General features: G+C 35.8%; 21 protein-coding genes and 4 long non-coding RNA genes across 42 annotated transcripts in view; 15 read left to right on the plus strand and 10 right to left on the minus strand.

Annotated features, from left to right (window-relative positions):
- LOC129787001 (GTP-binding nuclear protein Ran) overlaps nt 1-3570 on the minus strand; it is a 4167-nt gene extending 597 nt beyond the window's left edge. Inside the window, exons 1-3 of the mRNA XM_055822276.1 lie at nt 3443-3570; nt 2555-3053; nt 1-174 (exon numbers count right to left, since the gene is read on the minus strand). The exon at nt 1-174 is cut by the window's left edge and continues 597 nt beyond it. Coding sequence (XP_055678251.1) covers nt 1-174; nt 2555-2986 — 606 coding nt within the window. The 5' untranslated portion in view covers nt 2987-3053; nt 3443-3570. The remainder of the gene's footprint in view (nt 175-2554; nt 3054-3442) is intronic.
- Nucleotides 3571-3876: 306 nt separating this feature from the next.
- Nucleotides 3877-34932, plus strand: LOC129787003 (syntaxin-1A). 5 transcript variants are annotated; one of them, XR_008750179.1, is made up of 9 exons: nt 3877-4314; nt 13822-14011; nt 15351-15424; nt 15511-15694; nt 15830-15903; nt 16075-16212; nt 17974-18084; nt 19787-21751; nt 27319-34932. XR_008750179.1 is itself a non-coding variant. In XM_055822279.1 (8 exons), the coding sequence occupies exons 1-8, from the start codon at nt 4282-4284 to the stop codon at nt 27945-27947; spliced, it is 882 nt and encodes a 293-aa protein (XP_055678254.1). In that variant the 5' UTR covers nt 3892-4281; the 3' UTR covers nt 27948-34932. The 5 variants fall into 5 exon arrangements, 3 of the variants coding, with proteins under 3 accessions (XP_055678254.1, XP_055678255.1, XP_055678253.1); XR_008750178.1 differs by lacking the exon at nt 17974-18084 and adding an exon at nt 17167-17277 and having other exon boundaries at nt 3892-4314; XM_055822279.1 differs by lacking the exons at nt 17974-18084; nt 19787-21751 and adding an exon at nt 17167-17277 and having other exon boundaries at nt 3892-4314; nt 27870-34932.
- Nucleotides 34933-35401: 469 nt separating this feature from the next.
- On the plus strand, nt 35402-44779 carry LOC129787002 (PDZ domain-containing protein GIPC3). The gene is made up of 4 exons (XM_055822277.1): nt 35402-37402; nt 42786-43268; nt 44262-44351; nt 44429-44779. The coding sequence occupies exons 1-4, from the start codon at nt 37115-37117 to the stop codon at nt 44582-44584; spliced, it is 1017 nt and encodes a 338-aa protein (XP_055678252.1). The 5' UTR covers nt 35402-37114; the 3' UTR covers nt 44585-44779.
- A 3108-nt stretch (nt 44780-47887) lies between these two features.
- On the plus strand, nt 47888-59591 carry LOC129787005 (pancreatic triacylglycerol lipase-like). Of its 2 annotated transcripts, none has more exons than XM_055822283.1 (9): nt 47888-48563; nt 52571-52719; nt 54814-55082; nt 57165-57257; nt 57339-57419; nt 57525-57612; nt 58090-58856; nt 59090-59217; nt 59292-59591. In XM_055822283.1, the coding sequence occupies exons 2-9, from the start codon at nt 52587-52589 to the stop codon at nt 59395-59397; spliced, it is 1665 nt and encodes a 554-aa protein (XP_055678258.1). In that variant the 5' UTR covers nt 47888-48563; nt 52571-52586; the 3' UTR covers nt 59398-59591. The 2 variants fall into 2 exon arrangements, with proteins under 2 accessions (XP_055678258.1, XP_055678256.1); XM_055822281.1 differs by having other exon boundaries at nt 52574-52719.
- Nucleotides 59592-59690: 99 nt separating this feature from the next.
- On the plus strand, nt 59691-60860 carry LOC129787009 (probable U2 small nuclear ribonucleoprotein A'). The gene is made up of 5 exons (XM_055822288.1): nt 59691-59858; nt 59913-60060; nt 60135-60481; nt 60540-60680; nt 60749-60860. The coding sequence occupies exons 1-5, from the start codon at nt 59777-59779 to the stop codon at nt 60799-60801; spliced, it is 771 nt and encodes a 256-aa protein (XP_055678263.1). The 5' UTR covers nt 59691-59776; the 3' UTR covers nt 60802-60860.
- A 32-nt stretch (nt 60861-60892) lies between these two features.
- LOC129787008 (serine/threonine-protein kinase Nek5-like) lies at nt 60893-61919 on the minus strand. Its single transcript, XM_055822287.1, has 2 exons — nt 61759-61919; nt 60893-61673 (listed from the first exon to the last, which is right to left on the minus strand). The coding sequence occupies exons 1-2, from the start codon at nt 61818-61820 to the stop codon at nt 60893-60895; spliced, it is 843 nt and encodes a 280-aa protein (XP_055678262.1). The 5' UTR covers nt 61821-61919.
- A 62-nt stretch (nt 61920-61981) lies between these two features.
- On the plus strand, nt 61982-62790 carry LOC129787010 (NADH dehydrogenase [ubiquinone] 1 beta subcomplex subunit 7). The gene is made up of 3 exons (XM_055822289.1): nt 61982-62243; nt 62369-62537; nt 62603-62790. Exons 1-3 carry the CDS (start codon nt 62132-62134, stop codon nt 62694-62696), a joined length of 375 nt encoding a protein of 124 aa, XP_055678264.1. The 5' UTR covers nt 61982-62131; the 3' UTR covers nt 62697-62790.
- A 99-nt stretch (nt 62791-62889) lies between these two features.
- On the plus strand, nt 62890-76868 carry LOC129787006 (helicase ARIP4). 3 transcript variants are annotated; one of them, XR_008750180.1, is made up of 6 exons: nt 62890-63139; nt 63424-64178; nt 64393-65174; nt 65630-70262; nt 73192-74219; nt 74288-76868. XR_008750180.1 is itself a non-coding variant. In XM_055822284.1 (5 exons), exons 2-5 carry the CDS (start codon nt 63464-63466, stop codon nt 73743-73745), a joined length of 6684 nt encoding a protein of 2227 aa, XP_055678259.1. In that variant the 5' UTR covers nt 62890-63139; nt 63424-63463; the 3' UTR covers nt 73746-76868. The 3 variants fall into 3 exon arrangements, 2 of the variants coding, with proteins under 2 accessions (XP_055678259.1, XP_055678260.1); XM_055822284.1 differs by having other exon boundaries at nt 73192-76868; XM_055822285.1 differs by lacking the exons at nt 73192-74219; nt 74288-76868 and adding an exon at nt 71766-71861.
- Nucleotides 74668-83283, minus strand: LOC129787007 (scavenger receptor class B member 1-like). The gene is made up of 6 exons (XM_055822286.1): nt 82878-83283; nt 79379-79782; nt 79118-79318; nt 78397-79050; nt 76936-77120; nt 74668-76714 (listed from the first exon to the last, which is right to left on the minus strand). The coding sequence occupies exons 1-6, from the start codon at nt 82984-82986 to the stop codon at nt 76711-76713; spliced, it is 1557 nt and encodes a 518-aa protein (XP_055678261.1). The 5' UTR covers nt 82987-83283; the 3' UTR covers nt 74668-76710.
- Nucleotides 83284-84163: 880 nt separating this feature from the next.
- LOC129787013 (sensory neuron membrane protein 1-like) lies at nt 84164-86978 on the minus strand. The gene is made up of 4 exons (XM_055822293.1): nt 86607-86978; nt 86346-86546; nt 85625-86278; nt 84164-84457 (listed from the first exon to the last, which is right to left on the minus strand). The coding sequence occupies exons 1-4, from the start codon at nt 86904-86906 to the stop codon at nt 84278-84280; spliced, it is 1335 nt and encodes a 444-aa protein (XP_055678268.1). The 5' UTR covers nt 86907-86978; the 3' UTR covers nt 84164-84277.
- Nucleotides 86979-88449: 1471 nt separating this feature from the next.
- LOC129787012 (acetylcholinesterase) lies at nt 88450-97683 on the plus strand. 3 transcript variants are annotated; one of them, XM_055822290.1, is made up of 9 exons: nt 88450-88515; nt 90442-91004; nt 94722-95391; nt 95498-95705; nt 95843-95985; nt 96650-96799; nt 96889-97052; nt 97118-97290; nt 97501-97683. In XM_055822290.1, the coding sequence occupies exons 2-9, from the start codon at nt 90724-90726 to the stop codon at nt 97629-97631; spliced, it is 1920 nt and encodes a 639-aa protein (XP_055678265.1). In that variant the 5' UTR covers nt 88450-88515; nt 90442-90723; the 3' UTR covers nt 97632-97683. The 3 variants fall into 3 exon arrangements, with proteins under 3 accessions (XP_055678265.1, XP_055678267.1, XP_055678266.1); XM_055822292.1 differs by having other exon boundaries at nt 88472-88649; nt 90531-91004; XM_055822291.1 differs by having other exon boundaries at nt 88494-88515; nt 90531-91004.
- LOC129787014 (uncharacterized) lies at nt 91266-92335 on the minus strand. The gene is made up of 3 exons (XR_008750181.1): nt 92237-92335; nt 91978-92125; nt 91266-91898 (listed from the first exon to the last, which is right to left on the minus strand). It is a non-coding gene; the product is annotated as an uncharacterized LOC129787014 (long non-coding RNA).
- Nucleotides 97684-103600: 5917 nt separating the features above from the next.
- Nucleotides 103601-106270, plus strand: LOC129787015 (uncharacterized). The gene is made up of 2 exons (XR_008750182.1): nt 103601-103751; nt 106014-106270. It is a non-coding gene; the product is annotated as an uncharacterized LOC129787015 (long non-coding RNA).
- Nucleotides 106271-108574: 2304 nt separating this feature from the next.
- Nucleotides 108575-111680, minus strand: LOC129787016 (uncharacterized). The gene is made up of 5 exons (XR_008750183.1): nt 111391-111680; nt 111183-111309; nt 110605-110805; nt 110186-110374; nt 108575-108758 (listed from the first exon to the last, which is right to left on the minus strand). It is a non-coding gene; the product is annotated as an uncharacterized LOC129787016 (long non-coding RNA).
- Nucleotides 111681-112196: 516 nt separating this feature from the next.
- On the plus strand, nt 112197-129984 carry LOC129787017 (constitutive coactivator of PPAR-gamma-like protein 1 homolog). 7 transcript variants are annotated; one of them, XM_055822299.1, is made up of 9 exons: nt 112197-112245; nt 113116-113346; nt 119087-119983; nt 120053-120246; nt 122328-122846; nt 122914-123541; nt 125275-125719; nt 125786-125939; nt 126006-129984. In XM_055822299.1, exons 2-9 carry the CDS (start codon nt 113163-113165, stop codon nt 126135-126137), a joined length of 3153 nt encoding a protein of 1050 aa, XP_055678274.1. In that variant the 5' UTR covers nt 112197-112245; nt 113116-113162; the 3' UTR covers nt 126138-129984. The 7 variants fall into 7 exon arrangements, with proteins under 7 accessions (XP_055678274.1, XP_055678275.1, XP_055678270.1 ...); XM_055822300.1 differs by having other exon boundaries at nt 125296-125719; XM_055822298.1 differs by lacking the exon at nt 112197-112245 and adding an exon at nt 112425-112815.
- Nucleotides 114982-119027, plus strand: LOC129787018 (uncharacterized). Its single transcript, XR_008750185.1, has 6 exons — nt 114982-115482; nt 115578-115672; nt 115767-115817; nt 115875-116074; nt 117331-117468; nt 118598-119027. It is a non-coding gene; the product is annotated as an uncharacterized LOC129787018 (long non-coding RNA).
- A 1844-nt stretch (nt 129985-131828) lies between the features above and the next one.
- LOC129787020 (beta-1,4-galactosyltransferase 7) lies at nt 131829-134660 on the plus strand. Its single transcript, XM_055822304.1, has 2 exons — nt 131829-132023; nt 132121-134660. Exons 1-2 carry the CDS (start codon nt 131927-131929, stop codon nt 132969-132971), a joined length of 948 nt encoding a protein of 315 aa, XP_055678279.1. The 5' UTR covers nt 131829-131926; the 3' UTR covers nt 132972-134660.
- Nucleotides 133632-140259, minus strand: LOC129787019 (nicotinamide/nicotinic acid mononucleotide adenylyltransferase 3). 2 transcript variants are annotated; one of them, XM_055822303.1, is made up of 5 exons: nt 140072-140259; nt 139563-139951; nt 137421-137677; nt 136944-137268; nt 133632-134783 (listed from the first exon to the last, which is right to left on the minus strand). In XM_055822303.1, the coding sequence occupies exons 1-5, from the start codon at nt 140142-140144 to the stop codon at nt 134742-134744; spliced, it is 1086 nt and encodes a 361-aa protein (XP_055678278.1). In that variant the 5' UTR covers nt 140145-140259; the 3' UTR covers nt 133632-134741. The 2 variants fall into 2 exon arrangements, with proteins under 2 accessions (XP_055678278.1, XP_055678277.1); XM_055822302.1 differs by lacking the exon at nt 133632-134783 and having other exon boundaries at nt 136498-137268; nt 140072-140251.
- Nucleotides 140260-140545: 286 nt separating this feature from the next.
- Nucleotides 140546-143667, plus strand: LOC129787022 (probable E3 ubiquitin-protein ligase MGRN1). 2 transcript variants are annotated; one of them, XM_055822306.1, is made up of 5 exons: nt 140546-140954; nt 141086-141204; nt 141271-142323; nt 142508-142849; nt 142940-143667. In XM_055822306.1, the coding sequence occupies exons 1-5, from the start codon at nt 140870-140872 to the stop codon at nt 143291-143293; spliced, it is 1953 nt and encodes a 650-aa protein (XP_055678281.1). In that variant the 5' UTR covers nt 140546-140869; the 3' UTR covers nt 143294-143667. The 2 variants fall into 2 exon arrangements, with proteins under 2 accessions (XP_055678281.1, XP_055678280.1); XM_055822305.1 differs by having other exon boundaries at nt 140741-140954; nt 141253-142323.
- A 1555-nt stretch (nt 143668-145222) lies between these two features.
- Nucleotides 145223-159240, minus strand: LOC129787023 (sushi, von Willebrand factor type A, EGF and pentraxin domain-containing protein 1-like). The gene is made up of 7 exons (XM_055822307.1): nt 158799-159240; nt 158221-158608; nt 157643-158161; nt 155869-157527; nt 153902-155797; nt 153655-153831; nt 145223-147072 (listed from the first exon to the last, which is right to left on the minus strand). The coding sequence occupies exons 1-7, from the start codon at nt 159183-159185 to the stop codon at nt 145934-145936; spliced, it is 6165 nt and encodes a 2054-aa protein (XP_055678282.1). The 5' UTR covers nt 159186-159240; the 3' UTR covers nt 145223-145933.
- Nucleotides 159241-162580: 3340 nt separating this feature from the next.
- Nucleotides 162581-164343, minus strand: LOC129787024 (farnesyl pyrophosphate synthase-like). The gene is made up of 5 exons (XM_055822309.1): nt 164073-164343; nt 163908-163993; nt 163764-163834; nt 163558-163698; nt 162581-163490 (listed from the first exon to the last, which is right to left on the minus strand). Exons 1-5 carry the CDS (start codon nt 164279-164281, stop codon nt 162705-162707), a joined length of 1293 nt encoding a protein of 430 aa, XP_055678284.1. The 5' UTR covers nt 164282-164343; the 3' UTR covers nt 162581-162704.
- A 3058-nt stretch (nt 164344-167401) lies between these two features.
- Nucleotides 167402-169476, plus strand: LOC129787025 (tubulin--tyrosine ligase-like protein 12). Its single transcript, XM_055822310.1, has one exon. It carries the CDS (start codon nt 167537-167539, stop codon nt 169406-169408), a length of 1872 nt encoding a protein of 623 aa, XP_055678285.1. The 5' UTR covers nt 167402-167536; the 3' UTR covers nt 169409-169476.
- Nucleotides 169477-169838: 362 nt separating this feature from the next.
- LOC129787026 (uncharacterized) lies at nt 169839-229222 on the minus strand. Its single transcript, XM_055822311.1, has 12 exons — nt 228663-229222; nt 216373-216647; nt 214314-214473; nt 211888-212615; nt 180929-181054; nt 179992-180186; nt 177355-179203; nt 176667-177277; nt 176427-176594; nt 176153-176343; nt 174834-175133; nt 169839-171515 (listed from the first exon to the last, which is right to left on the minus strand). The coding sequence occupies exons 2-12, from the start codon at nt 216580-216582 to the stop codon at nt 171353-171355; spliced, it is 4701 nt and encodes a 1566-aa protein (XP_055678286.1). The 5' UTR covers nt 216583-216647; nt 228663-229222; the 3' UTR covers nt 169839-171352.
- On the plus strand, nt 172003-174530 carry LOC129787028 (farnesyl pyrophosphate synthase-like). The gene is made up of 5 exons (XM_055822313.1): nt 172003-172713; nt 172832-172914; nt 172974-173044; nt 173198-173338; nt 173444-174530. Exons 1-5 carry the CDS (start codon nt 172508-172510, stop codon nt 174227-174229), a joined length of 1287 nt encoding a protein of 428 aa, XP_055678288.1. The 5' UTR covers nt 172003-172507; the 3' UTR covers nt 174230-174530.
- On the plus strand, nt 193958-196479 carry LOC129787027 (5-hydroxytryptamine receptor 1D). Its single transcript, XM_055822312.1, has 2 exons — nt 193958-194754; nt 195635-196479. Exons 1-2 carry the CDS (start codon nt 194307-194309, stop codon nt 196420-196422), a joined length of 1236 nt encoding a protein of 411 aa, XP_055678287.1. The 5' UTR covers nt 193958-194306; the 3' UTR covers nt 196423-196479.
- Nucleotides 229223-261160: the final 31938 nt, after the last annotated feature.

Genomic DNA, 261160 nt, shown 5'->3' on the forward strand with positions numbered 1-261160 from the left:
CTCCTGCAGATCCTTCTCAATCTGAATCTGCCACGCCTTATCCATCTTCACCTCAGGCGGCAGAAGGGCTGGCATCGCCACAAACTCCAAATTCGGATCACCAACAAGTTTCCGGGCGAGCCAAAGGAAGGGCTTCTCGAAGTTGTAGTTCGACTTGGCTGAGATGTCGTAGTACTACACGGAGGAAGAAAAGAAAATTTCAGAGAAAGTTCTTTAAATAAAAATGCATTTTTTGCATTATTCTTTCAATAGAAAATCGATTTGGTTGCTTTGCAAAAAAAAAAATCTTCTCGCCCACACATGAATTGATTAGCCCCCCTCTTCTCTCACCCAATGCGCAGTTTTGATTTTTTTCCTTGCTTGTGGAACCACAATTTGCAATCAACTCTCTTGGGGATTTGGAACACACAAGGAAGGCATATCAATTGCAGAAAAATATTGGAAAATTCTTAATTATTTGAATGAGATAAAAAGAATTTTTGAAGGACGAAAATTTTATATTTTTTAAAAAAGTTATTGTAATAAGATATTTTTGAAAAAGAAAAATCCCTTTAAATGTCCTTAATTTTGTATAAAGATCAGAAAAGGCGGAAAAAATCATAAAATATAAAGAAGAATTTAATTAAAAAGAAATTATTAAAGAACTTAATCAAAACAAATATAAAAATCTGCCTTCTTTTAACACATAAAAGATCATTATTTGACACCTCATGAGATTAAATGACAGCTATTATTTTACGTGTTACCCGGCTGGCCAACATTGTATAATTTTACAAAGGAATTTTTTCAAGAAAACTTACCAAATAACTTCAAAAAATCGTTTTAAAAAAGAATCATGAAGAAAATTTAGCAAAATAATTTAGCTTCGAGGAATTAAAAAATTAAAAAAAAAAAGATCAACAGAAAGGAAATATAATCTAAAACTTAAGTTTAGAAGAACTAAAATCCGGACTTAATTTTAGTTCCGGAATTATTAAGCTTTTCTGGACTTTTATTCATTAATACTTTCATCATTTAACCTCAAAACTTTAATCTTGATTTTCTCTCAACAGAAAATGTTTTTCCAAGTTTTTTTTTCGGCGAACTTGAAGTAATTGATCTTTCTTATATAAAGATGTCGAATTTATCACGAAATATTAAGTAGATTTTAATTCTGTGGCGTTTGAAAAAAGTCGTATTGGCCACTTTGTCCAGCAAAATCCTCCAGGGTTAAGAGATTTTGTGATTTTGGCTTCTGCAGTTTATTTACTTTTAGCTTGATATTAATCACATTTTTCGAAATTTTCCGTAAAACGATCTTTGACCAGCCGGGTAAAAATCTCCTACATACCGTATTTATTACACGTTGTGTAATAAAATAGAGTATTTTACTGGTTCTTTACAAATTTATTTATTCACGTAAAGAATTTAACTAAAGTATCCAAAAGAATCTTCTAGAAATTTCTTGTTTTTCAATCAAACAAATTATTTATCTGTTTCTGATGGGATATCGATTTCAACTCAAAAGACATTGTTTATAGCAGAATTATAAAAGCATTTAGAATTTTGCTTAGCCAATCAATACTATCTTCTTTCTAAAATATCGTTCCATCTTCTTATTAATTCAAATCTTCAAGAATTTTCCATTTTGTTACGAATTGAAGCCTTTCATGGCGTTAGGAAAGGAAAAACAAATGAAAGCGAAAAGGCAAAAGTTCAAATATTTCCCTTTGATAATGCACACACAATAATGCTTATCTATATAATAAAGAAAGGTCTCTCTAAAATTTCGTTCCTGTTCATCTATGCATTTCCACACCGTTGGTCCGATCGTGATGAAATTTGGTACAGAGACTACTGATACCAGGCGGTTTTTACCAACGGCATTCATTTTCCCCCCAGAGCCCCCCTTCACATAGCCCCCATATAAAATTCATGCTTTTTTGACTACTTTTTGAAATTGGCGCGGTAAAAATTTAGTTCCAAAAGCCACCACTACTATTTTTTGGTACATTTTGTATAAGAGGAAAAGAGACAGTGCACGTCACTGATACTGTCTCCCTCCCACATTCAGTTTTTCGCAGTTTTCTCGCGTTTTCCGCCGAATTTCCCAGCGGAAGTGCGTTTTTTGTGACCAGGAAGCGACGCCGCGTCGTTTGGTACCCCTGGTTCAAAACTCTCAAAATCCGCGCCAGAAAAAGTCGTGCAAATTCCCCAAAAAAATCCGGCGAGTTGCGCCACCAAATTTTTACTGAACGTACTTTGGCCCCTTCTGAGCCACCCGCCAACTTTTGGAGGCCCAAAAATGAGTTTTTCCATGGAAATTTAATTTTTTAAAATTTTTCCGCACAACTACAAACAAACGTCACGCACACTATCACACCTACACAAAATGCCAGAGTGAGAGGAAAGTATTTTTCTCATGCCATCTCGTCAAAATAAAATTTCCCACAGAAGCACTGAAAAAGTGTACTTGAGAGCCCTTTTTGAATGACGAACGTACGAAGACGAAGGAGGCATGCAAAATTTGGATGTACTACAAAATGAAATCTGGGGGCGTCGCTGTGTGACTCACCTGGAGGTTCTTCTTCCTGTGGAAAACAATGCTCTTGGCTTTGACTTTGCGATCCTTGATGTCGACTTTGTTGCCACAGAGCACGATGGGGATGTTCTCGCAGACGCGCACCAAGTCTCGGTGCCAGTTTGGAACGTTCTTGTAGGTGACGCGGGATGTCACATCGAACATGATGATAGCGCACTGACCTTGGATGTAGTAGCCATCACGTAGCCCGCCGAATTTCTCCTGACCAGCCGTATCCCACACATTGAAGCGGATAGCGCCGCGGTTTGTGTGAAAGACGAGGGGGTGCACCTCCACGCCGAGGGTGGCCACGTACCGCTTCTCGAACTCACCCGTCATGTGCCGCTTCACGAAGGTGGTCTTTCCGGTACCGCCATCGCCAACCAGGACGCATTTGAAAGTCGGTATATCCGCATCAGTTGACATCCTCGCGCTTTCTTCTCTTTTTATTCTTTTACCTCAGGTGATCTCTTAGTTTCTTTTCTCAAGAAATCTGCACAAAACACAAAAAAATGGGGGAGATGCTTTGTTTTAGTCACTAAATTCTTACACAAGCGCCTCCTTGGCACCCCACCAGACACACTGGGCACTTCCGAAGGATACTGAGGATGGGTTTTATGATGAAAAATGCAGGACTGCGGGTGGAAATGCAGAGAAATTCGCAGAAATGCGCGGTGATGGTGCTTGCAAATGAAATTCTAGCGCCAACTGCAGGCTGTCAACGGGCGTCCATGACTCAAACATTTCGCCATGCACCCACAAAACACCTCACCAATGCCTTTTCCACGCACATCCACTGCATTTTCACACACTCCCCATCTAGCTGGATACCCCCAGTAGGTCCCCACAGTATCCACGGAAGGTGATTTAGGGGAAAATTACCTGAATTTGCGGGGCAAAGTTGAATTGTAAAACACGAGGACCGGGCACGTCAAATAACACTGGGGTGTCACAGCGTGCAAATTAGTGTTGCCAACATGAGAATGTCGTTTATTTCAAAATGAACATGAAACATGTCGACAAATTCGGCAGATAAATCGGCAGATTGTCTCTTATTCCCCTATTTTTTGCTTATAATTGCCCTCGATTTACACTTTAATCGCAATTTATTTGTAAATAATTGCAAAATCTCATAGAATTAAGGGAAAAAAGTCAATTTTAGCTAAAAATTAGTTTAAAAATTAAAAGTACAAAAATATTGTTTCATTCTCTCAACGATTAATGAAATATAATTCGATGAAGCAACATTGAAACATTTTTCGATGTTTTCCTATTCATACGGAGAACTCTTCATGCGTGTGGGTGTGTTTCAGTGTGTGAATGAGCATGTTTCATGTGTTTCACAGTGGCAAAAGGATTGTGTTTTTGTACGCAGGCGCTGTGCTTGTTGCAGAAGAAAATAAAATATCGATTTTCATGGAGTAGTTTTGGTGTGTGGTATCTGAAATTTTCTCACTTGTGGAAAATAGAGCTGGGTGCTGTGAGAAAAGTGTTGAGTTTGTGCGAAAGGTCGGCACCATCCGCAGAGGCCATCAGAGTCAAATGGATATCTAGTAACAGATCGCCCTGCCCCAAAACACACTTCCACACGAAAATCTTCTCCGTTCTTAACTAACCAAGAGAACCTCCACGAGCTGAGAGTGTGCCGTTTGAGCTTCTTGTTCCGTGTTCCGAGGATACCGTAGTGAAATCACGACAGAAGGCAGCTTGAGCAGTGAATCATGACGAAGGATAGATTAGCAGCACTTGTCGCGGTATGTAATTTCTCTCTCTTTTTGTGTGACTTCCCATCGTCACCCACAAACGACAACCTTCCTTTTTTCTGCCCCTACGCGAGTGCCACAGCCGGAAATGGGAGCGAAACTTCACCTCCAGCTCTTCTCCACAGTGTTGTCCACTCCCTGACCTCAAAAACATTTTCCCGGAGTGATTTTGTGTACCTTCCGGGCATCTGCCGCTACCGCTGTGTGAGTCATTCGGGAGCGCTGTGGATTTTCTCCACTAACTTGCCCCACCCGTTCGTGTACTTTCCAGCCATCCACCCACACGCAAATCACACACACCGCGCGCGATTCACGTCTTAATTGTCCCGCTCGTCTAGACTCTGCGTCTCTCCTTCGATCGTGGCACCCCCCCCCCCCCCTTCGCATGCCACCTTCGTGAGCCCACTCCTCCACCCACTTCTCTTTGGGGGTGGGTAGGCGCCCACACCACCCCCACGCAAAACCCAAAGGAAATTCACGGATGGGCATTTCAATGGGCCATTTTCGGAGATGACCATCAATCAAAGTTCTGGACCATTTCCCAAACCTTTCTGACCTCACAAACCATCCACTTCCCACCCCTCCCGCCCACCAACCAATTTGTCCCTTCTCCACCTTTATATTTCACCCCGTGCTGCCTTTTTATCACTTCCGGCATTAAAAATTGTCCGTTTGAATGAATTTTTAAAAAGAAATCTACGGATTTGGGATTTTCTTTTAATCCTCCATGCGTGGGGTAAATTGTACGCGTACCTACTCAGTGAATGTGACTTTTCCTTGTTTTTATTTGAATGTTTTTATAATTGGGTAGAAAAGTAGAAGGGGTCTCTCGGGATGCACAAGGGGAGGGGTCGTTTTTGCAAATAATGGGTCTTATTCAGCGACCAAGAAACCCTTGAAATCTTTAAATTTTGTACTGAAATTTCAAGATTTCAAGCGAATTTCAAGGGTTTCTTGGTCGCTGAATAAGGCCCAATACTCGATAAATTATGAGGTGATCTTTATCTTTTCAACAAATCCTTAAATTTTCATTAAAATAAATTTACCTTTGAATTAGAGTAAAATAAGATTAAAATTTTTGTAAAGTGTACATGATAGGGGTGTGTCAAAGGGTTAATTTGCCCTCATGAGGTGAAAACAATGGGATAAGAATTTTCTTTAAAATATTTCCTGCCAAAAGATTCATGCGAAAAGCAAGGATTTAGTTGCCTGTTGCCTGTTTGTAAAAGTTTTATTGAAGTTGGCCCCAATTCATCAAGTATCATACCTACATAATAAAGTAAATGTTATGCAAACTATTTTGAATCTCAATGTGGACAGTGAGAGAGAGAGAGAAAGATTAAATATTTAATTACCGCTCTATTGATAATATTTTGCTGTGGGAGTATTGTTTACTGAGGAAACGAAAAAGGGATTGGAAAGCTTGAGAACAGTTCAAAATTTTTGATTGAGCTGCTATTGACTCAAACCTACGACTTTTTGATTAGAGTGGGAGAGTGCTAACCAATTGCAACACGAAAAGGAATAGGAGGGAAATAAAAAGGATTTAATTAATGTATTAATATTGTTTTCTTTTAATATATTAAAAAAAAATCTAAAATCTATAAAAATCTTTTTATTCCTCACATTATATTTTTCTCGATATTTCTGACCTGAAGAAGGAGGTGTTATATACCTCCAAAACGTCAAATAAAAGAGAGATAATAACATTTCATTTTTTTAACTCCGCCCACTATCCAATTCCATATTATTCATTTTTGACAGTTTTGATATTATCTAAGAAATTTTCTTCTAACTTTTCTATTCCTAATCAGTTTTTAATGCCAAAAAGACTAAATTTTAGACGTTGGGATCGATTTTATTAAAATATTTTCTTTTGTCTTACAATTCATTAGTTGTAAGATTTTTGGTACCTATTCTATGAAAAATCTTATAAGATCTGACAGTTTGGTTTTTTTTTCTTCAATCTAATTAAAAAAAACTTTCAAGGTTCTTTAAAGATTTTTCCGACCTTTCCAACTGTTTTCTAGACAAGAAGTTCTTTGTTTTTCTTCTATAGAATAACAAGAAAATGAGTTAAAAGTATCAACTGTCAAAACCTTAACAAAACTTTAAAATTGTAAGAAAAGGAAAGGAAATATTTTCGACAGAATCGACCCCATTATCCTTCTGTTTTAACGTTAACCCTTAATAATAAACTTTAATGTAAAAATACGAAAAGAACACATGAAATTCTCTCAACGTTCACAAACATAAATCAATCACAATAAAACTTTATTCTGAATAAATTTTTAAAGCCGATTTCTAGAAATCGTCCCATTGGCAATTTTATTTAAAAACTACCACAAAAAACTTTTTTTTTTCAATTCATCAATCAATTAAAATTCGTATTCCAATGCAATGAAAAAAAGAAAGATATATACCTAGCAATTTATTTGTAGGTACGCAAATGCTTCACCAAATTTTGGAAATGACGAATTTAATAAAATTGTCTTATTGTCTCATGTTCCAATTATTAATGCAATTTTATCCATGTTGTTTTTAATAATTTTCATATCTTGTCTACACTTCAGCATAAATTGCTGTTGCTTCCCCCTAAAAAAAGAACCGTAATTGGAGCTTTACTTCTGGGTGCTGACTGAGTGGGTGGGTACACCGAAAAAAAAAGTGAAGAAAAAATGAAAACACAAATTAAATATTTTTCTCATTTCACTCGAGGGAAAATATTGCAGTTTTTCTTTTCAATTAGGATACTTCTTTTTTTAGTCCTTGCAACTAGTTGGTATCTATCTCACATAAATTGCAATCTCATTAGAACCATTAGAACCGTATTTATAAAAGTAATTAGTGGTCTTTTTTGATCCTTAATAACTTTCTATAACATCCGTTTGTTCTCTATTTTTCCCCTCGACTGTTAATGGAATACGAATTTTCATAATGATTGCTATTACAAACTTTTTTCAACTCTGTTGCTTTTTATGCTGAAGTTGTATAATTTAATATTCAATATTTCCTCATCTACCGCATAAAGTTCTAGATTTAGTTTCGAGATAGCTGCAGCTGCAGCAGCATGGGAAACCTCCTATGTCTTTTTTTTACCATACAAACAATATATAGTTTCCCGTGAATTGGCAGGGTCGCTATTTAAACTCGTGCGAATTACATTTGATGTGTGTGGGCGGGTTTTTCCTGCTGCTTCTTTTCATTCAAAACTATTTAAAATGCAGTAAATCGCCCATCTGTTATGTACACACATACACACCCTATAAATGGAAGGGTGTTAAACTACAAAACATATATAGCATATTGAAAAATCTGTTGCGCTTCTTTTTACCGTGAGCCGTGTGTGGGTCACGCGCACAAAAGTTAATATACTAAAATGTGCAACTTGCACCGAGAACATTCAACAAATATCCTTCCTGAATCTTATTTTATAACCATCTATCTTCGTCTTGTGTCATTTCCCCGGCTCGTGCCCTCATGCCATCGACTATATGTGCTTTTTGTATAATAGTGGTGGAATGCACAGTGAAAAGGTGGAAATGGAGCGAAAGAGAGAAATTTTCTCAATTGAATTAGTTTCGGAAGGTTTTTCTTGTGCCAAAAAAGATTGAAAGTCATTTAAGGTGGCTAAAATGTAGCAACACTTTGTCATTTAGCACGTGTTGAATGTAGCACTAGATGTCGCCATTGGGTTGGCCCTCTAGTGTGGTAATTTGTATTTGATATTGCGCCATCTTGTGGCTGTTTGTTTCGCAAATTAAAACATCAAACAAACTTTTTTTTACATAAAGAAACAATTTTGAGGACAAGTCTTTTGCACTCAAACAATATTCTCCAGTTCAGGTGGAATGAGTCAATGTTTTGATGATGAATTTTTGAGTGAAAAGTTCATTTGTGAGATTCCACAATAAATCCCCTGCGAGGCATTCATTTCAATTCACCTGTGATAATTGCTTTTTGTTGGGTGTAAGAGGCACAAGAACTGAAAAAAAATAAAAAGAATAATACTACCAAATAACCCCGTGACTCACATTTGGTGATAAATTATATCGCAAACCTCATACTCTTCACACTTCAAGGCCGATATGAGCGACGCAAACTCGAGAGCGCGCATCATTCAGGGCATAGTCATGACACATTTGGAGGGCATACCTCTCTTCGTCTCACTTGGACGTGCTAACCCCCGAATTTGGTGATCCCTGTTCCGGTTCTTTCTGACTGAGAGATGGGGGTGGGTGGCAAACACATATACATACACATGGTGAAGATGGTGGATTAGCTCTCTCTGGATGGTGCGAGGGATGAAAAGAAAAAGAATAAATAAAATCTTTTTCGGTATAATGTGAGGGAGGAAATTCGTGGAAATTTTCAATGTGTACTGCCACAACACGAATTTCAATGAATGAACGATAAAAGTGCACTGACCCTTGGGGGTATAAAGAGCCATGGAAACTGCCTGTATTCCCACAACTGAAATATTTCTCCTACCACATATAGTAGTGACATAAAAGACAAATAAAAGTAGTAGAGAAAATGATGTTGTAAATGAGAAGGAATGGAGAGGCGGAAAAAATTTTTCATTGAGAATCTCTCATAGAATACGCTTGGATGGATGACTCACAGTGTGTGTGTGTTGATTTTCCCTCAATTGTCCGAATGAAAGACATTTTGAAATGCAATGCAGATTATTGCTAAAGGAGTCACACATAGTTGTGGCTTTCTGTACAACATTGTGAGGCATTGAAATTGATTGAAAATGCTCGAATGCGCTTGGAAGTTAAACTTTGAAATATCATTTAGATTTAGCAATAGAAAAGTTTTTTATTTATGTGCTTGAGGTTTTTTCTACACAGATATTTTGGATTTTCTTGTTGTGAAACAAATATTATGTAATTTATTAGAACATTATTAGGAAAAGACAATTAGTGGGATGAGTAAGATAAGATGAGTAAGGCTAGGCGAGAATCTAATCTTCTAGAAATGAAGTCTATTCACTTTAATTGGAGTTATGACATCATTCAAAGAGATAATAAATCTTCTCATTTTCCACTGGAAAAATTAGAGGAAAAATTGGTAAAAAAAAAACGGAAGCCACGCCTCAATTGTATTCTTCTTGGACTTCTAAATGCGTAATCGATTACAGACAGACGTAGCCAGAAATCTATTGAAAGAGGCTGTTTTTTTTTGAATAACAATTCAAATGTAGAGATTTATTAAGTTGAGAGATTACTTAATTATTTTAGCGTATCTTGTATTCGTATTAACTGTTTTAACAATTTGTTTAGATTATTCTAACGTCTAACGTTTCATTTCATCCATTTCGATGTTTCTTTTAAAAGTTTTTTCTAACATTTGACATTATTTTTCAAACATATTATATTTTTTCCTAACGTTTGACGTTTTTCTTTTTAATACCTGAAGTTCTTTTTTAAACATAAAATATCTTTTCTTAACGTTTGATAACGTTTCTGACGTTATTTCCTTCTTGATAATTTTTCTAAAGTTTTATGTTTTTTATAACGTTTAAAAATAGACAGATTAGAACTTACTTTTTATAATTTTTTGTCAGGGAATAATTTTTTAACCCTCTGAATTATGTTCTGATAATAAAAAGGAATGAATATAAACTCCTTTTTTGTTTCACATCACTTTATCAGACTACTTTGTCTAATAAATCTTGCTAGAAATTAAATGCTTAGATTTTTTTATCCAAAAATAAAAACACCTCAAATCTCTTTTTTCAGAGCCTCAAAGTCAGGAACATGGTTGATTTTTCAAACTTTGAACAATTTAAATTGAACAAAACCACAAATGTTCGTTTTACTTTGTATACTAAACTTCTAAAATTTAGCGCCTGTTGATTTATTAAATGAATTTGCATTATATATATACATACATTTTATATACAAAGCTCATCTCATGGAGAATCAAATCAAAAAGTTTTCCGTAAAATATGTTTTGTGGAATTGTTTGAAATTGTAATTTATTTTATTATGCATGTTTCAACACTTGATAGAGCATAAATTTGTCGTTTTCGGGATTTAACGACTGTTGGGACGTTGAAGGATTTTTGAAGGATAATAATCGGTGGCTAATGAATTGGGAAGTGCAATGAAAAAAAATATTTTAAATATTTTAAAGGAAGGAATTTAGAAATAATAATTAGTTGAGAGATTTTAGTCACATTCCAAAATGCAATGAAAGTGAATTCAATTCACTCTTGTGACCTATTTTTTGAAATATTCTGAAAAAAAAATTTACATCTCGGTTTTCTTGTTTAACAAAAAAAACCTTAACAATCAATAAAAGAACATTCTTATCTCACCAGTTTTCAACCAAAATTTCCAACCATTATGAAACTATTATTTGGGTATTTTCCCCCTCAAAAAAAAAAAAAAAACCTATCTCACGGGCATTTCCCCAAAGGCGCCACATTGTTTTATAATTCCACATTTTGTGTATATGGCGGTGTGTCAATAATGCTATGAATTTTAAATGAGCTTCCTGAATTTTTCATAAATAAAACAAAAACTTTCCAAAAGAATTGAAAAAAAAAGCTGCCCCACATCCCGAAAATAGCATACAACCACTATTTTTCGATTAAAATGCGTATCGTATCCTTGTCAGGTGTTAAATAATAGTGGTGGATATGGAAATTGCGTTTGTAAATAGGCTAATACATATATGTATGTACATAAATTGAAAACCACATTAAATCGTCACATTTCGTGTTGTCAAATAGCTTGTGATGTATATTTACATAACGAGCTTTTGAATAGCGAAGCGATTAAAATTAGAAACATATGCATAAATCTGTAAGAGAAGCTGTTGGCTCATGTTCTTTAAATGTATGTATCCTCGTCTAATGCTCGCTGTATCCTTTAACTAAAAGATACAAATTCATGTATTTTCTATCTGCGAGAGCGAATATTTTCACTTAAATTACGGCTTTAAGTGTCTCCACACATAGCAGCACAGTAATTACTGGTAAAGCTAAATTGAAAGTTTAGTTTTGTATCCAATTATGTTGGAGGGTGGTTCAACACCCTTGCATACTAAACGGCTGAAAATATATACAAATCGATTTTTCAAAACAAGCCCTACAATATACCACGTAATTTGGTGAATTTTGCTGAAAGGTCTTAGGAGAAAACATGACAAATGTGTAATTTGGATTAACAAAGTTCCAATGAACGTCCTGCTTTTGTTTATCAACCAAAGGCTTGCAGGATATGAAAAAAATCAAAAAGAGATTTTCAAACGTTAGAAAACATTTTGAACTTTAGAATAAACGTCAAGTGTCCAAGAAAAAAAAAGACAAACGTCATGAAAGGAATGTCAAATGTCAGAATAAATGTCAAACATAAGATAAGAAATGTCAAAAGCCAAAAAGAACATCAAATACAGGTGAACGCCTAAAATACATTTCAAACGTTAGAATTAAACAAATAAATTTTCTAATATTGTCTCTTCGAATAAAACGGTCTTTAATATGGTTTAAAAAATTGAATTTTCATTTAAATTCCAATCCTTAAACATTGTTTAAAAAATACCCTATTTGACAAAATTCTGTCAACGTCCTTGTACTCCATACATTTTCTATGATGTTTCGAATGTTTTATTCCCTCTTCATCAGGTCTATACATAGTGTGTAATTCTGTCTTGATTATATGTTTTTTTTACGTTTAGAAATTTTGTTTTTCACTCGATTTAGCTTTTTTTTATAAATCAAACGCTGTACCTATTTGAAGTGATTTTCTGTGGTTTTGAAAACTTCCATCGATTCGTATGGGGCATATAGTGTTTGTTTAATTAACTAATTATCCTCATTGTTTTGCTGAAACAATTTAATTTACATCTCCTGTTTTGAAAAAAAAAATGTTAATTGATGCCAATTTTTTAATTATTTAAGAGCGAAAATATTGTCACGTTTAATTACAAAATCACTTAATTGTATTAATATGATGGGAATTTATGGAGTGGTTCATAAATATGGTACCAAAAACCAATAAATATCTCTCACCATTATTTTGTAGTTCTATATTGTGTGCAAACTTTTATATATACATAATTGGATGTCGATACTTGACGTAAAATTGATTTTATTGCCCCTCATAACAAGATCCTTAATAATTATTTTTACTGGAGGAATGATTAACTTTTTATTCGTATAAAATTGGTTATTAATAGTTTGTTAAATTACTAAGAATATTTTGCTGATTAATATGCTTTTCTAATATTAGAAGTATTGTCGTTGAGAGAGAAGAGTGGTGAAGGAAAAAGTCATGAATGAAATTAATGAGCATCAATATTAAGCTGTTGACTTAAAGTCAAAGGTCAATAGAATTCTCTACTCTTGTAGACAATAAGACCTCTATTTTGTAAAACAAGAATTAAATTTTGTACACAATTTTGCGGGAAAAGGACTAAAATAAAATAAAATATCTTTAATTAAAATCTTCTACTTTGAAAAAGAAAAAAAGCTGACATTTGATTAATGTTCATAATAAATTTTAATAGACGACGAGAGAATGATAAATCCATTTTACTAAATCCTTTTTAAATGATGAAAATGCTATAAAGGAAAGAATCATACAGCTAAAAGCTTTATGCTTCCTGTGAAATGACATTCTCTCTTTTGCCACAGCAATGACTTTTAAAGTTTTCATGAAATGTATTTTTTTATGATTTAAATACTCAATGGAGGATAGAAATAATAAACAGAAATGGAAGTTTCCTTTTTTGCTAATGGTTTAATTTTGATTTCGTCATCTGCACTCCAGCAGCTTTTCTTGCAGATTAATTCTAAAATTGCTTTATTTAATTTTCCCCAACTGCAAATGGGGTAATTTTATTGCAGTGTGTTTCAAGGTATATATGTTGCGGGGGGTGGGAGAAAGAAACTCTTTTGCTTTTCCTTGAAGGAATAGCGAAGAAACTTCCTCCACGATGATGTCCCACAAGTTGGTTTTGAAAATGGGCAAAGATGGAAATGTAAATTTCCCACTGAAAGTCGATAAAATGCAAATTAGGGCCATTTTTACGGTGTATGTATATTTTAATGCAATAGAGAATTATTTAATTATCGAGTGTGGCTGGAGGTTAAATTTAGACAGAAAATAATTTATTTTTCTGGGCGCCTCCCGCACTATTGAGTTTTATAATGGTTGGCATGCCGTGAAAAATCGACCGAGTCACATAGGAGAGATTACAATGTGATAATTTCTCGTGTGATGCCTCATGGTTATTCACAGTTTTGTTCTGACAGTGTCTACGATGAGCTAAAGTGTTGTTTAGTTACTGGTAAATTGGTGAATGACACAAATTTGAATCACAGCCATATGAATTAGTTATTGGAGCAGGGGGACCCCTTTTGTATATGGGGGTAGGGGTCTAATTCAATTGTGGGGAGGGCAAAATTTGACAGGCTATATAACTAATCAATATTATATTGATAAAGTGAATGCAACATATTCCAATCTCTTCCATTTACAGGCCCAGAGCGACGACGATGACGTGGGGCCGGACGAAGTTGCTGTTAATGTGGAGGGACGGGATGGGTTTATGGATGACTTCTTCAATGAAGTCGAAGAGATACGGGAGATGATAGATAAAATCCAGACAAATGTGGAGGAAGTCAAGAAGAGACACAGTGCAATTCTATCAGCGCCTCAATCTGATGAGAGTAAGTTATTAACTATAGATTCACTCAATATAGTTCTATTACTTTGTAGTTTTTTGTTGTTGTACCAAACTCTTTGATTATATCTCGGGAGAAAGAGAAACCATGGAAATCTGTACCAAATGATTCGAAGCTTTTCCCTGAAATTAAATTTAGAAGCTCATTTTCGAGCACGTAGAAAACATTTAACAAATTAGCGGATGTTCTTATCTATTGTGTTACATATACTTTCTCTGACAGGAAAACTTTATACCTACACTACTGTGTACACAAAAAAATCACTGAGAAAATAGAATTAAAAATCATTTAATTTTAAATTAAATTTTCAATACAATTTATCTTGCTAAATCTGTTTAAACAAAGTAAATAATATTTTTCAATTATTTTTTGCATATGAAAGTCATATGACTAAATTAATCATAAGTGAGGTTAAATAAATCAATTCAATTTTCATCCAAAACTTCCCATTATATGTGCAAATAATTCAAAATTTGCTCATCCAATAAACATTGATTTATGCATTGACATTTAATACAGAATTGTCCATTGCATAAATTGCATAAATAATGTAGGTACGGAGAGGGGAATTGTGTTTTAGGAAGGACATTAACTAAAGATATTTTGGTAATTTTTTGTGCAATAATTTTTTATTAAGAAACATTCTGCATTGTCAAAAAAAAATCAATTTGTCACAAAAAACTCACAAAAAAATTAATATTTGTCTTAAAAAAGTACAGAACGCTTCCTATTCCTATTGGATCTTATACATATTATTTTTAAACGCACGGACCATATGCATCTGTGATTCATTAAACGATATTTTATTTTTTCTATTCTAAATTTCGATTAGACAACAGATACAAATTAATGTTTTATTTTTATTGAGAAAATGAACAAATTAGATACAATAAGAGCTTGTAAAAAAACTAAGAAATACTTGCCCAAAAATATAGAAGCCACACCCCCTATTGTACCTACTTCATTTATATTTTAAATGCATGAATCATATGCTTCTTCAGTTAGTGCTTCTATCGATGATACTTTTTACTGTTTTTTTTTTTAAACTAAATCACTGACTTAATTTTTTTTATGCATTTAGTGGTTAAATAAAGATACAATAAGGGGCGTGGCTTGTACATCATTTGGCTAATATTTTTAAATATTCCCGATGTTTTTCGTTGATATGCTGATAGATTTTTCTTAGACTCTCTACAAGATTTCAATTGATTGGTTTGAATTGTTGAATTATATTATGAAAGTCCTATTAGCGCCTAAAATTGCATAAACTCCTTAAAATATCATTCAAAAAAAATTTTAATTGTTTCTTTTATTGCCTTTGCAGAGACAAAGCAAGAGTTGGAGGATCTTATGGCCGACATAAAGAAAACTGCCAATAGAGTCCGTACTAAGCTAAAGGTAAATTTCAAATGAAAATTTATTTAAAAAAAAAGTAGAATATTTGCATATTGATGATTGGAAAATCTTTTTTTGGGTGTTTTTAGGGCATTGAACAGAACATCGAACAAGAGGAACAGGCAAACAAGTCCAGTGCTGACCTACGAATACGCAAAACACAGCATTCAACTCTCTCGAGGAAATTCGTTGAGGTGATGACGGAATACAATCGGACTCAGACAGACTACAGAGAACGATGCAAAGGGAGGATACAGAGACAGTTAGAAATTAGTAAGTATTCTATTGTAATTATATTATTGCATTTGACTTTTGTCACCATTGTTTGGTGCTATATCCGTTTTCCATGAAATTATGCGAAGAGAAAATATTCTTAATGTACAATAAATTCAATTTTCTCCTCTGCAGCGGGTAGAACTACAACCAATGAGGAGCTGGAGGAGATGTTGGAGCAAGGGAATCCAGCGGTATTCACTCAAGGAGTAAGTGGATTCTAATTGAATTTACGTCAAGTTTTTTTTTGAAAATTATTTTCATTTCATTTAAAATGCGAAATGCATTGAACATTTATTAAAAAAAAAAGGAAAAATGTAATGGAAGTGTGGAGAAAAGGGAAAATTTTTTCTCATCTCTGGCATTTTTCCACATTACAGATTATTATGGAAACGCAACAAGCCAAACAGACTCTGGCAGATATTGAAGCTCGACATGCAGATATTATTAAATTAGAGAATTCAATCAGAGAACTTCACGATATGTTTATGGATATGGCTATGCTAGTCGAGAGTCAGGTGCGTATGTTTTCTCAAATTTTTCATCAAAAGCTCGACTTTTTCTCCATCATTCATCACAATAGAATTTAGCTGAAGCTCCATGTGTGCAAAAAAATAGAACAGGAGAAACCCAGTGTGGGCTATTTAACTTTTCACCATGAGAGATAGATAAAGTTTCAGCAATTTGATAATGACTGATAAAATTGGTGGAACACACTCAATTGAACCCCCTATCGTGGAATTCAATATAAAGTTTGTAAAACACGGGAATTTGGACGCTATATGAAAATGATTTTGTGGGTGTTCATAATTATTTATGGAAATTTTATTTCAAAGTTTTTTTTTTAATTCTAATTTAAACTCCATAAATTGCAGTGGAAAGAAAAAAATAGCAAAAGAATTTGCATAAATTGATTTTTTTTGATAATTAAAAATTTAGTCATAACTTAAATTAAAAAAAAAAAAAAAAAACTTGCATAATGTTTGATCAGTGATGCATGAATGGGGGTTTTCATAATGTATCGGAAAATTTAAAACTCTCTGGAATTTGAAGAGAAAAAATATCAAAGAGATTGAATATTCAATTATTAAATTTTTTGATAAGTTTTTTAGACTTATTTGAAGTGGAAAAATGATAAAAAATATTGAATTTCTTATTCTTGTCACACGTGAATTGTTTCACATATCTAATTCTATGTGCAATTACGGTATGATTTGTAGACTTTAAAGAAAGAGAATAAGGGAAAAAAACCTCTGTGTTTCAGTTTTATTTTTATTGAGAACTTTTTTTATGCTACGTGGTCCAGATTTGAAAAAAAAATGGTTGAGCTGGAGGATTTACATTGATGAGATTTTTTTTGCACAAATGGAGCCAACTCAGCGAATTTATTTATTGAATTTTTATATGTAACTAACCAATTCAAAATATTCAATTTGCAATTCATTTGCAACAAAAAAATCATTGCAATACAGGGTGAGATGATTGATCGTATAGAATATCACGTGGAACATGCCATGGACTATGTCCAGACGGCAACACAAGATACGAAAAAAGCACTGAAATATCAAAGCAAAGCTCGTCGGGTGAGTTTTATAAAAATTGATTATACTAATGTGTTGTTTTTTTTCTTTTTTTTTGTCCTTTCCCCGTCCAACCAACCTCATTTGTACAAAAAAACTATCCTTTTTCCCTCCACGAAAATTTTTATGTTTCTCCTAACACCTTTATGTTTTTTTTCTTAATTAATGTATAATTTCTTTCTAACTTCCTTCAATCATTAACTATCATAAAATATTTTTAAATGAATGTCCTACATTTCGTCTGCATGATTAACAAATTTCTTACAAAAAAATCTTAACGTGTTATGCGCTTCTCTTTTTTAACAAAAAAAATTATAATCTTCTGGGCTTGGTGGCTTGTTATTGCGCTTCAATATGGGTTTAAAAAAAATCTAAAAATAATAAAATAAAAACAACAACTTAAACAATTTTCTTCTCACACTTTTCCGCGGGAAAATGCTCTCTCACAAATTGTCGATAACTTTCACTTTTTCTTGTGACATGAATTTTATTTTATTCTTCTTTTCACAAAAAAAAAAAAACAAATACACTCACAACTAAATAAAATCTATGCGGTGCAAAAATTATAATAAATTCTCTGCTAAAACAAATCCCACACACACATAACTTTCGTATAAACGAAAATCCCCCATCCAAGGTATATTACCGGCGCGTTCATATCTTGCGGCATGTGGATTGTGAATTATAAATGAAAACCAGGGTGATCTTGTGGATAATATTGAGCATCATGTTTCACAAAGTGGAGCGCACGTGGAGGAAGCTCGAGGGGAGCTTACAAAAGCCAGGGAATATCAGTCAAAAGCCAGAAAGGTATATTACATTCACTCAATTATTTATCATCTAAATAACAATCTCTGGTAATAACATGCATTTTTTCTGTATACTTCGGGAAGGTCCTCTTTAAAGCTAATTTTTTTTATCACAATAACTGTCTGCAAATTCCTTCGTTATTATTAAATTTAAAACTTTTATATCGATTATACATGAGAAAGGTAAAAAAAAACTTTGCAAGTTCATGTTGAATTTCCACGAAAACTTTGGCATTTTTGTACACAAACTTAGCCTAAAATCTATGGCGAAAAAGGTAAATCAGAATTTTTGATAAGGCTATGCATTTTTAAGCAAAGCTATTGTTAATTTCAATTGAAGTTCAATTCACAGATAAAAGAAAAAGTTGACAAAATTATTACAATAGTTTTAATAAAAATTTTAAAATGTTTAGCGTTGGTTGGATATTGGCCAATATTCTGGAATAAAGACTTTAAGATCTAGTAAAATAGATTGTTTTCAGATTCATCAAGACCCTAAATAATGATTACGGAATAATTAAGAAGGTATAAAAGAAAATTAATTTTTAAAAAGACTTATAAGATATTTAACGACTTATTATAAGAATATATTCTTTTATGATTTATTAAATAATTAATAATTTTTCTTAAATTTATATTCTTGAAAGTACCTAGTTAAAAGATTAATGATTTTTTTAAATCACCTGTCTTAAAGTTTTATTGGATAGCTTGTCTTAAAATTTTCAATATGTTCTAAATGCAGTTTAAGCATCTGAAATAAGAATCAATAATTTTGTATTAGATAAAATGTCATCTTAATTGTTAGAACATTCCTATTTCTAATTAATTCGAAAGCTAACTTTATCGTAAATCTTTTTATTAACAGGAAGCTAAAATATTTATTAAAAACTTTTTAATTCTGAAGTCTATCAGTTAGAAAATTGCCAAATTCTTCTCGTTCTTATATAGGGAATTAAAAAAAAAACGAAACAATTTATTCGAGGAACTAAGCTTTACAAAATTTATCTAATTTAATAGAAATGTAAATTTCATTTTAATTTTGTTTATTGGATATTAAAGTCAATTTAGTGGAACTTTATAGACAGTTATTGTGAGCATAGAAGAAACTATGTATTGTAAAACTGGCACTATCTACGCAAATAAATGAATATACTACACACTTAAAACTAAAAAAATGACACACTCAACATAAATTTATGTTTCACTCGTGAAACAGGGAGCACTTTTAACTAAATTGTTGGTATAGTTGTTGTTTTTATAACTCAAAAGAGCCTCTGTTAATATCTCTCTCTCTTTTATAGAGTTTGAAATTAAAAAAAAAAATAGAGCAATTTGGGAGAAAATTTTATAGCTTCTGTGGAGTGCATGGGAATGGCAAAATACTTTTTTTTTACAATTTATTTAATTAACACTTACTACTATTTTCGTTTTTTTTATTACAGAAAAAAATTTTGATAATAATTTGCATTGCAGTAACACTAGTGGTTCTTGCTATTGTCTTAGCTGTTTATTTCTCAACAGTTTTTCCTTCCTAACATGGATTTTGTCTGTTAACTTTGGAATGCACAGTAATTTTTAATTTTTAAGTTTAAAAAATAATAATTTACTAAAAAATATTTTATTATTGTTACTTGGCTGTTGACACCTTATGCAGATTATATGATTTTTATATATTTTATTTTATTTTTTTCTCTTTATTTCAGAAAAAAATTTACATAATGATTTGCCTGCTAATTACGTTAGTGATTATAGCAATTATTTTAGCAATACAGCTATCCTAAAAGAAAAATCTTCACACGCGGTATTAATTTATAAAATAATTACAAAAAAAAAACATATAAGTTTGTATGACTTATTGGATAATAGATGAAAAAAATACAAAAAAATATTCGAAAAAATATAAATGGATTAAATGTGACAAAAAAAAACTTTGAAATTTCTTGGAGGATTGACATGAAAATTTGTTTATTTCCCTTTTTGATGCATTCACTGCCATTTGCCCGTTTATTTTTTGAATAAATATTATTTTTTGAAAATTAAAACAAAATGAATTTCTTTTGAAGTTTTAGCATTAGTTAATTAGTGCTACCATTTTTATTATTAAATTGATTCTCAGCTCTTATGCAGAAATAACTTTTACACGTGCATGGAATGTTCTTCAAAATGCGAAAAGAATTTTACAGGTGAAAACTTCTAACGACAGTTGGGTTTTGAATTAACCTGAAACGTGTTTATTTGAGTTATTTTGCTTCCTTTTTACTTTTTTTTTATTCTGCAAAAAATGAATTCTAAAGGTTCCATAACTCTCACTGGATTTTTGTTGTTGAAATTTTCAATTTAGGGAAATCTCTGAAGAATCTTTTCAGTTATCGATTTTAGAATACGTATTTATAGCCACTTCTTTTTCCGGTCTATTATTAGAACATTATGCATCTTATTGTAAAGAAAGCTCGAAAGCTCTAAAGGGGAATTTATCTTGTTAAACATTTCATAAAGTGTCTACAAATCCCAAATGAGACGTTTGTAGATCTCAGATAAATGAAATTTTGCAAGTGATTAAGAGATATTTCAATAGATATATGTTTCACTGCACTGTTGTACTCAATTCAGTGCAATTTTGATGCAGTTCTAAAGCTGAATTAATTTCTATAGCTCTGTGCAAAATCTAATCGCAATAAATCTTTAATTGATTAATTTTCGACAAATGAGGTTCTATTTCTCTAAAAATTAAATAGCAAATTAACTACGATTTTATTTTCTCTGACTTGATTCGTGATTTTTGATACTTTCTAACCCGTTAGGGGATGACCTAATTTTGAGCTTTTGCACGCGACTTTAATTTGTTTTTTGATGAATTAAGTTCTGCAGGAACATTTCTGCTTGATAGGAAGAAAATTTTCTTTGAAATCAAATATCTTTTCATGGAAAATCTTGAGGCAAATCAATGTCGTAAAAATTCATTTCTTTCAAAATAAAATATTTGTAGGTCTCTCAGAATACCTTTATAACAATCAAAGGGTTCTACCAATCTCTCTAAATCTTCAGTTCAAATTTAATCTACTATGATACAATGTTTAGTACGTAGTTTAAAATTTAGTATGTACCTACTAAATTGCTAACCGAGCATATTCCATAATGTTCACAGTCCATAAGCTTCCCACGAAATGTAGCTTTAAAAATTAATCAGATTTTCAACGCAGAACTATCTCAAATTTCTATATTGACCAAGAACAACCAACATTTATGAGCAAAATGTGTTTCAGCAATAATTGTTAGTTAGTCAATAAAATGCCACGTTTACCATAATTTTATCCCCAAACAACAACAAATAAGCGCACAATCTGAAAACTATGTGTGCGAGGAAAAATAAAATGATAGTGGAACTTCAAAGTATAATCCTTCATTATTTCACACATTTATTTAATTTTGCGGTTATGATTTAATTATGTAATGCTCAAAAGTATGCAAATTAAAACACTAGTGGGGCAAAAAGGTTTTTTTTTTATTTTAATTATAAATGCTACAAAAGTTTTTTTGTGTGCTCATGTTTCAGGTTAATATTATATTAAGGGAATTTTTTTTCATGACGTCAAAGGGGGTGAAAATAATATAAAAGGGTGAATGGAATTGGTTTAAAGTGCATCAGAATAATTTCAAATTCAATTTGTGTTTTTTCTGAGCTTCAGATTCAGATTCAGATTTTTTGAGGCGACAACGTATATCGTCATCTGACCACTGCGACCAAAAGAGGCCTATTGTGGTACCCTCGTTATCATCACTATCCGAAAGACGGGGCAACCGAAGCATAACCCTCAGCCGCACCCGTCCGTTAACTAACCATTGAGAACCCGATAGCATTACCCTTCGAGGTTTTCAACGGTCATCTAAAGGCCGAAAATCTTCAAACCTTTGATAAATTTAAAGATGTTTTCCGGCTTTAAGGTCCAGGCGTCATATGGATTTAACACATATGCTCCTAGATAATTACGACGCCTATTTGCTAAGGCTTCGCAGTAGCAGATGATGTGAGCGGAGGTTTCGTCATCCATCTCGCAGAACCTGCAAAGAGAATCCCCATATACATTAATATTGTGTAGGTGATATCTTAATTGACAGTGTCCCGTCATTAATTCAGCATAGATCTTCAGTTTCCTTCTACTTAATCGTAAAAGTTCTAAAGATCTGGCCTCGGAAGCACTGACCATGAATTCTTTGGCTTGTCTCAATCCAGGACTTTGCGTCCAGAGAGTTATTGCCTTTTTCACGATACATGAATGAAGCTCTCTCTTAAGGGTAGCTTCTGCAATGCCACAGAAAGGTTCGGGCCCCACAAATGGGGTATTTGAGCCCTCTCTGGCAAGTTCATCGGCCGCCTCGTTGCCCGGTATGCCTCTGTGTCCCGGAACCCACACAAGTGTGACCCTGTTATGAGAGCCAAGACATTCGAGGGCCTCCAGACATCCAAGTACTAGCCTAGACGTAATCTTATCAGAGTTCAAAGCTTGTATTGCAGCCTGACTGTCTGAAAGAATGTATATACGCTGGTTTTTATATTCCCTGCGTAAATTTTCGGATAAACATGCCCAGATAGCAGTGATTTCTGCTTGGAACACTGTAGCATATTTTCCCATAGGTATGGATAGCTTGTACTCAGGCTTTATGCCAAATACCCCAGCACCAGATGAATCACCAATTTTGGATCCATCTGTATACCATACCAAAGCCTGCTTCTCTAGTGATCTCCATTCAGTCCCATCAGAGATTTGAATAGAGAAATGTTTATCAAGATGATAAACTGGTGTCGTTTTATCCGTCACCATAGAGAAGATTTGATTCCCAGATTCAGCGACCAGAGAATCTATGACAGTTCTATCGAATTCTTTGTTATTCGATGTAATTCTTAATACAGAGGCTTTTGCAAGCTCTTCTATATGTAAATGCAATGGCATAAGATTTAAGAGTCTCTCCATTGCCAATGTTGGGACAGTTCCCATGGCACCGGTGATCAATAGACAGGCAAGTCGTTGCAGCTTATTAAGGCTGCTTTTCGCCCAGTCATATTTGGCCACGGGCCACCAAACACAAGCAGCGTATGATATAATGGGTCTTACAATCGCCCCGTATATCCAACGCATCATACTTGGATTAAGGCCCCAAGTTTGTCCAATGTATCTTTTACAAGTCCATAGGGCATTTCGGGCCTTTGCTATAACATTTTCTAAGTGAGATCTCCATTTAAGTTTCCTATCCAGGGTGACCCCCAGATATTTACACTCATCCGAGACCTTAACAGTTTCACCATCCAATGTAGGAGTGCATTCAAATTGCAATTTCCTTTTGTTGGTGAATGGGACTATAATTGTTTTCTTGGGGTTTATCCTTAGTCCTTTGTCCCTGCACCAAACCCGAGCCGAGTTCAGTGACCTGCAGACTAGTTCCATGAGGGTGTTTTCAAACTTACCCCTCACCAGGATAACCACATCATCAGCGTAGCCTTGCGCAAAGGCACCTTGATTATTCAGCATCTCTAGCAGGTCATCCACTACCAGCGTCCAGAGTAGGGGTGATAACACTCCACCCTGTGGGCAACCCCTACTGGTAATGTTTACTACTGCGTTTGAGGCTGATGAGGTTACGATTCTTCTACTTTTCAACATGTTCGATATCCATCGACATGTAATAAAGTTAACGCCCCTGTTATACAGACTGCGTCTAATTGAGTCGTATGATATGTTATCAAACGCCCCTTCAATGTCAATGAATGCGGCGATCGACACATCACCCTGATTCAATCCCCTATTTATTCGGCTGACTAGTTCCGAAAGGGCTGATTCAGTTGATTTACCGGATTGATAGGCATGTTGATTGGGATGCACTGGTTTTAAGGCCAGTACGTGATCCCTAATGTGCCTATCAATGATTTTCTCCATCATTTTAAGAATAAAAGACGTGAGACTAATAGGCCGATACGACTTTGGATTACTCCTTGGTCTTTTACCTGCCTTTGGAATAAAGGTAACTTTAACCATTCTCCATGGCTTGGGAATATACCCCCATGCAAGGCTGGTCCGTATTACCCTCAGAAGAAATGGGGCTAGAATATCTGCCCCATACTTGAGCAAAGCTGGGAAAATTCCATCAATCCCAGGGGCTTTAAAGGGTTTAAAAGAACCCAAGGCCCATTTTACAGTGCTAAATTTTACCATAGCTCTAGAGGTTTTAAAATCTTCCCTCCGCGGCCTAGTATAAGTTTCAGAATTTTCATCTGATTCTGGCGCCACCGAGGAGCCCGGGAAGTGTGTTCTGAGCATTAGCTCAACACTTTCCTCAAGACTCTCAGTATAGCTACCGTCCGGTCTTTCAAGAAGACCGAATTTGGCGGAATTCCCTTTCGCCAAACATTTATGCAATCTGGCACAGGTGGTCGTGTTCTCTATATCGCTACAGAAAGCACGCCATGAATTCCTCTTAGCCTTTCTCAGGGCTTTGTTGTACGCAGTCAGGGCGTTTCTATAAACCTCCCATTCATTGTTACATTTGGCCCGGTTGAAAAGCCTTCGAGCAGCCTTACGTAGTTTAGTAAGTTTATTGTTCCACCAGGGAACCGTGTTACCAGTCCGGGATGGAAGTAAAACATTACTATTAGTGTATGCTTCAGTGATGACCCTATTCAGATCCATTACTGCGCATTCAATATCATCAGGGTTTCGGAAATAATCCCTGATGTTCTGGATTCCAGTAGAGAGGCGCTCTCTATAGGCTATCCAGTCTGTTCTGCGCGGATTTCTCCGCTCTTCATAAATGTGACTAACAGACAGATTGATATCAAATCGAATGTGTCTGTGATCAGACATTGATGGCTCATTAGAGACATGCCAGTCTGTGATTCTACCAAACAAGCGGTTTGAGGTCAAGGTAATGTCCAAGACCTCACAACGCACTCTAGTAATAAACGTCGGTTTGTCACCAACATTGGCTATTTCAAGCCCATACTGTGTAATAAATTCTAAAAGAGACTCACCTCTGCTATTGACATCGGTGCTCCCCCAGATGGTGTGATGGGCATTAGCATCGCATCCAACCACTAATTCGTGTCCTCTTCGCCTACAGTAGTCAATCAATCCCACTAGTTGCGTCGATGGACAGTCTTCATCCCCAGGTAGGTAGGCAGAACACAGAACTACCTGTTTCCTCCCATCTGATTCCTCCTGGCTGATCAACGCCGCCACCAAATCCCGAGAACAATGTTCTGGGATTGGACAAATGTCGGTGTGTCTTCTATATACAATACAAGCTCTGGGAATCTCACAGCTCGTATCGTAAAGTATATCCGCAGCCTTGCTCTTAAGTCCTCGAATGCCACCTAGAGCAACCCAAGGCTCTTGAACAAGGGCGTAATCCAACTGATTTCTTGCAAAACAGTTAACTAGCACAGCAGATGCTGCTTTGGCGTGCTGCAAGTTGATTTGCAGCACCTTCCTTTTTATTGAGATTTCCTTTGGCGGTGTTTGTTGTGAGTCCTTGCGGACTTCCTCCGCCCCCCTTCAGTGCCCCCTCCACGGGAGTGTTCCGGCCCTGAGTTGCGATGTGCTCTTTCTTGCACCGCTTTCCTCGACCTGACAACCGAAGAGGAGTCCACATTGCGCTTCTCCGACCCTCCTCGCTTCGGTGTTTCCGAATGAGTGGCCTTCGTCGCAGGTGTCTCGGGGACTTTGGAGTTGCCTCCGGTTGGGACGACCTCCTTACTAGTGCCTGCGGTGTTCGTCTTCGAGGCACCCTGTACAGTGGTCGTATTTTCTTCGGCCGCGGATTTGGGTTTGGAGTTTTTCTTTCCTCTTCCTTTCCTAGCCTCAATCCTGAATTTGCTCAAGGCATGATGGACGGTCATGCCCATTCCCTTCAGCCTTGAGAAAGATTCCTCGTCAACAGTAAAGATCATTAGGCGTCCTTTGGCCTCGGATTTTACTGTGATGACACGCCATCTGTCAGTCCGCAATTCATTTTGATGACCAACCCGGGATAGTATGGATGTCGGCTCCGCTTTTTCCATCGCCGGGATCCACATAGTGCAGGTCATAGATTTTGGAAGTTTATCTCCCTCAGTCACGACCAAATCGACACCCTCAAGCAGGCGACCGCTGGAGACCACATCGGTAAGCCACAACTTAGTTGGCTCATCAGTACAGTCCACCGCAAGCCACCCCACTCGAGGGTAAGCGCCCTGGAACTTGACTCTAACTCCACCCTGAGAGATCGTGTCATCAATCTCCTTTACCAAGGCAAGCTTGAGCCCCTCCACTTGCTCATCAGTCAGCATACATGTTGGATGGTTCCTATGAATCACAGCCATCCTAGTGCCTCCCTGAAGAATGTCTCTGAAGGACAATGAGCCTTTAGCTTTCTTTGACCTTCCAGAGGTAGGGGGTGTGGTGTTGTCACTCCGCTTCCTCTTTTGCTCAGCTGGATTGGGTGGATTATTACGGGCCTTGGCCCTCTCCGTCCATTCCGCCTCAATTCGGACAAGAGCATCTTCGTAAGAAATTCCTTCGGCAAGTAGCCGGTTCAGGTATCTCTTTTTTGAGTTGCTCAATCTTACCCGACTTTTCTGAATATTTAGACCCGTCAGCTTAGATGCGAGTCCATCTTCTGCTGCAGTGTTAGCGTCCGGCCCGATAGCATGACCCGTCGAGACCATAGCTTCCACCGCAGCTGTTGGTTCATTGCCGCCTGGAGAGGTATGTTCCACCTCCATGGCTGCATCAATCGGCGAAGAAAAATCTTCACGTTCAAGCTCGGACATGTTGACGGAGAGGTTGTCATCATCCGCCGTGTCCAAGAGGGTAGAGTCAGATTCCTCCGACTCTGGGTTATTTCTCAATGGATCCAGTTTTGTTCCCACGAGTATCCTAGAGGGTTGAAGGGTCGATCCCGCCAGAGCTAGGGTAGCAGGACAAGGCTATTATCACCGGAGGGCGCCTGGTATCCGGGCAGGCAGTGCTTAGAACTAAATATCCCTTTAGCCATTCAGCTCTCGGCGCACGCGGACCTTAGCTTGGGTTTTTGGGCTGGTTCGCGGCATAGGTTTGACCATAGATTTATCGTGGACGTGAAGAACACTTCACCAACACGTACTAATAGCTATACCTAACGCTGACTGCGGACGGAATTGACCCAACGCAGCCGTTCCCCTATCCACCACCCGGGGACGCGCTTGGTAGGTGGCCCAACCCCCAAGCATTTTTCTGAGCTTTAAATCTACTTTGCATCGAAGCTCCAGTAATGATTTTAATTTGAGGAATGTTAAACCAATGAACACTCTGTTTGAGTTTTTGAACCAATCAGGGAGAAGTTCGTATTCTTCTTCTTATTTATTGATATTTCAAAAGGAGATTACAGCTGCGATTTGATTGGGTAGTAAAGTGAACTCCACCCATATCCTATCATACTGATAGATTACTGTTTACGAGTTTCTTTGAATCCTTTTACATGATTAGAACCTACCCTATTTGTATTTTTCACCCGATTATAAAAAAAAAACAAATAAAAAAGTTTTGAGTGCTTGTTAAAAAATTCTTTAGCATTTTGATGGATATTTCATTGTGTGAAAGATAACCACGCTTGCGAGTTTTTTTATAGTTCTTTTCTTATATCTCACGTAGTGATGTTGATGAAAGAATTTTGTAGCGTTAGAGGTTATTAAAATAGTAACATTACATTATAAAAATAAATCTAGGATAAATATAATACTAATACCATGCACTTTATATGCACACCCCGCCCATGCAGAAGAAGATCATGATTCTGCTATGTCTCACTGTCCTGGGTATTATTGTGGCCGCCTACGTCAGTAGCTACTTTATGTAAAAGAACATATATAAAGTAAATAGGCATAAAATGAGAATGAAAAAAAGTTGTGAAGTCAGCAAAAATGCTACCACCATTCACCATCGAATGAAAATCATCACCATTATCACCAAAAAAAAATAACAGCAAAACAGAAGCAAAACCCAGCATTTTAAATGAAAAATTCAAAATAATAATAAATAGAAGTGTCCAAAAAATATAAAGCTATCAATAACTGTTGTGTGGATATTATGATTTAAAAGTTTTGTTCTATGTTTTTCTCGTAAAACTCAAACCACTCACCGACACCACCAAATAATTAATCACACACTTCTTATTCGTTTTTTTTTATTTTTAAAAAGAAAAGAAGAGAAGTTTGTAATGTAAACCAATTTATTTGTGTTCCTTTCGACGTTATATTGTGGTTTATATATACCTATACGTTATGTATATTTTGAGTCATTATTCTTTTGAGACGTTTTGCCACCCTATATTTTCTCTCAATGTTTAATGAAGAAAAATAAGAGCAATGAAATAATTGAGCACCAAGACATAAAGTTGAATTCACATTGAAACCCAGAAGTGGCATCAATAATGTTGTTGAAATAGAAAATAATATAAATGAAGGAAATGAGTAAGAAAAGTAAATATACAACAGAAGAAAAAATGTAGGAAATTTCATAGAAAATCACACCAATAATCATCAATCTTTCCTCTCAGGTACATAATATTTCATTAAATAAAATTTCTCTTGTGTTTATTTACCGTACAAACATTTATTTACAACAAAAATATTCCTTTTATCACTCACACATTTTATTATTTTATCAAATTTAGCAACAAAAAAACAAAGTATTGGTAAAAAATTTTTTGAGTAGAAATTGTTAAATTTTTGTGTTTATCAATTCGACAGAAGAAGATCATTATTTTGGTGTGTTTGGGCATCCTTTTGATTATCATTGCCGCAACGATAGCCGGATATTTTGGCTTTTGAATTCATCATCACGCATTGAGATCACAAATTGGATATCTGCATGTTGAACAGAATAAAATATTTTTGAGACAAAAAAGAAAATTCGACATAAAGGAAAATTTTACAAAATTAAGTTTTTTCATTTCTGAGTCCATCCCTCAGTATTTTTTTATGTTTTCATATTAATTTCTATAGAGAAAAGTGATGTTGAGTTTTGAGTTTTAGAAAGGAAGTTTTCTAAAATAATGTTAAAACATGTTAAAATGAATTTTATGTATAAATTCATAATGCGAAGTGCTTTTGATTCTTTTTTTCTCATTTATTCATTATAATTCATATACTATTGTAGCTGATTTTACACATCAAGAAAATTAAAAAAAAAAATGTGTCTGATGTGAGGAAAAAAGGGGAAAAAAGATAAAGGAGGGAAATTGCAGTGGTGGACAAGAAAATAGAGCCCAGTCGTAAAAATCGAGGAGATATGTTTTAATTTCATTTCAGCATTGCAACTAACTAGAATTTGTTTAACAATTTTTTTTGTTAACTTGTTTCAGGTTTTATTAAAATTAATTTTGTAAATTTTCTGATACGATTTCTTTTTAGTTTGATGAATGTTAACCTGCTCAAACGTTAAATTCAATATAATTTTGAATAAATGAAGAATCTCGTAAGTAATAGATTTCTTTTATTAGAGAAATGTACGTAAATATCGGGTGCTAGGGGTGCTAGTAATGCTGAATTGATAAAAGAGAACAAAAAGTTGTTAAAAGGCACAAGATGATAGTTGTGTGCTATGATAGTCGTGAAACGCCTTACGTTTGAAAATTGAGTTTGGCAGATTAAATGGGGTTTGTCAAATATGTTAGAGGAGATATCGTTCGATTTGCTGTGTCTTAACTGCATTTTGAAGGCTTTTTGTGAAAGCATCAAGCCTTTAAATATTCTACAAAAGATTCTCTCACGATCTTTATGGAAAATCATTCAAGCGAATGCATTTGGAAATACTCTTATTTATCAATTTTATTGATTTCTTTAATGACTAAAATTACTTCTCAAAATCTTTTTACAAAGTGGCTCTATTTTCTTGTCCACCACTATGTTCTATGCGTATAAAATTGTTAAAATTCCAGGAAAGAATGGAAAGAGTTGTATGGATTTTTAAGTTACTTTAAAGCTGATATAAGAAAAAAAGAAGAATGAAAAAGCAAGAAAAGTGTTGTGGGCTTGTAGTGATTTTTGATTGAGTAGATGAACCAACAAAATGAAAGAAAAGGAGGAAGAAATTGGAAACAAAACAAAGCAGATGCGTTTTAGCAATAATATTATATATATTTAAATGAAGGAAAGTAATATACATAAAAAAATTGATTAAAAAATATATATAAACGACGTTACACTATTTGTAATTTCGGAAAATTGAGCGCGAAAATGTAAAAAATTTGGTTCTTCTGGAAGCAAAAACAAAAAAAAAAGAATGAAATTATAAAAAGTGTAATTCCTTTTTCTGCCATTGAATGAATTTTGCAATTAAAACATGAATGTCTTTTGCTCTCAAAAAGAATGGTTAAAAAAAATGTGAAAAAATTGAGATAAAAAAAACAATCTTGCAATAGCGCATCAAAGTGAATTAATTATAGGATTCAATTTTCTGGAACTATAAGATAGGGAAGCAGTTCAAGAAGATGTGTGATAACATTTATCTTCAATTTATATTTAAAAAAAGAAAAAAATATATATAGAAGACGGTGGGAGGAGTATAAAAAAATTAGATGATAGAACATTATTTATTATAATATTTAATAAATTTTACATTTTGGGAATATAAATATTGATGAACAGTTCATGTTGGCGATTGAACCAGTGAAAAAAGATGTATATTTCATGGAATGATAAGCAAATGGAAGAAGAAAAAAAAACTCAGAATTTTAGTAAAAACATAAAAAAAGAAACTTTGTTAATATTTTGCAATCATGTAAAAAAGATAATTTTTAGAAATGAACTTCCTTTAGTTGCTGAGAGACACACTATAACATACACGGAAAAAAAGAACTAATAATAAAAAACTAACATGTGAGAAGAAATGAAGAGGAGCAGTAAAAGTGCAGAAAATCAATACATTTTAGGAATACGATAAGGAGTTTCGTATATAATAATATTTTTTCTACATACAATCTCCCATATCTGTGTACATTCTTCGCTATACGGCATTAATCAATGGTGAATTATTGAAAAAAAAAAATAAAAGGAAGAACAGAAAATAGGACTACGGTATTTCATCACGTGATGGAGAAAATGATATATAATATTCTAGTCACACCAAAAGGAAAGCTTAAATAATGTATTGGACAAAAATTTAATTTCACCAAATAACAGAAAAATATCAAATCACAGATGCTAGAAATTACTTATACGATTACATTTCTTGTCTCTCTCTCCCCTTAATGCAATTTTAAATGAAATTGTATATTGCAAAATCCATTTCTTCGAACTTATTGTAGAAAATAAACACCACAACAGAAGATATAAACCATACTAAAACCGAGACTAAAGTGGCAGGAAATACTACAAAAAATAACGAAGAGTTTCCAAAAATGAAGCTGTATTTATTTCTTTTTTTTCCTTACTTAAAAGTCGATATGTTGAAGCGGATGTCACATTTTATTCCCATGAGGAAGTTCTCTAGTTTGTTAACTTTCTGTTTAGATTAAATAAAAAAGACCAGACGAGTATGATTCTTCAGTGTAAATCAGGTCAGATTTTCACAAGCATCGTGATTTTGTGAATTTCTGTCCCTAATTTTTCAATCCATATAAATCAAAAGAGCTTTTCCAAAGCTTTCAAATAATTTCTGTATAAGTTTGATAAACAAATAGAGCTCTCTATCTATTAAGTTGTGACATCTGCTTAACGTTTCTTGAATATTTTTAGTGTATAATGTTAATTATTTCTTTTACTATTTAGCTCTCATAGAGGGTATTAGTTGATGCAGTATATTGCATTGAAATATTAATGAAATACAATCTTTGATTTAAGTAAAATTTAAGGGATGGTTTGATTCTATGAATTTCGTGTTTTAAATGGTTTATTTGATTTTAACAATTTTTAGAAGAATGTTAACATGCTCAAAGGTGAGATTTTTATAAGCTGAATGAAATGAATGAAAATCAGCAAAGAATACCTACATTTCTTTTATTTATTTCAAGTAAATTAAGTAAAGGTTAGGATTTACAAATCGCGTAATTAAAGTCTCAGCAGAATCTCAAAAAAATTCAATACCTGATGAAGTGGAGAAACAAACTCAAAACAACAAATAAACGAATAATAGTCAATGTCAACACAATCATAATAAAATCATCTAAAAAGCGACTTTCAGGAATTAAACCTTCCCTTGAATGTATCGTTATATTAAACTAATTTGTACATACTTAAACAGAACTTCTTATATACATATAGCAAAAGAATTTGCCTAATTTGTTATATATAGAGCAAGAACAAAACTTACATTTTGTAATAAAGGACATTTTCCGCGAGGTATTGTGTAGGAAGAGAAATAAAAGAACCATATCATATATTAATGAAAAGAAAAACTTTAAAAGAAAAATACTTAAAATACAACAACGGACAGCAATATGTATAAAATACATAGAGGACCCTTTTTTTCGGTTATCGAAGATCAATAGCAACAAAAATTTGAGAGAGAACCAAAAACTTCTCGATAAATAACTTCGTCCTAGAATGTGTGTCATGTTACTTCTTCATTTGTGACGTTTATGCTTTTCTTTTTGCCGCTATATAATTCTCTATTTATTCTTTTCTTTCCCTTTTCCTCTTGAAAAAAAAAAGGAAATTTTTATTGCAGACTATTGCGCAGAAATAGAAAAAAAAGAGAAAATAAATTTTTCATATTATATAGAAATTTATACAGAACATAGAAAAAATTGAAAGTTAAACATTTAGAAAATGAATTAAAGAAAAGCGAGAATCTCTTGATGACTTTCTTACCAAAAAAAAAGACACCAATCTTATTGTAAAGATATAAAATGTAAAAAGGAAAATTTAGTTCTAAGTTGAATGTTCTTTTTGTTTTCATTGTGTTTTCATTTTTGCAATTTTTGTCTTCCCTTTTATCGCTAAATTGTGTATAAATTTTGTGAATTATTAATAATCCAAAAAAAAAGTAAAATGCGTTCTTCTGTAGATTTAAAAAAAGAGAGAAAATTTGAAAGATTTTCGTGAGGAGTACCCATAAATTTATGTGTTCAGGTGGGGATAAAGTCCAATAAAAAAAGAACAAAGTTAAGGAACAATTTCCATGAGACATTTTAAAAGGAAAAAATAAATTTTTAATTTTGCATTAAAGTGGCATTTTTCACTGAATACGCAACTTTGCAAAATGAATTTGCTATTGAGCCAATATTGTGATTAAAAAGGCGTATTCAGACTTATTTTTGTGTGGGGAAATTTAGGGCCAATGATAGAATGTTTATCTTTAGGACATTTTAAAACTCAAAAAACATTTTCGAACAAGAATTCTTGTCTCTGCTTTTAAATAAATCGGATAATATAGCTGCGTGTCCAAATAAAATTTGATAAATTTCAATTTTCTTTACGTAATTCCATGAAAAATTTAATCCAAATAGCGATTAATTCACTTTTAAACAAACCATAAAATATTAAATTTGTTAATTCCAAAGAAGACCTTCTCTCTGAGTTAATCGCATTAATTTCACATTTATCTACTTTCAAACAACATTCAACCACATTTTTTAATTTTTTTTCGTTGCAATAATTTAATATGTACAATTTGAAGAAAAAACAATATTAATATTTAGAAAAAAAATGTAGTGTAATATAAACAACTAGTGAAAAAATTTTTAAGCTTTCAAGATGATAAAAAAAAATCTAAGAAAAATATTATATTGAAGACAAAAAAATTAAAAGAAAATTAATAGGATATTAAAATAATTCTAATAAAATAAAAAAAAGTGAGATAGAATCACATGAAGCCCATCGTTAAATAATGTAATTTGAAGCTATATTGTGAGATATATTTAAATAAAATCAGAAATATACTGAAAAAAAAGCATTTAATCTTCAAGTATATAAAAAAGCTTCATATTAAGATAAAAATGAGAAAAAAATACAAAAAACAAAATGATTTATTATTGTCGGTTCTTATCGTTCAAATACTTGCACATGTTTATTAAAAAAAAATGAAAAAATATAAATATATACATAAAACCTATATATAATCTGATGAAATCGTAGGATTTTTATGTTCTCGCAGTGAAATAAAAAAAAATGAAGAAAAAAAATCAAGTGAGACAAACCACGAAAGATCTTGAGGAAAAAAAATTATTAATTAAAAAAATACAAAGTGAAACTTTTGAAAACTTGCAAAACTTACAAAAAAAATTTCTATAATACTTCTACTAAATAAATAAAAAATATGCAGCAAAGTAATTATATATTCATGTCAATTCTTAATTAAAAAATTCTTTACAAAAAAAAAATGTGAGAAAAAAAATTGAAAAAAGAATAATCGTATTGAATTTTCAATACGATATAACGCGCGGGAAGAAATCTTTTACAAGATGAGGTAAGAAGGTGCGCGGCAAAACAATTAAAAGATTAATAAAATAACAGCTAAAAGGAACAAAATAAGATCAACAGAGAATGAGAGAATTAATTTGTTCCAAAGTGGGGAAAGAACAGCCCAAGAAAAAATCTTAAGATCAAGACAAAATGTTAAAAAAAATATACACATTGTAAAAAAAACTCAAAACTAAAAAAAAACTAAACCACTGAACATCATCGATCATGTGAATATTTAAAAGAAAAAAATAAACAAGTAGATGAAGAAAAGGATGAAAAAAAAACATTTAAAGGACACGATCATAGAGGAAAGAAATCTAAATATATATTACTATATATATTTATGAGTATATAAAGCAAGCAAAAAAAAACATTTAACTGCATCTCGTATGCATTAAAGTGAGAATAATAAATCGTATGTGTACTTATTGTGTTTAACATGCCTCTTTCACTTCTCTGTGCTGAAAATCTTCACATAATTGTAACGCTCTGTCCATTTTTGATCTTCTCGATCACCATCATTCTGTGCTCAAAAAAAAAAAATCGCTGACCTTCTGTACTATTTTCTGTGTGTGCTTGCAAGTGCTTGTAATTTGGCGTTCCGTTTGTGTGGAGAATTGGCATTAGTGTCTCTCAGATTTTTGCGGCAAGATCCCCCCGGCATCCAGTCAATGATCACGAACGCAATGTAGCAGCAAGAACGGTCTTTTTCTCGATTTTACCTCGTTGGGCGAACAAATTGCACGGTAATGGATCTAATGAAGTGAAATATATGGGGACCCTCTCTCGCTGGAAGCATTCACAGCATTGTTCTCTTTGCAAATTCATCGCAACATTGTTGCGTAAGGGGTGATCATTGCTCAAAGTCATGAACAATTTGCAAAGAAAGAGCAAAATTGAAAGGTTTTCTACGCTATTTATTTGTACTCAAGATCACAGGTTGGAGTTTGATATTTGAAGTTATTTTGAGAGTTTTTTAGAGTTTAATTTTGATTTTTGATTAACTCTAGAAGTCAATTCTTTCAAAATTCTTTTATTTTTTTTTTAAAGTTGTCGTGTTATAAAAGGGAAAAATATTTTTCCTGAATTACTTTAAGAAGTTTTTATAGAATTGATCGTTTTCAAAAAGATCTGAAAAAGTTTTTTTTTGAAAAACTGACAAGTGTGCTAAATACGGAAAAATTTTAGATTGAGCCTTTTCTCAGTAAGTGATATTCAGGACATAGGTAAGTATTAAAATATTGATATTTTTATAAGAATTTGTGATCAATTCAGTGCACAGAGGAGACTCAAATAGAGCTTAAAGCTCTGGAAGAAAAATGAGGTTTTCCTCTTTGACTTCAAAGATGTTTACTGACGAAACCCGGAAGATCTAAAACTGATATGTATTTCAAATTCATCAAATCTATTTCCTAAAGGATAAATCTCAATAAATCTTTTTTTTTTTACATTTTGTTTAAAACTAATGTTCTCATAATAAATTTTTATTTTGAATTTCCATGAAATGGAGACGCCTGGTCAACTACCAGGCGCCTCCTCTTGAATCTAATTATTTTCTTTTAGCACTAAACTATTTTCAGTGATTGTGGCTTCTACTGGATTTTATTTTGGTGAGTATTTTATTTGTTTCACGTTTTTTTTATCCTGAATTAACCTTCCTCATTCTCTTTTTTATGAGCAAAAGTTTCATAGCTATGTAGTAAATTTGATTTATTTAAAGAACATTACTGAAAAGAGAAAGAAAGAATTAACATGTAAACCTCAAATGCAAGCATATTGTACATTTTTATTGCTGCATGACTGTCCCCTCTTGGGAGTCGCGAGAGAGAAAAGCCAAGAGACCGCGACTGGAAACTTCCAGGCAGCCGCTGCTGATGGTCTCCGCGCGCAGACACCTCTCAGTCAACGAACGACGATCAACGGGCACGCCATGTGCGCGTAAAGAACATTATTCTCCCGTGCACTCTGTCCACACAACTCTGCGCCACAGAGAGCCATCTTGAGCTGCGACAGGTGGAACGCGCCCGCGGAACTGTAAATGTTCTTTTTTTTGCATAACTGTTTGCTATATAGTTTTTCCGATTTGAGAGAAAATAGAATTTTTCGTAGTGCAGCGATCGTTGAAATGCGCGAATGATATCGTCGTATCTTTTGCTGATAAAGTGGAAGGAAAAAAAAACTTTTCACAGAACTCTTGTGAGCGCACTTGTGTGTATACGTTGTCTTATCAGCTGGCTACCACTAATTCATGCTCAAATTGATGATGTGAATATATTGAGTAAAACTTGTGCGAAAAAAAATGAACAGTGTGTGATCGCGAGGTTCCACCGAGTGAAAATACGTGAAGTACGAGCAGTCGCGGCTCACCTATTCGCAAATTAATGTGTATCGTCGATCGGGCTGTGCTGTGGAGATTTAAGAGAAAAAATCAACAAAACTCGGAGGAAGAAATCCCAAAATCAGGTGTACATCACAGGGATACGCGGTGATCGCCTTGTGCCTGTGAAAGGAGAAGAAAATAAGAAAAGAAAATTGTGTGTGGCGGTGCGATCGTGAATATCGGGTGAGAGCTGACGAGGAAAAAGTGTCATATATCGAAAATAGTACCTTGATCGCGAACATGCCGTTATTCCACAAGAAGGCCGTGAAACCGGTCCAGTACCACGAGAATAACAATTCAGTGCATCCATCGCAGCCGCCTAATCACCATCCTCCGTCGGCCAATGGGTCGTCCAACAAGAGTGAGCTGGTGAAGCCACAAGTTCCACCGACCCCGAACAGCCCAGTGCAGCTCATGTTCCACTGCCAGCTGGCCCATGGGAGCCCCACGGGTTTCATAACGGGCTTCTCCAGTGTCAAGGAGCTCTACCAGAAGATTGCAGAGTACTACGACTTCCCAACTGATGAGGTACAAATTTCTTTTCATCTCCTTTTCAAAAAAAAATTTCTCCTTCTCTCCGAAAACATAACGCAACATTGGAAAAAATAAAAATTTATTTGTGCTTCGGTTGTGTGTTAGTGGAAGAACTCCGCATCCACCAAATAGTTCCACTTTTGTGAACTTGAGTTTCGAACTAGTTCAACTGGATTAGTTGCGGATATTGTGTTCAGTTTGATAGGTGAGGACGATTCATTGCGATTTGTGCGAATAGTTTCTTTTTTTCATGTTTCTCTTTGCCATTTTCAATGCAAATTTGCAGAAAAGTTTAGCAAAGATGTCTCTTAAATGTGTGGTGGAGGATCTACAAGTAATGGCGTTTGTAACTGTTTAAATTTAAATATTGATAGGAGTGCAAAAAGTTGATCTTCAAACATTTGTCTTGATTGTGTGTAAATATTCTTTTACGTTTCACAAGGCATCTTGAAAAAGTTGAAAGATTTTTCAATCGATTTAATTTAATTTTATTAAAATTCCATAAATATTTAAAATGTAAAATTAACAGATTCTTCTTTAATAGTATTTTATAGTTATTAATTGAGTTATATGAAAGGCGAAACATCCATCAATACTGATTACGTTAAAACTTTCAAACGATCTTCTGTTCCATGGCATGATTAACAAAATTATGTACACCCAAACCGTGTGAAATTACAAATTAAATTAGAATTTCATGAACGATTTATGAGAAACTTATATGGAGGTCGATTTGTGCTCTCACAGAACAAAATAATCTCTCTCCCACTAAATTGCAATCAATGCTCATATTTCATTGCAGTACAACTAAATTGTTCATGAGCAGTTTAAATTAACTACCGCAAGATTTAATTTACAAGAAAACATCTCTCAAATGAGCTACAAATATCTGTATTTTTTAAATTTATATTCTTTTTTTAACACCTCCTGACTTTCGCTCGCAAAATTCCTCGCTCTTTTAAAACAAATGTGTGGTGGCATGTTGTATGAGTGGAATCTCGCGACGTTGTGCTCTGTGAATTCACGCTTGCAATATTCATAAGAAATGTGCGGGTGGCGATGGGGATGAGTAAGACACAAAAAACAATACTATATAATATTTTTCTGATGCTAATTCAATGGAGATCACGTGTCTCCACGCACGTGAATTTCTCTCTCGATGAAAAGTGTTAAGCAGGTGTTGTGGCAGGCCAAGAACTGATGCGTTATGCTCACAGAGAATTGTCGGAAGATCACCCTGTTTCCACCTACACTGTGTTGTGAGAGGGTAAAGTTGTAAGGTTTTATCTGTGGAACCTGACATTGATAGAGACACCGCACTTTACTATTACCTGGGTGTTCTTAATAGTTCTCTCAGCTGTAGAGCTTCAATGACACCGCGATAAGAAGTAAAACCTTGAGAAAAACTTTCCGTTTAACTCAGAGACATTTTTAAAAGACTAAAAGCATTTTAATAATACAGCGAGGACTCGCAGAATTACTCTAAGACACACATCCTTAAAAAGTCTTAATGCGAAGCAGATTTATTTTATTTTAGGAATTTTTACCTAAGAAAGTAACATTTTAGATTTATTTTTCAAACTAATTTCATATTAAATAATTTCTTTAAAATCTTAATAAAAAAAATTAATAAAGTCTGAAAATAGACAAGATTTTCACATAAAATGATAATGTAAGAATTTTTTAAAAGAAGTTAAGTTTTTATTGTAAAATATTTCTTCAGCAACAGATATTGATAAAATATAAAATCAATTTTGTTTAGTATTTAACGGTGAACGCTATGATAATAAATGTCTATGAACGTCCTCAGCTTAAATTGGTTAATTAAATTAATTCTTGCATTTTGTATTAAAATTAATTTTCCCTTGCTCCTGTAAAAGTCATAAATTGATGAAAAATTAAAGATGAATTCAATAAACACACAAAAGCTCAAAGAAAAGCTATAAGACCACCTTGTGCAGGTATTCCAATAACAAGCAAAATACATTCTTCTCATGCTTCTAAATTGGAACAAATTAATTCGATTCATATTGACGTAATTGAATTTGAAATGTTCAAATTCATGCAATTTCTCGTAGTCTTCTTCACATTTTGTGGCTTTTGTGGAAGGAGTCTCTGTATGAATAGAAAATAGAGAGAAGGCAATTTAATTGTTCACACTCCCTTCGCTCTGTGGCCTTGCTAAAAAATTCTATGCATGCGAAACTGATGATGTTGTAACACTTTGTAGTGGGAGACGCGAAACCAAATATACGGGAGGTTTTTACTTCTAACAAACAACCTAGAAGAGTTAAGCTTTTACGATCTTTAATGGTGTACTGCAAGAGCAATATTCACCTGAAAGAGAAAAGAAGTTAAATGCTCTTGTCTCTGCCGCATCGTAATTCACTTAAATGGTCCATTTTATTAGTGAATTTCCGTGTTCTTCTGCCATTTTTTTTCGGTGACTACGGAAAGATGTTCCAGTTTGTTGGGACGCGAAAACTTTCTCAGCATGAAAAAAATACATACATCGAGTTATGGCATACAAGCTGCTGACGCGATGAGAAAATTTTTGAAACAGTTAGAGTATTTTTGTTAAAACGTATATTTAACAATCACAGAGAGAAAGAAGAAAAAAAAAGAGTTTCACCCATCAACGAACACTTGAGCACTTTTCCGCCTCTGATCCATTTTGTTTGAAATTTGCATCCGAGGAGAGTGAATGAACTGCGAGCTCTACCCGCTCTGCCCCCTTTTGTTTCCATCCACACATTGCGAGAGAAGTGCGAGCTTAAGCATTGAATGTAGGTTGATTCCCGTAAAGCCAATTTGAGGGATTCAATTTAATCTTTATGCGGTTTGGAATTTGTGAGTTGGAGAAATGTTGTGAAATACGTATATGCGTTTCTGTGGGCTTTTTAGCAATTCCATTGAGTCATTATTGATCGTGCTAACGGAGAAAAAATCCCGTGCTCTTATTCATTGAATGCAAATTAATACTAGATGTCGCTAGTTGTTAGTTTAGCGCCATCTGTTTGGGGTATTTTTGCATACTCATTAATTCATCCTGGAATTTAATGTTCCAGAGTAGTCAGAGAACGAGAGCAGCAATGTTCTCTCGTAAAAAAATACGCTGAAGGTCTCATAGAGCTATAAACATATAATAAAGCTTGTAAAAAAAATATAGGTACACCTACGCAAAAATGTAACGAAGAGTACCCACTTGAAAATATTTATTTTCACCCGAAAAAGAAAATCGCGTAATTACCAGAACAATACTCTTCGCAGGAGAATTGAACGAAAGGTGAAGAATTGACTGTGTGAGGTGTATCATTTTGTGGTTAACAAAATCAATTTTCAACAATAAGACACTCATTCGAGCGATAAAATAACTCCCCGCATTGCCAATAGACGGTGTTATCGCATATCTTCTCCTGGAGATAACACACCACACTGATTAAATTGTTAATGTTCCACTTATATTTCCCTTTGCGCGCCCAATGTACAATTTCCTTCTCGAAAATTGCCGTGTTGTGGAGTGAAATTCCTCAAAAAACTCCCAAATGCGTCATTCTTCGTTCCACATAGTGCGCACTATATATAGTTTTAAGCAAAATGCAGCAGAACTTTTTTTTTGTCGTGTTGTAGGTAACTAACGCGGTCGGTGGGTTTTACTCTCGCGCACATGATATTCTAATGTTCTCTCCCTCACTATGTGTTCTTTCTGCAGCAATGTCGTGGTATAATACATAAAATATTCAAAATTACAATTGTTTTTCCTCAGCAACACATGGTTCGCACCGTTGACTAAATACAATAAACACCACCATGTGCTCTTCTAGCACATAGCGCATTAATATGTTCAACATGATTTTTTTCCGCTGAATATTTACATTTCATACACAGGGGCGAAAGTTGGGAGACAATGCGATAAGCATGTTCGCATGTTCTAACAATGAGTCTATAAATTGCTCTAAAATTTTGTATTTTTGAAAACATTTTGGGGATTTTGAGGAAATTTTTCCTGACTGTGTATTTTTTGTGTTGGTGTAATTTTAGCAGGAAACAAGGCGTTTATTTGTTAAATTGCGACATTTCGGTAGTTATTCTGATACATATAAAGGCCCAATCAAGAAAAAAATCAAGAAAAGCTTTCAGTTTAGTCACAGTTCTGATTTTTAATTTTTTTAAGCGTTTGTTAAACATCTAGAATGTTCTTTTAGGAAATGATTCATTGGCGCTATCGCAGAGGAAATGAACCAATTAAAATAATATTAAGCTACTTGGAAGGAAAGTTTTAATTTATTGTTTTATTGTTTTCATTCATTTAAAAAATTAGAAAATTACCTGTTTCTAGGAATTTCCATTTGAACATTCTAGACTTTATTCGAATAAATTCTTTGTAAAGAAAATTTATTATTCTTCCTTCCGTGAAAAGTTGTCTTCCTTATAGAGAAGAATGTTCTAACATTTCTCTGAGATTCTCAAACATTCATCATTTTGATAACAATGACGGTTAGTGGAGGCGCCTGGTCATTGAATCTTTACTTCGTCTACTAAACTTTCTGCAAGTTTCTTTTCAACTTAATGCCTTAGAGACTGCAATAAGTTTCCCAGTTTCCTACATGAAAATTTATTGTTATTCTAACTTTATTTAATACGTAAAATAGGGTGAACAGAATCTTAATTTTAGTATTTAATTTTCCTCCTTCACGACGTTTTAGAAGGAAAATTTTCCATTCATTTTAGATGTAAAAAATTTAATTAATTCATTAAAGCTCTCAACTCATTTAAACTTTAGCTCTGAACTAAATTCTCTACTAAAATAAATCTGTCGCAAAAAGAAACATTTAATGTCTTAAAAAAGAAATCTATCGAGGAAGTTGAGTTTAGATTGTTGGTGATTATCTCTCGGGCCCAATGTGCGTGTTTGAGGAGATTCAAACCATATAAATGTGACTTGAAGAGGCGGGCATTGATAGCAGAGCAGAAAACATGTGCGATGTGACGACAGGTGATTGTGGATTGTTCTCTTGAGAGCTCTGCTTGCTATATAGCTGGAAAAAAGGGAGATCCCGCAAATGCCAATGCGTTAAGTTATTTAGAAAGAAACTTAGAAAGAATAAAAAAAACCACATCCGCGCGGGGAATTTAGAGAGAAAGAAGAGATTTATATTTGTTGTACACACAGCACATGGAAGGCAATTTTATTACCAATTTATTTGTGTGGTTTTTTCATTGAGAATAGAACGGAGAATGGCGGGAGGAGGACAATGGAGGTATATTGTACATAGTATAGGGAAAGAATTCCATCTATTGTTGACGCCGTGTGGAGCATAATGTTGGAGTAAAATGCGATGATTCTTTTGTTAATTCCCTTGTGTGGAACTTTCAGATTCTCTTCTGCACACTGAATTCCCACAAAATCGACATGTCGAAGCTACTGGGTGGACAGATTGGGCTGGATGACTTCATATTTGCACACCGGAAGGGGCGCCCGAAGGAGATTGAAATTGAAAAATCCGAAGATGCCCTGGGGCTAACGATAACGGACAATGGGGCTGGGTATGCTTTTATAAAGAGGATAAAGGAGGGTAGTGTCATCGATCGTATTCCCCACATAAAGATTGGGGATCACATTGAGCGACTCGATGGGGTTAATGTGGTGGGGAAGAGGCATTACGAAGTGGCCAGGATGCTGAAGGATATTACTACAGGGACGACATTTACGTTGCGACTCGTTGAGCCCATGACGAGTGGCTTTCAGGGTATTGGACCACGAGGGGGTGCGGGTAAGACAGGAAAGTCCAAGGGCTATGGAACTGGGAAGGAAACCCTGAGGTTCAAGTCCAACGGAAGTGCTGCCATCGAAGATGAGGTGAGTAAAACATTTTATGGTTCATTCTAAAACTTTTCGTGCTCTCTTTGTTCCCACTGTTGATGTTTTATTTTTTTTTTGTTTCGCCATGAAAATCATTGCCTTTTTTTTGCTTATGAGAACTACAAACTTTTAAATTACCCTGTAGCACAGTGATGGGCATAAAAAGCGCTATATAGCTTTTAGGACGTGTTTGTTTTAATTTATATTTATTTCCTTTACTTTTAAATTAATTTAATTGCTCTATATCGCTGGAAATTATACTGTTTTACGCTTATCTTAAAGCCTTTATAACTTTTGTTGCCCCACTCTTCCCTACTGATATTTATTTCACAGTAAAAATAAATTATCTTCTGTTAGTTAAAGTATAAAAATTTTGATGCAATTTTTATGACCACAATTGTGTATAAAAGCAAATAAATTTGCATTTTCTCAGATAAGAAATTTTCTTATAGAGACCTTCAAGTCTGGTGAACACTGTTTACTTAATTTATTCATTTTTTGCAATATAGAGAGATAAAAGAAGGTAGACCAAATAAATAAAACTGATAAAATTAAATTAATTCAGAGTGAACATCCATCGTTGAACCAAAAAGCTTTTCTTTTCCCCACGTAAATATTCAAATTCATCAATTTTAATTTACATAAAATTATTTTAATCCGTTTGAAAATTGCGTGTGTTTTATTAAAATTTTAATTTGTAAATTAGTAAAATATTAAATGCGTTAATTGTCCATTTTTCATTGTCATAAACCGAGCAAGAGTGAAAAAAAAATGTAAATGAATTGCGGGATAATGGGGTAAAATTACCACAAATGGAGCGATTTTAATGCAATTATGCTACGATAGCACATTGTTGCGAAATATTTTTCTTTAATAATTCATCCAAAATTTTGTATTAAAGCACAACCGCACTCAGCACTTTATCGCTGAGAGAGTGTATTTAAAAAAATTCTCACGAAATTCTTTTACTTCTCTCCTTTGGCAATGAAGCGCGATGAAGCAGCTCAAGCGGGAATTGATGCCATCAACGCACTTCTAGACTCTTTCATGGGGATTAATGATGCAGAACTTGCCTCTCAGGTGAGCTTACATCGTGACATTTTGCGCCTATCCAATTTGTTAATAAATGTTTATTTTTCCCATCACGTTCGTGGTAGATCTGGGACTTGGGGTGCAACAAGACGAACTCAATGGATTTTGCTGAAGCCATCGATGCATCGGATTTGGAGGCATTTGGATTTACGGATGATTTTATAATTGAACTCTGGGGTGCTGTGACAGATGCCAGGCAAGGACGAATGAAAAAGCTATGAGAAACTACGATATATAAGCGTCCCTGTGTACTCCTGCAATGCAAAAAAAATATGAAAATCTTTTTGATAAAAATTTTTACTTTTTGCTCCTTGTATGTATAAAAAAAAGCCTTTCTTGCGTGCGCGATACGGGGGAGAGAAAACCGTTGTAGAGAAAGTACTTTTTTGAATGAATAAAACGCCAAATGTATGCAATATGTGTTTGTTTGAATGCGATCGACGATCGTAACCGTTGGGCGGATATGGAAGATCATATCATAGTGGGATTGGCTGTAAGATTGCTCTTTTGATGCAATTTTTACAACAGACCAAAAGAAGAAGGTATTTATGCAAAAAAAGTCACGATCCATTGAACGATGGATGGTTCATTGTGGTCGTGAATAGCGATAAATATTTCTGTGACAAGGAGGCGGTTTTTTTGCGGCACGATCGTGCGGGATCGTGGTGTGAATTTTGAGAGACTCTCTGCCGCCAAAATGGCAGTGTGTGGCACATTTTGGAATGAGAGAGAATATTACAAAATTAATGGAACAATGAAGCTCAACAAGAAATAAAGTGGCTCTGAACATCCATTTAGATGCCTCAATGGATCGCTGGTATTTTGTGGGCCTTCTCTGTGGCCCAATACGGAGGTAAAGACAAACGGTATTCGCGGTACTCACCGAAATCCATAAAATGAACATGTGCAAAAAATTCCCATACATTAGACTACATACCTATGTACATACTACATGACTCAGGTATATAATCAAACGGCCTTACACTTCCGGTGTTTTTCTTCTTCTCACACAGACCATTTACACAAGAGAGGCACGACTCCGGTAAAGTGGAAGTTGTCCATTATGGTGGAGATATAACTTGATTAACACATGCCGATAAAATTTACAATGTGGAATATTTCTATAAAATAACCATTTAATTTTTAACAAATGACGTGTTTAGGTTGCCACCAGATGCTTGTTTTTTTTTGGTCTCTCTTAACTTTGCAGCCTTGAGGATTGCATAAGATTGTGCGAAGGGGGCTTTCGGTGGCGCCGCCCCGGAGTCCAAAAAATTCCTCAGCACGATCACCCCCACGGCATCTCGCATGCCTTCTTCGCGGTGGCGTCGCGCCTGCATCGCACAGACAACAAAACTTTCACCATGTCGCACATTCTGCACAGCAATGCTCATTAAATACATGTAGCAAATTATGTTTATCTTGCATCGTAATGGTAGGAATAAATTACTGAACGCTGTGTTAATGTTTGTTGGGAAAATGCTATCTTTTCTATTCATATTTTACCGCTAGATGGCGTAAGTTTGCTCTATTTGTGAAGAAATTAACATTAGAGGGCGTTTTATGCTTCATTTAGTGATTATACAGAATTTTTTTTTACGGCTCTTGTTTTTTGGAATAAAAAGTGGTTATAGAGTACATAATGCATGTTAATGTTAAAAATTAAGTTAAATCACTTTAATTTCATGTTTAAAATTTTTTTTAATCCATTTTGCAGTTTATTTCAAATTTTTAATTAATTTCGTATAAAATGTAATGAAACGTACCATGACTCTTCACAGGACAAAACACATTCATACAGAAAGGACTATACCATGACTGCATAATTTCATTCTTACATCCCAAAATAATTTTGCATCCTCTAAAACACCCAAATCATCACAAAATAATCTCGGTGTAAAATAAAGGTGTAGAAAATGATTTGCAGTAATTATCCATTGAGACTCTCGAACGCATTCCATTGCTTCCAGGCCCCGAGACATGCAGCCGTTGGTTGTGATTTACGCGAGAGGAAGTATCTATCAAAGGATTGTATCAGGAGTACAGTTGCAATAAAAATGTCAAGCAGTGAGGACGTGTGCGGGCTTTGCGTCCGGCCGCTACGTGGTCGAGAAAAGGCCTCTAAGTCGATCCAATGCAAAAAGTGCGCTAGAGGGTATCATGCGAAGTGCTGTGGACTAGAATCTAAGAGATTCACTGAGGTAGTGTCTAAGAAAATCGCGTGGTATTGTGTAAAGTGCAAGAGAATGAGCTCCAGCAGAAACAGCATGGGCCGTGCTCACTCTGTCTCGGACGAAGTACTTCATGAAGCAGCGTCTTCTGCCTCTCCAGAGGATCTCCTCCTTGAGGAGCTGGACACGATGGATGGCCGCCTGAGCCAAGTCAAGGAAAAAGCTAAGAAACTTGAGCTTTCTACTGAAAAAGATGTTCATAGCGAGCCAGAAAAGGGGGAGAAATTGAAGATCATCGGCGAAAAAATCAGTGCGTTGGAGAGGGAGATCGAAAACATCAGAGGCATAGTGAGGGAGCAGGAAAAAAGAATTGTGGAAGTGGTCGATGCATTGATCGAGCAGCGCAGTGATAACGTCAAATTGAGAGCTGAAATTGTATCAGTGAAAATATCGCTCGAGTCGGAAAGACAACGGCAAAGAAAGGGAGCGCTTATCATCTGTGGACTTCCCCAAAACAAACCGGTTGATGCGGAGCAAGTGTATAAAAACATCTGCAAAAAACTCAAAATTGATCCCTCATCAGCTTCGGCCCCAACACCAACGTACAAAATCAGCAAGGTGGAGAATAAATCGGTGGGTGAGCAGCGTTTGGAGATGAGCAATTTGGGAATTGAGAGATCGACTCTCATAATGAAAAAATACAGAGAGGAGAGGAAGAAAAAGATTGCACTCACTGCTGCCGATGTGATGGAAGGAGGTGACTCAAAGCCTCTGTACATCAATGAGTCCCTCACCGGTTATTATCAATTGCTGTTTAAAATGGCCCGAGACATGAGGAGGAACGGTCAGCTTAAGTTCGTGTGGACTAGTGGGGGAGTACTGTTCGTAAGAAAGGAGGAAAAAGGCAAAATTTTTCAGGTCAAACATCAAAATGACCTGGAAAGATTCAAATAGAGGATGCCTACATCTTTCCCACATACATATGTCGACACGCTGCGAAAACTGAACATGCTATAAGGAATCACCAGGAATCATGACTTAATAAAATGTTGCAATAATTAAAATAAAGTAAAAAAAAAAATATTATAGAAAATTTTGAAAACAAAAATAATAATTAAAGTAAAATCATTTTTTTTTTTTAAATTCTTTTTTTTTTAAAACTTAAATTCTCACTATTAAAATTTATATACATAAAATGTAATATATAGTCCTATTATAGATAACCATGTATCTCTTGGATATAATAAACCATTATTCATTCATTCATTCATACTATATCTTTGTATTTAATATGTGGTGTCATTTCACCAAATACAGCAAAAAGACATTATTCCAGAGGGGAATTACCTTCTTTATCGCGGCGCGCGCGAATCTGTGGCGAAGACATGCAGTCAGGCAAATGGAAAAAAAATGGCAAAGAGAGCTGAACCACCAACACTGGCTGGTGGCTCCCTCCACGAAGCACACGAAGACAGCCCGGTGGTGGTACTAACGGAGTCTTGGCGCGAGAAAATATTTAGTTGGGCATTGCATACAGGTGAGTAATCACCTGGTTGGACTTCTTGTGCGTCACTTGTTGAATTTTAACGGTGTTTTCGGCTAATCCATCGTGAGTGGGATCACAGAGACAAGAGGCAAGTTAATAGTAAAAAAAGACACTCTCAGAGGTGATACGGCACAGGTGAAGATTATATGTGAGACAGTGGAAGCCAAACAAAGTGTTGCCACTGTTTATCAACGACTCTCCTCTTCATCAATCCTCCGTGTGGATTTTTTTTCAGCAGTGAATTGTGTGTGCAAACCCCCATAAAAACAGCCAAAGTGATCGAATATCGTCTTTGCAAGTGTGGAATTATATAATTTGTGCCATATATAGAGTAAATAGAAGCCAGAGAGTGCAGTTATTAGAGAAATTTACTTTTATTATATTCGGCCACATACCAAACTCAACAATCATAACACAACACTGATTGGACGATCGGGGCAATATTGCAGCACAGAGCGACAACTTTTGCCTAAATGATTGCACGTAAGTTCACGGAGAGCATTTCACCATGGTATAAAAGATGGTGCAAAAAAGATTGGGAGGCCCAAATCGATGTGTATGCACGGTGTATTGGTCCCACATACTACTTTTGCGCTCGTGATTTCTTCATGCGGCGACACTCTTACTACATTTCGCTAATTGCGAATCTAAATAAAAATCTCTCGCTGTTGTGTGTGATTTCTTTGCGATGTCTTACAAGACGAATGGTATATGGATGCAATTTGATTGGTGAAAAGCAGCATCGTCTAAGAAGTGTGTCAATGCAATTTGATTAATTTGTAGATTTATATGACCTGTGTTATGCACCTCAAGTCCTCAATTGCAGTACAAAAATGGTAAAGATGCAATTCTTTGATGCAGATTGGAATGCAATTATATTGGCTTTTGCGATCTAATCCAACACACAATGCACACACCATTCACTTGGTGGTGCACATCAATCGCATGGACGCATTCCAGCTCTCTTTCTCCTTTTTCCACCAATCTTTTGCCACTTGCTCAATTCAAATAGACTTCCTCATTGATCTGGGAGATACCAAAGTATATACATTTACTTACATTCACGGTGAGTGGATGCAAAGAAAAACTGCACTAGCGCATAAACCGCTTCAGAGACGTTTTTCTGCGTGATTGTCACTTTGTATGTCACAAGGAGTTACGGCACGTTGCGCACGAACGTCGCTTTGCTAATTCCTACGTCCTGCGGCATATTTCGCAGGGAGGTTTGCATTTTATGTGTTATTATAAAATTGTTTTAGGAGCAATGAGATCATTAGAGCTGTAAAGAAAGTGATAATGGGAGTGATATGAATGAACCATCGGGGCTATGATCTGGCGTAAGCATATGTAATACGGTCAAAAACACGATGGTGATCATGGTTCAGAAAGCAAGTATTTTGCTTTAAACATATCACCTTCTCAGTTTCTTATGAGCTTCATTTGCATAAAAGAAAAATTGAGGACTTTTACAAATAGCTTAGCTTCGTTGCTTGCGGCTACTGACTTGCCAATGAAATTATGATAAAGAAGCTTTGGAGGAAAAAGTTTAATGAGCTTTAATTATTTTATTAAAAAGATTAAAAATAAGACGGAATGATGTTTTTGGAGAAAACATTTTTAAAATAATTTCAAGATGATTTTAACTAAAATCATTAACTGACCGGTCGTTGATAATGATTCAATCAATTTATTAGAATTAGAGTAGTAATCTTTTTAATTTGAGAAAAAAAACTTTTGATTGTTTCTTATGCATTTTAATCTAAATGAAGGGCATATAAAGTCAAAAATAAGAGTTTTTTTTTACAAAATTAACCCTGAAATAGTGATGCCCTTTTATGATTATTTCCTAATGTATATTTATGATACTTTTTTATGCTTTTTATAGAGTTTAAAGCCCTGTTGAAGGACACAATTTTTATCCCAAATATAAAGCTATAAAATAATTTGAAAGCGAAATAAGCTTTTTTTATGTTCAGTCAACTTCCAATTAAAGAAAAGTTGAAAAAGCTTTTTCTCATATGACGAAAAGTCGATCAGGAAAATTTAATCATTTTCTAGATTCATATAGCAAGTAATTTAGTCTTTGTTATTCCTTAAAATTTCAAGAGAACATCTTTATAAAAATTAATTTAGCGATAAAAGCTCAGAAATAATAAAAAGATATTTTCAAAGTTGAGCATAAAACATTTTTCTTGATCAAATAAGGAATCTCTTCATATAAATTGAGATTTCTGTAAACAATAATGAGTCGTTCTATGAAATTCCAAGAACTTCTTTTGAAAGTTCAGCGTTTTCAAGGATTTCTAGGCCGCAGAATACGATCCAATCATTCCTTTTCTTATTTTTAATTTTTTTTGACAAGAAAAAGCTTCTGAATTATTTAAAAAAAGAATTTTTATTGTGTGTTTGTCTAAAGAATTCTTAATTTCTTAGCTGATTTTAAAAGACTCTTAAACGTTTATCAGTGATTGTTCAAAAAGCTAAGCTAAAATAGAAATTCTGATGTTAAAATAATACAAAAAAAATGTTTTAAGGACCTGATGATGTAAATAATTGAACTCGAAACGTCGTAAGAAGTATAAAAGTCATAATAAAGAAATTGATTCTGCTTATAATTTTCCTTCATAAAAATAAGTAAAATCTCCTTGATTTAGCTTTAGGTAATATGCTAATTCTTAAAGTAACATATCGTTTCTATTCCTTGCTACATGCCAATAAAATACGTACTACACCACATATAAAACATGAAACGCAGCAATTAATAAATAAGGAATTCTAAAAAATCAATAAAACTTGCTAGAATTAATAGGAAATCCAACAAATCAGATTTCTAGAGCTTTTATTTCTTGAATGTTGTACTTTCTCAAAACTAGCCTGTTTGCTCGATATTGGTAGGTATATTTTCATTTTCTTCACGTATTAATTTTCTAGGAAGTGGTGGAGTGAATAAAATCTGATGCAACTATCTGGAAAGGGGGCTATTTTGCCATCGCTTTGAGCAATATCTTGGTGGCACAGACGACACAATTCTACATTCATGATAATCGTGTTAATTGAATGCTTATAGCGAACTCTGCTAATGATTACCCCTGCGTTACATGAGTCAATTATTGGGAAAAATGTCGCAAGGTAGTATAAACACACAACAATTCAACGCGGCGTGCAAACAATATAAAAGACATTTTTATAATACGATTGTGGAGTCACACCTGGAGAGAAAAAAACGAGACGTTGATCTTTTGAAGAATTTTCACCTCTTGACACATTATTTGAGTGCATCATCGTCTAATTAATAAATAATGGATTTCAAAATGAGCACCGCATGTGATTCCCGCGTTATGCCAATGGGGAGGTGATGTACAGAAAAAAGCCATCGCGCCGTGATGTTGAAGAAGACAATTAGATGTTGTATAATCCAGCGCAACAATGGGGTATCCCGTCAATCGAAAAAACGGAAAGAAAACCCACAAAAGTATCAATTTTGATCCCTCTTTTTGTAATACTACGATTGAGATTCCTATCAAATTATAAACTATTTTGTAGAGACATACGCAGCATGTGTACTTAAAGTTATCTCCTCAAGAGTCAACCAAACAGAAATTTTTATATGGAGCCCCTCCAACAAATGGGCATTCTTTATTGTCTATATGCGGCATGGATCATACACGCGGGGAGTTTATGAGGCACATTTATGAAAAAATTTCAACATTTCTTTCGCCAGTGACTTTGGAAGAAAGTTTTTGCGTCCATGTCGCACACAACTCATTCAAATTACACCCATAGACGTAGCAATTTGAATTTTTTTTCACCTCCCTGCCCTCCCTTTCTGCCGCTTTATGCGAAGATATTACATGAATGTGCGTAGTATGGAAATTTATTAAATATATACCTACTCCTATATGAACATCCCAGCGACGTGCATTTGAACCTTTTATTGGGAGTCGCACATTTTCAGCATACAAAAAAACAGACTCACAAGAAGACATTGAAATTATCACCATTTTTTTATGAACCCTCAATTTGTATCTACTCTTCACCAATTTTCTCAAGTTTATTTGTAACTCTTTTAGGTGCAGTGTCTCATAAATTTTATGAATTCATTAAAATAAAGAGAATTATTTTTGTATTTTATGTGTAGTTTGTTTTGGGAGAAAGTGCATTCTTTTTACTTTCCACAGAAAGTCATTTTGCGATCGTTAAAATAGAAAACTTTTAAATTTATAAAGGTTAACCGGCTGTTGAAAAGGACGCCATCAGGACGCCATGTTTGTTTGTTTCCTATTAATGTAATGAAATATTTGAATTATTTCGGTTTTTTTGATTCATTAAGTGACTCCATTGACTCTTTATCACATTTTTTGGGCCTCCTATCTTGTCTTATTTTTTATCTGACCAGAAATAACCTCAAAATATAGTGAAAGAAAGGTATAGAGAAATATGAATTCCATTCACTCGACCTTTCCCGCATTTTTTTCTTCCTTTTTTTCCAGTAGTATTTGAACCAAGATGTGGAAGTACGTGTCTGCTCTATTGACTCTGGGCTTGACGTCTCCTGCGGTGAAGGGTGGCCCTCTGGATCCGTTCAGCTGGGCCAGGGCCGATAAATTAAGCATCGACGTAAATCTACCATGGCTGCCATGTAAGTACACCACGCCATCACGCAAAGCATGCATATTTCTGTGCCAAAGTCACAATTATGCTCCCATTTGAATTCATGTCCTTCATCCAAAAGCACTTGCTGCAAGATTGTTAATGAATTCCATCAATATTGTTTTACAATTGCAACTTGTTCGCCGTCATTCTGCAAGACACCACCGCGCGCTAGAAACTAAGTGGCGGTTCCGAGGCTGAAATTTGAATTTTTTTTGGCAAACGCGCCCACATTGCAGAATAATCTGTGTGCATGATTATTAATTGCACACTTGACACAAATTAATATTAGAAAATCCACCGTGTTTGTGGATGGCTTTGGGGCTTCGTTTGTAATGAAAATTTCTACTAAAATTTGTAATTTCAATAAAATTATAGTTTTAATGTTGTTGCGATTATTTAGCCATGGGGGCTAATTAAGAGTTCAAACTAAATGAAATTTCAGGGTTTACAAAGAAGTGGTTTTATCTCATTTTGCGTTTTATGCAAAATATAAACACAGTTTATTTTTTAGGAGGGTGATTGACCGTGATTTCAAATTCATTGCTAAATCAATAAAATCAATAAATTAATATAGATTCAATGTGAAATTGGATTTATTAGGAAGTTTCCAATGAAACAGGTGTCATTGATTTTGATAAGACATCTTGTGAGTTCAAACCTATTTCTAACGTTCTCTTACAATTTTTATTTCGATAAAACTTTTAAGAAATTTTAGGTTATGTGCGTGGCTTCTTTTTAAAATTTAAATCCGATTTAAACAAATTCGATTTGTAAAGTTTTCTTAACTGTTAGAAAACGATTTTTGCATATTTTTCTTAGAATTAGTTCAGTAGACTTTTTACAATACTTAATCAAACGTTAATTGGAAGAGGATTCAAAAATTTTGACGCCATTTTTCAAAAAAAAATTAAAATCTTTGCATGAGATTTTTCCTGTTTTGCTTTAAACGGACAATAAAAATCGATTTAAATAGATTAATTTCTAAAATTTTAATCAACCGAAGGCAATTTTAACAACTTTTCATTAAAATTTATACGGCAGCAAAAAATGTTTTATTTTTATCAAAATGGCTTCAATTTGCCACCTGTTTAAAAGTCAGTTAAAATTTGAAAACTAAAACTTAAATATTCCAAAAAGAAAAGAAAAATTTGTGCATTCTGAAAATTAAAATAATAATTATTTACATTAAAAATTATCTAATTATTTACAATCAGTCACGCTCTTCAGCAACTGACTGTGTTTGAGTTAAAAGCCGCGAATTCCCCTGAAGATTTCACTCTTCGAGACTTTTCCACTGCACACAAAACACATTTCATTTTTTCCACAAATGAGATTGAAAGCAATTTTGCGAGGAATGCTATATTTTTCTTTTTCTCCAGCTAAAACTATTTTAGAATTCAGCACGACTTTGCAATAATTAAAAAGAAAAAAAACTATAGAAATGGAGAAGCTACTAAATTGAGATTTCTCCGTCTCTTTAAAGGTTTTTTAGTATTAATTTTTTGCACACTATTTGTGCCACATTGTCAGTCTTGAATCTTTGAGGAAAATATCCCGGTAATCATTTGTTCACGACTAATCATTAATCACTTTATATTCATGTTTTGTAGGAGAGCAAATATGGAAGAAAGTATAGTGTTTGCCAACAAAATATTTTCACATTTAATTAGCGAGGTTTTGCAGGGGAGCTCCTTCAAAATCAAGTTCAACTGGAGGTTCATTTCTCATGAGAGAAAAAAATATCAATTTATCCCGCGAATAGCGGCATGTGTCTTTCCCCAATTTAGTGCCCCATAAATGGGAGGTTAATAAAAATATTTGATCGCAATTTTTAATGGCGGCTCATTTGGCGTCCTTCTCTTGTGCGCTTGGCGCGCTGCGTGCAAAAACCACGTGATCGGCTTAACTTTCTCATTAATTGCTCACAGCGCCAAAGCTAAAAAAGACAAGGAGATCGCGCGATGAGGAGCCCCCACAAAAAAGTTTGAAAGATTTTTGTGATGATTTGAAATCTCTTTTAAGTCTTTTGCTCGCCCTTTCCATTTCTTTCTCCTCTGTCTTTTAATTTAAATTTTTCTAGTTGAGAACGAAACAAGGTGCTTCGGAGAAATTGGCTGCCTCAACATCACCCGCGAATGGTACCACCTTATCCACAGACCATTTAATGTGTTCCCACTTCCGAGGAATATCATCAATACACGCTTCTATCTCTACACCCCAAAGAATCCCATCACGTCGCAAAATCTCGTGGCTGAGGATGAGAAAACCATCACTGAGTCGAATTTTAATGCAGATTGGCAGACGAAAATCATCATCCATGGTTTTATCGATACCCCACTATCGAATTGGGTGAGCTTTCTCAAAATTTATTGTTTGAATCTTAATTAGAATAATGTTTTGAGACGCGTTGAACGTCTTTTCCGTTAGACTTTTATATGAATAAATTTAAAAATATATACACATATAAAAGTAAAGTAAAATATATATAAATGCATAGATAAAAATTAAATATAGCATGGATGGAACAGTATAAAGCGAAAGAACGGTAAGTAAAACTTACGGGCTGTGATTCTTTCTTTGTCAGTGAAATGTGAAATTGACTGAAAATTGAGGATGGGCAAATTTTGAGCAGAGACTTAATCGCGAGCCGAATCACAGCCACCGCGCTGAAATTTTGAAGAAAGTCTGAATCGTGGAGGGCGTTGGCTGTGATTCGGCTCACGAGTAAGTCTCTGCTCAAAATTTGCCCATCCTCAATTTTCAGTCAATTTCACATTTCACTGACAAAGAAAGAATCACAGCCCGTAAGTTTTACTTACCGTTCTTTCGCTTTATACTGTTCCATCCATGCTATATTTAATTTTTATCTATGCATTTATATATATTTTACTTTACTTTTATATGTGTATATATAAAACGCCCCGCTTCGCGGGGCGTTGGACTAATGCAACTCAAGATATGACATGTTAACTTTAAAACGCGATATCTCCGGAACGGCTACATAGATTTTCTTCATTTTTGGCATGATGAAAGATATTATAGCCAACTATAACATATCAAAATATGAAGCAATTCTATAAAGCGGTGCTCGAGATATTAATCGAAAACTCATCGAAAATTTTGTTTTCGATTTTAGCGCCACTTGCGGTTATTTTTTGAACTTGAGATGTTCCGAGAAGTTGTAGGGCTCATTAATATCTTTCATTTGAGCCCGGGTTGATCAAAATCGGTCAAGCCGTTCTCGAGTTATGGCCGATTTTCGATGAAAAATTGTGGCGGCCATATTGGCTAAACGGTTTGGCCGATTTTCGAAAATGAGGTATCGTTGAAAAGGTCTTGATGGCCCCTACAACATATCAAAATTTCAGCCCTCTAGCTATAATAGTGACTGAGATATAGCGAAAACAAAATTTGGGGGTTATTCAAAATGGCGGACGGAGGGGTGGGGGATAAAATTTGACATCATAATCGGATGTCTTCCAGTCGATATATGAACTTTGCCGTTGACCGCAAGTCTCTATCTATTACCGTTCTCTTGTAGTTTAGCAAAAGGTTCCGGACGGCCGGACGGACGGCCGGCCGGCCGGACGGAAAGATTTTTGGCGCATACGTTTTTTGGAATGTAGGGACCCTAATTCGTGCTCATCCCAAGTTTGGGCCCGATCTGACGACTTTGCATTTTTGAGTGTACACAGAAGCTGTGCTTCTTTGAAGAAAGAATCACAGCTAAAATGTAGCATTTTTTCGCTGTTAAGACTTTTTCTTAAAAATAAATTTCTAAGACATTAAAATGTTTAGCTAATGATAAATGTAAAGATAGCTATCCTTTGATCCTTATGGTTGTCATTCGATTAGAATTTCCAATTCTTGTTCAAATAACTTCCTAACAGAAATTCTTAACGGTTATTGAAATGTTTAGAAAATTCCCCACGAGGGTGCGTGACGTGCAGATAGGGGTACGCCTTGAAAGCGTCCTTTTTGTAATTATTTGAGCAAATTAAGCGAATGGAGCTAATTAAATCTGCAATTTGCAAAGATAATGCAAAAGGAATGCAAGAATGTGATAGATACATAAGAAAAACTTACGTCTTGGCGCATTGTTTTAAAAAACAACTTGTTTCTTTTGCGAAGAACACACAAAACAACATATTGAATAAACACCAACGAGCACTTTATGCCTTTTTGGACAATACATTAGCGCCTTAATGAATTACATAAAAATTCGAAAAGACGTTCGAGAAAATTTCATGTTGCTCCGGTGCACGCACGTGGGGGGAGGCCCGCGTATTCTGCGAACTCAGAAGGGGGGCGCGTGCGATTTGTCGTATAAATTAGCGATATAAATGTAATGAGGGTTTTGGTGTCAGTGGGACGCGCAATGCCTGTCCCCAAAGGGAGTCGATGATAAACATATGTGCGCACCTTTTACAGGTCTCAGAGCTGCGAGACGAGCTGATTGCGCGAGGGAATCTCAATGTCATCGTGGTGGACTGGGCCGGGGGGTCCCTGCCCCTTTACACCCAGGTGAGTGATGTTGCTGCTGTTGTTGCCCAACACAGCATGTGTCCACTTTCAGCATCGCAATTCTCTCTCACTCAATTGCAGGCCACCGCCAATACGCGTCTCGTTGGCTTGGAGCTGGCTTACCTGTTGCAGAAGCTGCAAGAGATTTCCGGTTTGCGAATGGTATGCTGCTGACGGCAAAAGAGAAATTAATTGACATTTAATTCAACTATTATGTGTACACACAACACACCACTAAACCTCACCAATCTCTGCTACATTTTGCAGGAAGATGTTCATATGATTGGACATTCCTTGGGAGCCCACACAGCAGCTTATGCTGCTGAAAGAATCCCCGGAATTGGCAGGATAACAGGTATGATGTTCCTTCAATTCTTATGCAGCATTTAGAGAATTTTTTCACACCTTAAAAAGTAAATTTTTTAATATTCTCCTCGCAAAACCTCATTCATGATTTTTGTTCTTTATGTTTTTGCAGAAGAGAAAAGAACAATGCATTGCTCAATTTAGCAAACAGATGTTTTGCATTTCATAATTTTAATTTTGCGAATAAATTAAAATTATTCAATTGTGGGAAAGGTCTGTTGGTTTCTGCTCTTTGATTTTTCTCGTGGTTGTGGTTTTCTTTGCATTTTCTTTGTCAGTTTCAAAATAATTTGATTTTCCATTATCAGGAATTTTTGCTCGCTTTTTTTTCTCTAGACAAGTTCTCTGCAATTAAAATAAAATAAATTCAAGAATTTATTCTTCTAAAAGAATTCTTTCAAAAAAAATTCTCTCGAGTCAAAATTTAATCCATTTTTTGGTTACTTTGGTTTGTTACCCTCTCCAGGTCTCGATCCTGCTGAACCGTACTTCCAGGGAATGGGTCCGTCTGTCCGGTTAGACCCCACGGATGCGCAATTTGTGGATGTCATCCACACGGATGGTCGAAGTTTCTTCCTCCTTGAGATTCCTGGGTATGGGATGTCACAGCCGTGTGGGCATTTGGATTTCTATCCCAACAACGGCAAGGAGCAACCTGGATGTGCTCTATCCCAGGAAGGTGGCACCCTGATTCCCCTCACACTCATCAAAGACGGCATTGAGGAAGCCTCGCGGGTCCTTTTAGCCTGCAACCACGTGCGCGCCATTAAGCTCTTCATCGACAGCATCAACGGGAAGTGTCCGTACGTTGCTCATCGTTGTCCTTCGTACCAGCACTTCCTCGCGGGCAGATGCTTCAAGTGCACAGCTGGAAATTGTGCCTACATGGGGTACCATGCTTCAATGCCCGTCATAGGGCATCAGAACTCCTCCGAGAATGACATTGCATCGGATGTGAATGAACCAATGGCGCCACAGCCGGGAAAATACTTCCTGGCCACTGGGAAAGATTTTCCCTTCTGCCAGAGGCACTATCGCTTCACAATTGAGCTGGCCAAGCCGAGAGATGCGGAATCTTGGGTTCAGGGCTACTTAACAGCTGCAATCTTCTCAGATCGTGGAGCCGTACGAGGAGTTGATCTCACACCGCGAGGGACAGCACGCCTGGAGCATGGAACAACGTATCAAGTGGTTGTGACAAATCCTCATGATTTGGGGGATCGTATCCGGAAAGTGAGTAAAAGAAATATTTTTTTAAATCACATTTTTATTTAAAAAAAAATTAAAATTTTATCTTGCTCAATTTTTTCTTAAGAAATCCTTTCGCAATCTCTATCCGACCACGCGCTTCTTGATCTTATGTTCAAGAGAATTTACAAAATGCCCATAAATGTCTCCAGCTTGCCCCGAAGGGCCCTTTTCTCGCATTCAAAAGCCATTTATTTGCTCTTTTTCTGCCATTCAAGGTTGAGCTGAATTGGACGCATGAGATGAACGTGCTCCAGCCACGATCGCTCTGTCTCCTCTTCTGGTGCAATGATCACTTGTACGTGAAATCCATCACCGTGGAGATTATGCAAATGCCATCGAGAGGGTAAGATGAGACTCTTTTGCTACGCCTGTGAATTCTCAAACTTTCTCACGTGATTTTCTCTTGCAATCTTGCAGAAAAAGAAACAGTGGATCCTCCAATAAGCTGTGTGCGCCCAAGAAGGAATACGCGGACATTGCCAATCGTGGGATGTCCATCTTCTACGACAACTGCAAGACATGATGAAGGTCCAACGGTCGCTCCACTTTCCCCTCAAAGTATTACTACCGCGTCATTTGGTATTCCTGAATTTACTACTTCCAAGGATCAGTGAATCTTATGTGATAATTATACATGATGTTAACTAGTGTTTACTTTTGTACCCTGTACAACGTCTATTATTTTTTTTTATAATAAAACAACCCAAAAATGTAAAATTCGCATCGTTACTTTTTTGTAGATTCAAATTTTGGGTGCTTTTGGGGTAGTTTCATTGCAAAACCGCAAAATCGATGTTTTCTCGGCAGATAAATGCCGAATATCGTCAATTGGGTTTTCAATGAAAACCTCGATTGTTTATATTTATTTTTAATCGTATTTTCACGCAGTTAATCAGTGTAAAATGGTTAAATTAACACCGGAACTGATAAATCTGTCCATGCAGTACATGAATCCCTGCAGGGACAGAGAACTCTCCTTAAGGGGTAAGTGGAAAAGTTCTTTCCTCTTTGACCATTACTCATAACCTCACTTTTTAGGCTACAAAATCCCTCAAATTGAGAATTTGGGGGCTACTCTGGATCAGTTTGATGTAATAGATTTCTCCGATAATGATCTAAGGAAGCTTGATGGCTTCCCGCATCTACAGCGTCTGAAATGCCTCCTGCTGAACAACAATAGGATTGTGTGAGTAACTCTAACCTCAAAATTCTTTTTTTCCTCCAAGAAATAGAAAAATAATCTTTTGCGTTCCTTTGCAGGAGAATCAGTGAGAATTTGCACGAATCCCTGCCCAATCTTGAGTCAATAATTCTCACTGGGAACAGTATTCAGGAGCTTGGTGACCTAGAACCACTCACACACCTCCCAAAGTTGGAAACTCTCTGCCTCCTGATGAATCCCGTTTCCACAAAGCCCCACTACCGTGAATACATTGCCTACCGCTTCCCAAATCTACGGCTACTGGATTTCAGAAAAATCAAGCAAAAGGACAAAAAGGCAGCCAATGAATTGTTCAAGAGCAAGAAGGGCAAGGAAATCCACAAAGAAATCACGAAGAGGGCAAAAACCTTCGTTCCGGGAGCTGGACTAGCCGACAAAGCCAAGTGTAAGTTTGAGTTTTTTTGCCTCTTTTGAATTTTTAATAACTTTTCTTATTTTTCCAGTAACTCGAATCCCCAATGCAAATGTACAAGCTATCCGGGAGGCCATCAAGAACGCCACATCGTTGCAGGAAGTTGAGAAACTCACACGAATGCTACAATCTGGGCAGATTCCCGAAGAAGTTTCCAATGGGAATGGAAATGGTGAGAAAAAGCTTTTTTTTTTCATTTTGCAATATGTCATTTATCAAAAAAATAATAATCATCTCCAGGAACCGTTGAAGAAGAAGAGGAAGAAGAGCAGGAGCCAATGGAGCAGGACTGAGCCAGGAGATTTGAGGCATTCGGGTAAATTTTTCCAACACAATAAATTAGTTTATCACATTCCGGGCGTTTCATGTGTAGATCACGCGTGTTCAGGCAAAGATTGTCTCGTAGAAGGGTTTTGTGATGAAGGGGAGGCAGATAATCCCCCCAATGGTGCATCGATCCTCAGCCCGGGGCTGAATCATCATTTTAACAATTACCTGGAAGTGTTTGTCGTAGCCAAGGGCGCGGTATGGGATGGGGGTGAAATCTCCGCTGTGAATTGCGTGAGAGAGTTGATCAATTGTTGAGCCAACAAAGGGAGGATGGAAGGTGCACATTTCATAGAGAACTACCCCCAAGGCCCAAACGTCACTGGAAGAGCTATATGAGCGCATTGTGTAGACCTCCGGGGCCATGTAGATGGGCGTTCCAAAAGCTTCCCCTTGCACGGGCTTCGAAGGATTCTCCGAGATGATGGAAATGCCAAAATCTGCGATTTTAACGCGCATATGTGCGTCCAGGAGAACATTTTCCGGTTTCAGGTCGCAGTGGATGATGTTGCGCATGTGGAGATAGTCAAGACCCATGAGGAGCTCACAGAAGAGACGCAGGATGAGCTTCTCTGCCATTGGGGATGCCTCAAGGCGATGTCGTTCAATTATTCCATGCAATGTGCCCCCACAAGCGTACTCCATCACAATATTTAGCTTCTCAGCAAAGCAATCTTCGAAGCAGGAGAGGAATCTTATGATGCGTGGATGATCCAGCTGCGACATGATGAGAATTTCGTTGGCTACGTCGTCTGGGGAAATGTTGTTCGAGAGGAACTTTATTGTCTTAATCACGGCTTTCTGCCCTGTCCGGATATCACGATAGAGTCTGACGCTCCTGCAATTTCATTGAAAAATCCTCAGTTTGCTGTCTCTTCCCCTTCCGGAAATTCTCTGTTTCAATTCCAGCTCAAAGGACTCACCCAAATGTCCCGTTGCCGAGGCAGCGGATGAATGAATAATTCGTAAAATCGTCGTTGGTCATTTTTTATAAAAAATAATAACAAGAAAATGAAGAAAATACAAGAAAAAGGACAATTTATGCGACAAAACAGAAAAACTATGAGGACAAGGGTCCAACTGGTCCGTTATTTTCGGTTAAGATGGTTTCCGGAACGTTTCAGGAACTTCTCTTGACTTTGCCGAAACTTTTCTGCGTAGATGGCGCTGTGGTAGCTCCATTGACAAAATATTTTTGCAAAAGCAAAATATTTATTTCTCCAAAAATTGGCTGAATTCCCGTGAATTTAGTGATTACTTCCGTGTTCCGGTGAGCAGGGGGAAGTTCTGCCAAGGATGGGGAATCAAGTAGGGTTGTATATCACGAAACCGGATACCACGCCAAATCCCAACAATGATCCCAGTTTTGATCCAAATCTGGGATTTAAGAATGGCCGGAAGGAACGAGGTGAGTCCTCATTGTTTCAGGGATGATTGAGTGTGTTCAGGAGCAATGATCCAGCCATCCTGGAGGGATTGTTTTGAAAGGAATTTTGCGGGATTATGTAACCAATCTCCTCTTGTTGCTTTCAGTGATGGTTGCAACGGCAGCTGAGATGGAATCTGCAAAATTAACAGCAGAGGAGCGAGACTACTGTGCTCATGTTCTACTGAACTATAGAGCCTGTCGCAGGGAAGAATGGCCATGGGTCTACAGGTGCCATCATGAGAAACATGCGTATCTAACCTGCGAATACGAAGAGTAAGGAATTTTCAGGAAAACGGGTTTTTTAAGGATTTAGCATAAAAATCTCATTTCTTTTGCAGCTATGTCCTTAGAATGAAGGAATATGAGCGCGAGAGACGTCTCCTGGAGCGAAAGAAGCGTATTGAGAAGAAGCAAAGCTTGGAATTTGCCTAAAAGCTCCAGGAAAGAGAAGAAAGAGAATTTAGCTAAGAAGTCTTCGTAGAAAAGCCTGCCGGAAGGAGCTTGTAAATAAATTATATCGATGAAAGAATTGTCTTTGTGTCTTGACACCATTCCAGGGGAGACTTCTCGTGAGTTGTTTCCTGTGGGTCAGGAAGAGTCTTTCGGAAGGTAAGAAAAAATTCCCGGAAATCCCAGTCAGTCATCGGAGGAGCCGAATGAATGACAGACCCGGCATTCGGCTAAAGTTCGGCTCCGGAACGCTTGTAATGGCTGCCTGTGAATAAAATTGATTTCTTGGAAAAAAGATGAAATTTCTGTGCAATGTGGGTGTTGAGACTGTAAGTGCGTGTACCAGGGAATGCTCTTGTAGCTTAACTCAAGCGTGTCAGTGAATTTGTGTCCAGGAAGTGAGAGAGGCAGTGAGAAAAGTCAAGGTAAGTGTGGGAGGGTTGATGGAAAAATTCTTCAAAGAATGGCACCTTCCCCTTTGTCTCACAAATGGAGGGCTTTTCCCCGGAGAAAATGCCCTGAGATTCACAAAGAAAGTCTCAGGATGTATTCTGTGATGTGCCAGGAAGCTCCATGAGGGAGCGCTGGAGGATTTTAAGGGGGATTTTGGGGGTGGAAGAAGGTGCGACGGGGGAAGGAGTTCAACACCACCAAGTTACTCAATTATTCATCTCAATACTAAATGAGGGCATTTTGTTTATTCCCACAGAGTACTTGGTTATTAGCACACAATCCCTGTGGCTGAAGTGATGGATCCAGAAGAGAATCCACAGAGCCACGAGGAAGCCCAGCAGGAGAAATCACCCGAAAATTCATCGAATAAACGGAAGCACGAAGAGGATGAGGAGGATGAGATAAAGAGCAAAGCGGGATGTCAGAGAGATGATCCCAGTCCTGACCAACCGGCTGTCTTTGATCCAGGAACCCCAAAGCGATCTCCAACGCCTGAACATTCGGATTTAGCGGAAATTCTCAAGCAGGGAGTGGCTCTCGAGAAGCCAATTAGTCTCGCGGAAATTCTCCCCAATCCACCCATCCCATCCCCGCCACTAGCTCAGGATGAGGAGATTCAGCTTCCTGAGGCCAAACTCACGCCGGATTTTGATATTTCGGAAAAGCTGAAGGAAATGGGAGAGATCAGCGTGCAGCCTGTGTCGAAGGGTGACACGAAGAGGGCACAGGATGTTGATAAGGATGAGGTGTCGGTGGAGATCACCAAGAAGGGCAGCAGCAGCAACGATGATTCCGAGGATAAGAGAAAAATAACAAATTTGAGGAAAAATATCCGGGAAGTGATGGATGATAATCAACTGGATGCATCAACGCTGGCTGCCCAGAGGGAGGAATTGGAGCGTCTGGCCCGTGTGCAGGAGCAACAGAAAATCATGCGAGCAGTTCAACGGCAAATCGATGCAGAGAAGCTAAACAGCAAAATGCAATCGAAAGTAATTTCTCTGCTGCAAGGTGAACATTTTTTATTCTTCTGAGAATTTTTCATTGTTTTCCAAACTCGCGAGCTTCTGCTAAATGTCACTGATATTGCAATTTGTGAAAAAGTTGAATCAATTTTATTTAATTATTCTTTTGACTTTTTTTTTTGGTTTTTAATTAAAATACAAAAATTTCATTTTGATGAGGAAGGATTAATTTACAAAATGCCTCCTTTTGTCTTCCAAAGGTCACACATCGTTGCTGAAGTCATCAGCAGGTCAGGCGAGTGTGGCGGGAACAAGTGGGGGCGCTGTTCTCATGAAAGTGCCCACAACGTGTGATTCCAAAGCACGCGTAGCTAATCTCACGCCGTCCGTTAGTATTGCCCCCGTGCGTGGACCACCAGCTGTGGGTTTAGTGCAGAAGGAGGAGGAGGCAGAGGAGGAGCGTGAGATGAAGATTAATGCACAAATTGAAGCGGAGGAAGCAGCTGAGAAGGAGGCCCTGCAGGTTGCTCGACGAGAAGTGGTGACAATTGTTGATAGTAGCTCCGAAGATGACTGCATTGTGCTGTCGGATGATGATGAGGAGGAAGAGGAAGAGACGGATGAGGATCCACACAATAGTGGGATTCACGTGAGGGATGCGTACAACATACCCGATGAACAGGGACGTGTTGTGGTGAATATTGGGCATCCGGAGAATGAGCCAGATGTCTTTGTGGCGCCCCAAATTGCGCGTGTGATGAAACCCCATCAAATTGGCGGTGTGCGGTTCCTCTATGATAACATCATTGAATCACTTGAGCGCTTTGACACGTCCACCGGATTTGGGTGTATCCTGGCCCATTCAATGGGTCTGGGGAAGACCCTTCAGCTAGTTTGTTTCTGTGATATATTTCTAAGGCACACGAGCTCCAAGACTGTGTTATGCATCATGCCCGTTAATACGCTCCAGAATTGGATTGCTGAGTTCAACATGTGGCTGCCGGAGAATGCCGAGAAGAGCCCTCTTTCCGGACATGGGGAGGTAGAGAATTTATCCTTTTGAATATTTAGGAAGAAATTTGAAGTTTGAACGGTTTGATATGTTCCCGGAAAGTGCCCTAAGTGGCTGGAAGTTGTGCAGTGATCCTGCCCATTGCATGAGGAAGTTTCTAAGGGATCTTAGGAATCTCCTTTTCAACACCCGTGTGAACCTTGATTACATTTGGGGGTCAAAATCTGAGTCTATAAAAGTGCTTCACGAAATCTTAAAGGAGACTTCCTAAATGGACAGATTTTAACTGCTAAATGTAATCAAGGATCAGCCGGGTGTTGAAAAGGAGATTCCTAAGATCCCTTAGAAACTTTCTGTTACAATGGGCAGAATGAATACTCAACTTCCGGGCACTTTTGGCACTTTCCGGGAAGAAAAGTGTTACAAACTGCAAGTTGCTTTTCTTGGAAGTTTTTTTTGTAAAATCTTCTGTTGCTTTGTTCCAGGTACGAACGAGAAATTTCAAAATTCACATCCTCAATGATTCCCACAAGAGTCTCTCGGCACGTTCGAAAGTTGTCATGGGATGGGCACGTGACGGTGGGGTCCTAATGATTGGATACGAGATGTTCCGGTTGCTGAGCTTGAAGAAGATGACAAAGAAGCGCAGTAAGAAGGCGGAGAATGATCCAAAGTTGTATGAGGAGCAATCGGAGGCGCACAAGAAGGTTCTCGAGGATATCTATGAGGCACTCGTGAAGCCAGGGCCGGATCTCATTGTATGCGATGAGGGGCATCGCATTAAGAATTCCCACGCAAGCATCTCCATGGCACTCAAGCAGATACGCTCAAAACGACGAATCGTCCTCACGGGGTATCCGTTGCAGAACAATTTGATGGAGTACTGGTGCATGGTGGACTTTGTCCGGCCGAATTATCTCGGAACAAAGACGGAATTTGCAAATATGTTTGAGCGTCCCATTCAGAATGGGCAGTGTATTGATTCCACGCCGAATGATATCAAATTAATGCGCTACCGAGCACATGTTCTGCACTCACTACTCGTGGGGTTTGTCCAACGTAGATCCCACATGGTGCTGCAGTGTAGTTTACCGCAGAAAGAGGAATATGTGCTGCTTGTGCGTATGACAAAGTTCCAACGGGAGCTCTATGAGGTCTTTATGAATGACGTTGTGCGAACAAAGGCAGTCCCAAATCCATTGAAGGCATTTGCAGTTTGTTGCAAAATTTGGAATCATCCAGATGTCCTTTACAACTTCCTCAAGAAGCGTGAGGCGGACTTGGAGCTGGAGATTGAGATGGCGGAAGCAGCAGCAGCAGCGGCGGCAGCTGCAGCAGCTGCAGCTGCTAATGGGGAGGTTAATGTTGCAGGGAAGAAGGGAGTTTCGCCGAAGAAGGCAAAATCCAAGAAGGCCAGCAATACGACTAAAACCATCGATATGGATGGAAAGATGAAGCCTGCAGCAACAATTTTGCCAACAACAAGCTGCAACACTTCAACCTCTACTAGTTTATCCGATGAGAAGGTGGATTCGGAGAGTGCAGGAGGGGAAACATCTGAGAGTTCTGCGTCGAGGAAGACAGAAGGGGAGGGTCAGATAAAGCAGGAGCAAATAAAAGAGGAAACTTCGACTGAATTTAAGTCTGAGGGGCAACAATCTGTGGATCCGAATAAACCAACAATGAATCCCGCTTATCCATATCAATACCCCAATTCTTACGACAACTACGGACAGTATCCTAATCAGTATGGGAACAGTGTACAGCAAACAGGCTACTACCAGAATCCTCCGTACGGTGATGGTTACAACTATGCGGCAAATCCAAACTACAATCAAGGAAGCTACTGGACAAATACGAATGATTACTACCAGACAAATCCACTACCGCAGGCGTACAGCTATGGGAACTATGATAATCAATACAGGGACAATCGATCCTATATGGTAGATCAGGCGACGAATTCAACGCAACAGAGCTCTCTCAACTACCCAAATCAGTTTCCCTACAATCCACCGCAGGAAAATCCTGTCCAGCCGCCATCATCCTGGCCAGCTAAAGAACAAACTGAACAAACGACTGAAAAACCATCCACAACTGATGATCAATCAGCTGCAATTGTCGACATGGACACGAAGGAAATCAAAATGGAAGCCAAGACAGCCCTAGCAGAGCCCGAAGAAGCAAATCCCCCCGAAAAAGAGGAAGAAGCACCAAAAGAAGTAAAAGATGAAGCAACAGAGGAGTTGGAGAAGGACTTTTCAAGACTCCGCGACGATGTAATTCCGTACGATTGGGCTGTTGAGCTGATGAAAGGCTACATCCCGGATTTACTGGAGAATTCACCAAAAATGGAAATTTTCTTTTGTATCTTGGAAGAAAGTCTCAAGCTTGGTGATCGAATTCTCGTCTTTAGTCAGAGTCTTCTCACACTGAATCTCATTGAGAAGTTCCTGCAGGCAACAACAGTGACGGGGAGTGATGTGAAATGGGCAAAGAATACAAACTACTACCGGCTAGATGGGTCAACGAGTGCCCTCGATCGGGAGAAGTTGATCAATGAATTCAATTCCAATCCGAATATTCAAATTTTTCTCGTTTCAACACGTGCTGGGTCGTTGGGAATTAATCTTGTTGGTGCAAATCGTGTGATTGTCTTTGATGCCAGCTGGAATCCGTGTCATGATACTCAGGCTGTTTGCCGGGTATACAGGTATGGGCAGAAGAAGCCATGCTTTGTGTATCGCCTTGTTATGGATAATTGCCTGGAGAAGAAGATCTACGATAGGCAGGTGAATAAGCAGGGTATGTCAGATCGTGTTGTGGATGAATGCAACCCAGATGCACATCTCTCAATTAAGGAAGTCACAAGTTTATGCTGGGATGATGACAGGGAGACGGAAGAACAGGATTTTGCAGAGTCGAAAGATAAATTTATCGATGTGGTCATGCAGAAGATCATTGAGGGGCATTCGAAGTTACTTTCCAAGGAACCATTTCAGCATGAGAGCCTCCTTGTGGACAGGAAGGAGAAGAAGCTGTCGCAGGCGGAGAAGAGACTTGCCCAGCGTGGGTATGAGTTGGAGAAGCAGGCGTCAGCAAAGCCCAATTATGGGTATAATGCCGTTGGGACGCAGTATCGGGCAATTAGGACGCCCGATGGATCCATTGTTCATCGTCCTGTTGCTTCGGTGCGACCAATGCAGTCTGTAATGAATGATCCAACTTACCGGCAAAATATGATGAATCGTCAGACGCGCTGGATTCCAGCGGAAGTGTGGCAGAGGCAGGGAATGACGGCGCAAGAGATGACCCTTCCGCTGGACGTCGTGATCCCAACGAGTTCATCTGAAAAGGCGAATATTGTGCTAAAAGCCGGGCAGAAGGTGATGGTGCTGAAATCCCCGAAAGGGATTTACATGCAGCTGGAAACGGGAAAGATAATTGCCATACGGACGGCCTTTAAGATGAATCACGGCAAAGATGGGAAGCAGGAGTGTGAGGCGGGGAATCGCGATGGGAAGAAATCAATGCCGATTGGAGCGGAGATGAGTGACAATGAGACGCTGGCATTAGCTGGGCAGACGCCAACTGTGTCAGAGGATAGAGTGATTGACCTGGAGAAGGATAGTGGGAGTGAGACGGCGATGGAGGAATTTGGGGCAGCTGGAGGAAATCAATTCCCGGCAAATCAGGCGGAGAAGACAACCCCACCAGTGAGTGGAGGAGGTGGTAATCCCTTTGGCAAATACATTGGACCGAGTTTGGCAAGTCAGGGGAATTTCGCATCAGATCAAGCTACGCTGAGACCCACGGGTGAGGCGGCAATCAATCATACGGGAATTAACCACAATTACCCAGCGTACCACCCACCTGTCGGTCAACAACCAACGGGGAAGATTGATGAGAAAACGAAGGGAAGCAATGGCATGGATGATGATAAAAACAACGATGATATCATTATGCTCTCACCTGAGCCAACGGATGCTGCTGCAGAGGTGCGTAAACGACCCATTCCACCATCGTATGAAGCTCCACCTCCTGCCTATGCGGGGAATCAGAATTACCATCAATACCCACCCTATCAGCAGCCCAGTCAAACACCCTACGGGACTTATGGAGGGAATCACGGACAATCACAGTATTACTCACCACATCACACACAAATGTCTCATCCACCGGGAAATCCCTACAATTCCTCCATGCAAATGCCTCCTCAGGGTGGGAATCCCACAGCTACGCAAACATCCTTCACGGCGGGAGTGCAACAGACGATCCCTGCTCCCGTGGGTGGTGCTCAGAGTCAGGCGATTCCACCAACAATCACAATTGATGACGACACTGAACCCCCGATGAGGCAGAAAGTGGTTTACAAACCAAATCTCGTTGCGAGGAATAAGAAACCTCCGGCAATGCCATCGCACATCCCACCACCACAGCCGTATGGGATGCAGCAGCAGCAGCAGCAAGCAAATCCTCACTATGGAGGTGCGCCATCAAATTCGCCCTTTGGGAGCATTCAACCACCTCCGGGAGGCTCCAAATCCACCTACAGGCACCAGAGAATGCCCCAAAGTCACCCACAAATGCCGCCGTATTACAAACAATCCTCATCCACGTCTTATCGACCTGGTGGTGCCACCTACGACGCTTACAGCTCCACCGGGGAGTACCAACAGAGCAGTTTGAGTTGCCTCGAGCGCACAACGTCGGCAATTGATGAATCAAAGTCAATGTACAAGGCATCACTGTCGAATATAACAAATAGCGCCCCCCTGAGTCCGCCTCCATCGCAAATTTCCACTCATTCTCCAGGGAGTGCGTCAAAGGGTGGCAGCAGCAGCAGCAGCAGTGGGAGCAGTTCTCGTGCCGCAAAGCCGAGAAATCGACGGAAAGCCAACAACAAGAGTCCAGCTTTGCCAGCAGCGGAGAAATCCCCAAAAGGAGCAAATGGGGCGAATGATGGCCCAACGGGAATGTCACAGCAGCAGCACCACATGCCAGGGCAGTACAATCCGAGTCATCCGCCCTACTATACAACACCACTGGATAATTACCAAACACCCCAAATGGATTCATCGCGGTACCCACCACCAAAGGAATCCGGGCACTATGGAGGTAAGAGATATTGGCACTACTGACCAACTTTCTCATTCACAAAATAAATATTTTTTCTATTACAAATTAGAAATTATAACTAATTTAGTTTTGGAAGTTTTTTTTTTAATGAATTTTGATTAGTTTTATTTTTAAATTCAAAAATTGTTGGAAAATGGGAAAGAATTTTTTAAAGGAAACAATTTTTGTGCTTTAAGTAAAATTATGTCCTTTTTTTATAAAATCTTCAATATTTAACACATGCAATACCGGTAAAATACTTTTAAAATATTTTTCTACACGAAGTGTAATAATTAGTCAATAGTGTAGAAAAAGTTTACCCGACTGGACACAGTGTAACAGCACACAAATAGTTAGTCTTGTCAAATAAGATTACCCGGCTGGACCATTTTCTATATTTCTTTAATGAAATAATAAAGAAAAAGCTTTTCAAGCTTCTCAAAGAGATTTTGTTGTGGAAAATAAATTAAATCTCCACAAATACAAAATATTTTAAAAATTACCCAATCCTGAACATTTAAAAACCTGATAAGTTTTTAAAGCTGTACAAAATTTTACCCGGCTGGCACAGGTAACTTTTTAATTTTTCTCTAATAAGAGATGGTCATGTTATTTTGGAAACTCTGCAGGAACAAAATGGGCAAAATGTGAGAATTTCAAAAAATTTTTTTGAGCACAAAAATTTATTTTCTAAATCGAAAGTACTGAATTCTTATCAATATTTGACCATTTAACAAGAGTGGAAGACAGGCTCTGTACACGACTCAATTTTTGTATGGAATTCTTTCGTAAGAAATGAAGTTGGACTGCGCTTTTTTAATGACAGCATCAATCTCAAATCCGTTTGTACCATTAAATTCTACAACTAATAACCTACAAAATGACAGATTCTCAGAGTGCGATCAGTATTCTAAGTGTCAAAAAATTAAAATTTTATTACCAAAGGCGAATAATTCCCATACAAAAAGTGAGCCATTTTCACTCTTTAGCTTCATAAATAAGTGGACCGTGTACAGGGCCTGGTGGAAGACAATTTCTAATTTTTGGTTTCAAAATTGGCTTGAAAATCGCTCTTGAAAGTCGTGACCATCCCTTAGTTAGATATTTCTTTTGTTTCTAGCTCCTTTCCTGATATACCTTTGTAAAGCAGAAAAAAAAACATTTTCTAGGATTTGATTAGTAAAGAATATCAGCTATCTGTGTCAACCGGGTCAATATCAAAAAGTTACATGACAATTTCTTATAGCGTAGAAAAATCATTTTTTTTTATTTTAAAGCGTAAAATAAGTCGCAATGTGTTAATTAAATCTGAATAAGTCTTTAAAAATATGATTCTAATATTATAAATTCCTTACTCAGCATTTTTTTTTGTAAATTCTTTCCATTTTTCCAACACTTTAGAAAAAAAAAGAAAGTCACAAAAAAATCAAAATTCATTAGAAAATTTCATTCTTTAGTAGTCTTTTGTTAAATTATTTTATCACTTTTACTTATATTTTCTAGGTAGTGTTGATGTTGAATCTAATACTATAAATTTTGTTGTAAATAAAAATTCAAATATTTTATGGTTATAATAAAAAAAATCCTTTGAATGCACAATCTATCTTTATTTATTTAGTTGTTGTTATTGTTTTGGTGGTAGAATTTGTAGTTGGAACGTAGAAATTGGAATGCTGAATGTTGATTTTTATTTACTAGTGATTTTTAGCTGTGTTTCTTTCAGACACAGCTTTTGTGTACCGAGCAAAATCGAAAGTCGTCAGATCGGGCTCAAACTTGGGATGAGCACGAATTAGGGTCCCCACATTCCAAAAAACGTATGCGTCAAAAATTTTTTTCCGGCCGGCCGGCCGTCCGTCCGTCCGTCCGGAACCTTTTGCTAAATTACGAGAGAACGGTAATAGATAGAGACTTGCGGTAAACGGCAAAGTTTAAAAGTCGACTGGAAGACGTAAGATTATGACGTCAAATTTTACCCCCCACCCCTCCGTCCGCCATTTTGAATAACCTCAAAATTTTGTTTTCGCTATATCTCAGCCCCTGTAATAGCTAAAAATCTGAAATTTGCATATGTTATAGGGGCCATCAAGACCTTTCCAACGATACCTAATTTTCGAAAATCGGTCAAGCCGTTTAGTCAATATGGCCGCCACAATTTTTCATCGAAAATCGACCATAACTCGAAAACGGCTTGACCGATTTTGATCAACCCGGGGTCAAATGAAAGCTCTCAACAAACCCTACAACTTTCTAGAACATACGAAGTTTCAAAAGTGACCGCTAGGGGGCCAAAAATGAAAAACAAAATTTTCGATGAGTTTTCGATGAATATCTCGAAAACGCCATTATCGATTTGCTTCATTTTTTGATATGTTATAGCTGACCATATTATCTAGCCCCATGCCAAAAATGAAGAAAATCTATGTCTCCGTTCTCGAGATATAGCCTTCCAAAGTTGGCATGTCATATCTCGGGTTCTACAAGTCCGATTTTGATCAACTCAAGCGCAAATGAAAGGTTTCGTGAAACCCTACAAATGTCTAGAACATTGCAACTTCGAGAAATGACCGCGAGAGGCGCTAAAGTCAAAATCAAAAATTTCGAAAATTTCGAACTCGAATATTTCGAAAATGCCATTATCGATTTACTTCATATTTTAATATGTTATAGTTGAGGTTAAGATCTTTCCAACGATAGCTCAAACTTGAAAATCTATGGAGCCGTTCCCGAGATATGGCGTTTTAAAGATTACTTGGGGGATGACTTTTCAACTTTTCTCGACTTTGCGCGTATTTAAATTAATTTACGCTCTAGTTTGCTCTCACAAAATTGGTACACTGAAAGAAACACAGCTCTCGTAAGCTTGGTCAGCTTACCAGTACATTTCTTATGGAAAGTGAAGAAGTATCTTCAAAATATTCCTTTGCAGGTCATTACAGACCATCAGAGACTGTATCACAGGGTCCACCATCAAATACTGAAGCTGCAACAAACTATTCAGCCTCAGCGTCGGCTACTGAGTCAGCACCACCGGCTAATTCAACGTATGCAGCTCCATCGCATGCTCAGCAGCCATCTTATGGTGGAACCTACGATGCACCTCCTGTTTCAGGATCTGCATTCCATCGACCGGAGAATACAGCATCGTATGCAACTCCTGCTGGTAATCCGGACGCGGGGCCACCATCTCAAGCGGAGCACTACAGTGGAGCACAGTACCAATCGTCGTACATTGTAACGCCTCAGCAAAATCCTTCCTACACCTATCATCCACCTCCAAGTGGATACTACCCTCCTGCACCTGCTCCCTATCCCCCAACTGAACATGAATACGATCCGGGGAGGTATCAGCAGGCAGCTTCTGGTGTACCGACACCGCAAGATCCTCAATATCCTAGCTCCTATGCACATTCCCAATACAACTACCCCCCTTATCCAGCCCCACCTGGTCAGGAGCCCCAAAGTAGTGCTCAGTGGCAGTAGAGAATGACTTGAAATCACATCGATGGGCAGTTTAAAGGCGGGATTTGTTTGCATTGAAAGGAGATTTTAGTAAAAATTTTAATTTTCTTTCAAATAAGAAAATCTTTAAATTTTTCTTTGACACGAGCAAGAGTGAATAGACTCCTTTTATAATTAAAAAAATGTTTCTTTAGAATCTTTAGAATCTTACCTCAATTTTCTGGAAGATTTATTTTAATTAATTTATTCAGAGTGTTTCAATGCTCGCCCCAAATTCTCATTTAAATCGCAAAAATAATATTTTTCTAAAAAAAGATTTTCCTTCAACAAGTTGTGAAGAAAAATTGATTCATTTAAATAATTAATTCATTTTCAATGCATTGCTGGGAGTTTCAAGTAAATATGAATGATTGGAAAGCCAATAAAAGAGTATTAGTTTTCGGGGAGATCAAGAAAATCAGACTCTCTTGACACTGAATCGTTGACAAGTTCGCGGTAAGTTGCTCTCACTTTTAATTACTTTTTTTTTCTCTTTATTCAAATCTCGTTTTAATGCATTAAAGACAAACCTGCGAGTGCTGAAGAACTGCAAGTCGATGAATTAATTTGTTTGTAAGACAACAAGTACTGAACACTTAAGAGTTGCAATTAGAATAATTATATAAATGAAAGAAAAAAAAAAGAATGAAAAGATAGCAGTATTCTCATTTTATATTATAAAATTTAATCCATATCATAAACTATCATCATAATTAAATGCTCTCTCTCTCTCTTTCCCTTCTTAAAGGACATCATTAACTTATTCACACAGCCGGATAAAAGAGAAAAAAAATGTTTCAATCCGGAAAGTAAAATTAAATGAAAAAAATAATAACTTATACTAGACACAATAACTATTTGTAAAATGTAAATATATTTGAAGAATTTAGTAGTTTTTATTTAAAAAAAAAAAAAGAAGAAAATACTGAAGAAGAAAGAATCAAATTGTAGTGCAAAGTGTAGACCTCAAAGTTATGTGTAGAGTTGAGATAAAATATTGATTAATAGGCTATTACAGAATGTAGAGGAAGGTCGGGTAGTTTTGTGATTTGTTTCGGCGGGAATTTAATTGTATATTTTTCTTGTTGAATTTTTTTTTCTCTCACTTTTCATTCTCAATAACAATCAATTATAAAGAATTGTTTGACGCACACGGAGAATCATTGGGCACTGAACTATGATCTGATCGTAAAACACTAAATCTCATACGAATTGGAAGGTAGTCAAAATTGAAGAGTTTAAAGGCAAAAAAAGAATGTTGTTTCCCAACGCACGGGAGGGACAAATAAATAAAAAAAGATCTTCGTAAAGTTCGTAAGATGGGTTCAGTGGCATGGCGCAGTAAGAAGACTTCTTGGAAGAGCGCGATGGCCAATTACACGTGTTACAGCTTTCGGTGGTAAACAAAACCTTCGCATGGCGTAGTGCTCGCGTCGCGACCTTTTTTGCCCCGCATCGTTCGTGTGTGCAGGAAAAAAAAAGTCAGTGAGATCAATATCGAAGATTATGTTGTTTTATATTTTGAGCGGCGAAATTCAATTATTAATTGTTAAATTGAAGAAAAAATACATACAAAAGGCAAGAAGTTGAGGCTACTTAGTAGTTGGGTGGCTGTTGGAAAAGTTTGTTGGCTGTTTGAATGTTTTTTCTTGATTATTTCTTTTTGAATTTTATTTTTTATTTATTCATAAAAATCTTGAAAGTTCTTAATTATTTTAGAAAGCTTTCAAAATTACGAATAATTTGATTCAATAATTCAATTTGAAAAACAATTTCAGCGAAATAAATCAAAAATTTAGCAATTGAAGAAAAAATCAGAATCTGCTGAATTTGTAAAATTATCTGAATTCATTTAATTCTTATGTTGAAATGATTTATTTAGATGCTGAATTGAATTATATACAGATGCTGAATTCTTTTTTATTAGAATGCAGGAATTTCATATTTCTGATGCTAAATTGATTTATTCAGATACAGAATTCTTTTATTTTTATGCTGAATTGATTTTTTCAGATTTATTTATTCTTATTCTGAATTGATTTGTTCTTATGCTCAATTTCTAAATTTAGATGCTGAATTTGTTAATTATGATGCTAAATTATTTTATTCACTCTCTGAATTGATTTATTCTTATTCTGAATTGACTTATTCAGATGCTGAATTAATTTATTCAAACGCTGAATTGATTTATTCAAACGCTGAGTTCTTTTTTTTCTAGTTCTGAATTTCTTAATTCTGTTGCTGAATTCTTTTATTCATGCTCTGAAATGATTATATTCTAATGCTGAATTGGCTCTAAATTGATTCATTTCGTTGCTGAATTTATAAATTCTGATATTGAGTTTCTTAATTCTGATGCTAAATTGATTTTTTAAGACGTTGAATTTTTAAATTCTTTTTCTGAATTTTTTTTATTCAGCTGCTGAATTTATTTTGTTCTTTTTTTTTAACTAATGAAAATTTCTCAAAGATATTTTATGAAAGCTTTCAAATGAAAATAAATAGCAGAGATGATCAAAAATATTGCAAAACTTTTTTTTTATTAGCCTCAAGCTTTGATGAGCTTTCATTCAAACAGTTTACGAACTTTTCAAGCTACCCAACTATTTTGGCAATTGCACAACAACAAAATGTCTCGAAGACTGATCACCCATTTACTCGTTTTACCTCAATCACTCTCCCCAAAAGCGATTTAGAAAAATCATGCTGCGATGAAGATTTGCTCGGTGAAGCAATATTTTCGCGCATATAGAAGTTCTATTAATTTTATGTTTCTTTTTTTTTCTATTATTGTTTTTCACACAAAAGTATACATCACTCGGGTGTAGAGATCCCGCATTATTGGCATGAAACAAAAAGGTTCAATCTCCGTGTTAATCATCGTTGCTGTTTTAGGTCTTTTGTTTCATCAACTCGAATGTTATATGGACTTAATTGCACAGCAGCTTTAGCTGAAGAAGAAATTCAAAAAGAGAGAAAAAAAGCACGATTAAGGATGAATTTTTAGGCTGATGAAAGAATATTTGTAAAACAACAACAGGTTGGTTTGTAAACAAGTAAATTATCCGAAAAATGGCAGAAATAAATGATAGGAAGCAATGTTAATTGATTTTATGCGTAATAACAATGGAGAATTCCCCGTCATAATTAATAGGTATGATGTGGTACTCACACGTATTTGCCGTCAGGACTGATTATTCTGTATTTTTTGTCTCTAAAATAATCTACAGCGACTAGGAGGAGGGCTATGCTGCCAAGTGCTAGGCAAACCATACTGCCCACGTACTGAAGAGGTTCCATATACATCACGACGAACGACAAGGCCAAATTGATAAGCGGTGTTAGCTCCAGCATGCACTAAAAAATAAGGAATTGGCAAATAAAATCACTTGATTAGCTGACTGTGAAAGGAAAAATCTCAGGTGGGGTCAATAACTGGGAAATGCAGAGGAGACAATCAAAGCACAGACGGAAGCCTACATTCTCAAGGTTAGTGCATTGATTCGTTGAGAGCTACTTGAACTGAATTTCACGAAACAAGTAAAATGTCTATTTGAGGACTTTTTTGGGTTGAGCTTTTGCAAATATTTACCCACACAAAATGTGCAAAAGATAGAGCAAATTATTTCTTTTAATTAAATTAAGCAACAACTTTTAAACAAAAGAATATAAATATTTTAACTTCAAGTTTGTCATATAATTAAAAAAATGTGTATAAGGACTTTAAAAAAATCTTTCCATTTTCAAATTATTTAATAGACCTGAGGAAGGAGACAAATATTTTCGAAACGTCTTTTAAGGGGGGTCTCTTTTGAGAGCTGGTGAAATTAAATATTTTAATTTTTCTTGGGGTTTTTCTTAAATTCGGTTTTCAAGTGTTGGTGACATTTAAAGACTTATCATTAAAGAGTAAGAAAATCACTTTCCGCCATCTTAGATGCGACGCCATCTTGAGATTTTCCTCAAAACACAAAGGTAGGTTTTTCTCAGGATCTACTGGATGGATTTTGATGGGGTCAAAAGCAAATGAAAGAGGAAATACCAATGCAAATTTTGATGTACCAGAATTTTGAATTTCCACTCTGGGGCTGAGAAAAGTGGAAAAATGTGACTTTTTTCAGATATTTTTGACGTTTTTCCACTTTTCTCAGTCCCAGAATGGAAATTCAAAATTCTGGTACATCAAAATCTGCATTGGTATTTCCTCTTTCATTTGCTTTTTACCCCATCAAAATCCATCCAGTAGATCCTGAGAAAAACCTACCTTTGTGTTTTAGGGCAGTTCTGCGGAAAAGTCGGAAAACCACAAGATGGCGTCGCACCTAAAATGGCGAAAAGTGATTTTCTTACACTTCAATAACTAGGCTACAAATGTAACCATCATCGGATATCCAAGTTTAAGAAAAACCCCAAGAAAATGACAACATTAAAAATGTGTAAATTCTAACAGATTTCCCAAGAGACCCCCCTTAAGAAGATGATATTACAAATTAGTTTTTCGTATTTAAAATTTCATCTTTTCGATCGATCTTAAATGATTATTTTTTGATTTTGTATCACAAAATTTCCTTTTCCTTCAATAAATATTCTTTTAAACAAATTAAAGCCTAAAAAACAAGAAAATTGTACTCACATATTCAAGCCAGATCATTGGAACAACCATTTCGCTAAATCTCATCAAGTCAGGATTGGAGAATCCTGAAAGTTTGCTTACGAAGATGTTGCTTTGTGATCTCGCACATTCCCTCAGAGGAACTCCCGTCAATGGCTCAGCAATGATAAAGCTCCCATGAGCTTCTTCGCTTGGCGTCATTCCTTCGAGCTTTTTGACCCAATCGCCTGTGCGATTGAGGAAGTGTGGCTTGGATATGGCAATGGGGAAGCCGTGATAGCATTTTGAGGCATCACTGAGTCCATCTGGAAACACAGGTTCGCCCTCTCCGCGATAACAGTCTCCTTCAAGAGGATCTGTGCGATCGTACGTACTATCGGGGAGGACGTACTTCTTTCCTGGAATTCCACCCACTGACACATCCTCAGTGTAGTGGAGGTAGCTTGGGCGGCAGATGGTCTTGCGCCAGTACATGAGAACGGATTCATTGGTGAGACGCTGGGGGTAGTAGAGTCCCTCTGTGGAGTTCTCAATTGTGGCAAAGCAATCACCTCGTTCAGGCAGAAAACCCGGAACTGTGGGTCGATCGTTGTAGAGGTTAATCTCGAAGAAGTGCTCATGCCCATGCGCTGTGCCGATCTTCACATTCTGCCGATCCGTGAAGGATTTGTAGATCTGCAAAAAAATTTGCGATCTTTCTTGATCTCTTCGATGCGATCACACCACAATGTTGGCTTCTTACCGTGTGAAGGATGCCGTAGTTGTCCACAGGAACCATAAAGGGCACCAACTTCTCACCCAATCGCATGAGTTGCCCATCCATGTCCCAGAGATATTTGTAGATCGTCGTATTTTGGAAAACTGAGTCATTGGAGCTGCGCAGGAGCATGTTAAAGCCGATCTTCATGAAAAAGGGCGCATCATTCAGTCGCGACGCCATAGCCTGAATCCAGGAAAATGTTTTACAGCCAAGTTTGGGATTTTTTTTTGCGAAAAAACTTACAAGAATTGAAAGATTTGGAACAATGATCGTTCGATTGAGGATTCCAGGTTCATTCTCATCCTCAAGGAACTCCACTGATCGTACCGCTGTGAAGCTCATTGTGTCATTCTCTGAATGAAATGTAATATTCTCATGTCGAAGGTGCTCTCTGTAGACAATTGGACCGATCTCTCGCATCTTCAGCACTTCATCTTCTCCTTTGAGGAATTCTTCATGATTTATCACGTCGAAGATGAAGAGGCGCAACCGCACGATGGGTTGGGGATTTTTCCACCATTGATAGGGCGGCAGGAGGGGACGCATGCGGAGCTTTTCATCCAACATGAGATCTCTAATGGAAATCTTTGTAGCTACAATACCGGCTATGATGAATGTGAGGCCGATTGAAAGGAAAATGATGGTGCCTGCGAAAAGAGTCGGTTACATTTTTTTTCCACCTCAACGATCAAAAGCGCGTGAAGACTTAAAATTTATTGGCCATCAATAAAATTGAAGAACTTGTGAAAGATGACGGATACATGAGTTTACGTTTATTATACTATTAATTACACGTGTTTGGGTATTTTGACTTCTCGATTTCAGCGGAAAAACGCATTATTATATCAATAAAATGACTCAGAGAAAATCAATACAGCTTTTTCTATATCCAAATATTTGCTAATTAATGCGCTAATTCGATTAATTCCATAATTTTCCCAATAAATAAACGTTTCATCACATATTCGTTACTTTTCTCGTGGTTATTTAATAATTTTTTTGATTCATTTTTTTTTTTCTAAATTCTTGCTTAATTTATCTACGTAGCATACATTGTTTATTATATAGCAATTTGTTTTCACAGAGACAGCAGAGAGTTAGAGAGAAAAAAATGTTGGACTTTCACACAACATATGAGTTTAGAGTAGGTACATGGAAAGGATCCTTGAAATTGCAATCAATTACCCAGTTTTGCTTGAGCACCATTCATTTTTGCCAAATTGGAGATGAAATTGAGATAAATATCTCACAACATGAGAGGGGTCATAGAGTATGAGCTTTTTGTAATGATTTTTGCAATATCCACCATCAACGTGAGAGTTCACTGGCATTGATTGGAATTAGTTTTAAATTTTGATTTTGGTGGGAAGATTTTAATTAGAATTATCGGAAATTTATTTAAGGAAAAGTCCAAGAAAAGTGAAAGGAATCTCTAGGAATTTGATGATGAATTTACTTATTTTAAGCATTATAAGTTGAGAATATGTTCTAAAAAGGGATGCACACTGCACAGAATATAGAAAAAGTTCTTAGCGCTAAAATATTAATAGATTTTAATCTTACAAAAGCATCCTGAAAAATTCCAGAAAAGTGGAATATTTTCACTGGAAAATCAGGAAAATATTGTGATATGTATCGCATTTTACAAAATATAAAAAAAAATCAAAAAGTTCACTAAAATAATATATTTGGGATTAATCTTAGAATTTTCAGCATTGTGCTTTGACTTGACAAATAATTTTCTAAAACTCATAGTCGATAGAAATTAAATAAAAGCTTTGCAACTTGGAACTATCAGCAACGTTTATAGAATGAGATTTAATTTATATCAATTAAAAATTACTTTTATTATTCATTGTACTAGTAAATTGAAGACTTTTCCTGGCTTTTGTGTTTGAGTTTATTATGATGAAAGCTCCTCCAAGATAAGATTGATAATTTAATAATGTCTTGAGTATGTAAAAGAGAGAATTAAAAGAATGATAAAAACCTACTTAATGGTAGCTTAAATATTGTAATACGCGACGAACAAAAAATATTAAGCTTTTGCTTGCAGTTATTTTGGAACACTCTGTCAAAAGCTCTTTTGTGCGTCATTGCTCTCAACTCAAACACATACCAATTTCTGCGAAATTCTTCCACTCTTTCCCACCAAAATTTTATAAATTGCATTGTTTTGTTCTTACTTATTAATTGTGCTTTTGCTGGCTTTTGCTTTTGGTGAGGAAAGCTGCAAGAATACAAGAAGTGAACTACTTTTGGCACCCCCACTTTTTGTCCAAAAGAAGGGAAACAAACAATAATACGCCAAACACGCATTCGTTGAACATTTTTGGGCGGCTCAAATCACATTTCCCCGATGGGATTTTTCAATGAAATTCGAAAGCTCAATTAACGACCCAGATAGTCATGCCCCAGAACTTCCGTGAAAACTTTGCAAAAAAATATTCTTCAACAATTCTGGAAGTTCTTCGAGGAGAAATCAAATTTTGCGTGTTAATAAATTAAAAGAAAGTCTTGTATTATTTTATGCATGATTGATTGATTAATTTAAAGGCATTTTTAAAAAGTCAAGGTAGCATTAAAGCTCAATGTTGACTTAAAGCTCTTTCGTAGTGCGTATTGATTCTAAATAATTTTTTTAAGAGAATATTAATATTTTATCAATTTTTTTTGGATATTGTAGCTCGATTCTCGATTCTGTAGCTCGATTCCCACATTCATTGAGAAGTTTTCTGCCTTATTTGCGAGTATTTTAAACATGATTTTTACATCAATGCACTCCAAGAATCTCTTTATTGGTTCAACGGTAATACGCGTGAATTAAAATCTCGGATTTCCACAATATGACATCATGACATCATAGGCAAATATTATTATTTAATAGTACGTCTTTAACTTCTTTTATTTTGGCAGTCATAGTGTATATAGAAAAATAATATGACCTGTCGATCATTTCGTGATTTTTATCACTTTCACCTATGGGCGAGTTTTTTGTGCACTTCCAACGATAAATTCTTCGCGCGTCTGATTGATGTTTTGGGTTGTTTAAAAAGGCAGTTTAGTTAATTTCCTCAATTGCCTGTCATTTGCAATGTTGAGCTTGGATATTTGGAAGTTAATTCGTGACACGGTGAGCTAAGAAATCTTCACACCACGCATTGCATAATTCACTTAATTGCTACCTTGCTGCCCTACATACACGAAAATCGCAAATTCGATGAAGCGATGAGCTTTTTTTGTGGAGCACAACATTTTACTGGTAGGCAATTAAAGTTTTAAGGGAAAATCTTCAAAAAAATATTTCAAAATTTTCCATGAGATTTTTTTTGTGAAATAAATGTTAGAAAACATTTAGAGGAAAAATCCCAGAAAACATTTAGAGGAATTGACTTGAAAAAACATTTATTTTTGAATAAGTTAATGGAAAAATTTATTAATTTAAGTATTTAAGTGTCAGTAAAATGCACATAAAATACCACTAAATGCTGCATCTTAGACGTAACGATCATTGATCATAATGTTTTCACACATTTTTGATGTGCTTTTGATAATAAACTTTGAGAATAAATTTTAATATGTTTTTTTTGTACAATAGTACACAATACATCCTTTTTGCAAGGATTAACCAAAAACGCTCTAAATTCACTTAAAAGATCACAAGAAAATCACAATTTCTTCTCAAAATATCTACACCCAAAAAGGATCCATTAATAAGCTTTTTAAGGATCATGACACTTACGGCGGGAATAAAATTTAAATCCGGATTTTTCTGTGTTATTATTAATCTCCTGTTCATTATTCACTGCAAGAGTTGCACCTAAAAGGGGTTTTCTCACTTTATTTTTCATGTTTTCACTAAAAATTCTTTTTTTGTCCTTTTAAAATATCAATTTTTTATTTAATTAATTTTCTTTATTTCTTTTAATTTATTTGATTCCTTCACTTTGTATAAACTTTTTGTATCACCAATAAATTGCAAACACACTTGTATGCCTTTTTGATCCACTCACTTAGGCATCTAACAGAGAACTGAATCGCATTGAGCGATATTAAGGCTCGAGCCTCAACCGCCACTTTGGAGTGTTTGAAGTTTACTTTTGCAAAAGAATCATATACTGTGGGCTTTTGAGAGCTAATCGAAGCTTCTTTTGCTGTGCTTCGTTTCAAGTGTTCCTGGTGCCTCGTGGAACGCCTTCCTGGATGATCAAAGGCTATCTGTGGGGCGTTTTTGATTCTTTTGTAGAAATATTTCAAATGTCTGGAACTGTCTGTGCATTAAGGGAGTGTTAAGTGGGTGGGTCAAGTTGAGGATAATTTTTAATTTAATTTTTAAAGTTGGTTATTTGCAAAGTTTGTTATTTTTTTGAAATTAATTTTTGGAAGACTTTTATTTAAAATTAATTTAAAGTCAAATATATAAAGTAAAGATTTATTAAATTAAGATAAAAATTCGAGTTTCTTAAGATTCAAAGAATGAAAGCTTCCGTTTTTAAATTTTTGAATATTTGATTAGAAGCAAATCCGATAGTTTGTTAAAAGAAATTAAAAATCAAAGGATATTTCTCACTTGTTTGTGATCTTTTGATTAAAATATTCATAATTTTCTTCATTACAAGGATCACATAACTCCTTATTGACCTATGTTACTTATAAATGCAGCATAAAAACATAAAACAAAAGGATGCACATAAAAGAGCTTCCTGTGCGAATATACAAGCTTAAAAAATGCAAAAAAAAACCACCAAAGCTATTTTCTATCAGAGGAACATTGACTTTGCTCTACTCGCTTTGCCACGCCCTTGTCGCACAGACTGCACGCAAGGTCAGTAAGTGTGTTTTAGTTGGAGAAATTGGGATTTTTCCAATCAAATTGCCTTTTAAAGTAACACAAACTCTGTAGAGAATCTGTATAATTATTCCCCCCGCATGTAGAATAGCACCATGGCTGGTAAGAATGCAATTACGACATGTCGTGGTCAATGTTTGATTTACTTATTGATATTGCAAAATAATAAACACGCTATATCAGTATATTGAGAAGTTTAATAATATTATATATTTGCACAAGACAATCATTGACAATTTCCTCAAAGATTACGCGTTGTTCTTTATCTCTCTCGAGGGTGGCCGCGGCTACACTTATCTGCCCTGTGGAACCATTGTGTAGAGATTCAATCTGTGAAGCTGTCGAAGACCATAGAGGAGCGTCATGATGCCAAAAATGTAGGCAAGGAATGTACCGACAGGTTGTAGGGTAGGCACCCAAACCACCACGAAGATCATGAGGTATTCAATGAGCAGCGGGAGTTCCTCAATACACTGAATGAGGGGAAAAAGAAGTAAACAAGATCAGGAGTTTGGGGGCAAAAAATGAAGACACGTGGAAAATGATTGAGCAGTTTAAGAAGCGTCGCAGCACGAGATCGTATTAAGACAATAAGGAAAAAAAATTGTAAGTTGGGGTGTCACATACCTCCTTGCAAATAAAATGATCCATTGCTCGTGGCAATTTGATGGAGGTTGTAGTCGCAAGTAAACCTCAACAGAACTTCAATGCTTTATCGCAGTGATCTCCAATTCATTGGCTTTTAGCGCGCATGTTTGGAAAACGTGTCGTTTTTTCAATATTATACAACTTTTACCCTTGATTGAAGATCGCAAAGCATTTGTACGATTGAGCAATAAAAAAGAGGAAATAGGCCTCTAAATACCACATAAATAAATTAGCTCGTCTGCACTAGAGACTCTATTGTACTTACTCACCCTACGCATAAAATGCTAAAGCCGGCAGCATAAAGAAGGAATTTTTATTGCATTTAATTATTTAGTCCAATTTTAGCTTCCGTTTCTGGGTCTTTTAATTAAGCTTTAGCTAAACTTTATACGCACCTTTAATTTTAATTATTTTTCCATAGATATATCCTAGCTAGGAGATCTAGGCCGACATTTCTTTAATAATTTTTATATAGGTTTATTTTCTTTTAATTAAATTTCCTGTTTTAAAGAGAATTTTTGCACTAAAATGACAAAAATATTGCAATGATTTCAAATCTCTTCAAATACCTTAAACTCGATAAACAAAAACTCAAAGTATTTTTAACACAGAAAAATCAATCAAAAAAATTCAGCAAACTTTTTCTTATTATTGAAAGATACGCAGGATTAAAAACACCAACGACTTTAATCCACAGACTATGCAAAAAAAATCATCAAAAGTGCAGACACACCTTTATTTTGGTCATTTTATTTTTCACCGCCTCATGCAAGATTTAACAAAAAGCTCAGTTCTCAGAACGTGGAGCTTTTCTTTTTTTAAATATGAAAAATAAATGAATATTAATTACTTCATCAATCGTAAAAACATTACGCAATACAGCACAGGGGGTCCCCCATAATTTTCATCACTTACAACGGCGAGGAGGCGTGTTTTGGGTGTTTTGTTTTAATTCCTAAAGCTCATTAACAAAAAAAAAAAGCTTTACTCACGATATCTCCCCAGAACATCGGAACGACCATTCCACTGAAACGCTGTAGGTCCGGGTTCGAGAAGCCAGATAATTGGTGGATGAAGATGTTGCTTTGTGATCGTGCGCATTCCTTCAAGGGAACCCCCGTGAGGGGCTCAACGATCACATAGCTTCCATGGGCTTCCTCACTGGGCGCTATTCCTTCGAGCTTTTTGACCCAATCGCCTGTGCGATTGAGGAAATGAGGCTTAGAGATGACAATGGGGAAGCCGTGATAGCATTTTGAGGCATCACTGAGTCCATCTGGAAACACAGGTTCGCCCTCTCCGCGGTAGCAGTCTCCTTCGAGAGGATCTGTGCGATCGTACGTACTATCAGGGAGGACGTACTTCTTTCCTGGAATTCCACCCACTGACACATCCTCAGTGTAGTGGAGGTAGCTTGGGCGGCAGATGGTCTTGCGCCAGTACATGAGAACGGATTCATTGGTGAGACGCTGGGGGTAGTAGAGTCCCTCTGTGGAGTTCTCAATTGTGGCAAAGCAATCACCGCGTTCAGGCAGAAAACCCGGAACTGTGGGTCGATCGTTGTAGAGGTTCATCTCGAAGAAGTGCTCATGCCCATGCGCTGTGCCGATCTTCACATTCTGCCGATCCGTGAAGGATTTGTAGATCTGCAAAAAAATTTGCGATCTTTCGTGATCTCTTCGATGCGATCACACCACAATGTTGGCTTCTTACCGTGTGAAGGATGCCGTAGTTGTCCACAGGAACCATAAAGGGCACCAACTTCTCACCCAATCGCATGAGTTGCCCATCCATGTCCCAGAGATATTTGTAGATCGTCGTATTTTGGAAAACTGAGTCATTGGAGCTGCGCAGGAGCATGTTAAAGCCGATCTTCATGAAAAAGGGCGCATCATTCAGTCGCGACGCCATAGCCTGAATCCAGGAAAATGTTTTACAGCCAAGTTTGGGATTTTTTTTTGCGAAAAAACTTACAAGAATTGAAAGATTTGGAACAATGATCGTTCGATTGAGGATCCCAGGTTCATTCTCTTCCTCAAGGAACTCCACTGATCGTACCGCTGTAAAGCTCATTGTGTCATTCTCTGAATGAAATGTAATATTCTCATGCCGAAGATGCTCCCTGTAGACAATTGGACCGATCTCTCGCATCTTCAGCACTTCATCTTCCCCTTTGAGGAATTCTTCATGATTTATCACATCAAAAATTATGATCTTCATTTTTGTTGGGGGTGGATTTTTCCACCATTCGAAGGGTGGCAGTAACGGTCGCATTCGCAATTTTTCTTCAAGTAAAAGATCCAAAACTGAATAAATTGAAGTGAATATTGCGATCCCAATTGAGGCGATTCCTACAAACAGGACGAAGGATATAACTGGAATTTTAATTTAAAGTTAATCACAAATTAAACATTTTTCAACGCCTAAAAAACTTCCCCAAAAATACTAACATATTTTTGATGTTGAAATATTTTTGCCAAAATAATTCTTTATCATTGAAAAAGCCACTCGAACTTTATTAAATTTAATGAGTGAGTCACTACTAATTTCCGGAGACATTATTTGAATTTGTAATTTTTCGCAAAGTTCTAGAGAGGAGCTTTGAGGTCTGGTTCCGTTTGTGGTCAAATATAAACTGCCTCGTGGGTATTTTTGCCAAAAACGACTTGGTTCAAAATACATAATTCATATATGGATGAATTTTCGTAATTTGCATGTGGAAAAAATGGACTATCATCAAAAAAACATAAGAAGTATAATTTTGATAGACGCACACACATTTCATAATTTCTTGCGCCATTCGTACCTGCACGACATCTAAGAATTTGGAGTTTACAACAAAAACAACCCAAACACACCTCCAGACTTTGCGTCCAATGTACTTCCCAGTCTGTCGCGTCCGTGCTTGATCGCCTCAAGATGACGATGATCATTAACTCCGTGAGCTTCTGACCTGCGTTGACGATATTTGCTTTCAGCAATTTTATCGTGCCACTCATTTATTGCTCCTTAAGCGTGGAAGCTTTTTTTACTCCAAAAATAAAGTCTAAAAGAGTAAGAGATTTATTGCTCACATGTGTGGAGCTTAATTTTATGGGGTGCACGCTTATTTAGAGGAAAAATGTTGTGCCCTTTGCTCAGCATCTAATATGTAGGTATATCGTAAGTGAATAAACACGAATTCTTGAGTTGAATGAATGCAGAAAACAATTTGTTTCCCACCAGCGCTTTTACAGAGGGGTCTTGAGAGAGATCGTTGGTATGGATAAGGATCTTTAAGGGTAGCAGGAGGAACAAAATAATCTTTTTTACCATCTAAAAATCCTCTTTAAAATATTCTAATAAATGAAAATGCATTTAGTCACAAAAAGCTGAAAATAAATTATAATTAATCGATCTTCACATAAGAATAAAGATTAATTACGACCAGTCAGTTATTAATTTAAAATGCTTGTAGCGAGAAAACGACGCATTACGGCGCATAAACGGCAAAAAGCGCGCGAAGGAAATTATATATTTTCTTGGTGTTGCAAAAAGAATTATTATTTTTTACAATTTCTGTTGCCCAAAATTCTTCTTATTATTACAAATCACAAAAAAACAACGTGTCCCTTTAAATATCCAATGAAGTGTTACTATATGTGTATTTGGAACAACTGTGAGATAATTTCGCTTTTCTGGGGTTCTTTGGGATACATTATTGGGCAGACGCCGCAGCCACCGCCGTCACCCTGTGCGCCACCCGATAGTCGTCTCATTCGTGGAGCTTTCGGCCCCATCGCTCACTCGTAAGCACTTGGAGAGTGGCCCTTGCCTCAGTTTAGGTTCAGAGGTTGCTTAGTTCGATTGGAACAATTGGTGTGCGCGGAGAAAAGTAACAAGTGTACAGTTTTTTCTCACTACAACCATATATATAAATTATTTAGCTATATAGGAGAGGATTTTTTTCCACAACTATACAGCATTTTGTGCACGAATATCCCTGTTAAATATGCAAAAGAATATTTGATTATTGCTGTGAGCAAATCAATACGACAAATAGAGGAGAGAGAAAAAAAGGAGGAATCTTGTGTATATTCTTTTGCCTATACGAGAAAATTGATTTTACGTTGTCGTGTGATTTAGACGGCAGAAATAATATATATACTCCGCCTGTCGCTTTATACATACAAACTCCGATGACCTTCAAGGAGGAAAAAAAATGTTGACAAGTCCTTAATTGAAAATATTATGTATTAAAGCTCCCCAATATGTGCTCTCGTGAGATGGAAAGTTTTTGTGGGATTTTTTTTCGTTGAATGCGTTTTAGTGTGAAAATTTGAATAATTTTCTTTTGGAAAATTTTTCCAAAGGGATTTATTGGAACACCATGGGAAATGTATTAGGGATTTATAACTGGATGATTTTTTGGTATTTTGTAAGGTGTAAAGTGCAAAGTGCGAAAAGGGGGTGGAGCTTTTAATTTTAATTGCGTTCTTTTGGGACAGGGGAGGCATTAAAGCTTCATCCTCATGTTATTCTAATGCTAATTACAAGTGAGGATTCCTTGGGAAAATTGCCTCTGAATTGCCCGTTTTTATTTTCCTCTTTCGCTCTCTCTCTGACTCTCCTAATTCATCATTCATTTATCATAAAACCCATATATTCAGACACAATGTCAAAGTGAGGTCCCCGCTTTTGTATTTCGCTTTTAGGCGAGGTAGAAAACTCTCTCACACAGTTCATTGCATTAAATATATAAAATATTATAATGAAAGCTTCCGGATTGCCATACACCGCTCTCACTGCCTGGGTATATGGCGGTGGTGGTCCGCCTGGTACATGAGCCCACCATGATAATACAAATAGGGCGTCGTAATGCTCTGGCGGTGATGTATTAATTTTTCAACTTACTTTTTTTTCTCCGCTACAACTCGCACTATCTCCCATATATTAGCCAGTCAGCAGCACACAGAGAGCTGTCTGGGGCCTGGAAAAAATAAGCGTAGATAATCGTAAAAAAGTATTTTATTTTTCTTTTCCTGTCTCCCTCGCAATTGCACTTTACGGCATTATGTGAGAGGGTGTATTTGTATGCGTCTTTTGGTTCGAGATGTCTGCTTAAGCTTTTTGGATGTCTGGTATTATGTACATATATAGATAGTGAATCAAGGTGAAAGAAGAAAAAAAATACAACAACGTACATCGAACTGGGGATCATTATTCGGTGTGAGACACACACTAAACGACGACCGTCTCTTCAACATCCCACCATATTTCTTTCGACCCTACCCCAATCCCTGCGCACATTTTATTTATTTTTCAAATCAATTCAGACGCACATTCTCCCCGAAATTGTATACCCATCGCCCAATTACAAGAAAAGGGAACATTTTGCCAATAACTTATGGGATTCATCTTGGTTTTCAAATCGTTTTCTTTTCTTTTCCTTTATTTTTTTCTTCCACCTTTTGCTCATATCGAGAGGGCTTTAAAAGAAAATCCTTCGGTGTGCTTAAAGATCCTTTTCAAAATGTCTTTAACGCACACACGCACACCATCCCCGGTGTCTCGTACACCACAAAGGGTGTCTCGTTACAATGAGAGCAAATCTAATGCATAATTTATACACCCCACCATTGGAGTCGTGAATGAAGATTTTTTGATAAATTATTCGAAAGAAAATGCCAAGGTGTTTAACACCGGAAGCGGATTTTTGAATCAATTCACCCCCCCCCCCCAAAATCAATAAATGTGATTGCATAACTGGGCAAATATATTCACAGGATTCCTAACCTTCCTCACGTGCTGTTTCCATGTTATTTTCCAGGAATTGCCCGTAGGTACTATGTACTACTGAAGAAAATATTTTATCTTTTATCATACACACAAAAAAAATCCTCTCGTTGCCTACAAAAGTGAGAACAATTGCAAAAAAACTAAACGAAATGTAAGAGATGTGGTGAAGTTTGTTAATTTGCAAACGCCAAGTGTGAACAACGGTGCAAGAGGGCGAGAGTTGTGAAAAGAAAAGAATTTGCTATATACACAAAGTGATTTTCCATTTTGGATATAAAAAGAAAAAAATCCATTTTAATAAATAATTTAAAACATGATTTATCTAATGATAAAATTAAGTGTTCATCTCATTGTGATTTCCATCATACTTCCGTCAGTGTTTGGTATTATCGATAGGCTTGTGGTGCAGACGAGCACAGGGCCAATTAGGGGACGCTCTGTGCACGTACAGAATCGCGAGGTGCACGTTTTCCATGGGATCCCCTATGCAAAGCCACCAGTAGATAATTTGAGATTTCGCAAACCCGTACCCGTGGAGCCATGGCATGGGGTCCTGGATGCAACGCGATTGCCCTACTCCTGCATCCAAGAAAGGTGAGTTTGCCGTCTTTATGGGCAAAACAAAATCTTAAGATAAATTCAATTCTATAACATTAACGTGAACTTTTCTAAAGTCTCTAAATTAAATAATAAGAATTTAAATTTTTCCTTGCTTATATTTGCGAGAAATGTATTAGAGACGTAAAGCGGAATCTCTTTTAATTTTATTTCATTGAAAATCATCTAATCTAATTTGTACACTGTAAGTCAAAATTTCGTTATCATTACTAAAACTGGCACTGACTGGACTTTAGTAAAGAAATTTAGTAAAGAATTTTTACTAAAATTTTTAGTAATTGCCCAAAACGAAAAATTTTAGTTCTCTCAACAGAATATTTAGTTATGACTATTAAAATGTTTTACGTCTGTATACTACTAAAGTTTAGGAATGCCAACATAAATTTTCGTACACATAACTATTTGTCATAAATTCTTGGATTACTAAAATTTAGCTATGCCAACTGGAAATCCAGTTTTTTTACCAAAAATTTAAAAATTTGATTTTCATAAAAAATCGTTTTTTATTTCACTTTAATTCATAGTACATTTTATACAATATTCATAATTAGCTGTAATTCTTTTTTTACATAGGCAGTTATACTTAAATTTTAATTTACATTTAGAAGACATTTTGTTAAAAAAAATGCAGTCCTTTAAACTACATCAATCATATTTTGTGATATAAATAATTGAACTTTTGATAACATAAAACAATTTTTAATAAAATGGATGTCTCTTTTACCCCGTTTTGTTAAAACAAAAAGAGAATGTGTCCAGTGAAGTTGGGCAATTTTTTGAAGTGTCCACATCATTCAGCGTCATTTTCCTCCAAAGTTCCCCTCTTCATAGAATCGAGAAAGTCCTGCTTTTTATGTCAGTTGACGAAATCTGTTAAAAAAGTTACATTAAAATTAATTGTCTGATATAATAAATTTTTAATACATAATTTTATGAACAATGTTTTTACCTTTAAACTTCAATTCTCGCGAATTGATTTCCTCTATCCTATTTTAATCAATATTTGTGATCAGCATGCTTTATCCAGGTACTGATAGAAGGGCTTCAATGAGAATAAGATCCATGTTCCTTTTGTTCATTGTCGTTTGATTAACTAACTGCAAGGTAGTAAAATCATAGAATTAGTTTTGAATAAAAAGTTGATAAATTTATTGGAAACAGATTGGTAAATTAATGATTATAAATTATACAAATAATACAGTACCTACCTTTTCTTGTTTATCCTTTTTCTTCAATCGAATTTTTCACAATTCGATTATGGGTTTACAGCGTGTAAGATGGGTTATATGCGCTCATTCGGTGAAATCTGTTAAATATGAACAAGAATTAATATTTCGGATTTTATAAATTTTCGGATCAAATTAATTTTGTAGATAGGTTCGGAAAACTAACAAGGTACAGACTGAATGGCTTCGTTGAGAATAAGATCCATACATCTCTCCTATTTATTGTATGTAGTCTGATTTACTGCAAGATAATAAAATCATATAATTAGTTGATTGAATTTAAAGTTGATAATTTTATTTATTGCAAATCAATTCGTAATATAAAGAATTGTTATTCATTTAAATTATACAATACCTTGTCATGTTTATCCTTTTTTTTAACAATCGGATTTTCCACAATTTTCACTCTAAAAACTACTATAAAAATTGATTAAATTTACTTTTCACATATCTCACTGATTGAAGACAAAATATTTTGCGTACTTTCGATGGAAAATTCCACAAAGAACTGAATATTGTGAAATACTTAAGAGGGTGCTGAGGAGAAAAATTTGTGTGTGGGTAGGAAAGGGTGAGAAAAAATGAGACCTCCGGTATATGTGTTGGATATGTGCCACAAAGAAATCTTCTGTGTGCATTTTTTCGAGACCCCGGCACCCTAATAAAACAATAAAAATAGTTTGAGCTGAAACATCTTGCATTCGAACAAAGATAATATATAAAAGACATTGCGTTGCTAATATTTTCGCAAATTAACTTGATCAGAAATAATTATTATCAAATGATATAGAGGAAATAAAAAAAACCTAATTTTTTGCTAAAAATTTAATTGGTTTAAAAATGTGTCACTTTAGTGATATCAACTAAATTTTTGATTGGCGTGGCGAAACTTTAGTAAACGAAGACAAAATAATTGTAGTCATCAATCCTAAAATTCTAGTTGACATAACTAAAGAATTTTAGTAGTTATGTCTTTACTGGAAACTTTAGTAAAGAATTTGACTAAATTGCCTACAAAACTTTAGTAAAAGGGCAATAAAACTAAAAATTTTAGTTACTTTCACTAAAAAATTCAGTGCCAAATGAAATTTTAGTAAAGATGACAAAAGATTTTAGTGATTCCAGGCAACATAACTAAAATTTTCTGTAATAACTACTAAAATTTTTAGTAATTGTTCCATTACTAAAGACTTTAGTAGCAGTTTACTAAAATTTTGACTTACAGTGTAGATAGGGAAAAATGGGGATTTTTAGAAACTTTTTAAATAAAAATCGTCATCTAGTGTTTTCTTAAAAATGCTAACTGCAAATCCATCAATTTTAGCCAAGAAACAATTTTCTTTAAGATTTCATTTTTGAATTATTTTAGTAAAATATTTATTTAATAATGGTGGGATTATTGCAGGAATAGTATCATCGTAAGAAAAATAAATTTAAAATAAAAGCTTTTTAATATCCTTGAGAGTGAAACTTGCCCCATTTCGCTTTAAGAGTTAATTTTTAAGCTTTAGTTGGATTTCAAATAATCGTATTTGGCACAGAAATCTCCCAGATTCTAAAATAACTTCTATGTACCTACTAAAAATGTAGCAAGTCGTGCCGAGTTTCCCTATATAATTTACTGAAATGAAATATGAAATGGCAATTTACTTGCCATTCGAGCGAACGGGATGATGATATTGCTATGTATACCCACCATTGTACATTATATGCTATTTAAATTGATTTGTGGATTTTCCAACAGTTTATTTAAGAGGAAATTATCTCTATAGCTATAGAAAATTATCGATGAGACCGGAGTCGAATTATTTACAATTATTTTGACAGAATTCAATCCTCTTGCAGTGATTCAGGAAAAAAAACATCCTTTCTGAACTTGTTTTTCCATAAAAGACATTATGAAATATTGAGCTTTGCAAGCTTTTGCTTGTTGAGAAAGACAATAAGGATAATACTGTTTTATAAAATTATTTTCTTATTATAAAATGTTCATAATCAGAAGAATAAACTTTTTAAAATGATGCTAAACTTTGATTTTAACTTTGGCCTAATTATATGTAATGCGAAAAAAATGTCTGAAGCTTTTAACTTTTTTAAATAAAATTTAATATCACCAAGAAAAGAGCTTTAAAGCTCTAAAGCTTTCTTTCTTCTCTGTAAATAATTTCAATCTTAAAACACTACTTTTAGACAGAATTTATGGTGCTATGCAGGAAAAGAATGTCAAGTAAAAATGATCATGACATTTTTTCCTGACATTTTTTTGTCGTTCTATCTCACTCCCACCAATGTATTTTCCTATCTTTCGTCTTTCTCTCACGCATGTTTCCGACATCTTTTTTTTCATGGCATGCTTTTTTTCTTGCGCACAACTGTTTTTATTTCCTTGAATTTTCTCACCAAATCATTTTTTTAAATTCTTTTTATTTCGAACTTTTAATCCAAATTTTCATCATAATTTGCGCAGGTATGAGTACTTTCCTGGATTTCCGGGTGAAGAAATGTGGAATCCCAATACAAACATCTCCGAGGATTGCTTGTACTTGAATGTGTGGGTCCCTGTGAAGGGTCGGGTCCGCCATTCGCACTTCCAGAGTCACGAGACGACATCAACGGAACGCAATGAGCATCATCATCACAATAGTCATCACAACAAATCCGCAGGATTGCCGATGCTCGTGTGGATCTATGGTGGTGGCTACATGAGTGGCACATCCACGCTGGACATCTACAATGCCGAAATCCTTGCGGCAATGGGGAATGTCATTGTGGCCTCTATGCAGTATCGTGTTGGTGCTTTTGGGTTCCTCTACTTGTCTCCGGATGAGTTTCCCTATCCCGATGCCGCACCTGGGAATCAGGGCATGTGGGATCAAGCTCTTGCCATACGATGGCTCAAGGACAATGCCAGAGCTTTTGGTGGGGATCCTGATCTCATTACGCTCTTTGGGGAATCAGCTGGTGGTGGAGCTGTGAGCCTACATCTGCTCTCTCCCGTAACACAGGGCTTGGTGCGTCGTGGAATCCTTCAGTCAGGCACCCTCAATGCCCCCTGGAGTCACATGACGGGGGAACGGGCGACAAAAATTGGAAAAGCTCTCATTGATGACTGCAACTGCAATTCATCGCTACTGCAGGTTTGTACATAAACGTTATGCCTTGATCTATTTCAAGGCACCTCCTCATTTGGTACATAATGAGTTTGAGAGCTATTGAATTATCTGTGTGACCCAATTACCATAGGATTCACCCGTGCTCGTGATGGAGTGCATGCAGAATGTCGACGCTAAAACAATCTCGGTACAGCAATGGAACTCATACTCTGGCATTTTGGGATTTCCGTCTGCGCCCACAATTGATGGTGAATTCATGCCTTACGATCCCGACATTATGCTCCAGCGGGCTGATTTGACGGGAATTGATATTCTTGTTGGGAGCAACAAAGATGAGGGTGAGTCACGGTGATGGAGCAACTCTATTGGTGTAACTGTTGTACATAAGGACCTCCCATGGGGGGTGTTGAGAAAATTTTAATCAAGCCGCATATACTTCTTATTGAAATATTCATTTTCTCTAACACTTCAACAGGCACTTACTTTCTGCTGTATGACTTTATTGATTACTTCTCGAAGGATGTGGCAACGTCACTGCCGCGGGAAAAGTTTCTAGAAATCATGAACACCATCTTCAGCAAGGCATCAGAGGCTGAGAGAGAGGCAATTATTTTTCAGGTGAGAGATTCCAATTTCGACATTTTCCTTTTGTATTGAAAACTAATTAGTAATCTTCGTGGGTACCACCGCGTGGTCATATTATGGAAGTTACAGTGTTGTGTCCTGAAGAGCAATTTATGCTTTAATTGCATTTTCCTTTGTTTTTTTTGTTACCTCGTTTTCCTCTTTTTTCCATCGATTTTTGTGGTTTCCAAGAGAAAGCATTGAACTAGACACGTCTACATAACACTGTGTGGTTTTGAGGTTTCATTTGATTACTGAAGTATACTTTCATTTTCATCTCTTTCCCTTTGAAATTATGTTGTTGCAAATTATGTAGTATTCTATATACGTTGGCTCTATTAGGAAGAGCTTCAGAAGTTTTCCTATAATTTTGCTTATCTTATTTATTATTTCTCATGAGAAATATTCTTTGATTTATTTTCTTATGGTCTGAAAAGTCGTCTTGATAGCCTTTGACTTTTATTCTATTTTTTATTATACGTCTCAATATATAGTTTTCTCGGATTTTCATCTTAATTCTAAATCAATATTTGAAAGAATTTCGCTCTTATAGAACGAAGGGTTCTGAAGATTTTTTTTTACTTTAAAATAAATGTTTTATATAGTTCTAAAGCTTAAAACTAATAATCTTTAAATTTTATGCTTAATTTTTTTGTAGTATACGAGCTGGGACAGCGGCAATGATAATCACAATCAGCAGCAAGTTAGCAAGGCTGTTGGGGATCATTTCTTTATCTGTCCCACAAATGAATACGCCGAAGGTTTTGCTCAACAGGGGGCCTCTGTATATTACTACTACTTCACCCACGTAAGCATAAAGCTTTTCATGTATAGAAAGGGAAAGCCCTTTATACCTTTCTTCACCTGACAAATAAAATATTAAATCTACCCTTTCAGCGCACCAGCACATCACTGTGGGGTGAATGGATGGGGGTTCTGCATGGCGATGAAATAGAATACATCTTTGGGCAGCCACTGAACATATCACTGCAATACCGTGAACGTGAGCGGGCACTCAGTACACAAATGTTGCGAGCTTTCACAGAATTTGCAAGGACGGGGTGAGTTGGGATTTACACATCAAAGGATTTTGATGGAAGTTTAATATTTTAAACTTTTTTGGCAGTGTTCCCGAATTGGAGGGAGAAACATGGCCACTATACAGCAGAAATGATCCCCGATACTACATCTTCAATGCAGAAGGAACTGAGCAGTCAACTGAGAAATTTGGACGCGGCCCAATGGCACCGTCTTGTGCTTTCTGGAATAAATTCCTTCCTAAAGTTCGCAATTGGGCCAGTAAGTATACTGAGTCCCTTAAGAATTGTTAAGTTTTTTTTTAATTGTTTAGTGATTTATTTTTGTAAAGAAATATTCTAAAATGCCATAAAATTGAGATATCTATTCAATAAAGTTTTTGGGGATTTATTGGAAGTGTTGGAAATATCTTACTCAATTACTTTGAGACTTTAACTATAAATTTATATTAAATTGATTTTTCATTTTTAGGTCCACATTTATGTGAGTCACGGGATATAAACGATAACTCCATTTCATCCGCCGGAAGGCCTATCATCTACCTTCTCTACATTATTGTAGGATTAATTGTCTCAACAAGTGAGTATTTGAACAAATTGTAAAGAAAAACGTGAAAGAAAAAAAAAGATTTTACTTAACAACCAAAAATAAAAAGAATTTGTAGGTACTAATATTTGAAAAGGGGGACATACGTATTAATAAAACAAAAAAAAGTGTTTTCAAAAGAGCTATATATTATAAAGAACGTGATTGTGAGGATGATATTTTGCAAATTGGAATGCTCTATAAGGAATTAATGATGCAGTGGAATCTCTATACATATCACAAAGAGACATATCACAAAAAATAAAAAGTATTTTATAGGACAAATTTAGTGAAAGTTAAAAAAGAAAAAGGAAACCAATGCTATTAAAGAGAGTGGAATTATTTTAGATACAATGTACACGCGCACAAGTAGCCAGATGATATAAAACAGAGATTGCACATTTATAATAAAAATTCTAATATACTATATATACAGAATCAGAAAGATAAAACAACTAAAAAAATATTGAATAAAAATAGAGAAAAGAATGCTTTATGTTCCTATAAGAGAAAAAACTATATATAGTAAATATATTTAACAAGAAAAAATGAGAATTTTAGATGCATATTTATATAGTGCGTAAATTTGTATGGGCAAAGTGTATTCTAAAAGATAATAAATTTAAAAAAAAGTTAAGGAAAAAGCATACATTCCCAACGTTGATTATATATACCCTCTCTTTGTTGTGATCTTTTTTTCTGATAAATTTAATTTTTCACAAAAGTAAAAAATTTGCCAAAGTTTAGACGAAGCAAGAGCCTAATGTGAAGAAATTTAAATGTATTGAATGGAGTATTTGCGGGGAGAGTAAACGATCAAACACTATTTTTGTATGCTTGTGGCTTTACATATCATATACATACATATCTATATATTTAATACCTATTTATATGTAGGAAAAGAAGGAAACTCAAAGGAACATTTTTGAAATGGTAGGGGAAGATGGGGTAATTTTGAAGAAAAGAAAATGATGAAATTTTCCAATTGAAGGAAAGGACCCTATGCGCTTGATATGGGAGAAGTACCTAATTGAAGGAAACGCAGAAAACAATTTTAACCTACCCAGTCTTGTAGGGAATCAAAAAAGGATAAAGAATCGCGAAAAATATTCACCTTTTTCCACTGGGGTCACAGAGAAAAAAGACAATAAAGTTTTGTAAAAATTCAAAAAAATTGGCCGCCATTCGCCATTTTGTTCATTTCAATGCATGAAGCATATGTTTCAATGCTTCGTCATGAGCTTGTCGATGACAGTTTGACATTTCATTTATTTTTTTTTTTTGAGAGAAAATAAAAAAAAAATGCGTATTTTTTAGTTTAATTATCGTGGTAAATGTGTTTTACGTGTTGATCGAGAGTGATTTTTATATTTGAATACCGGAAGGATGAATTCCCTCGCAGCTTGTGACCGTCTCAGCGGTCTTGGGAAAGGTGGTGCCAAGAAACATCGTAAGGTTTTGTGTGACAACATCCAGGGAATCACAAAACCAGCAATCCATCGTCTTGTCCGTCGTGGTAGTGTGAAACGCAAAGGATTCCAGCGCAGAGGATCTCTTAATTCGTGAAAAAGTCATCTTCAAGACGATCCACGACCAATGTTTTTGGATTGCTTTGTGTGGTAACGAGAGATGTGCTCGCTGAGACGGTCACAAACTGTGCGGGAATTCATCCTTCAGGTATTCAGATATAAAAATCACTCTTGAACAACACATAAAACACATTTACCACGATAATTAAACTAAAAAATACGCATTTTTTTTATTTTCTCTCAAAAAAAAAATAAATGAAATGTCAAACTGTCATCGACAAGCTCATGACGAAGCATTGAAACATATGCTTCATGCATTGAAATGAACAAAATGGCGAATGGCGGCCAATTTTTTTGAATTTTTACAAAACTTTATTGTCTTTTTTCTCTGTGACCCCAGTGGAAAAAGGTGAATATTTTTCGCGATTCTTTATCCTTTTTTGATTCCCTACAAGACTGGGTAGGTTAAAATTGTTTTCTGCGTTTCCTTCAATTAGGTACTTCTCCCATATCAAGCGCATAGGGTCCTTTGAATATATACAGCGCGAAAAATATTGATAGGGCTTTTTAAAGTTATTGGTAATAAAATCTTTTTAACCCTCTGTACGCCAAGTGGGGTGGTTTACCGGTCCCAGAGTGATGTTTTCTGTTACTGCTCAATAATTCGAGAATTGGGAAATATTCTATGCTAAGTTCTATATCGGACCTTTTGCCAACTTTCGATTCGAACTTCTAATACGATAAAGAGAGAACTTTTTGGGCATAAGTTTCAACAGAGAAAATTGTTCAGAAATTCTACATTGATTCAACCACAAAAAATTCATTTAAAGTATTTTCATATTTTTGCTGTGAAATGGGATGAAATAATGAAAAAACTTTCAAATATTAAACAAGAATTCAATAAAACTTTATTTGACTACATTTTGAATATTCCACGATAAAACGTACAGAGGGTTAACAAAAATGGCGGATAATGCGGCGTCCTTACTGACGCTTGATGAATTTTCCCGGAAATCACTTCTGAGAGTACAGAAATTGCTCTTCTGATTAAAAGAAAATTAAAATTAATAGTAAGAATGCTAGATATTGCTCACCATGTCAATTTTTTGAAAAAAGAAAAACATAAGAAACTGTATAGATTAATATGACCAACCCTAGGCTTTTCAATAGTACAAATTTTTAAAACTACCTCCTATTCCTGTCTCCACGTGGGTACTCTATAGATCGGATCCTATCAGTATTTTTCGCGCTGTAATTCTTCATGAAAAAAAGGATATTTGATAGTCAATTTAAAAATGTGAAATTGTAAAAAAAAAAAACAAAATGGAGTACTACTTTTGAGGGCACCAAGGATATGACGGATATTAATCCAAGTAATTGTTTTTACTATAGAATAAAAATTGTAATAAATTTTGTTAGATAATAGAATCATCACTTTGGTACTAACACTTCTAATGTACTCTTTAAGGAGTCTTTAAGGAGAACGAAACTGCTCAAAAACCGCCATTTTGATTTTTTATTCCTCCAAAAAATTGGCATTTTTACCACCCTTGGAACGCGCGAGCAGTTTCGAACCCCCACCCCCACAGTTTTAATGGTATATTTGTAGGTTTCACATGGCGGAAGGAAACCCTAAGAAAATGTGAATTGTGTGCAGTAGTGAGCAAAACATTTTTACAAAATTTGGCACAAAAAAATCGCTGTACACGTAATAAAGTATTAAAACTCATAATTCAATGTGGAAAAAAAATGTATTTGATGATCAATTTTTGTAATACTTTTTGGAGTCACCATTTCTATACAAGAAAATGAGAAAATTTACCTCTTATGATACTTTTGCATTTTTCTATACCTTAGATTGTAGGGAAAAAGTGCGTATAAAAATGTATTTTGAACAAAAATTGTCCGTATTCACGTGACAAATATAAATATATTTTTTAGTACGATATTTGCGTTTTTGAGTAGAAAAAAATCAAATATTTTAAAAGCTAGGCTATAGGAATTTCCGTTTCATTTTTTTAAAGAGACAAACAATGGGAAATTAACACGTAGCTGAGAATTACATAAACTATTGCAACCAAAAGCATATAAATAAAATTACTATAATAGTGACAAAATAATATTACTAAATAGAACCAAAAATATTCTCTCAGATAACACAATACATATCAAAGAAATATTTATATATAGCATTCAACTATAGTGAAAAAAAGGCGTAATTTGGTGTAAATTTATCAAAGTTAAGAGTGATGAAAAAAATGTTGAAAATAATATTATAAAATAAAAGAATAATTATAAAGTTAGATTATAAAGAAAATGCTATATATATACTTACAAGGTAAGAAGAAATTATCGAATTATATTAAAATGAAAAATAAGAATTATAAATGTATTACAGAAGCCTCAAATTTGTGCTTTAGATGGTGATCTTAAGAAGGAAACCATATTGAAAAAAACTATATTCTCACGAAACGCATTAACTAGAAGTTCTGCAGAAGCACAGACAATCTAAAGTAAAACAAGAGAAAATAATGAAAAGTTATTGAACACAGTTAAGAACTAATTTTACATTAAAAAAAAACTAAAGCATTTCTAATTTAGCGAAAATGCCCACAAATAGAGATGGTCTTCGCGAGTTCAATTCAATTTTGGTTCCATTGACTTGAGTCGCGAATTACCTCGCACTTGCACTCTATTTCGTAGCCATTTTCCAAAAAGAAAGCCCATTGCAAAATTTGCAATGGCGGAAAGCGTCGCAAAATAAACAAAAAAAAACTCACTTTGTGTGAATTGCATTAGAAGGGTTCTTTTTAGATGAAAATGCATAAATTATTACCTTGTCCATGTTGTGCAACAAAAAACATATCAGAGTTTAATAAAAATATGACAGTTAAATAAAGTCAAAAAGTGCTGCATAATTTTTTTGTTCTTTCTTCCGCCATTTTGCCAATATGGCTGTCTGAATGTTTCATCAAAAGCCGACAATATATATAGTTCGATTGGCTTGAATTTGAAGAAAATTGAGGTAAAATAGCTTCAAATGAAAGGTCTACAAGCTTCAAAGAACATAAAAAAAACTTCGAAAAAAGACCACAAGATGCGCAAGATCAGTGTTGGCAAAGCCATGCATAAAACTCATTCGGGAAAAAGCCGAAGGTACAGCGCCACGGGTGGCGAGTTTTGGAAGTGCTTCCAGAAAAATTCCAGTGAAAACGTAAACAAAGTGTCCGCGAGTGAAAACAGCAAATTGGCGATGAAAATCATGTTTTCCATTGATTTTCCTCGCTAATTATGCTGGAAAAGTGCCGCAAAATGTGTTAAATCGCGTGTGGGTGTATTTTGTGCAAAAAATTTTCCGCAAAAAAGGAAAATTTGCACAAAAACGGCGGTGAAAAAAAAACAGGTAAGCAAATTCAACATTTTAGAGACAATTTTCATGAAAATTGTCTGTTTTTCTTATCTAAAATGTATTTTATACTTTCAGGAACCAATTTACAAACATCCTGCGCAGCAAAATTCGCGAAATTGCACAAAATTCCGCGTGAAAAGCTACCTTCGAGGCGTTTCTGGCGACTTGGGAAGATTGCTTTTCCGGCTTCTCCGTATTTAAGGTAAGTTACGCATATTTCATGGGCAATTTTGTGAAAAATCACCTGGGGCTGAATTCTCTAAGGCGGGAAACTGTCCTGAAAAACTCCCGGACGCGTTATCGCTTTAAAAACAACGCGAAAACTGTTCCGGGAGTTTATCATTGGGCGCATTCTCGCCTGTTTGTCTTCCTCCCGTTGAAAGCTCTCGAGAGTTTTTCTTTTTTAGAGAATTCAACCCCTGAAATTGTGTCTGAGATACAGTAGAGCCTCGAGAAACGAATTTTCTCATTAAAGTTTTTAGTAATTTTCCCACCTAATGGGATTTGCATTGAAAAATTCATTTTGAGGCTCTCAAGGGGAGTGAAAGATTTAACTAATTTTTCTTGTCTCATTTCTAGGTACATCGAGAAATGATGTCTCGCGTACTCTACAGAAGAGGGAAAGATGAGACACAGAAGGACGAGATGAATGAGCGGATCTTGCCACTACGGTTTCCCCAGCATCGCGTCAACATAGTCCCCGAGATCAGGATCGGACAGATGAGGATGATCCGGTGGATGTGGAGAAGAGCAAGAAGGTGGACACAAATGATGCAATCGGTATGTAAATTATTTTATTTTATAGTAATTTACGTAGATTCAGTGGACCTTCTTTTGGGGAGCCACCTGAAATTGAGTGAAAGACACAGAAGAGCCTCAAGATGACGCGTTAATTGCCTAATTTTTTTTTTGAATCTTCTCATTTAATGGGATTTGGATTGAAAAGTTCATCTTGAGGCTTTTCAGGGTAGTTAGAGATTAAATTAATTAGTTTTTTGTTTCATTTATAGGTACGTCGGGAAATGCCTCACGTGCCCCGCAGGTGAAAAGATGGTGCACAGAGAGACGCGGAATCAACGAATCTTGCTGGTACGGATTGCCCAGCATCACGTCAAAAATGTCCCCGGATCGGACAGATGAGGAAGATCTCGCCTGTCCGCCCAAAATTCTCTTCACTAAATGTTTGAATGAGACAATCGGTAAGTAATTTATTTTAATTCAATATACCTAATTTATATAAATACGTCCTTTTGGGAAGCCACCTGGAATTGCGTACAGGTACAGAAGGGTCTCAAAATGACAAATTAATTTACACGGTTTTAAATTATTCTCACAAATAATGAGAATTGCATCAAATTGTTAATTTTAAGACTTTTTCGAGGAGTAAGACTTACTTAGAATGAGAATTTTTATTTATTAAATATTCAAAGGAGGATATTCTCCTTATCAGGACTAAAGAAAGTCAATCATAACGCGTCCAGTTATAAGAGTTGGTGTCCCACAACGTATAGAAGTTTGTTTATGCGTTGTAATACTATTTGTGAGCAGAATTAGTAGGCAAATTTAATTTTTTTTTTGTAAAATTCGGCAATTTGATGGATAAAAATGGTCATATCTTTGGTTCTATAAGGCCTACAGAAATTTCTTGACTAGTTATGGAAAGGTATTGAAATAAGCTATAATCTGACATATGTTTCGATACATTTCAAGGTGACCTCTAGAACACAAAATGGCGGATTTTTGTTTCACCAAAACAGTTTTTGGCATTTTTTGTCTCGAAGGAATGGTTCTAGAGGTTTCTGATGTTCTAGAAAGTTGTAGAGAATTGCAAAACATTTAATTTGATACTAAGATGAGCAAAATCGGACAAGCCGTTCAGGAGATATGGCTCTTAGAACTTTTCAAATTCAAGAATTTTTCAAATGGCTATATCTTCTAAACGGCGACATAGAATTTCTTCATTTTTGGACTGGTACAAGATTATTAGTCCTGCTACAACATATCAAAATTTAAAAGATTTGCCTAATGGGGATTCGGAGATATTGCCCCTTAAAGTTAGGCAATTTTTGTTTTTGATTTTAGCGCCTCTTGCGGATGTTTTTGGAACTTGGAATGTTCTAGACAGTTGTAGGGCTTCGCAATACCTTTCATTTGATACCAAGATGATCAAAATCGGTCAAGCCGTTCTCGAGTTATATAGAAAAAACACTTTTTGCTTTAGGCCGCCATATTTGCTAAACCGCTTGACCGATTTTCAAGTTTGAATTGTTGATGAAAAAGTCTCACTGAGCTCTACAGCATACTAAAATTTCAGACCTCTAGCTATAAGGAAAGTGGTTGGCGATGTTACAAAATGGCGGACGGCGGCCATCTTGGATTTTGAAAATGCGAAAAAATGAAATTTTACACCCACATTTCTATAGAAAACTTCAAACCGGAAGTTTCTATCTCTTGCCGTTCGTAAGTTATAAGGCAAAGTTTAGGCGACCGGCCGGCAGGCCGGCCGGCAGGCCGGCCGGATCAAAAATTTTCCACCACCATTTTCGTAATGTGGGATGTCTAAAACGTGCTCATACCAAGTTTGAGCCCGATCTGAGGTGGTCGGAAAATCCGACGATTACAATACTTGGTGTTGGCCACGAAGTGGAACACCAACTAATTGCTACAATTGTGTAAAAAAATCTATTATTTTTTAAAATAAACGGTAATTTTGGTATTCAGCGTAAAAGTCTACTCTTCAATATATTATAAAAGTCTCCAAAAATAGAAATAAAATAAAATTCGTATTCTGGGTAAAAGTTTTGATCAATTTTTGTCTTTTAAAATGACTTTATGAGGTCATCTAATGAGCATCTTTAGACATTTTTTATGTTGTTTAAATATTTCAAAAACTATTAAATCTGTTAGAAATTGATCTTCTACGTCTTATACTAAAACTTTTAAAGCAAAATCTTTTTTTTATCCACTCAGTTTTTGCTAATTATAAACTGTTCAATTTATTTTTTTAATATTAGGTACCTCCTTATTAGGAGTATTCGTTAAATAATTTGGTAAAATACCCGAAGGGTTGTTTTTAATACTCTGAACTCTAAAAAAAATCTTTTTATAAAAAATCAGTATTCTGAGTAAAGTTTTTTATTTGATAAAAAATTATTTTGACGACTTTTGCGATAAAAATTCATAAGATAAAAATATAAGATTTTTTTCCGCTGATTATTGCCCCAATTCTAGAACTTTTTCTTTTAATTATACGACATTTAAATTTTTAAATTCCTATGGTAGATTATTATAATATTTAATTAACGTATGTATATCTAATTGATTTTGGTTGCATTTGATGATAAACTTTTCATTTCATCCTTTTTTTCTTATTTTATAATTTATCATAATGTTGTATTCACTTTGGATCTGAATTCTTTCATTTTTAGCTAATCAGTTTTTTGTTTTCATATCTTTTTTAGGTACCTACATCATCGATTGGACTCCATGGTTGTAGTTGGCCGTCTATGAATCCAGAAGAGAATCCCCCATGATAGAAGATGCCCTTAGCTCCTGATGCAGCGTGGATAATGTTATTTATTAAGATAAATTTTGTATAATGCAGCCTCATATTTTATTTGTTTTTGTAATCTTAGGTCTATTTTAAACCACTTTCTTTTGTTAGTTTTAATGTAAGTTAGTCATTATAACTAAAAATAAAAACTTAAAAAAGACGAAATATATTTTCTTTTACTCTAAATATAAATTCAAATTCTAAGGTTTTAGGAAGTCTTTGGTTTGGTTTATTTTTTGATCCTTCTTATTAAAGGTAAGTTATTGCTTCAGTTCTGGCAAGCAATTATTAAAATTTACAGAATAAGCATAATTGACGAAAATTAGTTTAACTCCTACCCTATGCATTTTCCTGAGAAGAAATGGGGAATACTTTCATCTCTTTCATATCATTTACTTATTTCCTTCATTAAAAAAAACTTTAATACCTAAAAATTAATGTTCACAAAAAATAAAGACGCGTTTAAAGAATAAAAGCCTTGCTTAAAGCCTTTTATAATACATTTTGAAGACTTGACACCTTTATTAATTTTTTTAACAAAATGAATTAATTTAAAGCCCATAAGGTGTTTCCAAAAATTTAGAACTACTGTTTTTAAATTATTTTTTAATTAAACAAATTATTTTCGAGACCACAGGGCTTCCCAAAAACCTAAAACTACTTTAATTTTTTTTTATAATTAAACAAATTATTTTCGAGACCACAGGGCTTCCCAAAAATCTAGAACTACTTTTACTTTTTTTAAATTTAATAAATTATTTTCGAGCCTACAGGACTTTCTCAAAAATCTAGAATTATTTTTATTTATTATTTTTAATTAAATAATTAAACCAAAACTACTTTTATATATTATTTTTTTAACAAATAATTTTTTTTCAAACCCTCAGGGCCTTCCAAAAAATCTAGAACTAATTTTATTTATTGCTTTTTAATTAAATAAATTATTCTCAAACCCACAGGGCCTTCCCTAAAGCTCTGAATTACTTTTTTTTAATTAATTTTTTAATTAAATAAATTATTTTCAATACCACATGGTCTTTCTAAAGTTCTGAACTATACTTCAATTAAATAATTTTTTAATCATATAAATTGTTTTCAAGCCCAAAAGGGGTTCCCTAAAGTCTTATACAATTTATTTTTTTATTTTTTTAATAAACAAGTAATTTTTAATCTCACAGGGCCTTCCGTAAGGTCCTAAACTATTTTTGTTTATTCTTTTTTTTAATAAATAAATTATTTTCAAGCCAACAGGGCCTTCTCTAAAGCTCTGAACTACTTTTTAAATTAATTTTTTATTTAAATAAATTATTTTCAAGTCTACAGGACCTGCCCTAAAGTCCTGAACTATTTTTATTAAATAAAAGTAGTTCTGGATTTTTAGGAAAACCCTGTGGGCTCAAAAATAATTTATTAATTAAAAAATATTAATAAAAGTGGTTTATATTTTTGGGAAGGCCCTGTGGGCTCAAAAAAACTTTATTATATTAAAAAAAAAATTAAATAAAAGTAGTTCTGGATTTTTAGGAAGATCCTGTGCACTTAAAAATAATTTGTTTTAAAAAAATTAATAAAAATAATTCATATTTTTAGGAAGACCCTGTGGGCTCGAAAATAATTTATTTAATTACAAGAATAATAAATAAAAGTAGTTTTGGATTTTTGGGCAAGCCCTGTGGTCTCAAAACTAATTTATTTAAATAAAAATAATAAATAAAAGTAGTTTTAGATTTTTGGGCAAGCTCTGTAGTCTCAAGACTAATTTATTAATTAAAAAAATAATAAATAAAAGTAGTTTTAGATTTTTTGGAAGGCCCTGTGGCCTCGAAAATATTATTTTATTAAAAACTATTAAATAAAAGTATTTCAGGACTTTTGGAAGGCCCTGTGGTCTAAGAAAAAAATATTTAATTAAAAAAATAATAAATAAAAGTAGTTTTGTATTTTTGGGAAGGCCCTGTGGACTCGAAAATAATTTACTTAATTAAAAACTAATAAATAAAAATCGTTAAAGCCCTGTGGGCTTTAAAATATTTTATTTTGTTAAAAAAATAATTTATAAAGGTATCAAGTCTTCAAAATGTATTAGAAAAGGCTTTAGGTAAGGCCCTAATTCTTAAATGATCTCGTGATTTTTTTGTGAACATTAATTTTTTGGTATTAGGGTCTTTTTTAATGAAAGAAATGAGTAAATGGGATGAAATGAATGAAACTATTCCCCATTTTTTCTCTGGATAATGTATAGGATAAGAGTTTAACTAATTTTCGTCAATTATTTTCTGTAAAAATTGCTTGCCAGAAATAAATCAATAACTTACCTTAAATAAGATAAATAAGAAAAAAGTCAAACGAACCAAGGACTCAGTCAGTACAATCTTCAATAGAGAAAAAGTAAATTTTTTTTGTCTTTTCTTAAATTTTTATTTCCATTAACTAACTTAACATTAACATTAAAATTAACAAGAATGTGTTTCAAAATAGACATAAGACTACAACAAAATATGAGGCTACATTATAAAAAATCTATCTTAATAAATAAATGTCCACATTATCCAGCATGGATGACGAGCTAAGGACACTTTCCATCATGGGAGATTCTATTCTGGATCCTAAGACGACCAATTACAACAACCATGGTGTCGGATTGATGATGTTCCTAAAAAGATATGAAAACAAAAAAGAATGATCAGCTAAAACTGAAAGAATTCAGAATTCAGATATAAAATTAATACAACATTAAGATAAATTACAAAATAAAAAATAATGATGAAATGAAAAATTTTGTATCAAATACAACCAAATACGGTACAAAATCAATTAGTACGTTAATTAAAGATTATAATAATCTACCACAAGAATCTAAAAATTTGAATGTCGTACAATCTAAAGAAAAAGTACTAGAATTAGGGCAAGATTCAGCATAAAAATCTTTTTTTTTTATTATTTTATGAATTTTTATTGTAAAATCAAAATAATTTTTTATCACATAAAAAAGTTTACTCAGAATACTGATTTTTTATAAAAAGCTTTTTTTTTTTAAAATCTTAGGGTATTAAAAACACCCCATCATCGGTTGTTTTTAACAAATTATTTAACGACGATCGCAGCTTCGCGGGGATATTTTGCGCTTTGCGCAAATTTTAAAGAAAAAAATTGTGATGATTTATAAGTAGATTGGGGTAGATTTATAAATTGATTGGGAAATCAATTTCATACAACATTTCAGGCGCCAAATTCAAAAATTCTCAAAAAATGCATGACTTTTATATGGGAGCTACCTGAAGGGGGGCTTTCGGGGGAAAATGAATACGACCATCTGAAACCGCCTGTTATAAGGAGCATCTGTACCAAATTTCATCGTGATCGGTCAAACAGTGTAGATTTGTATAGAAAAGAAGGAACGACGATTACCAACAAACAGACCTTTCTTTATTATATAGATAGATTATTCCTAATAAGGAGGTACCTAATATTAAAAAAATAAATTGAACAGTTTATAATTAGCAAAAACTGAGTGGATAAAAAAAAGATTTTGCTTTAAAAGTTTTAGTATAAGACATAGAAGATCAATTTCTAACAGATTTAATAGTTTTTGAAATATTTAAACAACATAAAAAATGTCTAAAGATGCTCATTAGATGACCTCATAAAGTCATTTTAAAAGACAAAAATTGATCAAAACTTTTACCCAGAATACGAATTTTATTTTATTTCTATTTTTGGAGACTTTTATAATATATTGAAGAGTAGACTTTTACGCTGAATACCAAAATTACCGTTTATTTTAAAAAATAATAGATTTTTTTACACAATTGTAGCAATTTCTTTAGTCCTGATAAGGAGAATATCCTCCTTTGAATATTTAATAAATAAAAATTCTCATTCTAAGTAAGTCTTACTCCTCGAAAAAGTCTTAAAATTAACAATTTGATGCAATTCTCATTATTTGTGAGAATAATTTAAAACCGTGTAAATTAATTTGTCATTTTGAGACCCTTCTGTACCTGTACGCAATTCCAGGTGGCTTCCCAAAAGGACGTATTTATATAAATTAGGTATATTGAATTAAAATAAATTACTTACCGATTGTCTCATTCAAACATTTAGTGAAGAGAATTTTGGGCGGACAGGCGAGATCTTCCTCATCTGTCCGATCCGGGGACATTTTTGACGTGATGCTGGGCAATCCGTACCAGCAAGATTCGTTGATTCCGCGTCTCTCTGTGCACCATCTTTTCACCTGCGGGGCACGTGAGGCATTTCCCGACGTACCTATAAATGAAACAAAAAACTAATTAATTTAATCTCTAACTACCCTGAAAAGCCTCAAGATGAACTTTTCAATCCAAATCCCATTAAATGAGAAGATTCAAAAAAAAAATTAGGCAATTAACGCGTCATCTTGAGGCTCTTCTGTGTCTTTCACTCAATTTCAGGTGGCTCCCCAAAAGAAGGTCCACTGAATCTACGTAAATTACTATAAAATAAAATAATTTACATACCGATTGCATCATTTGTGTCCACCTTCTTGCTCTTCTCCACATCCACCGGATCATCCTCATCTGTCCGATCCTGATCTCGGGGACTATGTTGACGCGATGCTGGGGAAACCGTAGTGGCAAGATCCGCTCATTCATCTCGTCCTTCTGTGTCTCATCTTTCCCTCTTCTGTAGAGTACGCGAGACATCATTTCTCGATGTACCTAGAAATGAGACAAGAAAAATTAGTTAAATCTTTCACTCCCCTTGAGAGCCTCAAAATGAATTTTTCAATGCAAATCCCATTAGGTGGGAAAATTACTAAAAACTTTAATGAGAAAATTCGTTTCTCGAGGCTCTACTGTATCTCAGACACAATTTCAGGGGTTGAATTCTCTAAAAAAGAAAAACTCTCGAGAGCTTTCAACGGGAGGAAGACAAACAGGCGAGAATGCGCCCAATGATAAACTCCCGGAACAGTTTTCGCGTTGTTTTTAAAGCGATAACGCGTCCGGGAGTTTTTCAGGACAGTTTCCCGCCTTAGAGAATTCAGCCCCAGGTGATTTTTCACAAAATTGCCCATGAAATATGCGTAACTTACCTTAAATACGGAGAAGCCGGAAAAGCAATCTTCCCAAGTCGCCAGAAACGCCTCGAAGGTAGCTTTTCACGCGGAATTTTGTGCAATTTCGCGAATTTTGCTGCGCAGGATGTTTGTAAATTGGTTCCTGAAAGTATAAAATACATTTTAGATAAGAAAAACAGACAATTTTCATGAAAATTGTCTCTAAAATGTTGAATTTGCTTACCTGTTTTTTTTTCACCGCCGTTTTTGTGCAAATTTTCCTTTTTTGCGGAAAATTTTTTGCACAAAATACACCCACACGCGATTTAACACATTTTGCGGCACTTTTCCAGCATAATTAGCGAGGAAAATCAATGGAAAACATGATTTTCATCGCCAATTTGCTGTTTTCACTCGCGGACACTTTGTTTACGTTTTCACTGGAATTTTTCTGGAAGCACTTCCAAAACTCGCCACCCGTGGCGCTGTACCTTCGGCTTTTTCCCGAATGAGTTTTATGCATGGCTTTGCCAACACTGCGCAAGATGCACTGGAGGCGAAAATAAAACTGAGTTATGACTTCGTAGATGTTGGTCAATTATTTCCTCTATTATGCCTTATCGGGCTTATCGGCTTTCCTTGGGCCTTTTTTGGAGCCTTGCTTTTCTGAACAGAAATTGAAAGCCTTGAGAGCATTATGATTTTTTTGAATTAAAATCTGTATTTTACGCTATTCTTACTAAAAAAAAAACTCACCTTAAAGCCCTTGAAGCGTCCTTTTTCCTCCATTTTTTTCGAGAGAAAATTGTGATTTTTCGTCTTTTTTTCTGCCATTTATTGATTCTCTCCTCCATACACTTGTCTGCAACAGGGAAAAACTATTATTTATTGATTATCCTTTGCCTTTCCTGGCAAAAAATGCGCTTTTCAGACTTTTCTTCAAGATTTTCTCGTTAGATTTCATGGCAGTTGAATTTTCAATTTTCATTGCCTACATTTTGGCGCAAACGATTTCAAATATTCAATCGCCAAGAAGAGAAAGAAGAAGAAAGGAAAGAAGAAGAAAAAGAAGAAGAGGACGGTGTTTTTTTTAATGTTGGTAAGTGTTTTTTCTTATGAAATTTCCTGGAAAACGCCACAATTTTGCCCCCAAACTGGATAAAAAGTAAAAGAAAACCCTCCGGGAGTGTCACGGAAGCACTAAGTGTTGACGCGTTGAGGTTTTCTTCTGTATTTTTCTCACATTTTTCCAAAATATTTTCACCAAATTCTAACCTCACTTTCTGATGTCAAGTGTGTGTGAGAAAATGTGAAATTGTGAAGAATTTTTTTGCAGTTCTCGTGAAAAACGAAGAAAAAGCCCCATTGTTTGGTGAAATTGGATTATTTTTGCTTTTGCTCCCCATCAAAAAGAGGTAGTTTCTCGATTGGAGGGTGGTGCAGGTGAAAAAAGGCGTGCCTGATTGTGTGAAAACCCTTTGATCTACTTTTCCGTGGCTCATTAGCTGCGGCATCGCAACATTCCGGGAATTGCAGACCCTCTATTGCCCCCAGTTCTGCAGGGGCAATAAAAGAGAGCATTCTAGTGGATGTTTTGTTCTTTTTCGGAGGTTTTTCAACCAATATTTCCGGTTGTTTTTGCTCTGCGCGTGAACTGAGAACGAGAGAGGTAATTTGGGGATTTTTTCGCATCACATAAATTGCTAATTTCTCTGCGTTTTTTTACCGCTCACGCGACTTTTGGCACCTGTGCGGCTTGCAAGGTAGCAAACGGGACCACTGGGGGGTAATTTGGGGGCATTTCCGTGAAATCCAGGTGTATTTTTCTTGGGGGCAGAATTGTGTGTGTTTTTCGTGTGGCCTCGGAGTGCATCCATGTGACTCGCCGGGCCCATATGCAACGTATAATGGCTTCCCCGTCCGTGTATTGATTGGTGCGGTGTGCCTATATCCCCCCATTTATTTGCAGAATTGAAAGTGGCGCAGAGAGCTTACAAATAAATCGAGAGACAGAAAATGATCAATGCAACGGATTTGCACGCTTTCTTGGGCAAAATCGACGGTGGGAGCGTTGCGGTGGACCTCCTGAAGATCGTTCCTGCTGCAAATGGGAAAAAGCAGAAGAGCAATAATGGGAAACTTCGCCTGGCGCTGGACATGGAGGATTGTTTAGATCGATTCTACGGAGGCTACTACTCGGGTAAGTACATACAAAACACACACCATGCTTTGTTTACATTATCAATTGAAGAAATTGGAATATTTTCTCCCTCTTCTCGAGCTATTTTTGCCCACAAACATTCAACAATCCTCACGAATTGCTCGCTCATTTTTACGGAATTCTCTTTGAGATTTTGCCACAGCTATTGCAAATGACTATTTTTCATGTTTTTTGTGTGAAATTAAGAATATTTTTTTACTTGGAAACTTTTATCTTTCACACAAATTGGGGTTTATTAAATAAAACAAGAGTGTGTGACTAATTAACAAAAAAATACGAGCAGTTTTATCTGGAGAGTTGGAGACTACATTAACAAGCACAGTGACTAACTTTACTTACTACATTCCAGCGAATACTGGATGAAATTATTTTCATTTATTTATTTTTTTACAACTTTCTTTTCCTTTGAGTTTTCTTTGTTATTAAAGAAAAATTGTTTTCCTTTGTGGAATTATTTTATCTCCCTTTTCCACATTTAATAAAAAATATCAAGGAATTGGCAGAGAACGCTTTTGTGTGTTTTTTAAAAATTGTTATTTGCTCTATCATAAAAAATCTTAATCTGTGGTTGATTCTGATTAAAATCTTTTATTTTCTTTCCTAATAATTTAAAAGTTATTGTAAGATTTTGACAGTTGATGTTTTTAAATCGTTCTGGTGTCGTTCTATATGAGAAAAATAAAGAATTTGTAATTCCAGAAGAGTAAGAAAGATTTTTAAAGAGCCTTGGATAAGTAATTTACCTTCAAAACATCGATGTCAAAATGCCGAAACGCGGAAATGTCAAAATTTTAAAGATTTTTCTCAGAATACCAAAAATCTTATAACTAACAAATTGTAAAGAAAGTTTTTTTTTAATCAGAATCTACCCCCTACTATAATTTTAAATTACCTACTTAAAATTTTCTGAAGGAAAATTTAGGAAAAGGTTTACTTTTTAAGGGAAAATTAATGTAAAAATTTAAGGTTTAATGAAGGAAATTTTTTGGAAAATTAACTTTTCTCCCGATCAGGTTAAACCACTCGGTCCTTAACCCTTTAAGGTTTTTTGGATCATACGCTGACCCAAACGTGAAACATTTTATTTTTTCAATTATGAATGTAATTGTTTTTCCATGTTACAAATGCATCAAATTCACACATAAGGGGTCAAAGAAGACGTTCTGAGTGAGAAAAGTCCTGTAAAAAAATTCATAGAATAAAAATCGCGATAAAAGAGCGCATGTTTCAATGTTTTTATGTATCACGTTGGACGTTAAAAGGTTAGTGTGCCTAAACGTATAAAAACTCGATGTAAAGTTGATTTGAATTTGCGGAATTTGCGTTTTGTTTGTTTTAAAATCTGAGAAAAAAATTAAGAACCTGGCATTTTTTTTTCCTTTTTTTTGTTTATTATTCCTTCTCACTTAGCTTCTCGTAGTTACTATTTTCTCTCCTTTTCTTTTGCATATTTATGACATATTTTTCATTTCGTGCCTTCTCGTTAAGACTTGTTAATTTCCGATCTTTTGTCCTTCTCTTACACCTCGTAAACGAGCGGTAGCCAATAAAAACGTTTTGACCGATTTTATCAGCCAATGAGAGAGCTCTTCTTGCAATCATTGATTCTTCTTCTTATTCATTTGCTTTTCACTTACAAATTATTATTTTGATGTGATTTTTTAATAACATTCTGAAGGTTGGGCTTCACTGCAAGCTTAATATAAATATTTCTAAGATTTTAGAATTTTTACAACACAGAAAAATGACTTTCAACGCAGGAATCTCTATTTTCATACCTCATGCTTGACTTTACTCTGATTTGTGAAGAAGTATTCCAAACATTGTGCATTGACGAAGCAGATTAGCACGAAAAGCTTTTCAGTCAAACACACACACAGTCATACCCCAGTGGGGAAAGGCTCGGCATGTGAGATTGAAAGCCGAGATTTTCGGCACAATACGGCAAGAGTTTTAATTCAAAAGCATCCGCGTAGTGGCGCATAGTGCTTTGTCGTGATTCTCGGCATATTTTCGGCATTGTAGTGTTTTTGACATGCTCGGTGAAAATAGTGGCGTGGGTTCACGAAAAACCCATTTTCAGTAATTTTCCGCAGTTTTCCGGCAATCTATTCGGTAAGAAATTAATCCTAAAGTGAATAGTGCTATGAAGAAAATGGAAGATTTTGTCTAAAGAGCCTAAAAATGTGTATTTTCTTTGTTTTCTTTAGCGTTGCTGTGTTGAAAGATTTTGTTTGGACTTCTGAAGGACACCGTGCACATCCGGAGCTAAAATTTCATCCTGTGTTGTACACTTGAAGAATAGGTGAGATTAGTTTATGAAATTATTTGCATTTCAATTGCTATGAACGTTTTGAAGTCTAAATGTAGCGGAATCTCATCTTAATTCATCTAAACAGGGAAGTCGACATGGAAAAGTATTCTTGGAGCGAAAGAGTCGACATAGAAGCGTAAGAATTTTATTGAAAATTATTTTTAGTTCTTTGGCTGACAAAAGTTAATTTTAGGTACCAAGTGAGCAAGGTGGGAAACTACAAACAAGTCCATCATCAGGCCATTTTTCTACTAGAGACTCCACAGAGCCTACAAGGAGCTTCTGAAAAGGCAAAAATGAGCAATCAGGATAAGCGGGATATCTGGAATTTCGTACATTTTCACTACGACCGGGAGCCCGATTCAATAGTTTCTCTTAGGACAATACAAAATAGTAAGAATATCTTTCGATACTAAAATTTTTGTTTTTAGCTGTGTTTCTTTCAGACACAGCTTTTGTGTACCGAGCAAAATCGAAAGTCGTCAGATCGGGCTCAAACTTGGGATGAGCACGAATTAGGGTCCCCACATTCCAAAAAACGTATGCGCCAAAAAATTTTTTCCGGCCGGCCGGCCGGCCGGCCGGCCGTCCGTCCGTCCGTCCGTCCGGAACCTTTTGCTAAATTACGAGAGAACGGTAATAGATAGAGACTTGCGGTAAACGGCAAAGTTTAAAAGTCGACTGGAAGACGTAAGATTATGACGTCAAATTTTACCCCCCACCCCTCCGTCCGCCATTTTGAATAACCTCAAAATTTTGTTTTCGCTATATCTCAGCCCCTGTAATAGCTAAAAATCTGAAATTTTGATATGTTGTAGGGGCCATTAAGAGCTTTCCAACGATACCTCATTTTCGAAAATCGGTCAAGCCGTTTTGTCAATATGGCCGCCACAATTTTTCATCGAAAATCGACCATAACTCGAAAACGGCTTGACCGATTTTGATCAACCCGAGCTCAAATGAAAGCTTTCAACAAACCCTACAACTCTCTAGAACATACGAAGTTTCAAAAGTGACCGCTAGGGGGCCAAAAATGAAAAACAAAATTTTCGATGAGTTTTCGATGAATATCTCGAAAACGCCATTATCGATTTGCTTCATTTTTTTGATATGTTATACCTGACTATATTATCTAGCTCCATGCCAAAAATGAAGAAAATCTATGTCTCCGTTCTCGAGATATAGCTTTCCAAAGTTGGCATGTCATATCTCGGGTTCTACAAGTCCGATTTTGATCAACTCAAGCGCAAATGAAAGGTTTCGAGAAACCCTACAAATGTCTAGAACATTGCAACTTCGAGAAATGACCGCGAGAGGCGCTAAAGTCAAAATCAAAATTTTCGAAAATTTCGAACTCGAATATTTCGAAAATGCCATTATCGATTTACTTCATATTTTAATATGTTATATTTGAGGTTAAGACCTTTCCAACGATAGCTCAAACTCGAAAATCTATGGAGCCGTTCCCGAGATATGGCGTTTTAAAGATTTCTTGGGGGATGACTTTGCAACTTTTCCCGACTTTGCGCGTATTTAAATTAATTTACGCTCTAGTTTGCTCTCACAAAATTGGTACACTGAAAGAAACACAGCTCTCGTAAGCTTGGTCAGCTTACCAGTACATTTTGTCTTATTGGAATTCATTTTAGGAACAATGCAGGATGAAAGCTTCGAAGGTGACTGACTGTATTACACCGGATATTCCGATCATTGTCAGTCTTTATTTCCCGTAGTACACCATCAACGGATAGTACATCCAATTTCTACTAATGAAGCTCTGATTTAGAGTGAGTATCCTTCTCAACAAGTTCTCCTATACCTTTCATTTATGATTCTTTCAAAGACAAGAAGAAATATTGGTCATTCTTTCATTTCTATTTTTTATGTCTTAATGTTCAATGATTTTGTAGTAGTTAAATTGTGTAATTTTATAATTTAAAAGTAATACTTTATGATTTTTTTACCTTTATATAAACCAGAACATAAATAACAATTAATATTTCATTGAAGTTTTGGAACTGATTTAAAAAAAAAAACGTGATAATTTTTTGCCAAAAAGAATATTTTAATGTCTTGATAAATCTTTCAAAGATTTATCACTTTATCACTTCTTTGCTATTTCATAAAGATTAGTTCTTTTTTGATTAAAAAAAATACGCTAATATTTTGTCTTCAAATTCCAGAGTTACGTGAAAAAGATAGTGAAGAGAAAATCTTATCAAAATTGCAAATTCATTGAGTTAATAATATTTTTACATAAAAGTAAAAGAGAAAAAAAAAGTATTTTCCTTCATTAAAAAATTTCGTTTTTTTAATTGTCTAATTGTATATAAATAAAAAAAAACATGTTAAAATTTCCTTATTCACTTTTAAGTTTAAATTGACAAGACTTTTGCAAAAATTTCATGTTTGACTTCAAATGAATATAAAATTGTCTTTTGATAAAACATTTTAATAAAATGGTAAAATAGGCTCAAAAACTAGACAAAATATTACAAAAAATAATTTTCGAGTAAATATTACATTTTATTATATTTTATTTTTAAAAATTCTTTATAAACGTTGGGAAACTCATTTCAAATTAGTTAGATTTTAATTTTAATTGAATATAAAAATCTAATGAATCGGTATTAATAAAAAAAATTAACAAATCAATTTTAGAATACAGAACATTTAGTTAATTTTATTCAGTGATTGATAACGAATCATGCAATGAGTAAATACTCAATTTTTTTTTACGAAGAAACTTAATTTAAACTCTTATAAAAAAAATTTCTGTGCGAGACGTTTAGAAATCAACAATTTTATTTGCTGAAATTTTTTATTAAAATCGCCCTTAGAAACCACCAAAAATATTCTTTTTTCTAAATTTTGTAACCATTTCCTAAATAAAAAAAAATTTATATTTCTTTTCAGGTTTGAGTTGTTAAGGACATCTCCAGTAAAGCAGCAAAGGAAAACTAGGCGAAGAACAGCATGTGGAATGGTGAGAAATTAATTGTAAATAAAAATAGAATATTTTCTAATAAAAAATAAATGAAAATAAAAGAAATTCGAGTTTTTTCAATTTTCGGTTACAAAACGGTCGGAATATAATTTTAAATAGTTGCCGAGAACATGCCGTGATTCTCGTGCATTGGACGTGCGCGATTGATGCCGAGAATACATCGGGCGTATGCCGAGACCAATGCCGAGATTTCATATAAAAATTTGTCCCACGCATATTCCATTCAATTATTGAAACTCGGCAAGATCTCGGCATTGGTGGATTTGCCGAGATGCCAAGATTTACGTGCCGAAATCTTGCCGAGAATCCCCACTGGGACAAAACTGACCAAATTGGCTAACCCTCAGAGAGTTGTGCTGAAATATTTGATTTTTCCTCCCTCATCATCTCCCGCGTAGATTGGGCATGCGGTGGACAATGGAACCGGGCGTATCAGTTTGTTCAGCTACTTGCAAATGCATTTAGTTCAGCTCAAATTGAGATAATTGCTTTCTTCGATGGGACACTCAGAGAGAATAAGAGACTTGACGGTGAACGCAGTGACTTTCGCCAGAAGACAATCTCAGTGCTGAAGCACATCCGCATGATTGGGACGCCACCGCCGAAAATTTGGTGGCTCCCACCGTCGGGGCTGCGAACGTGCCTCCGGAATGCAATGCGCAACATTAACATTCAGGTCGTACAGACAATTCAGGATCACACAATGGAGGTCATTGAGTACTTCCATGAGCATCGTCTCGACGGCATTCTCGGCGTTCATCCGGATTACATTGTTGCCAATTGCAGCAGGTATTTCAGCAGTCACGACATTCGATTATCCTACAAGGGTTCCCTTGAGACGAAGGAGTACCACGTGTCGAAACTTCTGTCCACACTTAGCCTCACAGCGGACCATTTGCCCTTTGTTGCTGTCCTCCTTGGGGGCTATGTTGCCATCGATGAGACTCAACTCAAGGCAATCTATGGGAAGCTAAGTGTGGAGGCTGGTGGGGACTTTGAGGCACGCATCCGGAAGATTGCTGAGATTGTACGGAATTCCCCGACAAATGATACGAATGAATTTATAAAGCATCTCAAGCTGGAGGATCATGCAGCTGCCATTACGGAATCCGTCGAGTACTACCAGCGCAAAGGGAAGTTCTTGGTACGAAAGTATTTGGGCAATAAGAAGAAGATCTCATTTGAGGTGAGGGCTGCCGATGGGGATCCCGTACCGATGGCGTCGGAAACGAGTGAAAATGACGAAGTTGCAAAGAAGATTCTAAGCGATGTCAACAATTTGGTGGATGAAAGCGGTGAGTTTTCTATTCAAACCAAAAGTTTTCTTTTCATTAGATGGAAAAAAATTGTTTTTCTTCATACAGAAAACTATGCAAATGGAAAGGAATCTTCTGGTACAAATGCAAGCGGTACGAAGGAGAAAACTTCCACTGGGGGCCATTTTATTTACACCCTACCGGGCGAGGTGCTAAAAACTTCACTAAATCGCCATCAGCGTGGCATGATGGATTCCAGGATTTATCAACTTCTCACGAAGAAGTCCATTGTGTTGCCACAGGTATGTGAATTTTGAATCCTCTTTACGAAGAAATTTTGTCTGAAGAAACCCGTAAAAATGAGTCCTGGAATTGTGGGATAAATTACTTTGCTGCAAGCTCTCTTGCTTAGTCTAAAACTACCTGAATGTGCAAAAGAAAATAATCTGCAGCAAAGAGAGATCATTTAGCATGCAAATTTATGGCGACAACAACGTCCGCAGCCGCACAGCTTAAATGACTCTAAATGCAGAAAAAAAAATCCATTGTTAAATCACAATCTGACCACATGAGAGCGTCTTGGAAGAAAGCCTTGAGATTAAAGACAGTTTATCGTGAATTTATCACAAACATCAGGAAGGTTATCGCATTTCAAATGAAGATTTGGTTTCGCAAGAAATCTCATTTAAAGTTTTTTTTTTGTTCTCATTATAAGATTTATTCAAGGGGTGTTTATCTGAATGAAAATATTCGGAGGATTCGCCAGGGAAATCAAAATATCAACAAAGGAATATTTTTTTAGTCTTAAATTGGTAGAGATTGAGAGCTAAAAGCCTAAAGAGTACTAAATTGTAGTCAAAGAAGTGAAATTCAATTTAGTACTTTATAGGAGGCTTAAATTTAGTACTTTTTCTCATTGTATTTTGCATACTTTTTCAGCTAGAATTTACTATGTTTTTGGCTAGAATTAAGTAGGTATGTTTTCTGATAGAATTTAGTACTATTAACTATTGAATTTAGCACTTATTCGGCTTGAATTTATTACTTCGATTAGAATTTAGTACTTTTTAAAATTCAATCTTTAGAATAAATTTATGCCGAAAAAGTACTAAATTCTAGTCAAAAATATACTAAATTCTAGCCAAATATATAGTAAATTCGAACTGAAAAAGTTCTGAATTCAATTGTAAAAAGTACTAAATTAAGGGCAAATAAGTACTAAATTCAACCCGAGAAATTAAATTCAAGCCGAAGAAGTACTAAATTTTAACTGAAAATGAGAAAATTCAGATCTTTGGAAATATTGTAATTCTTCGCTACCTACTTTATATGATTAAATTTAGTACTTTTTCTCATTGTATTCAGTATAAGATTTCAGCTAGAATTTAGTACTTTTTAAAATACAATATTAATAAGTAAATTCAGTAATTAAAAGTTACTAAATTTTAGTCGAAAACATATTAAATTCTAGCCAAAAATATAGCAATTCTAACTGAAAAAGTTCTGAATACAATGAGAAAAATTACTAAATTAAGGGCGAATAAGTACTAAATTCAATCCTGAAAAACACTTAAGATGCAGTAAATTCAACCTGAGAAAGTAATATGTAAATTCAAGCTGAAGAAGTATTAAATTTTAGCTGAAAATGAGAATATTCAGATCTTTGAAAATATTGCTATTATTCACTACTCTCTGGATTATTTGCAAAAACAGTCAAAATATTCGGCAGATAAACACCCCTTGGATTTATTTTTCTCTTATATTGATAAGCCTGTAGTTGTGTTTGTGTTGGATTAATCTAAGGAAATGGAAATGTGGGTGTCACATTGTTTTGTCATTAATTTAAATCTTAAACTGACTAAAGAGAGAGAGCGAAGAGTATATTGAGTTTATTCTTTTGGATGAATTTGTAAGAAAAATTTGACCAAAGATTTGGGCTTAATTTTGACGGAAAAACAAGAAGAAAAATTCGATAAATTTCATTTCCAAACATTTTTCTCAATTTTCATGAATAAGAGGACAAAATTAAATTCTTTTAGTAGTAGCTGCTGATACGATAAAAAAAGTCCCTCAATGTGCTTTTATTATTGACTTTGGTATAAAAATGAATGAAAGGAAGCAGTAATGTGTGAGCTCTTTGCGAAAGAATCTTTCACCATCATCATTCATTTTATCACTCTCTTGAAGCACGCAGAGGTAGTAAAATGAGCCCATTTACAGCTTTCTTGGCTGACTGATTCGACGCGTTGTTATTTGGGTGCCTCTTGATGTGCTCTACACAATAAACAATCTCAATTACCAATTTATCTGTTGATGGTGGCGTAGAGCATCAGGCAGAAATGTTTATTAAGTGTGTTGTCTTCTCTCCTCCCGGGAATTGTAGGTGCTAGAAGATGAACAGAGTCGTGATGTTCCGTCTGTCCACTTGTTCTATCGTCCTGCTCGTCAAATGATCTACGCCATTCTCTTCAACTTATACCACCAAAGATATCTGTGTTCAAAGTCAAATAAGAATCAGACGAATGCCTCGAGCGCCCCGAAGCCCGATGTTGTTGTATCTGAGTGGATTTGGTCGCCGCAAAATGAATACAAGAAGCCTGACATGGTGAAGGCGACACAGCTTTCGTGGGCCGTGCCAACGGTGCAGCGTTTGTGGTTCGGGATGGCATTTGAGGATAAGCAACGTCGCATGAAGGCTTTCCTCACGATTATGCGATCGGATTCGTTGCTTATGCTAAACAGGGGGTACGTGCCACAGCATATGCTTGTCATGGCGTGCGTTTTGCGTTACATGATTACAGATCCGGATCGGAGTATGCTGACGCGGCAGGAACTCGATGCATTCCTTGCCACAGCATTCTCGCATCAATTGCTCAATGTTGAGTACACCCAAGAGTTGGTGGTGAGTTGATTTGGAGCTCAAATCTTTCCCTCTTCAGACTTCTTTACAGAAAAATGTTCTTTTGCAGCTCCCATGCGTTCATCTCCGTGGCGTCTACCTTGCCACACTCTTTATGCAGGGTGTGGAGACGGCTTCATTGGCCAATGATGCCTGTGGCATTCCCCTCCCGTGGCTCATGGTGAATCCGTGGCTATTCTTCGATGGGAAACTCTTCCATCTCAAGCTGAAGATGTCCACCTATGTGCAGAGTCTCCGTGAGCTGTGTGATGATCAAATTGAGATTGTTTTGAAGATTGAGCGCTTCCGGAAGGCCATTCTCGAGGATGTTGAGCACTACCTCCTGCCCACACACATTGATCACACAATGTACCGTCCGGGCTTCCTGCCACAGCCACAAGCTCCCAATCTCCCTCAGCACTTTGGCAAGGGGCAACTCCATCAGATGGCCAACATTCCGCAGGCACCAGCGGATCATAGCGGTGCTTACTACAGCTCACAAGTGGCAGCTGCAAGTGCCTCCTACTATGGGGCACCAATAACATCGCGTGTCCTGCCTGGGGCTGGAGTTGATGCAGCAGCTGGATGTGTTCCAATGCGTGGACGTGGAGCTGGTGGGATGTACCCACAACAGCGTGCCGGCGGTGTTCCAGCAGCACGCAATGGCAGCCAGAAGGGGTATCAACTGAAAGTTGGAGGTAAGTCCCAAATGGGCTTTCAATCACCACAATTCACTTCACTTCACTGCTCCCCCCCAATACGTCAATTATCTCCCCAATTATGGCCTCATATCACCACATTTTATCACCAATCAGTCAATCATAATTTATTCGGTACTAACATGGACACTACACGCAATTTTATGTTGTATTTATGATTTATGACGTTGTATTATCATCATTGTATTGATTTATGTTTAGAAGTTTTGATTTATTAATGAGAGAAACAACAATATCAAATTACTCGCAAAGAATTGTCTTTTATTATTGTTTGAAGACAAAAAAAAGAAACAAAGTTTTATGAAAATCTAATTGATGCCTGATTAGGAAACTTGGTAACTCGAATGTGGTTGCTGAGTGCTGACATCACAGGCAAAAGTAAATTGCATAGTTATAAACGTGGCGAAATGATGACTTTTATGGTCTTTTCGTCTCAAACTTATGCTACACTAACACCGTTCTTTTAGATTTTAATTATTTATTTCACTGAACTTCTTATCTTCCTTAATCCGTTATCGTCTATTAAAATTGTTAACGTTTTTAAGAACTTCCAAGATGAACTGATAATGGAGCTGATTTTGAAGAATTTCTTTTCAAAATTACTGGAGAAGCCAATTTAGGAAGTTTGTTTAATAAAATTTCGATTTTACAATGCAGCCCTCGAATTGCTACGTTTAAACCCAATTAACCTAACCGGTGAACTGATTTTGATAAATAGATAAAGTATTGCTTAGGAATATTTTCTGTCTCTCTTATAAACTGCAAAGTTTTTAAAAATCAGCAAAGATGTTTTGTTTTGGCAGCTATTTTATGAACACATTTTTACTTCAACTGCTTGCAAAACTGTATGAGAATAGATCGATTTTGATTATTCTTTCTTTAAAGATAATTTGTTCTGTCTTCTAAACATGATAAGTTTATCTAAATTGGTAATTTTTATTTATTGTTTATTAAAATTACAGTTAAAAATGAACTACTTGTTTAATTTTTACAAAAACAATTTTGAAAAGTCAATTTATCAAAATCGGATCTGTATACTGTCCGATTAAATAAATAGCAAATACACAATTTTTTTTTTCAAAATTGGTTTGCATTTTGACATGTAAGAAAAGTAAAACGATAGAAAATGTCTGTACTTTGGTAAATTTTTTGTAACAATATTTCCTCGCTAATTTTTTTGCCTGAAGAAAAGGGTAAATCAAGCCCTCGAAACGTCGCTGTAAATAAATATTACCAATATTACCTACACTTTTGCCAAAATTACCGCTTTTTTTTTGTCCAAAATAACCGACACTTTTACCAAAATTACCGACAAAAAGAATTATTACATTTATTAACACTTCAATATTTGTTTGATTTTTTTACTGTTAAACTTCATGACCATAACATTCTCTACAATTCCACATATATTTCTCTTTTTGCACTCTTAAGATTAATTCTTCTTCTTCTACACATATTGCTTTTTCAATATGTGTGAAGAATAATTTTTTGATAGACCTCGGCAAAAGAGAATTAAGTTTCCTCGCCGGGTCCACGATTAAATTTTTTTTTCTATTTTATTTTTTTTATTTTAAAAGTCTTTGTTCCATTATTCTCCTTCATTTTTACTTCAAACATAGAGGAATTTCATTAAACAAAAACATTCAACAAAGAAAAGCCCGAAGATTTTTTTCGCCAATTCAAGTGTTGGTCGTCTAAATAATAAATTATAGCTTCTTACACTCTTCCTGCAGGAGTTGTCGTTGGGTCATGGGCTGCCGGTGGGAGTGGCGCTCAAATGCGTGCAGCCATGGGTGGCGTTCAGAATGCTGGCAATGGCAATGCAGGGCGTGCTATGCGTTTGGCTGGTCGTGCTGGGAATGCAGTGGCGCGCTTTGGGGTGACAGGACGTGGGAGCAAGGGAACAGCTGGAAATCGTCTCCATCGTGGTCAGGTGGGTGCACAGGGTAGTCGTGGGGCTGCGGGCTATGCATACGGCGGGAAAACGGTGCGCACAAAGAATCGCAAGGGGAAGAAAGAGAAGAAATCTACAAAGGCAAAGGCAGAAGCAACAGCCGGGACCAGCAATGGCAAGGAGACTACTGATGATGTGACCGAGGTGACTGAGAATTTGAACAAAGTCTCCCTGGAGTCGTCCACTGTGGAGCTGCAGAATGGGTGAGTTCAAAGCTCTCTCTCTCTTTGTTCTTTGATGTGAAAATGAAGGGAAATTTGTGATTTTAGGACCACCGTGTTGGCGTCCGATTTAGCCAATTCGATGTGTGATGAAATCCTCAAAGAGGAAGAGAGTGAGCAACAAAAGAAGAAGGCTGATGCAAAGGCAGACACAGCAGATGAGGCAGCAGGTGCGAGTACATCAGCTGTGGCGGAAAATGAGGTAATGCATGCTAATAAGAATGGTGTGAGTGGGAGGAATGATTCACAAAATGCCCTTTCTGTGAAGTCCGCCCCGGAAACGGACACGGCCAAGTTGAAGATGAAAGCGGGGACTGTTGATAAGAAGACCGAGGAAAATGGTTCCGGAAGCAATGCTGTGAGTGGGCAAGAAGGACAAGATGTGCCTGTTAACAATTGAGACCGTTAACACTTTCAGAATTTTTTTTACAACACAAAATCGTGCATCTAAAAAAATGTTTTTAAAGCTACATGTTTAAGAATGTCAATGTGTATTTTAGAAGAAATGAAACCTTTTTTTTTTCGATAGAACTTTACACAAACTATTAATGGATTTAAAGTAGATTATTTTTTCTTTTTCATTTTCCTTATTTTTGTTTTTTTTTTGATAAAAAAAAGCATCATAGCATAGATTTAAGATTTTAAAAAATTTGATTATAAATGAAGCTTGAAGATTTAGAGAGAGAGGCTTCATTTTTTTTTGGCTAAAATTACGTTTTCTTTTTGCTATATATTATAGGCCGTTAAGCATATTCATGAAGAAAAAAAAACAAAATATTTTATGTTCCCTAACGTAATCGAAATGTAATAATTTTTGCTATAACTTACTACTATGTAATGAAAATGTTTCATTTGTTTTATGAAAAGTAAATAGACGATGTTTTATGGATTTTTTTTAAATAAGCAAAAAATCTTTGTGCGTAGAGCAAGTAAATCTACAATGGGATGTAGGTTCCACAACACAGAGCGTTCAAGTGAGAAGAAAATGTTTAACGTGCTGTGACATTTTGTTTCTTCTCCACAGTTGAGCCATTTTTGGAGTTTTTTTCTGAATATTTTTGGAGAATTTATTATATTTTTATTTTTCTTCCATTGTTTTCTCATGCGTAACACTGTGAGGAAAATTAGCTAAATTCTAGCGATCTATGGGTCAATAATTGATCTCTGAAAGGAAATTTTGAATCAATAAAATGGGATTGCAGTAAAAGAATAAAATTTTTGGTACTTGTCTATTCTAATTTATTGCGTGGTTTTATTTTTGATTAAAAAAAATATTTTTTAGGAACTAACTCACAGTTTTTCGTGCAATGGTTAATTTAGCTTTTGACGACTCCTTTGGACGCTTTAACCCTTTAAGGATCGGTCGACGTAAGACGTCAAACTGACTTTTTAAATCCAATGAGGAAAAAACTGCTAGAATTTTTCAGTCCTCAAACTTTAACTTCAACGTTTTAACATTGTGAAAACCACTGAATGTCTTACGAAGGAATTAAAAGTTTTACTATAAAAACTACAAGAATTCTGCGGAAAGAAATTTAAAACTGGTTAAAACGTTCCAGAACTGCAAATTCTAGCAGTTTTTTTTTCTTATAGGATTTTAGTTTGAAGAATCAATCAGTTGTCTTAACCTGTTGAAGACCTCTCAATGTCCTACGGTGTTAATTTAGAAGATCTGCAGAAATAAACTGCTAGAACTTGTCGTCTAGTTAGTCTAAAACTGGGTAAAACGTTCCCGAACGACATTCTAGTAGGTTTTTCTTAAATAGTTTTTTCATATTACCTCCAAACGCTTGAGGAGTCTCAGAGACAGTTCCTCAATGGAAAATCCAATAAGAAAATTAATCTGCTAGAATTGACTGATCTGTAACGTGCTATGGCGTCCAGTGGTCCCAGTTTGAATGTCTCAAACTAAATTATTGCAGTTTTTTTAGTAGTGACATCTCTGTAGGGAAAAAATCTATTTTTTGCCGGAAATATCTTTAAAAAAAATTTAATTCAAATATTCGTTAAAATTTTACAATGAAAATTAGCTAAAACTGCAATTTGGTTCTATTTTCCGCTTTTAATATAATCGGGATCAAATAACCATAAGACGGCTAAACGGTTTAAAATAATTAAGAATTATCCTTAAATTTTCAAAATTATCAAACCATTTTTTTTTAGAAAAAAAAATTTTTTTTAATAATAAAAATATAAAAATTACCAAAATATTAAAGAAAAAATGAAGAAATGGCTCAAAGTGTTGAACGCAAAGTGCAAAAGAAGCTAAATTGTTAATTTTGCATTCTCTAATGGCTTTTTAGCCCTTTAAAAATAAAAATTAACCTACATCCACAATTTAATCCCGAATTCTTTTAACGAGAACTTTATCATTCACCCGATTTTGACTAAAAAGAAATGCAAACATAAAAAAAACTAAAAGAATACACAGGACACACTGTTGAGAACAGAGAGACAAGGAAAGGTCTCTTTTCTTTGCGTAAAAAAATGGATGCAGGGTAGGTTGCCAGGATGACTAAAGTATTAACACAACAACAAGAAAGAAAAAAATAAGATTGATTAATGAAAGGAAAGATGCGATCTAATGGACAGGGTGCTGTGCTCACATGAAAGCATAACCCGCAGTGTAAGAAAATGAAAAGAAGTTTACACATGCCTGAGGTTTATTTATATAAACTCTATTGTAAATAAATAAGAAACAAAGTGAAATAACCTACACGTAAGACGATGGAGAGGAGAATAATCAAAAGTAATTGAGAAAAATGGAAAAGTGTTGTAAACAAGAGAATTAAAAATGATCTTACACCGTAGATGGCGCACTGAAAGAGAATTTTTTTTGTGAGAAAAGAAGAGAAATGCGCGCTGAACGTGAGGCGGGAGAGAGAAGCATTTTAAGACGTGATAGAATATTAATGATAAATAAAAAAAATACCGACTGTTAGTTTTTTAAATATTACTATATGTACAATACAATAGTATTTAAAAAATATTGTCAGGGTTTTAAATATACCGACATAATATAGGAACAAGATGCGTTGGGTGTTGTTGGAAGGCGGTGGCGCGGGGGCAGAGGGGGAGAGATGAAATGAGCTGTACGAGAAAAGGGATTTAAACAAAAAAAAAAAAACGGATAAAGTGTTATTTAAAACCCTCAGAATTATACAGTCAGGTCTGTGATGTGCACTATGAATATATTTTTATATATTTGTTACAATTGTTATCACAAATTGGTGAAAATATTACATAAAATGTACACCGAGTTGCGAGAGAAGTATATTAGTTGACATTATATACTTACACATGAAAAATAAATAAATAAAACAATATTACGTGGGTGGGGGGTGCTTCAAAATAATCCCAAAAGTGCGTGGATTTATTATGTGCAACGTGTGTGGGGATTTTCAGGGGGAATCTCTCTGATTTTGGCTAAAAGAATGATTTTTTAAAGGCAAGAAAAAATCGTCAACAATCCTCACAAAAACTTTTTAAATAAATTCTCTTTTGAGAATATTTTAAAGCCCCTCGTGATCACGTAAAATGCGAAAGCGAACTCGCCAATATGTGCAAATTGTTGCCATTTTCTTCTCATTTACAAGGAGAAAAATAATAAATTATTAAAAGAATTTATTAAAGGTGACAATTGCATTTTTATGATGAAAAATAGGAAGAGGGAGAAGAGAGAAAAATGCATTGATGCATTAACTATTTTTACATTAAATTGGTGTACAAAATAGATACGCAAAGACAACATTTTGCGTGAAGATCGTGAGAAAAGAAGTATAAAATATTCCATCTAGATTTTATACTGGAGAATAAATAAAAATAACATCTGCCCAAATATACTGAAATGAATTTACCGGAAGAATAAAAAAAAAAAATTACACACAACCCGAAAAAAAGAAAAGAAAAATTTCACCTGCTTTTGACTACAAAACATTTAAAGAAAAGTTTTGTCTGCAAGAATTTTTTTGCTCTAAACTTTTGAGGATGTTTTTCCACGGAGAAAAACGTTCTCATTCCAATGTGACGTCGTGCGTAATAAAAAAGACTTTAGATGTCACATTGAATGAAAGAAAAATAAATAAATAAAAAGAAGTAAAAATAAAGTAAAGAAGAAAAGGATAAATCGAGGCTTAGACCACGAAAGAATAAAAAAAAATATTGAGAAAATAAAAAGAAATGGTATTGAAGAATGCCTAATGAGGAGATAATTTCTGCTGAAGATGAAAATATTAAAAAAAAGAAAAGTTTCATATAAGAAATATTTAACAAAATGAAAAAGAAAAAATGGAAAATACGATGAAAAGATGAAGTGAGAGAATCAATGATTTTTTAAATAATATATTTTCTTCACCTATTTTTTTTTCTCAAATAAATAAACAAACATTTTTTTTCTTAAACTATAATATTTTTAGTATGTGTTTTTTGTGTAATGATTTCAATTTTTTATTTTTTAAAATAATTATTACCCAATTTATAAAATATTAATCTCTAAAGAATAAAGGAAATGAAAGGAAATTTGATAATGAAAAAAATACATATTCAGATGAATTTTGAAAAGATAATTAAAAAAAAATATGATGCGAAAAAAAGTGAAAAGTAGAATATTTAGCGATGAAAAAAAACCTTTGCATATGAATTATAATATTAAACAAAAAAAGGAATACTACAAAAAAAATTAAGAAAAAAACCTGCAATATAACAAAAAATCCACAATTTTGTGCTAATATTGCAACAAAAAAATTAGTTTTTAACAATTTATTGAAATAAAAAAAACAAATATTTGTTCAAGTAAAAGAAATCAATAAAAAATGGCCACTTTCAGTTGGTTCAACTTTTCTTGAAAATAAACTAACTTTTTAAATGGATGGAGAACTTCACAATAGTAGTTTCTAGTAATTATTAATGAACAAAAAAAAACATGGAAAAAGTGAAAAAGCACGATAAAAATAAGTGAAGGATGAATTAAAAATAAAATTTCATGTTATTCCCGAAAAAAATAAAGAAAAAAAAACCTAAAAATAACTTTAAAACAAATAAGAAAGCAAAACAATTTTAATCAATTTTGAAAATATAAAACAAAACAAGAAAACTTTTCCGTAAATGGGTATAGAAGTGAAGGAAAGGCAATGAAAATGGTAAGAGAAAAAATTATGTGAAAAAAAAACGTAAAATAATGTTAAGCAGAATTAAAACAAAAAAATGATGTTTTGAAACAGTGACAAAAAAATCATTCGCTTCAATATTTGTATAATTAATTATTCACAAATGGAAAGAAAAATGGAAAATTTTATGTAATCTTAAAAATTATAATCTTTGCAAGCGGCAGAAAGGTGAGAAAGGAAGAGAAGAAAAAATTTAAAGAATATTGAAATTAACTACTAAATAAAAATAATGGAAGAAAAAAAAAACGTATAATCAACTAATCAAGAAATTAAATATTAATCGATTGAAGAAAACATTTCATCTGAAGAATTAGATCCTATGTAATAATAACAATAAAAATAAATAAATACATATATGGGCAGAAAAAAACTTAGTTTTGTTTTCACTTAACCTATTTCTTCCGGCTCCTAGAAGTTTTTTTTTTAAATTGGAATAAATCTTCCAGGAGCTTGATTGCAGCAAAAAAAAACATTTTCTCAATTTATTTTTTTCTTCGAAGATGATTAACATAAATTTTTATTAAAATCGGTTTAGTGGATTTCTTACAATAAAAGACAATGCGAGTTTAATCGGTTTAAAATAGTTTAGAAAAAATCTCTTAGAAAAAATGGCGTCATTTTTTTTATAAAGGTAAGTATTCATTTCAATCACTTCCAAAAAATATTTTTAATGAATCTTTACAAATTATTTCTGAATTTTTTTTTTATTATTAATTTGAAGATTTTCATAATTTTCTTAGAAATCGATTTTGTAGATTTAATTAATGCCAGAGTTAATTGCAAAACAATCGTTGAAATTCATGTTTTACATTTGATAGGTTAAAGAAACCTGAAAGAAACATTTGATAAGTTTTTTCTACCTTTATTCGTTTATTTTGAATTATTTGTGGTATAGCGCATGTACGACGTTAGCTGTTCTGCTAACTTCATGATTGTTTGTAGTTTGCGACTTTTGCCATGTATTATTTAGAGAAAATCACTTTTAATTAAATAATGGCAAAAGGAAGCAAGTAGGTGCATTAAAATGTTTTCACGAGCAACCTATATTAGGTTTTTTAGTATATGTGTTGTAGTTTGTTTTATTATTAGTTGTTTTATCAGTGTTATTCCTATTTCTCTAGGTGAGTACTTATGTCCAAAGAGCGCCCCCTTATCACCAACTAATTTAATCCTTTGAGGCTTTGATTGAAATTTATAATGGTTGAATTTTCATTCCAGAGTCATGCAATTGTGATAACTTCAGTGACAAATCCAGCTTCCTCCACACTTTGGACGCTGCTTCGAGTGTGGAGGATGAAGGGGTGTCAGGGCGTAAGAGACTGGCGGTGTTGGTGCCATTTAGGGATCGGTTTGAGGAACTCCTGCAGTTTGCGCCGTACATGACGGAATTCCTCAATCGTCAGAAGGTCCTTCATAAAATCTTTGTGCTTAATCAAGTAGATAGGTTTCGCTTCAATCGTGCCTCCCTCATCAACGTGGGATTCTTGTATACAAAAACCCTCTTTGACTACATCGCCATGCACGATGTGGATTTACTTCCGAATAATGGGAATCTCAGCTATGCATTCCCCGAGAAGGGACCCTTTCACGTGGCCTCACCGCAGCTACATCCCAAGTACCACTATCCCACTTTCGTTGGAGGGATTCTCCTCGTTCGGCGGGAACACTTTGAAGCCACCCGTGGGATGTCTAATCGCTACTGGGGCTGGGGCTTGGAGGACGATGAATTCTACACGCGTATCCTCGATGCAGGCCTGCAGGTGTTTCGTCCGGAGAACATCACGACAGGCATTGAGAATACCTTCAAGCACATCCACGATCGTGCTCATCGGAAACGTGATACGGCCAAGTGCTTCAATCAGCGTGAGATTACGCGAAAGCGTGACCGAGAGACAGGGCTGCACACGCTGAAATATGACATTACGTCGGTGAATGAATTGCAAATTGACGGAGCAAGAGTCACTGTACTCAACATCGCTCTCCACTGTGACCGAAGTAAGACTCCATGGTGCGATTGCGATGGTGAATTGGAGAATGGGAAGAGCTCAACTAAGCCCAAGAAGCACTAAAATTGGGACCTTCATTGAACTTCTCTTTCATAGGGCAAAGAATTCTTTCTCCTGTTTGCCTCTCTGGATGCGAGCCAAATTGGAAATTGATTAAATCCAAATTATTTAATGAAAATCATCCAAGAACTGCTGATGAAGATGTAATGAGTATCAAAAGCTCTGAAATCATTCATGCTTCAATTTTCCTTCAGGATTGAATACAAATGACGAATATATTTCGACACGCCCGAAGATTGTGAACTATACTTTATCTTATAACACAACAGGAGTATGGTTCATAATCTTCGGGGGTGTTGATATGAGGAATTCCCAAAAGACCCAGAAAGGCTGAAAGACAGCCAGGATCATTCGAATATCACACATCAAGCAGTTGAGAGGATAATATTCTGCTGAAGATGAAAATTTAAAACGCTTCGTAAAGACAAAAAGATTGTAAAAGTTAAAGAAACTGGAAGTTATTTCGTATCCTGAAAACAAGATCCAATTGCAAGCAAGTCAACCACAATTGACACAGTTGGATACCCTCTGCAAGTAAATCAGAACAAAAAGGAGACATCAAAGAACTTCGATAACACCATCAATTAAGCAAGCAGAACCTTCATCCACACATATAGTCAGAAATTTGGCCATTTTTTTTAAGCAGATAAACAAAAACTTTGATTTTTTTCTACAATCTCTATTTAATCAATTTGATACATTAAATATGTTTCGTTTAAATGTATCAATAATTTTATAATTTTTATCACTGAAAAGATTAAGGTATTTTTCTGTTTATTAATAGTCATACAATCAGGGTGATTTGATTTTCACTTGGGGCTGTTAACTATTTAAAAAATGTTCGCTCATGCTAAAATATTTCAAAAATTCTTTGAGCAAATAGCTTTCTCAACAATTTCTATTTAATTAAATATTATAACTACCTCGTCGGTCATTACGATTCATGTATAATATAGTCAGATATTGATTAACAATTATTAAAATTAAAATGTTTAATTGTCAGTTTATGCAAGCGTGACTGTATAAATATTATTTTTTTAAATCAATAACAAAAATTTATTTGCCTTTCCCCAATTTTCATTTAAAACTGAATGCCAAAAGATTTCAATTTATATTGTAAAAGAAATAAATACTACCTTTTCTACATTTTAATGTTCATTATTTTAACTCGTTAATATTTTTAAAATCATCCATAAAAAATAGTTTGGTAAATTGCTATGTATACTATGGGTTCTCTAAATCCAACTCACTAAATGTAACTATATAACTATTTAATTAAATTCTATTCAAAAATGTCATAAATAAAATTTTCTTGGTTTTCTAAAACCGAACAGCCTGCAAGAATCAAAAAGTCTAAAGCGGATGTCACCGAAGATAAAAATGTCAAGGAACATCTGTCAGATTTCTGACATCTGTCACATTGAACTCATGTCAAATGAATCCAACAAAACCTAAAGCATTTTTATCTCGTGTCCATCCACTTATCTAAATTGAAAAATATAGAACTTTGAGGCAACAAAAATAAATGTTTCTTCTTTTCCGAAGAAAACATTAAAAAGAAATTGCCAAAAAAAGTTTCATAATGTAGCTAATTTATATTATTATAGAATTAGATGTGTGTGTTTTATACACTTAAAAAATACATAAAATAAAAATTCTTTGAAAGGAAATAAAAAAAAATGAACGAAAAAATCTTTGCAGTTTAAACATCACAAACGAAAGATAACAGCAGCCGGTAAACAGTAACACATTTTTTTGGTCTTCGAACATCATCTAAAGGGGGCATGCGGTTGTCTTCAATTTCTTATTCTTTACCTGGAAAGGAAATTTTAGAACATGTCAAGAATTGCTCATGCTGATAAGAATATTTTTGGAATAGTAAATTTATTTGTAGCAGTTAACATTTTTTTTTTGTAAATTTGGAAGAATTATTTTGAAGAATAGAAGAAAAAGAAAAATTCTAAATATAGAACAACTAAAGTTACGATCTAAAAGCATTTTAATAAGTATGTGGCTACAGCAACAGTTTTTGTGCTGAAGGAATTTACAGTAAAAACAACACTTTAAGAATAAATTATTATAAAGGAGTAAAGGAACTTATAATTATTATGCAATAAATGCCTTTATGAGGGAAACGCAAGGGGCGAATGACCTGAAAAGTGAAATTAATAAAGAAAAATGCATTTTCTCAAAAGGAAAGTAAAACTCCTTAAGCACGACATGGTGGGAAGCAGAAAAAATTAACACAGGGTAGGTATATTTTGAGATTTTAATCTGATTATTGAGTGGCACGACATCGAGAATATGAAAATAAACACTGAAGGCTCGAAATGTTCGCGGAAATGGAAAAAAAGCTTCATTTTTTTTAAAATAAGGTATTTGACTTTCTTACCAAAGTGACAACACTTTGAAGGAACAAAAATACTTATTGACCTAGAATAGTGAAGAGATTTCAATGATTTCTTTTTTACAAGATTAAATGAAGAAAAGATTTTGGGATTTTTTGCAACAGGAGGTACTGATTTTTGCAAGTAATGAATAAATAAATTAAATATTTCAATTTCTTAAAAATAATTCAGAATTATTTCTCATTTTAGGTGTTATCGCAAATTGTTCTAAATTGATTTTATTGAAAAAAAGGTGTTTATTTTTTTTTAGATATTTAGGTCATGACCTAATTGAAGGAAACAGGAATTTAAGATACGCGTGCGTAATTTTTGTAGTTTAGAGAATCAGAAAAGAATAAGAAATTGACAAATAGATTAACCATTTTTCACTTCGATCAACTAAGAAAAATCGACAAAAATACGATTAAAAACGCAAAGAATGACGTCATTTTTGTATTTTCTTGTCTCTGTAAAACATGAAACATTCGAGCTGATGTTTCATTGGTAAGTTCTAACGAGATTCTTCAACAAAAAATCATTTAGTCCGCGAAACTAGAATGAAGTATTTTAGAAAACAAATCGAACTCAAAATAATAAATTGTTCTGGAATTATTTATCAAAACACACCGATGAAACATTAGCACGAATGTTTCATACTTTGAAAGGGCAAAAATTTGACGTTTTGGAAAATGGTAAATCTGTTTGGTTATTTCTTCTTGTATTTGATCCTCTACAACTTTACGCATATTCTCCGGTTTTCCGAATGAATAAGGTCATGATTTATGCACGTATCGATGAATAAACTTATTTTGAACTCTGCCTGGTTTGTCTTAAATATAATTTTTCTTTTAATTTCTCCAAAAGTTTTTTTTCTTTCTAAATGTTGTCCTCGTTTTTAAAATCCCAGAATCCCTGAAAAATTACAATATGTGCTAAAATCGTGATATTGGGGATGAAACGAATGCGACGAATATGTAATGTTCTGCTTTTTTCACTTCTATCGAAAAGGCTTTAAAGGAAATTGATTTTTTTTATGTACAGACAGAGACCGCCGGCACCACAAATTAAACATTATGTAATTCATGCAAAGTCCACATGCAACCTCATTACACTACAAAAAATTTCACTCTACGCAAAATCACTTTGTTTTTTTAATACTGAAGAAATGTATACAATGTTGGGTATATATAGGAACCGTAAATTGGCTCTGAGAATGAATCTCAATCACTCATGCATGGAAGAAGTCTATCTATTATAAAATTGTGGAAAAGGTGATTTAATTGAAATTCCCTCTAGCTCTCTCTCTCTCGCTCCTTTGGCCGCAGGGGAGAATGCAAAAGATTAAAAAAAAATTGAGGGAAGATTTTTCATCTTTGAGTATTTCTTGTCTCTAGACAACGTATTCCTTGTCACTAATAACTCTAATTCCATGCTCTGTGAAGACAAATTTAATCATATCGGTGTAACTTCTGGAGGAGAGAGTTTCAATATCATCGCTGGATGTTTGGGAGGCACCATCGGACCGATCAACGCCCGTTGGGAGTGCAGTTAGTGTGCATGTGCTATCATCATCATCATCTTCACCCACCTCGTCTGTGTCGACGGTGCTGTGACTCCCCGATGCATCCGTGCGTATCTGCACAGCCTGCCCCGGGCGATTGCGGAGTGTCTTCATGTTCAGCGAATCCCCGCAGCAGAACATCTTCGGGCGCACCAGCTCCCCACTGCCATTCGTTGAGTATTCCAACGATCTCTGTGACCCATAGTCCGTCTCATCCATATCCTCGTACTGCCGCTGATGCCCACTATTGTCAACTTTGTGCAAATTCAGCACAATCCCATCGTCACCATTCCCAGGCGATGGGGCTTGCAAGTATGCAATCTCATTGTGATTTGGCGTTAAAATGTACTTACTGATCAATCCAAAAAACAACGTTTGCACACAATAAAACAAAAATATTTGGAATTTCATGATTATTAGGTACAAAACGAATCCTCCCAAAAGTAAAAAACGACACAACTCGTCAAAAAATGAAGAAAAAATTGAATCAAGAAAGTTACTCACTGACTATTCGCTCCGAAGAGGGAATTTTTCATGATGTAATCAATTACAGTGTCCTCCAGGAGGTACTTTACTGATTGCCCACGACTCAGGAGCCTCCTAATCATCGTTGAGCTCACTTCATTTGGCACCCAATTCGTAACAATCGTTATATTTCGCCGATATTTGCTAAGGAGATCCGAATTGAAGATAAACTGCTCGGGATTGGAGCCACTTCTTGAGATCACAACGAGCCCATGATGACCCAGAATTGCTTCAATCTGAAAAGGAAGAATAAGGATTTCTTTATTTTTTGTTGTTGTTGGTGAACATTCTCATGGGAAATCTTTCTCTACAATCAGTCCATATAAAGTCTTGTTATTTGCTTAATGATTTTGCATTAAAAAAAGAGACTTGTGAGTAACTAGATAATTATTTCAATCACAATAGAGCTTGCAAACAATGTGACATCATTTATGTAATCAGATGAGGATGCGGATTTCACGGGCATTCAAGGGGAGAATGGGGCTAAGTTACAATTAAATGTAAATATTTTATTAGAAAATCTTAATATTTTTTTTTTACCTTCAAAAAAGGTTCAAGAAGGATTTTAAAAATTAAGAATTTTTACTAAAACGAAAAGTTTTGAGGAAAAGTTTAATTTCTTAACTTATTTAATTTAAAAAATTCTGCCTTCTAATTCTATTCTAGCATGTTTAGCAACGTTGTGAAATTTCTTTCATGACAAAATAAATCAATTCATTTAACCCCAGTCTTCCCTACTGTTGATTTTTCTTCTAATTAATGTTTCTTTAAAACGAGAAAAGAAGCTGAATTGATTTTATTATTTAAAGATTTATTTTGGAGGCTTAAGAAAAGAGGATGAAATAGTAAAGAAGTTTCCTAATTCTACTTCTTGTTCGAGTTTTGGCATAAAGATTAAATCCTTGACAGTACAAGAAAGCTGTGTGATAATGAAAGGATAAAGTTCCTTGAAGAAGAAACAGAGAAGGATTAACAATGTCCTAAATTTGGAACAACCAATGCTCCAGAAAGGCTTTTCTTCGTATGACTCTTACATCAAATGATGATTCTTAGGATATCTCTTGGTGTTCATCACGAAGTGGAACACCAGCTAATTACATGGTCTAGAGGACATTAATTGCAGGGAGTAATGATTTTAAAGAAATTTTCATGGAATTCTTGAAATTAACTGATATTTTGCAGGTAAAAATAATTAAAAGAAACCATAGGATGAAAAAGAATTCATAGTATGATACGTTTAGAAAATATTTTTTATGAATAAAATTTCTTAATAAAATTTAATACATACTTACTAAATTTAAGTAAATTTAATAAAAATAAGAAACTAATTAACTGAACAAAGCTAATCTATTTTTGTTTCTTTTCAGATTTTAGAATTCTTAAACAGATTTATTTATATCTTTTTATTCACAAAAACTTTAAACTTTATTTAAAATTTATATGAAAATTTGTTCGTTTTAAATTAATTAAAAATTTCCCGACTGGTATGACAAAAATTTAATAGGGGAGACCGGGGCTAATAAAGTCACTTAAGGGTTTTGGAAAAAGCCTAAAATATCATATTTCCTAGTTAGATAGAACAAAATGATCTGAGAAAGAGTTATAGGGCAGTAAATTTCCTAAAGAAATGAGCTATACATTTCGTTTTATCTATTTGGAATTTGGAAAATATGATATTTTGAGCTTTTTCTAAACCCTTAAGTGACTTTTTTAACCCGGTCTCCCCTAATCATTTTAAATTCTTTTTGCATGAAAAATTGCATAAAAATAAATTGCTGCTTTCAGCTAACAAGCTCCATTACGAGTTTTTTGCCTTTCGAATTTATTTTATAAAAGCATTTCAAAAATGTTTTACTTCTACAATTAAATGCGGGAATATTTGGCATCATTTCCTAAACACCTAAATACATTTTTTCGCATTTAATTAAATGAATTAAATAATATAAAATTACATACTGCAATCAGTCATTGCATAGAACTAAAGGAAAACTTTCAAAATGAGATTTCTTTAGACTTAATTACGTCAATCTCCGTTCTCGTGGAAATTGCGTCATTTGAGGGAGAGAATAGAGATAATGTGGAGGGGATTAATGAGAGAAGATTTATGGACAAGGGACTTACATCATCATTCTCCCACAGTCCAGGCACACTGAGAGATTCTAGAAGATCAGCCCCACAGAGGAGCTTCACCTGTACCGTTCCGGACATTTGCTTGAGGCTATTTGGCAACCACGCGGGGATCGTCTCGCGGTTATTCTCCTCACTCAGCAGGGAATTTATGTAGTTCTGATGGTACTGCAGCGTTACACGCGTCCGTGTCCATCCATCCTGGAGCGTTTCCCATTCGGACACGCGAATCCAGTCGGATGTCTTCAGGGCCAGCTTCAGCATTGATGTTCTATGCTTTGCCGCCACGAGGCCCTTTTTCCCATACGAGTCATGCACGGGGGACACGACGCCCGCCACAACGTCCGCCGTGCCCATCTGCTGGAAATGATCCCTCGCAATTTCTGCAGGAAATAAACGCATAAAGTGTGAGGCGGGTGTTTGATCGATAAATTGCACGGGGATGGGGAAATGAGTGAAGAGGCTTTCAACAAAGGGAAATTTTCTTTTGCCAAATAACTCACCAAACATACGGAAATGCATTGGGGTTGGGGGGCTGAAGGAGCCACAGGCGAGTAATATCACTTTTGGTAGCATTTTTGTGTGTTGTTTGTGCTTTTTTTCACAGAGAAAATTACATTTTCTTCACAGAGGAAAATTCCAAAACAACCTCACTCCGCAAAACTCAAAACATCACTGCTGAAGCAGAATAATAATGCGCATTCGTTATGACAGTTGGTATTCCACTCATGTTTTGTTTGCTTTTTCCTTTCAATTGATTTTGGAAATATTTTTTTTTAATAATGAATTTTAATTTTATTTCAAAAGATTATTTTTGTTTTTTTTAATTCTCTGTTTTTGATTGAATATTATTAAAAACTTTTTTTTTAATAATTGAATTCCAATAAGAAAAAATATTGAATACCAACTAACTTTTGTATGGAATACCAATTAGCAAGAAATATGGAAGAAACATGAAACATTCTTACTCAAGCGTAAAAAAGTAAACTTCGTTGTCAAACTTAAAATAAAAATGATTAGAATCAATTAATTCTCGTTTTGCTAGTTTTCGGATTTTGGCTTCTATTTAGCATTTTTTCTTTAGGTGCAATGTCTTCTCATTATTCTTTGTATGTAATAATCTTTCTGGCTAATATAAGTTTTCCGTGAATACCCCTAATGTTTCATTGGAGGTGATGAAGTAAAACATGAAAGAAACATAAAAATATTATCATCAATGTCAAAAGATTTGATGAAAATTCTCTATTGTGTGTGAAAAAGTTGAATTTTCCTGGGAAAAATTGGTGTTTTCTTTGCAAAAAATGGGTGCTATAGCGAGTAGACAAAATGCAACAGTTGAGGAAGCAGACATTGTGTCCAATCACTACAAATATCCACCGAGATCGGGTGAGTAAATGAATGTTCTGCCATTGTTGACAAGGTGAATGGATTTTCAATGTTTTTTCCTTCCACCCCCAACATCGGGGCCCCACCTGGCTATGCGTGTGACCTTCCCAACTATTAATCTTTGTGCATAGGAACCTACTTTGGGAGTCACTTCATCATGGGCGGAGAACGCTTCGATACTCCTCAGCCAGAGTCCTACTTGTTTGGAGAGAATGGGGATCTCAACTTCCTGGGGAATCGTCCAACTCCGGTGAGTACCCCACGGGGGCTTTAAGAGGTAAATCAACTTCTCATTAAGTGGTCTACTTGTTTCCAGTTCCCCTACCCACCGCCTCAGGCGAATGAACCCACAAAGACCCTCAAGTGTCTCGTGAACATCCGGAAGGAGTCCATTAGATTTGTGAAAGCCGATCCCAGCAGTACCAAGATCACAGCTGAGGCTGCCAAGGCCGGCAATGCATTCAACATTGAATTTACATTCGACTCAGACGCCAAATGTGCAATAACCATCTACTACTTTTGCTCCGAGGAGGTCTCCTCGGGTGCTGTGAGCTTCCTTTCGCGTGATTCTGCCCTCACATCTGAAACATATCACTTCAAGCGTGGCGTCAATCAACTCTTCTCACAATCCACCCATGTCTTCACACCTTCCATGTTCTCTGACGAAGATCTGGCCTACAATTCCGAGCGTGATGTCATCCCAATTGCCATCCACTGTGTCGTTGAGGAGGGTCTCGAGGAATCCCGTCAATCTCACACAACCATCTGCGTTGTGGATCATCACAGTGACGGCACTTACGTGCTACGTGCGCTGAAGCAGAAGATCTTCGTTGATGGGCTCAGCTACCTCCTGCAGGAGATCTATGGGATTGAGAATAAGAACATCAACAAGTCCGCGAGTGATGATGAGAATGAGGGCAATAGCGAATGCGTGATTTGCATGAGTGATGGACGTGATACGCTAATCCTACCATGTCGACATCTCTGTCTCTGCAATTCATGCGCTGATTCACTGCGCTATCAAGCCAACAACTGCCCCATTTGTCGTGCCCCCTTCAAGGCCCTCCTGCAGATCCGTGCGGTGCAGAAGAACTCCACGGCTCATCATTTACCCGCTCCAGCACCTCCGGATGCGGGAGAGAACATTCCCAATGGCTACATGGCTGTAGCATTGATTGAGGCACTCAATGGGCCCCCAGGGGGTACAATGAGGCACCAGAGCGTCGATGGACTAGAGCAGGACACTGCGGATGCAGTGCAAGCTGCGGAAATTCTCAATCGAAGCCTCGATCGCAATGGGAAGACAACAACCAATCCCAAGGATCCTGAGAAGCAAGGAAAGGACAAAGGGAGCCAAAATACTCCGGAGGTGAGTTTGGGAAAGTCATCCAGTTGATTTTTGAAAGCTCCAAAGGTTGGCTTTCACCGATTTACGCAGATCTTGACCTTCAATGTAAAACTTTTGTGATGCACGCAATGATCTTTTTTATTGAAACTCATTTTATTTTTGAAATTTTTCTTCATTTTTTGTATTTTGAATAAAATTCTCGTAGTTCCGTATGTCGGTGCTACTTTCCAAGGAAGATGGGAATGTGACAAAGGAACTTCTGACCAAGCATTCACCCCTCGTGAATCGTGCACCGCAGAGTCGTGATAAAAATCCCCGCGAGAAGGGCTACCTTCGAGCATCGCATGACAACGTGAAGATGGTGAATGAGAAGAATTCCGGAGGTGAGAATGACGATGACAGTGAGACGGAGAGGCTGTCACCGCTCCTGAACACCTCAACTAGTGCCCAAGGCCCTAAGCTAGGATCGGCATTGCATATTGACGGTGTGGAGGAATCTATTGATGACACAGACACAGATGCTGATGAAGGTGATAAAGATAGCAAGGTAAGGAATGCCCTAAATTGCAATAAAAGCTCGCGAAAATGAAGAGAAAAACGGGAGAAAGCTCTGATAAGTAAAATTTTCATTTTGCAGAAGAAATCGCGATCAGTGTTGAATAGCGATAAGGAAGTAGCTGAAGATTCGGACTACTACACCCCTGAAGATCCCCACACGACCATTCTCAGCCCTCTCTATTCCGAGAATGGGAGCAATAGTTTGGGGAAATCAAAGGAGAATCTCTCAACTCTGTCAACCCCAGTGGCTGCCCTCAAGGAAGCCGCTCAATCGCTGCCAGATAGTCCCATAAGTGGGAATTCCGCTTCAACACGCAGCTCTGGTGATAGCTACTCTTCCAGCTCGTCGACAAAGCAACTCCTAGCATCAGTGCCAAGTGATGGCAAACCCGGGGATAAGGAGAGCTCCCAAGAGGACAGCAGCACCCCCTAAATGACACACTACACACACAACACACACATGAATGGATCTGATTAGCAGGATGTGAATGATGGGGGTGGGGAATTGTGAGTGAAATGCATTTAATCAGTATTGTGATGATATTTCGGGCGTGAATGGTGTTTTCTTCTCCTTTTTCGTGGGTTCAAAGCCTTTAAAATAATAATGAAAAAAAACTTTCAATCTCGGTCGAAGGACTTTCTATATCTCTAGGAGAGAGAGTATTTACACAACAACAACAGAATTAATATTTAGTAGATGTTACTGGATCTTCTCAATTATTATTCTATATACATATATTATATTTACTAAATGTAATGCAATACGTATTGAAGCACATATACATTAAAATGTCACGAATTAAAATATTCAGAGAGGTTTTAATGAGCAATTTTGAGGTTTTTTTTGTGGAGATTTTGCAATTTTTTTTGTCGTTTCTGGAAAGGATTTTACGAAGAGATAAGGAAGTTTTCTAGCTTGAGAAATTCGTTTGGAAGACTTTTCAAGAGGGTTAGTCAGACCATTAGGAGTTGGTCCCCAAAGAGGTGACCAAATTTAATTTTTAAATTATCATAGGGCATTGTCAAAGACTCAAGAAAAGCGTGGTCATTTCCCGGAAAAGCGCTGGGAAATATACGAATTTTCACTTTTTATGTCAAATCGGGTGCAAACTTTTTTGATTTTTTTCTTAATTTCTAGTTATTCTAGAAAATTCTTTTCTGTGTCATATAAAAGCTATTTAAAGGACTAACAATATATATTTAAACCATTTTCCTACGGTGGAAAACTCGTGAGATTTTCCGGCATTGAACTATTCTTTCGCTTCCCATTTCTCCAATATTGAACGTGACCAATTTTAAAATATTTCATTTTGTAGCATTTTTAATTATCTTTCATTTGGTATAGCACTTGCAGGGAAAATCCGCTGGGAAAACTCGCTACAGAATGATTTTCCAAAGTTAAGCACGTTTTCGCGTTGGAGAAAAAGAGATAGGCAATTTTTTCTCTTTGATGTTTCCAGAATGTTCTAAGAATTCCCCTAGAAAAAAATTGTCCATCTCTTTTTCTCCAATGCGAAAACGTGCTTAACTTTGGAAAATCATTCTGTAGCGAGTTTTCCCAGCGGATTTCCCCACCAAGTGCTATACCAAATGAAAGGGGATTAAAAAAGCTACAAAATGAGATATTTTAAAATTGGTCACGTTCAATATTGGAGAAATGGGAAGCGAAAGAATAGTTCAATGCCGGAAAATCTCACGAGTTTTCCACCGTAGGAAAATGGTTTAAATATATATTGTTAGTCCTTTAAATAGCTTTTATATGACACAGAAAAGAATTTTCTAGAATAACTAGAAATTAAGAAAAAAAATCAAAGAAGTTTGCACCCGTTTTGACATAAAATGTGAAAATTCGTATATTTCCCAGCGCTTTTCCGGGAAATTGCCACGATTTTCTTGAGTCTTTAGTAATGCCCTACGATAATTTAAAAACAAAATTTGGTTACCTCCTTGGGGACTGATTCATACTAGAATGACTAACCCTCTTTTATGTCCTTAAAACTTTCACCAGTTTATCTGTTTTCTCGTGAAGAAAGGTAAGTTTTGGATTTTTTAATTAGTCATTGAAGAAATCGCTCAATAAAATTCTTCTGGAAGACTAAAAAAGCTAAAAAAATAACAAAAATATAAAAATCAATAAAAGAAGTTTTTTATTCATTGAAATATTTTCCATTAAAATCTTCTAAACAGGTTAAAAATAATTATTTGGTTTTTTATTAACTTTATTAAAGGTACTTGGCGGGACAAAAAAATGGCTTATTTACTAGTAAATTCAGCAATAATCTCATTTTCTTTTAGGGGCACAGTCAGAAATCTTATCAAGGAAGTGCTTTTCATTTTTTTTCAAGTTATAAAAACTTTGAAATTGATTTTAGAAACGAATTTATATTTATTTGCAAATGATTGACATTTCTCTTCTAACGTTTGATGTCAATATTAAATATTTGACATTTATTTTTAACGTATGATGTTTTTTTCACGTTTAACAAATTTTTAAAGTTTTTAAAAGTCTGAGGTTTCTTTCTCAACATTTTACGTTTATTTTTAACGTTAGGAATTTTTTTTTCTTACGTTTGACATATTTTTGAACATGTCTCTTCTAATTTTGACTTGTATTTTCAAACGCTTGAAATTTCTTTGAAAATATTTGACGTTTTTTTTATACGTTTGACAATTCTTTAACGTTTGAAATTTAGTTTTCAACATTTGACATTTTTTTAACGTTTGATCCTTCTTTTCTTACGTTTGACATATTTTTTAACGTTTGTTGTTTCTGTTCGCTGGTTTGACCTTTTCTTTTGATTATTTGAAAAATCATTTTTTAATGTAATTTTTGGTAATGAAAATATTTTCTTTTAACTTTTAAAAAAAAGTCTGAATTTCCTGAACTTTTTGAGGGAGCGTTTAGACACCCATACACCCTCCCTGGCCATGCCCCTGTTTCCTTTCATTTAGCATTAAATTTTCTCATATTATTTAGGTACAATTTATAAGTATAAAATTTATTAGCTGCACAAGCTAATGGCTGCTCATGGGGATGTTGCTTGACCTCTCTGCTTGACCCCATAATGATATTCTAATCCTCATCTATGCACTTCATCGTAACATTAGTCCACATTCCTGTGGGTAAGCATTCAATGTACGGCTGACCCTTCATTGTGAGTCCTCCGGAACAATTGAGCTTTGCTCTGTGACCAACAATGAAGACATTGTTCGTGGAATTCTCGAGATTCATATCGCGTGGTATTGATGGTGCGTTGCATTTTCTCAAGCAAACCCCCTCCTGCTGAGTGACCCACTGCCCGTTAGCATTGCATTCAGCCACGCATTCCCCATTCATGTGGAAACCCTCTTCGCATGCGAAAATCACCCTTGTGCCAATGGGGAGGGAATCACTCATGCTGGATTGACTCTGACCGGCTGCATTGAAAATATCCACAATCCTCGAATGTTCAATTTGGGGGAGAAACTGTTCTTGGCACGATGGGGGATTCTGCTTGGCTTCCAGAGCTTTCACGTAGTTCTCATAGACGGGATTGAGGATCTCAACTAGGGCTAATGGAAGCTTCTCACTGGCATCCAAGGATTCATCCTCCATTGTAGGTTTGTCCTCTCCAAAGTAGTACTGCGTATTCCAAATGACTAAATCCATGGTGAAGCAGAAGAGCATCCTGTACAAGTCCTCCTCCTCCTTCGCAATTTGCCCATCTGTGAAAATCTTCCCCAATACGTTGTCAACTGTAAAATTCTCTCGTGTATTCCCACTTAGGGTGGCTTGAATGGCACCAAGGAGTCGTGCTTCATCGCTCTGAGATTGTTCCATGGGCACTTCGCCGAGATCACTCAGCTCCACCTCCTTATATAATTTACACAGCTGATTAATCTCCCTCTGTGTTGTGCATCCCTGATAGAGGAATGTCCGCAGTGCACCCCAAAAATCCTCCTTGGTGAGAACAGGAAGGATTTCCGCTTCAGGTGGCTTTGTAACAATTTCCACCTCAAAGGATTCAACTGACTGTGGGATACACTGAGGTGCTTCTGCATCCCACTCACCACTTTCCTCGCACACAATAAAGCTCTGCCCCTGTAGGGTGGTCTCATTGCCACACTCGAACTCAATAAATGTCCCAGGGGTGTATTTTCCACGCACCGCCACCACAGAGTACACTGCATGACCTCCCTTTGGGGCCTCAACTGCAGGGCAGGACTTCTTCTCTGTAAATTACATATACAAAACACATCATTTCATTTAACATCCTCACTGTACAATGTACATAGTCTAAAAGCTCAATTCCCCCAACCCCAAATTATCCAATTTAGCTGCCCTAAAGCTACAAAGGTGGAAAATGTTTAGAAAATTATCAGTTTGCTGCTGGGGTACGTGGCATGGGAAGTTTGGGGAGAGTACAAAAACATCCATAAATTATCCAAAGGTGCGATTTCGAACATCCGGGCTTTTCAGCCACATAATCCACAGAAAATAGTTTGGGGGAATTAGTGGAAAATAGTATATTTTATATCCTAAAATTGCATATTAATTCGCCAGTAGAAATTGCAATCTGTGCACTGCAACGATAAAATGCAAATCTAATAGAGTTCTCAGGAAATCTGTGTTGAATGCAGATTTAATTCTGTTTGTCAATGAAAGCTATGCAAACATTATACCTACAAATAAGTTCTGAGAATTTTAGTAATTTTTGAATTATTTAAAGTTTTAATGTATTTCGGATATTAATAGAAGCTTTGCCATTTCAATGTAAGTTAAATATTAATAAAAGCTTTCTGAGCTTTTCATGTATATACATTCTGTACATAAAGTATATCAGGTCAAATCGCACAAAACTTCACAAAAATGACATTACTGGGGAACCCCTTGACGGATTTTAGTGAATTTTTTTTTTAAAGTTAGAGCTACCATTTGAATCCGAGTTTCGTTTGATAGTCAGACTAATCTAATAATCACCAAGCGTCTCCATGTTATTTTACGATACATAAATTAAGCGAATTCGTGCGGGAAAGTGAAGTTTTATTACTTTTTGCTAGCTAAACTTTAAGAAGATTTTTATCTTTTAATTTTAAGGAGTTTTTTTTTTGTTTTCCATGTTTTGGAAATAAGCATTTTCTTAACAATACAAAAAATTAACTTTGAATTAAATATAAATTCTAAAATACAATCTTTAATCGATTTGAAAAAAAAATATAAAATTAATTATAATTTTCTCAAAAATAAGTTTCGAAATTCTTTGTTTCAATCATCAGGTCCTACGATATTTGCACAGTATTCTCTACGCCTTTTGAATATTTTATACTCGTATCGTTATGTATCAATACAGGAAGGGAGCTTTCAAGGTTGTAACGTTCACCTGCTATGCTTCCCAATACATAATTCCTTTTCGATCGAATCCTGAAAGCTTCGCCTGTTAATTGTTTAATTGTTTGTAAAAATAATAATCGATGTTATTGAAGGTTTCTAGTCTACATTTTATGTAGTATTCAGTATTTAGTTTACTCGTATCGAGTGCTGATCGCTGTTTGTTAGACCAAAAAGTTCATTCAAAGTCTATTCATTTCAATATGGCGAAGCATTTGGAAGAGTTTTATAAAATCAAGCCTCGATTTGATTTCCTCATATCCCTTTTGATAAGTGATGTGTTTCCTGGACCATGGAAAAATCGTTTTCTCATCATATTTTTAATGCTTTTCAATACTTTTGCTTGCTCTCTGGTTATTTTGCACTTGAAGAATGCAATCGGAACTGAAATTAATATAAACATTCTTGTGACTATTCTCATGTTCTTCTTATTATTTGAATATTGCATAAGAATTGTTCTTGGTTTATTCAATAGAAGAAAATTTACGGTCCTTATGCAAAATATTAAAGATTTATTAGAAGAGCAAGATGAAGATCCCGAACTCAGCTCAATTATGGAGTTTCATTTGAAGAATTCAATGAAGTATTTCGTATTTTTCGATCGGTAAGAATAACATAAAAGATAAAATTAATATTATACAAAATATTGGTTTTAAATTATTTCATTTCTTTCCTATTACATAGAATGTTGACATATATTGCGTGTTCAACAGCAATTTTAATTAGCCTTTACTTTCGCTATAATGAAGATTATGGACTCCTCTTTGACCTACCATTTGTAGTATCCGACAATATCTTTTGGATTTGGAGAGAAATGTTATATCTTCTACAAATTTTGATTACAGTTGTTGCAGCCTATTCTATAGTATCTATAGATTTAGGAATATTTTTTCTGGGACTTCAAATCATTGCAGAAATTAATATTTTTAACGATAACTTAAAAAACATAAATAGAATTCTGATAAATCAACCGAATTTCCTCAGCAGAGTTATCAAAAGGCACAGCTCCTTAATATCAAATATTAATATTCTAAGTGAGATAACGTCAGAAGTATCCTTCATGCAGCTCTTTCTCAGCTGCATCACATTTATGTTTGGATTCTCTTTCCTGATGAAGTACTTGGCTGGTATTGGGAATTATGTGCTATTTTCGGCTGGTATTATACATAGCCTCCCTATCTGTGTTCTCGGAGAATTTATTAAAAGAAAAACGGATGATTTATCTGAGACTCTCTGCCTGATTAATTGGCTCGAATTAAGCTTGAAGGATCAAAAAGCATTCTTGATCATCCTTGGAATGGCTCAGCGTGAATACGGAATAAAAGCTTCTGGAATGTATGACATCAATTTATATGCATTTGTAAAGGTTTGTCCTGTTCACCCTATTTTAGCTATTAGTTTGATATATGTATGTACATATATCAATAAAATCTTATTATTTAATTTTATTTTCAGATTGCTAAAATTGCCTTATCTTATTCAGCTGTCTTATACAGCTTGAGCAAATAATTCATTCAATATTCAAAGGAGGATGTAATAGTCGAACTTTGAAAGTTTCAATGAAAAGCGCGAGGATTGTCCTTGTGCAAAGCACTAGAGCTAATCAATTACTTGCAATTTTTTAATGTAATTAAAATATTATGTTGAAGATGTTCTGTCATGCAAAACTATATTTAGATGATGAAAAAATATGTTACAATTTTATTATGAAATTATTGCTTGTAGGTATAGAAAAAAAAGTAAGCAACTATTCAAGGTTTCCCCATACATCTGCAATTTTTCTCACCCCTTTCAATTAAGTGTCGATCGAATCCTGAAAGCTTCACAATGTAAATTGCTTAATTACACCTAGAAATTTCAATACACAAGCTGTTGAAATTATATGTTGTTTTTCATGGTATCAATCAGTCTATAGTTATTTCTTAGTGAGGACTGATTGTTCTTTGTCACAGTCGAACTTTTACCCAGATTTCTAATTTAAGAGTTTTTGCAATGGCCAAGCCAAGGGCTAAGCATTTAGAAGAATTTAAAAATGCTCAACCTCGATTTGATTTTCTTATATCACTCTTGATAAGCGATGTGTTTTCCGGGCCGTGGAAAAATCGTTTTATCATTATATTCTTTATGCTTTTTAATACTTTTGTTTGGTATTTGGTTTTCTTACACTTGAAAAATGGAATTGGAAATGAAATTAATATAAACATTCTCATATCTATTCTCATGTTCTTGTTATTATGTCAATATCTTATAAGGATCGTTCTTGGTTTATTTAATATAACAAAATTTACGGTTCTCATGCAAAATATTAAAGATTTATTTGAAGAGCAAGATGAAGATCCCGAACTCAGCTCAATTATGGAGTTTCATTTGAAGAATTCAGTGAAATTTTTCATATTTTTCAATCGGTAAGAATAAATAGTGATGAAATATTATACAAAATCTATCTTTTTTGACTTTTTTATAGATTGATTATGAATATGGTGTATGGAGCAATACCTTTAGCCAGCTTTTATTTTCGCTACAATGAAGATTACGGTCTTATGTATGATCTACCATTTGTAGTGTCAGACAACATTTTCATGAGAGAATTTATGTATGTTCTACAAGGTGTGATTCTTATGGTTGTGTCCTACCCGTTAATCTCATTAGATTTTGGAATTATTTTCATTGGACTTCAAATTATCGCAGAACTCAATATTCTCAATGATTTTATGAAGACAATGAACGTTATGCTAAAATCTCAGCCGAATTTCCTCAAGAGAATTATCAAAAAACATTGCGTCATATTATCGAATATTAACCTACTCAGCGATATTATCCTAGAAACATCATTCATGCAGCTTTTTCTCAGTTGCATCACATTTATGTTTGGATTCTCTTTCCTGATGAAGTACTCAGCTGGTGTTGGAAATTATATGATCATGTTCGCTGGTATTATACATAGCCTCCCTGTTTGTGTTCTTGGGGAGTTTATTAAAAGAAAAACGGATAATTTGTCTGAAACACTCTATCAGACCAATTGGTACGAATTGAGTTTAAAAGATCAAAAGACTTTCTTGATCATCCTTGGAATGGCTCAGCGAGAATATGGATTAAAAGCTGGTGGGATGTATGACATCAATTTATATACATTTATTCAGGTTTGTTTTTTCATAAACTTAAAATCAAACAATTAGTTGGTATATTTTAAAAAATTGTCTTTTCTTTCAATTTTGTAGATTACTAAACTTGCTTTCTCTTATTCAGCTATTATATATAGCTTGAGCAAATAACTGTGATGAAAGGAGAGAAACAAAATATAAAAGCTACATAAACTGTGAAATTTCTACATAAAAAACTGGAAGATTGTACGTTTAAGCAGGTTTGCTTTTCCATATAATAATTTTAAAGTAGGTAACAAAAATGTTTTGTTTAAGATGTTCCGTAATGCAAGTGTAAATGATGCAACAATATGTTTAGATTGTGGCATTTTATTCTGGAATCTTTCCTGTAGATAGAGATATCAAGAGAGGGAAGTTACTGTTCGAGGTTTCACTGTCCATCTGATATATTTCCCACCGCCTTCAATTAACTGTCTATCGAATCCTGAAAGCTCTACAATGTAACTTGCTTAATTACACCTAGAAATTCCAATACACAAAGCTCTTGAAATTTTATGTTGTTTTTCTTGGTATCAATCAGTCTATAGTTATTTCTTAGTGAGGACTGATTGTTCTTTGTCACAGTCGAACTTTTACCCAGATTTCTAATTTAAGAGTTTTTGCAATGGCCAAGCCAAGGGCTAAGCATTTGGAAGAATTTAAAAAAGCTCAACCTCGATTTGATTTTCTTATTTCTCTCTTGATAAGTGATGTATTTTCTGGACCATGGAAAAATCGATTTCTAATTATTTTCTTTATTCTCTTAAATACATTAGTTTGTTACTTGGTTTTCTTGCATTTCAAAAACACAATCAGAATTGAAATTAATATAAACATTCTCGTTGCAATTTTATTATTTGTTCTATTGATAGAATATGGATTTAGGACAATTCTCGGTATGTTTAATAGAGGAAAGATTGCGATTTTAATGGAAAGTATTGTGGATTTATTTGAACAGAAAGAAGAAAATTTAGAACTTGGCCTAATTATGGAGTTTCATTTAAAGAATTCAATGAAGTTTTTCGTTTTATGTAATCGGTAAGTAAATTAATTAAAATTGTTTTAAAAAAAATCATAACATTTTTGTTTTTCACCTCTTATGTAGATGGATGATAAATATAGTGTATGGATCTGCAACTTTAGCCAGCTTTTACTTTCGCTACAATGAAGATTATGGTCTTCTTTATGATCTACCATTTGCAGTATCAGACAACATTTTTATGAGAGAATTTTTATATGTTTTACAAGGACTTTTTGCAAATGTTGCAGCCTATTCTATTATCGCTATAGATTTAGGAATTATTTTCATTGGACTTCAAATTATCGCAGAACTCAATATTCTCAATGATTTTATAAAGACAATGAACTTAATGCTCAAATCTCAGCCGAATTTCCTTAAAAGAATTATCAAAAGATATTGCGTCATAATATCGAATATTAACCTACTCAGCGATATTATCTTAGAAACATCATTCATGCAGCTTTTTCTCAGTTGCATCACATTTATGTTTGGATTCTCTTTCCTGATGAAGTACTCATCTGGTGTTGGAAATTATATGATACTTTTCGCTGCTGTTATGCATAGTCTCCCTGTTTGTGTTCTTGGGGAGTTTATTAAAAGAAAAACGGATAATTTGTCCGAAACACTCTATCAGACCAATTGGTACGAATTGAGTTTAAAAGATCAGAAAACTATCTTGATTATCTTTGGAATGGCTCAACGAGAGTATGGGCTTAAAGCTGGTGGGATGTACGATGTCAATTTATATGCATTTATGCAGGTTTGTTTTAATTTTTAAAAAATATATAATTTTAAAAATATTTATTTTTTTGTTTCTTTTTTTTTCAGATTACTAAACTTGCTTTCTCTTATTCAGATCTTTTGTATAGCTTGAGCAAATAACTTTTAATTCGTCTCTTACTTTATACTTTTTTATACTAAAAAGTACATAAAATATTTCAAGTTAAAGCTTTCAAAAAGCTTTATGTGAAATCACAATGATAAAAAAATGTATGCAAAAATTAATCTTGTAACACTCTGAGTTATTTTAGCACAGTTAAGCAAGGAATTTTATGAATATTAATTTCACCTTACTGAATTATTAAATAGGGACTTAAAAAATATTATAATGTAATGTATTTTAAATGAAGTAAAGCAAAATAAAAAAAAATGCCAGGAAAGTTTAATTTTTTTTCTACATATTTGAAGTTTTCAGCTTTTTTTCTTTATAAATTTCAATGGCATATGAGGGTTCTTTTAAAAAATGATTTTTATTCAGTACTTACCTATACATTGAGGAGGAGTTCCTGACCATTGTCCTGTACTTTCACATAGACGAATATCACTTCCATTCTGCATTTCATAGCCACGATTGCAGGCGTAGGTAGCAGCTGAACCGAAAGTTGTTCTTTCAGCCATTACATAGCCATTTGGAATATTATAGAGTGGACCACAATCCACAACTGCAACGAAGACAGAGAATTAAGAAATTAAAAAATTATGAATTTTTTTTTATTCTTTTTGTTCTCTTACTCGTGCAACTTGGTTCTGGTTGTTGCCACTCTGCAGTCCTCAAGCAATTCCTAATTGGCAAACCTCCTTCCAGGGTAAATCCATCATTACACGTGTAGATGGCTCGGTTGGCAAAATAGTTAACAGCTCCATTGTTAAGGATGAGATTTTTGGGACAAGGTTTGCAGAAAGGCGACTCTTGGATTACAACATCGCCTTTGATGTGAGTTTTGAAGTCACTCCAGGAGTAGAGATTCCCATGGTATGGGTGGCAAGATGAGTAAAATTCCTGCACTTCTTGAAGCTCCAAAACACGATCCCAAACATCCAAATAAGCAATTTCACCGATAAATGTTTCCGAATCACTGAATCCCGATCCAATTGTATCCTGTTCTTGTCCCAAAATGAGGATACCTCCATTTTCAACGGCATTGCTTGAGCTGAGGTTGTACCCGTGATGCTGGAGAATCCCGTCAGAGTACATCTGGTATGAGCCTTCCTTACTCATCCATGTTGCACAGATAAAGTGCCAGTGCCCGTCATTCACGACAATGTCGGATACACTAAAGCTTCCATTTACGTACAGTGCTAGTCCGTTGTAGTCTGTTAGCGTCAGCATGTTGTCTTGTCCTTCTGTTGCATAGGAGATTATTGTGCCGTAGTTGTGATCATCTTCACTTTTTATCCACGTACATACTGTGAATTGCTCAAGATCGCGATTTGGACCCGGAAGGATCGCGTAGTTCGTTGTATGAGGTTTAGAAAATTGGAGAACATAGTCTGGAGTTACGAGTGATTGACACAGGTTGCCGTAGAAGTAAGGCGGGCATGTGCAGGTGTACTCCAAGAAGATGCTTTCATTCCTATCGTCATGTAGTCCATTTCGAAGGGCAAGAGGTTCACACAGGGCGTTATTCTTGCAAGGAATCCTATCGCACGGATTATCAATTTCTGTACAGTTGATTCCTTTAAGGCCATTCGGACAACGGCAGATGTAGCTTGACTTATTGGCGGCAATATGAGGTAGATCGATACAGATTTGATTAGTGTGGCATGGAAAGTAGTCACAGGGACGTAGATGACATCTTCTTCCGATAATTCCAGGAGGACAGATGCAGAGGTAGCCTTCTTGGGTACTCCTACATTCCCCTACTTCGCATGGATTCGTTGAACAATGATTAATTTCGTTTTCACATAAGTCTCCGATGAATCCTTCAGGACATTCACAGACACCTTTTTCGCCCGTCTCGAAGCACATTCCTCCATTCTGGCAGGAAATATTTGAACAAGGAGTTACCAACTCTTCACAGAAGCTTCCAGTAAACACCTCAGGACACTGACAACCGATTTCTATTGTACTAACATGATGGCAGATTCCTCCATTCAAGCATGGCGAGGAAAGGCACAAATCTACGTGCTGTTCACAGTGAGAACCTTGGAAGCCTGCTGAACATGTACAACTGTACAAATAAGGATTCTTCGCATCAGGAATACAGGCACCATTTGGCCCACATACAGGCTCAGCTAACTGGCATGGGTAGAGCCTCCTAGGGGCACAATCAGTGAAAGATTTAGCTCCTCGGGGTGATATAAATCCATCAGGACACAGTTCGCAGCGAGCTTGATCGTACAAAGATTGATACTCTCCTGGAGGACATTTTTTACAGTACGGCATGAAAGTTTTGTGCAGTGTTTGAGTTCCATTTCCTCTTTTGGATGCTTTGAGGCGCGCCATTGTTCCCGGAGGACATTGCTGCAGGCAGCTACTTGCATCTTTGTTGCTGTCGCGTCGTGTTGAATGATGCGGAGGACAGGCTTGACATTCAAGCTGTCCAGCTGATTCTGAGTAAGTTCCCTTAAGGCAAACTTGGCAGGAATTATTTGTAGCATTGTGATAGGTTCCTCTAGGACATTGAACTGCAAAGGAAAATTAAAAAAAAGAAAACGTTTTTTTTAAGTTATAAAAAAATGATAAAGCTCTAACTTACCGCAGTATTGCTTCTTAAGGACGCTACCATTAGGGCATTTATAGATTTCATTTAGGGTCATTTCGCCTACATTGACCCTCAAATCTGCAAACTTTCCTTTGTTGAAATATTCCTGTCCTGTTCTCAGCTTCCTTGAATTGTTTTCTCTAATCTCAGAGCTTCCTCGTCTTCCTTGCTTGCTGACAACGCTAACTCTTAAATGCATTCGATTCCTTCGTCGATTCTTACGTGTTCCACTTGAGATTTCCCTCTTCTCTACAACATGGTAGACGTTCTTCTCCAAATCGGGGTCTTCAGGAATGTGCTCAGTTGTACAAACTGGGATCTCAGTAACAACCTCACAGTTTGGTTGATTTCCACAGAACTCCTGATGAGCATACTCCTTCATTTCCCGATAGAAATCATCTCGATATTCAGATTCACAGAAGTCCATGTCAGAATCCAAGGAGATTGATAGAACTTCATCAACTGCCTCTGGAAGATCAAGCTTCGTGCAGTCAATCATTGGATCATATTTCCACCGAGGATAGTCATGATCGCAGAAGAGCGTCAGGTTGTCCATGTGAGATTCATCGTAGGCGTCATAGGCAGCAAAACCAGGATTGCAGATGATATGGCACCACATTTGAGTTTCATTCGAAGCACAAATCATCTTCCCGTTGTCAGGAAAATTTGGTTTTTCACATTTTAGTTCTTTTACTGTGATATTCATTGTGCACGAGGCGGAATTATTGGAAAGATCTACTGCAGTATATGTGACCTGGTATGATCCTGGTTGTAGGTATCCAGTTTCCATTGATTGCGTCACATTGAGATTCATATTTGAGTTATCGTAGATAATGGGATCTTCCCATTCAACCTTCACCTTATTTTCTCCATAAGTCCTCAGATGGAAAACAGGAGGATCAATGCAGTTATCCAGAACAGGTGGAGTCTTATCCTCAACGGTTATTGTGAAATTGCACATAGCTTTGTTTCTGAATGCATCAGATGCAATATAGGTAAAAATGTGACTTCCTGCAGTTAGTTTCGTTGTGTTAGCTTCCAAAACGGGCTTTGTCCAGTACGTAATATTCAGCCCAGAATTATCTGAGACAATTGGTTCAGGAATCTGTGGGACAACTGCATAGTTTTCCGTTTTCTCCATAATTAAAGTGAAATTATTGGGGCACTTTATCTCCGGAGCTGTGATATCGACACATTTTGGATGCTTGTTCTTGTGCGTCCAGAATCCATTGCGTTTTCCTGTACAAGTTTTCTGAGCAGGACCTTTAAGTTCAAATCCTTCATTGCACGTTATCGTGCAGTTTGTTCCATGAGTTGATTTATTTTCATCACAGTCCGTTGGATCATAAGAACCAAAAGTTATTTTTGGTAGTTTCGAGCAGAAGATTTGTCTGCACGTTGTCTGTAAGCCATCCCACTTCGAGAGAGGAAGACAATTCCTTGATGATGATCCTACCAAGTAGTATCCTGGACCACATTTGAAAATACAATTTGTATCAATTGGCATTGGTTCGGTTATTCGAAGCTCGTCTTCCATGTAGAATTCCATAAAGGTTACGTTTCTTGGTGTGTAGTCAGCTACGAGATTCAGATCTGGATTCCTACAGATGGATTGCCCATAGTAGGGAACTTGAAGGGAAGGGCAAGCTTTTACTGAAAAACAGAAAAAAAGAAACTTTGAGCTTTTGAATAAAATATGTTAAATAGTATTTCTTAATGTTCATCAATTCAAAATTAAAAAAAATTATCAATGAAATATAAAACTCACAGACACACTCAGGTTCACTTCCTGACCATGTTCCATTTTGTTGGCATAGCCTTATGCTGCTCCCAACTAATTGATACCCCGATTTGCACCTTGCACCACATGCTGCATTCAGGACATTTCCACAACCCTGAGGATGCTTCACAAAGTATCCATTCTTGGGAGGAGTTAACTTTGGGCATGTAATGATTTCGCAGCGATTCCCCTCAACAGGGAGGAAACCATCCTTGCACACACACTCCTCAATCCCAACAGCTGCTCCTAAGGTTATGTGGTTGATATCAGGACAGGGCTTACAGAAATTCCACGTGTGCCAGTATGTTGAATTAGGACAAGCATGGCAGTTATTCCTCAATCCTGATCCATAGTACCCGGGCTTACAGAGGCAGGAGTAGTGTCCTGAGCCGATTCCACATGAACAATCGGCATTCTCATCACAGCATGAATCTGAATCATCTTCTAGATCGCACAATTTCCCACAGAAAGATGAATTAGTTGGTAGTTGCTGACCCATTCGGAAATCTAAAAGCAAAAATAATTAAAATAGGAAGAAAAGCTTTAAAAAAAACATAATAACTTACCAACATGAAGAGCTTTTCGCGCCAAGCTTTCAAATTGTGTAAAATTATTTAGGAGAAAAGTGTGATCTTCTGCAGGATCCGTTGACATCTTATTGAGCTCCTCGACATTCCCATTTGCGATCCCCACACTAAAGATCGTAACATTGTCCCTTTTGAGCTTATTCGCCAGTGGTATGGGATCTTTCCCATTTGAGAAGCCATCTGTGATCAGAAAGATCACCTTTTGGCTGTGCTTCCGTGCCTTTGCCAGGACATCGCGTGCTTCCCGCAAAGCGCCATATGTGAAGGTTCCACCACCAATAAATCTCAGCTTCAGAATCTCATAATTGATGAGCATGCATTTGTCGTTGTGCTTCTTCGGCGTGGAAATCTGGTCAATGTGCCGGTGCTAAAAATAGAATTTATATACAAAACTCGCGCGAGACTCTTCGGTGGCTAAACAAAAATATTGTTATCGCAGAAATTCCTGGCGCCGCGTGACTCAGACAATATTTTTGCTAGTGTAACACACTTCCAAGTGTGACCCCGTCAATGACCCAGAGTGGCGCTCCCGCGATAAGCTTTCGCGCAATACTTACAATTCTTCCATGTGAGCTAAACTGGACAACGGCTACTCGGGTAAAATTCATGCTGACTGGAAAATCACTGAGGAGTTTCTTCACAAATTTCACCTCACTGGCAAAATTCCTTCTACCAACGCTAGAGCTGGAATCAATGAGGAAGACAATGTCCAACTTCCGGTTCTTCTGTTTGAGCCGTCCCATACTAGCGCGAAATTTCCGTGTAAGCTCATCAAATTGTTCACGCGAAATAGGACGTTCTGTGATGTTGCGATCGCGCATAGTATTGATCACTTCACGATCACCTAAACTAACAAATTTTCCCCCAACAAAGGCACTAGGAGTCCTTTCTGCGTACCCAAAAGCCACCACAAGGGCGATCACAAAAGTAACTCTGAGCAACATGGCACCGCGCGTCTTATTTTAGCGATCCGCACACATGAACTGCCGACGACTGACTGAATTGCGAGAGCTCGCCCGGAAGCTGATAACATATGCTGTGAAATGTTAATGAGTTCACCGATTTAGCGTTTGGCAAAAAAACATCTCGGGTGCTTCGTTCTAGTCTTCGTGTGAGCTTTCTACAAACGAGCTTTCTTCGTTGTAAGATGTATATTGTATTATTTATAATGAATCTCATATAGCTCATATATTTTGTCTATTTTGTTACTAAAGAAAGTAGTCTAAAAGCTGGTCTGTCTTAGAATATTTATTACTTCGTCAACAAGGAATTATACATAAAGTACATTTTCTTTTATAGATAGTATTAATGATAAACATCGAAACACTAAGTATTGTCGTGAGCGCCAGTAATTGATTAAACTGCATATCAATTAAATTATATACGGGAGTACTTTTAAGCTTTACCGTCAAAGCCACATAGCAATATCGCCGAAAATCGTTATTTGGTTGAGCTTTATCTAATCATTTGCGTGAATTTTACAGTTTATGCAATTAAATGTTGAATCTATGATATCTTTATTAATTTTTATTGTTTTTTGTAATTATTTCCAGCAGAATAGATTATTACATATTGAAGGTATTCTTTCATGGAAATAATCCACCGACTTTTGTTGAACAAGTCATTGTTTCAACTAATTTTAAGTAAACATTTTTTAGATCCCCATAAGAATTTTCTTCAATATCCTTCATGAGTTTTTGGTATAATTCAAATACATATTCAGAGTAAATTTTATGAATATTTATCTCTTCGAAGAGTTGTTTAACCACAGCCACATTCTCTTCGTTATCCTTTCCATAATTGGCTCTCATGAGTTTCTTCTGCTCCGGAGAAGCTTTTTCCATGAAAGCTACAATTGGCCAACGACATCTTCCGGTTTGAATGTCTCTTCCCACTTTTCCTGTAAGTGCAGGATCTCCGAAACAGTCCATATAGTCATTCTCAATGAGATAGAAATATCCAAGCTGTGTTAGGATTGTTCGAGCTTTTATGACAATTTCAGGATCAGTGTATCCAGCAAGAGTCATTCCTAGTACAACTGGCATGTAACTTGCCATATAGACTGAAGCACTATTCAGTGCACTTCGGAACAATTTAAGGGATGTATTGAAGGCATCCTTTGAGTATTTTATTTCAATCTGTTGTCCTAATCGGTAAATGAAGGAAGTGTCGTTGAATAATTCCAAAATCCGCCCGTAGCAGTCGAGATATCCAAAATTCTTCCTTAGAAGGTAGTACATCCCTGTCTCTATTAGATGGGCATCATTGATTGCATTTAATTGAACATCCTTTAGGCGGTGCCAGCAAATTTTATTTCTTCTTGTCTTTGCTCCGTCGATTATATCATCATTCATGAAGATACTGTCACAATACTATTGAAATAATTAAGAGATTCTTTGTAACACTTGAAGTTGAAAATCTTTCAAGAGAGATTGTCTCACCAATTCCACGCACCATCCGAGGTAGTAGCCGAATTTAATATTTTCCAGAGTTTTCTCAGTCTCGGGCAGGAGCATTTTGTACGTTTCAGCAGTAACGACGCCTGCATACTTCCTTCCACCAGGAACAAAGTATTCCAGAACCTTTGGTACATAATTCAAGATTTAAAAAATATTTTTTGGGTTTAATGATTTTTTAGTTTTTAGGCCCAAAAGAGTCTAATTTGTTATAATTCATTTAATGAGCGTACCTTTGTAATATGCCTTCCATTTTCAATCTCATCGAGACTTGCTGCCTTGATTTTTAGTTGTTTAAGAACATCTACAAATGAAAGTAATTCACTTAAAAACTTATTTTTTTACAAGAAAAATCAAATTGGAATTTACCGGGAAAATATGATTCAAATTCTTGCCTCTTTTCTTGTGAAAACCACATATCTGGAGTGATTTCATTGGCTTTCCACAGATGATAACTATATAAGAAGATTTTTAAGAATTCAGAAATATCTTTTCACTCATTTAATCATTCTCCAACGTACATGTTTGAAGAATTTTGCACGTTCGAAGGTAGCACTGGATATATGTTTTTATCCAAAAATTCTGCGATATAATTAATAGACATTGTTTTAAAGCTTCGCTCTCCATCTACACTTCTGGCTGAATGTCCTTTACAAACGTATAACAACTTTCTTGGAAATTTTCCAGGCGATATTTGAAGATAAGAAATCACCTTTGGAAAGATCATTTTTTTTACAATTTTCTTTTAATTTCACCACAAATTACTTATTTTCCTCATAAATTCAATAAAGAAACTGAAGTTTTTTATAAAAAATTCTTTTATTTATCTGTTTATGTTATCAATTCACCTATATTGTAATTTGAGATTATACAGGAGTGTCATTATGTTTATCTTTATTTGTAGAATATGTTTTATATATCATTTTATTTACACAGTAGTTAAATTAAATAGAGTTCTGCGAGTGAGAGATATGTATACCTATCAATCAATAGTAAAGTTGTTTGATTTGGCAATCAAATACATTTTTCGAGTGCTTTTAAGTGAATGCTATAAAATCAAAAGGATTGATAACAAAATAATCTTTTTTTCAAATATCGTTGATCGATAGTGTTAAAAATAACTTTATAATGCGTTTATTGCAAGATTAAGAATGAGAGTCATTGCTGATGAGTTTTTTAGCTGTGATTCTTTCTTAAAAGAAGCACAGCTTCTGTGTACACTCAAAAATGCAATTTTATGTATGTAATACCTTTCATTTCATTTAGGAATTCTATAACGTTATCATCTTCAGGTGAATGGAAAAAAACTCAAGATCCACTTAATTTTTACTTTTTTTTAAAGAAAGGTAAAGTATTGAGGCGCTTTAAGTATCAAGTCTATATCAAGAAAGGTCCGTAATTTGTAAAAAAAAAAGAAATAAGATGTTATATTAAGAGCTACGCAAAACCTAATACATCTTATAAAAAATTATACATAAAATTAAATTGTAATTAAAGATTGATAACAAGCATTGGATATTTTTTCTTTATATTTGCCTCATTTTGTCAAAATAAGTACAAAGTCCTCCTTAATACATTAGTCATGTATGTACTGTCTTTCATTAATGATTGCAATTCAATTCCAATTTATTGTAATATTAAGCAATTTATCAAATTACTTTGAACGTAGCATTAATTTCCTTAGAAGTGCTGTTTTTCCACTTGCTTAAATAAAAGTCATAACTTTATGATCCATGGGAGAGACAAGATTAAAAAACAATTAAATACAAGTGGATATTTTATGTATATTTTTTATAATTTTAGCCATACTCCTTATCAACTCAGATAATTCAGATTTAAGTAACCTGGCTAAGTCTGTTTGAGCTCTGAATAAATTGAAAACATTTTTTTAAGTTTTTCTTGCGTTTTTTTATTTTTTATTTTAAATTCAACATATAATTTTAAATTATATTTTTATACCTAGTATATCCTTGAAAAAAATAGCAGAAAGATTTTCATGAAAATATGCTATGGAAAAAGTCCTCCAATTTCCGTTGAACAAGTCATTGTTTCAACCAGTTTTACGTAGACTTTTCTCAAATCCCCATAGGAATTTTCTTCAATGTCCTTCATCAAAGTGTCGTACAATTCCGCAGAATAGTCAGCGAATAATTGATGCATATTTACATCCTCGAAGAGTTTTTTCACCAGAGCTATGCTTTCTTTATTATCTTTCCCGTAGTGATCCCTCATTAAGTACTTTTGCTCCGGAGAAGCTTTTTCCATAAAAGCTACAATCGGCCAACGACACTTACCAGTTTGAATGTCTGTTCCCACCTTTCCTGTAAGTGCAGGATCTCCAAAACAATCCATATAATCATTTTCAATTAGATAGAAATATCCAAGCTGAGTTAGTATGGATTTTGCATTCTGGACAATTTCGCGATCAGTGTAACCAGCAAGAGTCATTCCCAATACAACTGGTAAATAGCTGACTATGTATATGGCGCAATTATTCGCAGTTTCTCTGTACATTTTAAGGGATGTATTGAAGGCGTCCTTTGCGTACTTCATGTCGATATGCTGTCCCATGAAAACAATAAAAGCAGCATCATTAACATGCTGTAGGAGGCGCATGAAGCAGTCGAGATGACCAAAATTTCTTTGGAGTAAGTAATACATCCCCGTTTCGATTATGCACGAATCGTTAATTGCGGCCATTTTAACATTTTCCAAAAGATGCCAGGCTTTTTTGTTTCGTCTTTCTACTGTCTCATCCATTATGTCGTCAGCCATGTTGATTTTTTCAATAAGCTGTGTATCAATTTGTTAAGTTAATAAAACCCTTTTTATTAACGTAATATCAATGAAATTGTCTCACCAGTTCAACGCACCATCCAAGGTAGTAACCAAGTTTGATATTTTCCGGTGTTTGTTCAGACTTTGGAAGAAGCATTTTGTATGTTTCAGCAGCGATGACTCCAGCATATTTTCTTCCACCTGGAACCACGTAATTTAACACCTGTAGAATATTTTTTTTAAATACATTTTTACATTTTGTTATTTCGATAAAAAAAGATTCCTTACTTCAGAGATATGTTTTCCATCTTCAATCATATCTATTGTAGCTGCTTTACTTTCTAGTTGTTGAACGATATCTAGAACAGTGATAAGAGCATATTCCAATTAATTTCGGTAAATTAAAAAAATATATAAAATAAAATAATTCACCTGGGAAGTACGACATGAATTCATCCCTCTTTTCCTGTGAGAACCACATATCTGAGGTAACTTCCTTCGGTTTTATCAGATAGTTTCTAAATTTATTTGAAATAGGTTTTTTTTCAGAAATGAAAACGTTTATAAAATCGGTTTTACCAAAAAAAATCCTCTTACCTGGGTAAGGTTTTTTGTGGGATATCCGATGGCAGCACTGGGTACTCTCTTTTATCCCAAAATTCTGCGATGTAATTAACGGACATGGTTTTAAAGGATCGATTTCCTCCGAAACTTCCTGCTGAGTGCTTTATTTCATATAAAAATCGTTTCGATAAATTTCCAACACTTGATATTTGGAAGAAACCCAACATTTTGGAGGAAATCATTTTGTGCAATTTTCTTATGATTTTTCTTATAAAACACCAACTTTCTTCACTTCTTAACACCCGGTACTGAATTTCCTCGTGCCATTTTTTTGTATTTATATGCTCTGCTAAAAGCGTTATCTACTTTCATTAAAAGCTCAATCAACAATTAATTTTTCTTGAAGCATTAATTTTTGTGTCAAAACAATATTTTAGCTGTGATTCTTTCTTCAAAGAAGCACAGCTTCTGTGTACACTCCAAAATGCAAAGTCGTCAGATCGGGCTCAAACTTGGGATGACCACGAATTAGGGTCCCTACATTCCAAAAAACGTATGCGCCAAAAATTGTTCCGGCCGGCCGGCCGTCCGGCCGTCCGGCCGTCCGTCCGGAACCTTTTGCTAAATTACAAGAGAACGGTAATAGATAGAGACTTGCGGTAAACGGCAAAGTTCAAATGTCGACTGGAAGACATCCGATTATGACGTCAAATTTTACCCCCCACCCCCCCGTCCGCCATTTTGAATAACCTCAAAATTTTGTTTTCGCTATATCTCAGCCCCTGTAATAGCTAAAAATCTGAAATTTTGATATGTTGTAGGGGCCATCAAGACCTTTCCAACGATACCTCATTTTCGAAAATCGGCCAAGCCGTTTAGCCAATATGGCCGCCACAATTTTTCATCGAAAATCGCCCATAACTCGAGAACGGCTCGACCGATTTTGATCAACTTGGGCTCAAATGAAAGATATTAACGAGCCCTACAACTGCTCAGAACATCGCAAGTTCAAAAAATGACCGCAAGTGGCGCTAAAATCGAAAACAAAATTTTCGATGAGTTTTCGATGAATATCTCGAGCACGGCTTTATAGAATTGCTTCATATTTTGATATGTTATAGTTGACTATAATATCTTTCACTATGCCAAAAATGAAGAAAATCTATGTAGCCGTTCCGGAGATATCGCGTTTTAAAGTTTACATGTCATATCTTGAGTTGCACAAGTCCAACGCCCCGCGAAGCGGGGGGTTTTATATATACACATATAAAAGTAAAGTAAATATATATAAATGCATAGATATATACATTATATATACATATAAAAATGCAAAGATAAATATATATAAACTGCAAAGATAAAAATTAAATATAGCATGGATGGAACAGTATAAAGCGAAAGAACGGTAAGTAAAACTTACGGGCTGTGATTCTTTCTTTGTCTGTGAAATGTGAAATTGACGGAAAATTGGGGATAGGCAAATTTTGAGGAAGGCTTTCTCGCGTACCGAATCACAGCCAACGCCCACGATTAAGGCTTTTCACAAAATTTCTTCGCGTTGGCTGTTATTCGGTGCGCGAGAAAGCCTTCCTCAAAATTTGCCTATCCCCAATTTTCCGTCAATTTCACATTTCACAGACAAAGAAAGAATCACAGCCCGTAAGTTTTACTTACCGTTCTTTCGCTTTATACTGTTCCATCCATGCTATATTTAATTTTTATCTTTGCAGTTTATATATATTTATCTTTTTTTCTTTTTATCAAAGCATTGTAAAGTACATACTTTTGACTTGTCATTTGCACCTTTACTTGGCTTGATTTCTATTAGTTGGTATACCACAATCGTGGCATACCAAGTATTGTAATCGTCGGAAAAACCGACCACCTCAGATCGGGCTCAAACTTGGTATGAGCACGTTTTAGACATCCCACATTACGAAAATGGTGGTGGAAAATTTTTGATCCGGCCGGCCTGCCGGTGGTCCAAACTTTGCCTTATATCTCAAGAACGGTAACAGATAGAGACTTCAGGTTTAAAGTTTTCTATAGAAATGTGGGTGTAAAATTTTGTTTTTTCGCATTTTCAAAATCCAAGATGGCCGCCGTCTGCCATTTTGAAATACCATCAACCAGTCCCCTTATAGCTAGAGGTCTGAAATTTTAGTATGTTGTAGAGCTCAGTGAGACTTCATCAACAATTCATACTTCAAAATCGGTCAAGCGGTTTAGAAAATATGGCGGCCTAAAGCAAAAATTTTTTTTCGATATATCTCGTGAAAGGCTTGACCGATTTTGACCATCTTGGTATTAAATGAAAGGTATTGAGAAGCCCTACAACTGTTTAGAACATTTCAAGTTTCAAAAACATCCGCAAGAGGCGCTAAAAACAAAAACAAAAATTGCCTAACTTTAAGGGGCAATATCTCCGAATCCCCATTTGGAAAATCTTATAAATTTTGATATGTTGTAGCCTAACTTAATATCTTTCATCAGTCCAAAAATGAAGAAAATCTATGTCGCCGTTTAGAAGATATAGCCATTTGAAAAATTCTTGAATTTGAAAAGTTCTAAGAGCCATATCTCTTGAACGACTTGTCCGATTTTGCTCAATTTGGTATCAAATTAAAGGTTTTGCAAAACTCTACAACTTATTAGAACATCAGAAACCTCTAGGACCATTCCTTCAGGACGAAAAGTGCAAAAAACTGTTTTTGTTGAACAAAAATCCGCCATTTTGTGTTCTGGAGGTGACCTTTAAATGTTTCGAAATATATGTCAGATTATAGCTTATTTCAATACCTTTCCAGAACTAGTTAAGAAATTTCTGTAGGTCTAATAGAACGTAAGATATAAGCATTTTAATGTGTCAAATTGCTAAATTTTACAAAAAATTGACTTTGCCTACTCTAATACTACTCACAAATTAAATTACAACGCATAGATTGACCCATCCGCGTTGTGGTATACCAACTCTTATAAATGGACGCGTTATGATTGACTTTTTAGGAATGGAGAAGTATTTTTAGTATTTTTAGTACTCCAGTTTTTCCGAAGACCTTAGGGAGGGGTGGGAGAAAAAAAAAAAGTACTCCAGTTTTTAAAAAATTAATGAATAAAACATAAAATAATTAGTTTATGCCAACAAAATCTGACCTATAAACTTTTCCGACTTTTCCCCGTTATTCCTTACATTAGGCTATTATAAAAAAAATAATATGAGGATTTTCTTGATTAAATTTATTTTCTAAAAAAATATTGTTGATGGTGTCACTAAAAAATGATATACTAACGGAAATTTTTAAATTGAAATGTGGATATTTTGCAGCTGCGTGTTTTCATTTTCTTCTCCCACAAATACGCACGTGGTGGAATGGATGATTGTCAAAAATTTGTTGTGTGGAAACTTATCGTGGAATTTGTTCAACTGAGCGAGTGGAAAATTCCTTTAGAATTGTTTTGCTTGTTTTGTAAGAAGAAGTGATAACGCCTTGATAACAATGAACGGAACAACTGAAGGTGGAAGCAACTACGAAGACTTTCTCAATCTGCATGAGCCCCAACTGAGACAATCAGGTGTTCCCCAATATTTCTGGCCCAGCCTCTGCAATAAGCTGCACAACCAAATTTTCGATGCTGGTGATTCTCTTTCGCTACTTTTGCTGGACTATGGAGATGAGGGGAGGCAGGAAAATGATCCAGTGTGGACGGTGGTTGTATCCAGAGAAGGAGGCATTGCAGCTAATGATGGGAATTCGATCTTCCTGGTGGATCATGCATGGACATTTCGCATGGATAATGCGAAGAAGCAGCTGGAGGAGGTGCCACGACTGCTTAGCCGAATGTGTGTAATAATGGGCGTGGATGAGGACAATGAGAGCTCCGAGGAGTGCGTGAGGAAGATTATGCGGAAACTCTGGAGGTACAATTCAATGTACTCCGTCAACGCCACCGGGATTTCCATTGAGAACCAAATGCCCATTTGGTACGTTATGGATGAGTTGGGCTCTGGGATTCAGCACAGTGATACCCCCAATTTTCGCATTGTACCTTTTCTCCACATCACGGAGCAGGTGACTTACGGCATTCTCTTCCCAGTGGCTGATTGTGAGGAGGATGAAATCGTTACGAGGGATTTCGTTGAGCAATACAGGGCAGATAATGAGATGAGAAGGAATGCCCTACTACTACCATGGAAGCATACGGATTTTCTGGGAGAAGACTACGTGCAGAAGGAACCGGAAAAGGATTATTTCCTAGCTGGGAGGGTACGTGAAGAGTCTCTTCCAGAGGCGAGCACAGAGAATCCAGAGGTGGATGCTAATCAACCCCTGAAAGTTTATGCTGACTATTCTTTTGTCAATAAATACCTGACGGATGAGGCATTTGAAATTGTGGACTCACCTGATAAAGCGGACGTTTTATGGCTCAGCAGTCATTTTAAGGATTACGCAGAGTTCAGCCGGCAGAATCCCAATAAGTTCATCAATCAGTTTCCATATGAAAATGTTTTAACGGTCAAGGACCTCCTGAGTATTGTCTGTCGTCGAGTTTCATCTCAACATTCATATGCCCAAACACTGGAAACCTTCCCCAAGTGGCTTCCTACAACGTACAATCTAAACACAGAACTCATCCAATTTGCCAGCTACTTCCAGCATCGTGAAGCTAGACAACTAAACAATCACTGGATTTGTAAGCCCTGGAATTTGGCGCGTGGCCTTGATATGCACATAACTAATGATATTGGACACATAATGAGACTACCAGCGACGGGACCAAAGATTGCCCAAAAGTACGTGGAGAATCCTGTACTGTTTCAACGCGCTGATCTCGAAGGGGCACAGGTGAAGTTTGATGTGCGCTACGTAATTCTAGTCAAGAGTGTTCATCCACTCTCAGCATTCGTCCATCGTAACTTTTACTTACGCTTCGCTAATCGTCCTTTCCACCTCAATGCAGATGGTTTTGAGTACGAGACTCATTTCACAGTAATGAATTATGCCGATCCTGCTCGCCTGTATCACTTGCCGTGCGCTGAATTCTTGACAAAGTGGTCAGAACAGTACCCTGAGCACCCATGGGAAGGTGTGGAGACGACAATTTGTGAGATGCTGAAGGAAATGCTAATGGGAGCTACGCATAAAATGCCACCGTGTGGAATTGGTGCTAGTCCACAGAGTAGAGCACTCTATGCTGCTGATATAATGTTGAGCTGGGACGAAGGGAGGATTCAACCCAAATTACTAGAAGTTAACTGGATGCCAGACTGCCAGAGAGCTTGCGAATACTATCCTGATTTCTACAATGATGTCTTCAAATTGCTGTTCCTCGATCAAGAAAACTTCGACGTCTTCAGGTCTATTAATTAATTTTTTAAAAATTAAAGGAAACTTGAAGATGTAAAATTCTTTTTATAAGAATAAAGTATGAAGAATAACTTCTGGTTATTTATTCGTTAAAAAAAAGTCTTAAAAAAGAACAATTTGACAAAGTACAAACAAAGACACAATTAACCACTGAAGATGAAACGTAAGGATTTTGTTTAAACTGGATACATTGATCCATGAAGGTCCTGCAAAGGACAAAATCCGATAGATTTTATCTATGAATCCTCGTCAGATCTAAGTCAAAAGTACTATTCTAAAAAGAACTAAAAGGAGATTTCATATTATCTGCTGTGAGATCAGCTAGCACGAAATGCACGAAATGATGTAAAAATTGCGTTTCTTTCTTAAAAATCATAGACAAAACCTTTTCATTAATGCTTTATGCATTGAAGAAGAAAGAAAAACATAATAGTTGGTGTATAGTTGTATATTTCATTTTTTTAATACATTAACATCGTTATATATGCATCAATAATGCCTTAACCATCTACCTTCTATATCATATTAGTTTTTTCTTCTTGTATCTGCAATACTAAAAGTCATTTTTATTTCTGAGGTGTTCCATCAATTTTTTATACAATAATAAATTGTAATTTACTACAATTTACTCCTCTTATTACACGCTAAATAAACCGCAACAGATTTTCTGTATTCTATCATCTTAAATATTGTCTTACATGTGAATATTTTTCTTCTTTTTCGCTTTAATTCAATTTATAAATTAAAAATCTTCATTCAAAAATTATTATAAAAGTGATGAGCATTGAAACGATAATGTTTCTCATTTTCCAACACACACAGCCATTTATTAAAAGATGTAAAAAGGAGAATAACATTTTTTTTGGAGGAGATGAAAATGAGTTAATAATATTTTGCTTCCCACAAAACGGCAAACTTTTAACAAATTAAAATCCATATTGGTTCTGGGATATGTAAATTTTCTACGTCAAATTTTTCTCTACCATTTTTTTGCCTCATAAAATATCATTCTACTTTTAACGTTTTCTCATCTCTAATTTCACAAAAATTCAGTCAACATTTTTTTTTCTTCTTTTAACTGAAATGAAAATTATTTTTCTTTTAGATAAATAAAGTTCTCTCTATGTGAAAAATTTTTCAATATTCTATCTACTAAATTTCAACACTTATTACCATTTTTTTATCAAATAATTTTTTTTTCAAATGGTTGATTTTTTAAATTACTCCATTTCTATAGTAACAATAATTTTTTTTTCATGTAAAATTCATCATTTTTCACTTACATTCTCTACTATATAAATTCTATTTTTTTCATTAACATTTAATTTAATTTAAACAGTTACTATGCAAATTGTATATAATAGGAGTTATTTTATAGGTATTTCTTCATTTTAGAGTGTATTTTTTTTTTATTTTTTTCCTCCGCTCTTTTTCATGACAATTTTTTAATTATCTTTTGGCAACAACAATTTTCTTGTTGATAAAAAAAAATATATTTCGTGCACGAGGCATGTTATGTATTAAAAATTGAGCAATTTTTTCTCTCATTTCTCCTCATTTTTTCGCCTTTATTGGAAAAAAAATTATGAATATACAGAGAGCAAGCATTTTTATGCTATCGCGCTTCGATGAGACTAGCGCACTATTTAAATGACAATTTAATTACATTAAATGAATTTATGCAAAGTTTGTTGCTCTATTATGATAAAGTGTTTTAGAGTGGCTCTCCTCCACCCCCAACCCACTCTATACAAATGAACTTCTTCTTATGAGAAATACGGGTGGGGTGTAGGAGACGTTTCGTGTTTGGTTGAGGGTGGGTGACGGAAAAGTCAAAAGGTGTGGTGTGGGGGAGGAGGTTACAAATATTTATAAGAGTAAATTCCTATTGTAATGTGTTGCAGGTGAAAATTATTATGGAAATTCGTGCGAAATGCCGTGTCGGCCTCAATCCTTCCGCTTACGTGACAAACTCTTGTTACCAGCCTTCTCCACATGTATCAGTATACCCGTTGATGTACCAAATGTTGAAACACGAATATCAAATTTTCCATCCAAACCAATTGCTTGTGTCATTAATCTTGCGTTCTCGATGGTGGAATCGCTGAGCCTAGAAAATATTTTTTTATGTAGCAGATATTTCACATCATAAATTATGTTGGGAAATGTTTCTGAACAAATTTAACAAAAAAGGTTCTAAAGATTAGTAAGAGTTTTAGGAATCAATTGGATTAAATGTTTGGAACACTAAAGAGTTAGAGTCTGAATTTTTTTATTATTCCTAAAAAAATAAAAATAATAACGACATCATTCTTTGCATTTTTGGACATTTTATTGCATTCTTTTTCCAATTGACCTGAGTTGTTCAAAAGCAGTTGTCCTATATAAACCGAATAAACTCCTTTTACGAATTAATAGAAGAAAATATGGAGTAATATTCTTACTTATTGTCCTGTGTAGTAATGTGTATTAAAGCCGGGGTCAGCAAAAAGCCGGCTTGAAGTGAAAGCAATTGGACTTCAACCAAAACTTTATGCTGACCCTCCAATAAAGAAAATATTTTGAAGCGGTAGGTGTTGAATCAATAAATTGAGTTCAGTTCGAATGAAGAATTGAAAGTGGAGAGTTGTTGTGTCTTTATATTCTGCATTTAACTATTTTTCTGCTAAGTGAGAATTTCCTCAAAAAAAGTTTTCCGCTACTTCAATTAAAAATAAAATTCAAATAATAGATCTAATCTGTATAGTCGTTTAAGATTTATACGATAAACTATATAACTCTTGAGATACTGATATGCTTGATATCACGTAAAATGCGTGAAGTGTTCCCACCCAATTTGTTTTGAAGAAGACTTCGATATTTTTCATGCTCAAATTGCTAAAATTTTAAAAGTAACGATCAACTCATATAGATGATAAATATTATAGCATGCACGTGTTCGCGAATTGCTGCAGTTAATTGAAGATAATCGGCCATTGATACCATTCTGCATATAGGTATAAAAGGAGCTGAGACTTGACACAAATTTTCAGAGTCAAGTGTTAATTCAACGGAAAATAAACCTTTTAAAAAGAATTTTTGAATTTCTTCTTTGTGAAAAAAATGTTTCCTTCTAAAGTGTTGGGATCCTTACATAAATTGTGCTTTGGAACTTTGTCAAGAAGTTTACTGAAAGACAGTTCGAGAATTGTCCATCCAATGAATAGTAGTTTATTCAGAAGAACGATGCCGGTTCGTTATATTTCTGATTTTTTGGATGCCAAGATATACCCTGTTCTACCGTCAGAAGTACAAAACAGTAATTTAAGGTGTGTATGAAGAGTTTTATGCTTGATCAATGCCTTATACCTAATTCAAGGCCGAAAAAATATTTTGATTAATTTGAAATATTAAAAAAAGTTTTATTGCAATTTTGTTTTATTTCAGGAAAGTAAAGGAACCCGAGAACTTAACGCCAGATATGTGGTTTTCAAAAGAGAAAAGGAATGAGTTCTTGGGATATTTCCCAGGTAAATTAATTTTTTTTAAAAAATCTAATAAATTTATTAAAAAATACGAACAATTCTAGATATCGTCAAACAACTGGAAGATAAGGCAGCGACCTTGGATGACATTGAAAAGGGAAAGCATTTTAGGGAAGTAAGTCGTTTTTCCTCCTTTTACATGGTTTTTGAATATTAAGTCCGTAAAAACTTTCTTATTTTTAAAAAATTAAAAAGTTCATGTATTTGAAGAAAATTGGAAATTTATAGTTTTCCATTAATCAGTTATAAATTTCCCATTTATAAATAGATTCTGGAATACACAGTACCTGGTGGAAAAAGGTACGGAGGTGTTATAGTTGTGGAAACATATAAAACACTTCTGCCAAAGTCTGAACAAACACCAGAAAATATAAAACTTTGTTACTACCTCGGATGGTGCATGGAATTGGTGAGACCATATAAAAGCTTTCATTTTAATTGTTATACGCAATGACTTGATTACTTGCTTTCCTATAAAATTATTACTTTTAATCTGAATTCATTCTATTTATAGTTCTACGATTGTATCTTTATGAGCGATGATATCATGGATGGCGGGAAAATGAGACGAAATAGGCCCTGTTGGTATACTTTGGATCATGTTGGATTGTCTGCAATTAATGACGCATGTTTACTTGAAACTGGAATGTACTATCTCCTGCTAAAGAACTTTGGTCATCTTGACTGCTACCTGCGCCTGTATGAGCTTATCCATGACTCTGCATTTCTGCTCTACCTTGGCCAATACATGAGTGTCAAATACTCAAAGGATGCTTTCGACACTTCAATTAAATTGTACAAAATGGCAATGGATAGTGCCTCAGTGTACATAGCCAGCTATCTACCAGTAGCCTTGGGGATGACCCTAGCTGGCCGGGATAATCCTGAAGTTCTAAGGAAGGCAAAATCAATTCTATCCCAACTTGGGTATTTCTACCTCATAGACAATGACTATATGGACTGTTTTGGAGATCCTGCGCTAACAGGAAAGGTTGGAACAGATATTCGGACTGGAAAGTGTCGTTGGCCAATTGTAGCTTTCATGGAAAAAGCTTCTCCAGAGCAGAAGAAACTCATGAGAGCTAATTATGGAAAGGATAACGAAGAGAATGTGGCCGTGGCTAAACAACTCTTCGAAGAGATAAATATTCATAAAATTTACACTGACTACGTATTAGAATTGTACCAAAATCTCATGAAGGACATTGAAGAAAACTCATATGGAGAAATGAAACCAATCTACCTAGCTTTGGTGCAAACAATACCTATTTCATTGAAGGCTAATGGGATTTTGTTATAAATTCATTAAGGGATAATGATTTTTTAATTGACAAATTCCTTGTTTAATCTTTCAAATTGAACTTTCCTTTTTAATAAAAATTCAACTGAAAATGAAGGAAAAATTATGTTTAAAAGCCTTTGAACTGTTAGAACCTAATTAATATAATATTAAAAGAATTGATTTTTCATTCATTAAACCTAAGCTTTTTAATAAACTGGTCTACATTCGATTTATGCTTAAGCATAATGTTGATTATTATAAATCATCAAAAAAAAAATTGTATAACAATTAATTGAAAATAAAAATCGAGATAATTCAATATTCAATACAAGTTTAAATGGAACAGGTAGTCTCATCGTTATTAAAGCAAATGAAAATTCAATACAAAATGTAAATTTGAAAATTGAAATACACAAAAAGAGAATTTTCGGAATTTTCACGGAAAAGGTACTCAATGGAGATGTGGAAAAGTTGGCAAATAGGTATGGACAAACTTTTCAACTTCTGTTTATACAGCAATATACCTACCTTATGGAAATTTATATTTTTGGAAAACTTCTGAGTGAGGGAGAGGGATAAGGAGGAAAAATTTCTGTGAATACTGCTGACCAAAAGCTCTTACCTGATGTCAATTTCATTCCCCTTCAAGTCAAGCACTCCCGCTCCAATGGCCGCAATCTGATCCTCTCGCATACCCGATAAGCTGATACCCATCCACCTCAGCTGTGGCACCCCCGCGAAGAGAGTGTGCATAAATTGTGGCTCAATCCGGTGCTTCTTAACGCGATCCAACACAGAAATTCCATCCACCTTGATGTGGCTCAACGGGCTGTTCCGCAGGGACTTTGAAACCGTCTTGAGTGTCTTGGCAGCATCGTCGAGATGAAGAATCCAGTTGCACATTTTCAGAGTATTTAGCAAACTGCAAAGAGAGCATTGATGGAATTTTGCCATGTCTTCAAGCACCCTCTTCTCGGTTAATGAAAATGATGAATTCACCGGATGCACGAGAGAGAGATGTTAAATATCTCTCCTCATCAACATAGACGTAAAGTTTCGAGGCGCGGTAAATATGGGAATAATAGGGGGTGGAAAACTACTTGGTGTTGTGCATTGTGTAGTATTTTAAAATTAATTAGAGATTTTAATTCACTAAAATTTAAATTATTCTTCATCTTTATTATAAAAAATCTAAATCCAAAATTCCTATTCACAATACCCTCTTGTATTTGCATACTGCCCTAAAGGGCAAAGAGAATATTAAAGGCAAAGAATTTCAACATAGCTTTCCCACCTTTTACTCGAGTAACCTACCACCTCCCCCATTAAGATTGTAGGACGACGCAACACGAACAACATTGTACACAATGTAGGAGTTGGTAAAAACAAAAGTGATTGAATTAAAGAGTAGATTTTCTCTGCTGCCTTCCAGGAATTTTCACATTGTACGCGCAAGAGGGCAAGAGCAAAGGCACAACCTCGTATGCATGACATTTTGGGATGAAGCGAGGAAAATTCCACGCGAATTTCACCACGACTGTCTTTTACAAGTAACTTTGATGGCTTGAATTCACGTCCAAAAAAGGAAAATCTTCATCTCCACCCGCGAATTTTCGCAGAAATCTCCCTTTTATGTGTTTTGCGCTATGTCTACATGAGCTTTTCTTCTTTTCGCGACGAGAACCCACAGAATGCTTTCGACGTGACGCATGGGGTGAGGCATTCAATTATATTTCTTTAATATTGGAGTATTTTGCACGGGGAAAAAAGCACTATATATTGAGTTAAATACAGCTTCGGGGGTGGATATAGAATACCACGCGAGAGATATTTACCACTTGGTCTGATTTTTTCATTGTGTAGGAGGGAGTGTTCTCTCCTAAGATTCTTCTTGGAATGATTTTTGGCAAATAGAGTGTGAGAAAAGGTATAAGGACTTACCTAAACTGCAGATGTAGCGTCTGGAAGAATGTAATTACACACTTGTCATCCATGATGGGGGGTGGAGATGTTGTACCACCGAGTCCAGATCGGGCTGGAGATGATAAATCAAGCTCTCTGAGACATGGGAAGCCACCAATGTAGGGTAGGAGTTGGGGACCTCGGAGAATTGTATGGTCTCCTAGGATAACCTATGAGAAACAGGGGGGAGGATAAATTTAATTTTAGAACCTTTCCTTCTTAATTGATTTAGACTATATGTAATATTTCTTACCTGTGCCCCTGAAATTTTAATTACCACAACTGATCGACATTCATACGAGGATACAGGGATGGAGTCGTTCTTGAATACAGGCAGGTGTAGGCGACAGTTTGAGAGACCCAACTCTCGAATGGAGGTGAAGGATAAGAAAGCTCTCAGAGCACTCAGAGAAGCAGAAGACTGTTACGTAAAATTATTAACGGAATATAATAAAAATCGAAATTAAAGTCCTTAAGAAAAAATTGTACAAACCTCTATTCGAAAACTCCACCCTTCTATGCTGAGCAGTCTTAGTGTGGAACAATTTGCCAAAGCACGAGCTGACATGGAAATAGCGCCATCTTCCAAAGCAAGCCTAGGGGATCCAATACTCATCATCTGGAGGCAGGGAGATTCACTAGCTCCCAAAACGGATGGAAGGATCTCACTCAAACGTGAGGCACCTTCAATCTTGATAGAATGCAGGGTAGTTGACAAGCGTACAGTCTCTCCTAAGCACATGGCATCCTCGAGAGACAGTTGTGCTTTGCTAAGATCCAGTCCATTGAGCCGCGAGAAAGGTTCTCTAATTGCTAGGAATAAATCATGCAATGTTCCCGATGTATGCGGGCCACCGTCGCAGGCAGGTGTTGGATACCACGGTTTGGAGGAGACAACCGAGTCTGAACTTCGTTTATCAGGTGGCAGCTCCATTGGTTGGCGCGGGAGCGTTGCAGAACGACCCATAGTACTAGAAGGTGGTAGAATTCCACGTGGCAGTGAAGAGAAGAGACCGGGAGGATACGATCGTGGAGAAGGAGCACCAGTGAGGGATGATTGTTTAATGAGTCCAGATGTTCCTGTGCTGCTACCACTACCAGAGCCTAAAATAAATTAATAAAGCTTTGTTCTTAGAAATCTAGCTCTTTGATTTACTTTGATTTCTATGGTTGCAACTTACCCATACTGACACCACTGGATGACGGTGGATCATCCCTTGCACCCCAGCAGGACGGTAGGGCTAGTGATGTAATAGGTCGATTAGTTAGCAGAGCAGCCAAAGCACCAACAGCTCCTCTCTCGCATCTAAGATGCGGCAATGAAACCCTCGTAATTTGCGGGCATTTTTCGAGGACGCTGCACAGTTGGACGAGTTGCGATGTGCACAATCCCAGATCCAGAAGGATAGCACTCAGCTTTGGCTGTCGCGGTATCGAACGACAGAGAGCTGAGACAACAGCCTGGAGCTTCAGAACCGGCGGATCTTCCTCCAAGAGCGTTAGAATCAATTCAAATGATTCCAATTTGGGCTTCGTTAAGGCTTTAGCAACACAATTGGCCAAATGTCCAATTTCAGTCTCTTTGGCATCAATTTCAATGAGTGAGGATATCCTTAGGGTAGTGACGCTATCATTGCATACGAGTGCATCGAGGAAGTGATCCATTCCATTGCGTGAATCATGAATGGCGTGCTTCTCCATCTGGTAAGCCAGCTCTAAGTTCCGGAGTGTGCAACTGGGACTCTTGAGTGCCATTCCCCAGCCTCGAAGTTCCGTTGGGGTGGTACGAATCTGCACCCAAATGGGCCTCATTTCGAGCGGTGAGACTGCTGGAGATTTGGAGATCCCAAGCAAGTCACATAAGGCATTAAGGTTGGTTTCCGAATCCCCACCAGCGATGGCGAGGGAGAAGATAGTCTGAGGACTGAGCCAGAGTGGGGTGAGCTTAGACAGGAGGATATGAGCCCTGCTACCTAATAGACTCATGGCGAAGGTGAGAATTTTCAGCATTTCCGCATCAATTTCATCTCCAAGTGACAATCCTGCTATCTCAGCTGCCAACAAGCCAGGACGATTGGCTAGGGAGGCTAGATAGCTAGCTGCTAGAAATTCAGCCACTCCCGCGCAAACAGTCGTGAAGTGACTTTCCCCTTTCCGTTTAGCTGTTCGCCCAAAGAGCGGTGCCTTTTCTAAACATCCTAAAATCGTTGAATCCGGACTTGAGCAGTACATTCGGATCTCTGATGTCGTAACCGATGATCTGTGTGTCTTTAGTGTAAATAGAGCTAGCCGTCCTAGTTCAGCAGCATTATTTGCTGATGACTCTGAGCCAACACAATTAATTACGGACTCCACTACGTCAATCTCTTCCGTTGGCAAATCACCTCCATTTGATTCGTAAACGGATGCAATAGCCAGACATCCAATTGTCGTTCGGACGGCACTTCTGAGCGATGTACACTGCTGTACTGTGTCCAGAAGCCTCGTGGGTGCCCCCCATTGACCTCCTCCCAGCAGTGATGCTGACCTACCCCATGTTAGGCCTTCGTACGTAACGTGCCTCTGCATCATGGGCAGAAGGTCTGAGCAATTCGTAGCAACACTTATAACTATAATTCTGGCATCGGGAAACAATCGTCCTTCCAGAAGATCTATCACATCTGTAGGTAGCGCTTTACCCTTTCGCTTTGGTGACCCTCGTGGGGTGTCGTACCCATCGAGAACAAATAGGAGCTTCGCTTTGAGACTCGACAGTGAATTCCAGGCTGAATTGAAGCCACCAAAGCCTCCGGCAAAGGGGTTCGTCGGACCCTTCGGCAGCAGCTCTTTGGCCACGTAGTTGGAAATGCTACCCTTGAGTTCTGCAAGGGGAACAAATATTGCCACGGCCACAGGGGTGCCACGCTGTGGCCATGGATGATCCCTGGACCAAGCATGTAGGATTCTCAGAGCTAGTGTGCTGTGAACTGTCCACGAGGGACATTCAACAAGTACCCGCCGTGGTGCCTCCAAAAATGGTCCATCTTTCGTCTGAAATGTTGGGATACATCAAAGATAATTTAAATAAAAAAAAAAAAGATTTTTTAATTAAAATTGATTAGTAAAAAAAAATGTTTATTAAATCTAAAACGTTTTCGTTTTATTTTAAATCATATATGAAAAAGCTCGGTAACTACCAGGCGTCTCCATCAAGATCTATGCTATAAATTAACCAAAGCTTTAAACATATTCCATTTAACTCGAAATTTTGCCAGAATTTTTTTAAATTTAATTTTGAAAATAATTTAAAAAAAAAAGCTTTGTGATAATTAGAACTTTAGTGCTGCGATAAAATTACATCACTTGCAACAAATTTCAATTTAGAGAAAAGCTTTTTTGTAGGTATATCGCATTCAAGGACTATTTCAACAAAACTAAATTTTATTTGGCAAATAGGTTTTATTTAATTTTGTAATTGGATCCACAAAGTGAATATTTGTTACAAAATTGCAAATAAAAGCTCATTACAAATTTGATTTGTTTGTATTTAACTAAGCATTTGGGTAAATTCTATAATTTGCAAAAACTCACTGTTTATTTATTTAATTAGTTCTATTAAAATTGTGATATATTATTCAAGCAATTTTAATGGAATATAAATTTGATTATAATTCTCGTAAATACTTAATTAAGGCGTAATTGTGATTAATTAAAAAGTAAGCATAGGTATTTAGGTTTAATTTCAAATTATTGCCAACATTCTATCCATGTTTCATTTGCGGTTTAAATAATCTACATGGGAGTAGTTTCCAGGGAGGAATGTTTGAAATGGATTTTACCTGTATGGGTGTCAGGAGTTGATCCACAGATATGATTTCATTTGTCCCATGAGACTGCATATGCAGCCGTAGTTCGGGTTCCAGGCGTGCTGCACTGAGAGCCCCAGGGGCGACTGGTTGTGCCCATGCTGGCAACACGGGCTCCTTAAGCGCCAACTCCAGATACAGCGTCTTGAGGAATGTGCTCAATCTCGACTGAATTTCACGATTCATGTCCCCCACAAGGTACAGGAGTCAGGGATGGGTAAAATGGGATTATTATTAAAAGCCATGGTGTGTGTATGTGTAGCATTTACATGAATTTTGGATTGTAAATGAGAGTTATTTCGGGGCACGCGGGTAATGGTGAAAAGAGAATAACATTACGCGATGGTGCCGTCATTTCCATCTTCGTCTTCAATGAAAATCACAGGGAGAAAATCTCTTTTGCCAAAACAGACCAAAATATTCAAACGAAACCACTCCGCATCACTGAGGATGTGAATTTTTTACTCAACCAGAGGAGAGAGAAATTCCTCCAACCCCCACGAGAGGGATGTATGGAGTCAGAGAGAATGTAATTATGCTTTCAATTAGCATAAAATAGCGATTTAGTCTCTAAACTGAAGCATTTTTCCGCCCGAAAACGTACACGAGAACCCCGCACGCGGAATGTCTGTATTTTTATGCCCAAAATACTGAGTACTGCGTGCTTTATGGAGATGTCGGAACGAGCACCGTATAATGCTGTTCTGAAAGAAATATATATGTATATATACGCGGAATAGATAACGCATATAAGCGTTTAATCTTATCCATTGCGTGTGTAGTCGGTTTTATGGCTCGATTTTACGTTATATTGCAAATATATTGTGCCAACATGCCCCGAAAAAAGCTCTCTCTCTCTGTTCCTTTCCTTCGCCACATAATACATTTTTATAGGCTAAAAGCGACTTACTTGTGGGTCCCGTCGACTTTCAGGAAGGCATGCTGGTGGACCCGGAGGCGAAGGACACTCCAGGGACACATAGGAACCCGAGAGTTCACATTCACTTTGGTATGAGGTTGCTTTTGGTGGATAGTACTGCAAAAAGAGAAAAGAAAGAAAAAGAGAACGCACGTAAGAAAACAGTTCAACTTTTGTCCCATCAGCAAGAAAAAATGTCTCCAAGTTATTGGTTTTATTGTTATATGCGACTTTCTCTCTAGCATGAATTTTTCTTTATTGCATACGCCCAAGGAATCCTCCGCACATATAGAAATCATTTTTCATTCACCATTCGAATGATAAAAGCATTTTGGTTTTGCACAGGTGCATATTTTCACTTTTTCAACTTCGATTATCTTCATTCTTTTTTCATAAAATAAATCGCATGTGAGCAAGATTTAGCCACAAAGTGGCTTTGTCGATGGCTTTGGGAAGTATTGTATGAAAAGAAGTGAGTGAAAATCTTGTCAGAGGAATTGCAAATGCTGCCAATGAATTTATGTAAAATGTGTTGAGGAAGAATAAAGCTGCATTTTAGAGAAAAAAGCATCATATGGATATATCTGAGAATGAATGAATAAGGATGTAGAGGAGATGTAGATGATATATTGTAATGTTAAAGCTTGTAAAATATGTATGTGTAGGAAGGAAACTTTCGTGTCTAAACTTAAATTTTACATGAAAATCAAAGAGCTTTTGAAGATGAGTTTTATGTGGTTAATATAATGATAGGATTAAGACAAACATTGAAATACATTAAATTCATTTTTCAAGCTTTTAAAAATATTTATTCACCTGTAAATTGGGGTAAAAAGTAAGGTAAAATTGCTGCAATACCACCCGCAAATAATCCACAGTTCCCTCGCAAAAAAATACAGAACTTGATCAAATTGATTTCCTTCTGAGCTTTTTATTGTTTCCCTTAATAAAACCATAATTTACTTTCGATCTCTCCTCAACTGTTGAACGTCTTTCCATGCAACCCAAATTGTTCCACACCCTTTCTATGTTTAATTTCAGATAAAATGCCTTGTAAACTGTATAGTAGATCGTATGCCTGAAATAAGCATTTTGTATACCCCCGCGATGGAGCTGATAATTCGGGAAGTAGCGAGGTGATTCAAAATTACGAGCCATTCATAAAACCCGGGATTTGGAATTTGGAGCCCTTTTGGGAATTTATTGCTATGTGGCATTGAGCTGAATCTCGAAAAAAAGGGGAATTTGGGCATGTTTGTTACCGCTAGAAATAGATCTTATGAAGCACACTGCTAACTCTTTCCTCCACCTCCTCATCCCGCCTAAAATGTATATTGAGTTGTGCTGTGAAGTGATTGAATTACCGAAGCGGCATGTTCTTCAAACTATAAAATGTTTCAGTGGGATTTATTGAATTACAGTTGAAGCAGTTTTCACGAATTTGGGAATCTTCATTCGGGGCGGTGACTTTGCGAGTACATGGGCGTTTTTGGGCGAAAACCTCAGCATTTTGGGTCAATTTGACAACAAAATGAAAGCTTTTGCAATGGAGCTTTCAAACTGTGCGAGTAATTCCACGGAGAGATGGATGATCCTACACCTCAGAGGTATTAAGATAAACTGTTAGGGTAACTTTTGGCAGCAGGGGTGGGGTTGAAAGACAAAATATGATTATAATGAAAATTGTAATTGACATCAATTAGGGGCCAGAGTTGTAAGTTCGAAAGTGTTCGCCCCCGGAATATCAAGCAGAACGGAGCAAACACAGAGAGGTCCCTCTCGTCATAAACAGTTGGGGGATGGAGGGGTGTTTAAACTGCTACCCCTGCCCGAATGGGGAGGTATACCCACCATCCGCCACATGACAAATGATCTCCCGCACGGGTGGATGCGTCATAAAATTCATAAGTCCTCGGTGTCCTCGACATCATCTGCTATGGGGTTGTATTTTTGCAGACTACATGAGTTTTATTAAATGCACCCCCACCTCCCCTTTTCATTCGTCTAGAGAAGCAGGTCTTGCAGAAAAATTCACGGTATTTTCTCCCCCATTTTCCAATTCTTTTTGCACTCTCGGGGCATCCGTTATTTCACTCTATATGAGTTATGTCCTTATGCTGAGGAAGATGGTTGTGAGTGTTTCAATGATTCCATCGTACACCAAAAAGAAATTGCAGAATCCTGTGCTTTTGACCCTCTAGAAAAAACACTCGGACCATTGATAAATTCCATATTTTACTTTTTTTCGTTCATGCTCCTTTCAGGAGATGCAACTAATTGCACTTTACACGAGTTATTATTCTTGGAAATGTTCAGTTTTTCCTTTGATTCTTTTTTTTTTGCTGGAAAAGGCAGCCATTAATTTTTGTAATTGAGGATTTATTCTATTACATGTGGCAGTGGCAGTATAAAGACTTCAGCGGGATTTTAAGGACTATCCATTAATTCTAAAAAAAAAAGCATTTTGTGAGATCTTTTTTTGAACTATTTTTAGCCAAATTCTTTTTGTAAAGAATTCTCTCAGCCCTATATAAATTCTTTTAGAGAACAATAATTAATTAAATAATACCATAGCCCATCCATCGTGGTTCTCTACGTGAAAATGTTGAGGGAGAATATAAATTTGAAGAACGTGACGCCTTTCTTGCACGATGGCGTATAAGTAGAAAGCGTTGATGTAAGATATAATAATTTTGTGGTAGATTTAGATTTATATTATTAATGGCAAAGGGTATGGTGTTTCGCATCATGAATAAATTGATACGAATGAATTATTGTAATTTTCACCCTTGGTGACGTATCGCACTTTTACACTGTACGATCAACCAACCACCCCAAGGGGAGGGAGAGGGATAACATGGGAAAGTGCTAGAAGATTTTCTCCTCAAATTGATGATGGTTCTTTTATTGCGCTCCAATTCGTACATCATGGAAGCTTTTTTCTGGTGCCCCTGAGATATGACACTTGTGGGGGATGTTGGATATTCCCTTTCACATAATACGATCCAAAAAGCATAAATTACACACAAGGAATGAAATTACTGTATCAATTTCCTCAAGTTCATATTATGGACAGTTATGGAAAATTTATGTTGCACTTTTACTCTCAACTTGTATATTTATACAATTTATTGCGAATTTCCTTCGGGGATAAGGGAGAAAAGAACCCACCGAGGATAGGTTTGCATGAAGCACGTACGCGGGGGGCGGGCTCATAGAGGACACGCTATACACCACGATACACCTCCCCCCCCCTAGGAGTACCCGAGATATCTGAGATAATTGCCCCTATGCGTATATAAATCCCGGAGTGTCAGGTGATATGTCATGTATCAGTCCGTCTACTCAGGGTACTTGCGTGTTGGGAATTTCACACGAGATGTGTGAACGAAACTTGACTTATATGTATGATCGTGTAAGCACAGTGAGGCACGACATAAGGAGGATATTCATCGTGGAATGTCTCAATTGAGAAATACATCTCCCACAATGATTTCTTTCTTCACTGTTTCCCTTCATGTTTCCCCGCATTCACGCCATCCGCTAAGGAAAGAATGTATGCTGATACAATATTCAGGATTTTCTTCTGCCTCAACAACGGCATTGGGGCACAAATCAGGAGAGATGCTAAAGATTTTGGTGACAATACCACACTGAGCGGAAAATACGAATTGGGTGCTCTGTGTGAATAAATATTCAAGTACAGGGTATGAGAAAGTACACTACTGTGCGAAAGAAATACATTTTTTTTAAATTTTTTATATTAAAAAATGCGTAAAGTTCTTACAAGACCTTGTTCTGAGGTTAATTAATAAGAAAAACTCTATGTATTAAAAATGAAATTTAAGCATAAAATTCTTCGAAAAGCTCATGTTTTGTTGAAGCTTTTTTTTAAAGTTACGATGTTTTCTTTTTTTTTACATGGCTTTTTGGTGAAAAGCTTTCTAAAAAGCTCCAAGAAAACCCTTTAAAATATCACTTTTCTTTTACCTAATTTAGAGAAAAAAAATTATAAGAAAAGCTTGCAAAAGATTAAGCTAAAGCAATTTAATAATTTGTGCCTAAATTAAATCATGTAACTAACATATATGTAGATTTGAGGTCTGACTCTTACATTGCGGTCAATTCTGACAAAAATCTTTTCTTTTAATACAATTTTAGAGTTATAAGATTTTTGGTATTCTGCGAAAAATATAGCAATACTTTGATAGTTATCATTTCGTTATCGTTAAGCTTTTTTAAAGAAAATTTTGGAACAATTTCTGGAAAAGTGAAGATTTTGCTTTTCTTTTAAAGCATATTCACAAAGATGAACTATCAAAATCTTTCTACAATTTTCTAGTTGTAAAAAAAACAAAAGAAAAGAAAAGATTCTTGACAGAATCTATCCCAAAATCTCTATTTTTCCGAACATTTTTGCACGTGAGTGTATTTATTTCGAGACATGGCGAATGTTATAAGACGACGGTGAATGGTGTGGTGAGGACAAAAGTGGCTTGAATTTGCAAAAGCAGGGTATGGCACCATGATCCTTGTGAATTTTGAATAAAGTGTCAAACTGGAAAATCTACAATGTGTCACACACTTCGGCAAGCTGAATGGGGTTTATTGATTCGTCTGCTGAGCAACATCGGCAGCACCTATGTGAAATTTGTCACTTTAGTTTAAATTGAACAATTTCCATATTTACCCATCTCTTGCATTCATTTCATAGCTCCTACACCAAACTATATATTTGCATAACCACTTAGCTACGCCAAATATTGATACAAACCACCGCGATAAATTATATTGCAACGGCAGTTGGTAAATATTTAGAGAGAATATTTTCAGTTATAGATTTAATTCCAATATATAGCGATAACATATCTCGCGTATTATATACTTAACATATATGCACGTAGGTATGTATGTGCATAATGTATAATACACTGATTTGCAATGATTGTACCAACTGCTATTGTCCATTTATTTAATTTTTAAATTTATACAAACAATTCAAATTGCAATCCTCGCAGCTGAAATCCAGCCATACCCCATAGTCCTCATCAAATCAAGTCAGGAGGCAAAGTAGAAATCCGAATGTAATGATCCTAATTTATTAAATTGACTTCCATATCGTGTATTGAGGGATAATTATGCAAAAATTGTGATGATATTGATGTTTATACAATGAAGAGAAGCAGAGAGAGAATTAATGTAACTGCGGATTGGTATTTTCAATATTGTAAATAATAAATAACAATAACGGCGGCACATAATGCCAGTTGAGCATTAATTGAAATCCCCATTAAGGACACTGAGCTTTGTAATTTAATCCCCATTTATGTGATGCTTTTGCACAAAATCCTATTAAATAAACGTCGCCCAGGGATGAGCGAAACTCCTCTTGTGAGTGAGCTTCTGTGCCAAAGATTTAGCACAACATGTAGCAAAATTCTCGATAAATGGTCGCTCTTCCGCTAAATTGTGCACAAGAATATGAACATACGGGGGTTATTGCGAGCCACGGAAGGTCCTTATAGCGAGGAAGGGGTCGTAAATATTTATGCTCATTGCTGAAATACGGGACGGATAGGGCTGTTTGTCGGTGCTGGCGTATTGTCTTTCTCTTGAGAGACAATTTCCACGTTTATGCAGAAAACATTCCGTCGCTAAATTGTCTTTAATGCTGGGGTGAAATAAAATCTTTTTGGGTGGTCAAACGGTTCCCTATATTTCCATTTTATTATCCTTCCACAAAATGAAGAGTTTGTATGGAAGAAAGGAGGAGGAGAGGCCGAAGTATTTTGTGAAAACCAAATTCCCTGGGTTTGTTTATTTTAAACAGACCAAAGCATTTTCCATGAAGAAAAGTTTATTCGGTGGGGGTGTGTTCCTTTTTCTAAAATACTAAACAAACTCCTTACTCCCCGCTGTTGCTTTCAAAAGCTTTCCTAATATGTATATAATCAGCTTGAGAAGGTTTTCTTTAAAAATTAGTGGTGCTTATGGTGAATTTTTTTTAATGAAAATTTAAAAGAAAACTTTTCAAGACAAGATTTAAATAAAGTCTTAAAAAAATGATTATTTATATGAAGATTGAGTCTAATATTTTTACATACTTTGTGGTTCAACATTTTTGTGTTTCAGAAAAATATTGATTTACCTGAAAGTTCAACTAAGAGATCATTAAAATTCTGAATCACGTAAAAAGAATAAAACTCCACAAATGTTGCCCCAGCTAGTTTAAATTTTGCATTCAACATTTGAATTTGCTCTACAGAGGACGTCGAAAGCGCAAGTTTAGACAGCATAGCTTTCAATTCATGCTAGAGGTGTTTGGCAGCATAATTCTGCCCACAAGTTTTATGGAGCAGACTTCAAAAATAAATCAATTTATCAAAATATTTACTCTCTTCTGTTTGCAACTAAAACTTTAAAATTTGTTGAAAATTTTTAGCAGAAGGTTTTTATTTCTGAGCTTTTTTTGTCCAGTAAAAATCTCCCGTGTGAGCTTTGCTGTGAATTTGAGCAGAACTCACCCGAAACTTTATCTCGAAGCGCGGAGATTGCATTGCAAAAATTCACTTTTCAACATTGCTCCACACAGCACTTTTCCTCCCGCGCGAACATTGAATATTTAATGTAAAACAAGGACTGCAGCGAGGGAAAAACACTTTAGTGCCACCAAACTTTCTGTTAGTTTCTAGGAGAGAGTCCTAATATTGATTTTACTAACGTGTACAGAGTCCCCACAGCATCCCCAACCTCCCTCAAAATGGGTGATTGTAATACTCTTGAGCGATAAAATACAATGGAAAAGATTTTAATTTAATCCCATTTTAATTTATTGAAGATCCTGCCACGACTTTCACGTCCCTTCTCGTTTTTCGGGGAGACACGCGAGAATTTTGCGGAAGAAACGTGGGTGAGAGGGGGGTGGATAGTCGTCTCTGCTTCAATTACAAGTCAGTTCAGAGTGAGAGAAGTATCAGAAGGGCAGGTTTCGGAATTCTCAAGTGTCTAATTACTTTCTCGGATGGCTCCCTTTCGCTACACAAATGAATTCACCCGCCATAACGATTAATCAAATTATTCCACTTCAATGAAGATAAATTTTTTTCCCCAGCAAAAGGGGAGCTTCTTCAAGAAACCCGCAGGTGCTCTTCAGTAAGTCCACTTTACCAGCGATATTTCATTTTAATTTTTTTTTGTGCTATATACCTCAAATTGCTTCAAAATTGGCATATTAAATAGGGTTCAGGGGATAAGTAATTAAATTTTGGTTTATTTCACGATTGATTGAATGAGAACTTTTAGATACCCACTTAAAAGTTCCATCGAGCTCATTAAATTTATATTCTTGAATGACAATCAGTTAAACAGTTGAAATTAAAGAGGGGAAAATTTAAGGAAATTTGTATAAAAATTCTAGAAGGAAAACATACAAATTTCTTTTCTATTTATGCCGAAAAATAGAAAAACGTCTTTTGTGTAATAAAATTAAATTTTTTAAGGTGTAAATAAAAATTCGTAGAAGTAAAAAATATAAAATTGGTCACTTTATTGCCAAAAAAAGAACATTCAAAAAATTTGTGAAACAGAGCTTTAATATTTTGAGATTTCTTTGCAAAAATTTAAATTTAGAACACCAACGAGATAAAATCAAAACTAAACAAACACCTCAACGTTCCTCTTAATAAATTACTGACCTAGAAAATCAACAAGTATACTTCTCCTGTGATTTTACGCGGTTAGTGCCGAATTTACATTTTTTGAATTTGTCTCGTTTAAACATTCGTTAATGAACTGAAAGAGCTGAGAGTGTTGAAATTTCATGGTGCTACATACTTTGGTGCTACATACATACACTTTTGCGAAGCTCTATATCTGCTAAAATTCCAAATGACTGAATACAGAGTGGAAGTACTTCACCGTGTGTGGGAGCTTTTCATGCTTTTGTATCTTGTGCGTTGCTCCCCACTTATCACGACCATTATCACGAAGTACACACATACACGCAGTTGCAGGCGCGGAAATTCTCACCATCCCTTGAGATTTTGTCATTTATATCCCATCCTCTCCTTCTCCCTATCATATGATTTCACGCCATTAGACTCTCTCACCCTGTTGGTGCGGGGTACTCAACAGATAGTATGGAAGCACATGAAGAGCTTTCAGTCGCTATATAGCATGTACAGGGGGTATAGGCGGGTGGGATTGAGTGGGGTGTATTCATGGCAAATAGAGAATTATATACATGCGAACTAAAATAGGGTGCTAAATATGTTTCACTTGTCTCCGTCTATTATGTATAATGTTTCTGCATACCATACGGTGTATACGGAGAACGTTGAGAATTCAAAGTAAGGGAGGGTTTGGGGGATGAGCGAGAAAATGGCTGGTGTTCAGTTAGTGTAATTAGTGCCACATTAATGCGATGTATGCCAGTAGATTACTAAAACTCCAAGTCATATGGTGGCCGCATGGTGGGGGTGGTTTCACGTGAAATCGCAGACAAAACGGGAGGATGCGGTAGAAAATTCTACCACTGCCGTGTGTTTTTATCACACACCACCCCCGCAATTGAGGCACAAATCAAGGCAATTAAGTGCTCATCGCATGACATACCCAACTGGGACTGTGTGTGAACACAATTGCACCAATTTTCCACCACCCACCCATTTCTGCGGTTTTTGGCCCATTTGCCGCGCGCGCTCTCTTCTTTTGCTCACCTGTGTACCCCCGCTATTGTGTCGTGTCAATAGCCAGCCCCAATCGTGTGTCCCGCCTCCAGTCAAGCCTTCAGCTATCTGTCCAACAATTTTAGAGCAATTGCCTCGAGGGTGAGACAGTACAGTGTCCCATCACCCATCCTAATAAAATATCAATATTTACTTGCAACCCCATCAATATAGCGGGAAATACCATCCGGGGAAAATCTACAGGCGACATTTCCCACACAGTTTTGAATTTGAAAATAGAATAAAGTTTAATCTACTGTGAATTATTTATCAGTGAACTAAAATAAATGCATTTTGCAATTTATCTGTTTAATCTAGCTCTTCCCACACCTGTGGGGTGTATCACTTCAAAACATTTTCGCGTGTGTGTGTGAGGATGAAAAAAGGTGGTGGTCTAATTGAAAAGTTCACTCTACTGTTTAAATTGGTCCCGTGTTTTCCAATCTTGTTATGCAAGAAAGTTTGCCCGGGAACAATATTCAATTTCCATGTTATATATATTTTTTACTCCAATACATATTTTCAATTGAACTTCCAACGGTTGCACATTTTCCCATTTCACATCACTCCCCATGGGAAAATAGCAAAGGTAAATAAACTGGGATATGCGAGAGAGTTGTGTGCTACATATTATGGTGGGAGGGAGGAAGGAAAATGCGGGGAAAACCTTTGGTGTTTTTGCAAGAGTGATGAGGGATTTTATTTGCAAAATCTCTTCAGTTCCATTTGGTGTATGTTAGTTTATATTTTTGTAACTAAAAATGTAATTGAATGCGGTCAGTTAGGATAGCTGTTGGGGTGTTTTTTATCGTGTAAATTTAGTTGTGGAAAACCGACTGCATCAAGGTCCTAAAGCAAATTGAAGGACTTTAAAAAAAAGAAGAAATTTTCAATAGATGTAGGTTTAAGACATCCATTCTAGGGGGAGTTTCAAAAACACATTGCTTATTCACTTTGTGTACAAGTTAGGTTTGCAACAAATTTTCTTGTGGAGCATTTCCCACATCCCTCACTCTCATGCCATGGTGAGAAACTTCCAATGAAATGGGTAAAAGTTGTACACACTGAAAAGCTGTGCATGGAAATCTTTGTAAAATTAAGGGTATACTTTTCCCCGTTGATGCTCTAAATTAATCAAGTGAAAAGTTTTCCATTGGAATTTTCTTGAGAGGAGAAGATAAAATTGAATTATTGAATGTATATATGGGAAATTGTTTGGATGACGACAAGGACTGCCTACGGGTATGTGGTAGAGTGAGAGAGAGTTAATTGAATCACTTCCACTGTATGCCACGGAAGAAAGCTTCATATGCGCTTTTCCGGATTCCACGCCATAGTGGGGGGTGTGGTGGAGCAGCTTTTCCTTGTGCCATGATCATAAATCAAGTTCATGGAATTTGTTTGCACTTTGCAAGTTGCCATTGAGGGTTTGGATGGGGTTTGCTATTTTTTTTGTTGTTGTACGGTCTCATCCTCAATGGTTTTGGCTTTTATTCACAAACCGCATCGCAATGTCTGGGGAAACCTAATGGGTGTTTTGCTCCTTCACAACAAGAATCTTTGCTATGCCCCCCCGTGTCGATATATTCGAGGAAAAGGTTTTAACAGCTTTTATGCTCTCGATGCGTATATAAAGGTCTTTTCTGCATCGAAGTGGAAAAGTCTCTCTAGGAGCCGTTAGTCACCCCCATATTTCTCATTACATAACCATACACAATTCTATTTTCGCCATGCGATACCCTGGTAAAAAGCGAAAAGTGGGCCAAATTCTTTTGGTGGGGTGTATTCATAAATTTCGCATTACATTCAGTGCTATGTATAATATCATTCTATGTATATGTGTACTAGAAAGGTTCTAAACAAGTTGTATACAAAAGCACGAAAAGTCCTGGCGCAAAAGTCAAACTTTTGGGGTGAGTTTTGGGTGGTTGGTGAAGATTTTTTTTCTCATTCCAATTTGTATAAAGAGACGACGAGCGCGGTTCTTTTTGCAATTTATAAAGATTTTTCTCAGAGAAGGGGAGAAAAAGTACTTTTTGATCGGCTTGTTAGAATGTTTTGGAATGATTTGCGCAATAATATAAATAAGCTCGTGACATGAAAAAGACAAACTTAAGAAAAGATTTTTAAGAACATTTTATGGCAATAATTCAGTCAATTTGCGCATTTTAATTTGGATAATTTTTGGAAATTTAACAAGGATGTTTTTCCCTTTTTCCTGAGAATGTTTCGGGCGGAAGAATCCATTCAAATAAAATATAATAAAGCGGAAAGGGAGAAAATTAGCTTAGAGGACCTTTGATTTCTAGTACAACAGTCTAATGGGAAATAATGGTAGAGGGTATTTTGTGTTAAAGCTTAAGAGCTTTTTAGAGCTTAATTATGTATTGTTCATATTTATTTAAATGTCTTCATAGGGTTTAAATTTTTCACCTGACACGCCTACACATTTAAGGAAAGCTTTAAGAATACAGGAAATGATTTAGGATTTTCATGGAAAATAATATTTTACAGTAAATCCTTTGTATGAAGAAAATTTTAAACAATTACTTCCTCTTAAGCTCTTTGAGGAATAGAAATAAATTAATGTTTTCTTGTTTGTCATAATAAAAAAATCGCTTTCTCAAGTATAACTTCACGTGACATTATTTATTACTTTCTGATTTATCTACAGCAATTACCAGCGCATGTATGTATGAATTGCTTCTTGATTAAGCGATGACACACCCAGAGTACATTGAACCGCACTCTGGAGTTTGTAAGAAAGATGCATTGATTGTATGGCAATGGTTTGTTTTTATAGAGCATCAGGTATACCGTATTATATAGAAAATTAGACATATATGTTTGATTTTCTTCAATCAAAATCTCAAAAATACAGTTTCCAACGAAAATATCGAATTATAGCCACAAAATCAATTTTTCACCACATGGCTGAACAATTGAAAATTCTTCCAATCGCAATAAACATCTAACAAATTGCACGTATTGTCTCTAATAGTATTGATAATGGGATTATGGATGGGGAGACGATGGGTGTGCTGCGCTCACTGAACTGAGAACATTGCCATCGCACTATACCTCGCTCACATGATTATTCTTTGATGATTTCTCAATAATTGCCATCATTTTGAGAAAGTGGAAATGAAATGAAGTTTACGGTGAATTTCATTCTCGGAAATTCTTTGCTATCTTTTGCAAGAAGCTTTGTGTAGTACACGGTGAGGAAGAAACATACTTTGAACAAAAAAAAATGTGGAACACGGTGAGAGAGAGCTTTCTTTATGCTGTCCATATGGCATCATGACGGTTCCATGGTCGTGCCACTCGACCCTTTGGGCCCTTCATCCACATCTCTATCGTTTACCATATTCCTCCTCGGTGTTGTGTGCAGTGGATAAGTTTCAGGGCAGAAAGAAAGATAAGTACCTCACCATCCCTCGTCTATCCATTGAAAATGAACAAAACGTGAGTGAGATATGCATTGCAGTATGAATAAAATGGGGGGAAAAAGAAGTGAGTATGTGAAAGAATATCGTGTGCATATACACAGCGATGCTTGGACGGGATGAGAGTTGTGACCCCAATCCTTTTTCTCTTCTTTTTTTTCTTTAACTATTAAATTGCGGTGTTGAATTCCTTGCCGTCACACTCGAATACGTATATATTTCACAACGGAGAACATGTACAACTTTTCTAGGTCGCTTCCCCATGATGTGGAGGAAAAATCGGGTTATGAATAACCCCGAAAAAAGAGATGAATGTGGAAATCGATCTTATTAAATATTTTATGGGAGCATAGATAAAAATTCTCTTTCACGATTTTGATTTACTGGGATATATATCTTTTTTTGAATTCTAAAAAAATCACGACTTCCCTGTCATTCTATATAATACAGATTGTTGAATTAAATTCAGAACGATTCCTAAACTTGATGGGAAATGCAAAATTTATGTTTTTTGGTTTGGTTGAGTTTTCCAAATTTTATGTAGAGCAGAATGAGTTTTTGGGGAATGATTGTCTGAATTCTATTCAACTATGGAGCTCTACACAATAAACATATTTTAAATAAAAGCTCTTTGATCTATGTTAAGTTTCTGATGTTCAAAAGCTTTTATAATTTTCATTAAAATATTTTTATTTTCCTATTCTAATATCGATCCCAAAAAAAACTTTCAGAAGACAAAAAAGCTCATTGAAAAGCTTTTTGCTATGTAAATTGGTTTATCATATTACGGAGGTATAAATTTCGCTTCGAATTAGGTAAATTTGGCACTATTCTCTTTCCATTCAGTGTGATACGTTTTATTTTGCAATGTTTTGAATATCATCATGCGGAAGGGGTTGTCAATACGAAAGGGGGGCGATGGAACATGATAAAAATACTCCATCGACGCGAGAATATTCAATTTTGATCAAAATTGGCTGAAAGACTGACGGTGGGGATGTCAAACTCTATGTTGAGGTGGAACAACAAAGAGGAACTAATAGCATAAAACATTCTAATTAAGTGGGGATATCAATTAGCTTTTTTTTGCATGTACAGCAAACATGCCGACGCGGGGGAGATAAGACGGCTGATTAAGTGTTGCGAAAAAGAGTAGTGGCAAAAATTCAGTAAATCACGAGCAAGGCAGGAAGAATGCAGCAAATAATTGTGGATAAATCCTTGGAAATACTGACAATGTCACAGAGGAGCGTGCTATTGAGCATTGTGGCACCGCTGGTATTTATTGTTATCCTCGGCAACGTGACGGCTATTGTTGTGAACATTAGGCGACCATTGCGCCTCCTTTTCAAGTCCTGCCTCCTGTCGCTATCTGTGAGTGACTTGGTCACGGGAATTATCACATCCAGTGCATACATTTCGCAATTTTCAACGTACATGACGCAAGTGTGGTACCTCGGAGATGCCCTGTGTAGCCTAAATGCCTTCCTGTCCACCATGGCTATCCTTGCAAATAGTTTCACGCTCGTCACCATTGCACTGGACCGTTACATGGCTATTTTCAAGACTGTTAAGGGCACCTGGGGCTCCAGCATCACCTTTTGCTGCATCTACATCATCTTGCTCTGGGCAGTCTCGGCAGGTAATTTGTTAAGGGCAATTATGCTGTGGAATTTGCGTGTTGTAGTTAAATTAAAGATGAGGTTGTAATTTGAATTATACGAGGGTACTCAGTGCGCAAAAAGCAAGTATAAAGTTGATACATAAAACTCTGGTACAAAGCTGAGTGAAAGTCTTTTTTTTTAAATAATTTTATAAAATGATTAATATTCTTCTACTTTCTAACTCTTCACATTATTTATTTAGTATTTAAACTTCTTTAAATCTAATATTAAATTTAGATTTAGTTATTCTTTTTGTTGTGATTTAATTATGGTTAAAATGTTAGTCAATTAATTCTAAAGAATTTTCGAAAGAGAATTTGTAAAGAAAAACGTTGAATTTGCATTTTTATTAAAATTTCAATTAAAGCTTTTGGAAAAAAAGCTCAAAAATTTCCGCAAGACCGTTAAGCTTAAAAAAGCAGTTTTCATGCATCCGGTATACAATGCATAGTTAAGAAAAACTCCTCTTGCTCATCACATTATTTTTAATGAATTTTTAATTAAATCAAAAGCTTTCTTTGAAGTAATTCAAGTTAAGCCATGGTGCTTCAAGCCACTAAGTTATCTTTAAACATTTTTTTGTACCCTTCAACTTCATGCATTATTGAATGCTAAATCTTGCCTGAGATTTTGTGTCGGCCCGCGAAGGCTTATGGAAATCAACAGACGCATTTCGTTGTAAGCCATTTTGGTTTGAAATTTTAATCTCGGTGTATCGCCTTTTCTCACAGCATCATGCATAAGTTAGTATTGATGCTAATACCGTGGCGATGTTCGGCACTTATTGAGCAACGTCCCGAGATGTGACTTCATTATTAAAACACCAAGTGATTTCCGGTTGTATGTGCTATTTTCCAGGCATCGCAAGTCCCCTCATCTCATCATACTTCATTGTGGACATCCTTATTATTCGCTCGGAATCCTGGTTGAATGCAACGCATTATGAATTGATGGAGGCATCGCTGTGTTTGACGCAGAAAGAGAACACGGGCTACTACTATTGGCTACTCTTCACCATTGTCTTCCTGCCCCTACTGCTGCTCTTCCTCTGGCTCAATGGGAAACTAGCGCAGGAAATTTGGAATCGTAGAAAACCCATAAAGGCCGCTGGGGGTGCATCCCTTAATCCCAGCACCGTGGATACGTCCAGTGAGAGAAAGACTACGACGTATTCGGTGGTGTCAGGACCAGAGAATGTCCACAGTGTACCAGCCAAACGATCCGTGGCAGCCAAGGAACCCGTAGTTAGGAGTGTTGCAAACAAATCACGCAAAGCGCAGCAGATGAAGATGTTCAAAGTGGTCGTAGCGATAATTATCGTGTTCTTCGTGTGTCGCCTCCCCACGTGGATCTTCCTGCTCATAAAGCTCCACAATGAATTGTATGAGAACTACCACTGGGTGCTGCATTTCTCATTTGGCATTCTCTCCCTACTAAATTGCGCCATAAATCCCATTCTCTACACCTTTTTCTCCGATTCCGTCAAATGGGCAGCCTCATTTGGGAATGTACTCAAACGCTTCAAGGCACTCTTCAGGCGAAACAAGCAAGAGTCGCGGGTGCTAAGCAATCAATCACATGTGCCATCACCTGTTGTGCTCAAGTCGAAGAATACCACAAATATCGGCGATGAGGGCTTCATTTAAGTGTAAATTGGAGGATTTATTGTATTTTATGGACAAAATATACGGTGTTCTCCTGTTCCCCAAAACTTTTAAACAACTTCATCGTACGTACTCCATTTTACGAGGTATATAGCACAGGAAAAGTTTGTTCCATATTTGCCATTTAACCAATCGTATTTAGAAGTGATGTTGAAGCTTTAGAAGAGACCTGCTCTGGAAATTCTTGATGAAAGTATGTAGTTTGTAACTTTTGTCTCTTATTGAACAACGTATTCCAATTAGTTATATGATCTTATTCTTATAATTGTGTTGGAAGATTTTATTCAATTATCATGGGATTTTTAGATGAATTGAAAATATAGAAAATAGGAGAAATGTTGTGAATTTAAAAAATCAAACTTTTTGGGAAGAATTTTTGAGCTTTTTTGACCAAATAATATTAAAAAAAAAAGAACGTACGTAACTGCCGAACCCAACAAACTTTATGTGGCACAGGCCTCTCTACTTTCATTTCAATGATATTCAATTCGTTTGCATTGGGCACCATCCCATGGGTCAGAGCATTAGTGATGCGTAATAAAATATACGAAAAATATAGAGGGTTATGTTGGGGACAAATTTGTGTGAAGATATAATTTAGTGAAAATAACCCCGGAACTCTCGAGGCCCCCGTCAACCTCATGACCCTTTCCATTCCACTAAATAAACCACAGAGAGATGTTTCTGCGAAGAGGGAAAAATTCAGTTGGAATGGAAAAGTTTGCAACTCCATAAATCACGAGTCAAGTCGACCATCTAATTCCCCGAAGCCCATGCCCACCCCCTTCGGATTGGGGGTTTGACTCCGCACATAAAAGGGGTGAGCGCAACATAACAGATAAAAGTGCGGAATATGAATAACGACGCGGGACGTAGGCAATCGCTCCTAAAAGTGAATTTACATTCCTCACCCTGTCCACATATTTCTCCACAATACTTTGTCATTGGATGGATGTGAAATTATTTTCACTTCCTCGAAAATCATTTCCCGTCATTTTATATTACTTCCCAACACAATTTTCCCGTATGATTGTGTAAAAATTCTGTTTGTTCCCTTTTAAATCGATTGATGGAGGTGCACTCGAAGTTTTTGCAAAAGTTTCGAATTACTTCCGTTGATTGTTGGGAATTGTGCAAAGTTTTGCGAAAACAAGACGAATAAAATGTAGCATTTCCTTTGATGTTTTTTTTCTTGGAAATTGTTTGTCACACACACGTGAACGTCTCTTCAACATCTTGGGGTTTCTGAAAGTTTATTTTCTTATTTGCAACCAATTGCAGAAGATTGAATTAGGGTAGACTGGAGTGAATTTGTTAATCTTATGAAAAAATATAAATAGTAAAAAACGTTTTTAGAAGCTTTTTAGCTGAATTTCTTTCATTATTTCTCTTTACGGATATTTTTATTCAATTAATTTTCTATTAATTCCAACGCTAATAAACTTTATAGTCTGATTCATAAATCAAGAACCTTTTCCCTGGAATTGAAACATTGCCTGATCTATTGGTTCGATAAAGAATTTGATTGACGTTCATAATAAAAAGCAATTTCCAATTGCAAATTCATTTGTATCTAAATTCATTTCCAACCCCATTCAGATGGTATTTTAGGTCCTCTGTAGGTCTTTATTTGAATTGAATTTTATTAAAAAGCAATAAAATAAAGTTTATGCACGTCATTTTTTTCGGGGAAGAATTTGTGGGGTCTTTTATTGGATATCCCTGAGGGAAAATGATTATTGGAGATTTTTTTTATAACATGAAATTCCATAGGGATGTCGAAAATTTATGCTTCTAAAATACACGAAGGGTTTTCCCTCGGACATTCCCTGAATTTCTCTCAAACTTTATAAATTAAGGGATTGCCTGTAAACGCAAAGAATGGCAATAAAGAATGATTGTTCGTGTATTGATTTAGAAAATTTTAGTTTAATTTATACATTCAATAGATGGGTGCTCGGGTCCATGCGATTGTTTAACTTTCACGACTTTCAGTGGTGATGCCACAGTGCACAGAAGCGTCAAACATTCTGAATGTTTTGTTCCACTTTGCTGTGTGGTTCTGCTACGTGTTAAATTGCCTCAATGGCATAGCCTCAAGTTAGATTATGTATACATTATGTACATTCACAATTTGAGTTGTCTTTTCTCGTCCTTTCCCCACTGAAAATTCATTCTCAGCACATTTCCCCGAGAAATCAAACACGACTCGTTTTCACGGAATTTTTTGACAATTCTTTGCAATCTGAGCAGCTGAAATTTTTATTGTTGTATGTTTTTAAAGTTATTTTGCAATGCAATTTTGGGAGCTTTTGCTAATTTAATTGCAAATGTTTTTTGCTTGTGGGAGAAAGTATAAAAAAGCTGGCAAAATGTAAACTAAAATGTGGCGGGGAATTGTTGTGGTTTTGTGATCCATTATTAGTTTTTCAGTCCTTCCACAACCATTACATGCATATGTTGCCAACCATATGGGCATTTTGGTTGGAATTTCCATATCATGAAAGGAGAAAAATCAAAATTGAAGACAGTCCCCATGGAGCTAATGCAATGTTTCAACCCATATTTTGTTTTATTGTAAATTAATTAATTTTATGATTTATGATTTTAGGAAAATTTACAAACAAAATTTAGGTTTTGAAAACTTTTTTTGATGGTCAAATTGGACAAAATTGTATAATTCTAATTAGTTTAACTTGATCGTGTTTGCAAAATATTGCATTTATTAAAATTTTTGCGTGAATTCCAGCAAATCCAAAAAGTTTCACTCTAAAACAGCTTTTAGCATGAATAGTTTTATGAATTTTAATACTTTTTGCAAAATGCAAGAAACATTTTCATTAATTAACGAACCACGATGCCACTTTTTTCCATATAAAATGAAAGCTCTGAAACTGAATTAAAAGCTTTGTGCTATTTCATTTTTTTTTGGTCTGGTCATAACTTTTAAAATTGCATTGTGAGCTTCACTTTTATCCGTTTGAATTTCGACAGAAGCTTCTCCGTCTACCGTTCTATTGAGAAGTTTCCGTGTATTCCTTTTTGGCAGATAAATTGAAACTTTCCCGTGCTTTTCTCAGGATGCTTGTCTAATTTCGTTATCTTTCAGCTAATTAAAACACTTACAGGTAAACTTTTGATGAAATTTTCCTACAAAATTATCCAACACAAGGAATTTTGTTTGAAAATCATTGACCCAATTTATTTATTAAATGCATCTTTAATTTGGATTATATAATTCTATTTCATGTATATAATTAAATTAAATGGAATCCAATTAAATATATAACTAAATGCAATAGTTTTTCAAAAAGCTCATGAATGTTTTAGTCTACTCTATTGAAATATTAATGAAATTTGAAGTCTGTATAGGATAAACGGATTGCTTTTATATTAGGTTTTCAATGTAGCCAGTAAACAATAAATACATGCTGACGCTTGAAGTTTTACGTGTTATACAACAAGAGAAGTTAATTCATTAATTTTACAAAAAAATGAATTTTTAAATATTTAATAGAAAATTTTGTAATGCATTTTTGTTAACAAAAAAATTAAATGCCACACAGCCCAAAAAAGTTCTTTGAGAGCTTTTGAATATAAATCACAAAATAGATAGAACAACCTCATAAATAAACTTCCAACTAATGGTGTACCTTCTAAAGGGATTGATTCATTGCACCAAAAGATTGTGTGTACATAATGTACATCTCTGTGTGGCATCTTTACGCAGAGTCTTTGAGATCTCGTTTCAATTGCACTCTATTTGACCTCCTTCACACACCACTGGATTCACATCTGAGTCTTCCAGACTTGCATCAGAGCGCTAGTGCAGAGTGCAGAAACTCAATTAAATTCATCGTCTTTACTCCAAACAATTCAAACACCTATAAATTCTATCAATTTGAAAAGGATTTACTGAAGCCACATTTTGATAACTTTTGAATATCTCCCATTTTATGCATTTGCAGAGATAATAATTTTAATCGTCTTGTGTTTCCAAAATGGGAAATGTTCTGGATTTTATAAGTAATCTATGGTGTGGAAGTGTTCTTAATAAAAACCAGACCGCTTGATTGTGTAGGATTTTTCCCTGTTTTTTTTATTAATTAATTTCAGCAAACATTCATAGGGGAGAGCGGGGTTAAAAAAGTCACTTAAGAGTTTAGAAAAAGCTCAAAATATCATATTTCCCAAACAGATAAAGCGAAATGTATAACTCATTTCTTTAGGAAATTTACTGCCCTACAACTCTTTCTCAGATCATTTTGTTCTATCTAGCTAGGAAATATGATATTTTAGGCTTTTTCTAAACCCTTAAGTGACTTTATTAGCCCCGCCCTCCCCTACTCTTTTAGAATTAAAAAAAAAATTTGAAACAATTTGTTAAAAAATCCCCAATATTTCTCAAAAAGCAATTTTAATAAACTTCTTTGTTGACAAAATAATTAATAAAAATTCAACAAAAAAATTAAGAGTTAACAAAAAAATTAATTAAATTGATATTTAATTAACTTTTCATTCCTCAATCGAAACATAATGCTAAGTAACATCATAAAATATGCAATGATGGATATTTAGCAAACATAATTTTCAATGAGTCCCCCAACTACTTATTTGATAAGTCCTGAGTGAACTGAATGCATAATATGGCATTGTTACCTTTCCATCCCATTGTCTCCATATAAATTTTCAATATACTGCTACCTACTCACCCTCACTCCCTAATACAATATCCATTATTCGAATTCCTCATCCGCATAGCATCGATGCGATGTTGATAATGTTTCATATTAGAAGAACACCAAGGGCTCCCTTTTTTTCCTCCTCCCACACACATCATTCACAACAGCCATCGCTTGCATGGTATTTTATAGCTTAGAGCTTTTTAGAGGAATCCCAGGGACGATGACTCTTGCGAAAAAAACAGTTGCGCAGTGTCCCCAATGGATCATCCTCAATAAAGACCAGACATAATGGAGAGATTTTTTTTGCATGAGCTTTTTTTATTATTAGTTTTGCGATTTCCTCCCCGTCCATTGCGCCCTTTTGTCATATTTCATTTACATGCAACTGTGTGTTTCGAATTGAGCCAAAGCGAGTGGTACACTTCCATTTATGGATGCCCAACGAGTGTTTATTGAGCTTTTTTTCCCTGGAATTGCTGCAGAGGATTGTACATACATTGCATTTCCCTATTGCATTTTTTGTATGCAAATATTGTATAGTTTTGTTGCAATTTTTTCTAAATTGTGTAATATTTTCAGAGCAATATAGAGGGTGAACTAGGTGGGTGAGTAGGAGGGTAAGCAACTAACAACTTAGTTAATCTTGGGGCAGATGTTTGTTTTTTTTGTATTTTTTTGAGTTTTATTTTTGCTTAAAATTGCTTGAAAAAGTTGAAAGCAAAATTATGTTATCTGTTTACCAGGCGCCTCCACTTAAAATTACAAGGAGAGCTCTATTGAAATTTCTCATTAAATTAAGAGAAGTTTTCTGGCAGAAAAGGTTTAGTTGGAAAATAATATCATAAATGTATAAAATAGTTACGTAAAATCTACCAATAATGTATTTTCTGGGTAAGTAGGAAAGATAAACAAACATAGCTGAGAGAGAAAATGGACAATAATATTTTTGTGTTGTTCACTGAGAAGACCACAAGAAGTTTATTGACACCAAACACTTGGTTTGCGGTGATTCAGTTATATATTTTGCCACTGCAAAGCGGCTTTGGCAAATCAACAGGTCCACAAAATAGGTGCTATGAGTACTATGTAGATAAGAATGCGGTTGCCTCATATAAACAGATCAATAATGTACTTTTTTTTCGATAAGAACCCCAACAACACAATACTCTCTGCTTCTCCAATCTGCGATGGTGCGGCAATTCTTGTACCAATTTGTGGTGAATGAAACTTTTATCTTAAGTAGAAAGATTGGATTATGTGCCATAGACTCGGTGTAACACGGGAAGGGGGAGGGGAATGTTTTTAAAATGAAACCAACCAGGAGCGATGGCTTCATTATCAATTTCCTTGTGCGGAAGTTTCATTCCCAAAATTGGTTTTCCGTTTGAGAAAATGGCGCATTGTCTTGGGAACATTTTTTTGGCTAGAATCGTTGTGATGATTAAGCACAAAATATCGAGGAATTAGGTCAGTGTGGTGGGTATGAGAGACTAAATTAACTCACGAATGGACTTATCGAATTTCATTCCGATGGATTAAAAAGCACAAACGCAACTCACCGAGCATTGCTATGCGGGAGATGGAATTAAGATTATGTTCGGTGAGTTTCATTTTGAGACGCAATCAGTTTAATGACCAATTTTAGAGCTTCCTCCATCTCGCTCTTGCTTGTTTTCTGTGCTGATAATCTCAATTTAATTTATGAGATTAGATGCCTTTCCAATTGTGCATGATTCTTAAATGGTTTTATTTAAAATGAGATTTTTATTTAGAGAGACTATTTGCGATTTTAATAGAATCAGAATTTGCATTTGGGGCTTAGAAAAGAAGATTAAGATTTTATGCACCTCAAGTATTTGTTTGAAATCTGTTAATCCCAACTAAACTCTCAAATGGACTTTATTGTCTTTAACCCATAACTCTAAATGCAGGTCTCTCGTCATCTTTCAACGAAACTTAACACACCAAAGATAATTATACTGCTATGCGTTGCTCTCTGTCTTATTTATTCATTCAACACTACACTTCGTGAACATTTCTCCCTGTGAACTGTTGTTTTTTTCTTCTCCTTTTGGCACATATCCAGTGACTTCCTTTGAGGAGAAAATCTCTCCCAGGGATAATGGAACACGTAAGAGTTCTTTATGATTTTTCTTTTTAATTAAAATTTCTCCCAAATGCTACTGAGAGATGAAAATGAGAAAATTTATCCCCTCAGAGCACATTGTATTAAATTTTATCTCAACTGACTCCTCATACTTGAGTGTATTTACCTTTATGCAATTTTTCTTCTCTCACAATGGACTTGTTTAACTTCTTTTTGAAGTAAAATGCATGGGAGCTTTTAAAAACTCATCACGAATATTAAGTTAGCTAATTAGGTTTTCTTCACCTCACTGAATTAAAAGCATAAATGCTAAAAGCTCGCTGTGCAAACGAAAAAAAACATTGTCGTCGCCAGAGGTACGAAGCTTTTGACTGCAGATCCAGAAAGTTGAGAGTTTACTCGTTTCTCTGGTCATGAGACTTTGTTTTTGCAATTAATCTTCTTTACTTTCTTACGCTTGTTAAATTGTCTCAGAAAAAATCAAAAAGGTGGAGGCGCCTGGTTCTACCCGAAAAATCTTCATAAAAAGCTTTGTTTAATTTTCTAGCTAGATCTCTAAAATATACAACTATCTCTGTTAATTATGTAATGTATGTACATATAACAAAACGAAAATCTTGCACATTGTGGGGCCTAAATTCCTGACAAAGAGCTTTTAGTAAGGAAAATGGGAGAGATAACTTAGCGCGGTTTAGTAAAATATTGCAACAACTACATAATTTTACAACAAAGTATGAGTACTTGCTGATCTAATAAATTCTGACCATGTATCAACATCTCATTATGTTTTCAAGGGGTCATAATTGTACAGCGAGGCGGCAATATAGAGCACAAGATGCGCACCATAAAGTGGGGTCCCTTTTGTTCTGAATTTATGGGTCATTTCGTCCGGAAATTATACATGCATGTAGCCGTTACGACCACCCCGTATTATTTCATTATTCGCATCCAAACGCAAGTTTAGCATAAAATTAAGCTTCGTATTTATTCCCAACTTCTCCGCCGCAGCTGAATCTTCAGCGCGGGAAGAAAATGAAAAGAAATGCGATAAAGTTTTAATGGGGTGACTTCTTCGGCTTGAAGAGGGGGCGAATATGGTTGAAAGTGGAAAATACTCCTCTCTACCTGTCTAGTGAGTAATTTCAACTGTTTGACCTTTCTTTGGGGGCACCCCCTCATTCCATGAGAAAACTTTCTCCGGCTTCGACATCGCCCCCAAAATGCCATAACATTGGGTGACAGAGTGGGAGGATGTGGGAAAAATTGCAAAATAAATTGTCATGAGGTGAGAAGGAGGGAAAATGAAGAGTACTTTTCACCTTCAGCATCTTCAGCATTAACCCCCAACCCAAATAGCAAATAAGGAAAAGAGCAAAGAATTCTTTTTTTTTCATGCTTTTGGCAAAAAATAAAACAAGGGAATGGCGGAGAGAATTCTTGTTTTAGGCTCAAGGGGGAAATCATAAAAAATATATACGCTACTATAGAATTCTTATTGGAGGTTTTCTTGAGATTTTCCAAGGGGAATAAAATTTATGGGACTTATGAGAGGTTGAATTAGATTTTGAAGCAGTGATTGACTACTTTGTAAGACTTAAAGACTAATTAATTAAATTAATGGTAGATGAAAAGTTTCTTATCTGATTTGAGGAACTTTTACTGAATAATTCTTAAGGAGCTCCAAGAAAAACTTGAAAGTAATTATAAAATTTTCCAAACTTATAAAATCTTTCAAATAATTATAAAGTGGGTGAATTTATAAAATTAATTGATTTATTTATTGACTTTTTAAGTTCTTAATAGATGAGTTAAGAAGAAGAAGTCTTGCAGCTCAATCTATTAGATTTTCAGATTATTCCCAATATTCTTCATTGTTTTTTTTATTATCATACCCCAATATTTATGATAAAATGAAAATCCGTCAAGTATTACACTTATACATAAAATTGACAATAATTCATGCCGCTTTTTGGTATATTTTCTTAATACGTGAATGACATGTGAATATATAAAATAATAAACTTTCACACAAAAGTTTTTTTTTTTTTATAATTTCTTTATTTATTCATTTATATAATTCTTACAATTTGCAGCTCAGTACATGTATATTTAATTTTATGATTTTGCATTTGTTCCACCCGTGAGTGTTTTCAATTCATTTGTATTTCTGTAACTTTATTTTTTTTTTGTATAATTTATATTACTTCTTGCAATAATGTTCGGATAATTTATGATTTTTAAATCGTTTGTTTTTTATAAAATTACTTAAACCTAACCCCCTACCCTTATCATCTTTGTGATTGTTGTGTCTGGGACTATTTCTTTGCCCCATATATGTATGAAGATATGTTGTGCTTTAACTTTTTCGATCATTTATTCCATGATGAAAGTCAGCTGACGTACCTTAAGTTTTCGGCTACGTTAGGTGATTTCCCCATTTGAGAAAACAATAACTTTTGCCTTTTTTACTCATTGGAAGAGTATCTATTTACATAAGTCCAATATCAGGCCCAAGAGGGCACATTGTTTCTGACGATTGTCTTGCATGTTCCGGTATTGCGGGATAAATTCGTTGATTTTGTCAATGAGTTCAAACATGGGTATGTTGAACAGTTGTCGTGTTTCATCCTCCAGAAATCCATATGGGCTCCGTGTGTTTGATTTGAGGTGACTTTGGCCTTCGTTGTTAATCCCATTGTTGGTTGTGTTTGGTTGGGTATTTGCCGTAAGAGCATCTTTGTATGATGAGTACCTTTGATTTTGGTAATTTTGTGGCGCATTTTGTGATGGTTGTGTTGGTTGGTTGTTGTCGTAGAACCTCGTGTGGCTCTTGTTGGACTGGTCCCTCGACCTTTGTGATTTGCCTCTCCTCTCTTTTATATATTTTTGATAGCTTTCGCATTTTTTATAACTTCCCACGTGGTTGCCTTTGCAATTTGGGCATTTTATATTTGTTCCTGAACTCGTTCCCGGTTCATCTTTGTGTTCTGCAACAGTGTGTGGTCCTGAACAAATGAGGCATTTTTTGTTCATTCCGCAATTGCGACTCGCATGTCCCCACTTTGCGCACCGAGAACATTGAGTATTTGCAGGCGTATTCACGGAGTACTTTTCCCATGTAATTTTGTGTTTCAGAACGTACCTGATTTTCTCACGGAGATTCCTTATAACCGTTTCTTTTTTAAGATATACCAGATAAACTCCTATTGGTAATTTTTTTGGTCGATCATCTGTGCCTTCCAGGGGGCGGATTGTGGTTTTCATTTGTTTTACCTCTACGATTTGTTGAGATTGTTCTTGCAGGTCTTTCTTCACTTCTTCGGCCGAATAAGATTTTTCAATTCCTTTCAAAACGAGTTTCTTGAATGACTCATTTTTTGGAGTATACGAGTGATACTCAACTTTGTTCTTTGTTAAGAACTCTTTAACTTTATCATAGTCCACTTTAGTGTTTGTAAGTATATTGTTGGTTTTCGCATAACAGCGAAAATGTACATCACCCACTTCTCTTGAGAGTTCATTGAAAAATGCTTTCATATTGTCTATTCTACTTGTCACCTTAATTGGTGGCATTTTTGGAGGGTTCACTGGGGTTAGATCTTCACTCATTTCACTGACCGTATAGATTGTGCTCCCATCATCATTGTCGTTGAGCACATTGAAAGGATTTTCACTGGTGAATTGACCACCATTATTTTCACTTACTTTGGCACTTACTTTGCCTTTACACGTTTTCTTGGGCGGCGGCGCCATTTTTGCGTCTGAGTGAGCCACATGGGCCCACCCAGTATTGGTCCTCTTTCCTTTCCTTTTAATTCTAATAAATTCACTGTAACTTATGAAAACTACTGATTTTAGCTAATTATTTGCCACTATCACCAATTTTCTTCTTTCGCTATAAGAGCTATATCCTTGATTTCACTCGCAGAGTAAATTTTGCGTCCGATCGGCCCAAAGGTCCAAACCGGAATCTCACACAAAAGTACATGGAGTTGCGCCCCCTCAGCGTCTGGGTGTTTTATTGGTCTTCGAGACTCTTGCCTTCTGCAAACGTTCAACCCTCCCCCCATTACAACAGAAACACTGAAAGTGTGCACGGAATATTTTATATGTATGTGAGGCAGGTTGTGTGACTTTAAGGAGAATATTCTGCGTGTTGTACAGTAAATAAATACTTTATTTAAGGAACATCTTTTCACCTTTGAAACCGCACAGCAGAGCTTTTGAGGGAGAAAAAATCCCAATTGAATGATTCATTCAAATAAATTCAAATGAATCATGTCATGATCCATTCATTTTTCCCATCAGTAGTTGGAAAGTTTTATTCTTGGAAAGTATATCCTTAATTTTTGTTCAGCAGCTGTTTTTTCCGGTTTTTTATTCCAATATATCTGCATTGCATCATTAAATATTTTTTATTTAAATTTTGATAAATCATCGAGTAGAGCTGTTGAATATTTTATGCATGTTTTCACCTCCATTTAATCGGAGGCTAATAAATCATGCTTTTTCTCTTGCACGAGAGTCAATGAAAGGCGGAGAGAAATCGATACGGGGTTAAGCTATTTTGCCCATGGGAAGGTATTCTTGGACACAACTTTGAGATAAACATCGGAAGGCCATTGATGGTGCTCGAGGAGGTGTCTATTTTCGGGGGACACACACACGCATCCCCAAATTATGGGTACTTCTAAGTAAATCAGGCGTGCCTAATAATGCGAAGGTCTTAATTAAATGTGGGTGGACCCATTGTAGGTGGGAATCGATTGGGTGGGCAAATGCCGATGTTATTGATATGTAGATATAAAATGTATTATGGTACAGATTAGGAGAACATACCCATGGTCCTCCTTGATCCCAGTATCCCTCCGTAATGCCGTCTGCCCACTGCGATTCGAGTGGCAGCTCCGGTTCCGGTGGCCATCGTGTCTTGGTGGAACTCGGGGTGGCGGAATCTCCCCCACGGGGGCACCACAATACCGACTGAGGGCACCCTATGTTGGCTTCTTTGTCCCACACTCCTACCCACCGATACTTATCACACCAACTGGCTGTCTTCACGCACCCACAAGGGCTTCACTTGAACACCGCAACGACTAAACTTGGAGACATGCTCACTTTTTGGACACTCAAGATTTCTTTACCTGCACTAACACTTTCATTTCATTCTTTGGAAAAAATATATTTTCTACTCTGAATTGTATTTTATGTTGAGCCACTTATGTAGTATACGGAATATGTAGTGAATCACTTGCAGTGTGCAGTTGGAAAAAGCGAAAAGGAGAAATATTGATATACATACAGACGTGAATATTGGCAGGGAAAGTAATTGAAAAAGGAAGCATTTGAATGGTTGAGTTTATCTTTCATTCTACACTCAGAAGGATTGATATTTGGATTGAAAGCAAAGCTGAAATCGAAATATTAGCTATTGATCCATTCACAAATGCAAAGATGAAATGAAGTTTGAGGAAAATTTATGAATTGAAAGCTCTTTATGCTATATGTATTGCGTTATGAACTATTTTATGTTTTATTGTTGTATTTTCAAAGAGTTTTTCATGGAAATTAGTTGATTTTCAATACATAATCTGCGGTAGACTAAAGAGTGTAGAATTTCTTCATGAAAAGCTTTCTTTTTGTTATAGACATATTGAGCTTTTAAATTTAAGGATAATCTTCTAGTAAATAGGCAAATAAATAAATAAATTGTGATTTTTAAATGGTTTAAAAATTGAATTAAAACCCTGTTCAACCCCTTCCAAATATTCATTCAACCATGACGAGGTTTTTGTGTGTGTTTTTTCCGAGTGTATGGCGTGGGATGAGCAATATAATAGTAATATCTGATTTCCTTCCAGTATCACTCTCACATGAGTGATTTTCTCAAAATTTTCTATAATTCCCCAAATATCACGAGCAGAATGTTTTCTTGAGAAAATAATTCATGTGGAAGGAATTGCCAACACTTGAATTTTCTCCACTCTTAACATAGTGAGAACCTCCATCTCTCAATACATCTTATTCTCCACGCTATCACTTGCCATCGTTTCCTCGGCGATAGAGAAGAGCTTTCTTGTATCAGGAGAAGCAGGAAGTGCTCTTGGGTAACAATGAATGGGAGAAAACTACAGTGTCTGTATAGAAATGAAAGCGGTGACATCCTGCATTGTTTATTTTTATCAATTCCATTCAAGTAAAATGCGGGAAGTAGAGAAACTGGGTGCGCTGTTGAGGCAGACTCTCGAGCGAAAAACGCATAAATAGGGCAAGAGTAGTAGCTTGTCAAGAGAGAAAATCTGTGCTGAGGAAATATTAGAAGATGTGTTTATAAAGTTAAACATCCCCTGCGTGTGCCAACTCCATACATATGGTGTGGATGGCAACCCTCTGTGTAAGGGAAGAGAAAGAAAGAATAATTCAATAGAAAACGTACGGCGCTACGGGAAAATAATTGCTTGTCTTGGCCAATTTATTTGATTAGCCGAAGAACTTCTGGAACTTCCCCCGCGGGGATGAAGCATCGTTCTCGAGTGTTATGAGGATTAATTTGCAGGATTGGAATGTCTAGTCGTTTTGTGTGAAGAGGAGAAAATAGTTTTCTTTCCATCCGCACCCACCTATGCATGTCCATCAGTGGGGAAAGCTTTCTGCACGATAAGAGTGATTGACGGAGCATCGACAGGCTGCGGGGTATTTGCTTGCCGAAGAATCACAAGTAATCGGCTTAAAGCACCACGCGGTGAGGGCCTTAATCCGATTTAACCACAATATTGGAGTCTATCATATATGTATGTGTGGTGGAGCCTGAGGTGCAGATATTTTGGCTACCTACATGGAGCTAGGGCGGAGGAGGCTAATGGCACAAAAAGTGTGTAAAGTTTTGCAAATAATGGCTTTTCTATGGTAGCGCAATTCAATGGAAAACCCTCGTAATCTTGCTGAAAAAATATACAGTGTGTGGCAAAAGAAATTAGGCGACATTTTTAATTAAAAAACGAAGATTATTTGTTAATTTTATGTTTTATTCTTGTATAAAGTGAATTTTCTTCTGCTTGTGAAAAATTGATTTTTGCGGAAAATAATTAAATAAAATAAGAACGTCATTTGTAATAATAGAGGTAAAAAATTTCATCAATGAAAAGGGAACTTTTCTTAATTTTCCAGTGCAGTTCACTTTGCCCCCAAAATGCGGAAAGTCTCGCGAAGAATTCTTCTTGAAGTCTGCATGGAATTTTGAGTGACGCTTCTTTGTAAAATTTCTCAACCCAGACACAAAGACTATATAACATGTTGGAAGAAATTCTCAGTTTAGACTACATAAAGGAAACATTCTTGATGACAAGAATGGAGTTTTGAGTAAACATCACAAACGGTAGCACTTAACGCATAGAAGCGTGACTTTGATTCTCTGTAATTATAAACAATGTTTATGTTGAAGCATCATTATTAGAATGATTTATGAGGAAGTTTTGTCTTATTGATATGTTCTACAAATTAAATGGGATTTAGTGTAAATTACGGATTAAATTGTTTATTTCATGTAAACATGATTTATTTTATTGGTGTAAAAACCCAGCGGGCACAGAGTAAGGATTTCGTGTGATAATTGTACCAGTTTTAAGATTAATCTTGAGATATCTTTAAGAAATCTTACATTTGTGCCCGCTGGGAAAGTAAATAAATAATGTTAAACCTAGAATGGAAATAAGATTTAACTTTCGTTATGCTTCTGTGCACAAAATGACACACTTCTCGTTAATTTTATTCGTGATTCTAATCTTTGCTCTTATTAGTTTTATCTTTATTAATTAATTTTTTACTTGACTTATTGATATAATTTAATCAAATTAAGATACTTTCACCTCATCAGACTAAGAATTTTCTTCAATTTTCACAAAAAAAAATTTAATTTTTCATTCTTCAAAAGACGCGGATTTTCGGAGTAAGTAACAACCATTTTGCCACACACTGTATTTGTTTTCTTTTCGCTCAATTACAGCACATGTGGGGTTGTTGGGATACGTGGGGGTGGGTTCACTTGAAAATCCCCCCTGGGGCACAGTTGTAAATATTATGCACTTGTTCAAAGAATGGATGGAAGCACAACATCTTTTTTCTCCCAAAGAGCACCGCCCTTTCAGCCAGAACGCCCGTCTAGAGTGGTGCTCTCACCCCTGATGTATATATTTCGAAATGTGTAATCCTTTTTCACTCGACCGATGGTGTTGCCGAGATAGCCGGCACTTTATTCGGGACGACAAATTGGGCCTCCGGTGGGTGGGTCGCGATAGCTGATACCAATGCACGAGTTTTAAGCCAACAACAAGGGGTACGGGGGATGATTTTCTTTCACCGAAAAAACTAACAATTGTGTGTGAAGAGTTTGTGAAGTTGGTCCTTCAGGCCGTCGCCTGAATGTTCAACTTTCAACGTCAGGATCCAGTGAGGCGCAACACGACACTGCCGTGCCAGACAGCTTCTCCTGCGGAAGCACACCCCAATTCGGCGGGAGCTTTCGGTACAAGTGGGGAAATTATGTATGGGGGGTTGCGGAGCCGAAGTAGTGCCGAAAGGAAGTTCCTTTGGCGCATGCTTGCCAGAAATTTTCGGTATAGTATCCCGTGTTTAAGTTGTAAAGCAAACATTACTCACCTGCTCGGATGTGAGTGAGGACATCGGTAGCCGGGGCAGTGGTCTCGATGGCCCAATTATGAATTTATCCCGTGGCCTCAGGGAATCCCTCGGCGTGGTGTTCTCATACAAATTGTGAACACTACTGAGACGCTTAGCTTGGGTGGGGTAGCTCCCGAGGTTTACATGCTCAAAACTACTGGAGCTCATCTCACCGAAGCGCGCCTGGTGCCATCGACGTGCCACCATTGGGGACCTCTCGACACGCTCACTCTGGTATTGCACCGGAAAATGTGGTGCACCACACGAATTCCTCTGCACATCACTCACTATCGCACTATCACTCGCCTGATGGGGAATCCTTGGCAACGGTGGTGGTTGCTGTCGTAACCTCTGGCTACCCCCATCGATCCTTCCGCGTGGTAGTTTCTTCTTCCTCAGCTCCAGATCTCCCCGTCGGGGACTCAGTTGTGGCTGCCGTGGCTTTGGGCTTGTCTTGATGTAGTACCAATCGCTGAGTTTTCGCTGCTTCTCAAGATCCTCCCTGCGTTGTCGCCGCTCCACCTCATCCGCCACGGGATCACCCCTGGCGGGTCGCCCTGGGATCAGTGGTGCCTGATTAATTGTGTCTGGCGTACTCGAAAAGGCCTGCTTGGCACCATCGTGGGTGAGCCGTAGCGTCTCCAATGCACCATTGTACCTTTCGAGTGAATCACAGCTGAGATGGTTGTTCTCGTACAACTCGCAATCTGCAAATGCATTTGGAAAATGAATCACTCGTCTGTAGATTTAGAATGATCTATGGGGGACAGAAGATGTTTATTTATGGGGCACCGCATGGGATTTCATTTTCCACACTGAATGACTCCATGCAAACACCGGATATTTATAAATGTACAGCGTTTTTGGATTTGTTGCATTTGAAGATTCCTTTTTGGATTTTGCTTTTTATTTTAAGAAAAAAAAGGAACGATTGAGGAATTTAGAAAGATTATGGATGACTCTCTTTTGGTTGTTAAATTGTTGCTGTGCAGCATTTTTTTTACTCATTTCTCGTCAATTTTAATATTTTCTTTTTTCTTTAAAACTCCGGATTCTTAATACAATGTCCTTTGAAAAATTAAAGCAGAATAATTGATTCAAGATGGCGTCTCGTGGCGTCCTTTTGACCGAAAGCAAATAAAGCACAAAAAAGCATGAAATGAGTAATGAATTCCCAAGGTTGTGAATGAAAGTCAGAGGTTGTTTCCCAGTGTAATTCAAGTGGCCCCATTGAGCAGCGCTGGCTAATGAAAAATTTAACACTTGAAGGCTCTCCCATGGTGTCTTTCCTCACCCATCAGCATAATGCTGATATGTGCGTTAAATTGAGCACCACGCAGAGAGAAGCATCAACGCACACGGGTATGGTGTGAACGAGAACATTTTTTTGGGAAGACATTCCATCACCCTGGCGTGCTAGAAGGCTAAGAAGAAGCCCTAGAAGGTGGTGTTCTTTATGTTTGCGCCACCTAAAGGAAAAAAAAAACGAGAATTGTTTCATCTCTCATGTGCGTCCCCATCCGTGACACGCGAGACAAACGCAACATACTCTCGGAGTCGTAAACATGAAAAGTGAGGTGACAATGCAGAAACTGTCCAATCAATTTTTATGCCATGATTCTTCACTTTTTAACCCATCAAACACACTTTACTACTCTTGCCAACTCTCCTCCTTTGCGTCTTCTCATCCCCAGCACGTACGGGAATCACTTCTCATTTCGCATCCTCCGGAATGTTGAGCCGTGTAAAAGAGTTTGAAAAAAAAAGCCAAATGGATGGCATTGCGTCCGTACAGAGCTCTAAATAAACCGTGGGTGCATGCCAAGGCGAAGACAAAAACTCCGAGAGTCACAGAACGATGTGGGATGGTATCGTCTCTAAGTGAGGATGTGCAAAAGATATAAATTTACTTCTAATTGGATAATTGCTCAATCAAAAACGTGCACTTAAACTTCACAAACTACTACTTCATTTTTACGACACACAATGTACCAAAACACAATAAATTACGCAAGATGCTGTAGGGAGTACGTAATCACTTCGCAGCGATTGGTGAGATATGACCAGATTTATCGTTAAAGAAATTGCCAATTTGAGGCATTTCCATTTCTTGTGTCTGTGGCGCGTAGGCGTTGAGATTTATGCACGGAATATGGTAATGAAATTTTATTTGCAACATTTGAAATTTTCATGAAAAACTCCCATAAATTGGCATAACAAATTATCTATCTCTTCATTATGATTAGAAGATTTTCTAAAAAAAAGATTCCTCTTTGATGAATAAAAGATTCTTTTTAAAGATTTTCCGTACAAAATTCTCAACGGTTTTTTTTTTTTACCAACAAAAAGAAATCTTCTAGTGTCTTTTAAGAAAGAACTTTAATAAAATTGTCGCATAGTGTTACCTTGATGGTGCTGCTGCAATTTTTTCGGTGTGTTTGGTGGACTGGAAAAACTGCCGCCGCTACTCACGGAGTCCAAGATGCCGTCGAGGCTGAGTGCGTCCGTTGACGTTGTCATGGTGTGTGGCATATGATGTGCCGAAGCCGATTGCCTCAGAAGACGCTGTGTGTATAAAAGATGAGAATGCATCAGTTTGGGATTCAACGAGGTGTAACAATTAGTAAATCGCATATGGGAGGGAATTCTATTCAATGCTCCCCATGCAAACACTCGATTATGCAGAAAGACAAACTCCTAAAAGGGATTTACTATATATGTGTGTAGTGTCTGCCTTTCTTTGGATTGACTACTTGGAGGAGAAGCGACATTCAGAGTTTCTCAAGAATCCCCAAGAGAGAAATGTTCTACGGAGATTATGTGGAAATGCCATCAGATAGAGTCTTTGGGAGTTCGATTTCACGAAGGCCCCATGAAGGTTTTCACTTGAACTTTCGAGAAATTAATACCCACAATGCATTCACCACACTTACTCTCCCGTTCAAGTCTTATCTCCTGACATTCTCTATTATTCTCACAGACTCTCTATATGTTTGAACTTAAATGTAGCTTCATCATGAAGCTTTGCAACATGCTCGACTTTTCTGGGGCAGTGTGTGTATTATGTACCTACATATTTTTCAATTGAAATTCGATATATGTAGGTATACTGTACGTATACAATGTTGCTGTTGCTTCTCTTTGCCCATCAGTCCTGCAATACGACGTATAATGGACATATTGACGTTCTCTGTAATACTGGAAATTCTAAAGAGCCTTCTTGTTCTTGTTAAAATGAAAATTTACATGGAAAATTTTGAATACGTCCTTTGAAAATTGAATGAAATGTTTGTTATTTTTCTTTAGAAAAATCGTTCGAATAAATTCGGATTTGCATATAGCAGAAGTTGAGTAGTGTAAAAGAATAAAAATTGAATGAAGAAGATGAAGAATAATTTTTTATTGAAATGTGAAAGAACTTTTTAAAATATAATTTTGAGGATAGAAAAATATTCAAAAAGAATTTATTATTATTTTTTTTTACATATCTTCCCAAAACTACATAAATATTCTGCATAAATAATGCTTGGAAAAAGGCGCATTACTCTTAAGGGGGGTCTCTTGTGAAAACTGTTAGAATTTACACATTATTAATATTGTCATTTTTTTGGGGTTTTTCTTAAACATGGTTTTCCGATGTTGGTTACATTTGAAGCCTAATTATTGAAGTGTAAGAAAATCACTTTTCGCCATTTTAAGTGCGACGCCATCTTGTGATTTTCCGACTTTTCTGCAGAACTGTCCTAAAACACAAAGGTAGGTTTTTCTCAGGATCTACTGGATGGATTTTGATGGGGTAAAAAGCAAATGAAAGAGGAAATACCAATGCAGATTTTGATGTACCAGAATTTTGAATTTCCATTCTGGGACTGAGAAAAGTGCAAAAATGTCAAAAACTTGTAAACAAAAGTCACATTTTTCCACTTTTCTCAGCCCCAGAGTAGAAATTCAAAATTCCGCTACATCAAAATCTGCATTGGTATTTCCTCTTTCATTTGCTTTTTACCCCATCAAAATCCATCCAGTAGATCCTGAGAAAAACCTACCTTTGTGTTTTGAAGAAAATCTCAAGATGACGTCGCATCTAAGATGGCGGAAAGTGATTTTCTTACTCTTCAATAATTAGGCTACAAATATAACCAATATTGGAAAACCAAGTTAAGAAACACCCCAAGAAAAATTAAAATATTTAATTTCACCAGCTCTCAAAAGAGACCCCCCTTAATTCTTTTATGCTAGGTACTCAATTTTCGATCTAATCATTTCAAATTTCCTTCAAGATTGAGCTACTCACATTACTTGTGGTGAAGTAAGAATGTAAAACAATCACTCCTTGTTCTTGATTTTCAGAGAATTTTAATAAATAAATGTGACTTAATGGCGAGTACTCCGTGTCTTGCTAATGCTAACGTATCACTGCTTATAACCATAAAGAATTTTATAAAAAGTTTAATGCAAAATTACCTGCAGTGGAGCTTCGGACTCTTCGCTTTCATCGCTGCTTGAGTAGCTGGATGAGGATGAATAGCGTCGATGTTCATGGGGCCAGAAGGAGTGAGTTTTGTGTCCCCAAGAAACCATTGGTTGGGGGCTGCTGCATCGACGGAGTGGCACACGGGTGCGTCTAACTGGAATGCGTGACCGAAAGGATGCTGATTTTCGGAGTGATGTCATTTTCCTGGACGTTCTTCTGCACACTCCTAGCCATCAAATTCCACCACAAATGGAATCGTCCACATCTGTGGTTTTGCACGGGAGAAAAAAATAAGAAGAAAGGCATGTAAAAAAAATTGTCGGAGATAAAGTGATGGTGAAAGTGAGGAGAGGCATAAGCCGAACGCACATAAATTGTATTTGGGCTGTGTCGCTTAAAGTTGGTCACCATTGCTCTCTATGGAGTAGAAGGTAAGACACGATTTGAACATAAATTACCATTTTTGCCGGTCCCGGGAGTCATTTTGCCTTTTTTGCACGTCGACTTTCTACTTCCCTAATAAAGTAGATTGGGATGCTGTGTTACGCAATGTTCAGGGTAATCTCGGGTATATAAAGTGAACGAAGGTTTCCCCACAGTGTGCACACACAGGTCCCAAGGGGAGGAAATGCTTGGGCCTCAATATAAAATTTAATTCAATTTACAAAGATTATTTCATTATCCTGGTGACACTTGAATGAATTAAGTGGGTGGAAGATGGCGAAATTGTGTTGCAACATCTGCTCAATCATCCAACACGGTGGCGGTTGATGTAAAATAATTGACCTCACCGACTCACCGAATTAATATTAATTGAATGATCACCACGCATTGCCTTCCATCCCATACACTCCGTAAGTCCCTCCCAACGTGACACTAAATATTCATCATTATGTCGCATTTGAATACATTTTTATTTGAGCATTAGCTCCTATATCATCTGATCGAACGCATTGGGTTACACCGTGAGACCACATAAAAAGAAAAAAAAACATATTTTAATTTATTTATTTTTAAACTAAAACCTGTTGCTTTCAGCGGACGCCCAAGTCGATCTGAATGGAGAGCAAATTCTCACGCAATGTCACCGACTTAATCGCATCTGGGAGCGATAATTACCTATATCTTCCATCTATCTATATATATAAGTTTTCTTCTATGAGGATTATGAACTACTTTTTTGTTATTTTATGTACATTTATCTATAGCTCAACTCACGCGGGACAAAACTTGTTAATCGAAGTACCAATTAGTTTTAAGATGCTTTTAAGTATATTTTCTCCACGAAGCTCACAAGCAAAAATTTCATCCGCTTCATGAGCATAAATTATAGAAAGTGAAGCAGTTTGTCGCGTTTTCCCCGTGATGTTTTTTTTTAATGATCTCTACAACAGTGGCATTCATATGGAATGAGCATAATGAAATAGTAAATTGAGAATTTATCATATCTCCCAAAATATTTCCACCGTGTTTATTTAACGGGAATATTAGGCGATATGTGTGGCTAAAAACTGTCGGTCACTGAATAGATGAATCCAATTTGTGGGGCTTTTTCTCAATGAAATTAGCTTAGAAAAGAGGTTTTGACATGGAAGAATGTTAAATAGTACATATATTTTGAAATTCAAGAAGATACCGAAAAAAAAAACGTTTGTAAACATTAATTTCCATAAAGTTTTGTTGCTATACCTATGTATATTTAGAATGATGAAAGCTGTAATTAAATTTTATATATGGAGCAAGATGTCTGTCATTATTTAAAAAATCAAATATTGCGGCAAAAAAGTACCATTTAGAAACATTTTTCTTTTACTTTCTGGTAATCATTGTTGTTCCTCATTACCGGGATGAGAAATAGTGAAATGCTTTCGTGAGGCAAATTACGTTATAATGTCTTTTCGTATTAAAATTAGTATCACTTAAATACATCCTCCTGGTCTTCAAGGGATGCAAGAGTTGAAGGAATCTGTATAAATTCTAAGCAAATTAATCTAAATGACTGATAATAAATCATTAAGAATGGCGAGAATCAGGAAATTCTTGAAGATCTTTAGATTAATAAGAATTTAAAAATATTAATATTAAATTCACTTTTCTATCTTTTATACGGCGCAGAATAATAAATAAATCATTAAATAAATAGGATATTTTGTCTTATTTTAATAGATTAAAGATTAATTAGATAATACCAAGAATTAATTGTGCGAAATATCCATTTTAAAAATTTAAAAGGAATGAGAATGATTCACGAATTAACAAATTAATGAGATTCTTTCTAATTTTAGAATGAAAATTTTGTTTTTTTTTAAACAGTTTTTAAAACTAAATTATAAAGTTTAAATTGTATAATTTCATTTTGAAATTTTCTTTTAAATCTAATTAGTTTTTTTTATATAATCAAACATTCCCACTTTTGGTAGAACAAACTGTTATATATAGCTGAAGGTACATAATTTTAGTCTTCCTATATAGTGAAGAAATCTGTTTCTCCCCTTGAGGCACCAAGTGGTACCCATATAACATAAATGCTATTATGTATTCATGTTCTTTCGGTTCTTTCCCATTTTTTCTTTCATGTGCCTATTTATAGTACAAATGATAAGCCCTGCTATGACCGATGCACCCGAAAAAATCGGGACCACTGCAGCGCAGCAGCATCAAACTCCAGAGGCGCATATATATTAATTTCTCTTTGGAAATTGACAAGTTGAGTCTCCGGCTGTGCCAAATAAAAAAGCCACCACCACCGGATGGTGATTATTTTTATAGTTTGAGTCAGACTTGTCAAAGAGAGGTATTTTTTTTGCATTTTACGAGTTTACATTTTCCTGCTATATATAATTACTACATGTATGTATGTATATCTTTCTGGCTCTTTATACGTAACAGTGCGAGAAACATATTTGGATTCCAGACGAACTACATGAGGTGGTGGTATTTCATTTCCTGGCACAACACATGCAGCGTGAAAAGTCTTCTTCCTCAACTTGTCCATTTTCAAACTCAACATTTCCACAATTTATCCCTCTCACCGGGCTTAATTATCGCTATTCTGAGTGGTCATGTTCTAGTTCTCTCCGCACCACAACGAATAATTATGCGGTCAAAGTTTTGTCTTTTCAATTTTCCACACCTCTGGGCCCCCTAAAGCGGAATAATTCACCTGGAAAGTAGAGTTGTGCGAGAGAACTAAATGTGTCACCACTCATTTTAGTTTCTTTACCATTTAGTTGCTTCGTTTTTTATTCCATCATCTTCTCAATACCGTTTGCACGCTATATATAATACTTTCCTAACACAATTCCATCCATCTCCCAAAGCCATTGCTGCTTCTCAATATTCTCTGCAATATAAGTTACAGTTTCGTAGCATGGTAGCATCGCGGCCGAAGCATAACCGACAATGGGGTTTTGCGAGAGAAAACAACATTTCTCCGAGTAAATTCTGTCGCGCAATTACCCTCTTTATGGTGGACTTTTATTGCATTCTACTAGTTTTGTTGCACATTCCCCACATTAATTATCACGGACTTTTCTACACTATATACCTACATACATCCCATAAAGCCTACAATTTGCAAGCTGGACTCTGTGCTCTGGATGTTTTTGAAGTATGTTGCCGCTTCAAAAGTTGCTCAAAATGCTGTCCGAAAAATTTCACGCCATACCCCCTTTTGAAAAGTTTTAGTTTTAATTACATTTTGCAACACACCAATAAAAATATTCGCTTTTTTCCCAGATAAAAAAATGGGATGTAATAATTTAAAAAATTGCAATTTTAAAAGTTTCTTTAAAGTTACGAAAAAACAAAGAAAAATAACCAATTTGTGGTATTGAAGGAGCATTGATAAAAACGACAAAACTTTTAAGAAGAAAAAGTTTTAAAGAAAATACACAAGTTTGTGGTTACGAAGAAATGCAATAAAGATTGCGAAAAATATGTATAAATACACCGAGCTGGGCTCACCTTGTACTGACCGTCTTGAACTGTAAGATGAGAACTTCACGGATCCGCTGAGGAAGTGCAATATGCATGAATGAAGCGGAATTAACAGAAGGTGTTATCTTATTTCTAATTGATTCTCAAGCATCACCTCTATCCATATGTATGAACATAGCACTGTAACGGTTTATGGGAAAAAGCATCATTTCCATTCCGCCGCGATAGAGAGTAAGGGGGAGACGTAGGAAAGCACAATGCGACTACATTGTAGTGCTTTTGGCACTATTTTGATGATGTTGACAATGGCAGTACTTGAGACTTGGTGCAGCATCTTCGGTGCAGCGCTCCGGGGGCAGACAAAGAAGTTGATAAACCAGTTTGATGCTTTTGTTCCCATTCTTGGTTATTGCAACCTTTTGTAGTTCTGTGTAATTCTGCAATAATAATGCTCTCTCGAGAGAGCGGATGGACTGATGATAGCCACTCGTCTCTTGATATCAAATACCCGCCGTCCAAGTTTCTCATATATATGTGTATCTTATGTTTGTCTCTCGAATCCTCCGCAAAAGCCACACGACTTGGGGCATCGTGATTGCATTTGGCATAACACCCTCCTCCTTCTGCAGTCATGCCGTTTTTTCCATACAAACATCTTCTGTGTACAGCATTTCGTGAACACGCTGTTTTGGTTATTTGCCTCCGTGTATGCGCCAGGTCGATGACTCTCGGCGTTTTATCCAAAATAAGACCATACCCATGTTGCAGACGAGGAGACGAAGGAGATAAGGAGAAAGTTCTTGTAAGTACCTCGTAAGACTTTACAGCTTAGATTTTGTATTTAATCTCTCTCTCTCTCCATCGCAGATGTTGCAAAAAGACATTCCATTTTGTGGTAAATTTTTTCTTCTTTTCCATTTGCGATGAAAAAAAAAAAAGAAATTCAACTGCATGATGGACAAGTTGGACAACTTTAAAATCAATCATTAAAAAAAAAGTAAAGTTTCAGCAAGACTTTTCCTTACATTTTCTTTGCAATGGAGCTGATGAGAGTGCAAAATATTTAACATAGCTATTAAAGTTTCTAAATTTAATTAAATTTATACTTGTAACTTTGGGAATGAGGTTGAATGTTGTTTATTTTCAAAGAAAAATAATTTATATGATAGCAGGAAAATTCAACGTCCTTAGAGTTTAGAATGTCTATTAATAGCTTCAATTAATTGATAAAATAATTAAAACTTTCCTAAAACTTTGTCTTTGATATGGTCATGATGATATATTTGGGTTTTAATATTGAGTAATGATTTATGCTATCTTGATTAAAAATTACTGTGTTCTAGCACTTCTTAGAAAGTTTTAATAAAACCTCAATTTAAAAATTTAGTAGAATATAATTTTGAGTGAAAATTTGAAAATACTTCCCTTTAACATATTTTCTCAATTTTTATTGTTAAAAATTATGCTATGCATGATGTTTAATCTGTTTAATGAAGATAAAATATAGGGGAGAGCGGGGTTAATAAAGTCACTTAAGGGTTTAGAAAAAGCTCAAAATATCATATTTCCCAAACAGATAAAGCGAAATGTATAGCTCGTTTTTTTAGGATATTTCTTGCCCTACAACTCTTTCTCAGATCATTTTGTTCTATCTAGCTAGGAAATATGATATTTTAAGCCTTTTCCAAACCTTTAAGTGACTTTATTAGCCCAGCTTTCCCCTAATTTAAAATATTGACGTTTCGTGTCTACTTATTACAATCATAAGGCCTCATAACTATACATATGAAGAAAACAATTACAATCTTAGAAATAATTGTACATTATTACATTTTAGGATAAAAAATTGTTCAAAATCTACCTTTTAGACGTCGATTAGATTGTAGAGGGAATAACTTTCCATAATTCTAGCATAGGTGTAAAATCTAAAAAAGACTAAACTGAAAATTAAATGACTTCGTACTACGAACCATCACTGTAACTATAACAAAGTGCCATTTAATCCCATTTTAGCCAGAATACTGATCTAAATGCAAACTATTTCCCAAAATTAAGCTATTTGTGTTGAATTATTCAACTGATTACTGATGGATTCATGCCATTTCCAATGTATATGTGGTTCCAAGCACGTGGTTCGTTTATCGACCATAGTTTGATTGAGTGGAACAGTATTACAAAATGCTTCTACAATTGCTAATAATTACAGGCGAGAAAATTAAATTAGTTACATTGCTATTATCGCATTTAATATAATATCATCCCCATAAGTAATTTACACATGTTGTATACATGGCAATTAATTTTCCACCTTAGAAAGTAAAACTACATGTGAGAAATATTTTGCTTGAGTTCCCACCCGTGAAATGTGTCTTTGTTGGGGTCTCTCTATAGAGAGAAGATTTTGTTATTTATTTTTGCTAATCATATTTGAAACTAAATGATATGAATGTATGCTAGAGGGGGGAATGCAAAAATAAATCATATGGGAGATATGATGGATAAATTGGATTTTGTTGAACAAGGTGTGCGCTTGAATGGCCTACGAGGTAAAAGAGAGAGTTTGTCAGAGAGATGTGCTGCAGGTATCGCAGCTTGGCAGGTCCATGTGTGGCCGAATATTGGCCATATACACTACTCAATGGAATTTCTCTTTAAAAACAGATGAGAACGAGAAATGATTGACGCGCGAGGCGAACTGTGCGAAAAATAGTTTTGCCATGGCGCTGTGATTTGGGCATCCCCCCATGTGTACGAAAAAAAAGCATTGCGAGTTGCTTGTTTACCGTGGAAATGTCCTTTCATGGCAATACTGCAGCTGAACTGGTTATACAATTCAGTCAAGCACACTCTCCTCCACCATTTTTTCGCACGAGGTTCTGTCACATTTTCTTCCATTCCCATGGCGGCAAACAACTCCGACGCTATCGCTGTAGTTTGTCAAGAAGGAAGATGGCTGTTTATTGCAGCAATGTTTGCGCACACAGTGGCTTCACCATATATGATTAATGTTGGTATATAAAGTCAAAATTCTCTCTGCATTTTGCTAAATTTTCTTATTGTGCTCCTTTAAGGGGATTGTTCTACGTTTTGTATCTATTACTCACTTAAGGTGAAAATGAAACGCACAGATAAATCTGGAAATGTTACGTGAAGTTGCACGATGTATAAGAAAAAGCTTTAAAAAGTGAACGCTTCTACAAAAAAAAACACTGATTTTTACTGAAATTGTTCCACTTTCTAATGTTAATTTCTTTAAATGTAACAAATTGCACTTGAGAGTATGAAACCTTTTTATTCCATTGTTTTGGCTTCAAAATATTTTAGAGCCGATTTTGCCTAATTTTTTGCGCGGAAATTCGGATTTTTTTAATCTAGATTTTCTTTAAAAATGTTTGTCAAAAGCTCAGGTTGAAATAAATGGAAAACATTAAGAGATTTTCCGGAAAATGGCAAACCAATGGAAATAGTTGGAAAATGGGACAAAATTGAAATTCATAGGTATTCATTTGAGATGCAGAGTCTTTAGGAAATCATTTGGTATTGCATATTTGATTGTATTCGTCCGAGACTTATCAGTGAGGAAAATGGAGCAGTTGGACTTTAGGGTACTTCTTGGATCAATATTAAATGCCCTTTGGGGTGCTTTGCATATGGAACAGAACACACACGATGTATTGCATCAAATGTGTATTTTCCTAATGCTTCATCGGGAATCCATTCACATGGTAGTGGACATAATCACCATTGATGTATGCACTGTGGGACAGAGAAAATATTTGAGAATTCATACGTTGAAATTCAAATGGTATTCCACTGCACCACTTTTGCCTGTCTATATTGCAATGAGAATATTGCGTTGAAATTGACAGAGGGCAAGTTCCTCTAGTGATAGTGTAAAGGAATTTTAATAGGGCACATCCCCCGGCCAAGGAGACTTCCATTCATCGTTTGGCACATGTAACAAAGGAAGCTCGCATGAAAGTGCTTTCTTAGAGGGAAATTTTTCTTTTTGTTTGGGCTTCTTTTTTCCGCCAAGTTTAGTGGAATGTTTCGCAGTTATTTCAATCTCAATGAACAAAGGTACCTACTTGGCGGAATGGAAAAGGCACTCGGCAGTTTTTCCGTTCTTCAGAAAATTTCTTCATATATGTGGTTTGTGTATCTACCTAAGCATCACATCCCATGGAGTCATCATCATTAATGGGAGAGAGGCGCAGAAAAAAGGTAGAAAAATAGCGCAAAAGTGTGCTTCACTACAGTATGTTGGACGTTCCGCTTATGCACATGGGCTGTGGAGTTTCCATGTTCACAAAGAAAGAATGCTTATCGTAATTTTTTGCAGCACACACATGTTGATACATTGTATATGTTGAAGTCCGTGATGATGTTTGAATTGCTGACTTACTTTTAGCACCTACAGTGGTACTGATTTCAATGATATCATAACTATAGTTCAGGTACAAAATATAAAATGTTTAATTAGGAAAATTTTCTAAATAATAAAACAAACTTTTGTGCTTTTATGATTTAAAATAATTAAATAAAATAGAAATAAAAAATGTTTAAGAAATATCGTGGAACAATTTTACCCCAATAAACGGTAGTCCCTTAAATTTTCATATTTCAATCTTTTTTATGATTTTCCTAGATTTCAGGGATTTCTCTGGAGTTTCTTTTGGGCACTTCTTTTCACTTTAAAATTCCACCCTCCTCCCCAATTGTTTGCTTATCCACAAATCCTGAAAACTTTTTTTTAGAGATAAAAAAAACTGGCCTAAATTCCTTTCAAAAAATCCGTAAGAAAACTCTCTCGAAAACTTTTGCGTCATGAGCATCCGCCTCTATAGAGAAATTTTTTGCTCATTAGTTGTATACTGAAGTTTTTTTCCTCTCCGACTGCCCCTCAACGTCACCCGGGGGTCAATACATCAAACAATTGTTTTGCTTCCATGTTATATTGTAATTCTTTTCCACTTACAATTTTTTCCCCACATGGAATAGAAAAGAAAATGAGAGTCATTGGGCTGTTGCCGCATTTGGTGTGCGATGTTTGGAAAAAATGAAAAACAATATTCACACCACGTTCCCCGGGATAGAAATGTTAATAATTTTTAGCATGGCGGGAACTCAAAAAAGGAGCGAAAGCCTTTTCAGAAAACCCATCTGTATACCTGCGCGAAAATCAATCAATCACCCCGCGAATGTGCCATGTACGTGTGACTCTTTTATGGGAGACCCCCAAAGTAATTGCTTCACATCCGGCCACAAGCAAACTATTGTTTTTGTTTGCCATGGAATGCAACTTTCGCGATAACTTCGGGGGGCATCAATTAGTCAGGCTTGCAGCGTAAAGTTCATAAATCATACCCTATTCAGTTGAGCGTGACAAGTTCATCTAGTGGCGCATGGTTTAGTCGGATAAGGGATCCCACCCTGCGCTCCCGAGTGCCATCGATGGCCGTGATAAGCATTACCCGTATGCTGTGGAACACCGTGATTTGCATTTTATGCACTTTCTATGCTTCTCACACACCCCTCCCGCATCGCCCCGTGCAACGACAATTAATGAAGACCATGTGCCGTATAGAGTTTGCCGTGTAAAGGCAGCAGCGCGCCTATAGGCATCATGAATGGAAAATGAGGCATATCAGACGACTAATTATCACTTTTTCATGTCCTCCTCATTTAATCAAATTCCATGGGATGGATGATGTGAACAACCTGATGAGCTCCCATGGGAGAAAATCTATGGTAATTGCCCCACAATTGTGGGTGTAGCTGAAAGTGAAAAAAAAAAAAAAACGCTGAACCTAAAGGAATGCATTAAGACACGCAAATAACTATAATAGAGCCGCAGATAATAATAGCACTTGTGGAGTTTGCCTCAAGAGGCAATATAATGTTTTTTTTTTTGAGAAAAAAAGGCATATATGATAAATACATAATTGTGTTGTTTAAGAAGTTGGAGAATCAACTTAAAGTGGCTGTATGCAGTGAATAAAATAGAGATTGGGGAAAGTGTGGGGAAGGCAATGAAAGAGAAATGGATAAAAAAGACTCAACACTCGCGAGCTTCTTGCAATATATTCATTTTGTTTTAATGAGAAACATTCCATATTAGCGTTGTACGTTTAATACTTTCGCAAGAATGATCTATTAGCAATTTTCCGTAATAGAGCTCGCTAAATCAAAAAGCCTTTTTCTCCCTATGCAGTAAAATTGAGTGTTCGCAGCAGAAAATTGGTGTGCTTTCTCGTCTGCACAAATAGTTGCATCAAATGGGGATTAGTAATTTAGTTGAATGGATGAGATTATAAAAGGAGATCATTGTGGCTTTTGGAAAAAGTAATAGTAAAATAATTGAGGTGATTCAAGAGCTCTGCCGTTGTAAATGGGGCCTCTGTGCAAAAACTCAGAACTTTATTAAGAAATTTCAAACTTAATTCATAAGAGGCAAGAAAAACTTTATGAGCATCATTTCTTCTTGAATCTTTTTTTTTTTGTGGACAAAGATTAAGAGGTACAAGAGAAATGAAATTAAAAATAAGACGCAGCTAGAAGTGCTGGAAGATTATAAATAAAACCAGTATTATAGCTCAAGACTATTAGCAATTAAAAGCTTGCGCTTAGTTTATAAAGCTCTATTCTCTTTGAAGAATTCTAAGGCCGTTTTTTGCTTCCATCACTTCTGGTGTTAATTCATTACCTTTTTACAACGAATTACTTCACAGAGCATTAGTCAAAAAAAAAAAAAACAAAGTGATGTTATTTAATGAGTTGTAATATAACTCAAACAATAAACATTAATATTAATGAGCAACACTCTTTAAATAACGTGAAGAGGTGAATGAAACTAAAATGAATTCCTTTTATTGTCTTCAAGTTGTGACTTTGGAAGATCTCTGTGGTTTTGACGGATCTTCCGGAAATTGAGTGAGGAATTTCAGAGAAATTGAAAGTCACTCCACCACAATCTTCAATTTGCCATTCTATTCAATGAACAGAGTTTGTATATAATAATACGTCTTAGTGGGGAGAGGAGAGATGGGTGTAATTTGGAAATTGCACATACAATAGCAGATCTTTTCCTCAACATCGCGATCGTAGGCAGATATGTAGTTCATGTTTGCCATAAATCAACTGCATTTCGAATAACACACGTTTGGATTCGTGATGTTTAAACAAAACGCGCATATTTATCCAATTATTGCAGAGAGAAACAATAGAGATTGTTAAATTAACGATCGCCGATGTCAAAAGCAATGGCGTAGACCGGAAAATGATCGTTAGAAGACGCCGCGAAGTACATTATCTCGAAATGTTGTGGAGGAGAGATGTAAAGTAAAAAAAAGACCAAAGAGAATTGAGTTCATGATAATTCTTTCCAATCTAAGCTCCAAATACGAATTTTCTTTTTATAGAATTATTAAAGTGTTTCAACCATTTCGTGATCGTTGACTTCCGATCCCACGCTCCGGAGTTCTTCCTACTATGTCGATGGCGCGATTTAACCATATAGCTTCTCAACAAGAATGTGTCTTCCTCGTTTTGGAAATTGATCCCAAAAATATTTGGTGTGGGAATATAGGGTGGATCAGTAGCTGAAATACCTTTGTTACTCATTTAAATTTTAAATATTTGACAGTTTATGATCTGACAAGTGACACTGTCAACGATCAACATCTGTCAAATTACACACAACTAATTGACATTTTTTATGCAACAAAAATTTAAATTTATCTATATTAAAATATTGCAATATTAATTAAAATAAGACAATTATAAATATTGCAGCATAAAAATTCTTTGTAATACCCAACAATCTTAATCTTTGTACATTGTAGATTTAGTATAGGAGGTCTTCGAGTACTTCAACAAATAAAATAGATCAAACAATGATTCCCAAAATATCCCCTGCATATTGCGACAGAATGCTTGTTGCTTCCCAATGTAAAGAAAATTCACGAAAGCATAGTATTGCGCCACCTTGTAAACATTCTATCTCTCGGGCGCGTAAACAGAGACACAAAACATATTTTGAAGTTAAGCCCACACAATGACCGTTTTTTCTCCTTCTCGGCATTTGATTTGTTTGTGCTTCTTTTTTTTTCCTTTTGGTTTTGGAGTAGCAATTTAAGCGCGTACGCACAAAAAAGTCTGAATATTCAAATAGTTTTGCAAAAGGCACGCTGGAGAATCCAATATACAGGCGCTCATAGGCGTTCGGGGTAAGAGTGTGTGGTGTATGTAGTGTAAAAAAAATTGACTCATCGTGTTTTATTTTTAAAATACACGAGAGAAGTACAAAGCTAAGGAGAGAAAGAATGATGTGTGCATTTACCATGTTCCGAATGAAATTATCCAGAGGTTTTTGATGTGGATTTTTGTGGTGCAACAAAACTGTACTTAATGTTGCCTTACAGCACTTTCTTACAACATACAAAATTATTATTTATACAATGAGGAAATAATATTTTCTCTGGTCTGCTGGTAGTCCAAAATAGACGATGGTCGCGGTGTTGGGAAATCAAAGAGGATGAACTCCTCGTCACAGTAATATTCTCTTTGCTCGCACAGACGTAACTCCACATGTATTAAATCACATACCCCAAAAAAATAACACTCTCTAAAACATCATACACATGTTTTTTGCCCACTCGAAACACTACACGCTGTATTCTGGTCCTAGTACAGTACAGAGGAGAATATCCACTCGAGATGTTTTGCGTACAATAAAATATTAATCATCGCTTTTTGAAAACACAACACATAAACGAGCTAAACACAGATGTATGTTCACGGAAGGCACAACATATGAGAGAGAAACTAGCAAGAGGCGCAGCACAGGAAAGATCGCGATCGCGTGTGTGATGCAAAGCATACGACGAACGCACCGAGACTGAATGGAGTACGATGGTGAGACCACGAGGTCACCACAGCATTGCTCGGAAGATCATAAAATGAGAGACTGGAAATAGTGGCGGATTTCTCTCGCCTCTCACTGGAAAGGAGGTAACTGGAATGATCTCTGCCGCATGATCAAGTTCATTGATTTGTAAAAATCAATGAGATCAATAAAATGAAGGTTTTAGTTTATTGTATTTTTTTCTTTATTTTTCTGTAGAAAGAAAAATAGAAAACAGATCTTGATCTGAAGTACATAATTTTACCGGATATGATTTTTTTCAAAACGTGTGACCTGGCGCCTCCACTATAATTTCGTACTACGCATGTATTTATTGATGGAGGCGCCAGGTAGTTGTCATTTACTTCTCTTTCCGCGAAACAATTTGAAGAAAAAATAATAAAAATACAACCTGGCGCCTCCACTGCATTATTTGGTGTTATATACATATATATACTACAATGGAGGCGCCTGGTAGTTATCATTTACTTTTTAGCTGTGATTTTTTTGATAGAATTCGAGGTAGGAGTAATAAAAAGATAACCTGGCGCCTCCACTGCATTTCAGGTTTGTTTTCAGTATATTTTACTACATCAACAGATTTTTAAGCAAAATTTATGATTTAAATTTAAAAATTTTCACCCAATTATATTTTCTTGGAAGCAAAATTATCAATAGAGAAGGAAATGACATATAAATTCCCTTTGGGGAATTATATCTGCATTTTATTTTTCTCGACCACCCTGAGGGTCTAATACGGCAGTTGTGTACATAACAAAAGGGCTCAAACAATGTGAATTAATAAAGGAAACTTTGATCGTGCCAATCAAATTTATGAAAATCAATTAAAAGCCCCTGGAGCAACTGATTGCATTATATTTCCTGAGAATCTTCTAAATTTCTCACCCTAAAATTACCCCCAGACTGCAGTTAATTCCCCCCCTGTGTGAGTTTGTGTACAAATAGATTGTTTTCTTCCTGGAAATGACGCAACACCATTCCATTTCACATGGATAAATCAGCTCAGTATCGTGTAATTGAATGAGATGGATACGCCAGGAGATAAATTTATCCCTCGTTCGGCATCATTACTCTCGACTATGACTAATTAGTCTCTATACCAGCACGACATGCATACTGATACACTTTCATGTTGCCACATGTTGTACACAAATAGAAATTCCGCAAAAGGAAGCAAAGAGAGGACCTCTCTGTATCGCTGAACCATTAATATCATTTGGCACTGCATCAATTGTTTTGACCGGACATGGAATGGAGGAGGTTTGCTGAGGAAAACCACCCTCAAGATCATTTCCGGGGAATGTTTGAAGGACCCTCGATGGAAGATTCGTATATCAGCCCAATAACAAAGACGATGCGTGGTTGGGGGGACTATTCATATGACCTCATCAGTCCTGTGTAAACTCCTAAACGAGCTAGACGTGATTGTGAGAGCACAGAGCGAAATTTTTGATTTTTAAGCCTTAAAAGGTTTATTATTTGATTTATTGATTTTTTTTTCACTCCTATCGGAAAAGTTCATCTAAAAAAGTTTTATTTAAGTGATGAGTGAATTATCGGGGGGCCCAGGCCCCCCTGAGCCATTTAACCTTTATAACATTGTACATCGTGGCGAAATGCCCGCTGTAAATGAAGTGCCAAAAAAGAAGACATACAAAGCTTTGAAGACATCATTCTTTACACATCCCTCGGATGTAGAAAAGTACTTCGTCTTGGGAGGAGACACCATAAGGAATCTTGATGTATTCGATATCCACGAGGGTCTTGAGCTCATAAGCAAAGATGGGTTCAAAAACTGCACAATTCTCGGAAGTGGCGACATTCTCATACAAACGCAAAATGCACAGCAAATTGAGGCACTGAAGGCAGCAAAAACTTTTGGGGCTAAAAAGCTTCCAGTTTCAATTTCTGAGAATGGTGTGCTTAATCAGTCACATGCACTGATTCGCTGCAAACACATCATGAAAATTAAACTTGAACGTATTTCCGAGAAATTGGCCGATCAGCATGTTATCAATGTGCAGCGTTTGAAGAAGAAAGAGGGCAACACATGGATCGACACACCAACACATTTGCTCACCTTCAACACCCCTGTATGCCCAGCGGAAGTACGGGTAGGATTTATCCACCTCAAAACCGAACTGTACATACCTGCCCCATTCAGGTGTGTTATATGTCAAAAGATCGGACACACCAAGAAACGCTGCAGTTCATCGGCGAAGCATCTTTGTGGGTTTTGTGCCCAAGATTATCACGGGAATGAGCAATGCACCTCACCGGCAAAGTGCGTCAACTGTAATGGGTCTCATCCCAGCTTCAGCAAGACATGCCCCATTTATTTGGAAGAACGGGAGATCAACGCTATTCGCGTGACTATGCGAATCCCATACAACCTTGCCAGACAGGAATTTAGGAAACGTAAACCTATTCCCACTCCACAACCTTCTTCTTCAAAAAATGTCAGCAAACCATCTTTCTCAAAGGTTTTGCAATCTTCACCATCCAAAGACATGCCTTCAATGGTGTCTTCAAGATCATCAATGGATACAACCACCTCCCATCCTACGGGCAACTCTCATTCTTCACTGACTAATTCTTCAAATTCTGGGAACGTAGCTGTGTCTGCGATGGATACCACTCCACCTAAGGATATGCCATGTACATCATCAACGGCCGCATCCACTACAACAAATATTAATACTAAAAATGACCATGAAAAACCTTTAAGCCTTTCTCCGAAAAAACAATCTCGCAAAATGACATTCAAACAAGCCAAACGCTTAAACATTAAGACGCAAGAACTTAAATCACTTAGAAAATCAAAAGGTATAAATCACAACCTCCCAAAGGCTCTTGACGACCAAAGTAATTATTCACACAAAAATTCTATAACTCAAACGACAACACCAACTCGTTCACAAACATCCACAACAATTATGCCTGTTGGCACATCAAATGATATTCCCCCTTCCCTTCCCTTATTATCCCCTTCTGTCCCCTTTATCCCATCCATTTCTCCTGCTCCTGGCCCTATCCTCCGTCCTAAACCCCCTGATCCCCCCGACGATGATATTAACACTTCTGCGATCTCAGACTCTGATGAAAATTATGATTCACCCGAAGCCGGGTATTGTTAAAACTGTTTTATGAATTCTGAATTTCTCTTATGAGCTGAAACGGCTTTCTTAATAAAAAGTCGATCTTCATGCTCTTGATATTAAAAGAACTTAAAACTATTTTTCAAATAATTCCCAGTATCCTTTTTACATACTGGGATTGTATTAAATTTTTTTTTGTTGGAAAAACACTTTCGGAAAAGGCAAAACTTGTAACTTGAAATTGTAATTATATGTAGGTACTGAATTATTACTACTCAAACTATACGGTGCAATATTAAGAAACGCACCTAATTTTTTGTTTAAATAAATAAATAAATCATATGACCCCATGAGTGCTTAAACATAAGCCAGAAATGAAATGGAGCATGAAAAAACTCCTTTATTGATTGCTTTCACGAAGTCTTTTTTCTACTAAAGTGCCTTCTCCTCCAATATGCGAAATCCCTCGGCGAATTTATGTGTGATTCCACGGTAGAGAAAATAAATTATTGCAGAGATTTTCCGACAGTCACCCACACTTATAGCGCTTCGAGGCTGGAACTCAAAAAGAAATTTCTTCATGATTTTAGAGAATTCAACCGGAAAATTCACTTTGAATCATAAATCAAGAGCTGAGAAACAAATTCGACGTCAGTCAAGCAGGGTACGGAATACTCCCCCCGCATGTCTCATAAATTTATTTTGTCAACACTTTTATTATAGTAGCTATATGTGTGTAAATAAATCAATGGCTAAGCTGTTGAGAGAGAGAAAAAATAATAAATATTTAATATGCAGAAATACAATTTATTGAGCAAGTTAGAAGAATTAGATTAGGATTTCCCACCAAGAGTCCGAGCCCCATATATGGGGGTCTTTCTAAGGCATGAAAAGGAATCAAGAAAGTCATAATCTCCAGCATAGATGCGAAGAATTTAATATTGTATGAGGAAAACACCTTCTGTATATTGCTGGGTATACTGCAACCTCATCCTTCCCCCAGGAGGGTGTCCAAGGTTAGTAAAACAATAATATTCCTAGTTGTAGGTCATCTTGTATTCCCTGCTGTGAGATTTTGACAAATTGTGCCCTGAATCTTGTACGACACTCATAATAAATTAATAAATTGGGCCAAAGTGTTGGACATCTTACAAGAGTACAAGACATGACTTCGTATTACAGTCAGGTATTGATTAACGTCGCATGGGATATACTCTTTCCACTCATTATTATTAATGGGTGGAAAGAGTATATCCCATGCGACGTTAACCAATACCTGACTGTACCTTGTTTTCCTATGAGTAGCTCAGAAATTTTTTTATCTTTTCTGCAGGAAAGTCTGAGAAGAGCAGAAGGTAAAGAAAAATATTTTTTTTAATCAACACACATAATGTATAAAAAGTTTTCTTTTATAAAACCAGGATTAAGAATTTTTTAAATGTTCTAGAAAAGAATTTTATTTTATCATTTAAATTTTAGAGAAACTGAAAATAAAAAAAAAAACATCTTATGAATCTTTTTAGTCTAAGCATTCATACGGACATGATTGACTTATTAATTAGTTTCAGAAATTCCTCGCTTTCATACGTTAAAAAAATCGATGAAAAGATATTTTTACTTTTCTATAAACTGAAAAATTTATTAAAATTAATAGACTTTATTCTTGCAATCTGGAATGACAGAAGCCAGACTTGAGGTCTTCATCTCTGTAATTAGAGCTTTGATTAATTAGCCCTCTTTCAAAGAGAATCGGTAAACGTGGGAATTTTAACTACTGCATTATATTCTACTGCCCTACTTTCATTAATTCAAAATGATCTATATTCTTTATCATTATAAATTAAATGAGGAGTTCTTCATACACGACTGAAGAAAAATATCTTGAAATCAACTTTGCAATTTTACAGAAAAAAAGCGTAAGTTAGACATGAATTAGCTAATTAATACTTTGCTTTTCTTTTTTAATCAATCAGTTAGAATTTTTAAATTTAATTCTTATTTTTATTGATATTTCAATAACATATTTAAGCTGAGACTTAAATGAGTTAAAAAACTCGAATTAGATTCTCAAAGTGAGGAAGCTTTAGTGAAATGTAACTATTAATAAACTATTACATATTATGTACCTATTCTTCAGTTCAGTTACCATTTTATTTTCAATATTTTTTTACAGACGGGTATTTTTTCCTTATTATTTCATTTTGCCCCTGTTAATAAGAAAAAGCACGTAGTCTAGAAGTCCTTGAAAAATGCAATAAGTAGGTACTAATTAATATATAGTCAGAAAGCTCGTGATGGGAACTCAACATCTGACTACGAGGTTAAGCTCGAGTTTTAATTTCAACCCTTGTCCATTAGATTACTTTAAGTTCAGAACTCAAAGTGCTCGGTTGTCCTATCTACGGAGGAAAATCTTTATTTGATAAAATTTCAAAATGTTTTTGAAAAATTTAACTTTTGAGAAATTCTTCAATGTTCTTAAGTTGTGTGTTTCTGCTAGGACACTTAGGTGTCCTCGTGGCTATATTCGCATAAATATCTTCTTCATTGTTCTAACAATTATTTTCGTACCTGTAACCGCATCAGTTGTTTACTACATTAAACGTAGTATTCAGGATGATAATGCAAAGCTTATTCTGTTTGTTTTGGCTGTTTGTGCTATTCTTGGTTATTGGAAAATTATTTTGAAAAATTTTGCTTCCCTCCCATTTTATGCGGAATATCAACGTCTTATGGATTGGATTGAGGAATTGCCCCAAATTGAGGATGACAATGAAATTATCCGGGAAATTTTCAAAGAAGAACTTGACAAAGCTATGAAATATTCTTTGATATTTTTTGAGTAAGTTTTGAAATCATTTAATTTAATTTTTTAGTATACATTCTTTTGTATTGTTTTTTTTTCAGAGGCTATTTCTGGTTGTTTATTGTTTGTGCTTTATCTGCGGAATCTATCCCTGTTATTGAAAATGATACCATAATGTTTATTCCACATCTAGATGTCAACTCATATAAATGGATTCATCATATCTGTGATGCACTATCTTTCTTTGGTGCCGGTACATGGAATGTCTTTGCAGATTCAGCAGCTGTTATCATTGGGATCTACATTATATTTTTTATGAGAATCATCAAAAGAATGATTGAATTGCTCAATCAAGATGGAATAATGGAGAAATATCCTGATCTATTGATTCGTATTCTACGGAAACATGTTGAGATGATTGAAATTTTTAATATTTTCAATGAGTCCGTTAAAATGTTGTCCTTTATCCAGATATTTATGAGCACAGGATTATTTCTTATGTTTATCATGGTAATTCAAGTTTATAAAAGTTCTTTTGTGATCTACGTCATTCTCGTGGCAGTTATGGACCAATTGGGTCTTCTCTGTATTTTTGGAGAAATTATTCGTACAGAGAGTGAGTCAATTTTTACAAGTCTCTACTTGACAAAATGGTATGATCTGAGTGTTCGCAACCAGAAGATTCTTCTCATTATGATGATGATTTCTTACAAACCATTTGGGCTAAAAGCTGCTGGAATGATTGATGTTACATTCATGACCTTTGTTAAGGTAATAAAATTTTTTTTAAAATTAATTTTCCAAAAGTTTATATTATTTTTGTTTTTTTTGTTTCAGATCCTTAAACTATCGATTTCTTACTCAGCAATAATTCTCACATTGTCGGAAATATAAATTTTGACCTAATTATTACATCTCTTGGTGCATTACTTTAACAAAATTATCTTTAAGGATCTTGTACTGCTCTAACAAACCATCACATTTCTTGAAGAAATTGTAAAATTCTATAACTATCTCATAGTGAATATTCTCTATAGCAAAAATACACATTTTCCTTTCCTTGCATAATTTATGTTGTTGTTAATTAATGTAAATTGAAAATGCGTTTTACTCGTATCAATTTTTTCTGATAATTGGGTTATTTATATGAGATTTCTCTCATAGAATCCACAAATTTCTTTGGAATCATTAAAAGCGAATTTCAATATTTGAAGAGAATTGAACTCCGAGGGAGTTTTCAGACATAAAAAAATAATACACTCGTACGTAAGGTTCTACTGAAATTACAAGGATGCTTCTGATGATTTTCGGGAAAGCTCTCAACCCTCTCAACTAAACAGCAGTGCACCTCATTTTCCCACATTTTCACATTGAGTTCTCTCCATCTCTTCTTTCGAATAAATTGCTGAAACGTGTCATAAATTTTGTTCAGTGCGCCCAAAAGTATTGGATTAAAGCCAATTTAACTTGTTGTGTTGCATTTGTAGTGCAAAGTAGTACTATGAAATAAAATTTGCTGGAGTGCTTTTTGTGGCTGGCGCTAAATACATATATTTAGTGTTTGATAAGAGTGCTAGTAAAACGGTGGGTTTCAAATTTTCCGCAGTTCCACACAGTAAATCTGAAATAGGTAGTTGTAGGTTGGAGTTTATAAATCGATGGGGACGGACTCACTTTGAGCAGTGTGTGTGTGTGTGGTTTAAATTGAAATATCTAAAAAGCTATGCTCACCCTATGCGGTGTCCCCTCCTTCTCCAAACCACACGGGAATCAGCAAACTCAACCTCCCTGGGGAGCCACATAAACTTGTGAGTGCACGGAGAGTGGCTCAATTTCTTTCCAAGCACTTCTTGCGGGAATTTCGTTGAAACTCCAAGATATGTTTGTCATGATACAACTCACTTTTCCGCATCATGCAGAAAACCTCTCGGTGGAATATCAAAATGTTTTGTATGGATGTGGTCAGGGTGGGTATAGAGATGCAGGGGTTAGCTTATTCATTTAACAAGAGAGAGAGAGAGAGTGGGTGTGTGGTGCCATGAAAGCTCACTTGGGGTTACGAAAGCTCCTGCATAATCCATAAAATATATCTTGACCAAACGTTGCTGCTGAATTGAAAACAATTTAAACCGCTTTTAACAAAATGCAATCAATTCTGCAAGACGATGGAAAGCATCTGGGGATTCCATCCATTTCTGTGTGTTCCTCAAAATTAGCTTTTAGTCGTTCCTGTGTGTTCATGTAATTTACTCAAATCCGTTTTGCTATATATTGTATTACAGAAATACGAATAAGAAGCTTTATAACTGAATTTCGTTTACCAACTATTGCATTTACTTCAAGTCTTCTTCTAAGGAAAATGTAAGACAAGAATTTGATTCAATAACTGAAAATTAATGTGGATGAGTTGAAATTGGGTCACTTTGCATAAAATTATTTTATGTTTATTCTTTGAGGCTTGGGAAAAATTTTCGAAGGCTCCATCAAGACGTGATTCCAAAAATTAATTTAAAATGTTTTTTGATTGAAAATTATAATTGGATATTTTGTCAAATTTCCACATTTTTCTAAGAAATTTCTCAATTCTCATATTCACATAACTTTCACAGATCGTGAATTATCTTTCCTCCTCACCATCTTTTGAGTTTTTCATATCAATATGAAATTTATATGCTTTGACTATTGACAAAACTATGCAAAAGTCCATAAAAAAACCTTGATTTATACCAACCCAGTACTGTGTCAGATCTCGTGCAGAATAGACGGATTTACGCAGAGCGCATTTTTGATAAATTTTTTCCCGTTATCAACTGTTTTATCTCTTTCTCTCTATCTGAAATTTACTTTATTGAATTTATATTTGCGAATTAATTACATAAGAAGAAGTTTTTCTTGAAATAAAGTTAAATGGGGGAACATTCGGGGGGCGGACGCCCCCCTGACGACTTTAATATTTACAATGCAACCCATAGAGGAGAAATGCCTACCCTACAGGAAACAGTTAATCGAAATTATAAGGCTCTAAAGGTCGCTTTTTTCACGCATCCTTCCGATAACGAAAAATATTTCGTTATTGGGGGCGAGCATATAAGGAATATTGATATTTTCGATCTGCAAAGTGGGCTAAAACTCATCTCTAAGGAAAAATTTAAGACTATCACGAGACTTAACAGCGGCGATGTGATGGTACAAACATCTTCTATTCAGCAAATTAATGCACTTAAAGAGCTCACAACTTTCGGTGTTGAGAAGAAACCGGCCACAATCTCTGAGAACGGAGCACTCAACAAATCCCAGGCAATTATACGTTGTCGTGAAATTATGAAACTCCCCATGGAGAGAATACAGGAAGGTTTGAGTGATCAAGGAGTCATTAATGTCCAACGTCTCAAGAGGAGAGAAAATGGGAATTGGGTGGACACGTCTACCCATATTCTCACTTTCGATTCCCCGATCTGCCCAAAGGAGATTGAGGTAGGATACCTCATCGTTAAGACTGAAATATATATTCCTTCGCCGTTTCGCTGCAATATTTGCCAGAAGCTAGGCCATACAAAGAAGCGCTGTGATTCAAGTAAGAACAAACCGACATGTGGTCTCTGTGCTGAGCCTCTCCATGATCCCGCACCATGCGAAAATCCTCCCAAATGCATTAATTGTTCTCTAAATCATCCCAGTACAAGCAAAAGCTGCCCCAGATTTATTGAAGAGAAAGAGATCAACGCTATCAGAGTTACAATGAGGATTCCTTATAATTTAGCTCGAGCGGAACTAAAGCGACGTAAAACTATACCCACACCCGCACACATGAGAGCCTTCACTCCTTCACAAGCTGCTCACACCAAGATGTCCTACTCGAATGCCGTAAAATCAAATGAAATCAGCAGAATCCCTCAGACTGATTCTCAATCTAAGGAGACTCTGCAGGCTGTCGGTTCTTCTTCCCTAAAAGCTCAGGATGCCTCAATTGCTTGGAAACCGAAGACACGAAACATTGATAAAATTGAAAAAATTGCAAAGGTTACTCACAAACAATTCAAGAGACAAATTTCTGATGCAAAAATTGCTGCCATTAAAACTCATTCCTTCCCTGAACATTTAAGCAATTCACAAACTCAAAATAAAGACAACAACTCAAACCAAGATTCAAGCAATTCATACACAAGCACATCTAATAACAATTCACTAACCGATTATTCACAAACAGAATCAAGCCTACCTCTTTCTCTAAATCAACAAGCCCCCCTCCCCCTCTCCCTTCCTACCCTTCCTATCCCTTCTTCCCTTCCCAATCCCGAACCCCCTGATCCGGGCAGCCCTCCTTTTTCCCCCCCGGATCCCAAACCACCAGACTCTCCGGATATCTCCGACTCTTACTCCGATGTGAGATCAATTTCAGAAGCCTCAGACGACGATGATACGCAACCTAACATACCCGAACCCGGGTATTGTTAATCCCAATACACTATGGATAATCAGGACTCTAGATTGCGTGATCAACCTTCCTCAAATAATTCAAATCTTCCTCCTGCTTTACCACCTTGCTCTTTTATACAGTGGAATTGTCATGGCTTTTGGCCTAGAAAGGCCGAGCTGGATGTTCTTATTAGTACTAAGAGACCCATTGGTATATGTTTACAAGAAACTCATTTAAACATAAAACCTAATAATTCAACAAAAATAGCTAATATCAATGGTTACACCTCTTTTCACTCAAACAAATCTGAAAATCCCACAATGAGCGGTGGTGTTTCAATTTTCATTCAAAGCGGGTGGAAGTTTGAGACAATTAAGCTAAAAACAGACCTAGAAGTGATTGCTGTTAAATTGTATTGGCATTATCCTATCACATTAGTTTCTATATATCTAAAGCCTGGAATCCCTATTCATGAAAATAAAATTAAGAACGTCATTCGTCAGATACCTTCCCCATACATTATTCTAGGAGACTTCAATGCCAGTAACGCTATTTGGGGTAGCAATAAAACTGACCCTCGTGGTCGCTCAATTGAAAAAATTTTATTTGAGGAAAATTCTATCCTACTAAACGATGGGTCACATACAAATTTATCCATGGCTCACGGGACTTTTAATGCAGTAGATCTTAGCCTCATTTCACCCCAAATCTCTTCTAATTTTATTTGGGAAGTTGCCGATGATCTCCACGGCAGTGATCACTACCCCATTTATATTACTGACATAGACAATTATGAGAATCTCTACACTGGTTGTAAAAAATGGATAGAGTCTTCTGCCGATTGGGATAAATACTGCAATCTAATTAATGTAAATTTAGCTGATTTATCATTGACTGATGTAAATGTATACAAAGATTTCCTTTCGGTTATCATTGATGCAGCCAATCAATCAATTCCGGTCAGTAAACCTGCCACTGCCTCAGGTCGTAAGAGAGTTCCTTGGTGGAACAATGAAATTAAAAATTTAATTCAGGATAGGAAAAAAGCCTTAAGACATTTCAAGAAACATCCGACAACTGAAAATAAAAACCGGTACTTGGCTCTTTTCTCTGAAGTTAAGAAGAAAATTGAAGCTGCAAAAACGGAGTCGTGGCGTTTATACATTGAAAGCATTGACTTACACACTTCTTCTAAGGAAATGTGGAATAAGATTAAAGCTATCCAAGGTTCTCGGTCTCCACCTATACGACGAGTTGCTAATAAATGGGGGATTTCTACTGATCCAAAGGGTATGGCTGATTTGCTTGTCAAACAGTTTTGCCTTGCTTCATCCAATGATATTCTGACGGAATCTGAGAAAGTTTATAAAAACAACATCACAGACTCAATCTATGATACAGCTTTAGATCCTATCCCGGACTCTCCATTAAACTTGGAATTCAGTTTGCAGGAACTTATGAGAGCCCTCAATAAAAGCTCAGGTAAATCATGTGGTCCCAATTCGATTACATACAATATGCTGAAAAATCTCCCACGTAATGGCATTGAATTTCTCCTAAATATCTTTAATCAAATGTGGTTTGAAGATGATTTCCCTCGGGAATGGCTCACTGCTAATATTATTCCAATCCCAAAACCTAGTGAACAAGGAGTATCTGATTTTAGACCAATTGCTCTTAGTAATTGTGATCTAAAAATTTTTGAAAGGATGGTCAACTATAGACTCATTTGGTTTCTTGAGGAAAATGGACTTTTGAATCAAAATCAATTTGGCTTTAGATCCAACCGTTCAACCACTCAGGCTATTGCTAAATTAACCGGTGATGTTCTTGAAACCTTTGAGCAAACTTCACATTGTACTGCTATTTTTCTTGATCTCGAGAAAGCCTATGACCGTGTCTGGGATGCAGTCATTATAAAACAACTTCTTGAATGGGGTATCGACGGACACATGCTGTCTTTTCTTAAATTCTATTTGAATGAAAGAAATGTTAGAGTCAAAATTAAAGATGTGCAGTCGTCTGAAGGTCACATGATAAATGGAGTACCTCAAGGGGGTGTACTCTCAGTAACACTCTTCCTTGTTGCAATTAACAGCATCTTTAGTTTATTTGATCCAGAGGACCCAATAAAAATTTTACTTTATGCCGACGATATTGTTATATATAGTGGTTGTAAAAATATCGATGATCAATACTATGAAATGCAATCTCAACTGAACAGAATGGGAGATTGGGCTAATAAAAATGGATTTCGTTTTTCGCCAAAGAAAACTAAAGTTATGCATTTTTGCAGAAAACAAAATTGTCATCGATATACCTATTCAATTAACGGCTGCCAACTAGAATATGTAACTAAATTTAAATTTTTGGGGGTCTGGCTTGATCCTAAGCTTAACTTCAATCATCATATTCAGGAAGTAAAAACAGCCTGCTCTTCTCGACTAAATGTGTTGAAGTGTATCTCCAGTAAAAGTTGGGGATCTAATCGGGATACCATGATTAAAATACATGAGGCTACAATCCTTTCTAAAATTTATTATGGATCAGAAATTTATGCTACCGCTGCTCCAAAAGCATCATTAAATCCTCTGAACAGTATCTATAATGCAGGATATAGACTAAGCGTTGGTGCTTTCAGAACATCACCGGTTAACAGCATTCTTTGTGAGGCAGGAGTCCCGCCTCTAAGACAAAAACTTGATCTCATTGTTGCTAAGTCAGCCTCTCGAATTTTGGGCAACCCCGAAGTTCCTGGTTACGACGATATCCTTAATTACGAAAATAAAAAGAGTTCAAGAAGTTTTTATACTATAGGCGGATGCCTTCTAAGGAAAATTCTCGGTGATATCCATATAGATCACAATTATATTGAATCCCATCCCCCATGGATTTTAGAACATAATGCCATAAACACTAGTATCATCCAACATAACTACAAAGAAATGTCAAATGATGAAATCTTGGATTTATTTAACTACGTCTGTAATCATATTAATCCCAATCATATGATTCTTTACACTGATGGATCCGGCCAACTTAACAATAAAGGCTATGCAATCACTTCTGAATCGGATTTAATAAGCAGTAAGAGATGTCACGAATCACTCTCAGTTTTTGATCTAGAAGCTTCTGCCATTGAAAAGGCTTTTCAATTTTCTAGAGATTTGATATCCACAGACCCAAATACCGCACATATTATTGTTGCTTCTGACTCTCTAAGTACAATTACTGCAGTACAAAATCTCAACAATTCTTCACCTATAATCAAAAAAATTCGTGATCTCATTAATGAATTAAACAATAAAGCTACATTACTATGGGTCCCAGGACACCGTGATATTCCTGGTAACACAAAAGCTGACATCGAAGCCAAGACCGCAGCCTTTTTACCCGATATCACTGAGAAGTTAATTTTTCAAAATAATGCCATTTCTTTATGTAAAAAATTTTTTTCTAACGTCAAGGGCAAATGGTTTGAAAAAGAAGTACCTGATAAGTTAAAATTAGTTTCATCATCTCCTAAACGCCCTATCATCCCTAAAAATATTCCTAGAAAAGAATTCTGTATTATATCACGCCTTAGAATTGGACACACTAGACTGACCCATTCATATAGATTCATTAAACCCCAAAAAATTCCGCTTTGCCCATCTTGCAAAGCCCCTCTTACTACCAAACATATCTTGGTCGAATGTCATCGACTCAATAACCAACGCAAAACAATTTTTGGTAAAAAGGATGTCTACAAGCTTCTTGACTTCTCGGAGAGCGGTACAAGTCTTATGATCAGATTTATTTCTCAATTGGATTTAATTGATGAACTGTAATTATTATATATCTTTCTTTTTTTCTATTTTGTTATTATTCATTCTCAATTATTAATCTATTGTAACTGAATTATACTTTTGTAATTATACGGTGCAATATGAAAAAACGCACCTAATTTTTTGGATAAATAAATAAAATATACCAACCCATTGTTTATGCTATTTTGTTGCACCTTTCACCCAACCCTTTTGCACATTTTGTAAATTTTTTTGGGGTAAAGGTGAGAACAGCCAGAAAATATGGATGCTATTTTCCGATAGCTATATATTTTCTCAGCTCCCCTACCAATGTGTATCAATATTTTGTTGGAATTTTCACCCTTTGCGGGGCATCCGTTTTGGCAACTTCCCATATGGAGGCGCGAATCAGCACTTTCGGCATTTTGTGAACATTGTAAATTTCCAGGCTGCCATTTCTGATGCAACAGAATACTCCCTTGTCGGTGAACTTCCTTCGATTTCTCACAGAGTGGCCACCATTTGATGCAGTGCAAAAAGTTTCCCCATCTCCCGCCTCTTCGTCCTCCTGGAAAAGTGGCATACAAATGGGGTGTTGAGAACACAACCGCCCAGGGGGTTTTTCGGGTACGTTCAGACAAGATGAGAATTTAACTATATGTATGCAGACAATGTACCTAAGGATATGGGTGCAATAAAATGCAGAAAAGAAGAGGAGCAAACGTGTAATTTGACGCTGAAAGTTTCCCCCCTAAAGTGGCCAGTCGACCACATATGGCTTTTCCCAAGACCACCCTCTCCTTGATCTTCTTCAACCAACCCTGTGTGGCCCCACTTTTGCACCCAATTCTGTGCGATGGGCTGTGAACTCACAGAGGTTTGCTGAATTTGCTTTCCTATGCAAATGCATGTTTAGAAAATAGTTTTCTCTCCTCTCGAAAAGGGTGTCCATTAGGGGTGAATTTGCAAGTGTATGTTGACTTCCGTATGGGAAGAGCTCTCCTGCGTGGTGGGTGGGTTGAGTGTGGTATTAAACCAACTTCTCCAATGTCGATTGTGGATGTTAAGCGCTATGTACAGTGTGTGTGTAAGAAGTCAGATGAATATGGTGAGTAGGGAACTTGACGTGACTATGTGGGATCTAATGGAGCATGATTTCATGGCTGTATTTTGTCGTAATTGCTTTGGGGAGTTCCTCACAGGAAATGAGATCCCCACAGAGTGGATGGTTGAATCGATTGGCTAGAACAAATTTTCTTTCACCAAAATCAATTGCATAATTCCTACTTAAAGACAAATATCTTCCCTTCATTGTATACTGTCAAATGGGGTCAATTGGATTCCTTTGAATCCCTCGTTGTTTATACTTAAAATTCCTAAAAGTCTTTAAAGGAAAATTATTTTTGTATTCCTTTTCAAAGAGTGTTTCTTTGTATTTTTAACGTTGATGGAATGCTTTTCCTCATAAATGTGATCGTTTTTTATTCTTTTTGATGATAAACTCATTTATGTTTTATAAAAAAAAAACATCAAAAACATTTAGCGTGGTACCTACCTAAAAATTTATAGCAAAAAATTGCGTCGCGATGAGCAGGGAAAGGCTGCAGAATCCGGGATATGCTGGATTCTGTAAGCTTTTGTTGCATTTAATGTATACAAAACGGTTCGTGCATAAAAATGAGGAAAAATGTGAAATATTTTGCAGATTCCTGAGCGGATTTTAGCTGCAGGATAAAAAAGTCATAAATATTTATATTTCCATCCTAGAATTGTAAAATACATCGTATTTTAATGGGACTGGTCATTTAATGCTCTGTATTCTGCGTTTTGAAAAAAAAAGGATTCTGATCAATAGTAGGTACCAATATAGATAGTATGAGTTCTATTCTCTCTACTTTTTCAACATTTTGAATACCCGCTGGTGCTCTTTTACCATGCACTATGATGGAAAAATTCTATGGATTTTATGCGAAATGATTGACGCAGGATGACGCTTTTGTGATCTAAAACAAAAGCTTAAAGCTTTGGAATTTTTAGTACCAAATGTTAAGCTAAAATATTAAAGGAAGAGGTTTGGAATATTTCCTCAATGTATAATGCTTAAGTTTTATTTAATTGGATTTAATATACTAGTTTTAATTCTTTTAATTGTGTTAACAAAATAAAATGAATTAAAAGCATCGTAATCAAATATAGCTTCAGAAGTCCGTTTGGGTGTTTTATTGGCACTTTCAACGTGTTTACTGAACTGTCCTTTTTCCTTAATCTTATTTGCATTTCACAATCCCTTCACATCCACGTGTCGTGCACCCGCATATTTGCATTTAGCTTTAGAGGAAAAACATTCTCATGCTGAGCTTTTTTTTTTCCATTCTTCTTTTCCTCCTGCAGTCCTTTCTTCACTCCTACATCCAACAGATAAAAATCTATTAAGCATTTTCCTCGTCAGTGTCCTTCCTCCGTGAGAAGATCTCTTTTGGTTTCATCCACATAAATACATGTATTATGTACATTTATATGTTATACATAGATCTTGTATACACAGGAAGTGTGCAAACATTTGCCTTGGCTCTCATAGCTGGAACGAAGGATGAAAAAGCTCAGAGGGAGCTTTTGCCAGATGCCAGATGCTTTCTTCCTCCTTCCATTGAAATCCCGAGTGCCATATGTGGGTGGGAAAGCGTGTGTAAGCCAGGGGTTGGAACTTATGACTATACCTGAGGTTGTATCAAATATTTGAATAGCTATTTTTCTCATCAAAAACGCATACAGGAAGGGAAATGTGGGCCACACGGGAGATGAAGCATCTCATCCACATAATCCCACTTCATTGTCACTCTCTCTCTTCAGGATTGAGGAAGATGAAAAATATCCATCGTCATGTGTTTTCTCGATATAAACATGATAGATTTTCTCAATTTTAATAAAAAATTTCCAACCCCTTTTGCACATAAAAAATTTTCTCCCCAACAACGAGAAGATGTAAACAGCTATTTGCTGCGGAGGAAGGCCTCCCATGTATTCCCAAAATTTTATTTGCCGAGTTAGAAATCTCCCCAGAGTTCATGGCAGATGCTTCGGCTGGGGAAGATTAAAATTGTTATAATGTGCTATAAAACATAATTTCGCCTGTATTGCATGTAATTTGCAGAAAATTTCGGCATCAACATTAGACATTCAATCCTGTTGCTCCTGGCAAATGGAATTTTCTTCCTCTTCTACAGATTTATGATTTACTCATCCCACAGTTTGTTTTTCGCCAAAAATAACCCAAACCACCCCAAAATTAGATGCTGCTGTATATGCGAGTTCTTTTTAAGCGTTATAGGCAAATCATAAATTCGTGGAAAATTCCAAGGAAACCCTCTACGAGGCGGGATATGTACAAGTACAGAAAACACCCCTAGCACTTTATTTTAACGACCTTTAACTCCTTTCGCTGTTGGATTGTTCAGATTGTTGGCATTTTGGAAGAAGGTAGAGCGTGGGACTTCGTAGCAAAATCAGAATAAAGAGACGAATTTTTGATTTTCAAGACAACACAAATTCTGAGATTCTAAGAAATGTGATTTTTTTTTAAAGAAAAAAATCTATCTTGGATAATTTAAAAAAGTCTTAGAATTTCAGCATGCAATTCAACGAAGAATCCAAGCAGATAAAATTCTCTCAAAGAAACAATTTTTTGTCCCATTTATGATTTGTGACACCAATTACATTTTCATAAATCCTCATATTACTACATGTAGGTACGTACATATAGAGAGAATACTAAAGCAAAAGATAAGAACTTTCACCAACTGAAGGATATTGCAGGAGAGATTCATCGAGTACTGGGATAAAATCTTGTAAAGTTATGAATGAATGATGGTGGGGAAATGGAAGTAAATTGTGCAATCATGAAAATAGCAAGAGTTTTGCACGCGTCAAATGATTGCAGAGTGAGAAAACTTTCTGCACTGCACATAATTAATGAATGTTGTCCGATATAGCATGAAACACTCCGCACAAAATGCAATTAAAGAAGCAATAAAGTGCGATTACTCATCCAACCTCCTCTATACACATCGCATGGGTTAAGGAGCGGGCAGGGGGTACATGGGGTTATCCCCGCGGGAGAATTGATACACCCGCCTTAGTTCAGTGTTCAATATCCCCAGGATTAACCCGGAGACAAGAGAAATGGCGTGGAAGTAATTGATAATCACCGTTTCACCATCAATTCCCTCAGCTGGACGATTTTCGCGATAGGGTGAATGTAATTGGAAAAATTCTTGCAAGTAATTCGTCCCTGGTCATGTCTCACTCCTTGATTGAAAGCAAAAGGAGATCGCACAATTTGCTGGAGTTGCATCGAATTCTTCCACATTATTGACTCCTCAGACAATCCCATTAATTTCTTCCATCCACGCACAAGTCTTGCTTAATTTTAGGCGAATTCAAGACGCTGTAATTACCGTTGAAATTGACATCATTGCGCGCCGCCGAGTGAAACTCATGTGACGCAGTGCACCAGACCGGAGAATAACTTTCATTGAGTTGAAAGCCAAGATGATAAATCTCGCTTCTATCATTTGATTATATCTGTTGATATTTGGATGCTAAAGACATTCGGGGAACTCACAATAAAATGTAAAATAAAGCGAAAGTAATCTCTAAAAGAAAAGGAGCATTATTTTTACTAAAAATAACTGCGTAAAAAATACTTCAAGACAACATTTTAAATAGAGATTTTCATTTTGAAAATTTACCAAGTTAGTTTGAATCAAAACAAATCTGTTCTTGGCATATTTGCGCATTGCACTGTAAAAGAAAAAAAAAAGTAAAACCAGCTGCTCTATTAATTTCTTTTTCCAACCTAGCCTTTCGCCACAACCACTCGCATCACGATTTAAATCTCTTTCTTTCATCTCTGGCTGCCATGGGAGAGATTGTGGTTTCACAATGAAGTTAATTCAGTGTCTGCAAGATTTCTGTACCCACCGTTCATTGACTTGGGATAGCAAGAGTATAATAATCAATGGGGCTATCGGAATCCCATCGAAACTCGGATTTATCAACGGAAGGAGGGATTAAAAACTTCTATTGGTGTCAACAATGCCCTTATTATAAAATAAAATTGAATTGGCAAAAGCTTCTCTATTTTCCAAGTAGCAGTCTGGAGTGCTTTTCGTTTTGCCGTTGTAGAGAAGGTAGAGAAGGGTATGTCCAAACCATCAAGACAAATAGTCCAACCATAATCGAATAAAGTAACAATTTCCGCCTTGTCAACGAAAACATGGTGTGAGAGAAGCATCCAAATTGCGTGATCCAATCACCATAAATAAACCTTTGCAGAAGCCAATTTGCCCAAGCACTTACAAGATAGACAATTGGCAGAAGGGAGGAGTGGCTGAATTTAGAAATTGACCCAATTAAAGTATCTACAATGGATCTCGTAGTGTGTTGTAATTAAAACGCTAAATAAATTACTTTTCTTGAGAAAATTCTTCCAATTGGAATTACATTCTATTTTAATGGTGCTAGCGCGCAGGCAAAGAAGACACCATATACCCTCAGCTTCTATTCGTGGACTTTAATGGATCAAAAAATAAACAAATTCATGCAATTCGCTGTAATTCATTGCATTGAGAATATCAGCTAATACATGCTAAGGGCAATGATGGGACGCTGAAAGCTCTTCACATTGCGAACTTTTGGCGCTCTATATACATAAGCACCCAATTGATTTTCACCCTGAATACACAGCTTTCAATGCAAAATTTCCCTTATAAAGAATTTTATCTTTTGAATTTGCAAACAAAATCTTAGCTTAGCAAATATTTACTCAATGACACTGTAAACACTCAATGAAAATTATAGTAAATGCAAATTTTATACGCTTTGCAGTGTGTCTTTGGCATATTTGGAACTATTTTCACAGCGATTCACATTTAATTAGCTTTTGCTCCTGCTTTCCACTTGCAAAGCATCAGGCAGAGACATTGCAAACAGGCTGCTTAAATACATATTTATTTAAACAAGTGAAGCTTTTGAATTTATTTATTATTATAAATTTTAAGCTTTAGAGTAAGCGTCTCTTAGAGTGCTTGAATAAAAACTATAAAAATCGCCACTTTGTTATTATTAAAAAAAAAAAGCTCTCAATTACGTCGTAATGTAGCAAAAAGAGGGATTCCCTGGAAATAATTTGCAATCCACCCTCAATTTCAAGCTTTTTCCGTACCTATATACATATATTTTATTTTGTATTTCATTAATGAATGATATTTTATTTCGAGTGTAAATTATTTTGTATATTTTTGAGCACAAAAAATCATTGTATAAGCATTAATTTGCATGTTTACATAAAATTGAAATAAATTAGGAGGAAACGTTACCGTGTATGTGTGTGAAATGGCTAATTAGGGGATGTTCACAGAGCGAGAAAAATCTCAAAAATCTCCATTGAAATTGGCCATGCAATTAAGGAAAGTTTTGCATTTATATTGTGCGAATATCACTAATTGGGTGTTGTTTGTGCGCTGGAAAATAAGCCCCGAGAGTACCGGAAATATGGTTTGTGTCTCTCCATCTGATCCTCGGACCGTCGTCAAAAGGGATATGAATTGTACCCGGGGCTGTATCCATTAAAGCTCTCCCTGACTTTGCAAAACTTTTGTCGACCGGACACATTTTTTTTTTCTTACCACCTCCACCCACTTCCTGTGCCCCCGAAAGATGTAATGGAATTTATATTGTCCATCATGTTAGGAGAGAATCGAAACCACAGAACCGAAGTAAACACTTAATTTCTGCCAATAAAAATGATTTACAGAGCCACGGGGATGCTGAAGAGAAAAAAAAAAGAAAGCTTTCTCGGAAGACACTGCTAAAGCTCGCTGTGAGTGCAAAAGTTTTATTTGCTGAACAAACTTTCCGAAATTGCGTCACCATAAAATAATCCACGACACAATCAGGAATTGTATGGCGGTGCCTTGGTGTTTCTTTTATCAATTCGAGGCAGTCATATTTGTATTGTTTCTCATCAACTATATTTTTATGGCGTATACAAATAAATACAAAAAGGAAAATAGGACGGATGGAAAAACCTTTTTCTGTGGAAAAATGGAGACATAATGGGACGCAATCCAATTTTTCTCGCAACGACGAATTGAGAGAGACAGTTGTCGTACAGGCTGTGCCATAGGAGGGTGGTTGAAGCTGTCGTAAGTGAAAGGAAATTAATGAGGGAACTAGAGAATAGTTTCGTCGAATATAAGTAGTTCTGTGGAACACGATGATATATAGAAAAAAAAAGAATCAACAAAACGTGAAAAATTTGAATCTAGATTTATGGAACAACAAAGAGTGAGCTTTTTGTATGTATTGATTTATTCCATGTTTAAAGTTTTTGAAAATTAATTTAAAATAAATCTTTTCTTCTACATTCGTCTTTTATACTTCTTTCTTGCGTAATTCCATTTTAACGTCTTCACACAGACAGACTGTGAGCTTTTGCTGACTTTACGCTTTAATATGACTGTTATTGCAGGCACATAAAATACTGCGTATTCTATATATTGATTGAAATTGCTTATTTAACCAAATACACGTTTTCGCTTCAAATTAATCCCTCCCGAGAGCAGGATGATTGCTATAGAAGCTTTCTCGAGTAAAGTACCATCCCATTGGGAGAATCCTGGAGAAATCTCCTCGAAGGAATTCCTTCATGCGAGATGATGAATTATTTAATTGGTGCTGCGAGACATCCCGGCTTTTTAGGGTGGGCCCCAACTCTCGGTTGCAATGGAATCCTATCTCTTTTGTACTTAATCCACTAAAACCACATGCTATTAATGTTCGTGATAATGAAAATCTTCACAAAGTGCTGATGCTTTGGGTGGAATTGCATTTAAGGATTTTCCCTGAACATCTCAAATAATTAATTTGCATAACCGTTAAATGGATCCAACTCCATATATTCCTGTTGTTTAACATTTCTCCGAAGGATCTTTGCCAAATAGATTTAGAGTACGTTATTGTGTTTCATTTTATCTCTTTAAAGTGGTCCTTTACTGCTAAATAAAATATAATTTTATATTTTTTAATTTTTCAATTATTATTTACTGCTGAAATACTTGAATAATGATATCTTTGCATAATATTGAAAGCTCAAGAATTCAATTTTATAAAGTTGGCCTAAATTTTCTGACCCAGATACTTTCATTCTACTTTATTAAGTATGATTGGCAAGATTCCTTCGTCGAGTGCATAAAAAGCTCATAAAAAGTCCCTGAGCTTATACTACCAGCCTACTATATATTATGGTCTGAGATACATATATGATATACCAAGCTTTTGCTACCTATGATTTTTTTTTCTTTTTTTGTTAAATATGTAATCAGGAAAAATTTAAGCCAAAATCATAAATAAAATCCTAAAATGATAATGAAATAAGTTAAAATAATAAGCTAATCAAAAAACTTTGAAAACTTTTATGGAATTAAATACTTTATTGCAAAATTACAGCTTTTTGTACTTTAGTGTGTTGAGTTCACGCCTTAATCGAGAGAACCGCCAAAATATTGATTTTCTCAATTGATTTCATGTGGCAATTTTGAGTTCTACTCCCCCGTATTGCATTTGATGTGTGCAGTTTTGCAATCAAAAGAGCAATAGAGGAAATGCAAACTTTGTGTTTGCGCAGCGTAGACTAATCGAAAAGGTCTGCAATACAGAAGTATCGGTATAGAATTGCGATGGCAAATATTTTCCTACAAATACACGAGTGCAAATGCAAACAAACCCTTTAGCACAGCAATGTACGAATGGGGTGTGGGCTATAAATATCATGTCTGTGCCAGAAGGGAAAAGCATCCCTTGAAACTACCCGAAAGTGAAAGCATTGAGCTAAATGATGATGAAGTCTAATTTATTCTCTGTGAGCGGAAATTGTGTCTCATTAATGAATTTCGAGAGCAATGCTAATATTGCTTGTATATATAATTCAAAAATTTATTCGTTATGATCATTTCACGCAGAACTTCCTGCCCAAAGAAGCAAATTGCATGAGATCTTTTCCAACAAAGTCTTTTTTTTGCAAAAATATCTCTGTGTGATGGCATAGAATTAGGACTTCCTGCCAGCTTGTTGAAGTTTATTCCCATTCTGTTCCTGACACTTGTTTCCCAGCATCTTCTTTTTGGGGGTGAAAATGGTCAATTTCTCACAATAAATTTCTTCGCAGCTTCTACATTGTGTGTGAAATGGTGGAAAGAAAAGCTACTGCCGGGAACTCTGTGTCGAGATAAATCTCAATAAAATGGCGAAAAGGGAAATTCTTCCACATCCTGTGACACCCATTAAAATTTAGTGCGTGATAAAGGACGACTTTTACGATGTCACAAATCAGTCTGCCGATGTAACATGAAACTTTTCGCACTGCCATTGAGGAAATTATAGGAGGAAAATAATTCTTATTCGCACCTTAGGAAAATAGAATGGCACTGATTGAGCGAGATATGGCCATGCGACCTTTGTTCGCTTTTCTTTTGCAAAATCGTAAATTTATTTTAATTAAATGTCTTTCATTCTCATTCCCCTCCCCACCACCACAAGTGGTTTCTCGCATAAGTTAACCTGTTGAGAAAAGTGTCAAAGGAAACTCTCACCATAAATTCTTCTTCCTTCGCAGGAGCTACACATACAAGGAGGACGATATGAAGGTGAAGGATATTCTTATGGGAATAAGGGTCCAAAATGTTTGTAATTAAGTTCTACACAGAGAGCTTTTGTTACCACAATTTCATGTCTTTTATACGACGATGATGGCTATTTTGCGTGATAACAATCTTTCTTCTTACCCATTCATCCCCTAACGTTGACTCTACGCAAAAGACGTAACCTTCTAACCAAGAGCTTTTGCCACAAAAATAATGCATTAAACTCAATCCATAAAATTGAATTATTCTTCAAATATGATTCTCCGGTACACGTAATAAATCCAAATTATCCTATCAACCCTATCTAATACACATACATAGTCAACAAATGCAAATTACATGAGAATGTTTGGGATTTGAGTGAATTTTGCATTATAAACTGCAATTTCATCGTTAATTAAAACGTTTTCTCCGCATTTGAGTGGATCATTTCCATATCCTCTTTAATTTATTTTATTTCCAATTGATATTCCATCCCCTCACGGATTTGTTATCAAATGCATGTGGCATGAGAGCCTTTAATATGATTGACATGCAAGAGTTGATCCAATATAGTGGAGCTTCATCGAGTACTTTGCGTTATCACAAATATCGAATGTTCACCCAATTTTATGGCATTGAATTAAATTTGAATATTTCAATTTATATCAGAGGCATGCAATGACCAAGTTGAGTTATGCAAATTAATGCAAATTGTGCTGCAAGGATGCAGCACAAAATATCGCAGCAAATGCCCTGCGTTGCTCTACCATATATGGGACAATTGCAATTTTCCAGAAATTCCATCAGCACACATCCACACATAAAAAGGCAGCTCCACACAGTCGATGATGGTGGCGCAGAAAACTCATTGAACAAAAGCTCCTGAATTTTGGATCTGGTAGTTGACTCTCGAACCCTCTCGTCCTGCCAGAGTCATTCACTCAATCAACCCAAACGGACACATTTATGGACACCAAAAGGGCCCGCCTGAAGAGTTCCTTTTCGCATAATGGCCATCTAATGGAGGAAATTAGTTTTGTGTGAGCAACACCAGCAGAGAGACACATAAAAATGTTTAGCTGCACAAAGAAGCACACCATACCACCATACAATGTATAGGAAATTTGATGAAAGACAGCCAGCATGTGGTAGAAATGGCCAGAAATTTACGACACTCCATAAATTTGGGAATTGCCTAGGATTAATTTGCCAATACCTGGTGAATTGAGGACGCAGCCAGAAGACTTTGAGAGATTTTGGGAGATAAAACCAATGATTAAAGCTCTGCAAAGGATTTCTCGGTTAGGCTGATTTGCTGAGAAAATTAGCACCAGAAAATTAATAATTTTCTTGAAGGGAATAATAACATTTAAACTACAGCATTTTTGGGGAACTACTCTGTCTTTCAACCCATTTAATGTACAAAAATTTATCCCAGAAATCCATAAATAAATAAAATCAAAAAATCCTTTTTAATTAATTGGAATTTTAAATTGATTAATAATGGACTTTTTGAACACAACGATACATTTTCAATCTGAATTTTCCCTCACAGAAACCATTTGCTTTGACAAATTCAGCGCAATTCAGCAGGATAAAAGGACAATCACTAATGAAAATGTCCAAACGTACATAAATATTATTGCTCCTCATGATTGAGTTTTGTTGCCAATTCAGTGGGTTATTTTTTGAGATTCTCTCTTCGGCTGCCAATAAAACGAGGGAGGAACATTCTTCGAATTCTTTTTTTTTCTTCTGTATAAAAATCATACGAAATCGATTCACTTAGCCAAGATTGAAAATCTATGAGACAAAGCTATAACCTTTTTTCCTCTCTTGCCGCTTTTCCAGAAAGTAATCTATTGGAAAGTGCTCCAACCCCCGTCCTATACCCATTTATTGTGATAAAAGTAAAAGGTCTGTGTATTACACAATTTGTCGAAATGATATTTGTCACTCTGTTAAAATTGCTTTGTGCCCTTTGGGGGTGTGGAGAGGCATTCAGGATGTGGAGGCAGTAGCATTTTCACCAGGACCACATGATACAAAATATTGACACGACGATGATGGAGGAAGCTCCCACAGCGATCTTCGCCATAACAGTAGGTGGGATGTCCTTTAATCTCTCCAGCTCCCCATCACCCAACCACCATGGGGGTGAGCTTTTCCAATTTCCTGACGCCAATCCCGCAAGACTGGCGTGAGAGGGAACAACAAATTTCCCATAGAGAATTTTGCAACCACCACCGTGGTGAAGAAGTCTTTTTGGCCCTATATTCTCCCATTTCGTATACAAAACCATAATAAATTTCCCCATGGAAAACGTGTCTCATGCACAAATTGAGACACACAGTGAGATTTGAAGTGTGTGAAAGAAAGCCACAGAACTCCAAACCATATGTACACATAGCATAGAATTTTCATTAAGGATAGCACAAAGAATATATACAAACCACCACCACCCCCGGGGATGTCATGCCAATTTATGTAATTCAAACACAAAACACATCACACATTCTGGATCGCACAAAGAAAGGAATTTTGTGGGTGATGGGTCAACAATCCGATGCGTCCTCCATAGTAGCAGCAACAAAACTTAATTGTCCGTGAACGGAAATCCGAATTGACAGACGAACGTGTCTTTCACTTCAATATGGAATTCTCTGTGTGTACAAGGTGTGGTGACTCCACCCACCCTCCACATGGCCAAGAACGTGCCTAATTTTGCAGATTTCACCAAGATTTCCCAATGCCAAAAACACTATGCATACCTACGTCATATCATGGATACATGTTATATAATAATGTTTAAAAAGCTAAATAGATTGATTGCATATCATGCCTTTAAAAAAACTCCATTTTGCATAATTTAAAAAATTAATCAAAATAAAATATTTGACAAAAAATATTTAAAAAAGTTAAAAATCAATAATCAACTAACTAACCACATACAAAGGATTGTAAAATGCAGCGTAGCGTTCGCTGGTGGTGCATGTCGAGATGAATTGAAACTGAATAAAATTCAATTAAATAGCAGAATAATTGACCAATGATTTTTCATGTAGCAAATTTATATGATAAATAGAACAAAATATTGACCGATTTCCAACGTATATTGCTATAAAAATATATACATCATAAAACTTGTTAATGGGTTGTAGAACGAGCATAAAGCATTGTTAGATGTGTTATGATTGCACTCTCATAAACATCAATATATATTTTGATAAATTTCAGCAGTAAATTTGAATGACAATGAATGCCATTTTTAATGCTTCTCGTTTTAAACTTGTACCCCTCGCATACTAAAATACACTTACTACATGTACTACATCCTTTAAAATGTAGCATCCACTTAGAAAATTTATTACCATCAATAAATGCGAACTGGGTGTAATGAGTTGAGAGGAAGTTTCAAATTCTCTCATTGCAGAATATAATCTCAAGCAATGGGGCAACTATTTGCATTCCATCGTATAAGTCGATGGGGGCTAAAGTCTTCCCTCTGGGCAAAGGGGTACACACTATATATATGTAATCTACAGTGGATGGGTAACAATGTATGCATATACGCCCTGGAGTGCACCAAGACCATCACTAATGAAGTAGTAATAGTGAAAAGTTTAGAAAGTGAATACCAAAGTCTAAATTGAATTTCCTGAATGTGGATCTCATCAACTTTCGAAAGCAATTTGTCCCCCCAAACTCCACATAGACTAGCGCATCGTAGTGGAGTCGTTGTCGTCCGCATGTAATGTTTGTCCCATCACCCACTCACATAATGTGAGGGAAAATGATTTTTCCTCTCGTCGTTCGGGGGAAAGGAGCTACAAATTCAATAAACTTTTTGTTGTCCTTTTTTCCCCACACTCCCTCCCGCCCAAACCTTAATACAACGGTTTACACACAATTTATCACATTTTGCTCACCGAGAAAGATTAATTTTACTGCAGACTGTGAAAGTTTCAGATGACAAATTAGCCAAATTGCACGCTAAAACCCTTTCACCGCCATGTCAGCATCAAATTGATTAAATTGCATCACCTATATTACAAGAATAGGATGGTTTTGATGGGTTTTCAAGACAGTTTTCATTTTTTTTTCTCTTTAAAATGTTGTTACTTCTTTCTATTGGCTGAATGAATATTATTTTAATTTTCCAGACTCTTTGTGAAAAGTTTATTAATTGAAAGTTTTCATTGCCTTGTTGTAGGTAGCAAAATGTCCCCAATGTAATTAATAAATTTCTATGAAGTGCTTTTAACATAAATCTGAAATTGAAATAGAAAAAAAAATTGCAGTAAAATCACAAGCTTCGGAAAATAAGGGGAAGGTTGGACATTTTTATTTAGAGTTCTTGACATTCAAAGGTAATCTAAAGAAATTTTCATACGATTTTCATTGACGCCAACAGACACATAAAACTGTTTTCATTTAAACTTTTCATTCATTCAAGCTTAATTATTATTAAACATTCTCCCCATTTGATATAGGTAATATGCTTTTAGATGTAATGGAGCTTTTTTTCTCCTGAGAAGAAAATTTCATCCAATTTTAATTAAAAGTTGAAGAACAAGAAAAAATGCAAAATTTTCGATCGTAAACAAAGAGGATAATGTTCCATAGTCGAGTGTTGTCCATGGAATTACAAAAATATAAAGTTTTCATGTCTAACCATCGTGAAAGCTTCTCTGAGGATTGTATATTGTACTTGTTGGAAGTTGAAGTAACTTTTATTTTTTGCTGGGATGCACGCAAAGCCGGCATTACGTCGCATCTCATGCTTCCCTATTAATATTTAATTAAATGATAATGCCACTGCTAAAGAGATACTTTCCACGGTATATTGCTCAATTTCAATGATCTCCCTAACACAATAGCTGGGTGGGTGGACCACAAAATTAACGATTTAGGGTTTTTTTTTGACAGGATGGGGGTGTCGTGTTGTTTGGTATTTTTTTCGCAATGCTTTGCACGAACTTTTAAAGTGCATTAAAAAAAAACATTGGGCAATTAATGTTGACCAACAACAATACAGGGGGGCAATAACTATTGCGTTCATGGTGCAGTTGCTTGCGTTCACACCTGCGCTCACTTGCGATCTTGCGTTTACCTTAGGCCATAGTTATTGCCCCCTTGAGCAAATCTGAATGAATCTTTGGGTCATCCCGTACCCGCAGGTTCGTCGATGAGCCTGATCGATATGTACCAAAGGGAAGTTTCAAGTACAAAAAATAAGAATTTTCAATTTTTACCTTGAATTTTAGACATATTTTTGGCTAAAAGCAGTTTTTCGCATTTTCTGGCTCTCCTGTTGATTTTAGAGCAAATCTGAATGGATTTTTGAGTCATCCCGTACCCGCAGGTTCGTCGATGAGCCTGATCGATATGTACCAAAGGGAAGTTTCAAATACAAAAAATAAGAATTTTCAATTTTTACCTTGAATTTTAGACTTATTTTTGGCTAAAAGCAGTTTTTCGCATTTTCTGGCTCTCCTGTTGATTTTAGAGCAAATCTGAATGGATTTTTGGGTCATCCCGTACCCGCAGGTTCGTCGATGAGCCTGATCGATATGTACCAAAGGGAAGTTTCAAATACAAAAAATAAGAATTTTCAATTTTCACCTTGAATTTTAGACTTATTTTTGGCTAAAAGCAGTTTTTCGCATTTTCTGGCTCTCCTGTTGATTTTAGAGCAAATCTGAATGGATTTTTGAGTCATCCCGTACCCGCAGGTTCGTCGATGAGCCTGATCGATATGTACCAAAGGGAAGTTTCAAATACAAAAAATAAGAATTTTCAATTTTTACCTTGAATTTTAGACATATTTTTGGCTAAAAGCAGTTTTTCGCATTTTCTGGCTCTCCTGTTGATTTATAGAGCAAATCTGAATGGATTTTTGGGTCATCCCGTACCCGCAGGTTCGTCGATGAGCCTGATCGATATGTACCAAAGGGAAGTTTCAAATACAAAAAATAAGAATTTTCAATTTTTACCTTGAATTTTAGACATATTTTTGACTAAAAGCAGTTTTTCGCATTTTCTGGCTCTCCTGTTGATTTATAGAGCAAATCTGAATGGATTTTTGGGTCATCCCGTACCCGCAGGTTCGTCGATGAGCCTGATCGATATGTACCAAAGGGAAGTTTCAAATACAAAAAATAAGAATTTTCAATTTTTACCTTGAATTTTAGACTTATTTTTGGCTAAAAGCAGTTTTTCGCATTTTCTGGCTCTCCTGTTGATTTTAGATCAAATCCAGGGGGGCTATAACTATTGCGTTTATGGTGCAGTTGCTTGCGTTCACTTGCGTTTAGCCATACATTTCCTGCGTTCACACTTGCGCTCACTTGCGATCTTGCGTTCACTTGCGATCACTCCATATAAAGATCGCAAATCTTGCGTTCATGGTTCACCTTAGGCCATAGTTATTGCCCCCCTGCAACAATATCCCAAATGGGGGATTCATTTTAATAAGTCCATTTAAAAGCGTAGCAGATTTGAGTGGATTTTACGTGGAAATAATAACAAGAGAAAGGGAGAGAGAAAAAAGAACTCTAAAATGCAAGCTCCCTAGAGTAGAGCTATATTTGCTACAAATGAATGGTGTTTGTGGTGTATGAAAAGTTCGTGTAATGTGCTGTCTGAAAAGTTAATTAAGGAGGAGATCAAGAGATTACAGCGCCACTTTATATGGGCATGTGAAAGCCACTAAATTTTCCCATAATCCCTACAGCCACACACTTGTCGCTGTATATATAATACTCGATCGATATATATTTGGCTTTCCACAGTTACCCATCGTTTAGGCTTTAAATTACTTTTTACTGAATTTAGGCGAAATAATTGAGGTTTTTCTGTGGAGTTTTAGTGCTGCAAAATAACCTTTATTGTTTTGCCTCTACTTAATTGAGGTGTCCTCATTAGCCATCAATTCAACTCTTCATACACTTCAAGGATACACGTACATGTACGAAATGCTATATGATATTGAAATCAAGCGCTGGGAAATTCAGGAAATTAATTATTGACACAAATAAAGAGAAAATTTTGTAAAAGTTTCGATGAATTTAATTTGAAACGCCAAAAACATTTGAATATCAGAGAAAAAACTACATATTGCAAATTACTATCATTTGTATGCTGACAACATTTTAAATTAAATCTTCAATTCTATCTCGGTGACTTGGAAATAAATCGATAAATAATTTATTCAAATGCATCCATTGGAATAGAGCCAAATGAATGTTTTAAATGTTGTCCCAAATTATTTATTAGCACGTTTTTTTAGCCGATTGAAGCCTCGGAGGTGAAATTTTCAAATCCTTCTGATATTGACATAAACTGTATTCGCTAAAGGGGCTAAAGAAGCCAATATTTTATTCGTAGAATTTTTTTAATTAGAAAAGAATCTTAATAAATCGAACCATAAAATAATGAAAAAAAGCAATACATCGCTGGATAATATAAAAACTGGCTCACATATTTCTCTTCACAGAGAATTGAGAGCCAAAAGCAACAAAAAAAGCTCGTTAGTGCAGTCATGGAAATTTTCAATAGTAATAGTGATTCCAACATGGAAATGAGCATCGGATTGGATAGATTGAACGTAGGTAGGTAAACACAGACAAAGTTCTGTACGATTTATGTCCTCGGCATTCATCATCTTTCATTGTGGGCAGAATTATGTACCTACAACTGGCAGAGATTGTCTTTGGCAAGTGAATTATTTCCCCAATCATATGGGGCTAAATTCTAAAAGGGTGCGGGTGGGGATCAAAGAGAGAAAGAGGCACCACCCTAATGGTCTGACACTTTGCTAAAATCAATCATTTGGGCGGTGAATGTGTCCCAAAGGACTAATTCACTAATCCTGTAGTAGCTTCCCTTCAGTCCATTTTTTTTCCTACTACATACTTCTCCGCCCCACTAAGCGGGAAATTTTAAAAGAGACTCCCCCAGAGACATTGAAGGATGATGTAGTGAATAATTGATTTTTTTCCTCTTGAACGTCAGAGAAACCCAGAATGGAGAAAATTTTTCCCGCCCGAGGGAATTCTGGAAATATTCGTAGCGCTATGGACCGTTTAGAGTGAAATTGAAGCTTTTAATTTAATTATA

Source organism: Lutzomyia longipalpis, chromosome 1 (genome assembly GCF_024334085.1).
Source record: "Lutzomyia longipalpis isolate SR_M1_2022 chromosome 1, ASM2433408v1".
In the NCBI taxonomy this organism is placed as follows: Eukaryota; Metazoa; Arthropoda; class Insecta; order Diptera; family Psychodidae; genus Lutzomyia; species Lutzomyia longipalpis.

What these genes read in the sequence shown, in the direction of transcription:
- LOC129787003 (XM_055822278.1), top strand. Translation starts at nt 4,282, where the DNA reads ATGACGAAGGATAGATTAGCAGCACTTGTCGCG. An exon ending in GAGTCCGTACTAAGCTAAAG is followed by an intron (nt 15,425 to 15,510) that starts GTAAATTTCAAA and finishes GGGTGTTTTTAG; the next exon opens with GGCATTGAACAGAACATCGA. An exon ending in CTATGCTAGTCGAGAGTCAG is followed by an intron (nt 16,213 to 17,166) that starts GTGCGTATGTTT and finishes ATTGCAATACAG; the next exon opens with GGTGAGATGATTGATCGTAT.
- LOC129787002 (XM_055822277.1), top strand. Translation starts at nt 37,115, where the DNA reads ATGCCGTTATTCCACAAGAAGGCCGTGAAACCGGTCCAGTACCACGAG. An exon ending in ACGACTTCCCAACTGATGAG is followed by an intron (nt 37,403 to 42,785) that starts GTACAAATTTCT and finishes TGGAACTTTCAG; the next exon opens with ATTCTCTTCTGCACACTGAA. An exon ending in GTGCTGCCATCGAAGATGAG is followed by an intron (nt 43,269 to 44,261) that starts GTGAGTAAAACA and finishes TTGGCAATGAAG; the next exon opens with CGCGATGAAGCAGCTCAAGC.
- LOC129787005 (XM_055822283.1), top strand. Translation starts at nt 52,587, where the DNA reads ATGTGGAAGTACGTGTCTGCTCTATTGACTCTGGGCTTGACGTCTCCT. An exon ending in AAATCTACCATGGCTGCCAT is followed by an intron (nt 52,720 to 54,813) that starts GTAAGTACACCA and finishes AAATTTTTCTAG; the next exon opens with TTGAGAACGAAACAAGGTGC. An exon ending in CGGAATTGGCAGGATAACAG is followed by an intron (nt 57,613 to 58,089) that starts GTATGATGTTCC and finishes TACCCTCTCCAG; the next exon opens with GTCTCGATCCTGCTGAACCG.
- LOC129787009 (XM_055822288.1), top strand. Translation starts at nt 59,777, where the DNA reads ATGGTTAAATTAACACCGGAACTGATAAATCTGTCCATGCAGTACATG. An exon ending in CAGAGAACTCTCCTTAAGGG is followed by an intron (nt 59,859 to 59,912) that starts GTAAGTGGAAAA and finishes CTCACTTTTTAG; the next exon opens with GCTACAAAATCCCTCAAATT. An exon ending in CTGAACAACAATAGGATTGT is followed by an intron (nt 60,061 to 60,134) that starts GTGAGTAACTCT and finishes GTTCCTTTGCAG; the next exon opens with GAGAATCAGTGAGAATTTGC.
- LOC129787008 (XM_055822287.1), bottom strand. Translation starts at nt 61,820, where the DNA reads ATGACCAACGACGATTTTACGAATTATTCATTCATCCGCTGCCTCGGC. An exon ending in CTCGGCAACGGGACATTTGG is followed by an intron (nt 61,674 to 61,758) that starts GTGAGTCCTTTG and finishes ATGAAATTGCAG; the next exon opens with GAGCGTCAGACTCTATCGTG.
- LOC129787010 (XM_055822289.1), top strand. Translation starts at nt 62,132, where the DNA reads ATGGGGAATCAAGTAGGGTTGTATATCACGAAACCGGATACCACGCCA. An exon ending in GAATGGCCGGAAGGAACGAG is followed by an intron (nt 62,244 to 62,368) that starts GTGAGTCCTCAT and finishes TGTTGCTTTCAG; the next exon opens with TGATGGTTGCAACGGCAGCT. An exon ending in CTAACCTGCGAATACGAAGA is followed by an intron (nt 62,538 to 62,602) that starts GTAAGGAATTTT and finishes TTTCTTTTGCAG; the next exon opens with CTATGTCCTTAGAATGAAGG.
- LOC129787006 (XM_055822284.1), top strand. Translation starts at nt 63,464, where the DNA reads ATGGATCCAGAAGAGAATCCACAGAGCCACGAGGAAGCCCAGCAGGAG. An exon ending in AGTAATTTCTCTGCTGCAAG is followed by an intron (nt 64,179 to 64,392) that starts GTGAACATTTTT and finishes TGTCTTCCAAAG; the next exon opens with GTCACACATCGTTGCTGAAG. An exon ending in GGAATCCGGGCACTATGGAG is followed by an intron (nt 70,263 to 73,191) that starts GTAAGAGATATT and finishes ATTCCTTTGCAG; the next exon opens with GTCATTACAGACCATCAGAG.
- LOC129787007 (XM_055822286.1), bottom strand. Translation starts at nt 82,986, where the DNA reads ATGAAAAATAAAGTGAGAAAACCCCTTTTAGGTGCAACTCTTGCAGTG. An exon ending in ATTTAAATTTTATTCCCGCC is followed by an intron (nt 79,783 to 82,877) that starts GTAAGTGTCATG and finishes CTCTTTTCGCAG; the next exon opens with GCACCATCATTTTCCTTTCA. An exon ending in TTCCAAATCTTTCAATTCTT is followed by an intron (nt 79,319 to 79,378) that starts GTAAGTTTTTTC and finishes TCCTGGATTCAG; the next exon opens with GCTATGGCGTCGCGACTGAA.
- LOC129787013 (XM_055822293.1), bottom strand. Translation starts at nt 86,906, where the DNA reads ATGCGACCGTTACTGCCACCCTTCGAATGGTGGAAAAATCCACCCCCA. An exon ending in TTCCAAATCTTTCAATTCTT is followed by an intron (nt 86,547 to 86,606) that starts GTAAGTTTTTTC and finishes TCCTGGATTCAG; the next exon opens with GCTATGGCGTCGCGACTGAA. An exon ending in CGATGTTCTGGGGAGATATC is followed by an intron (nt 84,458 to 85,624) that starts GTGAGTAAAGCT and finishes CCCCTCATTCAG; the next exon opens with TGTATTGAGGAACTCCCGCT.
- LOC129787012 (XM_055822290.1), top strand. Translation starts at nt 90,724, where the DNA reads ATGATTTATCTAATGATAAAATTAAGTGTTCATCTCATTGTGATTTCC. An exon ending in GCAATTCATCGCTACTGCAG is followed by an intron (nt 95,392 to 95,497) that starts GTTTGTACATAA and finishes CAATTACCATAG; the next exon opens with GATTCACCCGTGCTCGTGAT. An exon ending in ATTACTACTACTTCACCCAC is followed by an intron (nt 96,800 to 96,888) that starts GTAAGCATAAAG and finishes CTACCCTTTCAG; the next exon opens with CGCACCAGCACATCACTGTG.
- LOC129787017 (XM_055822295.1), top strand. Translation starts at nt 113,163, where the DNA reads ATGATCAATGCAACGGATTTGCACGCTTTCTTGGGCAAAATCGACGGT. An exon ending in CTACGGAGGCTACTACTCGG is followed by an intron (nt 113,347 to 119,086) that starts GTAAGTACATAC and finishes TCTCCCGCGTAG; the next exon opens with ATTGGGCATGCGGTGGACAA. An exon ending in AGTCCATTGTGTTGCCACAG is followed by an intron (nt 120,247 to 122,327) that starts GTATGTGAATTT and finishes CGGGAATTGTAG; the next exon opens with GTGCTAGAAGATGAACAGAG.
- LOC129787020 (XM_055822304.1), top strand. Translation starts at nt 131,927, where the DNA reads ATGTTTTCACGAGCAACCTATATTAGGTTTTTTAGTATATGTGTTGTA. An exon ending in TGTTATTCCTATTTCTCTAG is followed by an intron (nt 132,024 to 132,120) that starts GTGAGTACTTAT and finishes TTTTCATTCCAG; the next exon opens with AGTCATGCAATTGTGATAAC.
- LOC129787019 (XM_055822302.1), bottom strand. Translation starts at nt 140,144, where the DNA reads ATGCTACCAAAAGTGATATTACTCGCCTGTGGCTCCTTCAGCCCCCCA. An exon ending in AATGCATTTCCGTATGTTTG is followed by an intron (nt 139,952 to 140,071) that starts GTGAGTTATTTG and finishes TATTTCCTGCAG; the next exon opens with AAATTGCGAGGGATCATTTC. An exon ending in GACTGTGGGAGAATGATGAT is followed by an intron (nt 137,678 to 139,562) that starts GTAAGTCCCTTG and finishes CTTCCTTTTCAG; the next exon opens with ATTGAAGCAATTCTGGGTCA.
- LOC129787022 (XM_055822305.1), top strand. Translation starts at nt 140,870, where the DNA reads ATGGGTGCTATAGCGAGTAGACAAAATGCAACAGTTGAGGAAGCAGAC. An exon ending in GGAGCCAAAATACTCCGGAG is followed by an intron (nt 142,324 to 142,507) that starts GTGAGTTTGGGA and finishes AAATTCTCGTAG; the next exon opens with TTCCGTATGTCGGTGCTACT. An exon ending in AAGGTGATAAAGATAGCAAG is followed by an intron (nt 142,850 to 142,939) that starts GTAAGGAATGCC and finishes TTCATTTTGCAG; the next exon opens with AAGAAATCGCGATCAGTGTT.
- LOC129787023 (XM_055822307.1), bottom strand. Translation starts at nt 159,185, where the DNA reads ATGTTGCTCAGAGTTACTTTTGTGATCGCCCTTGTGGTGGCTTTTGGG. An exon ending in AAGTGAACCTGAGTGTGTCT is followed by an intron (nt 157,528 to 157,642) that starts GTGAGTTTTATA and finishes TCTGTTTTTCAG; the next exon opens with TAAAAGCTTGCCCTTCCCTT. An exon ending in AACTCCTCCTCAATGTATAG is followed by an intron (nt 147,073 to 153,654) that starts GTAAGTACTGAA and finishes TGTAATTTACAG; the next exon opens with AGAAGAAGTCCTGCCCTGCA.
- LOC129787024 (XM_055822309.1), bottom strand. Translation starts at nt 164,281, where the DNA reads ATGATTTCCTCCAAAATGTTGGGTTTCTTCCAAATATCAAGTGTTGGA. An exon ending in CCACAAAAAACCTTACCCAG is followed by an intron (nt 163,994 to 164,072) that starts GTAAGAGGATTT and finishes AAATAAATTTAG; the next exon opens with AAACTATCTGATAAAACCGA. An exon ending in ATTCATGTCGTACTTCCCAG is followed by an intron (nt 163,835 to 163,907) that starts GTGAATTATTTT and finishes TCACTGTTCTAG; the next exon opens with ATATCGTTCAACAACTAGAA.
- LOC129787025 (XM_055822310.1), top strand. Translation starts at nt 167,537, where the DNA reads ATGAACGGAACAACTGAAGGTGGAAGCAACTACGAAGACTTTCTCAAT.
- LOC129787028 (XM_055822313.1), top strand. Translation starts at nt 172,508, where the DNA reads ATGTTTCCTTCTAAAGTGTTGGGATCCTTACATAAATTGTGCTTTGGA. An exon ending in AGGGAAAGCATTTTAGGGAA is followed by an intron (nt 173,045 to 173,197) that starts GTAAGTCGTTTT and finishes ATTTATAAATAG; the next exon opens with ATTCTGGAATACACAGTACC. An exon ending in TCGGATGGTGCATGGAATTG is followed by an intron (nt 173,339 to 173,443) that starts GTGAGACCATAT and finishes TTCTATTTATAG; the next exon opens with TTCTACGATTGTATCTTTAT.
- LOC129787027 (XM_055822312.1), top strand. Translation starts at nt 194,307, where the DNA reads ATGCAGCAAATAATTGTGGATAAATCCTTGGAAATACTGACAATGTCA. An exon ending in GCTCTGGGCAGTCTCGGCAG is followed by an intron (nt 194,755 to 195,634) that starts GTAATTTGTTAA and finishes GCTATTTTCCAG; the next exon opens with GCATCGCAAGTCCCCTCATC.
- LOC129787026 (XM_055822311.1), bottom strand. Translation starts at nt 216,582, where the DNA reads ATGACATCACTCCGAAAATCAGCATCCTTTCGGTCACGCATTCCAGTT. An exon ending in TTAAAATTTCAGGGGCACAG is followed by an intron (nt 176,344 to 176,426) that starts GTAAGAAATATT and finishes TGTTTCTCATAG; the next exon opens with GTTATCCTAGGAGACCATAC. An exon ending in ACGCTACATCTGCAGTTTAG is followed by an intron (nt 175,134 to 176,152) that starts GTAAGTCCTTAT and finishes CTCTCTTTGCAG; the next exon opens with TTTGCTAAATACTCTGAAAA.